The sequence below is a fragment of the Perognathus longimembris genome, chromosome 19 (genome assembly GCF_023159225.1).
Source record: "Perognathus longimembris pacificus isolate PPM17 chromosome 19, ASM2315922v1, whole genome shotgun sequence".
Classification (NCBI taxonomy): Eukaryota; Metazoa; Chordata; class Mammalia; order Rodentia; family Heteromyidae; genus Perognathus; species Perognathus longimembris.
This window is the reverse complement of record NC_063179.1, coordinates 23826175-24112944: the sequence shown is the minus strand read 5'-3', so window position 1 is coordinate 24112944 and position 286770 is coordinate 23826175. Positions and strand designations below refer to the sequence as shown.

Sequence of the window (286770 nt, the reverse complement as noted above, 5' to 3'; positions counted from 1 at the left end):
CTCAGGCACAAGCTTAAAAGTAAGTTCTTTTGGCAGAAAAATAATTAGAAGGTAAAAGTAGTTCAATGAGCTGTCTTATACAGAGTACAGTAGATTTATACATTTATATCGTACGATTTTACAATTAATAAATGGTTCTTCATTTTATTAAGACAGTAGCACAAGAAGATCAACCAAACTATGTGCACGGAACCTATATATCTAGCACAGAAAAAGAGCAATTCTGAAAAATGTCACTCACTAACAGTCTCTGAATTCTATCTACCAAATGATTATACTTTGAAAGCACCAATTTTATTATTATCAGTGCAATAAGAAATTAATTTGAGCTTTCATTCCACAACCATCTTATATCCTTCAGTATTGGGGATCTCAAAACACCACCTAGTCAGGAAAGTGTTAATTCATGAAAGAAATGATATGAAGATTAGAGGGTTGTTTAAAGAGTATCCTGAGGGCTGGGGATATGGCCCAGTGGCAAGAGTGCTTGCCCCGTATACACGAGGCTCTGGGTTCAATTCCCCAGCACCACATATATAGAAAATGTCCAGAAGTGGTGCTGTGGCTCAAGTGGCAGAGTGCTAGCCTTGAGCAAAAAGAAGCCAGGGACAGTGCTCAGGCCCTGAGTTCAAGGCCCAGGACTGGCCAAAAGAAAAAAAATATATCCTGAATAGGGTTGAATAGGTGTCAACCCCCAGCTGCCAATAGCATGGTGACAAAGCATGTTAAGGATGTATATAATTCACAGAAAGATGTGTGTGTGTGTGTGTGTGTGTGTGTGTACACACACACCTCTGAATAACAAAATATTTATGAATATTACAAAATGTTGGCAAATGAGAATTTGTTATGCCATTTATTTTTTTTACTTTATATATTTGAAAATAGAAATATTAAAAAGATTTTCAAAGGAAATATATACAACATATATAAGTAGAATACACTTAAAATTCTCTATGATAATTAGTTTTGAACTAGGAAATTCAATGATGGTCTCAAGTTTGGGAAAAGAAATTTAGTCAAGTGCATCTGTAATCTCATTGGAGGAGAGAATATAGAGACAGATTTTTAAAGGTCAAGTTTACTTTCATTCTTCTAATCCCTATTAAAGCAAACCTCAGTGCCAAATAATAAAAAAATAAGTACAAAAAACATGAAGAAAGCATTAGTAGCCATCAGTAAATTGTGAAGTGGAATTAAGTGGATAAGATATCACAACACACCTAATGGAAAATCTGAACTATAAATTGTATCAACACTGAATGTGGTAAGGATGTGGAGATATTAGGTCATGCATGCATTGCCAGTAGAAATGTGAACAGTATAGTCAGCCTAAAAAAAAAACAGTTTAAACATGCCATTTACAAGATAACCTTGCCAATGTAGTATTGGGTATTACTCTAGAAAAATGAAAACATATATCCACGTAAAAACCTATAAGCAAATATCAACACCATTCATTCACATAAGCCCCAACCTTGGAACAATCCAGACATCCTTCAATGTGTGAATGTTTGACCAAGTTACAGTAAATACATAAATAGATACAGCAATAAAACGGGAGCAAATTGTTAGCCAGCCATGGCAGCAAAGACTGTGAGACTCTAATCTCCAATAAACTACTCAAAAAACAAACAAACAAAAAAACGGAAGTGGTGCTGTGGCTCATGTGGTAGAGCACTAGCCTTGAGCACAAAGAGGTTCAGGTAAAGTGTCCAGGCCCTGAGTTCAAGACCAGCAATAAATAAATAAATAGTAAATTGTGAACCCGAGAGAACCAATCCGAGCAAAGGAGCATGGTTTACTGCATTAGGAATAAATAGGGGAGCAACCTTCCTGCCTATGTGCTTGCTTACTACATTGTTGACTAATGGCACACCTTTCTGCATAAGTAAATTTTGCCTTGCTGAGACAATTCTTATTTTCATGTCTATTATGTGACTCCAATGGTTCTTGGATAGCATATTTATAATAGTAGCCAAAGGTCTGTGGACATGCTTCTTAATCTCTCTGAGTAGGTTTTCTGAATTGCAAGGACATATACTACATTCCCCACAGGGCTGCAAGAAGGATTCAACATAGACTTTAACTGGTACATAGTAGGCATGTCAAAATTTCTCCTTCACATTGCAAATATGTTTTCATTGATGAGGATCTTAGGTATCCTGCTTTCCCACTTTTGATTTCCCTTTGTCTTTGGTCATCCTCTTCTATGGGTTTGTGTATCCCCTGGTATATGACTTTGTCTATGTATAATGAAATCTCTACTTAAGAAACATTTTGGAAAGAGAGACTAACACAAGTAACCAAAAAAATAAAAAAGAAAGATATTGAACTGTTTTTCAGTTATCTATTTTTTCCTGGCCAAGTGAAATATATAAAATCAAGTGTTAATAAGCCCTGCAATTATGGCAACTTAAAATGCTGAGCAACTGGGCCACTAAAGATGACTGTAAATTCTCATGGTAGTCTCCTATCGGTTCTCATTTATCACTAAGAAACCTGTTGATTTATAAATGCACAACTACTCACAGAGAGAGCCTTTTCAGGCCTTCCAATGAGATGTTATTTTTAAAAAGTACATTGCTCATTGGCAATTACTTTATATTCAGGTCCTTCCATTTTTATGAGTCAGATAATAGCATTTTAAAAAATAAAATGAGAAATTTTACTCTCCTTTTTTAAAACCAAGCAAGGAATTTTCTACTTCTAATAATAGTAGTATAGATTAGTATGTATAAAACTGGCCACAGAAAACTACCAGAAAAGCGGGATAAAATACTCTTCCTGCCCCCTTTATCTTACAAAATGAGAATATCACAGATGATGCAAGATTGCTGAAGAAAAACAAGAAGTGAAGGAGGAGAAGAAGGAGAAAAGAAAAGAAAGAAAGAAAGAAAGAAAGAAAGAAAGAAAGAAAGAAAGAAAGAAAGAAAGAAAGAAAAGAAGAAGAAGAAGAAAAGAAGCAACAAAGAAACAGCCATCAAGAGGTTATTTTTGAGCTTGACATCCAGTGGCATTTTCTCCTTTTAGGCACTGCTAATTTGTAAAATTTGTGGGACCAAAGCATTGAGAACATAAACAGAAAGTGACAGTTAAGAATCTGAAAAGCTTAGAAGACTTTAAACTTCCTTACAAGTGCGGAAGATAAAAAATTGGTAATACGAGTCAGCCAGGAAGGAAGATACTTAACAAAATACCTCACAATGAAAAATGGTTCTGCAAAAGGGCTGTTCTTTAGAAATAAGAGGCGAATGAACATAGGCAAACCTTCATAAAGACAACTGTTGTTTGAGGAAAACTAATGTGAAAAAAGAAAAGAAAAGGAAAAAGAAACTTCTAGTAGCCATGAAATCTCATGAGGGGTTAGGGGATTTGGGAGCCCTCCAGGAAATTGTGACCTGATTATGCTATTAAAGAAAAATGTAAGGGAAAAGAATCAATGAAATCTTCATAGGAGACATGGGAGGCCTTTAAATTTCCAGGCGCTAGAAACAAATTCAAGTTGGGACTGAGACAAACTCACTTCTGTAGAACATTAGATGTCTAAATATCCTAAACTCTAGTCCTTATCAACATTTTTCATATTTGTCAACTCTTTGAAGCAGTCCAATATACTCTGATATGATAATTGTTCCCATTTAGTAAAAATATATTAAACATGAGACACTGGTGAAAGATGTTGTGCCAGTCTTATTTCAGATCTTTTCATCAGCCTGTCAGGCTAAAGAAACAGAAGTGAGTAGACTTGATCAAGGTTATACAATCAGACATAATAGAATTTGCCATATATATTTTAGCCCCCACAGCCTGTTCATAAGCTTGAGAAAGGAGCAGTTAAATACAGCCTTAATAATGAAAACTTGTTGCCTAAATTGGCTAATTCTCAGTTACACCAATAGCATTAATGGGCAATCCAGCTTCTAGCAACTGTACAGAAATTACAAATGCAAAATAGTTGTTACACAGATTGTTTAGCTTAGCAATCAGAAGCAAACAAAATTCACAGCTCTAGAGGACTTTGAAGATAAAAAAAGTTTTAAGTAGGGAAGAAATAGTTATTTAAATGGTATTTAAATGAGTTTCCTGGAATGGATGTTACAGTTTAAAAGAAAAAATTGTTTGTTTTAAGAAGCACAGGACTTGCTATAAATTTGAAGAGAGATATTAAGATTCTAGTTCAAATAACTTTCAACAGTGCAAGCAGCAGTGTCCTAAAGCACAGCATAAGAGCTCTGGAAAAGGCAATTACCAACCAACAGCCAGGGGTCATTTTTCAAACTGCTATTGAACCATGATGCAGATACTTTCTGGGTAGCACGTATTAGGGCTCTTAATAAACTATCTTATTTCCAAGTTTATTCTTCCTCAAGACCTTTGGCTTAATTCAACCTATGAATGCATTCTTCATCTAGACACATCGATGCCCTTTTATAAATAATGATGGCATCATAGACCATGAAACCCATAAATAAGTAGGAAATAATGGAAATTGAAAACATACTTTAACCAAGGCTAACATAACTTAACCTAGCCTAATGAATGTTATGGTTAAGCCATATAGTCACTTTTGTGACTTGTTAAATTCTCATTCATCCTTTTTTAAAATTGCATTTCACTCACTTAACATTTAATTTACTTCCATGTTTCTGGCTATGACACTGAGCCTCCCAGGCCCTATCTATAAAGACTTATCTAGTGCCCCAGTTATGGAGATCTGAAATGCATAGTCATGTTTTTTGTCAAGCCCAAATTTCCCAGAAACATCTTAATCTGTAGCTGCATGTCTCTGGATTACTCAGGCAGGTCTGGGAGAGGGAGACATGAAATTCTTCCTGTGGCTGACTTTCCCTGGTCCCCAGAGCCCATCCTGAATCATCTTCAGACATCATGAGGCTACACTGCCAACAAACCTTTCTCCTCTCGGTTGACCATTTGATGTATAAATGTCTCACATCTAGTTTTGTTTGTTTGTTTTTAATTGATTTTTCTTTCTGGGATCCCTTCTCATTTGCTCGCACATAGGTATTTTCCCTTAAAAAGAGAAAAGAAAAAAAAAAAGTCTTTGCACATTTAATTCTGCCTTGGCATTTACCTCTTAGACGGCCTGGATGATCACAGTTAATATTAACCATTATAATCATTCTTTTTTTGCATACTGCCAATTAATTGTCTTGTCTCCTTTTGTCTTGCTGAACTTGCTTGGTTAAACAACCCATTTGGTTAAGTGTATCTGTGATCTTCATTCACATCTGTTTCCAAGCATGTGGGCGTGGCTGAAGATAAAATGGCAACCTGCTGATTGGTTTTCATTTTAATTCTTGACTCTGGAGCTCTAAGTATCCAGGGATTCAGGCACTTTCTTGTTTCCTTGGCAATTCTCTTCCCCCAATTTTCAGAGAACCATGTCAGGTTTTCACTATCTCTTTTACTGTCTGCACTCTTAGACCAAGACCTTGTGTCTTAATTCACAGAAAAAGAAGTCACAGAGATCTTCTAAGACTTCCCCTGTGCAACCACATCTTTTTGTATCAAGAGGTAAATAATGTCCTTTCTCTTGTGTTAGAGAAGAGGTGAAGAAGCTTTATGGAAGTAAAAGAGGTCTCTTGTTTTGCTCATTGTTTGGCAGATTCTAAGCTTACTTTTCTGTTTTGGAAATTTTCCTTCTTTAGAATTTCCTCTTGGTTTGTTGGTGGCAAACTTCTTTCAAATTATTACAAGTTTATAAATGCTCTCATGTCAAAACTGGTTCTACTTTATTTTTATGAGTTTTCTCCTGGAATTAGAGATAATTTTTAAAAATCAAAAATGAAAAAAATATTTTCAGTTCTTCAAAGTCTGGAGAAATTCAGAAGGATTGAAATGTTTTTGTCAGTAACTTTCAGTGGTTTCCATTTGGAATCTTAACCACATATTTCACCATGAACATAAAGCTCTTCATATTCTCCTAAATAACAAACAATTATTGAACATCTCCTATCGTGATAGATATTTGGGGCACAATGTGTATTAGATTTTGTTTCTGTTCTGAGGATTTTACACTTAAGTAGAGAGGACATATATTAGACTCTGCTTAATCAAAATTATGTTGAACCATAAAGGACTTCAGCCCTGCTTATAATGTGGATGCCCTGTGTTTTTCTTAAATGCACTTGAAGTAATTAAGAACTCAGATCTGTGTTGACAGTATCCTGAATTGTTACTCTGTGCCAATAATCAATTTGTCCAGGTTCCTGTAAAGGAGCAGAAGTACGGTAGAGGGAAACTTGGAAACAGAGCTAGAGAAGATATGGGAATTCCAAAGATATTACCACCTGCTTAAAATCTATTCTCTTAAGGTCATCAGTGTTTTGCATCTGTCCTCTTTTGTTATCTGAATGGGCTTCATGTATGTGAATATTAGTATGATTTAAGCCTTACTTCCAAGAGAGGCTATCCTTGTCAGTATCGTCAAGGAGATGTTTTAGATGTCATTTTTAGGAGTCACATCACTGAGTGTAGTTTAGTGGTTGAGCACATGCCAACTGATTATCCAGGATGTGCTTTCTATTCCCAGCACAGCAACAAGAAAAGAATGACAACACAATAATGGGTGTGATTTTGTTGGGTCAATTATCTTATAGTTTCATGGGTTCCTACAGTAGCTCCATGAACATTGAATACCCCAAACAGAACATGTGCATTCCATAAGCTTTAGAATTTATTTAGCACTTTTAGGTATATCTTTCGAATCAGTTTTATGGTTAGTAATTAGATTTTATTTATGAAGCATAGAGAGAAAACTCCAAAATAATTTTAAATAGTAAGATGTTTGATGCTATATTTATATTTCCATTCCATTCTGGGTGTAGCAGATCTTGAAGGTGAACCAAGGTTAATGTTCTAGCAATCAGCTAACATTAATTAATAGAGACATTTCAGGGTAAAATGAAATTATCTTGATAGCTTTTCATTAGGGTAACAACCTGACAGTTAAAGGACTACCTATTTTTCCTTTCTTTTTTTGCTAATCATGACAAATTACTATTAATACCACCTCACAAATATATCAGACATCTTGAGAGACAGATCCTTGACAATTTTAGGGCATGATTGGTGAGATAGTGTCCTACCCTGATAGCTAGAACCTGACATCCCCAAAATAGCAACACAAACAGGAACCTATTCCCAATAAAATTTCAAATAGCTCTTTAACTTCTCCAATTTAAGCCATGAAGCAAATATTTAAGAGTAGAATAAGTAGTATTAAAAAGTGATGTTCCTGGGCTGGGGTGTAGTAGAGTGCTGCCTAGCATGCATGAAGCCCTGGGTTCAATTCCTCAGTACCATAAAGAGAGAAAAAGCCGGAAATGGCACTGTGGCACAAGTGGTAGAGTGCTAGCCTCGAGTAAAAGAAGCTCAGGGACAGTGCCCAGGCCCTCAGTTCAAGCCCCAGGACTGGCCAAAAGAAAAAAAGTGATGTTCTAGAAACTTTCATCAAAAGATTATAACAATGTGAGGTGTTTTGTTTTTGTTTGTTTGTTTTAAATTCCTTTCCTCTTGCTTTTTCTTCAAGAGAATGACTTCTGGAACAACAACAAAAAATCTTTTTTTCCCCTTTTAGAGCTTCATTACATACTTCAAGGTACATAAATATTTCTTAAGATTCAAATGGATCTTAAGATTTTAGATGAAGTACTAGGAATTATTTTTTTCACCTGGACACATCTAGTACAAATTTGACAGAAGTTTCTTTAACATCCAGGTGAGAATTTAATAGCTTCCATTTCCTTAAAGCCTTGAGATTATGGCTCTAAGTGTTTGAAGAAGGAATAAAGTGTTCTTCTATCTACCACTCTATCTGAGAATCCAAAACCACTCTAGAACAGTCATATAGAGAGCAGGTCCTATAAGGGACCACCTAGGAATGCTGAACTGAACACAAAAATGAGAACTCTTCTCAGAGGATAAGTAACAAGTCTGTCCCTAACATTTATGTGGTCTATGCATTGATAAGTGTTAAATAAATTGTAAAGCTTCTTGTTGTTTGTTTACTTTTTTTTTTTTTGCCAGTCTTGGGGCTTGAACTCAGAGCCTGAGCACTGTCCCTGGCTTCTTTTTGCTCAAGGCCAGCACTCTACCACTTGAGCCACAGCGCCACTTCTGGCTTTTTCTGTATATGTGGTGCTGAGGAATCCAACACAAGTCTTTATATATGCTAGGCAAGCAGTTTACCACTAGGCCGCATTCCCAGCCCTGTAAAGCTTCTTCTTAAAAATTATTATATTTGCTTACATTTAAATTTTATCTCTATAATGGCAAAATGTATGGGAAGTTATTTTTAATAGTTTTGTATAATATATTTTATAATTGCCAAGGTAGAGAAAAAATATGAATTTTAACTAATATGACATTTTGAATGAAATAATTTAAGTAAGGTTGAAATTAAATATATCTTAAAATGTAACGCAATCATATTAAACATTTTATGGTATTTAGAACTATTAATTTTCCACATTTGTATTAGTACCTGTTAATTGTAAAATGTTTTTTTATAATTATTAATCTTCCAACTAGTTGGCAATGTAAAGAAGTAATATCATGTTCTTCTGTGTTTTGCCTTGAGCTTATAGGAAATTTAAGGGAAAAATAAATTATTTAATATTATACTTTGTATTCAAGTGCCAGTGTTGTAATCATTGCACTGATTCTTGAAAACTCTCCAGAATTTTTCTATTTTTTCAGATAATGTCTCACAGTATTGATTAGGGCAAACAGATTGCAATCCTGTCAATTCCTCCTTTGTTGTTGGGATGTCAGGTGCATGCCATCACATCTGGCTTGTTGGTTGAGATGGAGGTTTCACTAACTTTTTGTTTGTCTGTTCGTGCTCCTCATAATGTCTTGTTCCCAAGTAGTTGAGGTTACAGACATATACCACTGCACCCAGCCCCTTAGTGGCAAAGGATCTGATAAATCAGTTTCTCATTCCCTTTTTCTCTCGCCCCCTCCCTCCTATTCTTGTTCCTAAACCCATCTGCTTCTTAAATCCTCTTCTAATTACATCTGCTGTGTCAACAGGGTTATACTCCCAAATGGTATTTAGGTATAGTGACCTTTTGTCTCTAGGACACAGGAAAAATATGAAAAGCCAATTTTCCTTGGGGAGGGCTAAATTGTGTTAATTGTAGTATGACTGCTGGAGATTATGACATGTTTATTACTATAGCAGAGCAAAGGACCCCAAGTAACCATGACACACCTGTTTTTAAAATCTTTTATTTAAAGCGAAAGGGGGAGGGGGTGGTATGAGGGACGAGGTAACAAACAGTACAAGTAATGTATCCAATGCCTAATGTATGAAACTGTAACCTCTCTGTACATCAGTTTGATAATAAAAATTTGAAAATAAAATAAAATCTTTTATTTATGGGTATGCATGTAAGACACATATACATATTTTATTCCCATTGCTGGAAATACATTTTCTATAAAACTTCTCTTTATATGTATGCTTGTAATGTATGGATCTTTAAAGCATGGACATAGCACTTTGTTTTTCAAGCATAAGGCAGGCATGACGAAAGAGGTGTGTGAGTGGTAGCATCATTGTAACTCACCTTTTCAGAAGACCTCAGGGAAAGCCAGTACTCTTGCATAAAGAACGTTCACAGGTGACCTGTGAAGGCAAATATAAGAACATCAGGAAGGATTCCTCCGGAGAGCTTGTTCCCTAAAGGTTTGGGTACAGGAGGGGATGGTAGATATAGATATGTGACGTGGGTGGGAAAGGGAATAGGAGTGAAATTCTTGGAAGATAACCCTTTCATGAGACGTTTTCCACACAAATCAGCCTTGAAGTCCAGTGGAATTCATTGCATGGATATCCAGGTTCAAAGAGTATGATGTGATCTTGGAGTGTTGTTCTCCATCAAAATCTATCAAGGATTCTTCAAATAACCTGGTGACTCTCAGAATCTATTAAGAAGCCACTTAGGGAGTGTAAAACTCTCTAGAGACCTATTTCAGCTGCTACAACAATGTAAGATAAAAGGGATGGAAACTAGCCATCTAGATGATAGGCTCAGCTTTTTAGAGTACTTATGTTCTTGTTCCTTTTTTTGGCAAGAGTGCAGATGTTAAAGCTGTGAGCAAGAATAGTACAAGCTACATGATAAAGAAGCACAAGGTTTGTGCCAAGCGTTCTTTCATTTCTGAGCACATGAAACCATCATGTTATGCACATTGTTTAACAAATTCCATTTTGACCTGCCATTTCTGCAACTAAACTGCCACATACTTTATGTTATTAAAAATGACAATCACAAGTAATTAAAGATGTTGAAAGTCTGTTATAGATTATGCCATATGAATATCAGAGATAAGTGTCTCAGTTTGACATATGAGGTGCTCTGAGTAGGAAAAAAAGCAAGTTTATGCTGTTGTAATGAAAAAATTATCACACCTTAAGTAAGGTTAGTAATCATCTTGTTTGAAGAAATTCCACTGTCTTCTTATTTATCCATCCATAATGGAAATGAATTCTTAATAGAAAGGTCAAACATGGAATCAAAAGGCTAAAAATCCCACAGTTTTTCAGCTAGTATATAAGCCCCAAATATGGGAGAAAATGAACACATATCTCAATTCTGGATAGATGTGGGACTGCCCTACTAATAAATATTCAAACAATATAGTGAGTGGTTATACACTAAAAAGTTAAGTAAAATGAGCAAGTAGTATTTAAAATGTTTTTCTAGGTAAATTGGAATGCCATCAGTTGCATTAATGAATTGGTCACACTTTCAGTATGCTGAACACATACAAAACCATTGTACAACTGGGTTTAGGAGCATGCTGGGATTCTCATAACACCAAGAAAGAAGTTAGGCTGGAAAAGACAAGCGGTCCCATTGAAAAGACAAGTGTCTCTGTACTTTTGTTTAGTAACTTTTTACTGAGGTAAGGTCAGGTCCCACATTAGTCACATTATTATATTCTAAGTTGTCTAAATACTCTTTAATTCTAATGGCTTTGCCTTTATTGGTTAGTTTTTTTTAAAGTCTTGAAGTCTTTAAAATGTGTCTTCTATCACCATTAAACTCAAGAGATTCTGCCTTATAAAGCCCAAGTCTCTATCACTCTAAAAGCCGTGGAATTTAAGGACAAAATCAACTTGATTACGTGTCTACAAAAACTTTTCTGGAAGCTTAAAATATTAATTGCAGCCACCAAAGGGCCCATAAACACCAAGACTATTTTTCATTTCAAGTCATTTCTCAGATTAAAATAACTTTTTATATCACCATTTCAGCTGGCATAGTTATTATTAGGCTCTGTTATCACCTGCACTGAACTTATGGTTTTGTGCCAGGCACTAAAAGAGGTAGATTAGTGCTTTCTGGTCACAAGATGTCACTTAATATGTTATCATTGCTATGCCCTTAATGATACCCTGAAGACTTCAAAGAGTCCTGATCCTCCTTCAGCACCAAGATATAACAATACTATAGGGAAATTAAGACTCTTGTTGTAATTAGAGATAATGGACATAATGCACAGAGATAATTGGTGCATAGTGATACAAAGGATGTCAGATAGGGTAGCATGGACTATACTATTTCACCAGACCATGTGGTGATACATAAAAGCAACCCACAGACAATACTTTAACAATTTGGCTTTAAGTTTTAATGATGTCTATCACTTGGATTTCTTCCTTCCTTCCTTCCTTCCTTCCTTCCTTCCTTCCTTCCTTCCTTCCTTCCTTCCTTCCTTTCTTTCTTTCTTTCTTTTTTCTTTTTTATCTCCTTCCTTCCTACTTTCCTTCCATCCATCCTTCCTTCCTTCTTTCCTTCCCTCCTCCTCCTCTTTCTCCTTCTTCCTCTCGGTCTCTGTCTCTGTCTTGGTCCCTCCCTCCCTCCCTCCCTCCCTCCCTCCCTCCCTCCCTCCCTCCCTCCCTCCCTCCCTCCCTCCCTCCCTCCCTCCCTCTTTTCCTCCCACCTTTCCTCTGTCTCTCTGTCTCTGTCTCTCTCTCTCCTTCCTTCCCTCCCTCTCTTCCTTGTACTGGGGTTTTTAACTGAAGGCTAGGCAGTCATTGTGCTAGTTTAGTCACACCTTTGGGACCCTGGGTCCTCTTTTTTCTGACTATCTACTAAATATTGGAAAAGTCAAAATTTTGGGTTAAGAGCTATTCACGTTGTATTAGGCAAGCTCTCTTGAGTATCCTATTTCCTATTAGTCACATTAAAACATATCTCAGGGGGCTGGGAATATGGCCTAGTGGCAAGAGTGCTTGCCTCGCATACATGAAGACCTGGGTTCAATTCCCCAGAACCACATATATAGAAAATGGGCAGAAGTGGCGCTGTGGCTCTAGTGGCAGAATGCTAACCTTGAGCAAAAAGAAGCCAGGACAGTGCTCAGGCCCCGAGTCCAAGGCCCAGGACTGGCAAAAACAAAACAAAACAAAAAACCCAAAACAAAAACAAAAACATAAGCAAAAACATATCTCAGAAAAAATTGGTTCCTATGAAGAAGATGAGATCAAGAAACTTTAGTTTCTCACTCTTCCCCAAGCACAGAGGTGCTTACCAAAGGAAGAGCTTTTATCCTGGTCTGGTGGTTGGGAAAGGCTGAGCAATTACTTAGAATGTTAGTTGTGAAGAAAAACCATGATATATTTCTGTGAGCTGGTGGTTACAGCAGGGAATATCTAATCCTCCCATTAACACCAAGATACAATAAGGGAAAATGCATTCTTTCCTGGCAACATGGCACATCTGTTATTTTCTGACAGGTGTACTTTTGGAAGCCATGTTATGTTGATTTTTCTCAGGTGTAGTTGTGGTAGATGGAGGAAGTATTTACGTTATCTGATGTGCCTCAGGCCCATATCTCCTTGAAACTGGACCTGAACTCTGACACAGCTATCCTTGAAAAGTATGATATATCAAACATTTTATCAACTCAAAGAAACAGTACGGAATGTTCTGTGAAACATTGTGACCATTTCTTAACATTTCTTTCACATCTACCACTCATATCCAAACACCTAAACTTCCAGCATTGAACAATTTTAGCAACAAGTATTTTTATTTTATATTCCCCAAATCTGCAGGTGGTTACAATTTTGTTTTGATGAAAACAAAAGGAAGTGTCTGATCTTCCCTCCTCCTTTCTTTCTCAGATGTTTCTGGAAAAAATGTTTCAGTGTTGTTGATTTTGTGCAAGTGAAGAGCAAGTAAACTTGTTTCCAGGGAGGAAGGCAGCCAGAGCTTGAGGGGTAAGCTTAACCTTTCGAGTGGAGAGAGGGACAGGAGAGAGAGGAGTAGGGGAGAGAAGAAAATGTGGAGTTGGAGGGGGAGAGAAAGACAGCATTATAGGAAGTTAGTATCTCTTCAATGCCAGTGCCAAGGTGACTAAGCCCCTCATCTTAAGGGTCCCATCACCCCAATACCACTACACTGACAACCCAACTTCCAACTCTACCTCCATGGACAAAATGCATATAAGAAGGGAACTCTCTTGGAGACATTTGTTTTTACATATCACAAAGACTAAAATAGGATTTTAGTCTTTATAATAGACTTTTGAGGACTTCTTGAGACTTTAAAACATTTTGAAGAACTTTGACACATAATGGAAATAAATGAAACTTTATAGAGGATGAACACCACTAAACATGCGTCTTGGGCCATAGTCTTTCTAGGACAGAGTACAATTCAAATCCTGTATTTGGCCTCTCTCTGTATGTGTATAGAGGAAAGACAAGAGATAAATATTGCTATCTATATTTTTCTAATGTATTTATTTCCTGATTAAAAGCATAAAGTACTTTTTCACATGTCAGTTTCTAATTTCATTTGGCTGTATTATCTTTTTAATGTAGGGAATGTTACAGTACTTAAGCTGTCATTGATATACTGTGAGTGCAGGGGTTTTATGTGAAGTCTGAACTACTGCCTGTCATGGGCCTGACTGATGCTTTGCTTATGTTGTAGATGACAGATAATGAGAAATGCAAGATATAAGTTCTTGATCTGCTCTACCCTGCGTTGTCTACGAAGACCATCTCATTCATTAACGAGGACAGTTTAGTTCAGGTCATGCAAAAGCATAGTTATCTCTATTATGATTGTGAGAAAATAAGGAATGAGTAGTGTTATTGTCATAAATCACTTAAGTTCAAAAACTGAGTCTCAGGGCTGGGAATATGGCCTAGTGGCAAGAGTGCTTGCCTCCTATACATGAGGCCCTGGGTTTGATGCCTCAGCACCACATATACAGAAAATGGCCAGAAGTGGCGCTGTGGCTCAAGTGGCAGAGTGCTAGCCTTGAGCGAAAAAGAAGCCAGGGACAGTGCTCAGGTCCTGAGTTCACCGCCTAGGACTGGCCAAAAAAAAAAAAAAAAAACAACAACAAAAAACTGAGTCTCATTAGTACTGCCATTACCATCATGAAGAAACTGTGGATATTCTTTTATAGTAATAGAGACTGTTGATAGTGTACTGGGATTGAAATTAGTTGTGAATTGTCATGTGACAATTTACGTCATGTTCCCTTATAAGAGTGGTTCTTAACTGTTGTCCCACTGCAAGGGACATTTGGAAATGTCTAGAGACATTTTTTTATTGAGCTAACAGAGTGCTTCAAGTATGTAATTGGTGGAGGTAAGGGATGCTGCTACAGACCCCACAATGCAAGTGACACCTCCTCCCCCAACCAACAAAGAGTTCTCAAGTTCATGGTGTCAGTAGTGTCAATGTTGAGAACATTTGTCTTTCAGACAAACGGATTGACTGAAAAATAGCTGGAAGGAGAAAGGGAGAATAAACAACAAGCCTCCTTCAGCTCTGTTCCTTAGGCCTCCATGAAAAAATCAGACTTGATGGTGAGAGAATATCATTCAGAGCACTCCTGTTATGAGAAAAACGAGACCTCATTAATACCACTCAGAACTCACTCCCAATTTTCTAAATTAAAGCAGCCCATGGTTACTTACTTACTTTCTTGATGTCCCTAGAGAGAGGAAAGAAAACCAGAACAGCTGCTGACATGTCATATTCCTATGACATGTTACTTCAAACCCAAGCTATTAAGATTTAGATGGTCTGTATGCGACAATTTTCATGTCAGCCTTGTATGAGGAGTTTGTAGGAGTTGCCTATCACCTGTATCCAAACTATGCAGCTGGCGTAACAAAGCAGCTGCAGAAAAACTGATCAGGTTTCCCAGTTACAGGGATCATGTCAAAAGTCATCTATATTAAGTCAACCTGGGATCTGAAATACATTGTAAGCCCAACTAATTTAAGAAGGGCATCTCTTACTTTCTCTCCCATGGCCTTCTGCAAGCCTTTTATTTTTTTTAAATTATGACTGAGGTTTTTGTTTTTGTGTCTCTTGACAGCAAGGCCTCCCTTCAGGAAAAGCAGAGCTTCTGCCAACTTTCCATCCACTTCCTGAACAAATCAGCTATGTTCCATCAGGTGGCAGAAAGGGCACTCAGAATTTTCTTGTGGCAGATGGTTTGACACGCCTAATTGAAGTAATATATTTTTCAGATGGTCTTGATATGTAATAAGAAAATGAACAACGTGTCACATCATGACAAATCTCTACTAGCCGAAATAGGAAATTTGGAGTAAATGTGTTGCACTCAGCAGAGAAATAGCATTTTTCAAAGGTAAAAAGCTCTGTCTCGAGACACTGAACTTTATTAAGGCAGACATTTGTTCCAGGGACATCTAAGAAGGACATCAGGGGTTCTATTTAGGCAATTTTGGATTACTGCTATAATGAGATGGATCCAGAAAGGTATTAGTCCAGAATTACACATAATTCAGGAAAGGAATAGTTTTCAAAAAGCAAAATAAAGGTACATAATTTAGAAAAATTAAACTCCCTCACTAGACTTCAGAGTCTACAAAATGGGAATAAATCTTCTGGTAATAGAATTTCACTGGAGGTTCATGGGAAAGATCCAACTAACTGACTTTGAATTCTATTTTCTGGAGAGCTTTGAAGTGGGCTCCAAATTAACAGTGGAGAAGGTCCATTTCCATGAGAAAAATTCAACTCCCACTGAAGAGTCCTTTATCTTTTTTGATCTGGGTCTTTGGGGGGAGCAAACATTTGCAATAGAATCAATAGATATAAAAAGACTGATCTCATACTTGCTGGGTTGTGCCTTTCTTCCGCCAGCATGGCTTAAGTTCTTGTGGGAGGTTGAGGGTGTAATGAGGAAGTTGTTGCTGAGAAAATCACAATGCCACAATGCTGTCTATCACAGACTGTGGTTCTGAGAACTCTGGAGAAGAAAACAGCAAAATAATGAGTTAGAAGGGAAGGTGGGAAGGGTTTATGGGAATAGGCACCCACAGTAGCCCTGTATACCATCACTCAATCCTATGCAGACTATGCTGATAGATGGCTCAGACAACCCTGTGATCACATAGGTCACTCTGACATGCATGGGAAGATGGCCTTGAAGCTGCCACATTTGAGGGATTGTTACAAACCCTTATAGGCCTGGACCTTAGTTATTTATTGTAGATAATTATCAGTTAGGAAAGGCCTTGCTGAACGAGCAAAGCTGGCCATTTCCCAAACTATCTGTATAAGTGTGCTCTGCCTAAACATGTTTCTTTGGGTCTGGATCACTTCACTTAGGCTAGTCATAGCAGAAGATCACAATAGCCCAATAGCTATGCCCTTATGATCACATAAGATGATGCTAAGTGAAATGAACTCCACATTATGGAAACAACTGTTATATCATTGTTGTAATTATTTTCAACATGCCATGTGAAATCATATCCTTTTTTTTTTCTCTTGTATTCCCTTACTGTGGTTTTACCCCCACTATCACTGTATCTGATCTTAGTACCCTGGATACTGTGTATCATGAGTCCTTGTGCTGAAGCTAAAAATGCCTAAGTTTAATGATGATTCAATAGTAGTTCAATGATCAATATACAAGATCATGACCAATAGCAAATATGACCTTGTATATTGATGAGTTATTAATATTAAGGCTACGTCTAATGCACTATCTCCCTTCTAAGATTAGTCTTACTTTTAATCATAATATGTCTGCTGAATATATATATGAATATAGTATATATATGAATATAATATATATAGTTATATATATAGTATAGTATATATATATATATAGTTTTGCTAGTCTTGGGCTTGAACTCCAGGCCTGGGCGCTATCTCTGAGCTTCTTTGGCTCAAGACTAGAGCTCTACCATTTTGAGCCATAGCACCCCTTCCAGCATTTTCTGAGTAGTTTATTGACGGATAGAGTCTCATGGACTTTCCTGCCTGGGCTGGCTTTGAACTACAATCATCAAATCTCAGCTTCTTGAGTAGTTAGGATTATAGGCATGAGCCACTAGTGCCCACCTTGTGCTGTATTTTGTCAGAAACTATGCCCTAAACAAATATGACTTAGAGACATTTCACATATCTAAATACTGGTACACGTCCCTATTCTAGTCATTTAGTTTATCTGGAATTCAACTGTGTAGGCAAAATGTCATAGTATTTTAAGGCCTGTAACCATCCAACTGATTTCTCAGTATCGCTAGATCCAGTTTGAGAGCTTTATGTATATAGTCCATTTGATCTGTTTTGAACCTGCATTGTCTTGTTTTATACAAAATTCTATAAACTTTAGAATATAGTTACCCAGCTCATAGAATATCAGTAACAAGTGTAAACCCATCAAAAGCTGCAAGAAGTCAGAGCTGATGAACATACTGTGATATAAGATGCAGTGAAACGAATCAAGGCAGACTTATTGCAGCAATTACTCTCAGGTCATTTTGTATATGGGCAAACTGCCTGGGCAAAAGGCCTTCTCAATTCATATTAGAAAGGATTTCTGTATTACAGCACTGCCAGTAATAAGTAATATGCTCATAGTGTTGACCCTGAGTTGTCACAGAAAAGAAGGAGGCAATATCATGGCTGGTAGCCTCTGTTTAGGAGTCAGAGAAAGCTTCAGTGGGCTTTAGAAACATTTTCACATAAAACACATTTTAAGGCTCTAATGGATAAGTTATGGTTACTCAAAAATTACTTATTTAAAATTCCTTATTTTGTGATAATGCCAAATAAGTGAGGTGTGTTATACGGTGGGCAATGAAGAGCAGGACTAATTCAATCAGGATTTCATCAACGTTTCAAGTCATTCATGAGACAGTTCCTCAAATAAGAGTTCTAGTTCATGGTATTTTTTTAAACACCACTGGAATTAGGGTAAGGAAAGAGAAAGCAGACACACTGGCTACCTAAAACACATATTCTCCTCCTGTGCCATCGGATTTGCCTGCCTTCTACAGCACTATGGAGTCAAATGGAATGACTCAGACAGCAGATATTATTTTTTTTGCTTCCAAAATATCTTAGAAAAAAGATTTGCAGTGATTATTTATGAGCTTGTACATACTTAATGAAGCTTGGCCAACTGTAGTCCCTTCAGATACATTGAATTAACACCGTGGACCAAAGACCCTGAAAGTTTCTACCCATGAATGATGAGAGATTATAACTCATTATTGCCAATGGTAAAAGCCATTTAATATTTTTTTAAAAGACACCACAGTTTTCAAAGCGCCTTGGTGCGTAGGACCTATTATAAACTATAGGAAAGTCTTGTGCAGAAAGCAGTAGTCCAAGGCTGTTTTATCATCCTTATTTTAGAGATGGAGAAGTAGACTTACCCAAAGATGTACATCCAGAGATTGACAGAAGGAAATAGAGTTGAGGCCTTCTGAGTGTTCTCCCTTGGAGTGTTGCCTATCCTGGTTATTTCAAAACATCCTGGGATGCTATGATATAACAATCACAACAACAAATCAATATGGACTCTGGTATGAGAAGGTGGGATATTATAAAAGGCTGGCACAAAGCCATCAGCCTTCCCATTCCTCATGTGACCATATCAGGCATTCCTTATCATACCTGTAAGGTAGGTCTGTTTTGGGCTTCCAGGGAAGAATCAGTTCTTAGAAGGAGATAAGAGTTCCTGGTCTTCAAGGAAATAAATCTTTGACTCAATTACCATCAGATTCTATCCAATGAAGAGGAAAATCATGTGGATTGAATAGGTGAAGCTACTTTCCTGAAAAGAGAAATTCCAAAAAATACCTGCAAAAATGAGTTCTAGCACCATAAAAATGTGTTCATGCGTCCTTCTGTACTTTAAATCTGGTAGCATGAAGTTTCCCTTTAAAGTAGAAATTATAGCTTGAAACCTGCAAGGGCAAGGTGCAGATGACTGAGGCTCTTGCCTGCCAGCTTATCCACATGTTACAAGCACAGTTCAAAGGAACTATAACTTCTGCACTCCTGTGGTCCTGCTAGCTCAATTAGAGGGACCAGCCTGGCTGATTTCATCCTACCCTGTGGGATTCCCCTTTGATACTGGTGGGGAATCCCAGAGTTCAATGAGAGAATAGAATGAAAAGCTGGCTCTAGAGGGGTATTTGATCTCTGAGTTAGGTCAGGGAGAGAGCAGATACCTGCCTGTGAGGATCATCTCATGCTAACAGAGACAATCAGTCTTCACCAAGCAAACTGCAGCCAAAATGCAAGCTAAATCCTGAACGACTGGCTGTATATCAGCAATAAACATATTCACTGAGCCTGGGAATCCAATCATAATGCTAGGTCTGTTTGGAGAAGCAGAAGTTTTATTCAGGTTATATATTCAATTGGAAAGTGTTCCTGATAGACTGTAGAATCTGAGTCAGTGCAAGATAACAGGCATGCATCATCTTTCCACCTACCATCTCTTCTTACCTAAATCCTGGGGGCACTGCCCTATTCTTCCCATTTCTTTTAACTTGGTGAGAAATAAGGAGAGAGCAAAATAAAGAAATAGGAGTAAAATAGGAAACAGGTTGCAGAAGGAGAAAAGGAGGCATGTTTCAGAGTGGCTTGTGTACCTGCAACATAAAACAAAAGCAAAAGCAACTACCACTACCATCACCAAAAACAGAGAACAGAAGCAAACAAACAAACAGCCCCCCTCCCACAAATTAAGACAAGGCTCTATGCAAAACAGAACATTCTTCTATTTATACCTCCAAGTTCAGCCAAGTTTTCTCCAGTCTAGTCCTTGAGTGTAACTTAGCCTGTAAGCAATGCAGGGTCTCATAGGTGTACTGCTCTCAGAAGTGTGGTAGTAAAGCTTCCTACTATTTGAAGATATTTTCTGGTGGATTTCGTTTCCTCTGTTTTAATTTCTTTAAAAATTCTTGGTTTTCCAGTTAAGCTCTGGGGAGTGTACACATAATGAGATTCCACCTGTGGTTAGGGCTAGATTCTTTATTTGGAATCTGAAACCAAGATTAAACACTTCACATATCATTAACCTTAAAACAACAACAACAGAAGATACACACAGCAACAGTTATGTAACAGTAAAAAATGCTTACAAAATAAAGCTGATCTTTGACAGTGTAGAATGTCCTTGGACAGCAATGATAAGATTAGAGACTTAGAAATATTCTCTTTTCTTTAATGTTAGTTATAACTGTACAGTATTTGCTTAGCTGTCTTATTTCATATAAAGAAGTCATGATTCATAGCTGGTAGTCTATTATGGGAACTAACAGAAATGTACGAGAATTTATTTGAAGGTTGTAATAATTAATAGCTTTTAACTTCAACATCTTTTTTTTTTTTTTACTCTAGCCCATATATTATTTGTATAGTTTTTGGGCAAAGTTTCATAGTGTGTCACTCCTGTACTTGAAAACAGTAGTTTCAATTGTATCTGCATATTTAAATTACTTAAGAGCTTTTCTTTGCCCTTTTATCATAGGCTCATATCATCTGCAAATAGGAATAATGTGACTTTTTGTATCCTTTTTATCATTCTTTTGTCTTATTATTCTAAGGATTCAAGTGTAATATAGATTAAGAGTGGGGTAAGTAAAAGTAAAATAATACTGGATATTAAATAATCTCAGGGGTAGAGTCTTTGCTCAATGGTCATGATGATATTCACACATATGATCTACTAGAAGATTTCTTGTCCAATTAAGTTTGTTTATTTCATCTTCATTTTATGTTGATACACATTAATATTGCATAGAAACATAACATATATTAATACACACAAGTATGTAGTTCAATGATCTTTTACAAATTCAACCTATTCATGCAAACAAATCTTAAATCAAGAAACCATGAATTATCAATATTTTTGTTGCCCCTTTGTACCCCCTTTGGCCAATATCCCCATAAGGATGGTTTTTATCCTGTTTGGTTTGAGGGGAAGGGATACCGGGTGGGAACTCACGTTTGGTAGATATTACCTAACAATTTTCACAAGTAGTTGCACAGATAAATACATCTGTTTATCCAGGCATGACTGAAAAGTGAATGAGGAGCCTATCAAGCATGAGAAGATAACTGAATGAACATGTTTGGTACACAGTTGAATATGTAACAAAACTCCTACTAATTTCATAGAGGAAATTTCGTAGAAAGGTAAATGATTGAACAGACGGTATCAAAAAGGGTATCTACATGGTTACGAGATATGCAAGGAGTTTAACTTCATTTGTGATCAAGGAAGTATAAACTAAATTACAAAAAAACCTAACCACTTTCAGAATAGCTTTTTAAAAAAGACACCAAAATCAAAATCTGGTGAGTATATAGTGGCTACAACCACTTTATAAAATTGTTAGACATACAAAGTTACCACCAGGCCCCCTTTTAAGATTAAGGTTACTAGTCTAATTGGATTATGGCCCATTCTAATGGCCTTATTTTTAATTTATTATAACAATAATGATCGTATTCCAGACAAGGTCATATTTTGAAACACTAGGAGTTAAGATTCCAAAGTACCTTTTTATCTGGAAATGTGAAATAATGTATCTTCATTTAAATCTGAGTCAACAAAACACCAAACACTTTCTGTCTCCATTATCTTGGTCTCTTGATATAATATTTTTTTCTCTTAAAACCCTGTGGTTCGAAGTTGGTTAACTCTTCAATACCTCTCAACGCTCAAAGGCCCTGTCTCTTCACCAGAAAAACTATCTCTTCAAAGTTTTAAGCTATTTTACTTTGAAGAGTTAGTTGGTTACATTACACATGAACATTATACATGAACAGATGAACATATCCATCTCAGCTTTGTAACTGTAGTAACATATAGAGTTTTGGGTACTGAAAATCAAGTGGCTGTATTTTTCCCATATCCTTTGTTTCTTTTTCATTCACATCCACAAATATATGCATAAGATTTAGTTTACTATCTCTGGTTCTGAAAACATTATTTCTGAGAAAAATCAGCTTTTCAGGGATGTCTGGTATGAAAGTGCTGTGGTCATTCTCCAGTCAGATTTAGGACATGTTTCCTTCTCTTTTTGGCCTAGTAGATGGCTACTATAGCACATACAGAGCCAGCCTCTCTTTGAAGTGCCACAGAATATCTGGAGTCAGCCTCCTTCCGAAGTACTACTGTAGGAATAATAATGATGCATACTCAGAAGGAAAAGAGAAAAATGAACTCATCTTCTAATCACTAGTTGGCGCAATATCCTAGAAGAGAAAGATTAAAATATAAAAGAAGTATACAAACATTGTATTGGTCACTTAAGGAATCCATTATTTGAAACCACTTTTGTTGTATAGCAAGAGTTCAGAATCCTTATGAACAGGTCCATGATTAACGTAAGAAACAAAATCTTCCACAAAAAGATGCTGGGTATAATTGACATATGGGAAACCTACTTATATTTGTGTGCTGATTTTTGTGTTGTGATACTTTGCCAAAATGTTTATCAGTTCTAAGAGTTACTCTTTGGTGGACTCTTTAGGGTCATTTTATCATCTGCAAACAGCAATAATGTTACTTCTATATGTACCTTTTACTTTCTTTTGTCTTACTATTCTAAGAATTTAAGTGTAATATAGATTAAGAGTGGGGAGAGTAAAAGTAAAATAATGAAACCCATTAAAATGGTAAAAACAAAACAAAACAAAAACAAAAAGGCTGGGGAAGCGGATAAGAAAGTAGAGTGGAGGATTTTGATCCAGCATTTTATACATATGGATGGACATATCACAGTAAAAATTCTTGTATGATGAATATATACTAACAAAAAAAGATTCTGTAGGAAAACCACAGAGGAAAGTCTATTTCATCATAAATTTGTAAAGATATCGTGTTTAATCCCTACAAAAGACAACTTTGGAATTATTTTTGGATTTGGGGAATTAGAATTTTACTCCAACCAGATGGTAATTGTGAAGGTCATCTTATATCATTGGAAGTCCCTTTCAAGAGAGCAAGGGGGGGCCATCTCCACATGTGGTCTGCTTTTATAGCAGCACATGCTCCTCTGTGTGAGCCAGAGGGATGGTCTATTTTTCAGATGTAGTGCTCTGCTAGGACAGCATTGAAGGGATAAATTGTTCCCCTTAGTGATTGCCTCAGGTCAACACCTTCCTGAATCCAGCACTGGCTGCTGACAGGATTGCCTCAAAGTCTAGTGTGTGACTTAGGAGAGCACATATGGTAATGATATTTAAAACCAGCTTGGGTGTGGAATTCCATTTTTACCTCTTATGCCATTGGCATTAGTGAGGCTTTATAAAATCATTAATTTACCCTTGAGGGTTCTAGCCACACCAAAGGAAGAACAAGACATCTATTAACAGGAAGTTATATTAGCTTGTTTTGATGAAAATAGATAAAGAAAACAATGACATTTGCTTATTTTCAAATAGGGGAAAAATCAGCTTTCTCTTGTCTACTGACCTAAATTATTTTAGTCATTCTTGGTAAGATCCCAGAAAACTTGGAGTATGTTATATAATGGGATCAGAAAGAAGTCTAGGGTCAGCGGCACCCCTGAGTGGTGCAATCCAGACTCAAGGGTAATGGGGATACATCCATTTGGGAAGAAGTGTAAAAAGTGCTCCATCCGAAGAGAAGGACAATGGTATGGAAATTCTTCAGGCTCTGCTTGAACACCCAGAGGACAAACATATTTCAACATGGCTTTACAAATGGGACCCTTAGAAAGGACACATTCTCTGAGGGAGTCCATTAGCAAGATCTATGAAGGGCCTTAGATTCTCTTTCTCTCTCTCTCTCTCTCTCTCTCTCTCTCTCTCTCTCTCTCTCTTTTCTCTTCTCAGTCTGTCTCTGCCCCCGCCCCCCCCCCCCACCGGGTTTATTTTGCAACTATTCAATCCCACAAGAACAGGCAGGATTCAATCTGAGATGGCTGAGTCTTTCCAGTCTAATCTGACATCATCTAAGTGAGGAGAGACATCAAGTTGTGGGATCAGATTCTGTTTTTCCTTTACAATTTTAGCATTTTCTCCATCATGGATTTAGGCTCATTCCTTTTTTTAATGTAGCATAAAAATATTATTGATCTTGGTTACTGAGTTTTAAAAATCACCTTTAAATTTTGTGCCTGGTGTGAGTGCCTCGCTTGTCTCACCCTAGAGTATGATTTCAACAGGAATAGCCCAAGTTAATGTCATTGAGTGATCATGAGATTTAAGAAGTTGTCAGGATAGCTGGTGAGGATAGACACGTTCTGTCCTGGTTTCTGGGAGAGATGGTAAAACATCAGCAAACTTTCATAGGTTTGGTTTCTATTGGGCATTGGCTATCTCCTCAGGGGTATTTTTATATATGCAGTTTAGCTAACATGCATGTAATTTCTTTAAAAGGAACCAAGCCCAGTTATGTTTCAGTTTAGTACTGAACATAAATGAGAATCCATTGCTCTTGGATTCAAATGAATCCAGTTATTTTTATCATCCTTTACTGGCTTGGCAATGAAAGTCTTTTTGAAACATAAACATGATAAGTGGCTCAAAATTAAGAGTTACGGAATGAGTTTGCACCTAATAAGAACAGGAAAATGGCAGCCAGGAACATGCTTCTGTAAGGAAATCTAGCCTTGGTGGAAGGAAGTACACAGGACAGTTGTTTTTGCTGTTAAGTTTATGTTCAGTCTCCTGTGGTCAACTTTCATCAGACTTTTAAAGGCTTAGTTAGGCCTAAGAACAAGAGGAACATAGCCAAGACATTTTTTGGCAATGACAATCTACCTTCTCCATCTTATATTTATCTCCCTGTAGAACTATCCTCAATGCCCAATCAACTCCAGCCAGCCTACTGGGTTGCATGGGTTTTTCTTTATTCTCTTTTCCCTTCATTTTTCTGGATTGCATTTGGCTCTACATAACGGATCCTTTATGGCACTGGCTTGATGAAATATGAATGTGTTTTCTCATACTCAGAGTCAGCTAGTCCATGTCTGGTGCAAATTATTTTAATCGGGGCCCATTATTACCCTGAACAAAATTTATATTGGGAAGAGGTTAATAGACTTTTATTTAGAAGTTATATGCCTTTTATGCCCTATTAACACTGGGAATTAGGAAGAAAAAACTGGGCAGAAGATTGGAAGCTGAGAACAGAGACTAACATTGAGGGACTATACAGGATGTAGTCTTGAAGCTGGTTAATTTTGGCCTTGCCATTCGTTCTCCAGATTGTTTCTTTCTCTCCAAATATTATTGGTTCTGTTTCTATGAAGAACTCTGAATACCTGACTACTAATAGACTGTGTAATTCTTGAAGCTGTGTAATACTTGAGACTATGCAATACTTGTAAGACTTGGTAAATTCTCCATTTACTGAAGCAATGATAGCTATACTGTAAAGATGAACAGCAACTTCGCTAAGAAGCCTCCCATACTGATACAATAAGAAATGTCAATGCGTTCCTTGATTTCCCAATAGCAATACAAATGTTAAATCACCAAAATCTGGGTGCCATGATTTTGATGAATTGCAACACTGGAGAGATACTCAGAGGGACTTGGTCCTTAGAGAGAAATAGAGACTGTTAATGGCAATATCCCCTAGAGAAAAATACTTAGGCATGAAACAAACATAATATGTATTCTCTTGAACTCAAATCAAAGACAGATCAAGAAGTTTATGAAAGCTGCCCAAATAAAAAGTCATGATCCCTTGTCTAGGCTTTGATCCTGAGACAAAAGACAATGTCTAAAGAAAACACAAATCCCATTGACCAGCCACGTATGATGGTATATACCCATCGTCCTGGCCCTTAAAAGGCAAAGGTAGTAGGATTAACTGAGCCCCAGAAGTTCAAGTGCAGCCTAGGCAACTTAGTAGGATCCATTTCAAAACCAAACAAACAATGCCAAACCGAAACCAACAAAAACAGTGACCTAAGGGGAAGTAGAATCCTCTGGAGAGCAAACACTTCAATACCACATCGTACAAATACAGGAATAAATTCTCTAGTTCTTGACCAAAGGGAACTATGGTAAAATTTAAAGATAACTATATGTTGAGGAAAATGGAATACTCGATTTTTAAGGACTATTGGGTATGATTTATATCCAATTGACAATGATGCATGGAAAAATGAAGTTGTGTATTGGTACCTTGATTAGAGGAGGACCATAGGGGGCAGATAATAAATGTTGTATTTGGGCATCAGGCCATAGTCTGGTGCATAGTTTTCTGGGTGAAGGGATTCATATTATCAAAATGATTGATGATAATCTGTATGGACATCCTTGGTCCCCTAGTGGTAACTTGGCCTATGTGGTAAGAGCTATTGGAGTGAGAAAAGTTTAATAGAATTTCTTGATAGCAATCCCTATTAAAAAAAATACATGTATCATTTCCAAAAAGGACAGATAGAAGCTTGTAGTATTCCTGAAATTTATAGGATATGGGGTAGCAATTCCAATCATGCACCTATTTGGTTAGTTTTGTCACTTTAAAAGCCAGATAGAATCTGTTGATAGTCCATTACTATACCAAAGACTGGTCTTTGGTGGCTCTTTTCCAGAAGAGATACTGAAATGTCTTTGCTATATAGCCTCAGGTTCATCACATATGGCCACTGTTGTGATTAATACAGTCTTTTTTCATCATCATCAGAAAGAAGATTCAGAAACATTTTGCATTCACTTGTAATGAGACAATAGTATTCATTTATAGTCTTACCACGGGACTATCTTAACTACCCCATGATGGCCATATGCTTTATGTCCTACTGCTTAGAGCTCTTGTGTTTTACTAACACTTCCAACATAGTTAGGCAATTATTTTTCTCATTCAGTCTAAATAGTGCAATATCTTTGATTTGATGGATCAGTATAATATTTTTTCAGGTTTCCAAGTGGTTTAAGTGCCTTTGGGAATATATCATAACCTAAGTATTTTTTTTAAATAATGTCTCATTAGTAGAAACAAAACACAGAAACTAGACTCTTTGTGGAAAGTCCATGACATCTTAAACAGAGAATTTTATATCAGAGAGAGTTATGTCTGGATTCAAGCAAGTGAGAAGGAAGGCAAAAATCTTTGCATATTGTATCAGTGCTCAACAGAGAGCATTGGCCACACATGAGGCACTTAATAAACAGTTCATGCACGGCCAAGGCATTTAACCATGGTGGAAGTGATACCACCCAACAGGCCTGATCTGTGCTTACCACATATATAAAATCAGAAACCAATATGACAACATTCTCAAGGAGGCCAATCAGACACGAGCATGTTGCCTAAATTACCCTTTGTTTCTATTAAGGGGCAATATGACATTGTCACTGGAATTAAAACGTTCCTAGAACATATTTTCTTTTTGGCTCTTGGGCTTCAGTCAATCTCATCTTCTAAGAAGTATATCTGAACATGGTGTAATATTTCAAATCTCTTCTTAAATAGGTCACTTAAAATAGGACATTAAAGAAGCCTTCTGTAAGTGAGACCAATGATAGAAACATTTATTTTTGGAATTTTGATACATTACTATTACTTCTTTTAGTCTTAATTAAATCTGCAGAATAATGCAATAATTTCTTCAAAATTTCAAACCTTCAATATGAGTGGCCAGCAGATACCATTGTACATCAAACTCACATTTTTGAGTGGAGCATGTAAAGGGCCCTCTAAATATATAATTCTTTATTAAAACAGTTAAGCTGAAATTATATACAATTAAAGTATATAAATGTTTAGAATATGGTTTGTTGAAATACTGTAATTGTTAACATAGTGGCTACTTATTCATAGAGAAGTCCAATGGCTTTAGTAAATCTGAGCATCACTTCATCTCCTCTTTTGAATTATATTTACTTGCATAAAAATAATTCTAGCTGAGAAAATATGCTTCACTTCTCTGTAATGTGTTTATGTTGGAAGTCATTTATTTGTGAAGTCAGTCTTATTTAGGATTTACTTTTTAAAAAATGTACTTAAGTAGCAAACCATAAATTTTTTTTTTTTTTTTTGGCCAGTCCTGGGCCTTGGACTCAGGGCCTGAGCACTGTCCCTGGCTTCTTCCCGCTCAAGGCTAGCACTCTGCCACTTGAGCCACAGAGCCGCTTCTGGCCGTTTTCTGTATATGTGGTGCTGGGGAATCGAACCTAGGGCCTCGTGTATCCGAGGGCAGGCACTCTTGCCACTAGGCTATATCCCCAGCCCCATAAATTCTTAAAACAAATAAATCAATCGTTATTTCTTAGCTTGAGATATTTTAAGGTTTTCACCACAAATACCATTTTCAGTTTGGGTTGTATTGATGACAATTTATGTTGTTGTTTTCACATTATGCTATGATACTACTGTTCTTGATAGAGAAATCAATGACATTGATTTCTGTTGCGAAACTGGAGTTGGTTTCATATTTTGGTTTATTTGAAGAATTGATCACATTGAGTCAGCTTTTCCACTAAAATATTTTTTTGTTTTTGCCAGTCCTGCAGCTTGAACTTGGGCCTGAGCACTGTCCCTGGCTTCTTTTTGCTCAAGGCTAGCACTCTGCCACTTGAGCCACAGCACCACTTCTGGCCGCTTTCCATATATGTGGTGCTGGGGAATCGAACACAGGGCTTCATGTATATGAGGCAAGCACTCTTGCCACTAGGCCATATTCCCAGCCCCTGTCTTTATCTTTTTAATCTTATTTTTCCCCTACTTCCCAGCCATTGTACTGTCATAGTTGTTTTCCCCAGTTCTTTCAGGTTCTTTTCCTTCCTTATCTTATAACCTCTTCCCTATCCCTGCTGTGCCCCACCACATACTCATAGATCAAATCCAGCTAGCCAGTTACTTACAGTGGTCCTTCATCATGTCCTCCAATCTTACAATATACACCCACTTCACATGCAACTTCAAGCCACTCTCTTCAAATTACTTTGCACAGCTTCATGTCTTCCTTTTTCTTGTCTGATATTAAATAATTCAACAGTGTCAAAAGCATCCTGGCTTTTAATCCTAACTTAAAGATAAAATTAAATTAAATTTAAAGATAAATTATATACTATATAATGTGTAACATAATAAAATAAATTTAAGATATATATACACATATGATAAATATATGATATGTATGATATCTATCATACACATATAAAATAAATTATATATTCATATATATCATATATTCATACATATCATATGTATTTATTTGTATATCATATTCACAAAGATGTCTCCTTTTGATTAAAATAGTTAAAAGGAAAACAGGCAATAAGGAAATATAAGCAGCTCTCTATCTAAGCTGTAAGCCCTGGCCTTGTTCTATAAATATCAAGGACTTTAATATCTTTTTGAATGTTGACAATTCTGAGTGGAATCTTATCGACTGATTGTTTGGAAGAAAAGCTTCTCATATCTTCCAAAAGTAGTTTAAGTGTATGTGGACCAGAGCCTGGGCATATTGTTATTACATTAGATGGCAAATGGCATGGTCTTTCAGATGATATAGAGACCACAACATGTCCCTGTAAAAGGAATTTATTGCCATTATTCAGGTTAATGTTTTTAATATGTGAATATTTGTTTTTGCCAGTGAGGTAATGTTTACATAAATCAAATGTGTCATTTTATTATACAGTTGTAATAAAGTTGAGGCTATCACATGTTCCTCGAGTTTAAGTTCAGTTTTCTGAGGTGGCTTTGAACAATTTCACTGCTGTGCTCTTCTTCCAGATTAACTGGAGTGAAAATAGTCTATGGTAGGAATGGCTGTCTTAGGATTTGTTTGCTTGTGTAAAAATGCCCTCTTTGCCATACTGGCTGGTCTTCCATCTTTCCCTCAAAATAATAACATCTTGGGGCTGGGAATATGGCCTAGTGGCAGGAGTGATTGCCTCGTATAGGTGAAGCCCTGGGTTCGATTCCCCAGAACCACATATATAGAAAATGGCCAGAAGTGGCGCTGTGGCTCAAGTGGCAGAGTGCTAGCCTTGAGCAAAAAGCCAGGGACAGTGCTTATGCCCTGAGTCCAAGGCCCAGGACTGGCAAAAATAATGAAACAACAACAACAACAACAAAACATATAAAAATAATAATAACATCTCCAATGTACTCAGTACATGCTTAGAGAAAAGTTTTTAAGTAACCCACACCTCCTAGCCAGACCAGGTTGAGAGGGATTTGAATGGCTCTCTTTTTCTTCTTCTTTGGATATTGGAATCCACACATACATTTCAGATATTGAAAGTTTGTTCCATTTATTTGAAAGCTCACATGAAGACTAGAAGTGTTTTCCAGGGCTGACCTGTGTCAATCCTGTTGTAAGTATGATAAAGGGAGGTTGAGACCCACATGGACAGAAGACACTGTGCAAAAGGAAATGTACTCATTACCTGACTCCTGCAATTGTAATTCCTCTGTACATCATCTCTACAATAACAATAAAGTAAATTAATAAAAAGAAAGCTATAAATTAAGATAAAATCTGAGGATGTTTCATGTATTAAGACACAAGTAATGTTCCCATGAAAATCAATATTGTAGTTAATGGACATTTAATTCACCTGCAAATCAATCTGAGCAAGTAGTCATAACCCGGAACTGCAGTGTAGTTCCAGTTTAATGTGTCCACTTAGAAACCATGGAATATAAGAATTAAAGGGAGAGACTGGACCCACTGTACCATTTATTAGCTCCAGAATCTGCTGGGTTCCCTGGAGGTTAGAAAGATAGTACAATAGAAGTTCCCCCTCCATTCTGAGTACATTTAAGAAGAAATTTAGGAAGAAATAGGCCTATCACTCCTGTTTCCTTGACAGCTAAAACCATTACAATTTCAGCAATAATCCTCCTGTTAGTTAGCTTTTCTTGTTGCTGTAATAGAACATCTGACAAACACAGCTTTAGGGAGGAAGGATTCTGGTCCATCATTGCAGAAAGGTGAAGGACATGGTAGAACAGAGATATTCAACTTGTGGTTGCTAGGAAAGACAGGAAGAGATAGAGAAGGAGAGGGAGAGAATGGAAGAGGGAGAGGGAGATGAAGAGGGAGAAGGGGAGAGAAAGGGAGGGAGAGGGAGCAGGAGAGGAGGAGGGGGAAGAAGAGGGAGAAGGGGAAGGGAAGGAGAGGGAGAGGGATGGAGATCAAGGACCAGGTATAACCTTCCAAGACACACTTCTAGGGACCAACTTTGTGAAGTTTCTATCACCTCCCACAGTAGCACTTTTTTTTTTTATAATAGGAAGCAGTCACAGCTTTATTTAAAGTGAAATCCTTGAAATAAGCCCAAAGGTTCTGCAATGGGATGAACTTACAATACAGCCACACGTGGTGGCTTCCAGTGTGGCCAACACTGCCATCATTTGAGAATGAGAAACACTTAGAATTACTAACATGGAAATACAAAATGCTGTTCAAATTTTTTTTATAAAGAAAATCAGATAAATGATGTTATTTTTTAATATGGGGGGAAGGAAGGACAGAAAAGTTGCACAGTAGCACTTTTGAAATGCATCTTAGTATGGGGTGGAGGGGGGAGGCCTTCATTTAGGGAGCCTCTGCACAATCGTTCCCAAGTATCATTATCACCAGGTAGGATTGTGATTGAGCTTCCTTCCCCAGGATCACAAGGCCAGCAATCCCAGAACAAGTTAATAATTATCAATGCTTCCCACACAGAGCAAGCGCAAACCATGAAAACAGGCTTTCTTTAAATGTGCCTGTTTTGTATCTTCACTCAAACAGAAAAAAGAAAAACAAGTTACAAGGGAATTTGTGTTTATCCATCTCTGGAAACAGCTTTCTGCAGGGGCTCTGCTTCAGCCTTGCCTGACAATTCACCAAGTGTGGAAGAAGCTAGCAGGAAAGGAAGCCTCAGCTTGGAATGGCCTGGTGCACTGGAAAGTTCAAGAGGAACAGGAAAGCTCCTTTCAATTTTGGATATGAGTAAACACTTGTTTTCTGGTAAAATAACAAACCAACAAATAGAGGGGTGTCTAGCAGGGAGAACCTTCTATTCTTCATGTCTATCTGTCCTCCCATGTAGGATTTCTCTCTATTGTGACTTTTACAGATACAAAGGGTCAGCCATGAGTAAGTAAGAATCAGCCAGCTATTGTAGAGCACAGGAACCAGATAATCTGTTGTCAATGGTTGTTTCTAGAAATTTTCCATCCAGAATGATTCTTGAATGGCTTCCCATCAGTTTCCTGGGAGCTGTTATCTCCCTACCCCTCTCATTTCAAATGGAAGCTCTGGACATAAAGGCTTCCTGTGTTTACTTTATGAGGCTGTTCATCTCTCCATACTGTATGCTGCTTTTAAAAGACATTGTGATTCTGCTAGGCAGTAAACATCACGTAGTTGCTGGGCAGAGACAATAACCTAACAGCAGAGGGTTTGAGACTTGTTCTTCAGCAGGCTTTGGGCATTTCTAAGAAAAATGATTTGATCACTCCTTTAAAATAGGTTCAGAATAACATCTTTGTAGGTCGTGGAAAGTGTTCTTCACATGGCTTTGTCCTAATTTCTTTTTTTGACTAGAACTGGGGATATGATTCGCAATCACTTATTCGCAATCACCTACTTGGCCTTCCATTCACTTTATAGCCAAGAAGTTGCCATCATTTCCAGGGTGAAGTAGTCCTTGGAATACTTGATAAATATCCTAAATCTCAAGACCTGCCATTTATATGTATAGGATAAATCCATTTTTATTAAGAACTCAGAGAATTTTGCTGCAGGCATCCTCAATCCATATTCTAAAAGCTCTATTTCAACCTCTGCTATTTAAATGTAATGAGTTAACGATGGCTGTAACATAATATTTGAATCATGGCATGTATATAATACATAATACAATATATAAACTACATATAATATATATTATTGAAAAATTAATAAAACAAAGCCAAACTAAACGAAGAATATCAGAAAGTCCTTCCACCATTCTATTACTCTATTTGTATATTTCTGTTCCTCTGTATTTGCTCTCATATTTTAATTCAAGAGAGGAAAATCTATTTACTATCATTGGGTCATATTTTCAGTGTTCAGGCATAAATGAATCTCACCAAGGAATTCATTTTCAGGGATCTTTTGAATATCAAATTATTAGTTCTTCCAACATAAGGGAGGTCAAATTTGCCTTTGAAAAGTATTATTCTGCTTGAGAAATTGAGAGATTGCTGTAAAGTTAGGTATTGATTAGACTTAACAATCAGACATGAAAACAGAAGTTTACCAGTCAGTACATTTTAAATACTCAACATTTTAGATATCTTGGGAAAATTGGTAACCAATTTGTTGGTAAATGAACACCAATATGGTAACTAATAATTATATCCTAGTTTAAAGGGTGCATAAATTGGCTTCTCTGTATGTTGTGTACTATTAAACACAGGAACATGTTCCCTGTGTGGCTAATAATGATCATAAGCAAATGAGACAAAAAGGAGCATAATTTGCCTGGAGATTAGGAAGGATGAATCTTCCTGGAACAGACAGAGAAGAAGGAAGGACAAAAACATGCTGAATACTAGGTGTCTGCTATCACCATTGATCATCAAAATCCTACTAGGCAAGCATTATTAGTCCTGCTTTAGGGAATAAAAATTGGAGTTCAATTAACTTATCTAAAACCACAGAGATGGTAAGTATTAGAGTTGGTATTTGAATCTAAAGATGATGTGGACCCGTGTTGTCTTCTTGTTGCTCATCCTACACGATGGATAGATAATATGTGATAAGATTTTTAAAAAAGCAGTTCAAGTTCAATTACTCTCTAATTAAAATAATGTGTAGCTGTGTTTCAACAACACTATTCAGCAAATCTCATCAGTTCTGGAAATCAATCACTTCTGTCTACCAAATTATTTAGGCCCTGGATCATCTGGGCAAGAGTGACCTTGCATGATGAAATACTCCATGTATCCCTCTGCCTTAAAGCAGGTCTCTTAAAAATACCCATGGCATTAATGTGTATTACGTATGGTCTATATTCATTTATAATGATTTTAGGGTATAATGAGTAACTAATATACTTCGTATATTTAATCTATGCAGTATGAGTTGGTAAACACATGACACATTTATTTATCAAGTATCCTCATCATCAAGATAAATACCTCTATGTATCTTGTAGCCAAGAATGGAGCTGTTTCCTATTGGCATGCTTTTATTTTTTTAATTTTCTGGAATTTTGTACAAGGGAATCACATCACATGTGGCTTATTTTATTTGAGATAACATTTCTAAGATTCTCTATATAGTCTCAATTATCCACATATTCAATAATTCCTTTCTCTTTTGCTCATGAATAGTATCCCATAGCTGGATGGATCTACCGCAGTTTGCTCATTCATTCACCTGCTGACTAGGACTTCCAGGTTTGACTATTACAACAAAAGCTACTTCTTAAGTATTGTCTAGACTTATTATTGTGCCTTGCTACCACTGAGTCCCTAGGAGTTCAGTCACTGGGTCATACAATAGACATTTTCCAAATACTAGCACCATGTTATATTTTCACTGGCAAAAAGTAAAAATTCCAGTTGTTCCAACATCATTACAGAGTATATTGTCAGTCTTTTGAAAATTTAGATATTTTGAGAGATTCCAACCAATGTGTGTCTCATGATTTAAATTAGACTTAACTAATAAGCTCAAATACTTTCCATGTATTTATTTACCAGTTGAAGATCTTAGCTGCCTTCATGTTAAAAACTCTTTCCCCCCTCTAGAAATTGGATTACATGTTTCATTATTGTATTTACATATTCCATTGATGAAGCCCTTCTATATATAACTTGTAAATATCTCCCCCCAATTTAGAACTTGCATTTTTGTTTTCTAACAGGTTTTTTTTTTTACTACCACAAGTTCTTTTTTTTTTCATTTCTTTATTTTTAAAGTGATGTTAAGGTGATGCACAGAGGAGTTACAGTTTTATATATAAGGCAGTGAGTACATTTCTTATCCAACTTGTTACCTCCTCTCTCATTTTTCCCCTGCCTCTGCCCTCCACATTTCCCTTGCTACCATGAGTTGTACAGTTGGTTTCCACCATGTAGTTTTGTAAGTATTGCTGTTGCATTAGTTTGTCTTTTTATCCTTTGTCTCTTGATTTTGTATTCCCTTTTCCTTCCCTAGTTCCAATAGTCGTATGCATACTATCTTGATATTTGATGTATCATTTTTTTTTCTGGATTATGCTCCTGATTTTGTATCTAAGTAAACTTTCTCTAGTTCGTCACAATGATTTTCTTCCTTATTTCTAGCAAGTTCATGAGTTCATATTTTGCATTTAGACCTATGAACTAATTTTAATGAGCACATGTATTTAAATTTACATGGCTAGAAGCTTACACATTTCAGAGTTATAGAGGATATAATAATGTATAATAAGCAAAAAATACTCAAAGAAATCTACTGCCAGTAAATGTAATGAAGTAAAATAAAGTATTATAAGAAGTTAGAATTGTGTGTTTTTCTTCTGTATGGTTTAGCCCCTGTTGTCCTGTATTTGATTTTTGTACCCTGGGTATTGCATATATATTTATCTGAATTAGGGAAGGTAAGAGCATCAACAAAATGGTGAGACAAAGGATAAAAGGTGAACCAATGCAACAGCGATACTCACAAGACAATATGTTGGAAATTAACTGTACAATTGGGGGGGGGAGTTGGGAAGGAGGGAAGGTGGGAGAAAAACGAAGGAGGAGGTAACAAGTTTGACAATAAATGTACTCATTACCTTATAAATGTAACTTTAACCCCTCTGTATATCACTTTGACAATAAAATTAAATTTTAAAAAAGGAGTTAGAAAGAAGACTGAATGGAAGGCAGGAAGTGCATTGTTAAGGTACTCAGAGAAGGTCTGGCAAAAACAAGGAAACAGAGCTGGGAATGTGGCTTAGTGGTAGGGTGCATGAAGCCCTGGGTTTGATTCCTCAGTACCACATATACAGAAAGAGCTGAAGGTAGAACTGTGGCTCAAGTAGTAGAGTGCTAGCTTTGAGTAAAAGAACTCAGGGACAATGTACAGGCCCTGAGTTCAAGAACGGGAAAAAAAAAAAAGAAATAAGAACAATTCTCATGGGTAGTAAAAAGGCCTGGCCGAGAGAACTTAGTGAGTCTGTGATTAAAGGAGTGTGTTTAATCTGAGGAGACTCAAAGGAGAAAAGTATGTGTAAAGTAGAGTGAGATAAGCTAACACAGTGGATGAATGGGGCAAGATTATTGGAGAAACAGGGAATCAGAGCATGGAGACCCTTGCTGGATATGGTAAGAGCTTAGAATTTATTCTGATAAAGTATGTTCAGTAGCATGATGTGACTTGCAGTTTTTAAAATATTACTGTTTTTTCAAAAAAATTTTATTGTGAAACTGAGATACAGAGATGTTACAGTTTCATACGTTAGGCATTGGATACATTTCTTGTGCTGTTTGTTACCTTCTCCTCATTCCCCTCTCCCCCCTCCCCCTTTTCCTTTCCCTCCCATGAGTTGTTCAGTTCATTTGCACCAAACAGTTTTGTAAGTATTGCTTTTGTAGTTGTTTGTCTTTTTTACCCTGTGTTTCTCGATTTTGGTATTCCCTTTCTATTTCCTAGTTCTAATACCAGTATATACAGTTTCCAATGTACTCAGATAAGATACAGAGATAGTGCAGGTACAACCATAGGAAGGGGATACAAGAGGATCATCAATAATAGAAGCTATGGTTTCACATCGCATGTTGAAAGTAATTACAACAATGATACGCCAGTCGTTTCCATAACATGGAGTTCATTTCACTTAGCATCATCTTATGTATTCATAAGGGCTATTGGGTTGTTGTGATCCTCTGCTGTGACTAGCCTAAACCTGTGCTAATTATTCCCTATCTGCAGGGCAAAGGACATAGCTCGCAAGATACAAAGCCACAGATTGGGAAAAGATCTTTACCGGCCATACAACGGACAAAGGCATCATATTTAAAGTGTATGCAGAACTAAAAAAATTACATTCCTCCAAAACAAAACCGCAAAGGGACCAATAGCCCTCTCAACAAGTGGGCTAAAGACTTAAAAAGAGACTTCTCTGATGAAGAAATGAGAATGGCCAAGAGACATAATGAAAAAGTGCTCTACATCATTGGCCATAAAAGAAATGCAAATCAAAACAACATTGAGATTCCATCTCACCCCAGTAAGAATGTCCTTTATCAAGAAGACTAACAATAACAAATGTTGGAGGGGATGTGGCCAAAAGGGAACTCTACTTCATTGCTGGTGGGAATGTAAACTGATTCAGCCACTCTGGCAAGTGGTATGGAGATTCCTCAGAAAGCTAAACATTGAGCTTCCCTATGACCCTGCAGCCCCACTTTTGGACATCTACCCCAAAGACCACACACAAGAATACACTATAGCCACCAGCACAATGTTCATCGCAGCACAATTTGTCATAGGTAGAATTTGGAACCAACCCAGATGCCCCTCAGTAGATGAATGGATCAGGAAAATGTGGTACATATACACAATGGAATTTTATGCCTCTATCAGAAAGAATGACATTGCCCCATTCGTAAGGAAATGGAAGGACTTGGAAAAAATTATACTAAGTGAAGTTAGCCAGACCCAAAGAAAAATATTACTCTTTTAAAATTATTTTTCTTTATTCTCAAAGTGAAGTACAGAGGGGTTACAGTTTCATGTGTAAGGCAGTGAGTACATTTCTTACCCAACTTGTTATCTCCTCCCTCATTTCCCCCCCCCCCAACTCCCTTCCTCCCCCAGTGAATACAGTTGTTTACACCAAATATTTTTGTAAGTGTTGCTTTTGGAATGGTTTGACTTTTTATCCTTTATCTCTCGATTTCGGTATTCCCTTTCCCTTCCTTAGTGCTAATACACATATATACAGTATCCAGGGTGCTAAGATCAGATACAGTGATAGTAGGGGTAAGACCAAGGAAAGGGAATACAAGAGAAAAAAAAGTGCCACCGCCACTACAGGGAGAGTCCTGGGACCCACTTCACATCGTTACCCCACCCTCTTCCTTCTGTGTATGTACCTCCACACACCCCCTTTTTAAAAAATAAAATGTAAATTCAACCTGCACTAAAAAAAAAAGAGAGAGAGAGGGAGAGAAAAAAGAAAAAAAGGGTCCTGTTTCACATGGCCTGTTGAAAATAATTACACCAATGATATAACACTTGTTTCCATGAGGTGGAGTTCATCTCACTTAGCATCATCTTATGTGTTCATATGGGCATAGCTATTGGGCTATTGTAATCTTCTGCTATGACTAATTTAAACATGTACTAATTATTCTCTATGAGGCAAACAATAGCATCCATGTTTCTTTGGGTCTGGCTCATTTCACTTAGTATGATTTTTTCCCCAAATCCTTCTATTTCCTTAAGAATGGGGCAGTGTTGTTCTTTCTGATAAAGGCATAGAATTCCATTGTGTATATGTACCACATTTTCCTGATCCACTCATCTACTGAGGAGCATCTGGGTTGGTTCCATATTTTAGCAATGACAAATTGTGCTGCAATGAACATAGTTATGCTGGTGGCTTTAGTTTGGTCTTGCTTGTAATCTTTTAGGTAGATGCCCCGAAGTGGGACTGCTGGGTCATAGGGGAGCTCTATATTTAGCCTTCTGAGGAATCTCCATACCGCTTTCCAGAGTGATTGTTTACATTCTCACCAACAATGACTCTTGCTCATGTGAAAAATAAATGGTGCAGAGCAAAGATGGACAGAGAACAAAAATTAAGGATGTATAATTTCCAAGGGAGATAGTGGTAGAATGACCACTTGGGGTGTTAGGAGGGAAAGTGTTAGAAGTGGTCATATGTTTTAAAATGGAATGATAGATACAGATAAATTGGACATTTTGAAGCAGAGATGGTAAGATGTTCTGATGATTTAGGTATTTTAGAAAAGATCAGCAGAGGGGTCAAAGACACTCTTTTGGGGTTTTTTTTTTTGTCTTGAACATTAGAAGGGTAGAGTTTCTGTTTACTAAGAAATGGAAGACTGAAAGAAAGATTCAAAGGGGAACTGAACATTCAGTTGAGGACATACTGAGTTTGATTTTCTTTTTTGAACATATAGATAATTATTATTTAGATAGCTTTATAAAAGAGAGTGAAGCCTGGCCGGGGGGGGGGGGGGGGAGTTTGGGCCAAAGGAAAAAATGGGAATGAATGTGTATTGACAGTATTTAAAGCCATGGGACCAAATGGGATTACAAAGGAATGTGTATATGCCAAAAAGGAGAAAACTAAAAACTAAAGCTCCAGGTATACTAATTTTTCAACCTAATATTTGACTTCCTTCATTCGCTGAATGCCACAGACCCCTTTATCCAGTCTGCTTGGTTTTTACATCCTGGAATTGTCCAACAGTGATCATGATTTTTTTAAATGCAATTTTGTTTTTTTGACAGAAATATAATGGGATCATGATTGATCCCCCTCCCCCAAAAGATGTTTTTTGTGTTTTTGTGTTTTTTTCAAAGTTAATACTACTTAGTGTGTTTGTCAGTTTGGGTAACTGTGACAAGATATCTTAATCTGGGCAATTTACAAACAACAGACATTTGCTGCTCATAGTTCTTATGACTGGGAAGTCCTCTAGCTGATACTTTCTGGGTGCCCTAAGATAACAAAAAGGCCAAGGGGCATGATAATGCCTTCAGTGTTCTTTATAAGGGTATTCATCTCTTTTGTGAGGACAGAGGCCTGATGATGTCATCATCTCCCAAAGCCCTCTTAATAGTCATCACTTATTGTAGGGGTTATGAGTATTCAGACCACAGCAGTTACTTTTACTATTTGGGCTAGGAGCTCCTAACTAAGATGATTAGGTAGATTAATAGGTTGCTTTGAAAAAGGAGTAAGTTTTTCACTTTCTTGCAAAGGACTGGTATATGTGCGTGCGCGCATGCGCAAAGACACACAGACGCACACCATGCATTGCACATCTCTAGGAGATGCCTTTCCCATTGTGGATTCAAACTATTTTTTTTTTTTTTATTTCTCCAGTAGATGTCAGAAAAGCATCTTAAGGAAGGGGCGTCTTTTTGTTTTGTTCAAAGGCATCTTGCCTTGTGACTGTGTTACAGAATCTGACCTTCCAGGCATGGAGCACAGAAATCCTCTTAGAGGTCAGCAATCAAATGGAAAACTGAGGCCTTCTAATTATGCTTCTTTCATGTCTGTAGTCAAGTCCCACAAGACAGAATACTGATGTGATTAGAGATAATAGCTCCTCAGGAGAGAGGAGCACGGTCTAACCTGGATATTTTTTTGTTACTAATGCTTTGATAATTTTAATTCTCTCTCTGTTTTTGTAAGTTTCTTGAGTCATCTGTTTTCTTTCTATCAAAAGCTACAATAAAATTGGGTAGTATTTTAGGAAAGTAGGGACAAGAAAGAATTTAAAACTGAATCTTTTTTTGTGTGGTGGCACAACACTGTATTTGAATTCAGAATATTAATCTGAATCTTGCTTGTTAGGCTAGTGCTAGTCCATTTAAACCACACATCACATCCCTTTTCCCTTTAGTTTACTTTTTAGATAGACTCTTATTTTTACCAGTAACTGGCCTCAGACTTTGATCTTACCTAGGTCTTCTCTGTAGCTAGGATTACAAGCATATTCTTATATACTCAGCTTATTTATTGGGAGTAAGGATCTCACTCTAGCTGGATAGCTTCAAATCCATCTCTCCCAATATCCATTTGCAAAGCAGCTGGTATTGCAAGCACAAGCCATCACATTTTACCCCCAAATTTCACCTTTTCAGAATATAATTTAAAACAGTATAGCTTTCCATGAGAGCTTTTGTGAGATTCTGTTGTAAGTTTACCTTGTTATCAAGAAAATACTTTTAATTTTTTTCTGAGTCATACCACAGTAGAAAATATGAGGACTTAAATGATTTCCCAAACAAACTGAGTTTGAAATAGCACAACTTGAGACCTGTCAATATTGTTCTAGGTGAATATAAGCTTATGAGGTTTTAGGAAATCTCTATCCTTGCTTCTCACTTCCACCTAAGTCCTTGCCAAGCCTAGAAGAAATTTATCATATTAGCAGTTTTGAAGATAGTTATATGAAATTGGGATAGCATATGCATTTATTTTCTCCCCTACCACACCATACCAGAAAAAGCATTTCATTCTGATAATTTAGTTCTGTACTCATTTTTTCTCCTCTCTTTCCAAGGCTCTCAGTGTTCTGTTCCATTTTGAAGGCAAGGTTTTGTTAAAGCCACATACACACAAAGATTCAACAGAAAATGGGGCTCATTCTTGCATTCCTATTTCCAGGGGAAAAAGTCAGTCCCTCTACTTCCTGCCTGACCTTGGCAAAGGTGGTGATGTGTATTTTAAATATTATCATGGTTGAGCTTTTTATTAACATTCCCTATGTCTATATAACAGCCTCCTCCCCAAACCTCTAAAGCAATTCATAGTCATTATTAGTTAATATGCTCAATGTCCTTGTGAGACAGGTATAGGTCAGGTGGTGTTATCTGTCTGCTCATGGGAGAGGATGGAAAGTTAGTGTGATATCTCCCTGCTGTTCTGAGGAAGACTGGGTGATTCCAGAGCGAATCTATTTCTTTACTCAAAGTCAGCTCTTCCACCAGCACTATATATCTTTTTAATCTGGAAAAATTATTTGGGCTTAGGTACAGAAGTGGCAGATTTATATTGCTAATATCCAAACAAGTAGTTTCTTACTATCTGGGACTAATTTTTCCTTTTACTTAGAACCAAGGCATTATCTGTTGTGAAGCATTGTTTGAGCAATGCATTCATGCATCCAGTTATCCATTTTCTTTTTTTTTTTTTTTGGCCAGTCCTGGGCCTTGGACTTAGGGCCTGAGCACTGTCCCTGGCTTCTTCCTGCTCAAGGCTAGCACTCTGCCACTTGAGCCACAGCGCCGCTTCTGGCCGTTTTCTGTATATGTGGTGCTGGGGAATCGAACCTAGGGCCTCGTGTATCTGAGGCAGGCACTCTTGCCACTAGGCTATATCCCCAGCCCCCAGTTATCCATTTTCAACACAGCATTAATAGGTACCATCCTAAGTCCTAAAGCTACAAAGCTGGGAAAGATTTAATGCTTGTTCATGAGGTTCTTTCATTCTATTGAGAGACAAATATTAAATGGTAAGTTTTTAAAAACATAAAGAAGATTTTTGTGGTAGTTGCATGTATAATAACAGTGAAAAGGGGAAAGAAGCTTTCAATCCTGTCTGATGTCTGCTTGATAGAGAAGATAAGTCCTGTCTTGGAAGTAGAGCAAGACTACAAGGCTTAAAAACCAAGCTGGTGTTTAAGTTGCCATCAGCTTTTTGAGCTGTGTTCTCAGTCATCAGTAGGTATGAGAACCACCTAGGAAGCTTGGAGTCCTTGGCTCGTGTCTCCAGCAGCTCTGATTCCTAATTCTGGAGTAAGTAAATGTCCCAAGCTCTCAGATGACTCTCTTGCCTGGACCATATTTTGAGAACCAATGCTTTAGAAGGCGACAGAACCTTTGAAAAACCATTCCAACCAGGTATTCCCATGGATATTTTTTCCAGGTCCTCATATACAATCTCAGAACAGCCTGGATCAATGAATAGGAACTCTACAAGAAGGAAGAGTGATCCAAACATCCTTAGTGATCTGTGGATTACCTAGTCAATAGCAAAGAAGACTCCACACTGCTCTTGAAACAGTGGTTTACAATGAATGCACTGCAGCCAGCAAACTGCGCTTCTCAATCCATAGTCAACAATTTGGTTACCTTGAGGAGCACTAAAGTGCTGAGAGAAAATAGCTTGTGAGGGGCTGGGGGTGCCCTTGCATAGTTCAATGGAATAAAGCAGCGAGACAAAGACCAGGGATCTACACCTACAGCAAGAAGTTTAAGGGGTCCTCCAGTGTAGAGGCTTCACAAAGAGTGCTACTCTGGCTTCGATTCCAGAAAATAATTACTACTAATAATCCTTAATACTTATTAAGAAGTTGATTTCTCGGCGCAAGTGGCTCATGTCTGCAAACCTAACTACTCAGGAGACAGATCTAAGTGTTATAGCTTGAAGTCAGCCTGAGCAGAAAAGCCTGTGAGATTCTTTTTTTTTTTTTTTTGGCCAGTCCTGGGCCTTGGACTCAGGGCCTGAGCACTGTCCCTGGCTTCTTCCCGCTCAAGGCTAGCACTCTGCCACTTGAGCCACAGCGCCACTTCTGGCCGTTTTCTGTATATGTGGTGCTGGGGAATCGAACCTAGGGCCTCGTGTATCCGAGGCAGGCACTCTTGCCACTAGGCTATATCCCCAGCCCCCCTGTGAGATTCTTATGTGCAATTAACTACCAAAAATCCAGAAGTAGAGTTGTGGCTCAAGTGGCAAAGCACTAGCCATGCACTAAAAGCTAAGGGACAGCACCCAGGTTCAAGTTCAAATTCCAGTACTGGCACATACAAAACAGTTTATAGATGTAGTCACTTTTGTTCATATGCTCAGTTGGAGTCTCAGAGTGCAAAAGGCATCAGGGTAGGAGCTGGAAATATGGCCTAGTGGCAAGAATGCTTGCCTCATATACCTGAAGCCCTGGGTTCAATTCCTTGGTGCCACATATGTAGAAAAGGCCAGAAGTGGTGCTGTGGCTCAAGTGGCAGAGTGCTAGCCTTGAGCAGAAAGAAGCCAGGTGCTTGAGCAGAAAGAAGACAGTGCTCAGGCCCTGGGTCCAAGCCCCAGGACTGGCAAAAAAAAAAAAAAAAAGGCATCAGGGTAAGGTGGAATTAACACCTGTGTACCTATCACTTTGATATTAAGGAACTACTTTGTTTAGCCCATCACTTGTTCAGGCAAACAATTTATATCTTCACTGGGAATGTAGCTCACACAGTTCTCAGGCAAGCTCTGATCTGAGGATCTTCAGACTTCACAGCAAGTCTGAGCCTTGCCTTTTGTTTGTATCCTCCGGGCCTGCACTTTGGGCTATATATTAGCAATTCAGGAGATATTTACTGAGTGGATGAGTGAACTGTAAGATATGATGACTATACTGCTGAACCCCAGTATTGGCTTCTCCACAAAGCATCAAAACCAAGCAAGTTTATAGCTTGCCTGAGGTAAAATCCAGGAATTTGGTAGATTGTTCAGCTTCTGCAAACAACAGATCACCAAGGGACACTCCAGGCCTTCTTAATCCTTTCAGGCATGTACTCATGCTATGTGGTTCTGCTGCGCCCGGCCTGTCCAAGGAGCATCTACAGATGGAATGGAGCGTGTGAACTACATTCTTTCGGTGTGCATTTCTTTTATTACTTGTTGGTTTGTTTGCTTCATTGTGGTTAAAAATGCAGAACACACAATTTTGCTGTCTTAGCTTTTTTTGCGTGTACAGTCCAATTGTGTTAAGTAAATTTACATCGTAGTGAAACAGATTTCCTCAACTTTTCATCTCAGAAAATAGACTCTCAGTACTCACTGAACAACAGTTCTTTTTCCTCTATTCCCAGTCCTTTGCAACTCCCTGCACCACTTCTGCTTTATATATCTGTGAACTTGACTGCTTTAGGAACTTCATATAAATGGGATCGCATGGCATTTGTATTTTGTGACTGTCTTACTTCATGTAATGTATGACTATGATGGTTCATCCATGCTTGCCATGTGACAGAGTCTCTTTCCTTTTTAAACCTGAAGAATAGTCTTCCACATGTACATACACTACATGTACATGTGCGTTACATGTTTTCCCATTCATATGTCAACTGTCATTTGGGTTGCTTTTCCCTTTTTTAATTTTGAATAGAGATACCAGGAACAGGAATGTTGAAATCTCTCTCTGAGCTCTACTTTTATTGTTTTGAATATATACCCAGGTCTTACGGTTGTTCTATTTTTTTTTCAAGGAACCTCCATGCTATTTTCCATAGGAATTTTTTCTTTGCCATATTATGAATTACTTCTTTTCCTCAAGTGCACAAGTGATCCACTTCACTACAGATTATCCAACATTCATTATTTTCTTTATATGATAATAATCTTTCTAGTGGATTTGAAATGATGTCTTGTGGGTTTGATTTGTGTTTTTTCAAATATTTGTGATGTAGAATACTTTCATATTCTTATTACTATCTTCAGATGATTTTTGGAGAAAGGCAGTTTAAAAAAATCAGGTTGTCAGCTTTCTTTCGTTCTCAAAGTGTTCATTTAATCTGAATATTTGTACCTTCCAGGTATACTATTTTCTCCTATTCCACAGATTATTTTTAATAATAAATTTTGTTGGGGTGGGGATATGGCTTAATGGTAAAGTGCTTGCCCAGGGTTCAATTGCTCAGTACTACATATATGGAAAGAGCCAGAAGTGGTGCTGTGGCTCAAGTGGTAGAGTGCTGGCCTAGAGCAAAAAAAAAAAAAAAGAAGCCAGGGTCAGTGCTCAGGCCCTCAGGCATCATGACTGACAATAATAATAATAATAATGATGATGATGATGATGATGATGATGATGATGATGAAATAAATTTTGTTGATAGTGTCTTTTAATACACAGAAGTTTGAAAGTTTGGCCCAGTGCCATTTACCTGTGACTGCTTTTGTTGCCTATTCTTTGTATATTATATTTTTGTGTTAGATCCTACCTCACACTATGCTTGCATACTCAAACATTGGTAAACTAATGAAATCTGAACATTGAACTTATGCATAGATTTGTGGATATGGTAAATATACAGTTTTTTTCCAGACAGCTATGCTAAAATGATAAGTAGCACGCAGTCTAATTGTACAGTCATCATTTTCTGATAGCAGCTCCTGAAGCTAGGATAGACAGCTGTGGGTCAAATCACCTCTGATCATAGCAACACTTAATGGAAAAGATAAATATGAATTCCCCAATGGCTAGAAATGGGTAAGATTTGAAGCAATGAAAATACATTTGTCCTCCTCCATTAGAATTTTGTCATTGTGTAGTTTTGGTTACGTTTCAGTGTATAAATTCTTATTCTATCATTTCTACAATCATTTCTCATTCCTCACTTTTTCAAAATGACAGTTATTTCTGTATATTGATCTATCCAGCATCTAATATAGCTAATTTGCCCCACCCTCACGTATAAAAGAAGTAAAACTACGAGCTCATAATGACTTGGGAATATTCTAACTTCGTCTATTTCTTGTCCTATTTCTATGGGTCTTGAAGTCTGCCATATACCTTTTGGAATTCTATGCAAGCTGGTGTTGTGGAAGATTCCCAGATTAATGCTGCATTGAAGTAAGTATGACAGCCCTGCCTTACTTCTCTGGTGTTCTTCATCTTGTCAGAACAGGCAGCAACAAATGTCTTCAAATGTGTGATGACTTGTTATCCGAAACCACTCTACCCCAACTCCACTCCTAGTCATTCTGGTGAAATCAAATTAGTCTATCAGCACAGTTGTGCTATACACACCCATTAATGTTCCAGACTTTAATTTCAGATATGCATTTTCAAGTAATGAATTTCCTGTTATAGGGTAGGGAGAGAAATACAGAACAGATTCAGTAAATGGTACGGACTCAGAAAAGATAGTCATAAATATTAGCTTGAAGTCAGCTGTTGTAGGATAATTTGAATCACAGAAGAAGGCAAGCAGCCCAAGTTGGGGTCCTTTTTTCTCTCCTGAGGATTTTACCAGTCCATCCACTAAGTCCCAAATGTGATATGTGATTTTGTGTGTACTAGTCAGAGACTGAGTGAGAGACAAGGGGAGAAAATAGGGAAGATGCATGATCTTTAATTTCCCAGAGGTGAAAGCTTATAAATAAGCCTTTCAAATGTGCAAAAGAATCAGTAATGAAAATTCTGAAACATAAGTCACAGATCAATTGAATTTTATAAAGTATATAAATCAAAAAAACTTTAAGAAATGAAAATTAAAAATGCAACTGTTATATTCTAGAGATCTGTTTTCTTTATTTTTTTCCAAGACATTACAGACACAACACCGAGGTCCTTGAACTTGGTAAATAGGGCAGCTATTGCTCGGCTGGAAATATGTTCTGAAAACTAAATGGCTGTAATACAAACCTGCAATAAGAGTACTTCGAAGATATTCCAACTTTCCCTTGCATAGTTATGGACTTCATTGAGGTGTAAGGTTTTATCACACAAAAACAGGAGCTGATGGGAACTTTTCTTGACATCGATGAAATATTAATACCAATACTTCTCAGCTCAAAAAATTTCATTCTCCAAAGTATTTCTCAAGCTTGCATTCCCAGTGGTTTAACTTAAGTGTTGATATTTTTAAACCTGTTGTGATGTGAACTTCAGCCTTTCTATTGCTTTGCCATCCGAGCAAAGATGTCTTTCAATTATATTTCTCCCTGTGGCTTTTAGTATGTACAGCATCTCTAGAGATTTTTGCTCTTATGCCTACAGACTGTGAAACTGCGATATACTCAATAAAAGACACTAAAGGATGAACTTACTCATTTAAACATAGCCTGATGCAAAAATATTGCAAAGAATAATTCACTAGATGCTTTAACATCTAGTACACAACATGCTACCCCTTCAAAACTATCTGGCCAAACTATTAAGAACAAAAGTAAAAGTAATGCTTATAAATGTAAATCTCAAACTACCAGCTCAAAATATGCTCAAAATATAAAATTTAAAATAAGCAAAAAAGGTAAATGTAAAATATAAGCTGAATCTCCATCCAGCTCCTGAATTTGTGCTTTCTCCTTATCCTCCCACTTCAAAAATTAGTTTACCTACAATATTATCTCTTTTTTTACAATTAGCATTTGACTTTGTTGTTAGGTCTTCAGTTTACTAAATACTTCATTAATTACTAATGCTACATTTTTCCCTTTATTTTCTAGTCAGGTTTGTTTTATTGTGAGATACATGTTGAATTGATTATAGTTTTTTTCTTCATAAGCTTAAAGATTTTGGTAAGTGAGTCTTCGTTTATTGGTTGGTTTAACTTTTTAATTGACATAATTACTTTTAGGTATTCTAACTAATCAAAACTAATTTTGATTTTCATTGTCCTGCACATAAGCTTTACCATAACAAATGGAGCATTTTCCAGCTTTAACTTGAAAAGATAATTATAGATGATGCACAGTCAGTGTTTACTGCTGGTCAGGGAATACACAGCGCCTTCTGTGCATTATTTCACAGAGCTTACACACTAAGACTTTGAAATAGGTACCAATAAATACTTTATACTACATTTATCTTTTCTCTAGAATTAAACATAGAGACCGAGGCTTAGAAAAGTGAAAGGATTTGATCAAATTTATGAACCGCATACACAGCAGAGCCAAGATTAAAACCCAATTATTGTTAGTAGAGAGCTGAGTTCTTGACCTTGCTGCAGGATGAGTGTCTGTTGCGTGATTCATCACTTATAGAACGGACTGCCTCCTTGATTGGACACACTCAACGCTGCTGCTTCGGCTGGGCATCTGTGCGATGTCTCTTTTAGACGCAAACCACGTTTCAAATCAGTAGGAAGAAGGAAAGCTCCCTACCTCTTTTCACTCACATGATTTCTCACTTTGATATATTAATCACCATGAGCCTATGGTTAGAAGATGCTCTTCCAAATGTTATACAAAACTGTTAACCGATGAAACATTGGTTTGGATAGTCTTGTGATCTATATTTTTACTTAGTGGTACATTGATTGCAATGGTACTCAGCTTGTGAGAAGGGTATTACTAAGTATTGTATAAACATCATCTTCTGCCCCAAGATGATGTTTACAATTTGACTGTACTTTAAAACCATCTGTGGAACTTTGAAAAAATAAGATCCAATCTTTATTGCAGACCAATTAACCAGAGATCTCTAGAGGTAGGAGTTAGATATCACTTGATATTTTAAAATTGTAACATTTTTGATAATCATAGTGCCAACACTTTTGTTTCTGAAACAAATACTGACATTTGGCTGCTCAATCAATAAGTGTTTATTTATAAAATAATTTCCCTCCTTTTATTCACAAGGTACAAGTATGTCTCTCTACTGTATTGACTTTTGAAAAATAGTAGAAAATCATAGTCTATCAAAAATCAACTAGAAATGTAGTGATTAAGTAAAGTATAGGAGTAGTCATTTTCTCAAAGTCTTCCTTATTAAACCAGTATTGACCACATAATTGCATCCATTTACAGGCCTTCACTTGAAAAAGGCCCAGAAGGGAAACACTGGGAACTATTAGGTATATAGCCAAAGAATCTTTTCCATTTAGCACTCAGGGTAGTTTTCTCTAAAAACAAAAACAAAAGAAAAGCATTTGATTTGAAAAAGTGAGATTCACAAGATGAAGAAAGAGCAGGATTAAATTATCCAATGACCTTAGAAACAAAGGAAGCAGCATGTGAGGAGGATAGAGGGTAGTGGAGGGCCAATGTCTTTCTACCTCTAAGAACCAGGGCATGGGGTATGGAATTGCCTACTGAGCTTGGCAGACACCAACTCCATGAACTGCAAGGCATGTTAAATAATTGGTCTTTATTTAATTAAACCCCCTTTGTACAACTACTTAAACACAGTAAAATTATATAATAAAATAGAAAAAACCAAAGTGGTCTTTGACTAAGAGCAACAGAGGCCATTATAGGATTTTAGGCAGATATATGGAATGAGGAATTCATACTTTGAGAAGATCTTTGAATTTTCTACATGGTAAATTATAAACTGGAAAAAAGGAAGAATGGTGAAATCAACTAGTAGAAAGAGATTGAGATGTAGCCATGGAATCAGAGTGAAAAGAAAGCATAGAAGAACACATGCTAGATATGTAAGAAGTAGGTATTGGCAGAATTCAATGATCAGTTACACAAGAGAATTAACAAAGAGAATGATATACACAAAAATGCCTTATTTTCTCAGTGAAAAGTGGGGTAAAAATGCACAAGAAATATTAAACTTATAGCCCGACTTTTGAAATTGTAACCCTTTTGGACAATTCCTTTAAAATAAAAAAAATTAAAACCCTCTTTAATTTCTGGCTATTCCTCAACTCTCAAAGCGAAGAAGTTGAAAGGGAAAGCAGGTGACTTCTGTTTGGTATAGGTTGATTTAGAGGTATGCAACATTTCATAGAATAAACACAACCTTCTGGAAAAGCAAGTTAGGTGCTCAGAGAAGTTAGGACTTTAGGTGTTAAATCTGAGAGTTATTGACTGAGAGGAGATATTTAAATCCTTGAATAGTCCTAAGAATGCTTAGAGTCAGAAGCTAAGAGACTAGACGTGAGTTCTGATTCTCCTAATACTGAAAGCTGGCTAGAGTAGGCTGACGTTACAATAGAAATTGAGAAGTGGCTGAAGAGGTAGGAAGGAAGTTTGGAAAATGTAATTTCAAAGAAGTTTCAAGAAGACAACTTGAATTTTTAAAAGAAGTTGCATATATGTGCAAAATCCTCCAGCTAATTCCTTTTAAAAGGGATGGAACATGTCCATGAGATTTGGCAACATAAAGTAGGACAATGGCAACCTTTAATCATTGTGGTGAAAGAATAGATATAAAAGCAGATTAGAGTAGACCAAGCAGTGGGTGGGAGAGAGAGCCAGCAGGGAGTAAAACTTTTGTAAAAGCTTAAAAAGTTGAGGAGGGGAAGGGAAGACTGCTTGTGGGGTGTTATGGCCAAAGGCAGTATCTTGTGCTTGTTTTAAGGTGGGATGAATTTGAGAGCATTTAAAATGACAAGTATTTAATTGGGGAGAAGGGAGGAGGAAATGAGGGACTGACAAAATGAAAAGGGATTAGATTAGAGAGGAGGAGATATACTCTATTGTTTATAATTACAAATGTAGTGAGAAAATGATGACAAGTCATTAGAAAAGTATGACTATGCATGCAGAAAGAAATGCAGACTTTTGTAAAAAAAAAAGTGTATAAGGGCTTCTTGTTTGTGAGTGTCAGTGTTTGTTTTTGCGTAGTAGCAAGCCAGGTGGTTGCTGTGGGGAGTTAGTTGTAGGTTGTAAGGTGGATATGTAAACACAAGTTTGTGTTGCTGAATGAATCAGAGAGTTGAAGCGAAAAGAGTTTTTGAAACAGTCACCATGGGGCATGAGAGATTGAAATGATCAGATAAAAATGGTGGAAATGCCAGGTAGTAATAAGTGATAACAACTTATAACAGTACAAAATGTACTTGTAGACTCACTATATTCACCTATTTGTTCAAGAAGTATTTGTTGAACTCTATCACTGTTCTAGGTATTGTAGAGGCAAGTGAACAAATTCTATGTCATTATGGAACTTATAATCCTGAATTTGGGGATAAACAAGGATCAAATACAGAAAATTGCCCAGGCTTGGACAACTCAGGTCTAGCAACCATATGTATTATTTTAGATGTCAATAGGTGCTATTAGAAAAACAAATCATTGAGTTATAGAAAGATAGCTGTGGTGAGGTCAATCAGGGAAATGACATAGAAGAGGAGATGTAAATAAGATGACAAAATGAGACTTGCAGACAGCTGGGAGGTGAGCATTCCAGGCAATGGAAACAATAATGCAAGCTAATGCAGAAAAACGTTTGGCTTTTTGATCTCAGCAATGTGATCAGAACTCCTGGAGTGACACAAAGAGAAGATAAGACCAGGACATATGCCATGGGCCGAATCACAGTGCTGTGCACAGAAAGGAATGTGGATTTGACTACCATTAGCAGGTAGAAGCCAGTGGTGAGAGATGGGACAGACTTTTCAGTGAATTTGAGGGGCAACAAGAGCAAAGCATGATCAAACCAAATAGCAAAGGGAAGAGGAGATTATAGTCAGAGTGGAGATACATGCTCAACTCTCTTTAAATGCTTCATGCTTTAAATGTTTCATGATGTACAGGGACCCGAGATATTTCAAAACATTTCTCAGCAGAGAGGTCAAAGAAAGAAGAAGTAGTGGTCACTGAATTGGACATATTGTATTTTAATATGTATTTAAGCTGAAATTTTCCATTAGCTGTACACTTTAAAAATGAATTCTAAAGAACACTGTTAACCTTAGCAAACACATTATTGTAAGTAGGATAGGACTCTGAGTCCTAGTTTGAATTTTTTTAAAAAGAAGATTCTGTTGAGTAGTAGTCTATTGAAACCACATCAATGAGAGAGGCACGTCTAGTGTAGGCAAAGTGTGAGTGGGCAAGTAGGTAGGTGGGCTCTAGGGTTCTTAGCATTGTGCAAAGTGGATCACAGCTGGAAAAGTTTGAGAATGGCTAAATTATTGTAGCATACTCATCTAATAGCTGAATTCATTGAGACCACTTAGTGAGTTGGATCTGGTGATGGCTGAATTATCTAGAGCCTTTTCAAAATACAAGCCGCTCTCTTGTTCTACAGTAGAATCAGAATGGAAAGACTTCTGGAAAAATATCTAGTGAGTAGCTATTGTTTTCCTCTGCCCACATCTATACACTATTTTGGTGGTCATGGAGACCCTAACTCTTTATACCATCCCTAACTTACTCTAGGTCTAGGTGCTTTCAATAAAGTTGATGTTAAACCTGGCTTCTGAAATATTGAATTGTCTAAGCCTGGCTGATTTTAGAATCACACCTCTCATCCTATAGATATTGATTTAGGGATGACTCAGAACATATATTAAGCTGAGTTTTTTTTTCATAATCTGAGTTAATTCTAGCACTTTTGCTTCATGCTCTTGTATGATTTTTTTTTCTGGGTTTTAGCTTCTATAGGAGATCTCTCCAGGGTGAGGAAAATCTTCCAGAAAGAGAACAACAGAGAGGAAAGCAGAGGCAGAGACCTGTCCTGCTTAGTTCTTGTTCCTCTGGATTTAGCAGCTCTTAATTACGGACTACATGACCTTGTGCCTGATTGGAAGAAGTCATTTGAGTTGACTTTTTCTGTCTTTTTCAACTTAAGAGTTCATACCTACAGGTTGAGTCCTGTCTAGAATGGCGTTGAGATGCTTCCTTTTCTAGCATCCTTCCCTCCAGGATATATAGTTTCATCTTTATTCTCTTTGCCAAAATGACTCTGGAAATTTATAGTTTTCAGAATCTGGCTTCCTTGATAGGAAGACAAAGAAATCAAATCAAAGCAAGATGAGAAAAGAATTAGTTACTTAACTGATTACAGTCTCTAGTCACCATGCTTCTACTGCTCAGCTTTATTTGTGCCTGATTAAATGTCTCAAAGATCAAGGAGCACATGGCTTTAGTTAAAAAAAAAAAATAAAGCTATTTGAGATTGAGAAGGCTAGAAAATCATTGACTATAACATTATATTCTGAATTTAAGTTTAAAATATGATAAAAGTCAAGCATCTTTATGTGTTTTCATTCTTCTACCTTTTTCCCACTACGTGGCCAGCTCCAAAAGGCCATTATTGTTTCTAAAATAAAGTGCTAAGTACTCATTGTAGTTACAAGATGAAGAATCACTCTATTTCCTAGAAACTTTTGAAGAAATCAAGTTTTTGTAACAAAGAATATTGAGAACCATTATAGTTCTAGCTACCACATTGAGCTCCCTGCTTTTAGTTTTTTCTTGAGTGCTTACCTTTGAAAATACCATCAGGATCTGATTAGGAGACAAGTTCAGTATTAAAGTAGTCTGCATTATGTGTCCCCAGGGTAGTTTAGTACAAGAGTGGGATTAGATCCTCTCATTCATATATTGCTTGCTATTTATCAAGCAAGTAGCTTTGCTTTTTTTCCCCTTAGAATGTCACCCATGCTAACCAAAATTGTTAGCAAAAGAAATAGTGCTAATAATTTCTGTACCTGGGCACAGCACTAGCTAACATTTCATAGCACAAAATCCCTATCTCAGAGATGGAAAGGCTGGTGAATGGATGAAATTGGAAAATGTAAAGAAGTTTTGACATAATTAATATCCTTTGATTTCTCCAGAAAATTGTATAATCCTATCACTTCTGATGAAGGGCGTATTCAGCTGCTTTCCTCAAATGTCACAGTCATTTCAGAATACTGCATAAATATAATTTTGGCATCAGTTTTCTTCTATAAAATAACTTTCCCTGATAACCTGAAACTCCCTCTGAAGCCACCCTGTCAAGCTTTCTTTAATATTAACGTGAAACTCAATTTTAGTGGAAAGAAATAGCTATAGAAAGTTCAAGTTTATATCTAACACATTGCTTTTTCTTTCTCTCTCTCTTTCTTTTTGTTGGCACTGGGGCTGTCCCTGAGCTCTTTTGCATTCCTTTTTTTTTTGGCCAGTCCTGGTCCTTGGACTCAGGGCCTGAGCACTGTCCCTGGCTTCTTTTTGCTCAAGGCTAGCACTCTGCCACTTGAGCCACAGCGCCACCTCTGGCTGTTTTCTGTATATGTGGTGCTGGGGAATTGAACCCAGGGCCTCATGTATACAAGGCAAGCTCTCTTGCCACTAGGCCATATCCCCAGCTCCCCTGAGCTCTTTTGTTCAAGGCCAGGGCTCTACCAATTTGAGTCACAGCACAACTTCAGGTTTTCTGATAGTTATCTAGAGACAAGAGTCTTACAGACTAGCTGTCTAACTGTCCTTCCCAGGCTGGCTTTGGACTACGCTCCTCAGATCTCAGCCTCCTGAGTAGCTAGGATTATAGGCATGAGCCACCAGTGCTCAGCTCTTTCTCCTTTGTTATAATTTTTTAGCTTAAAAGTAGAACTACTGAAAACAATAATGAAAAACACTAAACATTTTGCTAATGGAAAAACAGGTCACTTTATTCCCTCACTCAGTGCTCGGTGTGCTCCAGTTAGATACCTGGACTCTCCACTGGTGTGTGGAGATGGCTTTCATTTGTCATTGTTAATGGAGTCTTATAGGATGGCAAGGAATTCTCAGTTTCTCTCAGCATGATTAAAACCATCCTGATTTATCCTTTGTCTGTAAGCAATGAAGTACTCCCAACTGAAGGCTCAAGGTTATTTCTTGCATTTAAAACACCAGTTCAGGGAAAAAAGGCAGGTATAAGGCAACATTTGAAATTCAAAATTCTGTTAAGCAAGTAACATTGCAAATTCAGTCCCCTTATCACTGACTGTGTGAATCTTTTGGTAACTGTGACAAATACCTTAAGAGGAAAGATTTTTTTTTTTTTTTTTTTGCTCAGGGCTTTAGAGCTTTCACTCTGTGATCAGCTGGTTCCATAGTTTCTGGGTCTGTGGTGAGTTGGAGCCATGGTAGAGGAGGCTTGTATGGCTGAGTTGCTCAGTAGACAGGGAGCACAGAGTGAGACAGCAGGGAGTTAAGGACCAGAGAAACCTTCCCAGGGCATATTCCCTCCAGCCCACATCTCCTAATTTCCACCTCCTCTCAACTTATTGATGAACTCAGATGAACAGTCCTTCAGTAGATTAATCCATTGATTATAGAGCACTCATAACCCAATAATTTTTCATTTATTAAACGAAAATGATCAGACATAATTTCTTTCATACTTGAGGCTCCAACTGGAGCCTACACCGTGTTCTCTCTGGTCCTTTGCATTGGAGAACTCACTTGGAGCTCTGTGGGGATGAATTGACAGATATCCACTTGTGTAAGGGACACTGGGACCTCTTGGGAAAGTATGCATCCTGAGAAAAGGAAGACTCAATAGATTATATATATATCTATTGAGTCTTCATATATATATATATATATATATATATATATATATATATATATATATAATCTAAGCATTGAAGGGAAAAGGCTGATTTGAGTACAATTCAGGCTCTCTCAACAAAATTCTTCCCCCATCCCTAGCATGACTCATTCCAAAAGGATTTGGAACCATAGTCTTAAAATATAGGAGAGTTTGAATTAAACATTTCCCAAAAGTTAAAATAATCTCAGTAAAATCAGTATTATTTGGTAGCTTACCGATGGAAGAAGCCATCATGTATATGGAAGAAGACAAAGCTTCTTCCTACAGGGTGGATGGAATGTCGGTAAGAGGAGAGAGGAAAACAATAGCACGGTTCACGTGGACCATCCACAATGCCCATGCCATTAGTGTGTCCCTAGACAGCGGGGAAATTTAATTGGTACAATTGTGAATATGCCTGCTTCTTTTCCATGGCTGAAGTCACTTGAGAAAGTTGTGTAGCTCTTTATTTCAAAAGAATTCTTGACTTTAATAAAACAGGCAGTTATTCAGGACAATGAAAGCACAGCTGTCTTTACCAAAAAGTTTCCATTTGATACATTCTTTTCTCCCGAGAAGGTATCTCCTTTGAAGAATCCGGACATCTTGATCACCATGGTCATCATACATGGAAACAGACTGGAAAGTAGTCAATGTTCCTTGAGGAGAACTAAATGAAGATGAAAATAATTTTGCTGTAAAAGATGGGGACACACACACACACTCACACACTCACACACACAATCTCTTCTCATATCTAGGACTGTGTGCAGGAAGCACCATTCTAAGTACGAGAGCATGACTGGAAAATGATTTCAAATTATATATATTCAAACTTCTTTTTTCTTATTTATAGTCAAAGTGATGTACCTCTGTACAGTTTCTCTGTACAGGTTACAGTTTCATACGTTAGGCCTTGGGTACATTTCTTGTACTGTTTGTTACCTCCTCCCTCATTCTCCCCTCCCCCCTCCCCCTTTCCCTCTCCCCCCAAGAGTTGTTCAGTTGGTTTACACCAAATGGTTTTGCAAGTATTGCTTTTGGAGTCATTTGTCTTTTTATCCTTTGTCTCTAGATTTTGGTATTCCCTTTCACTTCCCTAGTTCTAATACCACTATATACAGTATACAGTGTACTCAGATGAGATACAGTGCTAGTGCAGGTACAACCACAGGAAGGGGATACAAGAGGAGCATCAACAATAGAAGCTACAGTTTCACATGGCATGTTGAAAGTGATTACAACAGTGATATAACAGTTGCTTCCATAACATGGAGCTCATTTCACTTAGAATCTAAGTGAAATCTTAAGCATCGTCTTATGCGTTCATAGGGGCAAAGCTATTAGGCTCCTCTGCTGTGACTAGCCTAAAACTGTGCTAATTATTCCCTATGAGGGAAACCATAGAATCCATGTTTCTTTGTGTCTGGCTCACTTCATTTAGTATAATTTTTTCCAAGTCCTTCCATTTCCTTACGAATGGGGCAATGTCATTCTTTCTGATCGAGGCATAAAATTCCACTGTGTATATGTACCACATTTTTCTGATCCATTCGTCTACTGAGGGGCATCTGGGTTGGTTCCAAATTCTAGCTATGACAAATTGTGCTGTGATGAGCATTGTTTGTTGTGCTGGCTGGTGGCTTTAGTGTTTCTTGTGTGTGGTCTTTTGGGTAGATGCCCAAAAGTGGGGCTGTTGGGTCATAGGGGAGCTCTATGTTTAGCCTTCTGAGGAATCTCCATACTGCTTGCCAGAGTGGCTGAACCAGTTTACATTCCCACCAACAATGAAGTAGGGTTCCCTTTTGGCCACATCCCCTCCAACAATTGTTATTGTTAGTTTTCTTGATGTAGGACATTCTTACTGGGGTGAGATGGAATCTCAATGTTGTTTTGATTTGCATTTCTTTTATGTCCAGTGATGTAGAGCACTTTCTCATATGTCTCTTGGCCATTCTCTTTTCCTCATCAGAGAAATCTCTTTTTAAGTCTTTAGCCCACTTGTTGAGAGGGCTATTGGTTCTTTGTGGTTTTGTTTTGGAGGAAGGTAATTTTTTAGTTCTGCATATATTTTAGATATGAGGCCTTTGTTCGTTGTATGGCCGGTAAAGATCTTTTCCCAATCTGTGGGCTTTCTGTTTATCTTGCTAGCTATGTCCTTTGCCTTGCAGAAGCTCTGCAGTTTGATGCAGTCTCGTTAGTCCATCCTTTCTTTGATTTGTCGCTTTTCTGGGTCTTTGTTAAGGAAGTACCATCCTGTGCCAAGGAGCTCAATGTTCTCCTACTCCTTCATTTAGAGTTTTCAGGGTATCTGTTTTAATTTCGAGGTCTTTGATCCATTTGGAATTGATTTTGGTGCAGGGTGATATATAAGGATCTAGTTTTAGTTTGTTGCATGTGTTGAACCAGTTTTGCCAGCACTCCTTTATCAAAGATTAAGTAGGTATAGTTCTGTGGGCTTATTTCTGGGTCTTCAATTCTCTTCCATATGTCTTTACACCTGTTCTGGTGCCGATACCAAGCTGTTTTTATTACTATAGCTTTATAATACAGCTTGAAGTTTGGTATTGTAATTCCTCCAGCACTCTTCTTTCTATTTAGGATTGTTTTTGCTATTCTGGGTCTTTTATTGTTCCATATGAATTTCTGGATTGCTTCCTCTATTTCATTAAAAAATGGTGTTGGAATATTAATGGGTATTGCATTGAATTTGTAGATAGCCTTTGGCAATATTGCCATTTTGATTATATTAATCCTCCCAATCCAGGAGCATGGGAGGTTTTTCCATTTCCTTAGTTCTGCCTTAATTTCATTTTTCATGTTTTTAAAGTTCTCATCACAAAGGTCTTTCACTTCTTTGGTTAAGGTTATTTCTAGGTATTTTATGTTTTTTTAAAAAATTTAATTTATTTATTAATTGAACACAAATCTTTTGACAAGGTGTTGTGCAAAAAGGGTACAGTTACATAGTAGGGCAGTGTGTACATTTCTTGTGTTATCTTATGCCCTATTTTTCTTTCCCTTCTCTAGGTCAGGTAGACATATATACAATATACAATGTATCAAGAACATATACAGTAGCCACATGAGGCTATTGCAAAAGGAGTTGCTTTCCTGATTTCAGCCTCAGCGTTCAGATCATTAGCATATAGAAATGCCATTGATTTTTTTGAGGGTTGGTTTATTTTATATCCTGCAACTTTGCCAAATTTTGGATCAGCTCTAGTAGTTTGAAAGTAGAGTCAGTGGGGTTCTTTAGGTATAGGATCATGTCATCTGCGAAGAGAGAAAGTTTAACTTCATCTTTTCCTATTTGGATCCCCTTTATATTTTCTTCTTGCCTAATTGCTCTGGCTAGGAATTCTAGTAGTATGTTGAAGAGAAGGGGAGAGATCCAGCACCTATTTATGATAAAAGCCCTGGAAAAATTGGGATTCCATGGAACACTCCTGAATATAATAAAGGCAGTCTATTCAAACTTTTTATAGATTAAAAAACTCAATGAAACTCATGCATTGTCAAAAATAACTGCACAATTTTTTCAAAGTTACAAACATAACACATCAGAAATTTCTTTATATTTAGATTTCTGTAGACAGTGATTAAATTTATGTTTGATATGGTTTGATAATTTTTTCATCACAAATTGAAGAGATTTTAATAGTTTTCATTTGGCTAAACCTTAAATCATCTGATCAGAGTTGCTTAAATGATCATCATGTTATGTCTCTTCTTGACAGTTATCTTTGTAATCTTGTTTAGTGCTAGCAACTTTATGAAAGTTTAAAAAGTGAGATATCAAATGGTTTAAAAGAATGAGAAAATCCTGGCATGGTAGCTCATGCCCATAAACATAGTTACTTATGTGGTTGATCTTTGAAGCTAGCTAGTCTGGGCAGAAACTTTCAACTAATAGCTAAGGGATAGTGGTACATACTTTGTCTTTCTAGCTGTATGGGAGGCTGAGGGAAGGAGAATTGTGTTTCCAGAACAACCCAGTTCCCCTCCCCACCAAAAAAAAACAAAAAACAAACAAAAACAAGAACAAATATCAACAGAAAATCTAGACTTTATCTCAGATCTTTTCTCAATAGACAAATTGCAGATGTGATGGGAATGTAAATATAATCCTGGTCCAGACTAGCCAAGACAATAAGAGACATTTGTATCTCAAAAGCAACTAGAATTAAAAGAATTGGAGGTGTGAAGTGAAGGAGAGAGTACCTACTTAGCAAGTGTGAAGTAGCAAATTCAAAACCCAGTACTGACATAAATAAAAGAATAAAAGTCCTTCACTATCTAGACATGTTTATTATGCTACTATTTGTTTTTCAGTTCTCCAATCTCTTTGTCCTATCCTCATTTCCTATTCTCTCTGGGATTCATTTTTTTTTAAATACAAATACTATTTTTATTTTATTTTTTTAGTTTTACTCCTTGATTGCTTTCTATAAATCCCCCAGACATTGTAATACACATCCTTAGCTTATAATAGTCAACATTGCGTTATCATTTCACAGAGAACAGAATAATTCAATTACTCCTCTCTAGATTTTTGTGTCATAATTGTTACATATATGCTTACAAATGTTAGAAACTGTAAAATTCAGTTACATTTCCCTATTTAGTAGTCTTTTGAAAGAAATTGTGTGTTCATGTGTATTTATTATGTAAAAATTTGATGTGTTTATATATAAAAGTGTCTATATATGTTCCCAAACATTTAACTTTTCCTATGCCTAGTGCTAATGCTTATATATATAAAAGTGTTTAGATATGTTCCCAAACATTTAACTTTTTCTATGCCTAATGCTAATTACTTAAGGAGTCTCAGAGACCAATGCAATTAGTAGTCAGTGGGAGAAGTTACAACAACTTCTTTTAAAAGTATGGTTGTTGTTGTTACTTTGGACAAAGAAAATAGGATTGTCCACCAAAAGTTCAAATTAGAGACTTATTTTAAACTCTTGATTTTGTAGTAGTTTATGATGCTCCTAGGTATATTTCTTTTTCTGATCAGTGGGTTGATATTTATCCAGTTCTTAAAAATTTATTAAGATGATCTATTAGAATATTTTGCTTGCCATATTCTTTTTCTCTGTTGTGCATATGTATATATCAACATGTATGTAAAATGTATGTTTATATGTAAATATATAAATATTTTTATTTATTTCTCTTTGAGTTTACTGTCTTTCCTTCTGCTGCTTTATCTGCTATTGATTCCACAAAATAAATTATTTCTGGCACTTGCTTTTCAGTCCTAAGAATTTGTATTTGTTTCCTTGGTTTTTTTTTTTACTTCTCTGCTGAGATACTTCAACATTCTCATTCATTATATCTCTGTCACTTATTAAATCTATCTTTTTATCTTATTTCTGCAGTATATTTGTAACAGTTGTAAGCTTTAGGTTCTTGTGTTTTAATTTCTATATCTTGATTCCCTAGAGTCCTGCTTCAATGAATGGTGTCCTCTGTTTTCGTGTATTTTTCATATTTCTGCCTCTAATTACAGCATAATTTTTTATGATATGTTAGATATTGAGTCTCCATAAATAATAGAGACTTTAGTTCTAGCAAGTGTATATGGGTTTCTCTTTAGAAACGGATTTTTTCTGGTTCATTAATTAATTTTCATCAGGAATGGGCTGCACTTCTATCTATTGTTTTAAAATGCCCTCAAGGTAAATCTAGGTAGGTCTTCTAGAAAGGCTTGGATTTTAAGCACTTTGAAACAATTTTTTTTTTTTTTTTTTGGCCAGTCCTGTGCTTTGGACTCAGGGCCTGAGCACCATGGTCCCTGGCTTCTTCCCGCTCAAGGCTAGCACTCTGCCACCTGAGCCACAGCGCCCCTTCTGGCCGTTTTCCATATATGTGGTGCTGGGGAATCGAACCAAGAGCTTCATGTGTAGGAGGCAAGCACTCTTGCACCTAGGCCATATTCTCAGCCCCACTTTGAAACTTTTTTTTTTTTCTGAGTTTCTGTACAGCCTGCGATATTCTGTGCCACGGAATGTATCTGGTGGTGTCTGGTAAATGCTTATCAGATTATACTAAACAGAAAACCTTCTTTGGAGTACTTGATGATTTCCATAGAATAAATACCCTATTTTGGGCAATTCTGAGCCCGTGGCAGAGTTACTAAAGTCAAACAAACAGTGAACTAGTGTGGGCAACTTTCTCTCTGCTCTGCAGGTTTTTAGAAGCAGCCATCCATGGAATCAATCTCTTGGGGGAAACAGTCATTAAGAGCTGGTTCTGCCTGAGCTCTCTGGATTCTAATGTTCAACATTGTCCCAAGGGGGTCCATGTTTTCAACAGCTTCCTGTAAATTGTCTGTGTTTTTCGCAGGTTTACCCTAGAGTCACTTCTCACTTCTGGGCTGAAAGAAACTTTCAAGCCGTGCCCACTTAAGAAGGGACTGTATCTTTGCAGTTTGTAGATTCATGTGTCTCTGCACTAATATTTTTGTGATGGTTTCTTAAAACATGATTTGTAACTTGTTCATCTTTTTTCAGTTAAACTTGTTCATTTTAATAAGATCTCTTATGTGTGTATATGTGTCAGTCCAGGGGCTGGAACTGGGCCTGGGAGCTGTTCCTGAGCTTCTTTTGCTCAGGGCTAGCACTCTAGCACTTGAGCCCCAGCACCACTTCCAGCTTTTTGATAGCTTACTAGAGATAAGAGTTTCACAGACTTATCCTGAATTTCTTTATGGTTTTCCACTACTTCCTTAATTCCATTCTCACAAGAACACACTTATATTTTAATTTTTTCCCCACTTTGAAAATTATTATCTTTCCATTTGGAGAAAGATTCTTTCCATCCCCAGGCTCACTGCATATATACATAGGTTGTGTGATTTTTGTGTATCTTAAAATAAATCTACTTTGTTTTTGTCTTTTGTATGTACATATTTCTTGGTCATTTAATGAGCAATGAACATACTTATATTTATTGTGATCATATTCATTTGGCTTATGTCCACTGCTTCTTTTTGTTTCTCTATTGTTCTGCTGTTTTGGACTGAATTGTTTTTTGTTGTTGTCGTTTGTTTGTGTGTTGTTTTTTTCCCTTGCCTTATGCCAGTTTCTTCTCCTTTGTCTATGAAAGTAGAACATGTATGACACAAGAAATCTTATATGATCAAGATTTGAGTTACAGTTCTGTTTCTGGCTTCACAGAAATACTGTATTTCACTCTCTTTTTGAGTGCTACTGGGGAGTTTTAGGCCCATAAACAGAATCTGTGTCTATGTTTTTAGGAGTTACTGTCAATATTTTAAAGAAATACTTAAGATTACATTTAATGTATATCAACTTCACAAAAATAGTTTAAGGAAAATTTTCTCTGTTCCCCTTCTTTATTGACAACTCATCTCAGATGTTACTAGAACCTGATATTTTCCATTTTAGCTTTCTTTTTATTTTTTTTTGTCAACTGGACAATTATTTTCTACAATTATTTTCTTATATGCAGGATATTTGTTTAGATCCTCACCTATTTACTGATAATCTTTCTTCCCATCCCTACAGATGATTCATTTTATGTGTCAATTTGACCATGCTACATAGTGCCCAGACATTTGCTCAAATATTTTGTGTGTTATTGTAAAGGTGTTTTGGATGATGTTAACCTTTAAGAGAGACTGGGGAAAGTAGATTACATTCCCTAGTGAAGGAAGGTCTGATTGTTGACAGTTTGAGGTTTAACGAATTTGAAGAGATTGACACTCCTCCAAGCAAGAGGGAATTTCTCCTGCTAGAATGAATCCTTTTCAGTAGAGATATTTTAATTTATTTATTCCTTTTAATTCTTATTTATGTTTTTAGTATCTATGAAAATTTTAATGGAAATTTCAGTTTTTTTCTGAGTCTTAAGCCTGCAAGCCTTGGATTGAAAGACTAGAACGACTCCATCTTGAAACTGCAACCATCTTGTTGTTTGTGTTAAGCTAAGAATAAACCAATTGGCCATAAAAACCCATTTCCCAGATGGCCCAACCGGTTTCAGAACGTTCCAGATATGTTGGACCACCCTGGAATGTCGTCAGACCATTTTTAGAGAACCCTTAGCCCCAAGCCAATCAGATTTGTCCTCACACCCCAAACCTGCTTGCACCTGGTTTATGTAACTTTGTGATTTTTTCCCTTTAAATACCCATGTAAAACTCTGCTCATGACCTTCCTCCTAACCTCTGCTGTGGGGGGGGGGGGGGGGGCGGGGGCGGGGGGTAGGACGAGGCCTGAGTTGCAGCTTGCCTGAATAAAGCCTTGTTTTTGCATTTTGGAACGTCTGGCTCTCGGTTGTCTTCTTGGTGGTCTCCTCGTGACATGGGCATAACAGGATATTGTCATCTATCCAGACTCCATAATAGCATAAATAATCACTTTCATTTTTGTTCTGTTTCTCTTTACCCTCTCAGCCTTTTCTCTCCTCCCTCCCTCCCTCCCTCCCTCCCTCCCTCCCTCCCTCCCTCCCTCCTTCCCCGCTGCTCCCCTGTCTCTGGATATCTCTTGAGTAACACACCTTTGTCATTCTTACTGTGACAAAGTACATTTTGAGTTTCCTTTTAAGGATGAATATTTATTCATAGTGAACTATTAGATTTACTTGTATATACCTTTTGTATTATACTTTTTGAAAGATAGCATCACTCTAATTCATGAAAGAATCCTAGGTGACTGAAATTTTAAGCTCCTGAGACATTATTTTAATGTCCTCTGGCTTTCATTGCACTTGTTGTAAAGTCAACTAATTACACTAATCACCATTTAACCTTCAGATAAGATTCTCTGTGGCCATGCTTCAGATCTCTGGTTATGGTGATTTTCATTTTCTTTGTAATATTTCTAGGTATGAGTTTATGAGTTTTTTTAAATTTGTTTGGAATTCTTTGACTTACAGGTTTTTTAAAAAAGCAATTCTGGAAAATTCTACCCTGTTAAACTCTTCTGACAGTACCTTTTTTCTCAATGCTTTTCCTCTGAGAAGGAAGTCAAGATGTTAGACTTCATTACTATCTTTTTCTGTTTTCTTAGTGTCTTTTCTTATTTTGTATGTGCTGCTTTGCACTATGGCTAATTTCTTCAGATATTTCTTTTGGTTCTATATCTTTTCTTCAGCTATATCTAATCTTCTATATCCCAAGAAATGATCATTTTATTCAAAGTATATTATTTGCCTCCTAAAGTTCTTTGACTTTGTATTGTACTTTTATAGTCACTTCCTATACTCTCAAATCTCTTACTGTCTGTCCTGAGACTATTTTGTCTGTGTGTATGTGTGTGTGTACACATGTGTATTACATAAGGTGTTTGATAATTCATTTTTCTGGATAAATGCTGTCTGTTATTTGTAATTTTGATTATAATCTATAATTTTGGAAACATAACTTTGGGGAATTCTTTGAGATCCTAGTTCTAATTTCATTTTTTTAGAGACTTAATTTCTTCTTCTCTCTCTCTCTCTCTATGTGTGTGTGTGTGTGTGTGTGTGTGTGTGTGTGTGTGTATATATATATATATATATATATATTTTTTTTTTTTTTTTGCCAGTCCTGAGCCTGGGAGTGGCTCAGGCCACTCAGGGCCTGAGCACTGGTCCTGGCTTCTTTTTGCTCAAGGCTAGTACTCTACCTCTTGAGCCACAGTGCTACTTCTGGCTTTTTCTGTTTATGTGGTGCTGAGGAATTGAACCCAGGGCTTTGTGCATGCTAGGCGAGCACTCTACCGCTAAGCCAGATTCCTAGCTCACCTCTTCTTCTACGTGTATTTTTTAAATTTAATTTTATTGTCAAGGCGATGTACGGGGGGGGGGGGGTTACAGTTACATATGTCAGTTAGTGAGTACATTTCTTGTTAAACCAGGTTCTTTGACTACTTTAAATTAAATCCCTCACTTAGGTATATTATTACCTTTATCAGTCTAGGTCCATAGAGGACAAATATGGCATGGAATCTTGTAGGCAAAGCTTGTGTTTAGAGAAAATTTTAAAGAATATTTAATCCCTTTCTATCAGCTATCAGAATAAAGATAGGTAAATTTCACTGCTGTCTTTTTCTGTATGAAGATAATGTCACCCTTTAGCATCTCCGCAGGGGATATGCATGACTTATTGGAATCCTATCCTGAGTGAATAAGAGGATTTTTTTCCTTTACCAGAATTCTTATTTTTTGAAACAGAAGTTCAAGACTTCCTTTTTTTTTTGATAGATGCTACCAGAAAGTTGATTTTCATGTACCTACATGCCAGAGTTCTGCTCTCAGTTTCTTTTTCTTTGCTAGTTCAATAACTTTTAAAAGTATTTTTCTCAGATTACACTTCTTTTCATCTGCATTGTTTAATCTATGGCAGATATCTGGTGAATGATAATGTGGCAAAAATTTACATTGAAGCTAGTCAAGAGCTAGGGCTCTAATCAGGCAAGAAGAAAATATAAAGGGGATCCAAGTAGGTAAAGATGAAGTTAAACTCTCTCTCTTCGCAGATGACATGATCCTATACCTAAAGAATCCCATAGACTCTACTCCCAAGCTACTAGAGCTGATCCAAAACTTTGGCAAAGTTGCAAGATAAAAAATAAACCTTCAAAAATCAATGGCCTTTCTGTATGCTAACGACCCGAAGACCGAGGCTGATATCAGGAAAGCAACTCCCTTTGCAATAGCCCCCCAAAACATAAAATACCTAGGAATAACCTTAACCAAAGAAGTGAAAGACCTCTTCGATGAGAACTTTAAAAACATGAAAAACAAAATTAAGGCAGAACTAAGGAAATGGAAAAACCTCCCATGCTCCTGGATTGGGAGGATTAATATAATCAAAATGGCAATATTGCCAAAGGCTATCTACAAGTTCAATGCAATACCCATTAATATCCCAACACCATTTTTTTAATGAAATAGAGGAAGCAATCCAGAAATTCATATGGAACAATAAAAGACCTAGAATAGCAAAAACAATCCTAAGCAGAAAGAACAGTGCTGGAGGAATTACAATACCCAACTTCAAGCTGTATTATAAAGCTATAGCAATAAAACCAGCTTGGTATTGGCACCGGAACAGGCCTGAAGACCAATGGAACAGAATTGAAGACCCAGAAATGAACCCACAGAACTATGCCTACTTAATCTTTGATAAGGGGCTAAAACAATAGTTTGGAAGAAAGATAGCCTCTTTAACAAATGGTGCTGGCAAAACTGGCTCAACACATTGAACAAACTAAAACTAGATCCTTATATATCACCTTGCACCCAAATCAATTCCAAATGGATTTAAGACCTCGAAATCAAAACAGACACACTGAAAACATTAAAGGAAGGAGTAGGAGAAACACTTGGGCTCCTTAGCGCAGGACAGAACTTCCTTAACAAAGACCCAGAAATGCTACAAATCAAAGAAAGGTTGGACAACTGGGACTGCATCAAACTTCAGAGCTTCTGCACGGCAAAGGACATAGCTCGCAAGATAAACAGAAAGCTCACAGACTGGGAGAAGATCTTTACCAGCCATTCAAGAGACAAAGGCCTCATATCTAAAATATATGCAGAACTAAAAAATTACCTTCCTCCAAAACAAAACCGGAAAGAACCAATAGCCCCCTCATCAAGTGGGCTAAAGACTTACAAATAGATTTCTCTGATGAGGAAATGAGAATGGCCAAGAGACATATGAAAAAGTGCTCTACATCACTGGACATAAAAGAAATGCAAATCAAAACAACATTGAGATTCCATCTCACCCCAGTAAGAATGTCCTATATCAAGAAAACTAACAATAACAGTTGTTGGAGGGGATGTGGCAAAAAAGGAACCCTACTTCATTGTTGGTGGGAATGTAAACTGGTTCAGCCACTCTGGCAAGCAGTATGGAGATTCCTCAGAAGGCTAAATGTAGAACTCCCCTATGACCCAGCAACCCCACTTTTGGGTATTTATCCAAAAAACCACAAACAAAATCACAGTAAAGCCACCAGCACAACAATGTTCACTGCAGCGCAATTTGTTATAGCGAGAATCTGGAACCAACCCAGATACCCCTCAGTAGACGAATGGATCAGGAAAATGTGGTACATATACACAATGGAATTTTATGCCTCTATCAGAAAGAATGACATTGTCCCATTTGTAAGGAAATGGAAGGACTTGGAAAAAATTATACTAAGTGAAGTGAGCCAGACCCAAAGAAACATGGACTCCATGGTCTCCCTTATTGGGAATAATTAGCACAGGTTTAGGCAAGTCACAGCAGAGGATCACAAGAGCCCAATAGCTATACCCTTATGATAACATAAGATGATGCTAAGTTAAATGAACTCCATTTTATGGAAATGATTGTTATATCACAGTTGTAACTACTTTCAACATCCCATGTGTATCTGTAGCTTCTACTATTGATGATGTTCTTGTATCACCTTCTTGTGATTGTATCTACACTATCTCTGTAATCTTATCTGAGTATATTGGAAACTGTGTATACTGGTATTAGAACTAGGAAATTGAAAGGGAATACCAAAATTGAGAGACACAGGGTAAAAAAAGAGAAACAACTACAAAAGCAATACTTGCAAAACTGTTTGGTGTAAGTGAACTGAACACCTCAGGGGGGGAAAGGGTAAGGGGGAGTGGGGAGGGGGGTATGAGGGACAAGGTAACAAACAGTACAAGAAATGTATCCAATGCCTAACGTATGAAACTGTAACCTCTCTGTACATCAGTTTTATAATAAAAACCTAAAAAAAAAAGAGCTAGGGCTCTTAATTTGCTATAGCCAGTTATAATGTCTTTTTCTTTTTGCAGAGTGTTTTCTGCAAGTTGAAAGGAATATTTTCTTAAGCTAAAAATGAACTAACTTTTATTGTTCATGATATTATGGCTCAGCAGAATTGCTTAGAGAAAGACCTTTTGGTTGTTTGTAACTGATAAATAAGATGTGTAGGTGTTTAATCTCACAAGAAAGTGGCATGTTTCTGTTTTTGTTGTTGCTGTTTATTAACTGAAAGAGTTAGTCTTTATGACCCAATTGAATCAAGTGGGTAGTCATTTTTTCATGATGATGGTATTGATACTATTACTGATGTTGATAAGGACTTTTTACTTTTTAATGTTTTAAAACTTTTGACTACATATTTTTCTTTGCAATTAACTGAAGATTCAGATTGTATAAAGCAACTGAACATACAGTTTAAAAGATGCATCTAGAGGGAGATGGGAGGAAAGAGCAACATTGTCTAAAAGAGAAATGTAACGGATTGCCTGAATTGTGGAATGATAACTCCTCTGTACAACCCTTTAGTAACAACAATAAAATTATATGAAAAAAGATGAGTCTAGTAAATTTAGTATCTTTAACTGGCAAGACTGAATATAAGAAGCACTAAAATGAATCCCAGAGGATGTGACCTCTGATCTTTTATGGAAGTAAATGACTAAACTTTTCTCACTCCTGGCTGTAAAATATCAACATTGTATTGTAAGGCATTGTTTACTATAGAAAAATAGTAACAGTTATATTGATTTCATGTTATTTACATATTACTTGAATGAAAATAATAAAGAAAAACAAAAACTACCCATAGATGAAAACTTCAGCACTTTACTCGAGTTTATTTGTAAGGCTATTGATCAAAATAAATATTCTACTGGAAAATTAGTCTATTTGATAACTCATATTTGATGAGGACATCACAAAATATAGTGTCTTCAAGTAAGATAGTTTCAGTATATAGTAATGTTATTTATTCCATAAGGTAGAAGTTTATGATATTGTGTCAATTTCCAGGGAAGAGGAAATGGGTAGATATAAAGGGCATGCTTTTCAAATGGATAGAAACATGAAGCTAAGAAAGTTTGATGTTATTCTCACTTTAGCTCTGAATTTAAAAATATTTTGCTCTTTGACTAGAGAGGCGCTACAGTCCAGGTCTATGGTAACTGTAAATTACTAAATTTAGGTTCAAGAATTGAAATTGGCAACTATATTTTCAAAGAAAACCAAACCCACAGTGACAAAGATATGAAGAGAAGAAATTTAAGGGTCAAACTGATTTACTTTCTAAAGATAGTAATGAAACATGATCTGGTGTTCTAATAAAAGCCTAAAATTCTGATGATGAAATGTACTGATCTAGCTTTCCTACGCATAGTTTATGCCATGGCTGACTTGCTTTACTTTGAATGCTTGCCCTTTTTAAGAGTAGAAATCTTTATGCTATGTTTTAAGAGATGTATTTACTTCTCTGAGGAAGTGAGACATGGTCTCACAAATGTGTCTCATTGACAGGATGAGAGAACCTGGGATTATTTAAGATGAAGAAACAAATGATATATGTGGATTTGCTCATTCCTTCTAATATGTTGTGTACCTTATTGGTGCTGAATTGTCTCATAATTTTGTCTTTTGTCTTTGCTTTTACATCTATGCTAACTCAGTTTTTTGGCTTCAGATATCACTCAAATATTGGCAACTGTCACACATCACACACACACACACACATACATGCACACACACACACACCACCACCACCACCAATCCTGATTTTTCACAGGATTCTACAGATCAATATTCAATGATTTACTTGGCATTTCCATAGTGGATCTTCCAAATATAGTAACACAACATTGCTTTTACTGACAGCCTTCATCACCCTCCCTTCAAACCTTTCTCTTTTCCCCATCTAAGTTAATGACAACTCCATCCTTCCTTTGCTTCAAGCAAGACTAATGGAGTCATGCTTGATGTCACTGCTCCAAGCTGTTCATTACAGAGGAACCATGATGCCTGAGGGAAAGGAAGATGGAGAACATTTATAGACACAGGAAGAGCCATTTTCATCTCAGCATAGACTAGGAAGACTTCGAAAGTGTGTGTTTGCAGGAGACATTTGACAGTGCAGAGGTATGCCTTTCAAGAAGAGTGCCTATATTTCTGGACACCTGCTACTCTTGTCAAGTCAGCAGGCGAGGGAGAGAAAAGCTTGATGAAAGTTGCATTCTAAAATGAGTCGTCTCCTCCAGTAGCGGCTGTTCCGTGACGTTCGAGAGAGTCTGACTCTATGAATACACTCAAGTGTTGGCAACTGTGAAGCATGTGGTGAGACCTGTTTGGGGTGACACGGAGAACAAAGCTTTTTAATGATGGTCTCACTCACAGTTTGCAATGCAAAACCCAGCACCTGTGACTGTTCAGTTTTCTGTTATTGTAGAAGTAATTATAACTATTCATGGACTACAATCATATGAAATATCTCTCAGAGGGAAAAGAACAAATTTTACCTCTCCTGGTTCACTTTTCAGAGCAAAATTCAACATCTTTAAAGTTCTTTAGAAAAATAAAACCCAAAGCAAAAGAACACTGAATACAAAAATAAGCAGATGATGAGCATAGACTCACTGAATGTTTATTTTTATTTATCACTCAAATTTATCTTTTGTATAGATAAGGTATATTATGAAAACTGGCTTACCTACAAGAACTATTCAATGTTCTGGACATAGAAACATTGTTAATTTCCCATATATTGACAGTGGTGTCCTTCTATTGGATATATTATAATCCATGGAACAAAATTGAGATTTTCATTTTCCTGAAGATATAGAATTTAGGAATACAAGATGTACCAAAATTTGATCAGCAAAAGCAACTGTTAAATATTAAGCTAGTGAGCCAGGAATGGTGGCTCATGTTTGTAATCCCAGATTTCTTGGAGACAGAGATGAGGAGTTTCATAGTCCAGGCCAGGCAGAAAGTAAGACCCTAATTGAAAAAATAATGAAAACAGAAAAAAAGAGGTGTGGCTTAAGTGGTGGAGTAATTGCCTATCAAGCACAAGTTTCTGAGTTCAAATCCCAGTAGAGGAATGAAAGGAAGGAAGGAAGGAAGGAAGGAAGGAAGGAAGGAAGGAAGGAAGGAAGGAAGGAAGGAAGGAGGAGGAGGAGGAGGAGGAGGAGGAAGAGGAGGAGAAGGAGGAGGAGGAGGAGAAGGAGGAGGAGGAGGAGGAGGAAGAAGAAGAAGAAGAAGAAGAAGAAGAAGAAGAAGAAGAAGAAGAAGAAGAAGAACAAGAACAAGAACAAGAACAAGAAGAAGACAACACAATGGCTACAATTTTGAAATACTTATTTTAAAAACACTAAGTATTTTACATATATTGTTATATGAACCACCACAAATGAGGCTACATATTTACTATTGTTATATGCTTATACATGAGGATATTGTTTCATAAAGGTTTCAATAATTTGCTTGAAGGACACAATGAATAAACGATAGAGGACAGAATTTGAAGCCAATCCACATTTTCCTTTAGAACTTTAGCTACTCTACTGTGGTCATTCTTGTCTCACCAGAAGGAAAGAGTTGAATAGGAATAAGATACAGAAGTATAAAGACAGCTGAGTGGCCTTCCGGGGTGAGAGTCCATAAATAGACAAACTGATGTAAAAATGTGCCAATATGCCTCTGCCCACTGCTTTGATGTTTTGGAGACTTATAGTCATAACCTTAGTGAGAATGACAGAGAATATGGGAAGCAATAAGAAAACAAAAACACATACCTAGGACATTGCCCAGGATGAAGAAGTTTGGCCAGGATCATCATGGGAAAGCCATTGATCTCATGGTGCCATGCCAGAGGACTTTCAGCAAGGCTAACAAGAGCTTGATAACCAGAAGCTGGAGGAGGTTGACTGGAGGCTCAGATTTCCTATTAGGCTCTGCCTATGGAGAAGGATACATTTTATCTGGTTCAATTGAGGATCTGATGCACTACCTCTCAGATCTTTTAATTTTGGTTGGACTATAGAGGAAAAACAATCCAAAATTTTGCCATTGATCAATATGACAAAATACTCTGGCTTTTAAGGTCAAAATCTTCCTCTATTCTTATTGCCAAAAGAATCCATTAGAGAAAGAAGAATATTAAGTTACTAGAAGGTTACTGGTACATTTATTGTGATTTTCTAATGATTCATTTAAAATGAAATAAAAGTAAGCAGAGAAGGTAAAAATGTATGACTGCTTGTGTAAATAATACTTTGTATTGTCTTTGTGGGCTTTGTGGTATTAATGCCTAAGCAATTACATAAGAACCTGATGGCATGCCGTGCCATAAGAAGCTTAGGCCCCAAAGGCCTATATTTAAGTTTTCTAATGATTAGGAATCATTTCTTCATTACCAGAAGGTGAGTAGGTGTTAATGTTAGCTTCCCTGTCATCCTTGTGGAAATGAAAATGGTTTCTTAAACAAAGAGAATTATTTCCAAAGACAATGTAGAAGCCATGAACATAGACAAGAAATGAATACTTTAATAATTTTTTGAAAAAGAAATTGTATTTATTTTTTAGGGTTGATGTCACATAATACTATAACTTAACAGCTTAATACAATAGGAATATATTCTCTCACAATTTAGAAGGCTAAAAATCTGACATCAAAATATTCATAGGGCTGCACTCTCTCCAGAGGCCATGAAGGAGAATTGTTCCTTGCCTTCTCCTTGCTTTCAGGGGTTTCAGCCCTTGGTGTTGTTTGGCTTAGGATGTGTCACTATAACCATCTGCCATAGTTGTCACTTTCAATTACTTTCTTCCTTATTATTGGCACATCTGTCAATGTATCAGATCCTGTTCTAAATGAATATGACCCCAGATTAACACAATTCATTCAGAAAGATCTTACTTTCAAATTATATCACATTCACAGGTATGGAGGATTAGAATTTGTGTGTATATGTGTGTGTGTGTGTGTGTGTGTGTGTGTGTGTGTGTATGTGTGTATGTATGTGTGTATATATGTATATATACTCAGAAGTCCAGACCCTGGATTTTTTTTTGTAATGTTAGTTGTAGGCTTGCTATAAAAATGAACATTTCTAAATGGTACCCCATGCTGACTTTCTGGACCAGAAAGGTCCAAGGGGAACTTGTTTACTCTCTACCTTTACCAATAAAGTGGCTAGTAGCCATAGGTAGCTAGGGAGCACTTTAAATTTAGCTAATAACAACTGAAAATTGACCTTGAAATTATTGAATTATATGAATTTAAATTTAAATATCCACCAGTGGCTAGTGTATATCACATTGGACAGTCGAGGTTTAGAGTCCAGTAAAACACACTGAGATGATGTCTGTATTTAACATGTAGCACTGTGGCTTGAAGTCTATGACCAAGCTTGGAGGAAGGAGCAGGGTACGTTGTGAACAGTATGGGAGGCTAGAGAACATCTCCAAGAGTTGAACAGGGCCTGGAAACTGTGGAGAGGAAGTGAGAAGAACTTATAAACAGGAAAAAATGACATAGTCTGTGTTTCAATGAAATCTGGTGTGATTCTGATGAAGATAAACTTCTTGAAAAATGTCTCATTTCCTATCTCTTACTAACTTTTTCAGTATATGCTTGAAATGTATTTGATATTGTTGTCTTGTGTATTTAAACTGTGACCCTTTCTTAATAGCATTCTTTTTTCTTCTGGCAATTTCGTTTTTGCCCTTGTAGGCATTCTTGGTGGAGAAGAAGTCAGGTTTTCTGCTCATCTCTTGGGGACAGACAAGAATGCAACCTGGGCTCATCAGAGCCTTTGGGGGGGTGATCAAATCATGGAGATTTTACCCTTAGGGAGAGGCCTGAAGGAGCTCATCTGCCCTTGGCACCACATCTAACAGTTCATCTCTATGAGGAACATGCCCTTTCCAGACACAGCATATCTGCTGACACTGTAATCATGCACTTCCCAGCCTCTCGAAATCCAAGAAATAAATGTTTTGTATCTGCAAGCCATCCAATTTATAATATTTTGTTACAGAAGCCCATACAAACTAAGTTATGAGGGTAGATAGATAGCTTTTATCTTCTCTCTTAAATTCTGCCATTGCAATATGAAAGTGCTTGGAGACAATATGAACAAATGAACATGGCTATTTCATCAATAACATTCCTAACATAGGCAGTTGATAAGATTTGCCCATGAGTGATAATTCATTGACAAATGTCTTAGACTGCTCCTGATATACATGAGGAGGAAAGTAAGTATGCATTGAGTAGATGAATGGAAAAGAAGCCAATTTGTGGATTTGGCACAGTCCTTTATGATGGCTTTGTTTTATTTATTAGTAGTATAAGGTCAGCTACTAATAATTTAGAGTAAAGGCTTTGAGATCAGTGGTGAAGTTCTGAAGTGATTGCTAGTTGGAAACAATGTCTGGGTCAATATCCAATTCTTATTCTCCATTTGTATGAATTTACTGGAAAGGAAAGGAAAGGAGATAAAGAGTCCAACAAACTGTTTTTCAAGCCTTGATGCTTTTTTGGAACATTTAAATCAGAATTGTCTGAGATGTTTGTTAAGATGTGTGAATTTTTAGTCCCAGAACTTATGAATCAGAATCTTTGAGTGCTTGGCTAGTTTTTGGTGTTGTTTGTTTATTTTGATCAAAATCCCTTTTTATTTTTTTTATTATCCTTAGGTAGTTGTACAAAGTGATTTCAATTCAACATGCCAGTTTGTAAATACAACGCATCTTGATCAATGTCAAGAGAAAAGATCACTCTCCACCATCAGTCTCTCAGCTCCACCCATCCCTTCAATTTACCTAATTCCATTTCATATATGTACATTGAGTATTATGACTTCATTCTTCCACTTTTCCTTTCTCCACTTGTCTATTCCACTTCCCCTTGCCTTCATGTCCTCGCCCCAGCTCATGTTCTAGTTTCCTGGTACTTATTTTGTTGCACTGTAAGTTGGAGTTCAAAGGAAATACACTATTTGAATCCTCTTGAGCATATGTCATACTTTAGTAAATATGTTTGAATATATGAGTATGACCCCCTATATAGTTATAAATTGGATCACACTTCTATATTTGAGAGGAAACACGTGTCCCTCTGAGCTGAACTTACTTCACCTCATATAATTTTTTCCAGGTTCATCTACCTCTTTGCAAGTGATATAATATCATTCTTTCTGATGGATGAGTAGAATTTCATTTTCTTGTTCTCTTTGTCTGTTGAAGTGTATCTGTACTATTTCCATAACTGGGCTATGGAGAATAATGCAGCAATAAACATTGGTATGCAAATGTATCTGGACTTGTAATCTTTAGGATAAATGCCCAAGAGTGGTATTGCTAGATCACAGAGCAGTTCTATGTTTAATTTTATTTTTGAGGAATCTCCAAACCGCCTTCCAAAGTGTTTACACCAGGTTTCATTTCCACACAGTGTAATAGGATTACTTTCCCCACACATTTCCCCCCAGCAACTGCTGCTGTTTGTGTTACTAATGGCAGCCATTCTTACTGGAGTGAGATGGAATATCAGCATTGTTTTGATTTGTATATCCTCTGTATGGACAGAGATGTTGAACATTTCTGTATGTGTCTTTTGGCCATTTTTACTTCTTCTTCTGAGAAGTCTCTCTTTAACTCCTTTGCTCATTTATTCACTGGGTTGTTGATACTGTGAAAGTTTAGTTTCTTGAGCTCTTTGTATATTATGGATATTAAGCCTTATTAAAGATACAGCTGGCGTAGATCTACCATTCTGTAGGCTGTACTTTTAGCTTAATAATTATGTCCTTTGCTGTACAGAAACTTTTTAGATGTAATTGATGTAATCCAATTTGTTAATTCTCTCTCTGATTTGCTGAACCCCTGAAACTCTACTCAGAAAGTTCCTGTCTACAGACCAGAATAGGACATCCCACCAACACATTGTGATCAAAACAGGATCAATAGAGTATAAGGAAAGAATCCTTAAAGCTGTAAGGGAGAAGAAAACAATCACATATATAGGAAAAGCAATCAGAATTACCCCAGACTTCTCAGCAGAGAGCATGAAAGCAAGGAGAGCCTGGAATGAAGTATACCAAACACTAAATAAAAATAACTACCAACCAAGAATTCTGTACCCAGCCAAACTCTCCTTCATAGCCGAAGGTCAAATAAAAGTCTTCCACAGTAAGGAAAAACTGAAACAATATATCTCCACCAAACCAGCTTTACAGAAAATCCTCAAATATGTACTATACAGGGAAAATAATCAAGATCCTAATACAGACAGAGAAATGAACCCTAAATAGTAAACATCAGATCAAGAAATGGGAAGACACAGCTTTAAACAAGATAGTGATAATGAAAGGAACAAATGATCATCTCTCAATCCTAACTCTCAACATTAATGGACTTAATTCTCCAATCAAACGACATAGGCTCATAAGTTGGATCAAAAATCAAGATCCATCTTTCTGCTGCCTCCAAGAGACACATCTATCCAGCAAAAGTAAACATCTTCTAAAAGTGAAAGGCTGGAATCAAATCTATCAAGCAAATGGCCCCCATAAGCAGGCTGGAGTTGCAATCCTAGTATCAGACAATATTGACTTCAAATTAAAAAATATGACATTATCCTATACCTAAAGAATCCCATAGACTCTACCCCCAAGCTACTAGGGCTGATCTAAAACTTTGGCAAAGTTGCAGGATATAAAATAAACCTTCAAAAATCAACGGCCTTTCTCTATGCTAACGACTCGAAGACCGAGGCTGAAATCAGGAAAGCAACTACTTTTCCAATAGCCCCCCAAAACATAAAATACCTAGGAATAACCTTAACCAAAGAAGTGAAAGACCTCTTTGATGAGAACTTTAAAAGCTTGAAAAACGAAATTAAGTCAGAACTAAGGAAATGGAAAAACCTCCCATGCACTTGGATTGGGAGGATTAATATAATCAAAATGGCAATATTGCCAAAGACTATCTACAAATTCAATGCAATACCCATTAATATCCCAACACCGTTTTTTAATGAAATAGAGGAAGCAATCCAGAAATTCATATGGAAAAATAAAAGACCTAGAATAGCAAAAACAATCCTAAGCAGAAAGAACAGTGCTGGAGGAATTACAATACCCAACTTCAAGCTGTATTATAAAGCTATAGTAATAAGAACAGCTTGGTATTGGCACCGGAACAGGCCTGAAGACCAATGGAACAGAATTGAAGACCCAGAAATGAACCCACAGAACTATGCCTATTTAATCTTTGATAAAGGAGCTAAAACAATAGTATGGAAGAAAGATAGCCTCTTTAACAAATTGTGCTGGCAAAACTGGCTCAACACATGCAACAAACTAATACTCGATCCTTATATATCACCCTGCAACCAAATTAATTCCAAATGGATTAAAGACCTCGAAATCAAAACAGACACCCTGAAAACACTGAAGGAAGGAGTAGGAGAAACACTTGGGCTCCTTGGCACAGGACGGAACTTCCTTAACAAAGACCCAGAAAGGCTACAAATCAAAGAAAGGTTGGACAAATGGGACTGCATCAAACTTCAGAGCTTCTGCATGGCAAAGGACATAGCTCTCATGATAAACAGAAAGCCCACAGACTGGGAGAAGATCTTTGCCGGCCATTCAACGGACAAAGGCCTCATATCTAAAATATATGCAGAACTAAAAAATTACCTTCTTCCAAAACAAAACTGCAAAGAACCAATAGCCCCCTCATCAAGTGGGCTAAAGACTTACAAAGAGACTTCTCTGATGAGGAAATGAGAATGGCCAAGAGTCATATGAAAAAGTGCTCTACATCACTGGCCATAAAAGAAATGCAAATCAAAACAACATTGAGATTCCATCTCACCCCAGTAAGAATGTCCTATATCAAGAAAACTAACAATAACAATTGTTGGAGGGGATGTGGCCAAAAGGGAACCCTCCTTCATTGTTGGTGGGAATGTAAACTGGTTCAGCCACTCTGGCAAGCAGTATGGAGATTCCTCAGAAGGCTAAATGTAGAACTCCCCTATGACCCAGCAACCCCACTTTTGGGTATCTATCCAAAAGCCCACAAACAAAATCACAGTAATGCCACCAGCGCAACAATGTTCATCACAGCACAATTTGTCATAGCTAGAATCTGGAACCAACCCAGATGCCCCTCAGTAGACGAATGGATCAGGAAAATGTGGTACATATACACAATGGAATTTTATGCCTCTATCAGAAAGAATGACATTGTCCCATTTGTAAGGAAATGGAAGGACTTGGAAAAAATTAGACTAAGTGAAGTGAGCCAGACCCAAAGAAACATGGACTCTATGGTCTCCCTTATTGGGAATAATTAGCACAGGTTTAGGCAAGTCACAGCAGAGGATCACAAGAGCCCAATAGCTATACCCTTATGATAACATAAGATGATGCTAAGTTAAATGAACTCCATGTTATGGAAATGATTGTTATATCACAGTTGTAACTACTTTCAACGCCCCATGTGTATCTGTAGCTTCTACTACTGATGATGTTCTTGTAGCACCTTCCTGTGATTGTATCTACACTATCTCTGTAATCTTATCTGAGTATGTTGGAAACCATGTATACTGGTATTGGAACTAGGAAATTGGAAGGGATTACCAAAATTGAGAGACACAGGGTAAAAAAAAGGCAAAGAACTACAAAAGCAATACTTGCAAAACTGTTTGGTGTAAGTGAACTGAACACCTCAGGGGGGGAAAGGGTAAGGGGGAGGGGGTAGGGGGGTATTAGGGACAAGGTAACAGTACGAGAAATGTATCCAGTGCCTAACATATGAAACTGTAACCTCTCTGTACATCAGTTTGATAATAAAAATTTGAAAAAAAAAGAAAGTTCCTGTCTAAAGTAATTCTTATGCGAATTAACATTCAGACCCATTAGCCTTGTCAGAATGAGAAAATTAAGTTTTATTAAATGATCTTCGTAACTATTTGAAACATGTATCGGCTCCATTTTGCAGATGGAGATATTTGAGTTTAGAGACGTTAAGGGAATTATCTAAAGAGAATGACCTAGAGACTATATAAATGTTTATGACTTCACAGCCATATTTGTCTGCAGTAAAAGTCATACTTTCCCATGGTATTTCTCATCCTCATGAAGTACTAGAAGGAGAACACGCATGAATTAAATTCTAGAACATTATATGCCATCATTTATAGAATGCTGAAATACTATGGACGTTCAATTTGGAAATGGAAGCTCCTAAAATATATTGTTTGGCACTGAGACTTCAAGAATTAAGGAAAAGCAATCACAGACTAATCCTGAAGTCACCAGCACCACAGATCTGGAATGAGGAAAAACCTTCCCTATAACATGTATTATTTTTTCTTTTCAATGGCTTTCTACAATGGGAAGATGCTCTTCATACTTTTGGGAATTTTTTTTTGCGAGAAGCCATTCGATACGAACTCTTTTAGACTTGTAAGTACACAAACTTAAATTCCCTTGAGATCTAAGTTGGTGTCCTTTACAGCCATGTTTTATCTTCTTGAAACATAACTTAAAGAATGTTATTTTCAGTTAACCCACTTTTCAGGCTATCACATTATTTCATTAATTGTGTGCACTACATAGAGTATGTTCTAGTCCAAACAAAGGCCACTTAATGGTTGTTTCCAACTGTGGGTCACCAGCACTTTGAACTGAAACTTCTGCCCCTCATTATAGGCAGCTAGAAACAGCAAAGGCATTGCTATGATTATTCCTCCATCCTTAACCTGAGTTCTGCAAGCAAAAGAAATGATGGTGCTTCTTTTGGAAATGAGACATATTTGGAGTCCTTCTGCTCTCTTACTGACTCATCAGTTTATAGACATTCTTAAGTTTTGCAAATATGCTTCAGGACTAATTTTATTCTAATATTTAAAAGACTACTGTATGTTTTCAATACACAGACATGCAAGCTACAGAATTCATGTGCTAGGACATGCTTGGGAGCATCAGCAGAGCAATGTGATCTGTACTAACATGAAGAAAAAAAATGTATATTTTGAGTGATGAAAGTACATTAATATCCAAAGTATTAACTTGGTTGTCAAAAGTTAAGAAGGTTAAAGAACAATTCTCATTGCAATTTTGGGTATGTAAGATACTCCTTGAAACTAACCTTTCTGTATGATGTGACTCTTCTGAAATATGTGATATGCACTGAAATATACTTTGATTAAGTTACCTCGCTTGCTGCATCCTAAACACATCCAGCTATTTATAAACTACCCATTAGTTTCCTAGCACCAAGCAGAAAGTCAGAGTCTGGGTTTTATTCAATGCCTCCTTGCTCCTCATAAAATTCCTACCAGTGTCTGTGTGCTCATTTACTACCAGCCTAGGAAAAAACAGATTTAAAAAACATGCATTATAATATTATCATCTAAATAGGTTATTCGGCACCATGTACCCCAAGGAGCAGCTTCTTTTTGTCTACAAAATTGAGAAAGACCTAGACAGCCAAATTTATGGTGTTTACAAAAGACAACTTTATGAGCCAGAAAGAAAGTGTCCTAAATTCCTGCCAATGGCAGGCAAGAATATCTTCCTCCAAAGCCATAAGGCTCCATCTGCCAGGTGATATTGCAGTACCAAGGAACAGATGACTCTACTGTCTGTCCTGATTCCCTCACTCAGCAGGTGTCTAATGTATAGGATGAAACAAGAAAAGAGGCTGAGAGTGCAAGTTCTGAATAAGACCTGCCTGCCCAAAGATATCTCAGGGCCAATATCCTGCTGATAAATGTCCTCTGAAAGAAGTAAGGCTTCTCAAAGTGCCATAAGAGAACATATAAAAGTGCTTCCAGATTTAGAAGGAAGAAAAAAAAAATCCGATGGAAAGTAAAAATTGAGATTCCTCCTAAGCTTTTACCTTGAGGAATATAGGTCCTCCTAGGTTATAAAAATCCAAGTAAGAACCATTCCACATGTAAGAACAGGTGACTCATGCTAATGGTCAGGGAGGAAAGGGAGTTCTCTGTACTCAATTAGAAATGCAATGAGCCAGATCAAAAGAGAGCCTGAAAACAACAGACTGTAATCAAGTAGAGAAAGGAATAGCCACAGTTTTTTTTTTTTGTAAGTCAAGGACCTCATTGATGTGTTATAAGAAGAGACAAGAATTTACATGATTGGGTCCCACACTATAATCACTAAGTTTCAGGACAGGTGAGGAGTCTAGATTCCAGGAGAACTGAATAAAGATACAACGCCGGTTCTTAAAGGGCCAGGAATACAGATCAGACGCAGAAAAATGAAACTGGAACTTCCCAAGGGAAGAACTAGCATCTTAATTACTTGCAGTACTGTTTTCCTGCTCTGCACTTGGCATATTGGGAATATAATTAAATTTCCACCTTTTCCTTCTTGAGCTTTGGCTATGTTTGGTTTCTCTGTGGTATTCTCCTTTTCTAATTTTTCCTTAATTCTTTTTGCAATCTCTTTCTCAGCTGTCTGAAGCATTTCTTCTCATAACAAACAGAATATCCACATGTGAATGTCTCATTGGTACTTCAAGCTCAGTGTATCCATAATACATCTATGTCTGGGCCTTTCCAGGTGTTGCCTGTTTCAGTGGAGGGGACCATCATCTTCTCAAAACTTAAATCACAACTTTGCCCTGATCTTCCTTCCCATTCACATCAGTCCCCAAGTCAGATTGATTTGCTCTTCTAAATTATTTTTCAGCCATTTTTTGTGTTTTTTTTCAAATTATTATTATCAAACTGATTTACAGAGAGGTTACAGTTTCATATGTTAGGCATTGGATGCATTTCTTGTACTGTTTGTTACCTTGTCCCTCATACCCCTCTCTCTCCCCCCCCTTTCCCTTTCCCCCCATGAGGTGTTCAGTTCACTTACACCAAACAGTTTTGCAAGTATTGCTTTTGTAGTTGTTTGTCTTTTTTTTACCCTGTGTCTCTCAAACTTTGGTATTCCCTTTCAATTTCCTAGTTCTAATACCAGTATACACGGTTTCCAATATACTCAGATAAGATTACAGAGATAGTGTATATACAATCACAGGAAGGTGCTACAAGAACATCATCAGTAGTAGAAGCTACAGATACACATGGGACGTTGAAATAGTTACAACTGTGATATAACAATCGTTTCCATAACATGGAGTTCATTTCACTTAGTATCATCTTATGTGTTCATAAGGGTATAGCTATTGGGCTCTTGTGATCCTCTGCTATGACTTACCTAAACCTGTACTAATTATTCCCAATAAGGGAGACCATAGAGTCCATGTTTCTTTGGGTCTGGTTCACTTCACTTAGTATAATTTTTTCCAAGTCCTTCCATTTCCTTACTAATGGGGCTATGTCATTCTTTCTGATAGAGGCATAAAATCAGCCATTTGTTTTTATACTGACTACTACTACCAGAGTTAGGCCATCACCATTTTTCACTTATATCATGAAACAATGTGGTAAATATTTTCTTTGCTTCTGGCCTTGCAACCATGCAAAATATTTTCTTTATCACAGCCATACAGATCTCTTAAAAGTATACATGTACTGGCCTGGGAATGTGGCTTAGCAGTAGAGTGCTTGCCTAGCATGCATGAAGCCCTGGGTTCCATTCCTCAGCACCACATATCAGAAAAAGCCAGAAATGGTGCTGTGGCTGAAGTGGTAGTGTGCTAGCCTTGAGCAAAAGGAAGCCTGGGAGGGCTGGGAATATGGCCTAGTGGCAAGAGTGCTCGCCTGGTATACATGAAGCCCTGCGTTTGATTCCCCAGCACCACATATGTAGAAAAGGCCAGAAATGGCGCTGTGGCTCAAGTGGCAGAGTGCTAACCTTGAGCAAAAAGAAGCCAGGGACAGTGCTCAGGACATTGCTCAGGCCCTGAGTTCAAGACCCAGGACTGGCAAAAAAAAAAAAAAAGTAATCAAAAGGAAGCCTGGGATGCTTGCTCAGAAGGCCTGCAACCATTCGAGTCTGCTGCCAGCCCTGGATTTGCTAACATTTAGAGTCTAATAAATATTCCTACATTTGAACAACAAACAGTTCTCCAGATATCAAGCTATTGAGTAGCTAAAATTATAGACAAGAGTTACCAGTGCCTGCTGCCTCTTACTTTCTTATATGATCTCTATATGTAATATGTACTTGGGAAAAAATAATCAGCACTGCTCACCATTATATTCCCAGAATGAGACACAATTTTGGCATATGTGTATACACACACATATACATATACACATATATGTGTATAGAGAGAGTGATACATATATGTATTAGTGAATAGTCAATTAACAAGAGTATATTGAGCCCATTTGGAGAAATTTGTAAAAATAGAGTTTTGTTATAATAATAAGGCAAAGTTCCAGAGTCATGATCCCTATGAGGATGTGGCCCTTTTGAGAGTTCTGAATTCCTTGTGATAGATTACAAATGGCTGCAGATTCTTACCAAAATTACAAGCAATGGTGAACGTTTATTTCCTCTCCCTTTGTGTCTGACAATAGAATGTGATTTTGCCATATGATGCCCTGCCAGCCTGGGCCTAGCATTTGAAGAGATCAACATCTTCTACATTATTATCTTGGAATTCTGAGATTCAATGGAAAAAAGTCTACCTAACTTGAGAGATTCTATGGAGAGATGCTGAGATTTAATGGAAAAGAAGAAGGGCCCATCAGAGCCCAACCTTACCACCAATTATTTTCAAAAGCATGTGAGATAATCTCTCCTAGATTCTCTATGAGTGTAGAACCAGGTTCTATTTGGCAAAGGTTTATGCTTGACTTTCCTTCCAGAATTATGTATTGCTTTCAATATTTCAATTGTCACACAGATACATTTTTGTTTAATGAAAATGGGAAATTTTACATTAGTTGATTTTATCTAAGAAGAAATAAAGCTCTACTCTACTGACTCTGTGGAGCTGTCCACAAGAAAGTCTCTTGATCCTCTGGTCTGCACTTCAGACCCTTTGGATGCAAATATGTCAGGATATAAAGCATTACAGTTCACGGCTGATACCTTTTTTTTAGTAGGAAAACAGAGGAAGAAGAGGAGTTTAATTTCCCAGCCTGGTTTCAGGTGCCAAAGTGAAGTAATCGTTGTATGGAACAGCACACAGCTGCCTCAGGCTGGACTGTCTGCCAGCCCTGTCATCCGAAGAGGGTTTGTTACCCAGGAAGGGCTGAATATAGACAAGATTTCAGTAGGAGATAAGAGAATGACCCAATTTATACTTACAATTTTGCCTGATTCTTCTTAAGGAGTGATTTGAGGAAGTACCCATGGGCGAGGTGGTGGAGTGCCGAGAACAGAACATAGGTCATGATAAATAGCCATATGGATCTGTCCAGTCTGAATTTGGAGCAAATGAAGCAAAGGCAAACATTGAAAATTCTCCTGAAAATGCTCTAGATTTTATCACAGCTATCATCTGAATGTGTTCTGTCAAAGTCCATATGTATTTAGAGATGTGACCTCTTTGGTGATTAGACAATCAAGTGGACTAAGGAAGCTTCTGTCCTTTTGGCTATGTAAGGACTCAGAAGGGCAGTCTGTGAGCCAGGCAATAGGCCTCCCCAGACAATTCCTCCTTGGCTTCTCGACTGTGAGAAATGCCTTTTTCTTGTTTGTAAACCACTCTATTGGTGGCATTTGGCTATACAACTAGAACAAACTAAAATGACCTAAGGGTCATTTCTGGAGATTTACTGAGACTGAAATATTTTTAAAAAGTATTTGGGGATTCAATGAACTTGGAGTTGAGCTATTCACTGCTGATTCTAAAGCTATTTCCTGAAGGTAATTCTATTTCTTTAAAAATCATGTTTCTTTAGTGATGTTGCAACCCAAGAATAATAGGCACGCTTCATTTGAGTTGTCAGTGGACGCAGGAAGAAGAAATATGACCTAAAATAGAGTATAAATGAAGCTGAATATAATTTTAACAGCTAAACTTAGCTCAAGAGATGACAAGTCATTTTTAAATAACTTGTGAAATAATGAAGGCAAACAGTTTAAAAATATAGGCTTCTTTGAAGAAGGAAATGAAATATTTTGAATGGATAGCCTAATTAACACTATTTAAGAATGCTTTTTAAACTAATAAAATAAAATGAATGCATTTAAGCCAATTAGGAGTTGACAAGCTGCAAAAATGTCTATAAAAAGTAAAAGTAAAGATACCATAATTTCTAATATATTAGGAAACCACATATTTTATTGGATAATTTCTGTGTCAGATTGCTGAACTGATTGTGTAGCATTTTCTGGTCATACTATTGACTAAAGCTGAAGTGTCTATATTGGTAAGATAATTGATTTCAGAAATCCATTATTAAATCTTGGAATCTGTTTGACTGTATTAAGACAAGTATGCATCTTAGAGGTTTCTTACAAAATGCAGGCTGGGAGTTTGTTGAATTCCCTTCTATGTTTAGGACAAATTTTATTTCAGAGTTCTGTAGTTAAATGGAATACTCCTTTCATATTAGACTATGTGTATGGTTTGAAGATTCAGAGAACATAGATGCTACTTAGACAGCAAGAGCTGTGTAGACTTTTTTTAAAAACCAATTTTCCAATTTTAACTTGAAGAATTCAGCTCAAATTGAGAAAACTTTCATTCAGTGGAACCAAAGAATATCAGGAGCAAGTGTTCATAAGCTACATCTAGGATTCAACATAGTAGAATGCAGATTGCACTAGACTAGATTTTTCCTTAGCCAATCTGCATCTCCAATCTGCATCTGGAGATGCAGATTAAAAACTAATTTAAGGTATTCATCAGTGCCCTAGGACTTATGTGTAAGTTAAAGATAGGCTCATGGAAACAGCCAAGGGAAGGTAATAAACAATATATATATTATATATATATTATATATATAATATATATATATATGCAATCTCTCTGAGACTGTCAGGGACACCAGTTGCTTAGGTCTAACTGGAGAACATGTAATTAGCATTGATGGATCATGGGTCTCCCTTCTTCCATGGATCTGATTGTAGGAAGGTGTATTGAGTTAACAATTTCCTCTCTTCCTCCAGATTTCATATCTAACCAGAATGTGACCTGATTTAGAAATATTACCTGTTGCAGATAAATCAATTAAGAAATTTGCCATAGGGGCTGGGGATATAGCCTAGTGGCAAGAGTGCCTGCCTCGGATACACGAGGCCCTAGGTTCGATTCCCCAGCACCACATATACAGAAAACGGCCAGAAGCGGCGCTGTGGCTCAAGTGGCAGAGTGCTAGCCTTGAGTGGGAAGAAGCCAGGGACAGTGCTCAGGCCCTGAGTCCAAGGCCCAGGACTGGCCAAAAAAAAAAAAAAAAAAAAAAAAAAAAAAAAAAGAAATTTGCCATAAACTCATCCTTGATTTAGAGTGGGCCTCACAGGCACATCCTTATTCAGAAGAGAACAAGATATGAGGACAAGGCCCTGGGAAGATGGAGACAGAGACGGGAGTGAAGCTGCCACAAAAGAACACCAGGAGCTACTAAAAGCTGGAAGGAGCAAAGAAGGAGTCTTCCCTAGAGCTTTCAGAACAAATTTGGTCCTGCTATCACTTTGATTTTGTACTCCTGGCCTCTAACTTAGGAAAGGATACAGTACTACGATTTTGAACCACTAAAGTTGTGGTAATTTGCCAAAACAACTCTAGAGAACTAATATAAATAGGGAGCAGCACTGAAAGCTGTCTGAAACAATAGTGAATTCCCAGTAGGCCAAAGCACCTGACTCCTAAGTAGGCAGGCTTTCTCAGATTCAGGGAAAACACTTCATTTGTCAGTATAGAGACTGATATAGAGCAGATAGATATTCGCTGCATGAATGGTATGAATCTAGTCAAGTGAAAACCTCATTAGATACAGCCTCATTAAAAAAAAATCATTGCCTTTATGTGGGGGACAAAAATTCAAATGTTATTAATATATGAATTCTTTAACTGATAACTGACTCCTAGGGGATTTACTATTTAAGCAAAACCTGGTATAGGGTTTTTTTTTGTTGTTGTCAAATGCAAGCTTTGAAAGAAAGATGTAGGTACACAGTATGGATTTTTTTTAAAAACATGAATAATAAGCCAACAGGGGCATGAAAAATGATACATATGACAGATATTAAATAAGCATAAATTCTCATCCTGGTTTTATTCCCATATTGTTAAGAATGAATCATGTATTCATAAACTGCTTTGTTAAATGGCAACCCGTTTGTGCAGCTACTTAAAGTTAAAAAAAACAAGAATAAAACACGGCAGAAGTTCACTTTTTATGGATTAAATACTTTTAAAGGAACAATGCCCTATCTAAACAAATAACATTCAAAGCAAATTCACAAACCGTTATGCTTGTGTTCAGGACCCCCGAAAAGACCACCAGAGACCAAGACTGATGTAAACAGCAAAGAGGCGTTTATTGCGAGCTAGCTTGGACCTCCGCTGATGACACTCAGAGGCCCTGAGTGAAAATCTAGCAGTCTTTTTATATCATGAAACAAACAACTCTTAAGCAATTTGGGGGAACTTCCACACAGTCAGGCATATGTTTGATTAACAATACATCACACTAAGCAAGCAGAGGGAAATAGGCTAATCTTATCTATAGTTAACTTTGTAAGCAGAGAGCCATAGTTAACTCTGTTAGCAGAGGGCTAGAGTAAAACTTTGTTAGCAGAGGGCTAAACCGCATTCCTAAAGTTAAACTTCAATCTCTGTTTATATCTAACACATACATCCTCCATTTGAGACATTCAGCAGTTTTTCTCAAAAAATGTTTTGTGCACTCTTTCTGTGTAACCTCCTGATTTACGGGAGAGCAAGCTTAGATTTTTAAGATGGAGTCACTTAGGCCTTTTCAAAATCACCACTTGTCTTTCTCAGAAAATAAGACATAAATGTATATTTCAGGCAATTCTATTAAAAATCTCCTGTCTCTATACCCTGTACTCCAGACTTTGAGTCTCTTACTCTTTTTTATTTATTTATTTATTTATTTTTGCCAGTCGTGGGGCTTGGACTCAGGGCCTGAGCACTGTCCCTGGCTTCTTTTTGCTCAAGGCTAGCACTCTGCCACTTGAGCCACAGCCCCACTTCTGGCCATTTTCTATATATGTGGTGCTGAGGAATCGAACCCAGGGTTTCATGTATATGAGGCAAGCACTTTTGCCACTAGGCCATATTCCCAGCCCGAGTCTCTTACTCTTATACACGAAGGAACATTGGCATTTCTGATATGAAGGACCTATCATTTTAATTTTAAAACCAGCTTTCTTGTCTATGCTAGCTGTAACCCCATGACATACTTGTAATACTTCAGTTTCCCTAGATACTGCCAAGCCATTCCCTGGAGGAATATTTCCTTCTGTCCTGTTTTCTCAGGAAACAGCATAGGGGAATATTATCATTTTGCTCCTTGAAGAAGAGGAAAGGAGGAACTAATTAGAGGAAAGGCATCAAGAAGCGATTCAAACCTCTCCACATGAAGGAGTTACATTTATTTATATGCAATTGAATGAAGTATATTGGTAAGTAGACACTTGTCATTCCATTTCATCTCAAGTTAAATGAATAGTAACCTTCCATTTGTAATAAAAATTATTTGGAGTTATATAGCAGGTGACATATGCTGTGAATGGGGAACAAGACCAAAATGAAAAGCTTACCTACAAAACTGACACCAAGAAAGCAATGAAAATGCAGTTACATTACCCTCGGCTCCTGAATACCACTGTTCTTATGATATGGGCGCAACTTCAGCTGATCCTTTAGGTTCCCCTTTCATCTTTATGTCTTCTGTGAACTCTTTATCCACTATCTTTGTAATATCACAATCATTTCTGTGCTAATGCTTTGTAAACTGTTGGTCTGTCTCTCTGTTGAGCCTTTATGAATGAAGACTTTTATACTACAGTCCAGTAGATACAGAAAACATGTGTGACTGCTTAATGCAAAGAGACCAATAATCACACTTGCATTACTTTAGATAACTGTCTGCAGTTAAAAGTGGCTTTCACTCAGAAAATAAGAGAAGCTCAAAAGAGTACCTGGCAAAGAACATGCATGAAGTGAGACCATGGGAATAGAGCTGACTGTGGCTCTTGGAAAATGTCATCAGGCTATGTTCCCTTTATATTCAGGCCTTTTCTTCTCAAGGACTGTCCTTGGAACAGTCCTGTGTGGACCAAGAGCTTCTTTTGTTCAGTCTCTCAGGTTTTCTTTGCCCAGAGGCTTCCTTTGTGTGTTTTGATTCAAATTTGTTGAGATTTTTTTTTTTTTAACTCTAGGAGTTCATGAGCTACATGAGGGCAATCTGGGGGAGGACTGCCAAGACTTGATAACTCTGTGAACTTGATGGAATAGAAAGTTAAGCAGACATTTGAGTCTGGACAACCAGTGTTTAAATTGAGAAATGTATAGAAGAAGGCTGTGCTTTACCGCTGGCCAAAATGTTGATTTGTTAACATATACACTATTTTGTTAACATATGCCCTAATATTTTACTGAGATCTTCTGAGTTTGTTCAAGCTGCCTTATCTTCTGTAACAAATACTAAGTTGTTATTGACTTAGGTAAATGGCAACCTGTTGGTATATAGGATTGAGTGATATAACATATGGCCTCAGGCAAGACACATCCTGACTGTCTTTAGAACAGTTCCTTACAGGTGTTTGTTTGTAAAAACATACTAACAGGTTTTAAATTTTAATGTTTTTCAGGTGGCAGACGTGCAGTTGCTCTGTTATAGTTATAATGATAATACCAACTATTGTGTTTCTTAACAGCAGGAACCCTGGAAGTCTAAAAGGATTAAAAAAAATTTATTTGAAGCTAAAATTGCTGGAAAGATGGTCAGGCACATTATCAATTGTTTTCCCCCATAATTCTCCTTTGGAATGAACAGAGGGGCACAAATTCCAGGTCAGCCCTTTTATCAACTATAGTTCTACAGAAAGTACATCAAATGATTTCTCTACCTTTTCCGTGAGCTGCAAGTCAGGGTGAAACATTTTTGGACATTTTATCCCTTGAAAGGATGAGGCCCTTTATTGCCTCCTAAGAACCTTTGGAATGCACAGCTTTGCAGAAGAGATTAGCTTAAAAGAAAACATTATTATCAGGCTTTACGGAGACTTCCAGCTTTGCCTCAAGTCATGCGGGTTCTTTTTTTATTTCCCCCATAAAAATAAACACAAAAGACAGAAAGGCAGATATTTAGAAGGTCAAAGGCATTGCAAAGCAGAATATGTGAACTTTCTCAGTCTAACTTGAAATTTCACCTCTAGGGTCCCCAGTTTCTGTAGCTGGTAGATTAGACATTGAACAGGAGTTCTGGGGGAGACGAGTATCAGAATTATGGGATAAAATGAGACCCGTTGTAGAGAGCTATTCCTGTCCAGAAAACAACCACCTTTGAAGGGACAATATACAAGAAAAGACCTGAATCAAGGCTCCAAGACAGAGGACTAGATGTACACATATTTAGGCAGAGACTGACAGAAAACTCACAATGGGGAGAAAGATGAGGATATTGTATAATGAGGTAAGTGGGCCTTGAAGACGCCCTTGAAGCGCTTTAAACTTTGTCCAATGGTAGTAGAAAATGATGGAAGGCTTTTGCTTAGGGAAATTATGATCAGATATACAGTTTGAAATATCATGCTAATTAAATACTTGGTGTTACCCAGTGGCTCTTCAGACAGATTTATGTGTCAAGAGGGTAAAGTTGTGGTATTTTGTTAAAGCAGTGATTATCATTTGAAATTAAGAAATGCAACATTTGAAACAGAGTTTGAGTAAATTACCTTACATGATAGGACTGGACCTCATCCAATCAGTTTAAGGCCTTAAGAGGATAGACTGTGTTGCCCCAAAGAAGGAATTCTTCTTAGGACTGCAACCAAGAAAATCAGCCTAAGTATACAGATTGCAATCTTTTAAAACCAAAGCCAAGGTTGTAACAACAGCTGTTACCTAAATTCCATCCTGCTAGGCAGTCCTATAGATTTCAAATGTGCCATCTTTTAGTCATGGGAGCCATTGCCATAAAATCTTTCTCTCTCTCTCTCTCTCTCTCTCTCTCTCTCTCTCTCTCTCTCTCTCTCTCTCTCTCTCTCTCTCCCTCTCTCTCTCTTTCTTTGTGTCCTTATTTGTTTTCTGTCAGTACATGAGCTGTTAGTTTCAGGTCCCCCTTTTTAAGATACCAATATCTGAAGATGTTGAAGTCCCTTGCATAAAAAATGAAGTATTTTCATAAAACCTATGTATTCTCCCTTATATTTTAAATAATCTCTATATAATGACTTATACCTGGGTATAATATAATTGGTATATAAGTAGTTTTATTGTTTAGGGAATAATAACAAAGAAAAAATGCCTGTATGTGTTTAGTATACATGCATTTTTCACCAAGTACCTTTTATGTGAGAATGATTGAATCCAGAAAAACAGAATCCACAAATATAGAGTGCTAACTGCACACACACACACACACACACACACACACACACACAGTATATTATAGAAATAACATGTCGTTGCATTTTATTTGCCTTTTTAATTTTTTATTTATTTATTTATTTTTTTTTTTTTTTGCCAGTTCTGGGCCTTGGACTCAGGGCCTGAGCACTGTCCCTGGCTTCTTCCCGCTCAAGGCTAGCACTCTGCCACTTGAGCCAGAGCGCCGCTTCTGGCCGTTTTCTGTATATGTGGTGCTGGGGAATCGAACCTAGGGCCTCGTGTATCCAAGGCAGGCACTCTTGCCACTAGGCCATATCCCCAGCCCCCATTTTATTTGCCTTTAAATAGCAAAAATGATATTAGACAGATGCGAAAAGAAATGTAACAAAGTATCAATTATAAAATGTAAATGTAAAACAGACATGTTCTCTATGCATAATAAAACTTCTTTTAAGATTTATAATTACAAGTTAGTAATTTAGAGGTTGCATATTTTGGAGTAATGAGGAATGAAGAAAGAAAGAATAAAGCAGTCAGGAAATCATGAGACCTGGTGTATAAACTCTGGATGTTGACGGAGAAAGGACTTGACAAAATTCATCACTATTTGATTTAGAGCGGAATAGACAATAGAAGGAAGAGATTATTGTTTAAACTTGTGCCTGGCACATAGCAGGCACCTAATTGCCTGGAAGAGTGTATTCATTTTATAATATTCAATAAGAGACTGGACTAAGCATGCTTTCTTTTAGCAACCAAGTACATAATAAGACTACTAATTTAAGGAAAAAATTCGCTTTTTGAAGGGAAATACGGATAGGATGAGTTTGAGGTTTCATATACATCATCAATATGGAAGGGTAAAGCTGGCAGTTATTTTCTCAAAGAACTCTAAACACATATTTCAGAACTGTCAACCAACAAAATGAAGCTTTGGGGGCAGAAAATAATTGCCAAGTAAAAGTTTATAGGATTAGTATTAAAGGAAAATACTCCAGGATATTGCTGTGAGATATTATCATCTTGTTTGTGAGTTGAGCATGGATGTTAACTAAGAAGATTGATGAGGGATTTAGAGAAAAATGGAGGAAGAAATGGGGGGTGGAGAGAGAGAAGGAATTCCAAAGAATACATTTACGAAGGAGGTAGTGCTCAACAGTATCAGATGCTATTAAAAATCAAGCAAGGTAAGATTCAAGTGAAAACAATGGCCTATCAGTCTTCAGTTGTTGCTCAGACCTAAAGGTAGATGTTAGACAACACTGGATTAGAAAGTTCACAGAGAGGTAAAGAGAAATGATGTAGCCAGCTCTTTGAGAAAGTTGAACTATGAGAGAGAAGGAACATACACTAGGATTAAGGAAAATATATGATCTATTTTTTAAAGATAGAAGACATTGAAGTAGATAAAAATGACAAGCATGAAGAGATTTTTTTTAAAAAATTGGGACAAAACAGAAGTTGCAATACAAGTGATGGTTAGGGAGATACTTGCTAAAAATCTAAGAGGACACTTGTTAAAAATTGAAGGTTTGCTGTGAATATAAGAAGTTTGAGATAATCAGTGCAGAAAAGAAGAGATATTGAGCTGTTGAGAGAAACAGCAGGATTTCTGGGCTTTGTTAACTGTCTAGTCAGAAGGCAGACGATGAGCCTAGATTTCCATCTGTATTTTGTTCTTGAAATGCTTTTTTTCCCCCTAGTTGTCTGTCTCTGCCCTACTCGGATAGCAGATGGTTGGGTTTATTCAAGTTTGAAGTCTTCCCAGCAAGATGCAGGTATAGGATTGACGGCAGTGGAACGGACCATTGACATGCTGGTCCTGAATTCAAGCTTGAAGAAGGAGCACAATTATATCGGGGGTGGGGGGTAGGGGAATGTAGAGTCAAAAAGTGAGAATTTGAAGAATTATTAAAAGATGAAAGTGGGGGCTGGGAATATGGCCTAGTGGCAAGAGTGCTTGCCTTGTATACATGAGTCCCTGGGTTCAATTCCCCAGCACCACATATACAGAAAACGGCCAGAAGTGGCGCTGTGGCTTAAGTGGCAGAGTGCTAGCCTTGAGCGAGAAGAAGCCACGGACAGTGCTCAGGCCCTGAGTCCAAGCCCCAGGACTGGACAAAACAAACAAACAAAAAAAAAACAAAAGATGAAACTGAAGCCAAAGAGACCTAACAAAGTTTTTATTGGAAAGTAAAAGGATAAATTGATTTTTTTTCATAGATCTTTCTAGCTTTAGCAATTTGTATGAATTTCTTAGTATCTAGACTGAGATGAAAGACTTGCAAAATGGATCCTCTTAGCTATCACCAGTATTTGAAGGCCACAAGCCATCCAATGTCAGGGTCAAGAATGACAGGCTTGAGGCAGCAGTGTTCCTTGATTACCATTTCTATAGGGATGAAAGGACTGATGGGATATCCAAGAACATCTCAATAGATCCTGGAGTGCTCATGGTTGCAATTCCCATCTGAGCAAGGTGGGAAGAAACAAATTGATTTTGTGTTTTTATACATGGTTAGTCTTGCAACTGTCAAACCTTAAAGCCACTTGAATACTTTTTTTTTAAAAGAGGCCAAATTATGAGCCTTTATTGGAGAGCTAGAGGACTGCTGGTGGACTCCATCTCAAAGACCAGCAGCCTTGAATACTTTTTTTAAATTTCCATAACCATGAGAATTTACAATAATTTCCTTTTTTTTTTTTTTGGCCAGTCGTGGGCCTTGGACTCAGGGTCTGAGCACTGTCCCTGGCTTCTTCCCGCTCAAGGCTAGCACTCTGCCACTTGAGCCACAGCGCCGCTTCTGGCCGTTTTCTGTATATGTGGTGCTGGGGAATTGAACCTAGGGCCTCGTGTATCCGAGGCAGGCACTCTTGCCACTAGGCTATATCCCCAGCCCCAATAATTTCCTTTAAAAAATATCCTCACAGGTAACTTTTCTGAGAACTTTTGACCCTCCTCCAACATAGTTTGGGCAGTATGATCACTTTGTTTCACATAAGGTCATTTTAACAGTGATGTGAAATCATCTCTACCACTCCTCTCTGGGACTTTTCATCATCTTGAACTGAAGCTGGACTTATTCAACAGTGACTCTCCACCATCCCTGTTTTCCACAACACAATGTCATTCAGTTTCTGGTCTAGCATCTGTATTTACAAGTGCTGAATTTCAAGTGAATAAGAATTACTAGGAGGAGTTGCTGGTCTATGCCTGACGTTCTTAGATACAATGAAGAAGGATTGCATTGAGAGTAGGAGAAGGCCCAAGATCTGGACTACCAGGCCCTGATAAAATGCCCTGTCCATCTTGCTGTTAGTGAGCTTACCACTTCAGTCTTTCTCACTTATGATCAATACTTTAGTTCTTTGTGATCTTTGTTTATATGCCAAAGAAAATCCCATTTGATTGCCACCAAGAAACTTTCTGGAATTACTCTTTAGGTTAGAATGGCTACATATTGCAGAATTGAGTAAACTATATCACTTAACTTGAAACCCATTTCCCTCCAAATTAGTGATGAGGATGATGGTGTTGGTGATGATGGTGATATGGATGATGGGAATAGAATGACAATGTTTTATTTTCCCAAATTGAGAACAAGAAGAAAGAAAAGAAAACTGACAACCAATACTCCTTTTTTTGTGATTTTATTTTGCTTTTTAAAAAAAGCCCATTCTATTCTCTCTCTCTCTATTCTCTCTCTCTCTCTCTTAACTTCTTTTTGCAAATTCAAGCTTATCTAGAGACTATACATACCTCCATTGGCAGCATGCTTTAATATGTTGCTTGGTTACAGATGTTTAGAAATATAGGAACACAATTTCTCCTGATTCTGTTGCTAGGGAAACTTTGGGATTTTCCTTTGGGAATCATAGCCTCAAACTGGAAAAAAACTTCTATTAGGGGTTTTAGTAGAAGAAAAATGTGTAAAACATAGTCTGGTTGTACTCATACACTGAGAAGTTAATATCCATATTTACTGTCTATGGCATGAAAGTTCACATTACGTGACCTATGGGGTGTGGTCACCATATTGAGACATAAACAAAAACCACACTTGTACAACATTTCAGAAGGCAGGCTATAAACAAAACCACTTGCTTGGAGGGGAAATACTTCAAGGATTTTAAGTGTCCATAATCAGAACATAGGATTTGCAGGAGAAATTCTTAGCTTATGTCAATTCTACTGGAAAATCATCCTCAGGGAAAAAAAACACACACAAGAAGTTAATCTTCAGAATCTATTTTGTTTCTCCCATCGCAAAGAAACATTATGCCTGTGTAGTATTTTCTGAAAGCCAAATCCTGACGGGCATTCTTAATATATTACATGGCTGACAGGATGAATGGTAAGTTCAATACAGCAGACAAAACACTCCTTACCCAGGCTCGCCAATGAACCTCTTAACAGGGATATATCATGGTGTGCTGAAACACAGCTACTCATAGAAGTGCGAACATTCTCTTCCAGACAGTCTTTAACGGAGCTCAGCGTTCTTGTTATAGCTCGTCATCTTCTAAAAACTGCTGCAGGCTGACTGTAGGAAGTACTTTGCCTCTTGTCTCTGTACACAGAGCCCAAACAGTGCTAAAAAGGGAAATAGAACATATGGTAATAAACTCTCTGAAGCCTTGATGCCGGGTTGTAATCAGCTACCAGGGTAAGAGAGGCACTGGCAACCACGAACTCTCCCCCAAGAGCCTCATTAACAAGACCAACTATGCTGCAGTGAAGGAAAACAGCACTGCATACTTGAGGTAGATTGCATCCTGTTAGAGTGAACCCTAGGTTTTCCTTAGGCTGGAAGGAGGATGAATTGGAAAGAAAGAAAAATTTGGAGACAAGTTGGAAGAAAATGACTGCCCGATAAAGGTGGCAGGCACCGCGAAAATAATATTGAAGGGCTTTTGAAACAAGTCCATTAGGTTGAGTATAGTAGGGACAGCATTGGCCATAGAGATCTGAAGAATCTCTCTTTGGCTACTTTGGGCTCTGATTTTATAGTGATTGGGAGCCATTCTTTGCTTCGGCTTTCTCATAGGTAGAATGTGGATGTTAAGTGCTGGGTGCAGGAGTAAGAGTGTTATCAAAGATCCTCCTACAATCCTCCTCAGAGCCTTCTATGTGCAAGAACACTAGTTTACTGACATTTTTTTTTCCCAGGAGATTATGAAGACAAAAGTACAATTTTATGGACACTGCCAAGAACATATTTCTATATTCAATTTTAAATGTCAAAATGCTCCCTTTTGTGTGAGTTATGAGGGTACATGTTCTTTCCATGTGCCTTCTGCTACCTCTTGTCCCTTCTCTCTCTAATACTTTAATTAAGACATTTTCCAAAATTCTTGATCGTATATGTTAAGATAACCAATAAAATAAGACATAAAGATATTTAAGGTTGTAGAATAGCCTTGTATTTTTCTAATTATTTTAAACACAGCACCTTCTAATGACCCATTCATTATCATATATACTTATCTATTTAGATTTGGAACTATTTTTAAATCTCTCAGTTTATAACAGTGCATTGCTTCTTTGTCTTTTTAATAATGCTTTATTATGTATATGTATGTGTGTGAAAAGGTTGACATCGATATGTTGAAGACTCTTTTTTTATTCCTGTGTTCACTATAACACTGTTTGCAATAGTCAAGAAATGGAATCACCCTAAATATTTATCAGTAGATGAATATATAAACAAAATTTTGTATTTATACTCAATGTATTGAGTCTCAGAAAAGAACCTTGCCATATATGATGATATACTTGAAGTAATGTTCATTATGCAAAGTGGATTAAAACAATCAAAGAAAGACAAAATGGCACGATCTCACTTGTATGTGAAACAGAAAAACCTCTATCTCATAGAACTATGTAGTAGAAAAATAATTGATGGAGTTGAGTGTGGAAGCTAGGTGAATTTGTATATAACTGTAATCCTAATACTTGGGAGGCTGAGGCAAGAAGATCACGACTTCCAGGCTAACCTTAGTTATATAATGAGACCCTGACTTAGAGAGACAGACAGAGAGAGAGAGAGAGAGAGAGAGAGAGAGAGAGAGAGAGAGAGAGAGAGAGAGAGAGAGAGAGAGGAAACTGCAGGGGGGGTGGACAAGTAGGGAAAGTCATTGATGAAAACGCACAAAGATTTGGATAGGAGGAATGTGAAGCCAATTGCAAAGCAGGGTAACTATATTCAATAATGACATACATCTCAAAATAATTAACAGTAAATTTCAATATGGTGAGACAATATGGTAGATGAACATGATGATGGGAAAATCAAGTAGATTAATTTAACTATTCTATATTTATATAAGTAAAATATAGTATCTCATATTTATATTCAATTATGATGTGTTCATTTGGAGTAGTGTTAATTTAAAATACAAGTCTTCTGGAAAAATTATATTAGATGAAACAAATCAGGCCCAAAGAAATGTAGGTTGCATGTTTTCCCTCATTTGTAATAACTAGAATATATCTATGATAGTCTTAGCAAGGGATCACAGTAGCCCAATTATAGGACCATATATAATGAAGCATATCCAAATGAACTCAAAGAATTGGAAACAAGAGGTTCTTACTATGTTCTGTTGCAGTTATTTCTACTTTTTCTTTCAGTTTTCTGTACCCTTTGTTTTGTATATAAGTTTATCGGATCTGTGGAAGGGAAAAGGAATCACAGAAACAGCAGGACAAAAGATGAATTAATCCAACAATGATACTCACTAGACGCTATGTTGGAAATGAGCTTTAATATTTGGGGGAGAATGGAGTGGGGAGGGGTAAGTAGGAGAAAATGAGGGAGGGGTAACAGTTTTGAAAAGAAATGTACTCATTACCTCACTTATGTAAGTGTAACTCCCTTGTTCATCACATTTACAAGAAATTAAAAAAAAACCAAAGTCTTTGGGGTAATATCATTGTCAATCTTATACATGATGAAACTGAGGCTCTTAGAAGTAGCAGTTGCTCTAAATCAGAGACTCAGTGAACAACAACCTATACATTTAGCCTGACATTGAATTTGTGGCAATGCCACAGTTCTGGTTTATAGAAAAATTGTAAGATCCTAAGGAATTTGAGTATAATTTGTCAGCTATAAATTGATACTGATAATCTAATGAATATTAAAAATACTGGTAGTCATAATATTAGGAGTTAATTGACTAGGATACAAAGAAATACTTAAAAAATCAAGAGCTTCGTTTTTATACCTATCGCCGTGAATAAAGAAGAACAGCACTTCGAGGAAATTAAGCATTTTTCTTTATCATTCTTTTGTTTAAAAGACCAGTAAACTTTCTTTGTTTTTGGAATTACATATTTTCTTTTATATATATGTTTTTTATTATCAAACTGAATTACAGAGAGGTTACAGTTTCATACATTAGGCATTGGATACATTTCTTGTACTGTTTGTTACCTCGTCCCTCACTCCCCCTCCCCTTTTCCCTCCCCCCCCCCATGAGTTGTTCAGTTCATTTACACCAAACAGTTTTGCAAGTATTGCTTTTGTAGTTGTTTGTCCTTTTTTACCCTGTTGGAAATTGGGTATACTGGTATTAGAACTAGGAAATTGGAAGCAAATACCAAAATCGAAGACCAGTAAACTTTCCACAGACAGATTCCCTTGCTACTTTAAAGGAAAAATAAAAAAGCTTCCATTAAATCATAACATGGAAAAGTTAACTAAGATATATGTAACGCTTTTCATTTTTTAAAGGCACTTGAAGCTTTATAGCATCCTTTAACAGCCCAGGTGTGTGTAGTAGAGAAGATATATATATATATATATGTACTGAACGATTTTCCTTTTCCCTTGTTATGGAAATAATGGTTGAATTGAGGGAGATGAAACAGGAACTAAAGACTAAAAGTGCTGCTGGACTCCAACCGCGGACTTCAAGGCTGGGGGAGAAACCATAAAAGTATGGAGAGAAGCCTACAAAATCACTGAATTCAGTTCTCTCCTACAGTCCTACAAACCTGCGTTCATTTCCTGCAGAACGCATATTGCATTCACGAGTTCCACTGATCGCTAGCATACTTACTCTTGCTACAGAACATTTGCTGGTAGGCATGTCTTCTTTTTTCCAGAGAGCTGTTGTTCCTTGAACCCAGGCATAAGCAGAGAAGATAATGTTTGATTGCATATCAGAGGTGGTATGGGTGTTTTGGATACTATTCTCTGCCAGAGCCATGGCAACCTTTTCCTTGGAAGACATAAAGGTGAATCTCTACTGCCACTTTCTTCCTCTGCCAGGAATATGTGGACTTGTCTGCTTTCTGACTAGATCATTTCTCGAATCTATAATTTCTTATTATAAGATACTAAGATCCTTTAGGATAAATATGAAAAATTGGTCTCTCCCCACTTGGGAGTCCTTTTAACATATTGTTCTGCAACTGCTAGACTAAAAAGCTAATTTATTGAACAAATGAATGAAGTTACACCAGGAGAAAGTATGATAATTCCTCCATTTTATCGCTGGGATAACCACATAACTTAATCTTTTCTTCAGGCTTATGATGACACAGGCCACCAACCAAAGTAAGATTCAGAGGAGGTGAGTTTATTCTCACATTTCCAACTCATATGGCTAATTCCTCACTGGATGTTTCCACTATGTCTCCAAAAAAAAAATATCTGAAATTCAGTATGTGCAGTGCAACTTCCTCTAATGTACCCACTGACTTTTCATTCTGTACATCTTGGTTATTTCACCATTTTTTAAGTTACTCTAACCAGAACCTTGTATCATTCTTGACCATGCTTCTGTCACACCCTGCATCCAATTTATCACCAAATTGTCTTGACCTTCAAAAATAACCAGAAATTAATTGCTTATTACTATCATCACTGACAACTGTTAACTCATACCAGAATTATTTTAAAGGGTTTTCAGCTATTGGCCAAGAGGACTGGTTAAGACCTAAGTCCAGACAGCCACTGTTGGGGATGAGATTGGGTAACAGCAGCAGGAAGGAAGGCTAAAAAAGAGGAATGGTGGTTGATGAAAATTGTTAATCTGGTTTATTTGAATGTATGAAAACAGAACAATGATACCTGTCGAAACTGTTTTAAGAAGGGGAGATGGAGTAAGGGAGAGAGTGGTGAAGATGATAAAGACACATTGTATACATACATGTAAGTGTCACACTACCCTCCCCCTTGTACATCTAATTTATGATAATTTAAGAAAAAGATGTAAGTCAGGACATGTTATCCCTTATTCAAAACTTTTCTGAGAGCTTTCCATCTCCCTTGCAATAAAGGCTAGTGTCTTTACAGTTTGACTCTCCTGGCTCTTCTTTGACTCATCTTCTAACTCATCCCTTCTTCACTAGAATTCAGCTGAGTAAACCTCAGAACCTTGCTCTTTTTGACAATGTGTTTCACAGATCCTTTGCATCTGTTCCTATTCGGCCGGACTCAGACAAGCTTCAGTCATTAATTTTTACATAAATGTCTTTGTTTTATTCAGATTTCTTGTGGCTACTCATTTTGTATAACACATGACCTCTCTGACTTCTACATGTCCCCAATTCCTCTCGAGTTTCCTGCTTAATGTTTTTATTCTCATGGCATAAGTTTGGGTAGAATTGTGTTCCTTAGCCCCTAGTACCTATGAATGAGATTTTCATCTGGAAACTGGGTTTTGTTGATTGAATCAAGCTATGCTGAGGTTGTTAATGTGGTTCTTTAATCCAATGATTTGTGTCTTTGTAAGAGGAGAAAAACACCAGGTGCAGACACAGACACACGGGAGCACATTATGTGCTGGCAGAAGCTGAGAGAACAGTGAGGCTGCCAGGCAAGGAACCCGAAGCATGTACCAACACCACTAGAAGGCATGAAGGGAAGAGGACAGATTCTCCCTGGATTCTAGAGGGTTCCCGGGTGGGGTGGGGGATCCTGATTTGGGACTTCTAGCTCCATATTATGAAAGAATAAATTTTGTGGAATTTTGTTATAGAGGTCTAAGAAACTAATACAGTATAAATCACACCATCTGGCAAATCACATATCTGACATATTTTTTATTGTGACTGTTGTCTAACATTGTAATGCAAGCTCCAGAGAGTATATACTAGTTCTGGCCCTTTGTCCCACATTGCTATACATTCTGCTGTGTTCTATTCAATCTGACTTCTGCCTTAAAATCAATTTATCCTATGAGTTCCTAGAAGATAACTGAACTCAAAACAAAAAGTGAAAATTTCAAGGATAGTGGGATTAGGTTGAAGCAAGGATACTGTATAGAGTGTCTTTTTACTGAATAGGAAGTTGTCCTTTGGGGACTCATATAATGCTGATCACATTCCCTAACCATGTAGGGAAAGGGCATGTAGGGCAAGGAGTTAGAAAAGTAATTCTATATTGTCTGAAGAAAATACTGATGGGTCTGCTGGGCGTAAGAGTGCACATGCCAAAGATCAGAACAGTGATAAAGATATCTTGTCAAATACTTGTCCATCTTTATTTCTTCCTTATACTGTCAGTTTTAAAGCTTGTAATTTTTTTTTTTTTTACAATACTCAAGATGTCTCAAGAGCACTATGCCCTAAAGGAAAATGTGTTATCTTTATTACACAATATCCTATGTAGTAATTGAATTCTGAGGCTATGTTAGAAAAGCAATATACATTGTACAGAAAGATTTCTAGAATCCTTGATAGCATTTAAAATTACACTAAAGAGAAGTGCCTATCACCCAGAAAAAGCTCCCTATCTTGTTTCAGGTCTGAACAAACAAGTGGAAAATGTTAGGGGGAGAAAAAATGAACAAGTAAGAGAATATGGACAACTAACAACCTCGTGTAATTTCTGGGGGCATACACATTAGAGTTAGCATTGATTTTGAATTCGAATTCTAAGACTCGATAGTTGTGGATGGCCACTAACCATAAAGCCTAAACTTTCCAACATCAACTGCTACTTCAAAGTGTTGTAGGCATTATAAACAAAATAGACATGGAAAATAGCTCAGTGCTCAGCAAATGATACTCATTATTGATGTGTCTGCTGAGGCAATTGTTACCTGTAAAATAAGATTTAATTTAAACACATTATCAAAGAATATCCAGAGAGAGAAAGTCTCAGCTTATTGTTCTAGAGCTGCTCAGAATTTCCTTCTAGGCAATGATCTGGGTATGCTTGTTGGAAGTAACTATTATTGTAGGAAAAGCATCATTCACAGCCTTCCTGATTGATGACTATCACTTCTCATCATTATCTTCTTCATTTTACTTGGCTATAAACTTATAATCTAATGATCTTTCCACTGAAATAGCTCCTTTGATGATAGAATTTATAAAGGGCTTTTGAGTCATTTATTAATTAGGCGGATCCACACATTTTTTTTCTATAGCTTATCATGGAACAACATGAATAATTAGAAAAATCTTCAGTTTGGTATAGTGCCATACCTGCTAGAATTCCAGCACGCTAGAGGCTGAGGCATGAAGATTATGAGTTTCAGGTCATCTTGAGTTACCTAGTAAAATGCAATCTCAGAAACAAAACAAGATGAAAAGGGAAAAAAAATTCTACTGGAGTCAGGAATTGATGAAAGAGACAGAGAGGCAGCCTCAAACTTTTTATATAAATTATATAAATGAGGAAAAAGTTAATTCCCGGAGTTAAACTTATTACTGTTACCTTGATCTTTTTGTTTTCTCTTTTCAAGTTCCCCTTGAAAAACATTTATAGGATTCCTGCATGACCAGACATGACATGACTCTTTTTTAAAAAATTAAATTTTATTGACAAGGTGATGTACAGAGGGGGTACAGTTACATAATAAGGTAGTGAGTACATTTCTTGTCATATTTGTTATACTCTCCCTCATTTTTCTTTCCCTTCTCTAGTTCAGGTAAGCATATATACAATATCTAGTGTACCAAAGTCATATATAGTAACCACCAAAGGAAATTCACCTAGTACATTAACAGAACAACAGCAATAAAATCCTCTTGTTTCCTTCTCTTGGAGTTCATTTTGCTTAGCCTCCTCTTATATATATACTGTTGGAATTAGAGAAGGAAGAACATTAAAAGGAGAACATTAAAATGGCGAGACAAAGTGTAAAAGGCAAACCCATGTAACAGCAATACTTGCAAGAAAAGATGTTGTAAACTAACTGTAGAACTGGGGGGGGGGTGGAACTGGGGAGGAGGGAAGGTGGGAGAAAAATGGGGAGGAGGTAACAAGTTGGACAAGAAATTTTCCCCTTAACTTTGTAAGATTTAGATATTGAATAGCATGTTGGGCATGGTGGAGCATACCTATTCCCTGCATTTGGAAAGAAGGGGAAGGAGGATCATAAATTTGAAATCAGCTCAAGGAACATAATAAGATCCAGTACGTAGGGAGACCAGTAGATAGATAGATAGGTAATCTATTTGGCTAAAAGAAATCATTCACTTATAAACAAAACTAGAAGTTAATTGGATCTGAGCCTTAGCTGGCAATTTGAATATGGAGCCAGGCTATTACCTACTGAGACACGTTTTATTTAAGAATATCTGCACATCTTTGTAAAGCATATGGCAGTGTGTTTCTGGAGATTGTATACTAGTTAGGTAGTGGGATCTCTTGATGAAAGGCTCTTATTAGAATTTGACTTTGCCATTCTGGAAGATGATGGGAAAGAAAAAGGTCTGTCTTCCTTGGTTTGAAACTAAATTCCTTAAAAATTTTGGAAAAGATATGCCTTCATTGACAGAAAGATGAGATCATTGCTAGCCCCCATATGTCACCAAGCTCCACATTTTAAATGTCTACTCAAAACCAGAAGTCAGTGGCTCATGTCTATTAACCTAGCTACTCAGGATGTTGAAATCTGAGGATCATGGTTCAAAGCCAGCCCAGACAGGAAAGTCATGAAGCTCTTATCTGCTCCAATTATTTTTTTTAAAAGTGAAGTGGCTCCAATGGTAGAGAGCTAGCCTTCAGTACAAATGCTCAAGGATAGTACCCAGGCCCTAAATTCAATCTCCAGGACTAGCACAAAAGGAAAAAAAAATGGACTCAAATGTTCTTTTATGGCATGTATCATAGCCTTCTTATTAAATTGTGTATATTTTAGAATATCTGCTGTCTGTTGCTTCTACTAGATCAACAGTATTATGAAAGATACAATTTGAAATAATCACTGCCCAAACCCTAGTCAATGACTGCTGAGTGAAAGTTGAGTGACTTTGAGGGATTATTATAATGAAAAACATAAAGACAGGTGGTGTATTGTGATGAAACACATATGACTAGCTGATCTGAAATTTACTGAGCTTAGCATCAAACAGTGTTATAAAAAGCAGACTTTAGGAGCCTAGTTTCTGCCACCATTGTAATGAGAAAGAAGAATAATTTTAATTTACTTAGATAGTCCTATTATCCTATTATTTTTGTTGCCAGCATGAGCTACTTTCTACGATCTGAATTATTTATTTCTCACCCATACATGAGAGAGAAGAGCAGAGACATGTGAACATCAAGAAGTAAAGGAAGGATGAGACCAGGTGTTGTGGCTGAAAGGGCCTTGGGGTGAATGCTGGATGTTGAGAGGATTTCATTGCTTCTTACTGTGGCTGCAAACACTATCCTAAGTGAACCAATCTCTTTTCTCCACATGCTTACCTCCTTTCTTACTGAACCTTGGACTTCATCCTTCACTTGCTTTTTTTTTTTTTTTTTTTTTTTTTTTTGGCCAGTCCTGGGGCTTGGACTCAGGGCATGAACACTGTCCCTGGCTTCTTTTTGCTCAAGGCTAGCACTATGCCACTTGAGCCGCAGCGCCACTTCTGGCCATTTTCTGTATATGTGGTGCTGGGGAATTGAACCCAGGGCTTCATGTATACGAGGCAAGCGCTCTTGCCACTAGGCCATATCCCCAGCCCCTTCACTTGCTTTTTAAAGTATCTTTCCTTCATGCCTTCAGAACCAAGATGGAAGATGACTCAGGATCTTTCCTTTTTCTTTTTTTTTGTTGTTAGTTTTTGGGCTGAACTCAAGGCCTAGATGCTGTCCGTGAGTTCTTTTGCTGAAGGCTAGCACTCTGCCACTTTAGCCACAGCACCACTTCTGGTTTTCTGGTGGTTAACTAGAGATAGTCTTTTAGACTTTCCTGCCTCAGCTGGCTTTGAATGGTGATCCTCAGATTTTAGCCTCCTGAATAGCTAGGATTACAGGCTTGAGCCACCAGCGACCAGCTCAGGATCCCTCTTGTAGAAGTCAAAGCATAATATTTAGAGCTAAGGCACAGGAATATTAAACTTATTTGGGGGGGGGGGTTCAGTTGTAGGCTGAGGTCTCTAAGCTCAGCTGTTGAAGAGAAATTACATACCCATTATTCACCATCAAGACAAGAGGAGAGTAACTCATATATCTATGGATTGATGCCCTGATAAAGAAAATATAATACATGCATACTACCAGAATACCGTTCAGCCTGAGGAAGGAAATTCATATACAATGCTCTATCATGAATGAACCTTGAAGGTGTTATCTTAAGAGAAATACTCTTAAAAGGACAATGATTCTAAGATTTCACTTATATGAGGTGAATAATAGGACAATGACATTTATAGAAATAAAAATCAGAGCCTGAGTGTGATGGTACATACCTGTAATTGTATCACCTGAGGTAAGGACAAGAGGCTTCAAAGGTCCAAGTCAACAATGGCTCATATTGATTTCAAAGCTAGTCGAATCTACATATCAAGACTCTGTGTCATACAAATGAGGGCTTTGAAATCTCTTTGTACAACTACTTAAAAATAATAAAACTGTTTTTAAGAAAAATCAGGGCCAGGAAATGTAGCTCAGTGGCAAAATACTTGTCTAATAAGTAAAGACTCTGAATTTGATCCCAAAAACTGCAGGGGAAAAAAGTACAATGTTGGCTGGAGAAGAGATAAAATGGGTTGTTACTGTTCAATAGGTATAGGATTTCAGTTAAGGGAGATGAAAAATATTCTGAAGATGGACGGTGATGACTGCTGTACATCAATATGTGTGCACTAGTACCCCTCAACAGTACACAGCAAATGGCAAAAGTGGTACATTTTACATTATATAGTGTATCATAATTTTGGGAAGCAAAGTTAGGTCTTAGACTAAAATCATTTTTAAAAAAAGAATAAAAAATGTGTTGTCAAAGTGAAGTACAGAGGGGTTACAGTTACATACATTAGGTAATGAGTACATTTCTTGTACAACAACTTGTTACCTCCTTCCCATTTTTCTCCCACCTTCCCTCCTCCCCAGGTCCACCGCCCCCCCCCCCCCGAGTTCTACAGTTAGTTTACAACATCTTTTCTTGAAAGTATTGGTGTTGCATGGGTTTGCCTTTTACACTTTGTCTCGCCATTTTAATGTTCTCCTTTCCTTCTCTAATTCCAGCAAACATAAACAAACTACCCAGGTACTAGAAATAAATACAGTGACAACAGGGGCGAAATCACAAGGAAGCTAAGCAGAAGAAGAAAGAAATAATTTCACATAGAACATTAAAAATAACATCAATGATAAACCACTTGTTTCCATATTTTGGAGATCATTTCTCTTAGCATCATCTTATGTGATCATATGTACATAGCTATTGAGCTATTGTGGTCATCTGTTCCGACTATCCTAGACATATACTAATTATTACCAATAAGGGAGACCATAGAGTTTCTTTGGGCCTGGCTCACTTCACTTAGTGCGATTTTTTTCTATGTCTTTCCATTTTCTTAAGAATGGGGCAATACAATTCAAAAGAAGAATATTTGATAATATCGCTTGTTTGATGAATGGGATGAATTCAGCCTAACAGTTCTATTTGCCTCTTAAATTCTGAATGTCAGCCTTTTGGACCAAGATGACTTGACTATTATGATACAGAAGTAGTCACTTAAAAATGAGGAAGATCAGCCAGGCACTGGTGGCTCAAGCCTGTATCCTAGCTACTCAGGAATCTGAGATCTGAGGATCTTGGCTCAAAGCCAACCAGGGTAGGAAAGTCCATGAGACTCTTCTGTCCAATTAACCTCCAGAAAACCAGGTGTGGTGCTATGATTCGAGTGGTAGAAGACTGAAGAGCTCAGGGACAGCACCCAGGCCCATAGTTCAAGCCCAACGACTGATGATGGATAGATAGAGAGTGGGGGTGGGGGGTGGGGAGGGTGGGAATCTGGGTTCTGGAATCAGCCTAATTAAGTCTGAGAATTCTTGCATGAGGCCATGCCCTTCATTGGTTATATATTGTTCTCATGTAACTCTGCTAGTGATAGTTTCAGAAGCTCATTCAGTAGGAGCTTTTCTGAGACAATAATCACTTTCTCTTATTTGGACATAGTTCAAGAGTGGTCTATTCAGGTATAGTTTGTTTATGAGTAAGCACCAAGTGTTCAAGTAAGAAGTAAATTTCATTTCAAATTACAGCATATACTAAAATTAACTTGGGATCAACAGATGGAACATATAGATTGATGTGGAAAAGACATAAAAATAAAATATCAAGAAGAAAGCAGAAGAGCTAGGTGTGGTTTTCTTCGACAAGGTACTTTAAAACCGTGACCGCATCACTGTTGTAATTACTTTCAACATGCCATGTGAAACCGTAGCTTCTATTGTTGATAATCTTCTTGTATCCCCTTCCTGTAGTTGTGCCTGTACTATCACTGTATCTTATCTGAGTACATTAGAAACTGTATATACTGGTATTAGAACTAGGAAAGTGAAAAGGAGTATCAAAATCGAGAGACACAGGATAAAAAGACAAACGACTACAAAAGCAATACTTGCAAAACCATTTGGTGTAAACCAACTGAACAACTCATGGGGAGAGAGGAAAAGGGGAGGGGGATGGGGGATTGAGGAAGGAGGTAGTAAACAGTACAAGAAATGTACCCAAAGCCTAACATATGAAGCTGTAATCTCTCTGTACATCACTTTGGCAATAAAAAATAAGAAAATAAAAAGACATCTATCTTCAGATTAAAAAAAACACTGACCACAAAAACAAGCAAACAAAAAAAGAATATAAATTGGACAATAAAATGGGTATTTTAAATTAATTGAAATATACTAATCTTTAGGAAAATAAAAATAACAAGATAAATTCTGGGGAAATATTTGTATTTTATGTAGCACATGAGATTGGCATCATAAACATTTAAAGAGTTTGTGCAAATGGCTGATTAAAAGAAGCTGTGTGAACTTTTATTTTATTATTTATTTTTTGCTGAAAATTTTTTTAATTTTTTTCTTATTTATTGTCAAAGTGATGTACAGAGAGGTTACAGTTTCATACATTAGGCTTTGGGTACAAGAAATGTACTGTTACCTCTTCCCTCATTCCCCCTCCCCCTCCCCATCTTCATCTCCCCCCATGAGTTGCTCAGTTGGCTTACACCAAATGGTTTTGCAAGTATTGCTTTTGGAGTTGTTTGTCTTTTTATCCTTTGTCTCTTGATTTTGTTATTCCCTTTCACTTCCCTATGAATGCATAAGATGATGCCAAGTGAAATGAACTCCATGTTATGGAAATGACTGTTATATCTTTGTTGTAGTTACTTTCAACATGCCATATGAAACTGTAGCTTCTATTGTTGATGATCCTCTTGTATCCCCTTCCTGTAGTTGTACCTGCACTATCACTGTATCTTACCTGAGTACACTGGATACTGTATATACTGTGTGAACTTTTAAAATTCAGACATTTGGTAGATAGCATGGCCAAATGACCAAAACTCATATCAAAAGACAATATGATTAATCATCAGGAAAATATAAATTAAATACAAGATAATACTATTCACTAAGCAAAATGGCAACAACTAAAAGGATGTACTGTGTAAAGGCTTTTTTGAAAATACATTGCTGAGGGGAGGTATGAAATATGAAATACTGTTAGAAATACTTAGACAAACTGATAATGTCTACTGATCGTGTCCCTATAATTCAGGAAATTTATAGAAATGCATATCAAAAGACATATACAAGGATCTTAACCGAATTAATGTGAAGTACAAAATGTGTAAAACCCATCTCTTTTAGAAACAAATTAAAATCTCGTTGACTTTTGTCAAAGTATAATTATTGGTCACAGATGCTTGTAATATCCATTCCATTTTGTACATAATATATATATACACATATTTTATATGTATATGCATATAACTTCCATTAAAAATAAGCAAAATTAATCAGGCACCGGTGGCTCACATTCGTCATCTTCGCTACTCAGGACGCTGAGGTTTCAAAGCCTGCCTTGGGAGAAAAGTCCTTGAGACTCTTTTTTCCAAAAATAACCAACAAAAACCTTGGCTGGAAGCATGGTTCTGGTTGTAGAGTACTAAGCAAGCAAGCCATGCAAGCACAAAGCTCTGAGAGCAAACCTTGGTACTGTCAAAACAAACAAAAATAGAAACAAATTCTAATGAAAATAAATGGCATTGATTAAAAAAACATTCAGATAGAATAAAATTTGGAATTTGAAAATTCTGAATTCTCTCCTCTGAAGAAGAGATGCAGTTTGTGGGGATGGGCTGGAGTAGCAGGCAGCATGAACTGGTTTGTGCAGTATCTCAATTCTCTACAAGGTCAGCTAACCACCCTGAGCTGTAGGCTTCAGAGGCATGAGCCTATTAACTCCTGTGGAAGGCTGAGTAGACACCAAAGGGGCATTTCAACTTCAAAGAAGAGAGCACCAAGCAGCCTGAGGCAGACCAGATGAACTCTGCAGTCCAGCAATCCGCAATTGCTAGGAACCAGAAAAGAGCTTTTGGCACTTGGATTTCCATTTTTTTTTTCTCCCACCAGTAGACCTCCCAAGGATGCCTCTGGCCTAGACTGACACTTGCCATTCAGGGCAGAAATTCTTTTGATGATGGTTTTTATGGCATGGCTGATAAACTACTAGTAGGTAATCTGTTTAAGGACACTAGAAGGCAATTTGCAATCCATCCCAATGGAATAACTTGTTCTAGCATTGAAAGAATATTTTCAACCTGGTGTTTGGACTGTTTGAGCACATTGTCCAGCTTTGCCATATAAAATTGAAGAAATTAACAACCAAAGAGCCTTGTCCCTATCATTGCTTTCTGGGTCCCTACACTGTTTTGATGTGGATGTTGGCCCAGATATTGAAGCAAATCAAGAGCACCATCATAAACTTCTAGTCCTTGGTATTATAAAGTATCATGATTAAAATAATAGCTTGGTTTGATGGTGGCAATCCTAGTTGATTGCTTATCTCATGATGGACAAAAGAAGCATATAAATATTTGTGGTTGTATGTGGATTTGTTAAACACCTCAGATTGTCTTCCAAAGCAAAATAAAATGTGATTTTAGGGGAACTGCAAAATAAAAAAGCACAGAGAATTCTAATTATATTTCTTTTCCTGGCACACAACCACATCCACTTATATTCTTATCCAAGCATGGGACTTGATGGTTTTGACATGCATTTATATACCTGATCTTTCACAAATTTCCATCAAGCAGGTTCCATATTCCACAGAGGCGCATCCAAGGTCACCTAGTAAATAGAAGAACTGGGACTAGAATCAAGCTAGAACCCACTAGCTGACAATTTGTGTGGTTGGTAAGACAGAAATTTCACAAGCGAAATCTTCTACTGTTTAGTTTTCAAAGCTGAGAACTTGAACAAGCAAGTGTCCTTTTCTCCTTTTCTCCCAGATTGGCACTGAATTTTGCAACTCCTGAAAAGAATTGTACAGGAACTCTCCACACTGTTCCATAAGGTAGGTCACTGCAGGAACGTAAATCGCTTGCAGGTCTTGTTACATGTTCCCAATTATTAGACATCTGTGAGCAAAGTAGGGAGCCTGGAAAAAAATGAAAGGATGTTCTACATTTTGCTTTAGGTTTTGAGAGTGTCTGAAAAATCTCTTCTTAAATCATAGCTGCCATCTGCAAAAACGCCTGAGAAAGAGAAAATTTTTATAAAATATAAACCAGAGGATCTTGTTCCGAGAAGGAAATGAATGCAAAGTAAGTTTTCTCTAGATTTATTTGGAATACAAAGTGATTAATAATAGAATTCACACAACAGCACTATATTCTACACTCTTTGTGTATGTTTTTCCATCCTTTCAGGAAGACATAATTTATCCTCAGCAAAGTTTTTCTCCTTTAGCGTTCAGTTCTGCAGGTGTTGGCTAATGTACACAGTTTTATCTAAGCAGCATTGCAATCAAGGTGTTGAACAGACTCAGCAGTTACTCAAAACTAAAACATTTGCTTTACAGCTTTCTACAGTTACCTAGAATATGTCCACAATTGTGACAACCACAAACATAAATGTTAAGCAAAACATCAAATATGTGTATATTTGTGCATTATTTGTTCTAAATTGACAGATTGGGAAACAGAGGCCCCGGGAAGTTGTGATGGACTGAATGTTGTGTTCCCCCAAGTTCATAAGTCCAGGCCCCTAATCCCAATGGGATGTTAATCAGAAAGGAATAGGTCCTAGGGCAGAAATCTTATGAATAGTATTGGTATGTTCATAAAAGAGGCTACAGAGACCTTTTCTTTTTTTTTTTTCTCTTCTGTGTTTTAAGAATGTGGCATCTCTGAAGCACAAAGTGGTCCTTCTCTTAATACAAAATTGACTTGAAATTCCTTTAGAACTGTGAAAAGTACATTTTTATTGTTTTTAAACTATCTTTTCTATAGTGTTTTGTCATAGTAGGTAATTGATGGACAGATCCAGGGCTGAAACCATGTGTGTTGGGCCCCCCCAACTCTTACCATTTCCCTGGGAGCACACTCCCATATCTAGATAGTAAAGAAAGTCCTCGTGTGTATAGATGAAGCCAGGAACGTCTCTCCAGACAGGGATGTGAGTCTTGCTGGAGACAAAACTCAGTTCCTCTTTTTTTTCTTTGACAATACAAACTTTGATTATTAATAATTTTTTAACATTAGCCAGCTGTGAGACTTTTCTTTACTGTTCTTCAGCAGAAATTTGTTAGCAGAATTTATAGAACTTGCTACAGATATAGACACGATAAATTCCACAATGCTATGGTTTTTAGCAGCAAGTTAACCATAAAGGGACCATAAGGGATGCCTCATTTTATCAGTGGGCAAGCTATTCTGGATTGAAACCCCACAGCGGAAGAAGGAATGATTAATCAGACAAGTAAGAATGTGCTTCATATACCATTACCCAGCTGTATATGGCAAGTATTATTATATTTTAACATGCAGGGAACAGTTGTCTTGATTGAATGATAGTCAATAAAACATTTTTTTTTAGAGAGTTGCTACTGTGGGGTCTGTTCATGCTTCTAGAAGCTGAAGAGACATGCTGAGAATTCAAAGAAAAATATATTGTGAAATAAATAAAGTACTGCAAAGTACCAAGAGGTACAGTCCCTTGTCAAAAAATGTAGATTATTTTTCTTGAAAATTAGATTTAGGATTGTGTGCTTTTACTTGTTGAAATCATACATTACTTAAGAGTTCTCATCAATCTCCATAGATTGACAGGATAAAAATAGTTAAATGAAAGAGAAAAAGGAGATAGAGAGATTTATAATGAAAGTAAACCTCAAAGGATCTCAGACTATTGCCACTTACAATTAAAGCACACATTTAAGTCACTGGGTTAGTTGGCCTTGGCAGTCTAGCTAAGTTAATTTATAGGTATTTAATTAACTCCAGAGGGTGAAGTCCCCTGTTGTGGCTTTGTGAACATAATATTTATATTGATAAATACAAAACTAATTGAAAATATTAAAGGAAATCTAGGTAATATGGCAAAGCCCACTCTGCCTTAGATCTCAAAAGGTCCTTATAAAGTTGGAAAATGAAATACAGTATGATCTTTACTCTAGCACTTCACTGACAGGGGAGCATGAATGAAGAAGCGGTATTCTTTCCTTTTTAAAATTTATTTACTTATTGTTAAAGTGAAGTACTGAGGGGTTACAGTTTCATACGTAAGGCAGTGAGTACATTTCTTATCCAACTTGTTACCTCTTCCCAAATTTTCCCCTCTTTTCCTCCTCCCCGATTCCCCCCCACACCTATGAGTTGTACAGTTGGTTTACAGCATATAGTTTTGTTAGTATTGCCGTTGCATTGGTTTCCCTATTGCCCTTTATCTCTCCATTTTGATGTTCTCCTTCCCTCCCCTAGTTCCAATAAAAAATATATACAATACCCAGGGTACCAAAATCTGTGACATCAGGGGTAAAACCCTGGGGAAAAAAGACAAAAGAAAGTGGCATAATTTCAGATGGTATATTGAAAATAACAATGACAAAAATAAACCGCTTATTTCCATAATTTGGACTTCATTCCACTTAGCATCATCTTACGTGTTCATATGTTCAGAATTATTGGGCTATTAAGATTTCCTTTTTATTTATTTTGGTGAGCAGCTAGAGGTGTAATCAAAGAGATTCTTGTTTCAGTTTCATTTGTGGCTGGAGCAACGTAGGATTCACCACAGGAAATCCCTTTTAAAAAAATTTAAACTGACCACTACAGACACATTGGGCATGTTCAGGGTAGTATGGCCATAGATTTACAAACCATTCGACCCTTTAATTGCATTTGATCAATGTATTTTTGAAACTTCTTTTTTTTTTTTTTGGCCAGTCCTGGGGCTTGGACTGAGGGCCTTAGCACTGTCCCTGGCTTCTTCTTGCTCAAGGCTAGCACTCTGTCACTTGAGCCACAGCACCACTTCTGGCCATTTTCTGTATATGTGGTGCTGGGGAATCGAACCCAGGGCCTCATGTATACAAGGCAAGCACTCTTGCCACTAGGCCATATCCCCAGCCCTTTTTGAAACTTCTTTCCCCCCCAGACCCTATACAGGCTTATATAAAATATTCAAATATAAAAGCCATCACATTATCTTATTTTTTATATTTTTTTATTATCAAACTGAATTACAGAGAGGTTACAGTTTCATACATTAGGTATTGGATACATTTCTTGTACTGTTTGTTTCCTCGTCCCTCATTTTTGGGGGCTATTGCAAAAGGAGTTGCTTTCCTGATTTCAGCCTTGGTCTTCGGATCGTTAGCATAGAGAAAGGTCGTTGATTTTTGAGGGTTTATTTTATATCCTGCAACTTTGCCAAAGTTTTGGATCAGCTCTAGTAGCTTGGGGGTGGAGTCTATGGGGTTCTTTAGGTATAGGATCATGTTATCTGCAAAGAGAGAAAGTTTAACTTCATCTTTTCCTATTTGGATCCCCTTTATATTTTCTTCTTGCCTAATTGCTCTGGCTAGGAATTCTAGTACTATGTTGAAGAGAAAGGGAGAGAGTGGACATCCCTGTCTTGCTCCTGACTTTAAAGGGAATAGCTTTAGTTTTTCACCATTTAGAGTTATGCTTGCTGTTGGTTTGTTATAAACTGCCTTGATTATATTCAGGAATATTCCTTGGAATCCCAGTTTTTCCAGGGCTTTTAGCATAAATGGGTGCTGGATTTTATTAAACGCTTTCTCCGCATCGAGTGATATAACCATGTGGTTCTTTACCTTGCTCCAGTTGATGTGGTGGATTACATTAATTGACTTGTGTATATTGAACCAGGTTTGCATCCGTGGGATGAATCCACTTTGATTGTGATGTATGATTTTTTTGATGACCTGTTGAAGTCGATTGGCCAGAATTTTGTTGAGAATTTTTGAGTCTATATTCATCAAGGAAATCGGTCTATAGTCCTCTTTCCGTGATGAGTCCCTGCCTGGTTTTGGGATGAGGGTTATAGTGGCTTCATAGAATGTGTCTGGTGGTGAACGTTCTCTTTCCATTTCATTGAAGAGTTTGAGAAATATTGGTGTGAGTTCTGTTTTGAAGGCCTTGTAGAATTCTGCTGTGACTCTGTCTGGACCTGGGCTTTTCTTGGCTGGGAGATCACTTATTGCCTTTTCTATTTCAGTACTGGATATGGGTCTGTTTAGAAGGTTATGTCTTCATGGTTGAGTTTGGGGATATGAATTTTTTCTAGGAAATCATCCATTTCTCCTAAGTTCTCAAACTTGTTGGCATAAAGGTTTGCAAAATAGTCCCTTATTATGGTCTGAATTTTGGTTCTTTCTGTGGTGATGTTTCCTGTTTGTTTTTTTTTAATGGAGTCATGTATTGAATAAGTTTAATAAACAGATAAGCAATGATATAATAGGCAAATACAAACATTATGAGGATTTTAGATTTTTTAAGAGTAAATTCTTATTCATTGAGAATAAAATACTGTTATTTTCCTGAAATATAGAGCTGGATTTCAACAAAACTTAATAAAGGCACAATGTTTAATAAGGCAAAATTTGCATAGTTAATAAATGATTACAATGTTTTGATGTCTTGGAGGGGGTAGGGTGATGTTACCTGTTTCATCTCTTATCTTATTTATTTGAGTGTGCTGCCTTCATTTTTTGGTCAGGTTTGCCAGGGGTCTGTCTATCTTGTTGATTTTTTCAAAGAACCAACTCTTTGTTTTGTTGATTCTTTCGATGGGTTTTTTTCGTCTCTAATTGATTTAATTCTGATTTGGTTTAATTATTTGCTTCCATCTATTGACTTGGGGTTTGGCTTGTTCTCTTTCAAGGAAATTAAGGTGCTTCCTTAAATTATTGAGTTGCTGTTTCTCCAGTTTGTTGGTGTATGTAGTCAGAGATATAAATTTACCTCTGAGTACTGCCTTTGCTGTGTCCCAAAGGAGCTGGTACTTTGTGTACTCATCTTGGTTGAGTTCCATAAGCATTTGAATTTCCGATTTAATTTCTTCAATGACCCACTCATGGTTCAGCAGTGTGTTGTTTAGTCTCCATGAACTGTAGGATTTTCTGTGGTGGCTGTTTGAGTTGAGCTCTAATTTTATTCCCTTGTAGTTTGAGAGAATACAGGGAATGTTTTTGATACTTCTGAATTTGTACAGATTTTCTTTGTGCCTTAAGATGCGATCTATTTTGGAGAATGTTCCATGTACCACTGAGAAGAATGTGAATTTTGTTGTTGCAGGGTGGAATATTCTGTAGATGTTGATTAAGTCTATGCAATTGTTTAATTCTGTGGTTTCTTTGTTCAGTTTTTGGCGTGTTGATCTGTCCAGAGGTGATAGTGGAGTGTTAAAGTCCCCAACTATCAATGTGTTTGGGTCTATAAGTGTTTTTAGAGACAGTAGTGTTTGTTTGATGAAGTTGGGTCCTCCTGTATTTGGTGTGTAGATATTTAGAATGGTTGTATCTTCCTGTAGGAGAGATCCCTTTATTAGTATGTAGTAACCTTCTTTGTCTCTTCTTACCTTTTTTAATTTGAAGTCAGTTTTGTCTGTTACTAGGATTGCAACTCTGGCCTGCTTATGGGGGCCATTTGCTTGATAGATTTGATTCCAGCCTTTCACTTTTAGAAGATGTTCATTCACTTTTGCTGGATAGATGAGTCTCTTAGAGGCAGCAAAAATATGGGTCTTGATTTTTTATCCAACTTATGAGCCTGTGTCATTTGATCGGAGAATTAAGTCCATTAATATTGAGGGTTAGGATTGAGAGCTGATCATTTGTTCCTTTCATTATCCCTATCTTGTTAAAGGCTGAGTCTTCCCATTTGTTGATTCTGGTTTACTATTTAGGGTTCATTTCTCTGTCTGTATTGGGATCTTGATTATTTTCTCTGTTTAGTACATCTTTGAGTATTTTTTGTAAAGCTGGTTTGGTGGAGATATATTGTTTCAGTTTTTCCTTACTGTGGAAGACCTTTGGCTATGAATGAGAGTTTAGCTGGGTACACTATTCTTGGTTGGTAGTTATTTTTATTTAGGGTTTGGCATACCTCATTCCAGGCTCTCCTTGCTTTCATGGTCTCTGCTGAGAAGTCTGGGGTAATTCTGATTGCTTTTCCTTTATATGTGATTGTTTTCTTCTCCCTAACAGCTTTAAGGATTCTTTCCTTGGACTCTACTGATCCTGTTTTGATCACAATGTGTCGGTGGGATGTCCTATTCTGGTCTGGTCGGTTTGGGGTTCTAAATGCTTCTTGTATCTGTATAGGCCTTTCCTTCTGGATATTTGGGAAGTTCTTGGCTAATATTCTGTTAAATAGTTTGCCTATCCCATTAACTTCCTTTTCCAGGTTTTCCTCAATACCTATTATCCTTAAATTGGGCTTTCTGATTGTATCTTGAATCTCCTGGAGCAATCTGTTTTGTTGATTGGATTGGTTTTGTATTGATTTTTGATCTTTCTCCATCTATTCTAGGGAATCTCCAGCTCCTGAGATTCGATCCTCTGCTTCAGTTAGTCAGGACTGTAGGCTAGCTACTTGATTTTGAATCTCTTTTCCTTCTGACTGGTCTTTCCTGATGATTTCCATGTCATTTCTTAGGTCCTGTATGGACTTTTTTACTTCATTAACTTCATTACTTTGGTTTTGAGTGTTGTCTCTCAAATCTTTTAGCTGGGTAGCTATCTTTTAATTTGACTCTTGAAGTTCATTTATCTTTCTATTTGTGGAGGCCATGAAATTCTCCATTAATTTTTGCTTTGCCTCCTCACACTCTAGAATAATTGACCGAAGAGATTCAAACTTTTCATTTATCATGTTTATCAGTAGACTTTGTAGAGCATTTTGGGGGTTCTCTTCTATGTCTTTGATTGACTGCTCTGCTTCCTGCTTGTTTTGAGTGGGAGATAAGAGTTCATTGTTTGTCATCTGTCGTGTGTTTCTTCTGCCCATTTGGATTGGGAATGCCAATCTACAAGCACCTGTGAGCACTGTTTAAGACCCAAAGCAGACCTTACCAAGCACTGTTGTGTAAATCTTTGAAGTTCACAATTATATACAGATACCTTTTATACCTGTGTATAAAATTAGATTTGGTGTTCCTAAAGAATACAATTTCCATATAACAACCAATCCTGAGTCCTGTATTCAGTAATTACTTATTTACTGTTACAACCCTATGAGCAATTCTTTTTTTTTTTTTTTTTTGCCAGTCCTGGGCCTTGGACTCAGGGCCTGAGCACTGTCCCTGGCTTCTTCCCGCTCAAGGCTAGCACTCTGCCACTTGAGCCACAGCGCCGCTTCTGGCCGTTTTCTGTATATGTGGTGCTGGGGAATCGAATCTAGGGCCTCGCGTATCCGAGGCAGGCACTCTTGCCACTAGGCTATATCCCCAGCCCCCTATGAGCAATTCCTGTTCTTATATTAAGTTCCTTTTGGACTGGCTTTCTCTATGAACCTCTTTGTTTTACTTGGATTAAGCAGGAATACCCTCTATCCAATAACCAGGAGTCAATAGGATCTGGAGGACCTAGAAGTAAGTCAGGAGGGTAGAGGTAGTAAAGAAACTAGAGTAAAATGTATGGGGGGTGATGATTTTGGTTTAGTTTCAGTGACGTGGAAATGTGGAGGAGAGTAGAATCAGCAGAAAGAACAAGGTTAAAATGATAGATAATGGAGAGTTAGCAGAAAAGAGTGGAGGTGTTATTCATAGAAAAGTAATCTTTAAAGAAAGAGAATACAAAGAGAGAAATAAAGAAAGAATACTGGAAGACAGATGCACATAACAGAGAATAATTATTTTAAAAAATAAAAAGGAAGAAAAAAATACCAGAAAAAGAAAAAAGAAGAAAAAAAAGAACAACAACAACAAAACAAAACAAAAAAAAACCTTGATAGAACCAACAGGTGAAAGTGGAAAACAAAAACAAACCAATGACGTTTCAGAAATGAAAATAGAAGAAAAAATAAAAATAAAAAAGAAAGCTTAAAAAACTTTTGAGGAAAAAAAGAAAGTCTTCCTTGTTTGTGTGGGCTTTCTACAGTATCTGGTTTCCTTGCGATGGTCTGCAGTCTATTCTGCCGCTTGGCTGGTTTGACTTGCTTTCAGTTTGCAGGGGGTGGATCTGCTCTGACCCTCTTCCCCTGTTAGTGAAATCCTGGGGTTCTGTGGTTTGCACAGCTTGCAGGTAGGCCTTGAGCGTCCACTGTAGATGGGGACGTGAATAGTCTCGGGAACCGTGGCTCCTCTGTCTGCTGTGGGGCTGGGGCCTTTAATGCCTGGCTCTGAATAGGCTGTGGACTCAGCAGGGCGGGGCGCTTCTGGTCTGGTTTACTTGGCTCAGGGTTGCTTGCCTGGGGAAGGTTCCTCCCTCCTGGGCGGGGCGGCCTTCTGGGCAGAGCTGGGTATGGAATTCAGCTCTGTTTTGGGCTGGGAATTGGGCTTCTAAATGGACCGTTTATCTGTCTCGGAAAGTTTGTTCTCCCGTGTGGCTGTCCTGTGCCGCCAATAGCTGCTCACCACTTTCGCTTTTAATTTAGAAATTCCGGTGGAAGGACAGGCACCTTTAGCCAAGCCGAGGCCCAGGACACGCCCCCCGCCTGGGCAAGGGTTGTTCTCCTGGGCGGAGCTGGTTCTCACTGGTTGGTCCTTCTTGCCCTTCTCAAAGATGGCCGCTTTGTCCTTGCTTTCCCCAGGCGGGCTTTAGCTCCAGTCTTGTCTGACCCTTTGCCAGTGTCAAACATGGCGCTTTGCTCTGGCGGTTGGGGAAGGAGGTGCTCTGTGAGCACAAGTGAAAATGTCTTTCGGGGGAGTACTCACGCTGTCTCTGTGATTTCAGCCCTTCTGTGCTCAGCCTGTGATCTGTCTGTACGCTGCCATCTGGAGGGTTTCTCCCTGGTCTCCATTGAGCTGCGCGGAGCGTGCAGCGCTGTGCCGGCGCTGGCACTGGCGTGGTGGTGGGACACCGTCCGGAGCTCAAATCTGTATTTTCAGACCAGCAAAGTCCATTTTTCCTTCCTGGCCAGAATCCCTGTACTGTTATAACTTATTTGGGCTGTCTATCTAGGGGTAAAAGTTTCTCTGGGGTGGGAAAACTGCGGTGTTGGATGGAGCTCAGCTATGGCTCTGCTGCTCCTCCGCCGTCTTCCTGGAACCTCCTCTTATTTATTTATTTATTTTTATCTGTTATAACGGACTCCATTCTAGAGTTTCCCAAGAATCAGCCTACTCAAGATATATAACTCAGGGGATTATTTGAATGCCTATATTATTTCAACATCTAAGAACACCACAGCTGAATTTTGTGGCAGATTTCTTTGATTAAAAAAATCCAACCTACTCTTCTTGGCACAGTGTCTCAAATCTGTAATTGTAGCTACTTCTGAAGGAGGCAGAGATTGGGGAACCATGGTTTGTGGCTAACCAGGGCAAAGTTTATGAGACTCCACCTCAAGCAACGGCTGAGTGCAGTGGCTTCTGCCTGTCAAGGTGGGAAAATGTAAATAAGAGGATTGCAGTCTAGACCAACAAGAGAAAGGAAAGAAAGATGGAATGAAGGGAGGGAGGGAAGGAGGAAAAGCAGGCAGGAGGGCAGGCAGAGAGAGGAAAAAAGAAAAAGGGAAAAGAAAGAAAAAAAAATCCAACCTAAATACCCATTAACTGGTGAGTGAACATTATAACAGGACGCACATATGCAATAGAATTTGATTCAACTATAAAATGAACAAAATTCAGTCATTTGCAATAACGTAGGTAAAACTATGGATCATTATATTAAGTGAAATATGTTAGGGACAGAAAGATAAGTACTGCCTTATTCCATACACATATGGAGCTCTGAAAATGTTGTCATGTCACTAGCACTTATAGGCACAGGAAGGAGCTTCCTGAATATAATCCCAGGGGCACAACAGATAGGGGAGAGACTCAACAAATGGGATTACTACAAAATAAAAGTTTCTGCACAGCTAGAGACATAGCCACCAAACTAGAAAGACAGCCAACCATATGGGAGAGGATCTTCACCAGCACAGCAACAGACAAAGGCCTAATATCCATCATCTACAGAGAACTAAAAAAACTAACACCTCCAAACCCAGTAAACCAATTATTAAATGGGCAAAGGAGCTAAAGAGAGGCTTCACAGGAGAAGAGATAAAAATGGCAAAGAAACATATTAGGAAATGTTGAACATCCCTGGCAGTAAGGAAATGCAAATTAAAACACACTGAGATACCATCTCATTCCAGTTAGAATGGCCTATATTCTGAACTCAGGCAATAAGAAATTCTGGAAGAGATATTGGGAAAAAGGAACTCTTTTCCACTGTTGGTGGGAGTGCAAATTAGTACATCCACTTTGGAGAACAGTATGGAGGTTCCTCAAAAAGCTCAGCATAGACATACCCTATGACCCAGCCATACCACTCCTAGGCATCTATCCTGAACAACAGATCTCAGGGTACCATAAAGACATTTACACATCCGTGTTTATCATTATACAATTCACAATAGCCAAAATATGGAAACAACCCAGATTCCCCTCTACAGAGGAATGGATCCAAAAAATGTGGTACCTATACACAATGGAATACTACATAGCGATTAGAAATGATAAAATATTGGTATTCGCAGAGAAATGGTCAGAACTTGAAAAAATAATGTTGAGCGAGACAAGCCTAGAACACAGAGAACAAAGGGACATGGTCTCCTTGATATATGACTATTAGGGTGGCGGGGGGGGGGAGGGGCGGTGCGGGGGGGGGGGTGGGCAGTAGAGACCAGGTCTGCGAAACAAAAAAACTTCTTGTCAAATGGTATTTCCACAGGTTTGGGTCAGCGACCTTACATTATGAATCAAAAACCAAACAACTACTAAACATAAAAAGGTCTAGAATAGACCTATCAGTGGATCACAATAGCTCAACAGCTATGTACACATGATCATGTAAGACAAGGATAAGCAAACTCTATTGTTGATATTACATTTAAAGTTCTACTTGAGTTTCCTTTGGTGTACACCACGTGGCTTCTGTATATGATTTTGGTACACTGGGTATTGTATATATGCCTACCTGATCTAGGGAAGGGAAAGAAAAACAAGGGTGTAAGATATCACAAGCTATGTACTCACTGCCCTATTATGTAACTGTACCCCTTTTGCACAACACCTTGTCAATAAAATTTAATTAATAAAAAAATGTTGTCATGTGACAACTGGGAGTAGAATAGGTTACCAGGGTCTGAATGAGTCTGACTAGAGTTGGGGTAAGGAGGGTAAGGGAAGGTCAATGACCAGGTACTAGGAAATGGGAGCAAGAAGGTTTTTGATGTGCCATTTCAGGATGTCTGTAGATAAGAATGGTGTAATAGCTCAGTAGCTATGTACCTAGGATCATAAAAGATGATGCTAAGTGAAATGAACTCCAAGATATGGAAACAAGGGTTTTTTGTTGCTTTTAATATACTATGTGACACTTTTTTTCTTTTTTCTTTCCTATAGTTGATGCCCTGTTGTTACTGCATTTAATTTCGGTACCCTGGGTATTGTACATATGCTTATCTGAATTACAGAAAGGAAGGGGAACATCAAAATGGTGAGACAAAGGGAGAACCAATACAATAGCAATACTCAGAAGACAATATGTTGGAAATTAACTGTACAACTCTGGGGGTGGGTGGGCAGGTTGTGGGGAGTGAAGAGGTGAGAAAAATGACAAGAACTATACTTACTACCTTAAGTATGTAACTGTAACCTCTCTGTACATCACCTTGACAATAAAATTAAATTTTAAAAAGGAATGGTGTATTGTGTAGTTCAAAGACCTGGAAGAAATGATTTTGGATACTTCCCTATGGAGAAAGGAGAAATGCTATAAAAAATTTAGGTATGTTTAATCTGTTGCACAATGTGTGCACGTATCAAAACATCATGTGAGACTTCAACAATATATGCACTTCTTTGCATTTATGAACATGTTAAAATCGAATATTATGAAAGGATACATTAAACTCAGACTTCTTAGGCAAAGTATTGAGACTAGAGAAAAAATGTTAGTTAATAATATTTATCCAATGCCTAACGTATGAAACTGTAACCTCTATGTACATAAGTTTTATAATAAAAACTTAAAAAAAACAATAATTCTGTTCCCTTAACAAAAAATAATATTTACTGAGCATGTGATGAACAGAGCATGATGACCAAGCAATTTTCTGTAAGCTTCATTCTGCCTGTATTTGAAGAACAGAGTGAACAATGTTCATTCTTTTGTTGAGTTAAAGCTGTTAGGAACCTAGAAAACATAAGAGAAACTGTCAGTAGAGTATATGCTTTTAAAGGAATAAAAGATTGTATTACTCACAAGTGTGTATTTGAAGTCTAACACTATCGTTTTCCAATAGGACAACAGAATCACAGACTGAAGCTCTTGGAGCATCTTCCAGTAGTTGAGAGCCAACTCTTTATCTAAAAGTAAGTTTCTTAGTTGGAAACCTATTCAAATCTCAATGTACTGTTCTACTCTCATTTCTTCTTTCTGTGAAACAGATGAAGACGAACCTGTTCTTTGAAGAAAAACCTGAAAATGAAAAAAATGTATTGGATACAGTTGGAGAAGGAGTTTGGTTGCTTGAAATGGAGAATTCTGAAGCAATAGGCTCTTTTTTTTTTTTTTTTTTTGCTAGTGCAGCAAACTATGTTCCAATCCATATTTACATTACACTTACTGTAGTGATTGGAGGCTAAAGGTCATTGGCTAGACGTATCAAACTAATTTAATTGTCCTAACCTGATCACATTTTTTCACACTTTGTTTTTAATAACATAAAGATCATCACATTTAATTTTCTGATACTGTAAATCCAAGAACAAACTGCTGTAAAACTAACAAGTACAAATATTAGAGGTATTCCAGAATGATATACACTTAACCAATAGTCCGTTGTAATAACTATTTGAAATCTTCAATGTTTAGGCTGGAATATTAAGTTGAACACAAATTATTCTTTTTTTAATGCATAAAAGTTTATTCCACAGGCAGAAGAGTGAAGTTGTTTTATACCGTTAGCTTTATACATATTTTAACAAGAATCTATTTAGAAGTAGTACTATGTAAACAATGAACAATGCTGATGAAATAAATAGAAATGAGTTGGAAAAATAGCAAAAATACTCTGGGTATAGACCTGACATGTTTTATATGTAGAATCAATAGGACTTAGTGGAAACCTAAGAAAGTTGATTGCATATTCTGGCCTGCATCTGAAAGCATTAAAGACTGCATTTTCAACGCAAGTAAGCAAAGCAAGTCAGTTGCTGGTAACTCATGCCTATAAAGACGCCTCTTCAGGAGGCGAAGACCTGGAGATTCTTGGTTCCAAGCTAGTAGAGACGAAAAAAAAAAATCTCTGAGACCTCCTCTTCAATTAACTAACAAAATATCAGATTGGAGGTATAGTACAAGCCCTGGCACATCACAAAGAGAGAAGAATAAAAAAAAAATCATACAGCGAACACAAATTATTCTATACCCTAAATTTCTTTGATTTAGTCCTATCATTTAGCTTATAGAAAGTGCATCAATTCTAGACATACTACATACACACATAAGCTTACGATAAACGTTTCCGAGACAATATGTTTTATGATGTTTTAGAGTTATCTAACTGTTCTGAAATTTTTTCCTTTAAATTTTATTCACTGTGTTTGACATTTGCTAGCATTTGCCTAACATCTTCCCATCCTTCCCCTATCCCAGCCCCTATCAAACACTTTTTTTTTACTCTGTTTCTCTATATGTACATTTTTAGATACAATATATAAATGAGATGTGCAATATTTGTCTTCTGGGTTTATTCATTATTTATCCTGGTTCATTTTTTTTATTGTCAAGGTGTTCTACAGAGGGATTATCGTTACATGCATAAGCTGGTGAGTACATTTCTTGTCAAACTTGTTACCCCCTCCCTCATTTTTCTCCCACCTTCCTTCCCCCATAACTCCCCCGAATTCCAAGTTGTACAGTTAATTTCCAACATATTGTCTTGTGAGTATCACTGTTGTATTGGTTCGCCCTTTGTCACTTGTCTCACCATTTTGAAAGCATTTCTTCCATTTTATAGCTGATTGATATTCCAATGTCCATGCATATGCCACATTTTCTTTACCTGTTTATCTTGCAGAAAGCACTTAGGATGATCTTACACCTTGGCCATTGTGAATAATGCTGCAATGAACATAGAAAAGTATAGCTATCTCTTGAACATATTGATTATATTAATATATAATTATGTAAATATTAATATATGAATTTATATACCATATATTATATAATCTATATTTATATATAAATATTAACTTAGCAAATGATAAAGTAATCATTATAATCGTTATGTATAATTATGTTATCCATATAATTCAATATTATGTAATTATATAATAGTGTGTAATATATGCTATCATAGAGCACGTATAATCATATATAACACAGATTTACATATTTTATATGTTGCCTTTTATAGTAATTCTATTCATTTATTTATTTACTTAATAATGTGGAAGATGCATGTTAAATTTCACAAATGTATTAATTCACACTCCCAGTACATGAGGTTTCTTTTCTCCACATTGTCTTCAGCACTTATTATCTTCTGTCTTTTTAACACCTGTTGGCCTTCTCTGTTTCCTTCTTTGGGAAGATTTGTGTTCAGTTACTTTGACCATTTTTTAAATGAATAATTTTCTTGCTAGTGAGTTGTTTGAATTCCTTATATGTTTTAGGTATTAACCTTTCAGATGTGTTTGAATATATTTTCTTTCACACTGTCAATTGTTATGTTCACTTGGTAGTTGTTTCTTTTTCTGTGCCAACATTTTTCTTAGTTTAATGCAGTACCATTTGTCTATTTTCTGCTTTTGTCACCCATACTTTTAAGGTTATATGTGTAAACATTATACTAACTGATGTAAAGGAGTTTTTCCTCTCATGGTTTTGTTTAGATGTTTCATAGTATTAATATTTATTTTAAATCCATTTTAGTTGACTTATTATGTAGCATGAAATAAAGGTCTAATTTAAATCTTACACATGTGGCTATTCAGTTTTCCCAGCACCATTTAGTAAAGAGCCTGTCCACTTCCTATGGTGTGTTGTTGACAGCTTGTTGAGGATCAGTAGATGGTAAAATTCTGAACATATATCTTGGTTTCTATATTCTGTTCCACTGGTCTATATGTCTGTTTTAAATTCAATTCCATGATGTTTTTACTTTGATAACCTTCTAGTGCATTTTGAAGTCAAGTAGTTGTGATGCATCCAGGTTTATCTGTTTGTTTAATATTGCTTTGTCTCAACTTTATCATGACTTTTATCATCTGAATTTAGGCTAGTGGTTGTCAACCACCATGTCTTAACTCCTGGTCCCCTTTCCATTTCCAAACCAGAAGTATAACATTTTTAAGTCAACCCCCCTTCAGTTCTTAACTCAACTTGTTCACCTCTGCAAAAGCTCTTTTTCTATATAAGTGAATATATTTACAGTTTTCAGGATTTGAATGTGAATACCTTTTGGGATACTACTATTCTATCAAACATACACACCAACACACCATTCTTCTATATTTCTGATTTAAGGTAATGAAACTCTGCAAACGATATTTTTGCTCTAGTAGCTGGTTCCCTGTTGAGTTCTGCTGATAGGGACCACTAAATGCTGCCAGAATGTAGGTAGAAAAAGAAATGGCTCATTTCTATCTGTTATAGATGGACAGTCTTGTTGACCTTACTCCAGCCACTGTCTGGCAAAGGATGCAGGTGCCAACTTTTGTCCATGTTCCCAGAAACCCATCCAGAATGACTTAAATTACCTGAAGAAGTATACACACATGATGAGCAGCACTTGCTCAGAGGTCTGAGTTTCTACTCCTCTGGGTCACTGTTCCAGGAATCCAGGTTCCCATTAAATCCGGTTATTGTCTTTACTATTCTTTTTTTTTTTTTTTTTGGCCAGTCCTGGGCCTTGGACTCAGGGCCTGAGCACTGTCCCTGGCTTCTTCCCGCTCAAGGCTAGCACTCTGCCACTTGAGCCACAGCGCCGCTTCTGGCCGTTTTCTGTATATGTGGTGCTGGGGAATCGAACCTAGGGCCTCGTGTATCCGAGGCAGGCACTCCTGCCACTAGGCTATATCCCCAGCCCCGTCTTTACTATTCTTTTTCCAGACTTGCCAGCAGGCTGTTGAGATAATTATCATCATGTTCCTTTTCAGAATTTGTTTATTAGTTCTTTAACATCTTTTTAACTATTTCTCTTTCTTCAGTAAAATTTCTAGGTTGAAATACTTAGTGTACTTTTTTCTGATACTTTGTGCTATAATTAGTTATTTAACTCTACCACACATGGGACTAATAGCTCAAGAAAAACTTAATAATGAGTAGCTGTGAAGGAAGGGAAATTATCAGAAGCCCGATCCATGCTTTTACTTTTATAGGAACCATCATAATATAGAAAGACAAATCTATCTTCTCCACCAAATCATTTCCTAAGACAATGGAAGGTTCTAGTTTTTCTATGGTTAGTTGTTCTTAATACAGAGCAATCAAACTTTACAAGTCATTTGTATTGGTTTTGGCATATTTTGAAACATATAAATAATTTAAAGAAGTATGATACAAGATTTAAAAAAAGAAAAAACAACAACAAAAAAGAAGTATGATACAAGATTTCAGAGAATTCATTCCAACGTAAGGTTAAAATTGTGCTGAAGGGGCTGGGGATATAGCCTAGTGGCAAGAGTGCCTGCCTCGGATACACGAGGCCCTAGGTTCGATTCCCCAGCACCACATATACAGAAAACGGCCAGAAGCGGCGCTGTGGCTCAAGTGGGAAGAAGCCAGGGCCAGTGCTCAGGCCCTGAGTCCAAGGCCCAGGACTGGCCAAAAAAAAAAAAAAAAAAAAAATTGTGCTGAAGCTGATTTATGGTGGCCATACCTCTTTTGAATATCAGCGCCTCAGCGATGATCCTAAAATTTCATGCACATACACAGTACGTGCCCAGGGAAGAGAAACATGACATAGAAATATTTATGAATTATATAGTCTTAGGGATAAATATGCTGCCAGGATAAGTTTTGAAATTTTTACATGTGTGCTATAGTGAAACTATGCTCAAAATTTATGAACTCATTTGTTACTGTTTGAACATTTTTAAGATGACACTCTTGCCAGAGACAAATGCCCTGGATATAAAATAATAATGCTTTCATCAGGGAGATGTGATCTCAACCATATTTATTTCTGCTTACTATACTTTGATGTTAATTACTAATCCCATCTCAAACTTTGAAGAGATTAGGCATCAGATATCAGTAATGCTTCTTTAAGAGTGCACTTTTTAATGGACTTAATTTGATTATTATTTTTTTAATTTCCAGATCTTTATTCCCTTCTCTTTCCACTTATCCTAATCAATATCTTCTACTGCTCTTTAGGTCATTGAGACACAAGGCAGAAGTGATATGGTATAAATCCACTTGATTTCAAACCAAACAAAACACAATGTATTTAAAATAAACATTTGGGGGTTTGAAGAAGAAAATTTGGAGATATAAAGTAAGACACACTGGAGATTATTATTTATATGAAGTTGAATTAAAGCAAATAATGGTGATTTAAAGGGAAAAGTAATTCTTCAAAGGAAAACATAAATACTAAAATGTGTGTGTGTGTGTGTGTGTGTGTGTGTGTGTGTGTGTGTAATAGAAGGTGGATGGCATTTTTGCATTCCAATAATGAGGTTTGATGTTAGTAATAAAGATTCCAAAGAGAACCAAGCATTGGTGGCTCACACGTGTAATTCTAACTACTTAGGAGGCCATCCTGGGCAGGAAAGTTTGAGGGATATTTATCTCCAATTAACTATGAAAAAGCAAGAAGTGGAGTTGTGGCTCAGTGGATAGAGTGCCAACCTTGAGTGAAAAAGCTAAGGGACAATGCCCAGGCTCTGACTTCAAGACCAAGTAAGTACCAGCACAAAAACAAGCAAGCAAATAAATAAATAAAGATCCTAAATAGTGCACTGAACTTGAGTCAGATTTGAAGCACAAGAACATTCTTCCTCTACCCTATCCACTGCATCCTGTGCTTCTTCTCCCCAAAGTACAGAGTTCTTGAGGTTTTCATAGAGTCTTTTTTCTTTTTCTTTTCTTTTCTTTTCTTATTTATTGTCAAAATGATGTACAGAGGGGTTACAGTTTCATACATAAGGCAGTGGGTACATTTCTTGTACAATTTGTTACCTCCTCCCTCATTCCTCCTTCCTCCCTCCCTCCCACTTTCCTTCTCCCCTCGTGAGTTTTTCAGTTGGTTTACACCAAATGGTTTTGCAAGTATTGCTTTTGGAGTAGTTTGTCTTTTTATTCTTGTCTCTCGATTTTGAAATGCCTTTTCCTTTCCCTAGTTCTAATACCAGTATATACAGTATCCAGGGTACTCAGATGACATACAGTGATCGCGCGGGGCAACCACAGGCAGGGGATACAAGAAGATCATCAACAAAAAAAAAGCTAAGTAAAGTGAGCCAGACCCAAAGAAACATGGACTCTTTGGTCTCCCTCATAGGGAATAATTAGTACAGGTTTAAGCTAGTCACAGCAGAAGATCACAAGAGCCCAATAGCTATGCCCATATGAACACACAGATGATGTTAAGTGAAATGAACTTCATGTTATGGAAATGAGTTTTATATCACTGTTGTAATTATTTTCTTTTCTTTTTTTCTTTTTTTTTTTTTTTTTTGGCCAGTCCTGGGGCTTGGACTCAGGGCCTGAGCACTGTCCCTGGCTTCTTCTTGCTCAAGGCTAGCACTCTGCCACTTGAGCCACAGTGCCACTTCTGGCCATTTTCTGTATATGTGGTGCTGGGGAATCGAACCCAGGGCCTCATGTATATGAGGCAGGCACTCTTGCCACTAGGCCATATCCCCAGCCCCATGTTGTAATTATTTTCAACATGCCATGTGAATCCATAGACTCTTTCCATACCTGAGCACTAGCTTGTACTGGAGAAGTTAATGAAACTTGTAATGGAAAGTCATGCTTTTGTGTCATATGTTGACCAATCACAGAAACAATATTAACAATCTGAAATAGTGCATCATACAAAAGATTCATAATGTAGCCAGTTAGAAAAGAAAGAACAAGTTCTGTAGGGGAAAACAATAATTTTGATTTGAAGATACAAAGGTGAACTTGATATATTCAGGACTTGTCATGGGAATTTAAATTCTATAGAAAACATATCAAAGTTTTAGATACACAGATTGAAAGGAAGAGCCAAAAGTAAAGAAGTATAAATCCTACCTATGAATTTCCATTCTAGGTAACAAACTCATGATTTAAACTAAGGACAAAACTCTAACTGAAAACCTTGGCACGAAGCCCAGCCCTTAAATACATCTTTTCCAATCATCAAAGATAGTGAGCATAGGAGAAATGAAGTGATTGGGCAAATGAAGTGATTGGGATGCCAAGATCAGTGGATGCAGAGGAAAGATTTGTGGATATTTAGTGGATCACGGCCACTGTGAGCTACATGGAAAATAACTTTGAGTGGATACTTACTTAATCTCTGTGACATTTATGTGTCTCTGATGATTCAACTATAATTTTAAGCTTGGCAGGATGCCTTGTTAATATAGCCTAATTCCCATTTGAGGATGTAGAAGAACCATATAAATAATGTGTTAATTATTCTCATACCTAAGGTATATACTACAGATTCAGTAACAATTACCCAATAACATACATAGCTCTGCTTTTTCTTTAGAAGTAATAGTGGTTTAAATGTGAGTCTGTGACTGAGGGAAATATGACTGATTAATTTTGATGTTAATTACTATGTCACATGATGGTGAATTTTCAGATTCTATTTTAACAATATTTGAATTTATATTTTTAGGAAGAGCTATTTTAATTTTCTACTAAGCATTTTTCTAAATCATTATTTTTACCCAATACCTCACTACCGAGTTGTAAGAAATAACATCAAGGTTACAAAAAAAAAGAAGAAAGATAAATATAGATGAAATATATGAAAAAGGAAATTTGTGTTAGAGAACTGAAAGCTTTATAAATTCAAATTTATTTGAGACAGCAATGTGTAAACTATTTTTTCTCAAAGAAATCACTATTTGTTTAATTATTTTTACCAAAAGCAATTCATGATGTTTAATGCTCTACTTTTTTATGGGAGTCATTTAATTTTTTAATTATAAAATGAGGCTAATGTTCAACTATTGATTTTCTTCTAAGCTCTCATTATATTTCTTTTAATTTTGATTGATGAATGAAATATTTATGATTGCACAAAATGTGAGATTGAAAATTTTTGTGGGTTCCTTTACTTTTTTTTTCTTTTAAAATCCCATGACAGAATTTTAAGAATTTTAGTTAGTGAGGATTAAGTCATTGTGTATGACAAAAAATTTTGGTCAGTTTATTCTTTCTTCCCTCGTTTTCCAAGGGAAAATTCTTACACTGAATCTTGCACAGAACACTCTTTAATTAAGGAAAGCGAAAGTATTTGTTCCTGTAGTTTTTAGGTTTCACTTTTCCTAACTTTATTCTGAAATATGGATTTATCCAAAACTGAAATTGTTGTATTAACTTTGTGATGCACAGATCTGGGCAATTCGTGAATCAGCAGTAACACCTTCTGGCTCTGTTCATCTAGAGTTGTGGAAAAACAGATTTGGTCGCAGTCACTTAAAATAAATTTATCAGATTCTGTTTGCCAATATGCAGTTTCGGTCTAAATTCTGACAATGAGATATATGAACACATGTCTCTATATCTCACCTTTAAAACTTTTTTCCCTTTATTGTCAAAGTGAAGTACAGAGGGGTTACAGTTTCATATGTAAGGCAGTGAGTACATTTCTTGTTCATTTGAGGTAAGGTCTTGCTCTGTGGCCCAGGCTGTCCTGGAACTTGTTATGTTGGTCAAGTTAACCCTGACTTCTTGATCCTCCGCCTCATAATCCTGTGCCTGTGCCACCACACCCCAATTTTGGTATATCTTGCTTTTCAGAAAGTTACCAAAAGGAGTCCTTCACAGCTTAGCATTCCTCAGATAAAGCTGAGGGGTTTGTGACTTTATAACCACACCCATGTTTCCAATCTTTTTTTTTTTTTTTTTTTTTGGCCAGTCCTGGGCCTTGGACTCAGGGCCTGAGCACTGTCCCTGGCTTCTTCCCGCTCAAGGCTAGCACTCTGCCACTTGAGCCACAGCGCCGCTTCTGGCCGTTTTCTGTATATGTGGTGCTGGGGAATCGAACCTAGGGCCTCGTGTATCCGAGGCAGGCACTCTTGCCACTAGGCTATATCCCCAGCCCCCCAATCATTTTTAATTTACCTCCAATGAAGGATTCATTACAGCAGTCTTTCAGTCTGACTCCGCCATTGTGGTTGTAGCCAGCCTTCTTAAGAAGTGTCCACCCACTAGGTGGTTTCTGTGCTCTCAGAGACAGCCTTCATGTTCACAAATGGTTCTACTTCCTCTTTTATGTCTTATCAGCATATATTAGTTGTACAATGGGGTTCTTTGTAATATTTCATACATTTGTACAGCACACTTAGATCAAATTCATTCCCTTTTACGCTTTTTTAAATTTTCAACTTTTAGAGAAAGAAGTAAAGAACTTTTAGAGAAAGAAGTCCAAAAAGAAATAGTCTCATTATCTTGCTTATGACACTATAACCCCTCCCTGTACAATTCTTTCATAACAAAAAAATTCTATTTTATAAAGCAACAATGTAATGGGTTTCACTATTCTATTTCATACACATACATCCATATATAATACTTTCATCATAGTCACCTGCCTTTCTTCCTCTCCTTTCGCCCTGGACCACACACTTTCCTGCTTTACATTCCTATAGTGCAATTAAGGAATAGCGTCTGCATAATAGATAGAATAGTCTCCATCTTCCTCATTTCACTTAATGTGATCTCTAGTTTTATCCAAACTCTTTAATGAAAACATTTGTCTTAACTCTGTCTCCTGGAGAGTTGATTGGAGCAGCTTCAGTTTAAGAAGTTCTGAAACCTTGGGCAGTTTCAGGAAAATCCATCTTGTAGATAGTCAAACCATCAAATTCTCCAAGGTCTACATTATATTGCAGAGCAACATTTGCACCAGCAACTTGCCTCTTTTTTTTCAATGTCTCTTCTCAGCTATCAGCCTAAAATTATGTTTATTTTTATGTTTTTTTTTGGCTGGGAGTAAACTTATGGTTTTTATACTACCTAGGCAGGCTCTTTACCACATAAGTCATACCCTCTGCCATTTTTGTTTTGGTTATTTTGAGATGGCGTTTCAAATTATTTTCTGCCAGTTAGCCTGGGCCTTTATCCTACCTATACCCTCTTTCTTGTGTAACCAAGACAACAGATGCACTACCCTAGCTTTTTTGTTGAGATGACATCTCACAAACTTTTTGGCCAGGCTGGTCTAAAACTACTATGCACTTTATATTTGCCTCCTGAGTAGCTAGGACTATACACATGAGCTACCATGTAAAGCTTCAAAATTATTTTTAATATATTATTTCCACCACTATTGATTTGACATATCAACAAGGTAAAACAAGAACATTTACTACTTGGACCTGATTTCTGCTGAAAGGTTAGATACTGACAGAATAGATGAATATAAGAGAAAAAAATCAGACTTTACCTATAACATAGGCCTAGTATGCATAATTGAATGAAACACACCATTTTCCATTAGGTGTTTTAGCTACATTCATACAACAGAAAATGAAATGAAGAGGAACAAAACTAATTAGTGTTGCCAAATTGTTGGAGAGATGCCTAATATGGTATCTTGGTCCAAATTAATCAGCCAATTTTTAATAATTTTACTAGCTGAATGATTTCAAAATTCCTAATTTTCTGGTTGTAGAGAACATTCAAAATAGTGTAGGATTTATTTTATAGTCCTTGCCCCTCACCCTTTATCTTTCCAAATAAAAACAACCTCTAACCTGTTTTTTTTTTCTTTTCTCAACTTCCTTTTCCAGTCTATTTTCTTGTAATCAGGTAATGCAAGCTTATCAATAAGTTAATTTAAATGGTTCATTCTTTGATTTTCTTTTTCCTTTTTTTGGCCAGTCATGGGGCTTGAACTCAGGGCCTGGACACTGTCCCTGAGCTTCTTTTGCTCTAGGCTAGCACTCTACCACTGGAGGCACAGCACCATTTCCACCTTTTTCTGTTTATGTGGTACTGGGGAATGGAACCTAAGTCTTCATGTGTGCTAGGTAAGCACTCTACCATGAAGCCACATTCCCAGCCCCATACATGCTCTTTCTTAATAGTGATAGAGACTTAAAAATTATTTCTTGGGGCTGGGGATATGGCCTAGTGGCAAGAGTGCCTGCCTCATATACATGAGGCCCTGGGTTCGATTCCCCAGCACCACATATACAGAAAACGGCCAGAAGTGGCGCTGTGGCTCAAGTGGCACAGTGCTAGCCTTGAGCAAAAAGAAGCCAGGGACAGTGCCTCAGGCCCTGAGTCCAAGCCGCAGGACTGGCCAAAAAAAAAAAAATTTATTTCTTATTGTAAAACCAATGTATCACATGAATTACTAATACTTATTTTTATTTGAAATCTACCCACATAAATTAGAAATTTTAAAAAATAATTATTTATTTACAAAGTGATGTACAGAGGGGTTACAGTTTAATACATAAGGCAGTGGGTACATTTCTTCTTCTGTAGCAATAAACTTTAGCATATATCCCATTATCAAATTGATTGTTGAACATACTACACATATACTTCCTTCACATCATCTTGCTACTATTTGTAAGAGTTATTTTGTTATAATCTAGTTTATCATTTTTTGTTATTTTGTAGAAGTCTTCCCATCCCCTTTATTGTAGCAGTAATGAGCAGCAGTCAATTCAAATCCATTATTTCCTAACACTGAATTTATCAAACCCTCAGTCTCTTCTCAAAACCACATCTAAGACTTTCGATACTTGGGAAGAAAACAAAAAAAAAAACATGAATAAGAGTAATGATTTTTTTCCAGTTGTACTACTGAAATAACAACAATAATGTTCATGTGCGAAGACTTTGAGTTTTATAATTGTACAAAATATATGGTAATATTCAGGTGCATCTTTTTCTATAAATTACTACTACTACTATTAGTCATTGTTAGGGTCAAACCCTTTTTTTCCTTTGCACTGAGATATACTCTCAGACTTCTTTTTTCTTTTTGCTAAAGATTTCTTCTATGTATCTCATGTTGCCCTTGAACTTGCTGTGTAGCCCAAGCTGACCTTGAACTCTTTAAAAGAACATTTTTTGTTATCACTAAGTAGTTGTACAATGGAGTTACAATTCCATAAGAAAAGTTATGAGTACAATGTTCTTGGTCAATGTCACTCTTTCCTTCTTTCCCCTTGGCTTTGAACTCTTGCTTCTCTTTATCTTTCCAAAGGCTGAGATTACAGGCACTTGCCATCATGCCTATATCTTCCTTGACATTGGCCACTACATACTGGAATGGTCTTCTGCTGTTCACCAGTCTGCAGATGGCCATACTATTTAATCATCCATAAGAATGTCATATTTTTAAATTTTCATGCTAAGTCCAGGTTAGTCTTAGGACTCTTATGTCTACAAATCAGTATTCACTTTGAGAAGTGTGTCTCTTTTTATTGGCCCTAACTTGTGGGTTTTCAGTCATAATTACTGATTGGGATTACATGCTTACAAGTTTTATATTTTAGGGAGTTAACTCTATACCTTCCTCCTCTCACAACCATGTATATATGGGCATTTCTTCTGTAGTTTTTAATTTATTTTTTTTAAATTTATTTTTTTGGTGCCAGTCCTGGGGCTTGGACTCAGGACCCAAGCACACGCCCTGGCTTCTTTTTGCTCAAGCTAGCACTCTGCCACTTGAGCCACAGCACCACTTCTGGCTGTTTTCTATATATGTGGTGCTGAGGAATTGAACCCAGGGCTTCATGTATGGGAGGCAAGCACTCTTGCCACTAAGCCATTTTCCCAGCCCTTCTTCTGTAGTTTATCCTTTCACCTGTCCTAGTCTCTTTCTCTGTGCTTTACAAATGCGAATCCCTCAGTAGGAAAATAAGGAACTGAGACGTTTGTAGTCTTCTCTTGGGCTTTCTATCAACTGTATGTGATTTCATGATAGGTTCTGGAATTTAATCTCTTCTGGGTACACAATTGTCTTTGATGGGGACAAAAAATTCTGTTCCTATGCCATTTTCTATTAATGGCAATTTGTCCTTATTTGGATTAGTATAAATATTGGAATACCTTCCGCAATGTAGGAAAAAGCAAATTTATCTGCAAGCTCTTTTTAGAAATTTCAAAGGTACTTTGGTACCAATTAAAGACATTTACCACTCAGTGTAGATATTAGATAAATGTTAGAATACATACTTGCATCTTAAAAAATATACCATTCATCTATAACAGTGAAAAGTCTTTGTATTTACATAGATGTCTGAAGTATATTCTCAGTATTTTGTCAAATGTTACAAGGAGTGATGGAATGAAATCACATTATTACCTATATGGAAAACAGAAAAGAATACAATGTATTATGCAAATATGACACATAATAAAGGAATTTATTAGTCAGGTGGCTGCTTGGCTTTAGTCAACATAGGGAAGTCTAGGTCTGTTTGTTGCTTATTTTCAAAAGGGTAAATGTGATTAAAAACACAAACAGCTAAAAAACATAAACAGTTCAACCATTAGAAAAGAAAAAACTTTAAATCACTCAGAATACAAGCAATGATTAAAACTATACACTTGGATACACCGAAATTGATTGTTTTCCCCATACTGTTTCCCCAAAGTAAACAAACTGGACTTTAAGTAGAATGTATGTTTACTTTGAATGTGGAGTGGTCTATATTCATAAAGACTTAGATTATATGTACAGTTTCCTTATCCCATTTTTTTTTTTTTTTTGGCCAGTCCTGGGCCTTGGACTCAGGGCCTGAGCACTGTCCCTGGCTTCTTCCCGCTCAAGGCTACCACTCTGCCACTTGAGCCACAGCGCCGCTTCTGGCCGTTTTCTGTATATGTGGTGCTGGGGAATCGAACCTAGGGCCTTGTGTATCCGAGGCAGGCACTCTTGCCACTAGGCTATATCCCCAGCCCTACAGTTTCCTTATGATAAACATTGTATATATTTTCCCTACATTTAAGTTGTAGTAAATAAGAGTGTCACCTTAATATTATATTTAGGTTATCAATTTTTCAAATCAGAATAATTTCAGCCAATTTATTGTGGAGATTTAAAAGTTTGAGGTGACTTTCCCTAAATCACTAATTATAAACTTAAAATGTTAAAGGGTATGGGTTGAATACTATGATATACATGACATTTATTTCTACATAATCGACTCTAGAATATAAATATGTAAAAATAAATATTTCCCACAAGATAGTTATTCTCTGGGTGTTAGACATGTTGAGATCTACCAACCATTCTTTCCTCTTTGGGGTTTGAAAAATGAATAAAACTTTTTTAAAAAACACAAGATCAAAAGTCAGCTGTGCCTGTGAACTATAATGTGAGTACTGACATTATAATAGTGTAGTCATAGGCTTATAATAAAAGGCCTTGATAAACACATCTAAGGCAAACTAAGAATCTGTGCTCAGCACTAGAGTTGTGGACAGCAACTGGCATCTGGAGTATGTAACTGAGCCACAATAGCCCTAAAATTTATTTCTTACTAAACAAACAAGCACCTGGGCAGTTTGTTATATTATTCTTTATTTTTTATGTATTTGAAAAATATTAATAATTTCCTTTGTATGTAACTTTATTTGTGGACTGAATAAAAATTAAATCTACTTTATTTTGCTCTCTTCAACTGTTACCCTTAAAAATCTCTTTCAAAAAATCTTTTGAGAGGGCTCCTGTGGTCCTATAGGAACACGCTGATTCACAAATGTGAGGATGTTACCAATGATGTGAAATTTACCCTTTCAAATAAAAGGGATGTGGTGGCTTTTGTGCATTACATGTTTACATTTGAGCTGATGAGAGCAAGTGTGAAAAAGAGTAGCTTCAAGTTTTTAGTCTTTTTTATGATTAAAACAACACAAAGAAAAGCATACGTAAGAATCAAATGGCTACACAGTTTTAAATAAAGATTTAATACAGAATGAAAATGGCTTGCAATATTTAAAGTCAAGGTTTTATTTGTGAAATCTCTAGTCTTAACGTGATGCTAGACAAATAGCTAGAGAACAAATAAGCACAAAAAGTCAAAATCCTATTTCTTCTTTGTTTGTCTGTGCACAAAGCTTCCCGCACAGCCAGATACCTGTCCTGCTTTTTCCAACACTTTCATATTTCTGGCACATTCTTGCAACAGGCTTATCTGCAGTTCTAGGACTAAGGTTAGACTGAGCGCTCATTATCTGACTTTTCCTCTCAGAATCCCTTCCTCTAGGGGTTTGTAATGTGCCCCCCAATGTTACCCGTGCCTGTCAGGCAGCTCTAGATATAGATGATTGCCTCTGGGATTTTCAAGAAGAGACTGAAAATGAAAATTGAGTGAGTTACTCTGCCGCAGAGATTAGAATTGTTTTGGTGTAGTTGTGAGGTGATTTGAGCATATTAAGAATACACAAAAGGTTTTGCACGGCATACATGTACAATAAGTTTGTGCACAGAATCGCATTACTTCATTGCAGCAACTTTTTGTGCGATGAAGTATACATGAAATCATCACTTAAGGGAAGTACATGTCCTCATCACCAACAGCCTAGGACTCTTGGAAACTCTAAAACTTAGATCTGTGCCGTTCTACCCACTGATGAGAAAGAGAAATGTTATCCCTGACAGGGAGAAGCTCTCCTGCATGCATAATCAGCTGGGTTTTGGTATTCACCTGTTTAACATAAATATTTTCTGGAACATCAATATCATACATTCCACTCTGTAACTTACTGAATTAAGAAAAATTACATAACACTTTCTAATCATGTCAGATAAAACATGAACATAGTTTATGCCATGGAAATAATGCACTGTTATCCTGCTCTGTGAAGTGACTTCCTTCTTTTCCAAATAAAAAATTAATCTAGCCTTTTTTTCTTCTAAATGACATTTATGGTAATTCAATTATAGAATTGTTCTCTCATCACTTTCTGTAAGCATATAAATCAGAGAAAATCTCACAACTCTAGCCCAAGTCAACTAGCATAAGGTCTGTCCTGGTTAGTTATTGGCTAGAAAATAGACTAATAAGTAAATTTATAGCTGACAAAACAGTTCTTCAGTCCACCAGAATCAATGACCATTTTTGTTAGATAAAAAATAACATAATAAACCAGGTGCTGGTAGCTCTTGCCTATAATCCTAGCTACTCAGGAGGCTGAGATCTGAGGATTATGGTTTCAAGTCAGCCTGGGCAGAAAAGTCTATGAGACTCAAGTTGCCATCAAAAAAGCCAGACATGGAGCAGTAGTTCAAGTGGTAGAACACTAGCCTTTAGAAAAAGAAAGCCAGAGACAGCACCCACATCCTGAGTTCAAACCTGAGGACCAACACTCAAAAATACATACATACATACATACATACATACATACATACATACATACATAAACACATAACATATAATAATCTTATTTTGGTCTTTGATTCTATTTTTGAGGTAGTATAAATTTATAAAAGGAGGCAGTTTCATTGTGATACAAAGTGAAACCATTTCTTTGTGATATTTACCTGCACTTTGAACAATGTCACTCTCTTGGGCATTTTTAAGTGTACCATTGAATGACAATAAGGTTATTGACATTGTTGTGTCTCCCTCCAGAACAATATATACATATATGTAACTGTTGATTCATTCATATGTCAATGGATATTTGAGTTGTTTTCCCCTTGTTATTTGGAATAACATTATTATGAGTGTTAGAATACAGTAGCCTTAAGTTTTTAGTAGCGATGAATAAAATAGTTACAGTACTTCTTGATTCTGCAATATGGATATAAAAGTCATCCTCTGGTGGGGACAGAGGACAGAGGATGATGGCTGCCCCATTCCTACCAAGTCCTTCGCTCCGAAGAACCAAGTGTTTTATAGTAGTAAAAGCTGGAGATCTGTAAGGGTACATAAATTTATTTCCAAATGTTACTACCACTGCTGACTTTATCATTCTAATATCTCAACAGGGAATGGAAGGGTTAGAAGAAGGAGATAACTTTCTAATTTCACGAGAAAGTTTTCTGTCATAATGTATGTTCAACACTAAGATATTAGTCATTGGTGATTTGCTACCCAGTGATGTGCTAAAAATAGACACATTAAAGGAAGGTTTTGCTATACAGAGATGCAAAGATGTGGACATGCTGCTTATTTATTCAACCATTAAGCAACCATTTGGTGCTTTCTACCTGGAACACAAACTCACAGTTCAGGGACTTCCTGCCCATCTTCTCTCTATAGGAAAGACCATGTAATAGACACCCAATAAATATTTATGAAATAAATAAGTAAAATAAATTGTTCAAATGCACCTTTATTATGACTTAGGCAGTGGGAGGGAGGTATCATAGAGTATCAAATAATACCATCTCTGCTTACATGATACTTAAAGAGACTAGGCATGATAGCAATAAATAAACCTTAATGAATGTGCAGAAGAAAGAAATTTTACTTCCATTCATGGAAGGTAAGAGAGGTTGCAAGGAGTGGTTGGTTAGTATAGAAAGGCTTTTGACAGATGAAAGGCTGATGTACACACACGTATGATATGAAGAAGCTCACAGAGGCAGCAAGAAGTATGCCTACAGAGGATAGTGCTTTTAGTTCACACATTCTGGTTTTATTTTATTTTTTATTTTTATTTTTTTGCCAGTCCTGGGGCTTGGACTCAGGGCCTGAGCACTGTCCCTGGCTTTTTTTTTGCTCAAGGCAAGCACTCTGCCACTTGAGCCACAGCGCCACTTCTGGCCGTTTTCTATATATGTGGTGCTGGGGAATCGAACCCAGGCTTCATGTATGGGAGGCAAGGACTCTTGCCACTAGGTTATATTCTCAGCTCCTGAGTTCACACATTCTTGTAAATAAACTGCATAGCATTTTCAATTTCCCCACTACCAGAAGGAAAAAAAAATTCCTTAAAAGTTATGTTTATTTATTATTTTTTTTTTTTTTGCCAGTCCTGGGGCTTGGACTCAGGGCCTGAACACTGTCCCTGGCTTCTTCTTGCTCAAGGCTAGCACTCTGCCACTTGAGCCACAGCGCCATTTCTGGCAATTTTCTGTATATGTGGTGCTGGGGAATTGAATGCAGGGCCTCATGTATACGAGGCAAGCACTCTTGCCACTAGGCCATATCCCCAGCCCAAGTTATGTTTATTTATTTATTTATTTATTTACTCATTTTTTTTTTGGAGCACTGGAGTTCACAATCAGGATCTTGAACTTGGCAGTCAAATACTCAGTAACTTGAGGCATACCCCCAGAAATTTTACTTAACTACTTTTGTGAGGAGGGTCTTGTGTTTGTTTTTTTTCCAGGTTGGCCTGGTTTTAGATTCTCCAGCTTATACTTGCCAAGTAGCTTGGGTAATAAATGTGTACTGTCATGCTCAGCTTTTTGTTGTTGTTATGTTGTTGTTGAGATGGGGGTCTCACAAACTTTTTGTCCTAGGTTGGCTTGGAACCAGGATCTCCCAATTTCTGCCTCCTGAGTAGATAAGATTATAGACAGGAGCCATTATACTTAGATGAAACAATCTAAGCCTAATCCTACTTCACATAAGAAAGCCAAGAAACAAAGTAATTAACTCAAAGAGAATGTATTTGAATTAAGACCTTCAGTTATCATAGCTGATGATTCGAGTTACTGTATTGTATTAATTAGCTTTCATTAGCTTATTTCTGACTGTCACATAGGTGCTATCATCTGGAGAAGAGAACCTACAAAAATTTGTTCAAGTAGAGAATTATGTAATATCACTTTCATACTTCATGTACAAAATATTTTTTGTTTCAAATACTGAAAAGTTGTATCATGGAATATATGGTTAGGAGTTCATAGATATGGAAGTTCCATAGTAAATCAGCAGTGATTATGTGAAGTTAATTTTTTTTATCAAAGTTAATCATTGCCCTTTGTATGTATTTTCTTTAAGTTTGACTCTAAAGGTTATATTTCTGAACTTTGAGTTTTTGTTAAACTTACTTTATTGTTATCATAGAGGTGATGTACAGAGGGATTACAATTACATGAGTCAGGTAATAAGTGCATTTCCTTTCATACAGTGTCTTCTGTTCCCACATTCTCTCCCAGTTCCCTCCCTTCCGTCTCCACCCATAAGTTGTAAGTGCACTTTCATCAATGCCCAGTGAGCTCCACTGCTACCCTTTTCACCCTTTTCCCCTTGAGTTCTGTGCCTCCCATCCCTGAAGATATACACGTGAATACACTATACGTAAGGTAAAGGCAGGATTATCAAAAACTAAAAGAAAATCTTTTGTTTCTATATCTTGGAGTTTGTTTCAGTATCTATATTATTTTATAGAAATATGAGGAGGCACTTGGGCATTGCACCTTTGGGTTTCTCTCCTAAGAGTATTCTTTTTTTGGTTTCACTGTGTGTACATATCTAGAATCCTGTATTAGTTTTGTCATATCAGAGTGCATTTTAGATCTAACTTCTGCACATCAGCGAACCCTAAGTTTTAAAAAACAAATTGGTTCAATTATTTTAAAGAGTTCCTAGTCTAAAATGTAATCTAACTGCAATGTGTACTGTTTTCTGTCATATATGAACTCTTGTTTTCCATAAGAAAATTCCAAATCCAAATTTTTGCCACTAAATGGTTGCAAAAATATCTTCAACAATCCAGAAAGATTATCAATTGAGTGAAAGCACATAGCAAAGAGGCATCATGATTTTAGGGGTAGAAGAGGATTATGAAGGAATGAAACAAGTTTTACAAGATTTGTAGCAGAGTTTATACACTCTGTGTTTTGTGAATTTGATGAATAGATTATATGGTAAAGTTTCAATGAAAGCATAAATAAACTGCAAGAAGTCATTTTTTTCTTTTTATTTATGGTTAAAAGAGTTTGACTTTTAGAGGTAGGTGATGATGAACATCACAGTGGAAAATCATCAGTATTTCTCATGTTGTGGAGCTAAAAAGATGCTGATCTATCTTGAATTGTCTACGTGGAGTAAAACATAAAGTAAATATTCATATTGCTTCTCTTTTTATTTCCAAAAGCTATTTGAATGAGATAAACATAAAAGCAGTAGAATTACAGAATACTAGAGTTCAAAAGGTAGTCCAAGATAGATAGCAACTTGTTGTACCTTGCCAGTGGGTATGATGATTTATTTTATATGACTGCAGATTTCAGGTTTGCCAGTTCTCAGTCATGTGAGAACTTCTTAAAAATTTTCTGAAAGGGGGAGGGGGAGGGGGGATTGAGGGAGGAGGTAACAAACAGTACAAGAAATGTATCCAATGCCTAACGCATGAAACTGTAACCTCTCTGTACATCAGTTTGACAATAAAAATTATAAAAAAATTGTCTGTGTGTATTCATGTTGCATATGATATGTATGATATTTATGATATATACATATATATGATACATGCCTTACCAAATACATATATTTATACATGTTTTACCAAAAGGTAGTGTACGGTCCTTGTGTATACATGCACATATATCATATGATACATATGACAGGTAACATATCATATACTATGATGGGTAGGACTGGTTCTGCCTTCCTGGGTTTCACTAATATAATGGTTATACCAAACCTCAGAGATATCATGTGATTTTGTAAATATCATCTAGTAAATGGTGGTAGAGGAATGGGGAATTTAAGTCATAAAGTATTCTCCAAAATATTGATTACAAGGCCAAAGGATAAAATGAAAATATCAACTGTCAGTTATGTCTTTCCTACGTTATGGTTTATGTTAATCTGATCCATTTAACAGTTCTGCAATTCAAAGCTGATAAGGCAGAGAAGGGATTCTTTGTGTGCTTTGCCAAAAGGCACTACATGATTCCTTACAGAAGTAACTTTTCTTAATACTTCAGGTGGTTTCATCTTGTTAAGAGAAACAAAAATGCCTTGCTGTAATCTTTTTGGGACACATAGATTCAACACACTTGAGTGGGATAACGTTTTTACTCCAAATAATTCTTATATTCTATAGTTATCTCACACTTTTGAAAAATACTTTAAGAGGCTAAAGAGGCCTATGAAAGACATAAAACGGTAAGTGTACCTATCCTGTTGCTTTTGTGAGCTTGCGTACACTCTTTCCTGGAAGCTTTACCACATTCTTCTGTGTTAATAATGACCCCAAAATTTCCCAGGCTACTGAGATGAAGCAGCTAAGCTCCAACATTGTAACCCTCTTTGTCCTTCAGGGCATCCCTGAGAACAACAGTAGTATACAGGTCGTGGTGATTGTAGTTCTCTTCACAAACAGCCTGAGAGTAAAAAGCTTCCCATTTTAACTAAAAGGATATGTGGGCCTGTAGCACACATGTTATTAAGATTTATTTGGAGGGAAAAAAATCCCTCACCCCTTAAAGATAGACCTACTTATGTCCTCTTGAACCTAGATTGGCCTACAGGGAGAATGGAAAATTCAGTGGGAAGTCATTATCTCTCCCTTTGTCATCCTTCCGACAGTTCCCCAGTTGATGTTACAAATGCTTTGGTCTCAGCATCCTTGTGCAAAGCAGGCACTATGTTTCTTTTTCTTTTTCTTTTTTAATTGTAAATGGGATTGCTGAATGGCAGGCATTATAGTCATGTTTCATATTTCCCCAGCCTAGTAGCATTTCCTTTAGAAAAGGAAGAATTTACATACCACTGGATTAAACAACAATGGCATCTATGTTTCATCTCTGCATTTGCCATGGCCGAGCACACTTTTAGTTCACTTTATATATTGTTACTCAGGCCATTGCTGGTCTCATTATATTTCGAAGACTCCATCTCTCTTTTCTCTCATTTGAGAGCAGGTGGGCCCGGACAGTTCTTGGGAGGCTCCATGAGTGATTTCTCTTGAGAGAGGCATATCTCTGCGTCTCTGCCAAAGCATCACGCAGATCACTTCAAAGGGTGCCAAACACATTCCACCAAATGCTGCTGGCAATAATTACCCATTGATAAATGTGGTGGTTGGCTTCCACCACCAGGCTTCCATGAAATCGAGAGGGGACCCAGATAGTTTTCTTCTGACCGATTTCTAACAGATTTCTCTTGACCTAGTGTTTCTCTACGACCAAATGCCTGGGTTAGGTTAGCAGGAATTAACTAGTGACCGCCTAGAATTCACTACTCTCCTCCTTCTCCACATTCACCAGCTGTTCCAAAAAACAACAACAACAAAAAAAAAATTAGGCGAACAGGTGAATAAAGACCACCATTTTGTGTGCACAGGTCTGTGGGCTCTGGCATAACCTGTTGTAGCTTCAGGAAAAAAGAAAAAAAGGAACGCTCTTTGGGAAGAATGGGAAGTCCTGGAGCCAGGCTTGAGCGTGTGCTCCTCAGGAGGCGGTAACATCTCAAAGTCTCCCCGGGTTTTTAGCCTTGACCGCAAGCCCGCCTTTCCCATCCTCAGGACCTTGAAGTCCACGCGCAAGGACAGAGCCAGACCAGGGACAAAGCCGCTGGGCGAGTCAAGTGAAAGAAACCCCACATAAAAGAACGGAATAAGAAAGCCTCAGAACAGGCAGGCCAGGCAGGGGCTGGAGGAGGAACGGGAGGAGGGAAGAGAGGAGGGAGAGCAGCGGGGAGAGCAAGCTGAGCCCGAGGGACGTCAGGAACAAAAGCTTCGGCGGAGTCTGGCGGAGGCACCTGGGGGGAGCCGGGGAGGAGGGTGTTTGGCATAATTACGAACCCGAGCATGTGTCTGCGCCATCCTGTGGGTGTGGCGCCGAGCGGAGTGTAAACTCTAGCGGGGCTGCGAGGGACGCTTGGATTCGCGGCCGCAGCTCGCTCAGCCTGCCCGCCTGCCCGGCGGCGAGAGCGGCCCCAGCGCACGCGGCACGCCGACCCCGCACCATGGCCTCGTCTCAGGGGAAGAACGAGCTGAAATTCGCCGACTGGATGGCAACTCTGCCCGACAGCATCCATAGCATCCCGCTCACCAATTTAGCCATCCCAGGTAAGCTCACCGGGGCTGCTCGCCCGCCCCGGGACTGGGCGCCCGTGCCACCCGCCGCCCCACCCTGCCTTCTCGGCCACAAAGTGGGAACTTGCCACGTTGCCCACCCGCCTGCCCCCGCGGGGTGGGAAACTTGTCTTCAGCGGTGGTCTGGGCTCCGCGGTGCCTCATCGCCTCAGGCTGCCCGGCGCTCCCCAGCCCCTCCGGGCAGCGTGACGCCAGGAGTCAAGGTGACTGACTGCTCTCCGCGCCAGGCTCGGGAAGGGGCCCCTGCCCGCGCCAGGCTGGGGAGGGGGGGGGGCGGACGAGGGGCGGCAGGCGGGCGCCTCGGCGTGCCCCCCACCCGTGGCTTCTCCCTGCGGATGTGGGAACTGGGGTGTCGATGGGGGTTGAGTTCGTAGTCTATAGGTGGATCTTGTGTGGCGAGTTGTGAGCTGGTGTTTTAGGGGATCGGCTGCACAGCGTGGAACTCCGAGTCCGTCCCCGGCAGCACCCGGAGCAGGTTGGGGATATTCTCCCGGCGAGCCGGGCTCGGTCGTGACTCTTGGTCCCCAGTCTCCCTTTCCACAGACAAAGCGCTTCCCCAAGAGTGATGAAAGTTCAGGGACACGCGGCCCTTCACAGGGAGCCGGACGGGGGCTTCGTGACCCGCGTGGACGCGGAGGGCCCGGGTCCGGAGTCCGCGTGCGTGGGAACCGCGTGGAGCTCCAGGCTCAGCAACGCAAGCCCTGGCGACCCTTGCGTTCTGCTGCTCGGGACGAGGCGCCGGGAAGGACAACCTGCAGAGCCGGGGCGGCGCGGGCGGAAGATGACCACCAGGGTGAGGGAAAGGGGGCTGAGCTGGTGTCCAGAAAATGTTGAAGGAGGGAAGCCTGCACAAAGGGAGGAGGAGACGCGAGGCACCAAGAGATCTAAGCGACCGGCACAGGACCTGGCAAGATTTTTTTTTTTGGGGGGGGGGGGCGCGAGCTCATGCAATGCATTCCAGAGCTCAGGTATCCTGGAGCCAAGGGTTGTTTAAGGACAGTTTACAACATAAAAGCCGATAATACAGACACACTTCATTTCCGATTTGTCTATGCACGCGGACTGAGAGTGTGCACACCTGATTCTTCCAACATTTACTGGAGGGCAAATTACTGATGGGTGCTTTCACTTCCTGCCCAGAACAAGGCTGGGTTATTAAGTTCAACCCTCTGGTCTACCTTCTCTCTCTCCATCAGTCGGGGGCGGGGGGAGCAGGATGGGGGCCCTGCTAACAGTGGAGAGAAACAAGAAAGAAAGAAAAACAGAAAAGTAAGAGGAAAAGAAAAGAAGGTGTGGGGGTGATGGTCAATAGGATTCTTGAAAATTCCAAGAGGCTCCAACCAACGGTGCTGGAATGAGCAATAACTCCAGTGATTATGACTCAGGTGGCTAGTTTGACATCTACGATCGGTTCACGTTGTCCAATGCTGCCTCTGCCCCCCAAGATTGTCATCTTTTGCCCTTCCTCAACCAATAGTGTCCCATGAGCCAGAGATCTCCAAGGAAAAACAACAACCAGGGGCTCTTCCGAAGGAGACAGTAGAATGAACACAACCTTATTGCCAAAATTTCACTCTCACTTCCACAGGCATCCCTTCATTTTTATTTTATTTATTTATTTATTTAGACAAATACTTTCCCGTGGTCTCACCTGAGTATTTTTGTATACACAGAGAAAAGAAGGGCAAGGACTGGGAGCCCACATTTCTGCTCTAGATATGCAGGAAGCCCAGGACAGCAGTGCTAGCTAGCATGGTGAGATGCCACGATGCCACATTTGAATCCACCTTACATTACTGTATTACCACACTTTTCAAAGTCCTGCTCTGGTCACCTGTAAGCAAGCAGCGGGTGCCATTTCCATTTCACAAATATCCTGGAACTGAGTGTAGGCAAATGACATGCAGTCAGCTCAGTGGTTTGACTCCTAAACTAGATGTTAGGGATCGATAACCTAGGATTTTTTTGGAGGAGAAAACTTTGAGGTTTATGTTAAGATTTTTCAACAAGTGGTAACCAAGATGAGGAGACAAGGAACTTGGGACTAAAAGGATGTGGGTCATTTTTACTTCTCTCTGTGGGACAAAGTAGGACCTTGATATTCTAGTTACCTTCTTGTAGAGATATGAGGATGTGGAACGGGATATAATGGGATTTCCATTGTTTCTCAAGCCCTATGATGTGATACAATATAGTATTAAAGTATATTCCCTGCAGAGTCCCCATCCTTACCCCAATACTTCTGAGAAATTTACACATGAAGTTGACACAGAAATTTAGCATGATATATTTCACCAAATCCATTTCCCATGGTTGTGTAAAGAAGTTTCGGTAGACAAACACACACACACACATACACATACACATACACATACATCCAGTTTAGTATCTCTCTGCTGCACTATTCAACACTGATATTTTTTGAAGAAAAAAAAGACATTCAAACTTTGATAGTCAGAGAGTCTAATTGGAGACTATTAAACACTAATGGAATAATTGCCTTAAAATCATGCTAATAGCTCCCTGGCTGCTACATGTTTACTTGGCCAGTTGCTACAGCTTGAATTAAGCAATTATCTCCACCATTTAAAACCATGCCTGGTGCAAAACAGAAGTGTTTTTCTGGAGGGCAATTGCTGCTCAGTTGTCTCCAAAGCCTCAGGTATTCTTAGGTGAATCCTAAAGAGTGAACAGCTGCCTAATTATAAGGACACCTACTTGGGCCAGTGGGCCTAAATTACTCAGGTCTAGAGGAAAGGACACTCTGTGTGTGTTAGCCCCACTATGTGTGCAATTCTGGCATCTTTAATTATTTCTTACGTGTCTGCATCTTGAATGCTTTCAGAACCAAATCTCTTAGTGCTGTTTTGCATGTAAATCTCCTCATGATTTGGTATTGACTAGGCTAAGGAATTTAAGTTAGTAATTGGCATTCGTCATTTTACTTTCAATTTATTTTTCAAAGAAATTAAGTACTGCCAGAACACACTGACAGTTACTCAAATTTCAATCTTGTTTCTCATTTCCTTCTCTCCTTGATGACACTGTTTTCATTCATGTTCATTTGCTTAATAATGGCATTATGAATGATGTTCCCTTTACTACAAGCAGGCAAGAGAGAATAAGCAGACATAGAAACAAGAAAAAACAAACATAAAAGTCAGGTAAAGGCAAATCTGATGAGCGTTTGGCATCTTTGAAACACATTTCTAACTCTATAATTATGGTGAAAAGAAAGCCACCACAAAGCAAGGAAGGCCTTGATAATGAGGGTCTCTGACAGAGAGTCATTCTATGCATCGTCTCAATAATTGGGAAGGATATAGCCTATAGGAGGAACTGGCTATGGATTGTCAGATAAAAATCTTTGTACATTTGGTACAGCCAACTGAACATGTAATAATGAAAAATAGGCCAAAACGTCCTGGGGCTAGGACCTCAGGAGGACTGTGTGATTTAACAGCTAGGTGCTTAATGTACTTGCTGTAATTATAATAGATTGGGAATTCAGGAATGCTTCATAAAAAATGAATGATTTAAAATGGATATGTCTGTGAATTTTATTTACTTATCTTTTTAATAAAATGCCATTATCAGTGGGGGAAAAACAGTCTTACTAGTGGAAACTAAGCACTTCTACAAATGTGATTTCTTGTCCGCTTTCATTTATGTTTTTTGTTTTGTTTGTGATGCTGAGGACTGAGGCCAGAGCCTCACACATTGTAGGATAACCATCTAGCCTAGAATTACACCCTTTGCCTTTGTTAGTTTTTAATTTATTGTATTGTAGGGATTCCTTTTTATTATTTCTGATATTTCTGGAGACAGTTGTATTCTCTCTTCTCTTTGTAACATGTTATTTCCATTTTAATTGGGATGTCATTGTTTATGTGTATAGGACCAATCAGGGCCTGGATCTAATTGGAAAATTTTCAAAGGAAAAAGTAGAGGTTTTCTTTCTTTCTTTTCTTTTTTTTTTTTTTTTTTTTGGTTAGGATAGTGATTTGGAAGGTAAACTTTCAAATCAATCAAAACAGAATACATTTGTTTAGAATATATATCCCTCTTGTGTTGCCTCTATATTTCCAGTGTTGTTAGATTTTAAAAAAGAAAAAAGGAAAAAGCTGGACACTGTGGCTCATACCTGTAATCCTAGCTACTCAAAAGGATCATATCTGAGGAGTACAGTTCAAAGCCAACCTGGGCAGAAAAGCCCATGAGGCTCTTATCTACAATTAAATCAGAAAAGGCTGGAAGTAGAAATATGACTACAGTGGTTGAAGAAAAGCCTTGAGTGAAAAAGCTAAGCAAGATTGTGAAGCCCTGAGTTCAACCCCAGTACACACACACACACACACACACACACACACGCCCCAGTACACACACACACACACACACACACACGAAAGAAAAAGAAAGAAAGAAACAGAGAATGTGTGTGTGTGTGAGAGAGAGATAGGAGAGAAACAAATGACTAATTTAGGAATTTGGCCACTTTATGCTTAATTGTTATATAAGAATTGTACACATTTAGGGGGTATGGTATAATATTTTGATACATCACCCCTAATGAATATCTAAACTGTAATTTGTTCTACTACAAATTTTTTGATGATTTGAATCGTATCCCAAGCCACTGTCTACAAGTGTAAAAAGATATATGTTAGCATTTATACAGTATTTTCCTCTGTGTATGTGTGATTTTTCACATATTCTATCAATGATCCTTTAAGTCTTTGCTACTCAAAGTTCATGCAGGTACTTTAATATCAGAATACTGATTCTACCTTTCAGATTTGTTTAGCCATAATCTATGTTTTAACAAGATATATTCTATCAAGGTGATTCATATACAAGTTTGAAGCTTAAGAACTCTGCTTTAGTGTATTCCTACAAGTGCTTTTTACATGAGGGGCAGAAACAAATCTAAATATACGTCTTTAGGCTTTCTGTTGGGCTCTCCATTTTATCTATAAATGTTCAAATCTACTATCAGGCTTAAAGTTAGAACTCCATATTTGTCTCATAGCTTATAGCCCAAGCTGAGAACATTTCTGATAACTGATATTAGAGTTTATCATGCACCTTGAGCAACAAATGTTATTTAATTGCAACCTAAGTGTTCTAATTAGGTCATTATGATAAATGTAAAACCTTTCTTCTCATTTCCTTAAAATCCTTCTGATATCAGCTTATAATGGCACTTAAAGTCTCTCAACTATGCTAAGACTGGTGAATGATAATGTCAATTTAGGAAACATCCTTAAATTAATTTTCTGTCCATTTAGTCTTAGTTTTTATTGTACACAGACCCATGTACTTTTGCTGTTTATGCAGGCAATTCATTTTATCCATAATCTAGAGCTTCTCAATATTACTCTTGAGTAAAAGTGTCACTGTGGATATAAAATGTACTAATAATCACAAGGAGACTATCACAAGAAAATGTAAATAAAAAACTGACCTTTGATAGAAAATCATCAAGATATGGAAAGCATACCTTATCCATTTAATATATATTTTACCTAGAATAGAAATATGTATGTATAGATGTGGTATCACTTACTAGTATTTCAGTAGTTTGATAATATATTCTAAAAGTGTTTGAACATAGACATCTTCCCTCAATTGCTAAAATGGATATCACAGTGTTTCCATGGAAGAGGTTACATATTTTATATATACGAAGCATTTAATACCCTTACTTAGAGAGTTTATTTTTGATTATTTAACTCTTCTGTTTGTTTCAAGAGAGGGTATGGTCTCACCATCTCAACTAGGCAGAGTGAGAACTCCACTGTTCTGTCTTAGATTTCGTAGGGCTGGGATTTCAATTATGCACTAAATCTACTCTCTCTTTCTTAATGGTAGCCCCACCTAATTCCAAGAGAAGAAAAGACGAATTACAAAGAAAATAACTGTTGGGTGCCATGTATCGACAAATAACATCTAGAAGACAATTGTGAAGGTAGACTAACAATAAAGATCTACCAGACACAAAAAAATAGTGTTCTCTAAACCTTACAGGCCTCAAAATAAAATCATACTTATAATTGTTCATTTCAACTCATCCCCAAATTTTCCTATACTATCAGCTTACCAAGTAGTTCCAAATCTCTGAATATATTTTTAAGGATTATTTATAAGCCAGTACTTTCCTTTTTTTTGTGGAAGCTTTTGGGAGTCATTATCTTAGCTAGGGTGTGTGTGTGTGTGTGTGTGTGTGTGTGTGTGTGTGTATGTGTGTGCGTGCATTCACATGTGTGCGCATGTGTGTGCTGGTTCTGGAGCTTAAATTCAGGGTCAGGTGGATCTGATTGAGCTTTTTTGCTCAAGGCTGGTACTCTACCACTTGAACCACACTGCTATCTCTGGCTTTTTGTTAGTTAATTGGAGATAAGAACTTTCTGCCTGGGCTGGCTTTAAACTTGAATTCTTAGATCTTATTCTTCTGAGTTGCTAGAGTTCCAGGTATGACCCACTGGCACCTGGCTGACTTCTGATTGTATATAAAGAGGAACTGTGCTCCCATGGTTTTATTCTCAAATCATCACTGCCACTGGTGGTCTAGCTTGCTAAAAAAGATTATTGTAAGACAAAATAGACGTAAATATCATCCATAATGCACTTAAAGATACACACATGTATCCACACATATGTGTTCACACACACATACATATTTATAAGGCCCTGCTAAGATCATGAATAATGCATAGTAGAGAACAAAATCTATCCCAAATGTCTCTATCCTAAAGCTACACTTGAGTCATTGGTCCTATGGTCTTAAAATAATCTTGTTTTTAGAAAGCTTCTTCCTTCCCTTTTCTGTTTCTGTGATTGTTGGTGATGGTGGTGATTTTTTTCTTTTTGTAATACCTGGTCTAATTATTCAGACAAGGTTGACCTCATGACCTCCTGCCTCAGCTTCCCAAATGCTAGGATTGCAGGTTTGTACCTCGGAAGCTAGTTTATTTCTTCTCATCAGTGCTAGTTCATTTATATAGACAGGTTTTAAGTGGAAATAACAAGCAGCACCAGGGTAAAGAAAATAGAGCCCAATAATCTAATATACCTAAAATAAGTCCTCAGGTGCCACTGAATTAAAGCACAGAGTAATTGATGTGCTCTGACTCAAAGTTAGATATCTCTCTATCTCCAAGACACACAGACACATGCACGCATATGCACACACACACACACACACTTTAACACTTGTTACTTAAAGAGGTAAACTTGGTTTCCCCAGTAACTTACCTTTTGTCACTACTAAGATTGTTTCTGAGCCACAAGCATTAGCTTTTGCAAACCTGGGAACATGCCACCATGAAGATCACTCAAGGACCTCCTAATAAGTCATTGCAATGTAATAGGCTCAAGAAGCTAGAATTAGAATCTGTCTGTGAAGACTGAATAGTGTCTACATCAGAAGGAAGGGGAGAAATCTACTACAGTTGAGATAGGATTCTCTTGCCAAAAGCTTTCTAAAGTACCACTAGCTTTTCTTATGCTCTGTGAAGAGAGGAAGATGGGTCAGAAAAGAAGGGCAGGAGGAAATGGTTAAACATTCTTGAGAAGCCACCAGGATTAGTCACCTCGGGAGATCAGGTACTGAAACAGATGGCCCGTGGATTTATTAGATGTACCCTTGTTATATTCTCATGTTTCATTAACATCCTGGGAGTGGATGGCTCTTTTACAACACTGTCTTAAATGCCAGCTAATACTGTGTATTAACCAAAGAATTCTTTCTGTGTGTTCACTTTTATGAAGCAGCCATGCTTGCTCTTCATTAGCATAAATGATCCTTTGGCTGCTCAATTCATCTGGGAAATGTTTATTTCAAGAAGAAAAGTGGTCTATGGTGACTGGGAAGCTTGGTCATCTGTGGAGCTTCTGGGGGCTGTCCTCTGGCATACGTGGTGGTGATGAGAAGGAGGCACTTTGTGGAGTCCTGCTGGGAATAGCAGAAGCCAGCAGTATGTGACTTTGTTCCCTATGGAGGACTGAAACGTGGACCAGAGCTGCCTCAGTGAAGTTAGGCCTAAATACACTTCCATATACTACCTGAGCCTTTCTCAAGAAGCAGTGCATGGTAGTCAGAGGATATCAAGATCCTGCAATATGGGATATGAAGTTTTGTTCAGTGCTTTCCCCCCTGCCTGTCCTTCTTTCTCGTCTCATCAGGTCAATTCCTTTGTTCTGAGTCTTTCATTTTTCTTTGCTTGGAAAATGTCATCTCCATTACACTCAACTTTCCACCTTGTCTGGCCCCAGAAAACTTTCAGTGGATAAATATTGGAGAAAATTACACAAGACTGAATGACACAACTCACTAGCAATTTATGACTATGAATTTTAAATGACTATTCAACATTCCAGACAACATTGTTACACTTGGCTAGTATATTTGTTTTCCTTTACTCTGAGGTGACAACTTCATAACTCTTCTCCTTTCTCAAACCAACATTTCCTTCCCTTCCCATCTAACTGATTACCCCACATGTTATTTGTAGAAAAAATATAGCTACAAACAGATGGGCATTTTTTTAGTTTCTGACTATAAAACCTGCCAATGAGCCTGCACCTACTTCTGCATACGCTGGATTATACTTTGATAATTGCAAGATACAGACCGACTCCTATTGGTCAATGGAATATAATCCTATAGATCAGAAAAATAGAATACTTATCTCAGAAAGTAATTCATGCAAAATTGACAATTATGTTTGACTCAATTGCCAATAACACCCAATAAGGAAATTATACTGTTATTAATAAATGTATTTGCAAGATTGGACATCCACATGCAAAAGAATGAAATTTGACACTGTTTATCCTGTACACAAAGATCAGCTCAGAATAGATTTGAGACTTGAACTTTGGAGCTGAAATATGAAAGTTGTAGATAAAATGGTGGAAAATGCTTCATGTAACTGGGTTTGGGCATCTATTATTTTGATTACTGTGCTTAGTAGTACATTTTTGAAATCAGGAATGGTGAGGCCTCCAGCTTTTAAAATTCTTTCTTAAGATATCTTGGATCTGAAATGAACTCCACATTATGGAAACAAGTGTTATATCATTGTTGTAATTATTTTCAACATGCCATGTGAAACTGTACCTTTATTTTTGTTGTTGTTTGTTTCTCTTGTATTCCCTTCCTGTGGTTTTACCCCTGCTATCACTGTATCTCATCTGAGTATCCTGGATACTGTATATATGTGTATTAGAACTAGGGAAGGGAAAGGGAATATCAAAATCAAGAGACAAAGGATAAAAAGACAAACGATTCCAAAAGCAATACTTACAAAACCATTGGTGTAAACAACTGTACAACTCATGGGGGAAGAGGAAAGAGGGAAGAGGGAGGCGGGGGAAAATGAGGGAGGAGGTAACAACTTGAACAAGAAATGTACTCACTGCTTTACATATGAATCTGTAACCCCTCTTTACTTTACTTTGACAATAAATGGGAAAAAACTCCAAAAATGGAAGAAAAAAAGGTATCTTGGCTCTTTAGAGTCATATGTAGTTTCATATCTGTTTTGGACATTTTATCTTTCATTTCTGGGGCTTGAAATCATGGCCTGGGTGATAGCCCTGAGCTTTTATCCTCAAGCCTAGTGCTCTACCACAAGAGCCACAGTTCTGCTTCCATTTATTTTTTTTTGAGGGAGGTGCTTAATTGGAAGTAAGAGTCTCATGGACTTCCCCACCCAGGCTGGCTTTGAACAATGATCATCAGATCTCAGCCTCCTGAGTGGCTAGATTTACAGCTATGAACCCACCAGCATGTCATTGTGTATTTTTTTTGTTTCTGCAAAAATATCAAGAGATTTTGATAGGGATTACATTACGTCTGTACTTGATGTACTTGAGTAGTATAGACATTTGACAAACATAAAGTCTTCCCACCCATGAACATAAGTTTCCCATGAGTTTATGTCTTTAATATCTTTCTTCAACAACTTTCACTGTAAAGTCTTTTTGGTTAACTTTGTTTCTAAGAATTTTTTTTGTTTTGATGATATATAAGTGGGATTATTTTCTCAATTTCCTTTTGAATTACTCATTGATTTTTGTATCCCACATCTTTACTGAATTGTTATTTCTCACAGGTTTATTTTGTGAATATTTAGGGTATTTTACATACAAATTTCTGTATTCTATAGACATAATTTAACTTCTTTTGAAAAAATTGGGGGCCTTTTATTTATTTCTTATCTAATTGCATTGTCTAGCACTGATGGAACTGCGTTGAATACTGGTTGAATACACTGTTACCTTCTTACTAATCTCAGGGAAAAGTTTCAAATTTGGAATGACTGTGGGCTTGTCATATGAGGCTTTTATTTTATGAGAATACAGTCCTTCTATACGTAATTTATTGAGAATTGTTTTTTGAGTCACAAAAGATGTTAAGTTTTGCCAAATATTTTTATTGCACCAATATATGTGATCATAAAGCAATATCTTTTCTTATGTTGATGTGGCATATCACATATTAATTTTTACATTTTCACTATCCTCAGTTTTCAGAGTTAAATACCACTTTATAATGCAGAATTCTTTAATTTCTACTAAGTTGGTTTCCTAGAAGTTGTTGAAAATTCATGTATATTCATCAGCATATGACAAGTAGTTTTCTTTTCTTGTAGTGTCTTGTCAGCCCTTGAAATCATGATGATGCTATTTTCATCAGTTTGGAAGGATTTATTACTCTTCAGTCTTTTGGAAGAGTTTAAGAAGGATTAGTATTAATTCCAACTTAAATATTTTGTACAATGAACCTGTGAAGCCATCTGGTTTGGGAATTTTCTTTGTTGAAAGGTTTTTAATTACTGAATAAATCTCCTTATTTACTATAGGAGTATTCAGACTTAACAGGTTGTATGTTTTTAAGAAATTTATTCCTTCTAGATTTGATTGCATATATCTCTCACATTAGTCTCATAATCTGTTCTATTTCTGTGCTTCTAATTTCTCTGTCTTCTCTTTCATATCTGATAGCATTTATTTGAGTCTTTTGGGTTTTTTTTTTGCTTTGCTAAATGTCACTTTTGTCTTTTCCAATAAATGAGCTTAGTTTTATTGATTTATTTTTGTTCTCCTTTTACTTATATCTGCTCTAATATTTACCATGTCTTTCCCTGTGTTAACTAGGGGTTTAGTTTGATCATCTTTTTCTAGTTTCCTTGGGTGTAGAATTAGATTATCTAGCTTTTCTCTTTTTAGGTAGGAATTTTCAGTCTTTTTATCTCTACAAACATTCCTCCTTCTGCTGATTTTACGACAGTCTTTGAATTTAAGTATGTTGTTCTGCTATTCCGTTTGTTGTTTAATTGCCTAGAAAGATTTAGCCATTTCTTTAAAGGTGAGATATGAACTGAAAATTAAATACAACAGGAACAAATATAAATTTATGACCTGAGAATTATTTTCAAAGCTATTAGATTAAGAACAATACTTTAGCATGCCAGTAGATGAAATTAATTTATCTCCATGCCAAATAGTTATTGAGAATGACCCATTAAACAGCACTGTAATAAAAAATATAGACTTTTAACTGTTTTCATTCCATTATCCATATGTAGCTTGGTATCCCTGATGTGTGCCTGATGCGCAAATTCCAGCTTGTTCTTAAGCAAAGTTCTTGAGGGAGAAAGCAGCAACCCTTGAACTTGAATATTATGCGCATGTGTGTTCCTACCCAAAGTCCATTTACCCTTCAGACAGTTTATGCTAATAACCCACTTAAGGGCCATTTAAATACTTAGAAGTGCATACAGTAATATTTACTTGTTAAATGCTGATAAATGCAAAATGGTAATAGAAGAAAATAGCAGAACCTAAAGCCTAGAAATGGAAGAACAAATAGTTTCCAAAAACTTTCCTCAAAGATAAAGGTATGTGACTCATGTATACAATAACTTAAAGATGGCTCATTTATTTCAGTCTTCATTGTCCAAGAAACGCATATTTAAATATTTTATAACATTGCTTTGTGTGTGTGTGTGTGTGTGTGTGTATGTGTGTGTCTAAGTGTCTACCTGTATCTGTGTATTCTAGGATTTTAAATAACATATACATTTTGTATTTTTGTAGTTATTATAAAGGTGATGTACAGAGAGGTTACAGTTACGTAAGTTAAAGAGTGCTTTCCTTTTGGGACAGTGTTACCCTCCCTCTGCTCTCTCACAGTTTTTCCCTCCCATCCCCACCCACAAATTGTATAGTTCATTTTCAACCTATTGACTAGTGAGTACCACTGCTGCATTTGCCCATCCTTTGTCCCTCCATTTCTGTGGCCCCATTCCTTTCCCAACGATGGATAAATGAGCAATCAAGATGAAAACAGCAGAAAAAAGAATGGCAAATAACTATCATTTTATATGAAGAGATGCACATGGATATTGTGCCTTTGTGTTCCTCTCCTAAGAATACCCTCCTTTGGTCTCACTAGGTGTGAATCCCTAGTGTCCTGTATAATTTATCATGTTTGGTGCATTTTACAACTAGATTCCTCATAGGAGAGAAAACATATGTCACTGGTCTCTCTGAGTTTGGTTTACCTCACTTAACATGATTTGTTCTAGGTCCAACCATTTCCCTGAAACTGATATAATATTATTCTTTCTAATGGATGTGTAGAATTCCATTGTGTATATATACACAGTTTTTGTATACATACCACATTTGTCTATTGTAGGGCATCTGGGGTGTTTCTACACCCTATTATGAATAGTGCAGTAATAAACATGGATACACAAGAATCTTTATGATATGTTGGCTTGTGATGTTCTGGGTAAATATCCATGAGTGGTCTGACTGTGTTGTAGGGGAGATCTATGTGGAATTGTTGAGGAATCTCAAGACTGCTGTCCAGAGTGGTTGTACTAGTTTACAATCCCACCAACAGAGTAATTCAGTTCCTCACTCCCCTTCCACCCCTGCCATTTCTTGTTGTAAATAACAGACTTTATAACTACTATAAATTTGTAAGTAAACCTAAGTACTGGAAATCATACAAAGACCCAACCTCCCACTTTCTTTTTTTTTTTTTTTTCAAAATTTTATTATAAAACTGATGTACAGAGAGGTTACAGTTTCATACGTTAGGCATTGGATACATTTCTTGTACTGTTTGTTACCTTGTCCCTCATACCCCCCTCCCTCCTCCCACTTTCCCTTTCCCCGCTGAGGTGTTCAGTTCACTTACACCAAACAGTTTTGCAAGTATTGCTTTTGTAGTTGCTTGTCTTTTTTTTTTTTTTTTTACCCTGTGTCTCTCAATTTTGGTATTCCCTTTCAATTCCAACCTCCCACTTTCCCCATGTAAATGTTAAGCATTACTTTGGGAGAAGGGTCATAACAGAAAGTCTAGACTCCTAGGTTAGAATATTTCACTAAATACCCATGTGCCTCTGTTTTCCCACTGGTTGGATGGTAATGTTAAGGATTGTTTCTCAAAAGAAGATAGATTCCACTCAAAGCCTTTAAAATATGGATGATAAATACAAATTCTGTAAAACTAGGTCATGTAATCTTGTGTATATTTGTGGTCATGATAGCATTTTTACTAGGCTATTAATTTGTATAAGAAGTTAATGTGAATATTAACATCTAAAATGTATCATCAGACTCAGTGATCACTTTCCAACAGTTAAATAGTTTATGTGTATATAATCACTTAAGTAATTGTGGTAAAATATACATAACCCCAAATATACTATTTCAGCCATTTAAAATATTTTTATTGTAAAGGTGATGTATAGTGAGATTATAGTTACGTAGGTCAAATAATGAGTACATTTAGTTTTGAACAGTGTCATTTCTTCCCTTGTTTTCTCCCAGGTTTTTCTCTCCCCATTCCTCTGCCATAAATTATATAGTTCATTTTTGCTATAGTATCCAGTGAGTATCACTGCTGAATTCGTTCACTCTTTTTTTTTAAATTTAAATTTATTGTCAAGGTGATGTACAGAGGGGCCACAGTTACATGTGTAAGGTAGTGAGTATATTTCTTGTTAAATTTGTTACCTCCTCCCTCATTTTTCTCTCCCTTTCCCTCCTCCCCAACCCTCCCCCAGTTGTACACTCTTTATTCCATTTCTGTCCTTTCTCTCCTCAAATCAAATAAGCTTACATACAAGAAAAAAGGTACTGAAATAAAAAAACAGTATCAAAAAGGGAAAAACAGAAAAAGAAAAGAAACCACAAAAAGTGAAATAAAAAAAATCCCTCTTGTTTCCATCTCTTAGAATTCATTTTGATACGCATCATTTTATATGATACATGAACATAGCTATTGAGCCTTTGTGATCCTCTCCTAAGAATATCCTCCTTTGGTATCTCTGTGTGAATTTTTAGAGTCCTGTTTAATTTATCTTGTCCAAGTGTAACTTTTTATCTTTTACAATCCATTGTGTTTACTTGTAAATTTATAGGCACATTCTAATTATTACAAATGAGGGAAACCATGCAACCTATGTTCTTTGGGTCTGACTTACTTCTCAATATAATTTTTTCCACGTTTCCATTTCCTTATGAATGGCCAGCCATTTGTTAAGTATACAGTTAACTAATGTGACATTTACTAATTTTACATTCTTATGCAACCATCCCTACAAAGATGAAATTTTCATCTTGCAAAAATAACCATCAAAGAACACTTAAATATTACTTTAAAATTAATTTTAGCCAAGTTCCAGTGGCTCACATTTGTAATCCTAGATACTCAGGAGGGAGAGATCTGAAGATCACAGTTCAAGCAGGAAAGTATGTGAGACTCTTATCTCCAATTAGCCATTAAATAAAAAGCCATGAGTGGAGCTGTGGCTCAAATGGTAGAACACTAGCATCCATCATAAAAGGTCAGGAACAACACTTAGGCTCTGAGTTCAGCTTCAGTTCCCACAATCCCCCGTCCCCCCCTACACAATTTTTTTGCCTACAAAATATTTTGTATATTAAAAATAAACACAAATTATTTGTGAATCAAAACTATTTTAAGAACAATGGAGAATCGAGGCTTAGAGCATTACAGTAGGTTGTTAACATACTCCTCGGCTTAACCTGAGACCCTAAACATAAACTCATGTCATCCCAGGGTCCTTATTACTTATTTCCACAGGTGATACAAAACTGACCCATTGTCCATTTCACCTGAATGCTAAAGTGACTCGACTTTTTTTTTTTGAATTGTACTAAACTATAGTAAACTCTGTATTTGATTTCCAGGCTCTCTTTTACTACTAAGTTTTTGCTTTAGCTTACCCCAGAGATCAAATCAGACTCATTTTGATTGAGATAACTAGTACTTTTAATGCTATGGAGATTGATCTTAGACTTGAGACATCTAAAGTAGTGAATTCTTAAATTCAAAATATAGTGGGTTTTGTCCAGACCAGGTAGAAGAAGAAATGGGGAGATGTTTAATGGGGACAATTGCAGTATTATAAAGTAAAAATGCTGGACAGTATAGAATTTGATGCTGCAGTGTTAAGGAAAAAGGTTTTTACATGATGTAATTCATTTCTTTTACTTCAGTTGAAGGAAAAAATCTTTCCAAGTCATATTAATTTTCATGTTTTTTGAGATAAACACCCAGAGGTTTTTCCCTGTCGCTTTTTTTCAGTGCTAGTAATTCTCTCAGTCACTAGCATCAAGAACGTTTTTAGCTTTGCGTCTAGCTATAAAGTGAATAAAACTGTTTTCTTCCTCTTCATTCATAATTTCACTGATTGAAGATTGTCAAATCAAATTACCTTCTCAGGTTTCTGTTTCTTTAGTGTTATGTCAGACTAATGTAATTTTGTTGTCCTAAAGGTTCCTGATAGTAAGGGTTAGGAAAATAATGTATGAAAAGCTTTTACATTCTTTACATCAAAAACATTTACTGGATTCTATTAACATGGTAAACTTCATACTGTGCAATAGACCCTTTGCCCCAAGACAATTTTTCTTCTTGGAGTGTAGTTGGTATCATAATACAAGTTGGATTCAGGACTGATCCATGCAGAAATAACACATTAAACACTAAATATGTTCTAGCTTGTGCTGGTGTCTGGAAGTGGAAGTAAGAAAGCGACATTTAGCATTTTCATTCTTCTGATAAGAAGCAGGCTGCTTAAAAAGAAAACTGTATCAAGAACACCTCTCTCTATATATCTCTATCTCTCTCTCTATATATATAGAAAGATATATCTATATCTATCTACCTATCTATCTATCCATCCAATTCCAGGCCCAAAGGAATGTCCTCTTGGAGGACTTCATTTTTATGTTACAATTTAGAACATGGGTATAGTGACTGATACCTGCCATAGGTCTCCACCCCACAAACACTCTCAGGTCATTATTCGCATGACTTGGGCTCTAATTACCTAACTAAATAGTGAAAAACCCAGATTTTTTGTTTTTAGCACTTTTCATAGGATAGTTCTGTGAGCTCATTTCTTGATCATCATACCAAAAAGTAAAGAAAGAAAGGAGCTTGTGTATAGGATAGATGATCATCCTGGAGGACAAAATTGACTCCAGTTTCTTTCATGATATTTCTCCAGGCCTGATGGAAGCTGTTTTATTCATACTTTATATTTTATTGTACCTGAACTTTTAAATTTTGATCCTGATGAAAATAATATTGAAAGAACGTATCTCTGTTCTAATTTAGATGGTCCCTTTCAGAACCTATTGGTTTAGTAGGAGAGAACTTATTGAATTTTAGGGTCACCCTGTAAAATGTGAAGAACATTGTCTCAGAAGTGATAATAGACAATAGTTGGTCTAGCAGTATATGTGTGACTCCCATAGTATATTCTAAATTACCTTTAGTAGGTTGGAGAGTTGTCATGTAGGCAGAAGTCCATTTTAGGAGTTCTATAGTTAAATGTATTAGAGCATAATGTTTAAGTAGAGATCACAGTGATAGCTATCATTTATCAAGGACCAGCCTTCCAACAGACACACACACACACACACACACACACACACACACACACACACAATGTCTAATCTTCATAATAATTCATTTTACATTTTACAGATTAAGAAAAAACAAGTTAAATGTTTGGGATGATAGAAATATTAAGTGGTAGAGATCTCTCAAGTTTCTAAGTCAGAATAGTTTAAAAAGTAGGTTTCATTATTTTTCCAGAATTCTTTCATATTGCTCTGATTTAAGTAGTTAAATATTGATTTGAGCCTTTTGAGAAACAAGTAGTATTTATATATTTTAATGGTTTACCTTGCATTTCTATTATGCTATGGTTCTAAAGTGGATCTATATATTTTCATAAATCTTCTCTCAAAGAACCACTACTCTTATTAGAGTAGTGAATTTCAGCAAGAGTGAGATTAAAAGTTTACTTTAGTGGTAAAACTTTAAAAAATAGTTACAGATCGAAATTCCATGAACATAAATGTGAGGGGACAGCTGGAGGTGAAAGGGGAGGGGGAAAAGAGGGGAGAAGAAGATTAAAGTTCATTATATGTATGTATGAAAAAGCTAAGAGGGCTGGGAATGTGGCCTAGTGGCAAGAGTGCTTGCCTCATATACATGAAGCCCTGGGTTTAATTCCTCAGCACCACATATATAGAAAAAGTCCAGAAGTGGCACTGTGGCCCAAGTGGTAGAGTACTAGCCTTGAGCAAAAAGAAGACAGGGACAGTGCTCAGACCCTGAGTTCAAGGCCCAGGATTGGACAAAAAGAAAAAAAAAGAAAAAAGAAAAAGCCATAATGGAACCCATACAAAAATTTGCAGGAATGTTTTTAAAGGAAAACAAATTTGACAAGAAATGTACTCAGTACCTTATGTATGTACCTGTAACCCCTCTGTATATCACTTTGACAATAAAATGAAATAAAAAGATGCTTTAACTAGAATATCAACAAAAAAAGGTTTGGGGAATGTAGATAAAAAAGAGTAATAGAGGGAGTGAAAATAATCCAAGTGTATTATATATGATATGGAAACATGACAAAGAAACCCCTCACTTTGAATTATTCCCTAAATACCAATTTTAATGTTTGTCTTATACTTTAAATCCAGACTTGTGTTTTTCTTTATTCTTTACTCCTCTTTGCAAAATGTTATCATACCAATTTTAATTAGGTGAGCAAAAGGCAAATAATATAATTTTAAAAAAATCTGTCTAGCTACATAAACATCACAAGTGTTTTTAAATTGCAGTGTCAGATTTAGAGAAGTATAGTTGCATTGTGCTGCGTGGGCCTGCATTGACACAACTGTGATGTATTGCTTCTCGTATCTGAGAGTAGCATTTTGATGGTGATTGCTTTTTTTTTTTTTTATAAACAGTTTAGAACCTTTCCCAAAATATTGCTTTCAGGGGATTTTTTTCTTGGCTAATGTTTGGGAAAAATCAATTTTATTTTTGCTGAAAGGAATATTTTTAACAGAATTCATAACATAATATGACAAAGCATTGTCTCATACCTTTTAAAATAGTTTGCTTTCATTATAATATTTACCAGCAATCATAAGGAATGTATTTTTGAACATTTTTGGAAAATATTTCAATCGAAAATTAAATGAAAGAAAGAAAATTCACTAGGCTCCTTTTTCCTATTAAAAAGCAGCAGATAAAAGTAACATTTGTTATTGTCTATATTCGAGATGCTTTGGCAAATGTTGGTAACATTTATACATAATGATCCTAATGTATAGAATTTGCCCTTCTTGGTACATCATTAATTTAATTTTATACATGATTTCCTAAGGTTTAGAATTTACTCCTTTAAGTGACACGTTATTAATTTTAACTATTTCCTGTACATTTTTTGTCAACATGTATTTTTTTCTCTCCCTCTCCCTCACCCTCTCCCTTTTCCTCTCCCCTTCTTCTCTGTCTTCCTCTCTTCTCCACCCCGCCCCACATACAGTGTTATGGACCAATGCTATTTAAGAACTGTGTTCATTTTTTGTTTTTTTTTTTTTTGTAAACAACGATGCTTAAGAACATTGGTGAGCAAATATCTGGCTTAAGTCCTTGATTTGTTTTGGGGTATATTCTTTGGAGCAGAATTATAGTAATTCTGTTTAACCTTTTTAAGCAATTGGAATCTTACAATGTTGATCTTTCCTTGCTGTCATTTCTTTATATTGTTGGTGTATTTACCCTCTCCTTACCTAATTATATTGCTGTATATTTGTTTTTAGCTGAAGTGATTTAGCTAAATTGTTTGCATTTGTACTTTATATAGTAGCAAATAGGCTCTGATGGATGTTTACTTAGGCCCAGCTTCAGTAAATATACTTTATTCCAGTTGCCTTATCCATTTAAAAGTGTTATTATTTAACTTATTACTGGTATTTTAGGTAATAAATACTGTAGAAATGGCGCCTCATAGAAAAGGAAAATACTGTAGTTACTTGAATTAAGATCGCTTAACCTAAAAGTGCATGATATTATGTTGTGGTAATGTACCAAACATTAGATAATACTCAGAAATATTTTTGAAAACTAATGTATTATTATCTGTAGATGCTTAATTTAGAGTTATGACAGACTCTAAGAACATATTTATATTAGTGCATGGAAATATGGAGTGATCTAAATCTAGGCTACTACATAGAAGCTTTTCTATCCTTGCCAAAACATAATTGATTGGTGGCACAAGTGGCGTTAGTAATAGCCAAGGACTGTACTCAGAATAAATTCATGAACACCAAGGCCAGGGAGATAAAGAATTTAATAATTGATTAATTATGATAATTAAATATTAGATCTTTATCAATAATATATGAAAATCATCTCTTACCTATCAACTATGTTCAACAGCCCAAAATTGTTTATGATGGATGACCTCACTCCATCTGTCTAAATTCCTAAGCTGTTAGAAGGTAAATTATAGTATATGTGGTCTATTATTGTGCAGAAAAAAGTGTTCTATCTCATTAGCTGAAACTTACCTTTTCTGATACTCCTATTTCTTGGCCTCACAGATCGAAGGATTTCCTAAATAATCTGTAGCATTCTGAAACTGGATCTCTTCTCATGACTCTTCAAAAGATTAAATGCGTGCCCTAAATTCTTCATAAGCACCCATGTGACATTGCCTTTTAATGAACAGAGAATGCTTCCTTACTCTTTGACTTTAGAATGGCGCATGAGACTTGCTGAGGATGGGGCAGAAGGTACAGTGTGCCAGTTCTAAGACTAACCTTAAAGGTATTTCTTATAGATATGCAATTATTATGAGAGAAGATTTTCTCAGGCAAGCTACGCACTAAGAAGAGGGTAAGAAGCATGCAGAGCAGAACCACTTGAGCCATTGCTGCTTGAGATTGAGCCTTCTTAGCCACATCAAAACAGTGTACAAGTTCACTCAGTGTGTGTGCACAGAGATTCTGAAGTTGATATACAGAATTATGGGTTATTAAACTGATATGTAGAACTATGAAAATATTTAATTGAGGGTTGGGAATACGGCCTAGTGGCAAGGGCGCTTGCCTCCTACACATGAAGCCCTCAGTTCGATTCCACAGCACCACACATATGGAAAACGGCCAGAAGGGGCGCTGTGGCTCAGGTGGCAGAGTGCTAGCCTTGAGCGGGAAGAAGCCAGGGACAGTGCTCAGGCTCTGAGTCCAAGGCCCAGGACTGGCCAAAAAAAAAAAAAAATTAACTGAAATACAGCCTCTGTAGTTTTTGTGTTTTGCATATAGTGGACTTGGTAAATACTTATTAATTTGATTCTATGATTGAGAACTCTTTTGTTTATGTCTTTTTGCCTGGAGTATGGTGATCATAACAAAATGTCTTCTGTATTGAGGTTTGTTAATCAGAAGGCCAATGACAATGGCTTCTGAAAGCTTTTTTTATAAGGGAATAGGAGAGTAATCGCTATAGCTGCATTTTGTCAGACATTTAAGACTCTTCTACACTCTCAAAACTTTCAGTCCCCTCCCCTCTTTTCAGTACATGATTATCAGCGGTTCTTAGAGAGGCCATCTCTTCAGAAAGTTTTTGAGTGACTTTGTAATTCTCACCAGTTATTTGTGTTGGGCCATCCTGACCTAGATCATTTGAAGGAAGAAAGAGAATTTGCTGAAAGATGAAGTCTTCTAATGAGCTTTATTTTTTTTTCTGTTGGAGTCTTTGCAAATTAAGTCAGTTTCAATCTGATAAAAGTAAAGGGTAATCTGTAAGTGGATAAGTAGGAAATTGCACAAAAATATAGAAGAGCCTCTTCAAAATGACTTCTAATGCCTAGATATTATATATATATATACACAAATATATGCATACTGAAATGGTGGTAAGAAATTGCGTTTAGAAATTATTGTGGTGCAAGGAGGTTGGATCTTGGGGTCATGAAAGACACATCTTGGTCTGTACCCTACAGGAAATGAGCTGAGAAGAGATACCTAATTCTTTCATTTTTCTTTCAAACTAAAACCAGGCAAATGTCACTGGCCTATTGGCAATGAGGATTCTGATACTCAGGGAAGGTGTGAAATTGGCTCAAATTTTCTGAACAGGTATGGGAATTGGATCTGAGTTTTCTGATTCAAGAATTCTGGTTACTATGATACTAGGTTAATAAAATACAGATATGGCTTGAGCCTCAAATGTCCTAAAGACTCGTGTGTGAAAGCTTTCTATGTCATATTATCAAATCTGGTTGCATTGTGAAATCTCTAGTCAGTGAATTAATGCATGGATGATTCAAATATTAATGATACTGTTGAGAGATGGTGAAACTATAAAGTAGGGCCTGGTAGGAAGAATTGGGTCACAATTCATTCCTTTTCTCTGTCTCTCGCTCTGCCTGTCTCTGCCTCTATCTCTGTCTCTGTTTCTCTGTCTATCTGTCTCTCTCTCTCTCTCTCTCTCTCTCTCTCTCTCTCTCTCTCTCTCTCTCTCTCTCTCTCTCTCTGTTTTCTGGCCTCCATGAGGTAGGCAGCTCTGTTCTATCACACTTTCTCCATAGTGATATTCTACCTCACCTCCAAGTTAAAGAATGAGATGACCATGGAGTAACACTCCTGAAATGACAGGTTTTTTTTTTTTTTTTTGGTGTGTGTGTGTGTGTGTGTGTGTGTGTGTGTGTGTGTGTGTGTGTGTGTGTGTTTGCCCATGCTGACTTCAAACCACAACCCTCAGGATCTAAGCATCCTGAGTGGCTACTCAGGTGTGAGTTACTGGCTGCCCATATCACAGTGACAAAAATCTAGCTAGTACAAATCCATTTTTATTTTTAACTTTTTTTCCTTGGGTTTGACCATTTTTTAAAATGTTTTAGTTAATGTAACAGTCTTTAAAAATCAGCAAAATGTAATTTAAATTAAATTTTAAGGATTGTTTATGATGAGTTTACATAGGTTTACATGGAAGATGATAACAAACTCTGAAGCCAAGCTCAGGAAGGTAAATATTACATGTTTTTCTCATATGAACAATCTATACATAGCACTACTACTAACAATAGTAAGGCAAAAGAGGGAATATTAGAGGAAAACTAATGAGAAGAGGAAAGGAAAAAAGAGAATTATAAAGAGTAAATATTATTGAAGCAAATTATATGAATCGATGAATATAGCATTAGCATGATAAATCCCAACAAAAGCTGTGAAAGAAATGAGGGAAACAAGAGGGAGCTATGCAAGAGTAAGAGAGGAGATAATTTGATTGAAGAACTTTATGTGCATGTATGAAAATATCACAGTTTGATACCTTTGTGTAGTTAATATATGCCAATCATTAAAAAAAATCAGATATCAACTAAAGTTTGCACACAATCTGCTGACTTCTGACTAGTATATAACAATACCACAATTAGACACCTTGGTACAGTTGATATGTGCTAACTATTTTTTTTAAATTAGATATCAACTAAATTTTGCATATAATTTGCCAAGCATGGGGCAAAAGATCACATATGCACATATTTAATTATGTTTTTCTATCATATATCTATCTTTACATACATACATGAATGTATATTGCTATATAGAATGATACATTCTGAATGTATATGTACATTTATTTATAGTAGCAAATGGGAGGAATTTGTCATGGACAATTAGACCTATACAAACTACAGTTTTAACATCTTCAAAGCAATAGAAGACTGATGTGTTATGCATTATATCCCCCTTAATAATATTTTCCCCTTACTGTAAACCTTGATGATAACTTTGAGATATATTTAACCTTTCTTAACTTTAGTTTTCTCCTCTGCAAATGTGAGTAATAAGAGGACTTACTCTTTTGTGTTAGAGTCTCTAGGAAAAATGTCATGTTCAATGATATGCTAACAGAAATCACAGGAGTCCTAGGTCAGTGGCTCACAACTGTAATATTAGCCACTCAGGAGCCTGAGATCTGAGGACTAAGGTTTGAAGGCAGTCTAGGAAGAAAAATCTGAGACTCTTATTTCCAATTCACTGACAAAAAGCTGAAAGTGCAAGTGTGGCTCAAGTGGTAGAGTGCCAGCCTTGAACAAAACAAGTCAAGCAAGAGCTTAAAGCCCTGGGTTCAGACTCCAGTATTGGACTCAAGAAGTGATAATGCATTTGTGATTTACAATAGCAAAGGATAACTGAGCTAATCACTAAGAAAAATGATGTCCATAACAACAACAACCAAACAAAACAGGCGCAACTTTTCAACAGTGCCTTTCCAGTGGAGTCAGTTACAGGAGAGGAGTTGTGGGCAATGCATGTAAAATGTTGCTAACCTAAAGAAGCTCACCAAACTCATAGAACTTAGGGTTAATTTGGGGCCCGAGGAAGTCAGAACTCTCCATTTGGCATGAATTGAACTGCAGATATCTTCAAAGTAAGCAAGTGTTGAACATAAATCATATTATTTGTACAAATAATTTATGCATGGTGAAATATTCAACTTATGTAAGGAGTTCAAGCTCCTTAAAGTCATCTCAGGATGAACCTTAAGTAGATCTTTATAAGGATAGTAGTCAGACCTGCAGCAGTAACTTGTTTTCTGTGTACATTGCCAACATGGTGAGTATGAAATGAGATCAGGTACGTTTAAAGGTAGTTTTGATGAAAAAATTTAAGTGAACAATTTTGACCCTTATGTTTTTATTCAGCATGTATATAGTATTTAAAATCAAAGTTTTATACAATATCAGTCTTTAGAGACTCCCAACACTTGAGAAAATTAACTCTGTGAATTAGAGCAGTATATGAGTCTTGGGAGAATCTTTTGACCGTTGATTAAGGAGATAGAGAGGGAGAAAGATTGAAGAAATGTGTTCCCCTTTGTACTTGCACAAAGATAGACGACAAACAATCTAAAAGACTTAATTAGGAATTCCATGGTCCAAGACTTTTTCTCTCCAGTTAGGAAAACTTAGCACTTAAAAACTCTGGGCCAAACTCTTGGCAGAAGTATATTTTCACTTTGAATTGAGGCGAAAAGGTAGCAAGGAGCACCATCAGGGAAGCTGAAATGGCAGCTTTTCCCTTGGGCTATTTCAAAACTCTGAACAGAGCTAAAAATAGGTGTTTGTAATGGGCAGTCAGTTTTCAGATGACAGATATATGCTTCTTGGCCCCTACTGCACTTAGTATCATCTCAGAATTATCTGTGCAGTAGTCTCAAAGAGACTCAAAGTTACGTTGCCAGTCAATCTTATGTTTAAAAAAATGTCCATGTTTTATAACTCCATTTAAAACAAAATTGAGATATGGGGCAAGGAAAGGCTATGTATTTCTTCCTATTGGCTAAAATAAACAGTGACCAGGATAGGCTGGAATGACTTTTGGAAGTCAAGACTAGACATAATATATTTTTTCTCATTTATTTTATCATATCATCTTATTTCTATTTTCAGCAAATGCACTGCATTGTTCATAGAATATAAGGCAGAGCTACATGTACGTGATTTTTTTTCTGTTGATAGTGATACACAGTCAAAAAAGTTTGGCACCTACTGAGATTTATTTCTTAGGAGTACATTCTTAGGAGGTCTTTACTAAGTTGATCATTGAATTCAATAAAAACTTTGAGATCTCAGTAAATGCCTCTTCATATCCTGAAAGTATAGACCACAGAGCTTTACAGCTCAAACCAAATGACAAGGAGCATTTTGTGATTAGCTGTAGATATGATGCTGGACAGATTCTTAAGTTGCAATTTGACATTTGGGAAGTAAGGGCCTGACTAAAAGCATCTAGGGAATTACTTATAGCATAATTGCTAGAAAAATATTTCCATTAAAATTACTGTTATAGCTGGGAGCTGGTGGCTCAGGGATGTAATCTTAGCTACTCAGGAGGCTGAAATCTGACCAAAAAAAGGCAAAAGTGGAGCTGTGGTTCAAGTGGTAAAGCACTAGTCTTGAACAAAAGTTCAGGGACAGCACCCAGGACCTGAGTTCAAGTCCTAGGACTGCACACAAATCCACAATTGTTGTTATTAATTTTGTTGAGATCCCAAGGACTTAGGAGGGCAAGTTCTCTAGTAAGGGTCAATGTTTAAAGTAAGCACTATGATTGGAAGAAAAGAAGGAGGCAAGGAAAACTGTGGTGAATACTTCATGCCGGTGTACAACCCAGAGAATTCTAGAGCTAATAATACTTGGAGCAGTATTTGGGCATTTGCTACAGTCAGGAATACATGCCTTTATGTTACAGTAATTCAGCCCCCAGGAAGACACAGATCCTTTGCACTCCACTTAGGTAGGTCTGGGAAAAACCACTAAGAAGTGTAAACATGAATTAGAGACAGAAAGCAAGTGAAGAATAGAAATCTGGATCTATTTCCACTAAAACCCGACAAATTCTTTTTAAAGTTTTTTCAGGATTAGAGGTTTGTTTCCTCCTCAAATGGCTATGTAGGAGTTCTCACCCCCAACGTGATGCTATCAGAAGACCATAGCCTTTGAGAAGCAGCCGGGTCACAAAAATGGAATCCTCACTTTTGAAAGGAATCCTAGTGAGTCTTTTTGCCACTTTGACACTGTGTGAACTACAATGAGAAGCTGTCAGTCTGCAACTTGGAAGAGACCTCTCATTTGAACTCAACTTTAGAATTATGCCCATCTCCAGAATGATCAGATATAATTTTTAGTTTCTTACACAGGATTCAGTCTATGGTGTTTTGTCGCAAAAGCCATAATGACAAAAGACATTTGGGGCCAGTGGTTGAATGAGAACAAAACTATTTCACGAGGCTGTGAACAACATGGACCATTAGCTTTTCTCAAAGACCAGTTTCCAAGTCAGGGGCTAGTGATTTACGCCTGTAATCCTAGATACTCAGGAGGATTAAATCATAGTTCCAACCAGCTCAGACAGAAATGTTCAGAACACTCCATTTCTAATAAGAGACAAAAATGCTTGACTGAAGGTGTGGCTTAAGTGGTAGAAGACCAGTCTTGATCAAGAAAGTCAAGGTTACAGGGGATATGAGACCCTAACTTCAAGTCACAGTACCAGCATACAACCACCGCCCCCCCCTCCCCGCCACCACTTTCCACCACAAAGTTTCTCAAAGTTCCAACATACTAATTGCAATTCCTGACTTTTCCTGCATTCTACTCAAGTCAACCTGGCCAATGTTCTTCCATTCAACTAAAAGCACCTTTTTAAAGTCACTAGTAACACCAGGTTGGTCAAACTAATGAATAATTTCAATCCTGTTTCAACATCACTTCACACAGTTGAGCAAATCCTTTAGCTTTAAGAAGATATGGTGTTCCAAATGCTTCTGCTACAGGACATTCTTGTAGATATTAGCCCTACTTCATGAGCCTTGTCTCTTCTCACTCTAGAACAGATCATTATTCTTAGAGTATTGAACCACATATATGTACATAAATCCCACATTTATCTTCCCATCTATGATTATACATGTCAGATCCAGAACTTCTCTGTTGCCCATGTACCATCTCTGTTGAATTTTCTTACAAATACTGAAAGCCTTTCACTGAATTTTTTTTATCATACCCCAGGTCCCCCATCATCAGAAGCTGATCTTTGGTTAAATGAGTTCTTTTAGCATGGTAACTGGATAAAAGTAAAATGGCAACCATACCTTTAGGGAAAATTGCTTCTGATAAAACAATCCTAGATTTCTATACCAAATATGCCCCAGCACATATTCTATAATCCTTCTGTGGACATCTTAATCTTGGGCTTTATTACATATGATGAGTCTTGTAACTGTCTATGTATTTTACATGGGTATGACCTCTCTTGTTTAGATGAAAAGCTAATGTGAATGTACACCTGACCTCTAGGCTCTCATGGGCTACTGGGAAAGTATGTTGTTGTTGTTTATTAGTATCAAATAGTCATACTAAGGATTTTGCTTTAACATGTCCATGGACGTATACAAGGTCATCTTGACTGAGTCACTTCATCTATCGTTCTTGTTCCTTCAGTCATTATTTTCATTATCATTATAATCTCAGCAAGTTTCTTTGTTCCATTTTTACTCATGTATGTAAAACACTTTTGACAATACTTATCCTCCTTTACCTGCCCCCCTTGCCCTATCTTCTTCTAGCTAATACATCTAAGACAAGACATGTTTCAGCTTCCTAATAATTATTTTTTGTCTCAATCATATCTGGAAGAGGTTTCAATGATTTCTTCAAGACTGTAGATAGAATAAAGTCATCAATTATGATGCAATTATTTCCTGAATAGATTTGTTACCTAAATTAAAATTGACTCTATTCATGGAAAACATAGATATATGGGCCTAAATTATTTCAAGTCCATTTCTAATGAGTTGTGACTATTATAGGAACAGGAAGTGTTGGGGTGGAGCATGATTGGGTTCTGACCTCGGCACTGCACTGATCTATTGCAATGATTTGGGAACACAAATCATTTTCATTTTTCCCATTCTTCATTTTCCCCTGTTTAAGTAATTCTGGCAGTGCCTTATATGGTGTTGCCATTTCTCTCTGTGTCTTTCTTGATTATCTTCTCACTTAATCATCTGAAAGATGATCGAACACCTCTGTGATGGGCTGTAAAAACAAGGCTAAAAACAGAAATGTCGTTGTAAGTTAAAAAGTGAGACACCGATGACAAATGCTCCTGTAACCTAGTATCTTAGAAAGAAAGAAACCACCATGGCGTTGTGGCACACATTAATAGAGGAGAGAAAAATCAGTGTTCAACTCTATATGAAGCAGAATGCTGTGACTCAGTGCTATTTGTTAGTTTGCGTTATTTCTTTATTATTTTTCTGCATTATTCTAAGTTCTCTTTTATAATATTTGAAGGAAGAGGCATAAATTTCTGATCTTTAGCTGGGTAACAAAGAGAAAAAAAGAAGAGGAGGAAAAGAAAGAAGGAAGGACTTATTTTAGTCATGAATTGTACTGTTCCTGAATAATTCTTTTGTATTTTTATTAGTACAGATTAGTTAAACCAAATGAGTTTCCTTATGACATCTTCGTATATAAGTATAATCTACTTTGACCATATTCTAAGTTTCACTTCACTTCATTATTTTTGCTTTTCTTTTCTTTTTTTCTTTTTTTTTTTTTTGGTCATGGGGCTTGAACTCAGGGCCTGGGTATTGTCCCAGGCTGGCTTGGAGTCCTAAAATCTCAGCCTCTTGTGTAGCTAGAATGACATATGTGAGCCACTGGTACCAAGCTACACTTTACTTCATTCTTAGAGTGGTTCTCTTTAGGCTTTCTCTGCTGAGTCAATTTAAGAAGTTTGTTCCAAAACAAAATATTTTACTTTGTTTGATTTTCCAATTAGCTGATTTAATGTCAAAATGTATTCTATGATTTGAGTATTCAGTTTATTCTGAAGATATACTCCAGACTGGTGCTTTTAGAAAACAGCAAACCATACCACAGGACGAAGATTCAACAGTATAGAGACAAATCTGAATGCATTTGCAACTAAAATATTTTTTTATTTAAATACTATTGTAAAGATGATATACAGAGGGGTTGCAGTTGTATAAGTCAGGTAATGAGTGCATTTTTTTTAAAACAGTGTTACTCCCGCTCATTTTCTCCCAGATTTTCCCCTTCCAGTCCCCTCCCCACTAAGTTGTAAAGTTCATTTCCAATGTAGTGTCCAGTGAGTTTCTCTGCTAAATTGGTTCAAACTTTGTCCTACCATTTCTGTGATTCCCCTTCCCTGCCCCAAATCAGAGAAACTTATATATAAGACAAAGAGTAAAGGAATTAAACATAGTGACATTGGGGAATGAACCAAGCAAGCATGAAAAAAAAAAGAAATAACTGCAAATAGTACAATACAAAAATTCTTGTTTCCATTCTTGGAGTTCATTTTGATAAGCATCATTTTATATAGTCATATGCATTGAGCTTTTGAGCTATTGTGATCTTGTGCTAAGAATGTCCTAGACATATTCTAATGATCACAAATGAAGAAAACCATGAAGCCTATATTTCTTTGGTCCTGGCTTACTTCACTGAATGTAATTTTTTCCCAAGCCTTTCCATTTCTTTATGGATGGAACAATGTCATTCTTTTATGGAAGCATAGAATTCCATTGTGTATAAATACCACATTTTCTTTTCTTAAAAGTCTTTATTGAAAAGGTGATGAGCGGGGAGTGGGGGGTTATAGTTACATAAGTAAGGTAATGAGAATATTTGTTTTTAAACACTGCTACCCCCATCCCTCATTTTTTCCCATTTATCCATCCCTGCTCCCCTCCCCCCACAAGTTGAGAGGTTCATATCCAACATAGAGTCAAGTGACTATCAATGTTGCATTATTTCATCCTTTGTCCTGCTGTTTCTGAGATTCCCCGATTGAATAATCTTATATACAAGACACAAGGTACAGAAAACTAAGAGAAATTTAAAAAAAAACTACATACAAGACATAAGAATTTCTTGTTTTCATATCTTGGAGTTCATGTTGATATGCTTCATTATATATGCTTCTATGCTCTTAGCAATTGAGTTATTGAGTTCCCCTGTTAAGAGTATCATAGACATATTCGAGTTCTTACAACGGAAGGAAACCATGCAACCTACTTTTCTTTGGGTCTGGCTTACTTCACTTAATATAATTTTTTCCAGGTCTTTCCATTTGTTTACAAGTGGGGAAGTCATTCATTCTGATGGAAGCATCAAACTCCATTATATATATATATACCACATCTTCTTGATATATTCATCCACTGAGAGGCATCTGGGTTGATTCCATATCGTAGCTATGGTAAATAATGCTGCAATGAACATGATTGTGCTGGTGGCTTTAGTGAAGGCTGGTTTGTGGTCATTTGGGTAAATGCCCAGGAATGAGATTGCTAGGTCATAGAGAGGCTCTGTGTTTAGTCTTTTGAGGAGCCTCCTACTGCTTTCCAGAGTGGCTGAACTAGTTTACATTCCCACTAACAGTGTAGTAGTGTTCCCTTTTGGCCACATCTCTGCCAGCATCTGTTATTGTTAGTTTTCTTGATAATAGCCATTCTAACTGGGATGAGGTGGGATCTCAATGTTGTTTTGATTTGCATTTCTTTTAAAAATTAATTAATTTATTGTTAAAGTGATATATAGAGGGGTCACAGTTTCATATGTAAGGCAGTGAATACATTTCTTATCAAACTTGTGACCTTTTCCCTCATTTTTCTCCCACCTTCCTCCCTGTCCAATTCTCTCCTCCCCAGAGTTGTGCAGTTTGTTTACAGCATATTGTCTTCTAAGTATTGCTGTTGCATTGGTTCACCTTTCACCCTTTGTTTCTCCATTCTGATTTTCCTCTTCCCTTCCCTAGTTCTGATAAACATATATACAATACCCAGGGTACCATAATCAGTTACAGTGACATCAGGGATAAAATCATGGAGAAAAAAGACAAAATAAAAAGGTATAATTTCACATGGCACATTGAAAATAACAACAACAATGTTAAGCCGCTTATTTCCATCAATATCCCCAAATCATTCTTTAATGAAACAGAGGAAGCAATCTAAAAATTCACATGGAACAATAAAAGACCCTGAATAGCAAAAACAGTACTAAGCAGATAGAACAGTGCTGGAGGAATATTGATACAAAACTTCAAACTCTATTACAAAGCTATAGTAATAAAAACAGCTTGGTATTGGCACAAGAACAGGACTGAGAGCCAATGGAATAGAACTGAAGACCCAGAAAGGAACCGCAGATTTAATCTTTGATAAAGGAGCTAAAAATTAGGATGGAAGAAAGACAGCCTTGTCAACAAATGGTGCTGGCAAATTGGTTTAACAGCCATAACAAACTAAAGCTAGACCCTTATATAATCATCCTGCACCAGAATAAATTCTAAATGGATCACAGACCTTGAAGTATAATCAGTTACCCTGAAAACAATGCAGGAAGAAATAGGAAAAACCCTTGGGCTCCTTGGCACAGGTTGAAACTTTCTTAATAAAGACCCAGAAACACAACAAATCAAAGAAAGGTTGGAGAAATGGGATTGCATCCAACTGCAGAGCTTCTGCATGGCAAAAGACATAGTTTGCAAGATAAACAGAAGGCCCACAGATTGGGAGATGATCTTCACTGGCCATACAAGAGACAAGGGCCTCATATCTGAAATATATGTAGAACTCAATAAATTAAGTTTCTCCAAAACAAATCCTCAAAGAAACAGCTGCTCCCTTAATACATGGGCTAAAGACTTAAAGAGAGACTTCTCTGAAGAGGAACTGAGAATGGCCAAGAGACACATGAAGAAGTGCTCAACATCAGTGGCCATAAAAGAAATGCAAATCAAAACAACACTGAGATTCCACCTCACCTCAGTAAGGATTTGCATTTCTGTTATGGCCACAGATGTTGACCATTTCTTCATGTGTCTATAGGTCATTCTTATGTCTTCTTCACCAGTCTGTCTTTAAGTCTTTAGTCTACTTATTATTAATGAGGTCATTGTTTCTTTGAGGATTTGTTTTTGGGCATTTACTTTTTTGAGCTCTAAGTATATTTTAGATATGAAGCCCTTGTCTGATGCATAGTAAAGATCTTCTAGTAAAGATCTTCTCCCATTCCATGGGCTTTTTATTTATCTTGCTAGCTATGTCCTTTACCATGCAGAAACTCTTTAGTTTGATGCAATCCCATTGATTCAGCACAGCTAAAATATTAAAAAATTAGCTTTCTTTGCAAGCACAAAGCCCTCAGTTAAAATCCTAGCCCCCCCAAAAGAAAAGAAAATATACATATTAAAAATTAACCTTATACCATATTTGGAAGCCACAAAATTTTAAATAAGATCTTTGATCAAAGGCATAAAACATTTAGGTAAGGAGAGCAACAAGAAAAAAAATCCAAACAGTAAAAAGATACTTCTAATAACTTTGGATGTTCATAAAAAAAGAATTTAAAAATACTTACAGAGTGCAAACTATAAGCCACTTTGTAATAATACATGAAGTCCTTTAAATATTTCTGATTAAATTACATATTATAAATGCAGAATAACCCTGTTGTAAATACGGAATTATCTCTTTTAGTACTTGCAGAGTAATGAGGACTTACTAGATATAATTATTTTTGTTTGGACATACTTAATTACCTGATCAGTAAGAGCATAGAAGGACTAAAGTAGAGAAATTACACATAAACTGCTTTGTTTCCCATTGTCCCTGGCATTCTGCTGTAAATTACAGCAAACTACAAAATCCCTGTGATTTCTATGTCAGTCTTTGATAGCTCTTACTCTGAAGTTTCTTTAACTGAAAAAAAGAGTAGACTTGCTTATGCACAGGCACTTTCAGAAGATGAGGAGCACATTTGTGCTAATTGCATCTATCAAGATGTTACTGTACGTTTGAGCAACACTATTCATTCTCATTTTGAAAGGTTTAAGTACAGTTCAACTGGAGCAGAGGTGAAGTACATTAATATTCAGCCAACACTACTGATAATTAATCACATCATCACCGGTATGGCAGACACTGGAGCATAAGACATGAGCATTCTCTGACTAAAATGTTACAACAAATAGAATGACAAAGTACCTATAATAGAACATATTCGTGGAGTTTGGGGATCATTATGTATTATGAGCATATCTTCTCTGGAAAACATAAGTGAGGTCTTTTCAGTTCTTGTTCATTTTCTCTCTGTAGCGTATAGGTAAGCTCCTTGGAACATATAACCTGTTCTAAGGCTATTTCTAGGAAATATATATTGAACTGCACCATATATTGAATTGCACTTCTTGCAAGATTTTTACGTATGTAATAATTATACTTTCCCCTTATTTCTATAATAATTTAGGCTAATCCTAGACACAGAATACATGTTCACTGAATACTTAACCTTCTTTTGATTTGTATTCAATAGGATTAAGTCCTAGTCAGAAATAAAAAAAATTAGTGATATGAAGACCAACCATCTTGAATAAAATGGTGGTAGAGGAGGAACATTGATGGAAGACAGAAATCACTGTAGGGAATTTCTCTGATGGAATGGAGCAGAACATGGTAGAAAACAGTAAGAGAAAGCTGTCTACCCAGTTAGCGGTCTGGAAGCCAGGTCTAGGAAATTTCATTATTGATCTACAAATCTCATTTAAAAAATATTAGTTTGACACTGATATGCTAATGGGACCTGAGCAGTGAGATACTAATTTGATATGCTCCTGCATTTTATCCCTATGAAATGGCAAATCATTCAAAATTAGCAAGATTTGACTGGATATGCAATGTGGGGCTTGCACTGTGGCACTATTTTTGGTTCCAGGTTATGCTATTGATTTTTTACTTCCATTTATAGCAATGACATCTAATTGTAGGGCTTTTAGAAACATTACTATGCCACATTATGTGGGTAATTTTTTTTACAACAATTCTGAAACTCTAGAGACAATTCTGTTCCTTTTGTCTACTCTGAATTCCATTTAAATTCAGAAAACTCAAAACTCTGCAATCCTTCTAACTAACCTGTTCAAACACAAATGGACTGACAGCACATCTTTATATTTGTTTTCTTAAACCAGATACTCTCTGCAGCATTGAACCCAGGTGAAGAGACCCAAAGGGAGTAATATTTAACTTACAACTTCAATGTTCTTCTGATTATATACCTGAAGGACTTGGTAGACACTTAAGGAAAACAATACTGCTCTCAGGAAAAAGAGGGAAGAAAGAAGAAAAAATGCAAAGTGAATTCTATGGGAACGTTTAAACAAGTGGATTTTTAAAAATAAGGAACTAAGACATAAGAACGGATTTGCTGAAAAATATATTAACATCTTTTTAAATTTGTAAATGTGTAGCTGAAATGTAGCATATGTTACAGGTGTGTGTGTGTGTGTGTGTATGTGTGTGTGTGTGACACTGTTCGGTGTTTTGGCATAAGGCAAGGTCTAATAGGGAGTTTCTTCCTGTTAAGTGTGTTTATAGCTCTTGAAATAAATGCAATATATTTTAAACAGATGCCTTTGAGGTTTTCCTTCTGAACTGTTGGTTTTAATTTCAGCCCATTCTTTCTGCTTCAGTTTCACAGTGAAAAAATAACCCTAGCATTTGGATTTCTAGGAGTGTTAGCATTAGTATGAAGTGACATAACCCTCTGCCAAGACCATGACCATTTGATTTCTCCACATGACCCAGCACTGACACAGAATCAGCATTCAATTAACACAAGACAAAAATTATTAAACTTGTTTATTTTTCCCCAATTTTGCTTGTCATCAACAGATGTTTGATGATCAATGTAAATCACTTTTTACACCACTGTTCATGCTTTTCACACTTTTTCTCCCCTATGATTCCTAGAATTATGGTTTCATTAATTTGGGTTTTATTTTTAGCATTTCTGTCTTTATTTCTATTCTTTTATTTTCATTGGAGATTCTTTAGGCTATTCTTTTGGTTCTTTCCTCCTTCTATGTTCAGTTCTTTGATATTGATTCCAAAAAGTTCAGGGATTTAAGTAAGCTGAATCTAAAATATGATATTGTACATTTTCTAAGCCTCTCTCACCTAGTTAGTGTTCTTCACTACTGGTATAGTAGATAGCAGCCCCATGCAGATATCAATAGCTCCTTTATGTGGTTATCCAATGAAATTGAATTGCATATTTAAACTGTTTACATCTAGGTTTATAAAATGAGTTAGATGGTCTCAAATGTATTTTTTTTTTTGTCAGTTATGGGGTTTGAACTATGGGCCTGGGCACTATCCCTGAGCTCTTCAGCTCAAGGCTAGAACTCTGCCACTTAAGCCACAGCACCACTTCTAGCCTTTGCCATTTATGTGGTACTGAGGAATAGAACTCAGGGCTTCATGCATGCTAGGCAAGCACTCTACCACTAAGTCATATTCCCAAGCCCTCTCAAGTTTTTTTACAGAAACTTGTTAGTCCCTATTAATTCATATACATGGGAACACATTTACTCATTGGTGCCAAAGTGTTCTCATAAACTGCCATCTTGGTAAAAAACATTAAAGGAAAATGATTTTCCTTGGTTGTCTTAAACCATTCAGACACAAAAAATTACCGTGAACAGAGTTCTCAGAGCTTTGGGATCTGGGAAATCCAAGACCAAGGCACTGACAGATTTTGGTCCCTGGTGAGGCTCTGCTTTCTAGCTTGCAGAGAGTCATCTTTTTGCTCTATTCTCACATGGTAGGAAGGGCAGCTGATCCTTCCAGGATGCTTTTATAAAAGCCTAGATCTCACTCATGAGGACTCTGCTCTCTCATCTCTATTCTCCTAAAGAGAATACAAATACCCTTAATAGTGAGGAATTTGTTTCCAACATGTGAATGTTGAAGGGGACACAAATCGCATTAGTTAAATGGTTAACTGCAGAGTTCAAGAGTAATATAGCTGGTAAGATTCAACATTGATTAATGTACTTATTAGCCATTTGTGCTTTTCTTGAGAACTATCTCTTTATTTCATGTGGCTATTGACTCATTGGGTTATTTGTTCTTTTGCTGTAGTAGATAACAGTTTATTATTTTATATATTATGTTGTATATTATTATATTATATAGGGAGAAACAAATCCTATGCTTCACATATATTTGAAGGACTATATGTGATTAATATCACTTTCATCACTCTGCTTACCTTGACTATTCCAGTTATAATTGAACCACTACCTCAGAATTACCAATCGTATTTATTCCCCTCTACATCACTTAATGTTCAGTAGAATGGTAGTTACAAGGAGATGGACAACCTAGTAGTATCGGGGAAATATTGATCAAAGAATATAAAGTTTCATTCAGACAGGAGTAATAAGTACAAGAGTATAAAAGATCTACTGTATAATATGGTTCTAAAATTTATAACTGCATAATTTACAGTCTTTTCTTACCCATGATAGTTCAGCTTATATGATTTTTCAGCTTCATGAAAAATAATGTGAAAGTGATACATATTAAGTAGAATCCACATTTCTAGTTGTGAATTTTGATTTTCCATGGGCTAATGCTATAAAATGTCCTGAGCAAGGATGGTAATGTGTATCTTTAGCCTGCTAACAATCAACCTGCTAAAAATCAACTTGCAGCAACCTGCTGATCCTGAATCAAAAGGGGAAGTAACCAACACTCTTCAATGTGCTGTGCTTTTAAGCCGTGATGCTTGGCAGTTTGGATGTATCAAATGCATTTCTGTATTTACTCTGTGTATTCTGGAATAATTCCCTGTGGCCCATCAATGTAGTTGCTTCCATCTGTGGTTCACTCTTCATTAATGGCCATCTAAGGAAGAAGATGTAGGAAAGGTTATAAAAGCCCACAAGAAACCTTTTGGAGATAATCAGTATGTTCATTATTCTGTTTGTAATAACGGGTCTATAAGTGCATATATGTGTGTATGTATGTGTGTGTATGTATGTAGGTGTGTAGTAGTAGTAGAAATTTATTGTACACTCATTCCAAATAAATGTAGAGTTGTATGTCAAGAGTACCTCATTAAATCTACTTTAAAAATAACAAAATAAAAAGTAGTTCATGACTTATATTTTAAACATATGGTTGAGTTATCATAATATATCCCCATTGTAATTCAGAGTATTTACATTTTAAAAGGTGCTAGGACAGTGGGTTTTAAGTGCCCTCTACTCAATAAATAATTATATGTGAGGTAATGCATTACAGTTATCATGGCATAGTCATTCTACCAGTACAGGAATTTCTTCCACAAATATACCATAGACAATTTTTAATTAAAAGTAAATAAAAAGAAGAGAAAAATGAAATGAATAGAATTTAAAAACATTTTAAATTGTTATTATAAAGGTGATACAAAGAGGGGCTACAATTACATAAATCAGGTGAAGAACACATTTCTTTTTGGGCATTGACCTTCCCTTATACTCTCCCAGTTTTTTTTCGTCCCATTCCCACCCACAAGTTGTATAGCTCACTTTCAATACAGTGTCTAGTATCATTGCTGCATTTGTTCACCCTTTGTCCCTCCATTTCTATGACCTCATTCATTTCCCAAAGACAAAAGAAGTTCATGTTGATAAATACTATTTTATATGATCATAGGCACTGAACCTTTGTTTTCCTCTCCCAAGAATATCCTCCTTCGATCTCACTCTGTGTGAATGCCTGCACTTTAGACCTAGCTTACTCATAGGAGAGAAAACATACACTGTTGATCACTCTGAGCTTGGCTTACCTCACTTAACATGATTTGCTCTAGGTTCATCCATTTCCCTGCAAATGGTATAATATTCTTCTTACTAATGGCTGCGTAAAATTTCATTGTTTATATTTAGCACATTTTTTGGATTCACTCATCTACTTTAGGGTATCTGAACTGTTTCTATAATTTTGTTTTTGAACATGTATGCACAAGTGTCTTATGGCATTTTGGCTCATGATATTCTGGGTAGATGCCCAGGAGTGTGTGGTATGGCTGCATTGTAGAGAAGATCTATGTTTCGTTTTTTGAGGAATCTCCAGACTGCTGTCCAGAGTGATTGTACTCCTTTACATTCCCACTGGCAATGCAATAGGTTTCCTTTTCCCCACATTCTTACCAACATTTTTTTTGTTGGAACTCATGAGGCTGGCCATCCTAACTGAGGTGAAATGGAATCAAAGTTGTTTTGATTTACGTTTCCTTCATGACCAGGGATGGCGAGCATTTCCTTGTGTGTTTAAAGCCTCACTTGCCTGGTGCAGGCTGAGACCTATGTGGTCTCTTGGTTCTGAGCTGGATATTTTGTCTTTTGTTTATGTTTCCTCCTCAAGCTCCCTATGTTTCACACCTGCTTCTGAGCCAGGGTTGAATTCCTCCATGAACAGAGTTTTTGAAGCTGGAGACAGGTATGAGAGCCTAGAAATTGTGTCCTTTTAAGTGTAAATACTTTTTTTCTGGCACTAGCTGTACTTGCCAGAATGCTAACAAAAGCCATTAACCATTGAAGTAGCTTGAAGTGGACTATCAGAGCTACTCTTGGGGCTGATGGGAGGGTGGGAGCTTATGTGAAACATTGCTTTTGTGTATACTTCGGTGATGTATTTTCATTATGTGCTGTGTCTTCTCTGTAGTATACAGAGCATCACTTTAGCAGTTGGTACACAGGTAATCCACACTCATTTAAGTCTGCCCTAGCTGTAAGTTATAGCCTCAAGTTATAAAGCTTAGACCATTTCAAATGTACCTTCAGGATTTGGTATAAGGCCAACTTACTTCATGATCTGCATATATATTGCTCTTAAAACACTTCCCCTTTGTGCTTTCTTGGTCTTTAGCAGTGCTTTTCAATTTAGAAATCCCTGTACTATAGAACTAATGGACAAAAAGGAAGGGTGGTCCAAATTTGGATAAGGAATTTAATAGGTCAGAAAAATTGAAAAGACAGAACCACCAAGCAAACTATATTTAACCCTACTGTCCAGTGACTTAGTTGATTATAGTATTTAAAGAAAAATGCTATCTGAAAGCTGTAGAAGAATTCCACCTGTAAAAAGAGGAAGAATGTCATGGAGAGCTGGTTCTTAGGTTGCAGCCTCTCTCTTTCATTAAAGATGAAAAGAGTTTGCCTTATTTGTGGATCCCCTCAAGTTAGGGATTGCTGCCAACATAAAATAAAAATTTAAAAAGTCATCTCTACCAGACAAAACAATTACTTTATTTCTCTTACAAGGTATTCTTAAGTGCCCTTGGCAAAGCAGATTCCTGTCTCTTTGCATAAACACTTGGACACACCACTTTTGTCACAGCCATCGCTGCACATCTTTTTTTTTTTTTTTGGTAGTGTTACCTTGTTAACATCTGGGACATTTCTGTGCCCCTCTGTAATAATAGCACTTAACTATTTGCCACACTGAACTGTAAATAGAAACCCAGCATCTTAGCCAGTTGCTGGTAGCTCATGCCTATAATCTTGGCTACAAAGGAGGCTGAGATCTGAAGATAGTGGTCAAAGTCAGTCTTGGCAGAAACCTCATGAGACTGTTATCTCCAATTAACCACTCAAAAACCAGAAATGGGGCTGTGGCCCAAAGTAATAGAGTACTACCCTTGAGAAAAAATGCTCAGGGATGCATCCAGGCCCTGATTTCAAGCCCCACAAGCAGGAACAAAAAGAAATAAGAGAAAGATAGAAACCCACCATCTTGCTCCTTGAAGATTTTTTATCACATTCTCCAAAGCCTATGGCAGCCACACTACACCTTTCCAATGTGTACTGGCTTACAAAAGAAAATTCTCCACATATATTTCAGCAGCTGAAAAACAATAAAACAAGATCACTTGTACTGTGTGTGTGTGTGTGTGTGTGTGTGTGTGTGAGAGAGAGAGAGAGAGAGAGAGACAGACAGACAGACAGACAGACAGACAGAGACAGAGACAGAGATGGGGTTTGAATTCAGGGCTTTGTACTTGCTAGTAGGCAGTCAGTCTAACACTTAAACTGTACCTCCAGCCCTTTATCCACTGGTTATTTTTGAGGTAAGATCTTGGTTTTTGCCCAGATCCTCCTGAACCATGATCCTTCTATTTATACTTGTAATTGTAGCTGGTAGGGCAGCTGTGCTCCCTACCGCGTCTAACTTTTTCTTTTGAGATGAGGGTGTCACAAACTTTTGTGGCTTTGGTTGAGATCTGGATGATGATTTCTACCTCTTATAGCTTGGATTTCATGCATGAGCCACTGCAGCCTGGCTCTATAGTATCTTGTTGATTTGACATACAGATAGCAAAAGACTCCACTACGAGCTTTGGTAACCACCCTTCTATTCCTGTTCTTATATTCTGTTTCCATCCTTCTCTGGATCTATGCTGTTACCCATGTACTCATTTTCCTTTCCACACATCTCAGCTCTCTGTTCTGTGGGATCCCTATATTGGGGAGAAGAGCTTGGCTTGTTGCTTCTTCCTCTCTCCAAGTATGTAATAGAAGAGGATCTTCATTAAGGTGTCAGATGTCACCAAAGGACTTAGAAGATCTACATTTAGAAAAGATGTCATTGGTGAGGAGTATAGCTAGATAGGTCAAAACTATCTATTCAAAGAAGATGATGTTTATGTTCCATCAATTCAGGCTTGATGAAAATCAACAGGTTTTTTGAACTAACCTATCATTTTAGACTTGGCGCTTGGATTTGGCGGGGCTCACATGATGAAGACAGATATGCCTACCTTGGGAGGGCACAGGTTTAACTTTGAGCATTCCACTACTCAGGTGGTCAAGCAGTTTATGCAATCTTATCACAGTTAAGGGGAACTTCCCTGGATAGGAGGGGGGAGACCTTAGTGAAGATGGAGTTGGCTTCTGCTCTCTTTAACTCATCTGAGATGGAGTTAATCTGACACCCCTCAACAGCTCATGATGGCGCTGGCAAGATCTGACCTCCACATTACAGTTAGAAGGCTCATAGACAGATGAAGTAAATGTGTCCTGAGCTTGTCCTCAGCTCTATCCTATTCAAGGAGAGTTGGCTTTCTGTCCTTTTTTTTGTTTGCAGAAGTTATAAGTGCTATTGACCTGAATCAACTCTGCACATTCAAGTAACAATAGAATAAATGGGCTTCATATGCCAGTCAAGAGCTACTTGTGTGCTACAGCCATTCCACAAACCCTTTGATGACTGACTTGGTCTGGGAACAAAGTGATCAACACAAATGATATTCCAAAGATGTTGATGGAGTTTGAAGAGCTACTATAGGACACTCTCCTACATCTGCATGAGGGTCTAAGGACAGGCCTTTCTTGGTATTCCTTCTTTGTCCCCTATAATTTGGGTGCATATTTGTGCTGTTATACTACATGTCAACCAATAACAGGCAGAATGCTCAAAATCTGCATTTAATTTATTCAGAGCACAGCAAGCAGCCAGATGAGGAGGCAAGTTAATGGGTTTTGCGTTAATGAGATAACTGTTTGCCTCCCAGATTTTAGAGGTTTGTGCTAGTTTTGTCAGCCTTACCTAAATGGATGCAAAAAGAAATTAGATATCCATGCTGACATATTATCTGATCTATTAGCAGAAAGAGACAGATGTTAGGGTTTCCTTCTGAGTATTTTTGTTTGTTTGTTTACATATCCCTCTTATCTTGGCAATTAAATACAACCTACCCTTGGGGCAAACCCATGTAAGCCTATTCAAATTATCTACATTCCATTGATTTGCTCCAATATGCTATTATTAAATAGCATATTATTAAATATGCTATTGTTTATGAATACACTGGTTCTGTACTGTATAACATCACAAACTCCCAGACCTTCTCTCCCACCTTCCTCCTCTCTTTTAATCCTGCAATGTATAGGATGGTAGAATATTCCCTGAAAACCTGACACCTTCCCAACCAACCCCTCATGCTCACTCCTCCCTGAAAATTGTCAAGATGCTTAGCCTTAGCCTTTTATATATTTTGACCTTATCTTTTTCTATTTTACTTTTTCACCATTTACTTCAATTACCACTGAATCTTTAACCCTAGCTAACAACCATTTCTTCCCCGTCTGCCTTTCTGGTAACTTATTAATGCTTAGCAATGAGGAGAAAAGGGCAACAGCACTATTAACACAACCAAATTGATTCATAATCAGACACAAACCAGGAACTGGATCAGAGTTTTACAAGCACTAAAGGTTAATTGAACCATTCTCCAGCCTAATTTCCAAGTCAACCTGCACAAGGTTTTCTGACCTCCACTACCGACCAACAAATGTTGTGTAAGAGCTTTTGGTGTAGGTAGCATGTAGGTGAAATTTATTTCTGGCTAGTAATACCTTTCAATTAGCGAATAGTTATTACAACTCCCTTTCTCCGCCCCCCCCCCCCTATTTATCTCCAGCAAGGGTCAGAATAAAACAATTACATAGTTAATTTGGTATTTATCTGGAAGATTAGCTCCTAAGGAAAAAACTTGTTCAGTTAAAACAAGAACTTATTCATTTCATGAGTATTTTTATACAGACTCCATGAGAAACTCTTTTTTGGAGTTGACTTGTTGAGTCAGATCACATTTCCCTTAGTTTTAGAATGAGCATCCGACTGAGTAAAGGCCATCGTGTTTCTATTGCCTGGTTAAATGCTTTCATATGAATGTGATCAGCTAATTCATTTTACAAAACTAGAACCTTTAAAATAGCCTATAGACTTTAATTTTCTGGGAAGAAGAATCCATACCCATCCATCATTATCTGATTGTCTTGAATTGTGATTTTACTTTCTTTTTTCACCCTTTACTATTCTTTGTGTTGAATTTTCCTTTCTGGAGACTTTATTTCATTAATCTCTTCCTCAGAGAAGACTCTGACAACATCTTTCAGGGATGTAGTGGAGGAAACCTGGTACCACTGTCCTATTCCCATAGAAGTCTTGAACGCTTGAACAATTCTTTATCTTCTAAATGGCCCACTTGCTGTCACATTAGAAGTGTGATTTTAGTTTTCTACCAATTCAGTGGGTAAAAGGTAGCAGAAGGCCAGACATACAAATCTGTATAACTCCTGTTAGGGAAACCAAGATAATCTGATGATATGTTATCCTTAATGAAAGACACTGAACACTGGATATAATAAATTGGTACTTGAAAATAGTAACCAGGAATTACGTCATGAAATGCAATAAACCAGCTTTGTTATGAATTCAGTCTGCTGGATCTTTAAAGTCACAAATCAAATTTGACCTTTCCTGATTTGTTGACTATGCTTACCTCTTTGATATTAAAAAAAAATCAGGTTTCTGATCTGGGCTGTGGATTTAGAGTCTGGTTAATAATTGTTTTCTGTAGAGAGCATGTTGCATATTTACACATTGTGACTAGCTGCCTATTTCAAGTGTATCAAATAAACTGTTCCTATCACTTCAAGAATATGAGAGGATTATTAGCTCCCATCACTAATTTTCTTTCTTAAACTAGAATACCTAGAAATACCCTAATAATTAATTGCCAAAATAAACTTACACTAATTGCAAAACCTTTGATAGAGCTTACTATATGCCACCATAATCACAAGCCTAGCAGATGCTAATAAAATAAATTTGCACAGTGTTCCTTTGATTCACGGAGAGTTAATGAGCTTCAGTCTATGGTTTCTATTTAAATGCAATTGATCATTTGACCATTTGGTTTTTATTAATATTATTGTCTGTAGTTATGAAAATATTGCTTAAAATATATTTTCTGTTGTTAACATATGTGTGACTTGCTATCCAGTATATATTTCACTTTATCGAGTATGATAGGACCTGAGTCCTTTGTTTAAGTAATAAGTACAAAAAAGAAATAGGCTTACCTTTTAGCAGGAGGAATTTAGTTCAAATATGATAGGCTTTTCTTGACAAATTTGATGTTACTGCCCAGGTAGAAGATATTGACTGATGCTATCTGTGAAAACTGAATGAAACCCTGCAATCCAAACCAAAAATCTCATTCCACCCATTTCTTTTGGTACCTAACATGCTAGATTCTTCCCTTTGACTTTATCTGTCATCCTCAGGCAGAATTGGTTACAATATCATTACTAGTAAGAAAGCTTGAGGAGTCTTGGGCACTTTTATAAAGAAATTTCAATGTGAGGTGAGGAAGATACTCACTGTTGGACTAGGAAGTATGTTTATAATACCAGAAGAATAATCTAATGAATGTCCTGTGGGAAATTTGTTATAATCTTTGTTCATTTCCAAATGAAGTTGTCAATGTATAAGGGGGAAACTTGACAAAAAAAAATATTGGCCAAGAGATGAGTAAGAAAACTTAAAACAAATATATATCCAGAGACTAACTTTCTCTCCATGAATCTTCCCATTTAGAGAATACATAAATATTTTAGAGGGAAGAAAGCCAATTCTTGGGCCTTCAAACCAGTTTAGGAAGTTGGGAGCTAGTAGCTCATGTCTGTAATCCTAGCTGCTCAAGAGACTGAGATCTGAGGATTACAGTTCAAAGCCAGCTGGAGCAGGAAAATCTATGAGACTCATCTCCAATTAACCACCAAAAACCCAGAAGTGAAGCTGTGGCTCAAAGTGGTAGAGAGCTAGACTTGAACACAAAAGCTCAGGGAGAGAACTCAGGCTATTGAGTTCAAGCCCCAGGATTCCCTTCCCACCTCATCTCTCTCTCTCTCTCTCTCTCTCTCTCTCTCTCTCTCTCTCTCTCTCTCTCTCTCCTCTCCCTCTCTCTCACTCACACACACACACACACACACACACACACACACAAACACAATTTAGGAGATGTGTTGAGACAGAACAGGTTTAAAAGTGATTAAAAGAGTAAGAATAATAGTCATACATTTTCATTTGAATTTATATTTAGCACATGGGTCTGGTCTGTCTGTACTTTCTCTAACCTTCCCTGCAATTCTTGTCAAAAAGGTAATCTTTTTGTTTTATCAACACATTCAAAATCTTCTTAATGGGAAGACACAGTTCTAATACCTTGCCTCAGACCGTGCAACCTTCCAGGCCACCCACGTCTGCGTCTGCAGTGTTCTCAGCTTCCTGCTGTGCAGGATATGTAACAGGATGTCCTAAGTCTCAGGTTCCACATACACAACACTACAGGTCGTCGAGCGTCAAGAATCCAAAATGTCTGAAGACCCTAAATGCTCTTACATCTGAAAAATGTGAGCACCAATTTAGTGTTACAAGAGGAAGATTTTTGTGAAACCCTTGTTTCTTGTACAAAATTATTTTAAGTGGACAAATTATGTTCGGCATGTATATAATGTCATATTGGAAGGCTGCATCCCTTAGAATTTCTTTTTCTCTTGTTCTTGTTCTTGTTGAGGCTTGAACTCAGAGTCTCATGCATTCTAGGCAAATGCTCTACCACTGAGCCTTTAGCCCTTTTCTATGCTGATTATTTTTTAAAATTATTATCTTTAAGTAATCGTACAAAGGAGTTTCAATTCAACCTGTCAACATTCAATTCAATTCATTCAGTTCAACAATGCATTTTGATCAATGTCACCATGTGTCCCAACCCTACCTATCCCCTCAAATTACCTGGTCCATTTTTGTACATATACATTGGCGGCATTAGTTATTATTGAGATGGGGTCAAACTTCCTGCTCAGACATGTGCCTGGACTATGATCTGCCTATTTCAAACTTTCCTTCATAGCCAGGACATAGCACATGCAATCAAGTTCAGTTTCTTCTATTTACATGGAGTCTCGTTGACTTTTTCTGCCTGGCATAGGCTGGAACTTCCATACTCTTTCCCTCGGGCTCTCCTGGTTAGGATGACAAGTGTGCTCTATTGTGCCCAGCTATGGGTTAATTAGAGGTCTTAAAACTTTTCTGCCTGACGCTTCTGTTTTTAGCCTCCCTGGTAGCTAGAATTGTAGGCATGAGCCACAGAGATCAGGCTGTAATTTCTTAGTATAATTTTTGCTGGTGTAATTACAGAGAAGTAATAAATAATTTTGCTCATGTAACTTCAAAGAAGTAACAGGTAAGGCTTCTCTTCTTATACCACCATCCTCCCTTTATGCCTTCTGTTTTTACAGATAAAGAACTTCACAGTCAGAAAGGCCAGAAGACATTTTCAAGCTTACTAAGGACAAACGATGAGATTTGACCTCAAAATTTCACCATCTAATCTAGTGCTTTGTCTAGTGCTTTGTACACCACAGTTGACCAGTGTCTATGTGAGGAGTACCCAATGGATTGCAAGGATATTTAGCAATTACTTGTTACAACCAAAAAACTTAAAACACTTTTGCTAATGTTGGGCTAGTTACATGCAAATTGTGATACAATCATGCAGTAGTATATATCATCATCATGAAGATAATGATAGAGTCCAGCATTTCAACTGGAGAAATTACTATGCTATGTGAAAAGTGATCAAAGCAGGTTATAAGTAGTATTGTCACAGTGTAATACCATTTAAAATCACATGTACACCTGTTTTGGCCTGTGAATGTACATATGTATACAGAACAAAAGCTAGAGTCCTAAATGCCATAGTAATAGATGAGTCTTTTGAATGATGGCATCACATATAATTTAAATGTTTTTATTATACTTTCAGTGTGTATAGGATAAAATTTAAGGGAGAAAACCCATGACACTAATGTCACTTTGTAAAAGAAAACAGTAGACCCTTTTCCATCCCTGTGTATCAATATCAACCCTCTTCGGCTTTTACTGTTCCTCCATCGGTCAAGTTAATACTTGCCCCATGCACAGACATAGGAGCCCTCTGTAGACATCTACTTAGGCCCCTGTTTGCACGGGGATTGCTTTTACCTGGATGTGAATCTGTCTCCTACTTTGTCACACAATGCAGTTCTCTATGCCCATGTGCCCTGTATAAAGGCCAAAACATCATTCAGGAGTGGGACAAATTTCCATGTCCATCTGAAAGAGTAAGTGGAGAATAAAATGCAAGCTGCAATCTGATCCTTGATGTCCCTCACCTATATCAGATCCTTCTGTTATTAGTCATTATTTCGATTGCAGTTAGCTATTCTCAAACACTTATCTTTGCCTTTTCTGCCAAGGAGATGGAGTGGGTCTTCTTTTGATTGGCATCATATGCCCTCCATCTGGTACCATGCCAATCCCATAGAAGGCACTCAATATATATTTGTGTATAGTGTAAGAACTATAATAGTTTGCATGGTTGGGCATGTTGCCCTCAGGATCTCCATCATCTGTGACCTGAGCATCTCCCACTGGTTCTCTGTGCAGTGAACTGAGAGCAAATGGCTCTGGTTCTGCTGTTGAGCCTGATCTCGATCTTCCTCAAGTGCTATCAGATGAGATCATATCACAGCTGCTCACGTGACCCAGTCTGTTTCCCTGCACATTCCTAGACTTTCAAAGGAAGGCAATCAGAGGAGGAAAGAAAACACAATCCTGTTATCTCAAGAGAGAAATGTAATTGTATGTTTTTGTTTCTATGCATTTAAAGAATTGATTCACACAGTTTTAATGTATTGCTTGAGATTGTGGCCATTTTCTCTCCCTACTGTGAGTGTTGATTAGATCAGCTGAGATGAGCAAGGCTGGGTTCATACCACTTTAACTGTTCTAAGGACAAACATTTGTCTCCTGATTTTTACTGTCATCTTTGTGAAAAGGAAATAGAAGAAATACTTCTTTGGCACCAAGGGCTCAGGTCTTGTTTCTCTTGTGCCTGAACAAACATGGAAAAATCTATAAAATTGCTCTCCAAGGCTATTGAGAAATTAATGTGGCTGCTTCCATCACCAGACTGGGGTAAAGAGTGTTTTGTCAATGGCTGAGTGAGATACTTTATTTGAGGAGCCAGTGGCAGTGTTTTTCTGTCTGGCTTTTTTTTTTTTTTTTTTTTTTAGTAGCACTGAGGTGCCTAATAGATATGAAAAAGTGAATTAAAAGCAAAAGGAAAAGAGGGAAGCTATAAGAATCATATAATGTACATGGACCACATAGAAAATGTGTTAGTGTCATTCATCACATTAACAGATAGAAAAGAAAAAAAACCTTTGATCATCTCTCAAATACAGAAAAGAGATCTGATAAAATTCATCTCCCTATCACATTTTTAAAGAACTGTCAACATTTTTAGCATACTAAGAAAATTGTTACCTCCAATGTGGTAAATTATATCACTAAAATTAATCTTGTCATCCTATTCAACAATAAAAGACTTCCTTTAAAGTTAAAAAAAAGCCAAGAGAGTTGCTATAATTAATGCTATCAGCACCATTTTAGAGGAATGATAACATATTATGAGGAAAGAAATAAAAAAAGACATTTTCCAAAGCAAACCAAGCTATGAACTACATGAATATAAATCTTTAAAAAGACTTTGTAAGTAAGAAAAAGTTTTACTGAGGGACATAAAATATCTAAATAAATGAAGAAAATATGATGCTGGAAGGGTAAAAGAAGCAGTCTCATAAAGATGACATCTTTTCCAATATTATTCTACTTATCTTAATAAAAAATTTCAATAAGAATAATACATTCTATGGTGCATATGAAAGAGTGAAACTCTGAAATTAGCCCAGGTAGTTTTAACCAGGAGAGAGAAAAGCAAGAGTAAAACCAAGACCCACTCTGTGCAGGTAAGCAAAAACACTGGTTGATAAACTTCCCAAAGCCATAGAACCGATTAAAAGTCAAAGCTAGGGATAAATTCCAGTTCCTACTGCTGTCAATCTACCGTCCTACCTCCCCACCAAGATCCTGATCAAGATTTAAGTCATACTTTGAAGCCATCTCCATGATTAAATTAAAAATGGAAAGCTGCATGTGTAAGAACACTTGGGGGTAAGGAGTTATTTATAGGAAAGGTCAAGCTCATTACTCTGGAGTTCTAAAAAGATTTAAACATTAAAAGATATGTTCTGTTATTTCTAAAGGCACAGAATAAGGATGAGAAATACTATGCAATCAATATTAAAATGATGGGCTGAGCATTTGGCTCAGTGGTAGAGTGCTTGCCTAGCATGCATGAAGCCCTGGGTTCAATTCCTTAGCACCACATAAACAGAAAAAGCTGTAAATGACGCTGTGGCTCAAGTGGTAGAGCACTAGCCTTGAGCAAAAGAAACTCAGGGGCAGCGCCTAGGCCCTGAGTTCAAGCCCCAGCACTGGCATAATATAGTAATAATAATAATAATAAAATGAATCATATATTACACATAACTGATACCTTCTATGCACTAGGAAAACGTATACATTTGGAAGAATTTTGGTTTCTTTTTTTTCAAATTTTTATTATCAAACTGATGTACAGAGAGGTTACAGTTTCATATGTTAGCCATTGGATACATTTCTTGTACTGTTTGTTACCTTGTCCCTCATACGAATTTTGGTTTCTTATCCCTCCATGTTTTTTTTTTTTTTTTTTTGGCCAGTCCTGGGCCTTGGTGGGCCTGAGCACTGTCCCTGGCTTCTTCCCGCTCAAGGCTAGCACTCTGCCACTTGAGCCACAGCGCCGCTTCTGGCCGTTTTCTGTATATGTGGTGCTGGGGAATCGAACCTAGGGCCTCGTGTATCCGAGGCAGGCACTCTTGCCACTAGGCTATATCCCCAGCCCTATCCCTCCATGTTTGATACTGAGAACAATAGCAAACTAATGAAGTAAAAAATGTTTCTATATCAGACTTGTTTTATTAATAAGTAAAGACTGAGGATGAGAGTTTGTCTCCTGACTTCTACTGTCATCTTTGTGAGTAAGTTAAAAAAAAACAAATTGAGTTGACTCAAAGCCAAGTTTTTCAGTCAATTGAGATTACATAATTTATCCTGTAGTCACATACATAAGAATTAATAAACTAGGCAGCCAATTTCTAGAATTTCTGTGATGTTCACATTGCGGTTATTGAGTAGATGATTTGGTGGATGATATATTATATTACCCTAAGAGATAAGGTGTCTTTGGCTTGCTATATTTAACAATCTCTATTTGTTTTTGTTGGTTGTGGAGCTTGAACTTAGGGCCTGGGTGCTGCCCCTGAGCCTTTTTTTTTTTTTTTTGGCCAGTCCTGGGCCTTGAACTCAGGGCCTGAGCACTGTCCCTGGCTTCTTTTTGCTCAAGGCTACACTCTGCCACTTGAGCCACAGCGCCACTTCTGGCCGTTTTCTGTATATTTGGTGCTGGGGAATTGAACCCAGGGCCTCATGTATACGAGGCAAGCTCTCTTGCCACTAGGCCATATCCCCAGCCCCCCTGAGCCTTTTTGCTCAAGGCTAGCACTCTGCCACTTTGAGGCACAGCACCACTTCTGGTTTTCTGGTGGTTAATTGGAGATAAAAGTCGCATGGTATTTCCTGCTTGGGCTGGCTTTGAGCCACGATCCTCAGATCTCTGACAACAATCTCTAATTAAAAACACATTTCATGCTGAGCACGGATCAAAAATACCATCATCTTTCTCCCCAAATATACAACTACATCTTGACATTATGAAGATTTCCAGTGGAACACAAGGCTGTAGCCTTGAACACTCCAAGAGGACAGAATAAAAACTCTTCTTTCCACTTTAATTTCCTCCTTTCTGTTTGCAAGATGACTTGTATCATCAATTGTATAACCTTCTGGAATGCAATGGCTCACCATTTGATTGTGAATCATAGGAAATGAAAAAAATATTTGGGGTTCATATTCTTCCACAAATAAGAAGTGACTCAGCATCCCTGTTGGAATAGCAAATAGTTACTAATTTATGAACAAATGGGTTGTCTGTTGGTAGCTAGGAAGGGAGGTCTGGGAGGTGGTATGGAGAGAAGAGAAGGAAACAAAAAGCAGATGTTAATTACTTCTATTCTAAGAATACTCAACCCAGTTTGATACACGTGAGGTTATGTACTACTGAGTTCTGTGTTTGCCTTAGGATCTCTGAGCCTGCCAGACGCAAGCTATTTATTAAGTAAAGTATTCTCCCCCTTCCAATTAAAATTTTTGTTTCGTCTTCAGTTTCTAGTTTGTACAAGATCTTAAGCTCTTTCTGTTTCCACCTAGGGATACACATCATAAGATTTCTTTAGGATTAGGAATTCAGATTAGAATGAACCAACTAATTCTACTGGTTGTGTTTAGTGGGGGTATAGTCTCCGCATTATTAAAAATATTTTGTCACAAGAGAAAAAAAGTCTTTGAAGACCAAAATCAGAAGTCTCTTTTAATGTATTGAAGAAACAGAGATGTAGAAGGAGAATCTCAGCATTCCACACAACATTTTTCCTACTGAACATGGGGCAATTATCATCGCACTGGGTTATTTGATCATCGCACTGGGTTATTTCATTTCAGACACTTCGATATCTCAATTGATCTCTGAGAACCAACAGATAGATCATTCATTCCATTCTATCAATAAGTTCTGAGATGAAAACACACAGAGGCCATTTTCTTTTCCTTTCCTTTTCTTTTGTTTTCTTTCCTTTCCTTTTCTGTTCTGTAAGTCATCATTTCCATAAACCTGCTCAGCCCCACTGCAGGCAAGTTTCCCCTGTCACCTTACAGAAGTTTCCATGGTCACCTTGCTAAAGTGTCCCTAGCTTCTTGGAAAAGTTCCATCTTTATAGGTTTGTGCAATAGACAAATCTTGAAAGCCCTGTGATGGCAGTACTCTCCTAATTTGTCAGGGAAAAGGTCGATAAACTTATTTGTGGCAATTAGCTGCTAATCAGAAAGTAGTTAATATTAATGTGCTATACTGTTTCAGGATTTGTACTCTTCTCTTGGGATTTCTCCAAGGACTTCTCAGAGACCTGATTGAGCCCCTCCCCTCTCCTGTTGATTCTTAAGTTACTGGCTCTATCTTTGTCTCCCTGGGTAGAACAGGAGGCTAGGGAGTAAATTTTCAGTCTGACCAAGCAGCACTCTCTTCTCCTGATACTACGCCAAGTCCCCTCATCTGCTTCCAGTTCCTTGTTCCTGGGGTGAAAAAGATGAAGCTGATCCAGCAAGTCAACAAGGGCTCCTCAGCAAACCATGAATCACTGAATGGTATGGGGAAACTCTGTAAGGCAGGCTTCAGCCACAGAATCATCCTCCAAGAGAGTGGAAGAGACTCTTTGGACCCTAAAGGGTAACATAGTGATGGTTTTCGTCTTCATGCTTGATTATCATAGTCCAATGAAATAAGTCCAAAGGGATAATAATGTTAGTTTGGGTCACTGTTTTGAAGCAAAGGAAGAGATATATCTACTAGGTCATCTAGAATGTCCCCAGCTTCATTCTTGTCATAGTCCAGGAATGTCTCTGTGTTCTCTGGCTGAAAACTGGTTCAGAGAAGTAGCCCAAGAACCTTTGGTCATATTTGATGCTATTTCTTTTTATTATGAGATTTTAAGCCAAACCTAAGGTCAATCCCTGATCTTATAAACACACTGGAGATTGCTGCAGCCGTGTGAGGAGGGCTAGCTACCTTCAACCAAAGAAATAGGTGTGCGTGAATTCCTGCCTTCCACTATGACTCAATCAGGAGTCTTAGGCCTGGACAAATAGTTATCGTGGTGCCTGAGTTTTATACTTCACAGAATGAACTCCTAAATTCTAAAAACCAGCATGTCTCTTCTACACCAGGCCAGATCTATCTTTGGCTATGGTCCTACCCTTCACACAGTGTCCTGCCTTCCATATAATTGGTTGTGTCACTGTTTAGCAAAAGAGGACATTGTGTGGGCCTGGGTGTTTAGAACATATCACTCACTTGGCCCTCACTACACTGATTTCAATCTGTTTCTGGAGCACAGCTCCTGGATATGATTCCAACTCTGAAAGTCAGAGGTGTTCTGAGACCCACTCTCATTAGGCTTGGACTCAGCACTTACTGTCCAGCATTTCCTTCTTACTCAGTATTATTGATTCAGTCAAATGTAGTTAAATCATTAGATTATTTTCCCTTCTCTTTTCCTATTTGTTCCTTTCTATTCTTTCTTTATTTCTTTCTCCCTTCCTTTCTTTTTTCTTTTCTTTCTTTTTCTCTTTCTTTCTTCCCTCTCTCCCTCCCTCCCTTCCTCCCTCCCTCCCTCCTTCTCTCTTTCTTTCTTTGCTCCTTTCTGTCTTTCTCTTTCTTTCTTTCTTTCTTTCTTTCTTTCTCTTTCTCTCTTTCTTTCTTTCTTTCTTTCTTTCTTTCTTTCTTTCTTTCTTTCTTTCTTTCTTTCTTTCTCTCTTTCTTTCCTTCCTTCCTTCCTTCCTTCCTTCCTTCCTTCCTTCCTTCCTTCCTTCCTTCCTTCCTTCCTTCCTTCCTTCCTTCCTTCTTTCCCCCTCCTGCCTTCCCTCCTTCCCTTCCATTCTGTTCCCTATCCCTTCCTCCTTCCCTCCCTTCCTTCCTGAAAGGTTCTAGGCGAGTAAAGAGTACACGTGGAGAGAAGTACAGGTGATATGGCCCTCTGGTTGAGATCAGAGAGGTTGCACCTGGGCCTGGTTCAGGCAGGGTTTATATGGCAGAGGCAAAAAGTGGTTCGGTTAGCGATGGTAGTTAGTATGTGGCTTGTTCTGCAAGTCTGGGTGGTTTCAGTTGGTCTCAGGCTTGTGCTTCTAGGATGCAGATGGTATTTCCCAATAGGAAGGTGGTTTATTCCCAGCACCTGTAAGCCCTTCACTGTCCTGGCATATGGTGGTTTATTCTCAGCACCTGTGAGCCCTCTAGCAACCTGACACTTCCTTCCTTTCTCTCTTTGAGAAATTGGAGAATGATGTCCTATCTGAAAGTGAACTTGGTGTCAGAGAACTTCTATTACATCTAGAGATTTGAGACCCAGTACTATCTCTTTTCCCTTCTAGAAAAGTCTTCACCCTTTGTCTTTAGTTCTACAAGACTATAACATTACTGCTGTTAATGATACAGAACTTTTTGTCTTCAAGTCTCCAAATGTCTTTTGATCATTGAAGGCTCCTTAAGTCGATAAGAAACTGAGGATGGTGTATTTATTTCTCCTGATCCTTCTCTGTGAATTGGTTTGGGGGTAGTTGAATCACTTCATCATAAGTCCTGTCCTTCACAAAACATGTTTGCTATAGTCCATCCCTTCCAGTTCTACTCATATTATGCATTCATCTCCTTCACTACATAGGAGTGATAACAAGTCTACTCTTACTAGCCCTGAGGCACTACATTACAATCTGTGGTTTGCCTATGCCCCACCCATATGGTCCCAGTATAAATAAACTCTTTTTGAATTATTCTAATAGAATTGTGCTGTCTGCTTCCTGCTTGTACTATGACAGATACACTATAATTTTGTGCAAATCACTGTGCGGAATCAGTCACCTGAAAGTCAAAATGTGAGCAGATAGTAATAATATCTCTTTGCTCTAAATTTGATTGGCAATAGAGTGACTATAAAATGAATCCCGCCTCTAAATACTTGTAAAATGCAAAATAAGACTTAATGTTCAAGTGAGAAAGATGCATAATAAATACTCTAAGAATTCAGAATTAGATAAAGTCATGGTGAATTAAATGGTCAAATGAAACTTATACCTTTGCAAGTAAATTCCACCTCATCATCAAAACTATTTGTTGGTGGATTTTTCTCATTTAGATCCAGGCTGGATGTTGTATTCATGGCTGTACCAAAGCAGATGGCAGATAGTGGAGCTATTCCAAAGATATTACACAGTATTGGTCCATCTCATACAACTGTCCTGGAAATTAATTATTCTTGAGACTAAGCTCAGAATACCTCATAGTAAAATATAATCTATAGACTTTCTTGAATTGAGATGTTCTTTTTTTTTTTTTTTTTTTTTGGCCAATCCTGGGGCTTGGACTCAGGGCCTGAGCACTGTCCCTGGCTTCTTTTTGCTCAAGGCTAGCACTCTGCCACTTGAGCCACAGCGCCACTTCTGGCCGTTTTCTGTATATGTGGTGCTGGGGAATCGAACCCAGGGCCTCATGTATACAAGGCAAGCACTCTTGCCACTAGGCCACATCCCTAGCCCGAGATGTTCTTTTTTTAAAACATAGCCAAAGCAGAGGATTTAACGTTTCATGTTTATTTCCACTAATCAGCTATATATTAAATGTTTTATATATGATTATAATATCTGTCTTTGCTTTTGTTTGCTAAAATCTACTTTAAATTATTTCTTTTATTCAAAGATATTTGAGACATGTACAATGACATAAAAATTATATAATAAATCATCCTCAGATTACTATAAAGGTTACGAAACAAAATATCCCCATATAATGACGTACATAATGCATCATTTTCCAACTGGAAATTTCTCTATTTCTATCAAAGGTAATGCCTAATCTTTATCTCTTCACCCATTTCAATCTAAAGCCAAAGCCAAGAAAGATCAGTTGCTTTGCTAACTCTCCTTGTGATTGGAAGACCTCACTTTTGCTCAGCTATGGTACAGTGTGAGACTTTGTGGGTCTCAGATTTATGTGAATTCTGTACACTCAAATTAAGACATTTCTCCTATATGTCTGCAAAATCTTCATTTTTCAGCATTTTGAAACAGTCGATGTCTTCAGGGAAGACGTCTTACATTGCAGGAATGAATTACCACCCCACTGGGTTCTGTCTTGGGCCTTGTTTGGTCTTTCACCTTTGGAGATTTTTCTTACTTCATATTTAGCAAGACTGTTCATTTTCAAATAAAATATTTAATATTTTTCACATGTTTCCCCTACACAGGATACTTAAAAAATAAATCTAGTTTTCCATTTGGTAAGGTACATAAATGCCCCTTTGCACAATATTGAGAAACAAAGACTAATTATTCACAATGGAAATTTGAAAAATCTCCTTTATTCATGATTTACAGTAATGACAACCATGGCCTGAACTAAAAAATAAACAAAAGCCCAGAACAACTTCAATTAGACACACAGAAAGCTACTTTATTACAGTTTCTTTGGTAGAATTTACCAAAACTTTTACATGAAGTTCATTAATGATAGAGACCACTCTGTTGACAGTAAGCCAAAATTTTACTGAGTTTGGGTTTATTTGGGCTGAAAATTGTCTTATTTACTTTTACATCTTTTACAGAGTTTAGCATATTTCCTTTTACATTGCAGGTATTCTGTATGTGTTTTCACATTTGGTTTGAATTGACACCTCCAAATTCAGTGCAAAAACCAAATGGTGCTACTATTCTCTCTGGCTTTACCTATTCTGATAGGAAATTGAGCCATATCCTAGCAAATCCAGCCTTATTTGTTCATAATTTGTGACTTTTGTAATCTATTCTCAGGCTTATTTCTGCTGCAACCTATTTGTTTTGTTTAAGAAGAAATTCTTTATAACTAAACAGTTAAAAAAGCTAAGGGACAGCACCTGGCCCTGAGTCCAAGCCACAAGATTAGCACCAAGACAAACCAAACAACACCACAAATTCTAAACAAGTGTAACTCAGTAAATGATAAGAATTTCTATTATTTATTATTATTATTATTTATGTTTGGTTTCATTTTTGTACCAACATGGGATGATTAGAGAATAACTGTCTTGAGAGATCATTTTAAAGTTCATTTTTGCCACTTTTCTGAAGTGACCAAAAGTATGTGGGAACAGAGTATTGTTTTAGAGACCACCAGGGAAGACCATGCAGACAAAGAGTATAGCCAAAAGAAAGTCTTTATTGCCAGCCAGGACTACGTTGGGCAGGGGGCCCAAAAAGTGCAGTACTCCATCTGGTCTCATGGGCCCTTTTAAGGCAGAAAGCACCCTCTCCCCCCGGCTTATTCACACAGGGGAGGGAAGTAACTAATGGTTTTTTCCTATAGGTGCAAGCCAAGCATGAAGTTACAGAAGCTAAAACAATATTGTAAACAAGCATGAGTGGGCTAGCTAACTGTTGTAAGCAATCAGAAGTGGGGCAACCTGACAGTTCCTGTTTTTATAACTACTAAAATGATCATTTTTATAACTCATTACTATGATTGTTATTTAAAAACAGAAAGAAACAAGTGCTACACATATCTCTAAATGACAAACTAGGAGGAACTAGTCTCACGATGGGGGACAGCCCTCTAAGATGGAACCACAAAAACCAAACGGCTTATACAATCTGAGAATAATCTCTAAAACAATGAAATTACAATTTACCTATTTAGCCTTAATGTAAATCCAGATGACCAATTCCTATGAGAAGACAATGTAAAGACTTTAGTAAGATAAAGGGCTTTCAAACCAAGAAAGAAAGGCCTGGGAATATGGCCTAGTGCAAGAGTGCTTGCCTCATATACACAAAGCCCTGGGTTTGATTCCTCAGCACCACATATAAAGAAAAAGGCCAGAAGTGGTGCTGTGGCTTAAGTGGCAGAGTGCTAGCCTTGAGAAAGAAGCCAGGGACAGTGGTCAGGTCCTGAGTCTAAGCCCCAGGGCTGGCAAAAAAACAAAAACAAAACAGCAAGAAAGAAACTGAGAGAGAGAGTGAGGGGAGGGGTGACATTTCTGAAAAAAAAAAAGTACTGTTTATCTGACTTATGTAACCATAACCCCTCTGTACCTCATATTTGTGATAACAATTTAAATTTTTTTTTAAATACACATGTGGGCTAGGAATGTGGCTTAGTGGTAGAGTGCTTGCCTAGCATGCATGAGCCCTGGGTTTGATTCCTCAGCACCACATAAACAAAAAAAGCCAGAAGTGGCACTGTGGCTCAAGTGGCAGAGTGCTAGCCTTGAGCAAAAAGAAGCCAGGGACAGTGCTTAGGCCCTGAGTTCAAGTTCCAGGACTAGCAAAAAAACAAAAACAAAAACACAGTTGCTTGCTATGTGCTGTACATGGCCAGCTATTGAGTCTTGTTAATAGGAAGCTCTTTTTTTTTTTTTGGCCAGTCCTGGGCCTTGGACTCAGGGCCTGAGCACTGTCCCTGGCTTCTTTTTGCTCAAGGCTACACTCTGCCACTTGAGCCACAGCGCCGCTTCTGGCCGTTTTCTGTATATGTGGTGCTGGGGAATCGAACCCAGGGCCTCATGTATATGAGGCAAGCTCTCTTGCCATTAGGCCATATCCCCAGCCCAATAGGAAGCTCTTTGACACTGGGAAATCTTTGAGACGAGACCTTGAGATCTCATAAGAAATAAGATACAGCAGAAAAGAAGATAATCTACTACAGATGTGATGCATCAAAGAATGAAACAAGAGGGGCTGAGGATATGGCCTAGTGGCGAGAGCGCTTGCCTGGTATACATGAGGCCCTGGGTTCGATTCCCCAGCACCCACATATACAGAAAACGGCCAGAAGTGGCGCTGTGGCTCAAGTGGCAGAGTGCTAGCTTTGAGCAAAAAGGAAGCCAGGGACAGTGCTCAGGCCCTGAGTCCAAGGCCCAGGACTGGCCAAAAAAAGAATGAAACAAGAAATATTTTTATATTAAGTATATATATATATATATATGTATATATATATATATATATATATATTTTTTTTGGCCAGTCCTGGGCCTTGGACTCAGGGCCTGAGCACTGTCCCTGGCTTCTTCCCGCTCAAGGCTAGCACTCTGCCACTTGAGCCACAGCGCCGCTTCTGGCCGTTTTCTGTATATGTGGGTGCTGGGGAATCGAACCTAGGGCCTCGTGTATCCGAGGCAGGCACTCTTGCCACTAGGCTATATCCCCAGCCCGATATATATTAAGTATATTATATATTAATTCATATATTATTATGTTGCATTAAATTATAATTAATTATATCTATATTTAAATGTTTGTATTTTAGAGGAGGTATACTAAAAAAGCATGCAATTGAAAAGAGGTCTTTAGGATCAAGTGGCAAAGGAGCCCATTTGTCCATCATTTCCCACTTAGCTTTCCTCAGTTAGATCCTTCCCCTAAGGTACTTGTGCATCTCTAAGGGGAAGCAGGAAGAAATATAAAAGTAGGAGAAAACATTTCTTAAGCCATCTGCCCGCAAACAAGAAACAGAGAATTTGTTTTATAAAATTATGGGTGGGATTGGCAGCATGGCTGAAGTTATAGAGTACCAGCCAATGAGGGAAAATGAGTGTCAGATTCCAAGTTCAAATCCCCATCTTAGGCCAAAAAAAAAAAAAAAAAAAAAGGAAGAAATTCATTTCAGTAGATTATATATGAGAGGAAATTTCGAAGGGCATAATAATAGAGTAGTGGTTAAAGTATTTATTAGTATTCCTAAACAATGCAAAGAATGTTTGGGATCCATGTAACATTTAGAGAAACATTGCTGATACACTCCACTAGATTTATGTGTCATGTGTATATGTGTAATTCCATGATTAAGATTTTATGTACTGTTATTACTACAAAGAGATGCCATATAGTAAATGAATATTTGAGAGTGAGTGGTTTGGGACATGCCTTGTAAGATTTATTGGAAAAGATACCATGTAGAATCTAGGTGATATTCTTCAGAATCCTCTTATAATAGACCCAAATCTGGTACCTAGGTTCTGGCTTGTAGAAGTGGTTTGTATGTGTGTGCTGGTTCCACAGGCATTGTTTATCTTCCTACCTGCTGTGAGGCTGGAAAGCAAGAACTATGACGTTCATTAAACATCCAGATCTCAAATCCCAAGGACAGAGGGGGAAGAAAAGAAAATTAGGAAGAAGAGCAAAAAAAGAAATATCCCTAAACCTCAAACATTTCTTTGATAAGGAAAAAAACCCCAGCTGTTGGCAAGAAGTGGTGTTTTGTGAGGTCATGGTAGAATCAAAGGCTTGTATTTCAAGAAAATGTGTTTTCTGTAGCACAAACATGATTAAAGGTAATGTGCATTGTTTTAGATTTTTATTATTCATAAAAGGAAAACAAATAATGCCAATCATGCAAGAACAAAGCTAAATAGTTGGGCTTCAGAGGCCGTCTGGCTCTAGAATCTAAGAGAATTGAATAATTGAACTGTTTATATGCCATGTTTCATATTTGTTTTCTTCTTAGAGGAAAAAGCCCAGTAGAGGTCTTTTCTTTCCGAATATTTTGTTTTGGTTATAAGGATTTGTTTTATCTAACCTGCCTCCTCCTTGCCCCTCAGACTGCTCCTATAATTTTAGATAGTCAAAGCTCTCCTCACTCTATAGTGGGCTGTAATAGAAAGGCTCTCGTGGAGGAACCAGGGAGGAGAAATGACATTAAAATGATAGCAGCATCTTAGGCTAGAAATGTAATTCCAGATAAAATGCCTACTTTTGAAACAGAAGTTCCTCAGCTCATGCCTCAGAATAGGAAAAGAAAATCATCATCATACAAAATTAGCTCCTAGAGCAGAATAAGGAAAACAGGCCGACTGGCACCTTTATCTCCCTTCCCAATTTTCTTTACCCTACCATACATCTTATCTGAATGTGACATCAACTTGCCTTTATTCCTTAATGAGTTCTTGGTACCTGTCATAAGGATTAAACTATTGGAGAAAGGGGTGCTCTAAAGTAAGCTGCCTTTACTTGATCCTCCCTGGGTAGACAGGAAAGCTGCTGGAGCTGGTTGTAGATATCTCAAGAACCATAACTCCTGATTTGAACTCATAATAACATTTGTATAAAGGGCAGAACCTTCTAGAACTGGTGAGGCTTGGCATTTCTGCATATGATATAGAAAAATGGAAGTCATAATCCAGAGAATCAATAAAATAGAGGACTTTTGACATCTATCTGAACTGCACAAAAGTAGGGAACATGTACTGGAGGCAAGGAGAATAAGAAGAATAGAGGCTAAGTTGGAATGAGCTTAGTGTGCTAATAAGCAGACAGAAGCCTGGTGCTAGTTAGCACCCATTTTAATTGGCCTCAGGACCCTGTAGTAATCCATATCAAAAGCTTCTGGGATTCTAATTTCCTTTAACCTCATGAAGCTACTTTGGAGACGGTGAATGGGGAATAGTCAGACAGTCTCCTGAGCAGAACTGAATCTCTCACGTTTTCTCATAAATGAAACACATCTTTAAGGCCCACACTACCTTGTCCTTCTTCTCCAACAGAGATGTCCCTTTTAAATTCTTCTCTGAGCTCTGCTATATATAACCAAGGCCAATTATTGATTAAATATCTTAATTTTCTCTACCTTGTCACACTTTTTAATTGCTTTAAGTATAACTACTTAAAGATAATATTATATGAAGGGAGTTCAGTCGTACCAAATGCTAAGCAATGGCTGAGCAGGATTCACTCCTATGTTTGCATGGTATTTACTCTATATGGTGTAGTGTATATGGTATATATAATATACATATAGTGGATATACAGTGTGTTCACATATATAGTAAACCCATCAGGTTTTCTGTGAGGATTAGGGACTACAGTCACAGAAGTGATTGGTAGATTTTCTTCAGTAACTACCAGTGATATTTCATGGAAGTGTCCTATGAGTTGCAATACTGACAGCCTCATGGCAGTGGCTGAGGGCAGAACCAGTGTTGGGGAAGACAGCATCAGAATGTGTAGACTGATCTAATACAGTTGTGTATAAATGTTAATGAGAAAGAGGGCCAATAGTGAGACTGTGTGAAATGGATAATTTTGGTACATAAAAATAATTATTAGTATTATTTCTTAATTACTTTCTTCCATGTGAACAATTGTGACTCATTGAGTTGAATCAAATATTTTTATGTTTACACAGCTAGGTATTGTGTTGTGTTCATATGGTAGTGAGAGAAAGCATAAAAAATAGGATTTGTTTTTCCTAATGAAAGCTTCATCTAGTCTAAAATCAAGTATCTGGATAAGGGGAGTTGTAGGGAGTGAACAACACAGAGAAAAATTCAACAAACAGGAAAAAGGTCACAAACAATATCTAATGACAGTTATTCATTGCAGACCAAATAAACTGTGTGTTCAGAGTAAGAAAGACAACCAGAGTGGCAAAGCTTTCAGCACACAGAAGAAATACATGAGGGCCATGAAATAGAGAAGGAAATTATAGCAAGTATGTTCTCCTGAGACCAAAAAAATGTGGTTAATGAAGAAATGAGAACCAAAAACTATTTGATAATCTGTAAATCTTTAGAAAATAACATATTTCGTAAACTAGATAGAGGTCAAAGAATAAATTATAGGGAAACTATAAAACAATTTAATTGTGCAAAAGTGAGATTCCTAGGAAATTCCTAAGTGAGGCAAAGGCCTCACTAAGAGGAAAAGCTCTGATCTGAAATGCCTCTATTTGAAAAGAACAAGGCCTACAGATAAAAGATCTAAATTGCAACCATTAATGCAGGACAAAAAGAGGAAGGGCAAGACGCAAGTGGCAAGAGCACTTACTAGCAAGCATGAGGTTCTGAATTTTTTTAATGCACCAATAAAAATGAATTTTAAAAAAGCTAATGAGAGAGTAAATTAAAGCAAAAATAATTCAAAATGAAAACAATAAAAAAACAGAAAGTGATAAAGGAAAAACTAAGCAGGAAAAAGATGGAAACAACTGGTTTTTGGAAAGGTCAATAAAGTTAAGTATTTCTGATTGCCTTTTAAGGGATCAGGAGTCTAAGCGTAGTTTAACTGGATCTTATACCTGAGTGTGATTTAAGGGACTGCAATTAAGATCCATGGGGATAAGATCTGCTTCCAAGCGTAATTGATGAATGTTGACAGATCTAGTTCCTTGGACTGAAAGCCTCAGTTCCTTGCTGTCTAATGGCTGGAGTCCATTCCCAGTTATTTACCACATGGGCTTCTGCAATATGGCTCCTTCAAGCAAGGAAGAAATCATGTGTCTTTTGTAACTTAGTTTTAGAAATGCCATCCCATCATGCTTGCCATACTTTAAATATTAGAAGCAAGTTCACTAGATTCAGTCCGTACCCAGGGGATGTGGTATGAGTGCAAAGAGGATAGAGAGTTTTAGAAGCTATTTTAGAAGTTTTTCTACCACACTGCCTGAATAGAGAAACCACTTATCAGACTAAGAAGGGCAAATAAAAATACCTGCTCCCAAGCAAAGGAAATACAATAGCCTTTCCAATTGTCTCCTCACTATTCCAAGCTAAAGCATAGGAATTTGATGGGACTGGTTGCATAATGGGTATGGCCAGCACTTGTTTGAGGACCAACAGTGACTGAAACCTCAAATTGAGTGGGTAAATTTAGAATCAGAGGTGCCCCATGAAGTACCAACCCCAAGTTCTGAGTTTGACACTGTGGATGCGAAGATGGTTAAGAGATCAGGATCCCAGGAATAATACTAGGATAACAGAAAGTAAAATATTAACCAGATATGAAAAGATTTGTAGAATCTTCTAAAAAAAAAGCTAAACACGTTTAGGCAAAATTTTCTTCTCAATTACTGAAAGGTCATAATCGGCTGCTGTATTTTTTTCTTTTTGAAGATCAAATAGAAAACTTAATTATTTTATGAAAATGCTGGAAGGATATGCTCTTCTGAATGGTCATTAAAATGTTATTTTGGCCAATGTTAGGTTATTCATTTTCTCCCCAAATATGAGATGCCACTTGGAATTAATTGGTCTAAGTCTTGCTCCAGTTAATGCCTGTATGATGAAGCACCCACAGAACACTGCTCTACACATGGGTGTTTGGCCTGTACCAAGGATTCACCTACCTCAAAGAGAGTGTGGGTGTAAGCAACACTGATTTCTCTATCTACTTCATTTAGTTTTTATTTTTAGCATTCCTTTATTTCTATCTTCATAACACACTGTTCTTGAAGGTCAATGAATATAATAAACTAGGAATTATAATATCCTTCCAGATGATTTTCAAAACAAATTATTTCTGTGCCTTTTTACATAAAAATTTTATTTATTACATGACTTTATGATAGAAAGGCAAATGAAAGCCATACTTGAAGCAAAGAACTACCCTTCCAGTAAAAGAAATCTAGTATGTGCTTGCTTCTAGTTATGTCTTCTACTGGTTTACAGAAATAATGACTTTTACCCCTTTTTTGTCACATGTAAACTTTTTTTTTTTTTTTTTTGGCCAGTCCTGGGCCTTGGACTCAGGGCCTGAGCACTGTCCCTGGCTTCTTCCCGCTCAAGGCTAGCACTCTGCCACTTGAGCCACAGCGCCGCTTCTGGCCGTTTTCTGTATATGTGGTGCTGGGGAATCGAACCTAGGGCCTCGTGTATCCGAGGCAGGCACTCTTGCCACTAGGCTATATCCCCAGCCCCACATGTAAACTTTTTAAACTCTTATTTTGAGGGCTTTTTTCCCCAGTTATAATCTTAGCTTGCATAATTATAATTCTTCTTAAAATTATTCATGATTCCTTACTTTCGATACATTTCTCCATGTATATTTACCTACAACACAATTTCTTTAGTGTATTCATCTAAATTAGTAGTAAGCTAAGTAACAATTAGTAAACAAATATATAATAATTTAAAAATTAGAAAGGGAAAGGAGGAGGAGAGAGGGAGGAATGAGGGAGGAGGTAACAAACAGTACAAGAAATGTATCCCATGCCTAAAGTATGAAACTGTAACCGCTCTGTATATCAGTTTGACAATAAAAAAAAATTAAAAATGTCCATGTCAGACTCAATCCACCAGTTCTTCTCATTCATAAAACACTGTCATTACCATTGACTGGTGAGAATAGATTATATCATTTTAGTTTGAATTTAAATTGTCATTAGGTATATTTCAATTACCTTCCATTGTTTAAAAAGTCCAAAAAAATTGAGAAGTTATATGTTCTATAATCCCCAGAGATTGAAACATGAAAATTATGATTTTGATGGAAGTGTGAGTTACATAGCCAGTTCCAGGCCATCCAAAGTTACATAGTAAGATCTCATCTCAAAAAAACAGTGCAAAACCAACCCAAGTGTTTTGCAAAATTATTTCACTACCAATCTATTATGACTTCTAAGATCCTTACTCTGTGATTTCTATGGGCAATTAAATCTATACAGAGCTGTAGAGATATACATACAGATGGAGAGATAGTCAGATGCAGTTATGGAGTAGAGCTATATATAAATACTTTTTCCCAAGCTGCTGTTTGCCTCAAATAGCTTCTACTTTGAGAGGTTGAGTGAATAAACTTGGAGGATTTTGTAGAGGGTATGTGTGTGCTTACAAGTATTATGTATGTGAGTTTCAGGTAGTAGAATTGAAAGATACAGGTCTTAAGACCAATGTGAGGATTCAGAGAGCAAAGTATTTTCAGGGAAAGTTTGTGTAGCAGAGATGATGGTGCCAGGACAAGGTAGTGCTTGAGGAAAGAAAAATTGCCACAATTTGAAGTATATGTGTCCTTGCATCTGAGATATATTGTTATTGTTTTTGTTTTTGTACTGAGGCTTGAACTCAAGGCCTCTCAAGCACTCCCTCATTAAAGCCATACTCTTAATCCTTCTGTTTTTTAATTTGTGTCCTCAGATAAGGTTTTTTACTTATCAGACCCAGTAACAAAATTCTTATACTCCCACCTTAGACATGCATAAGATTGTGTACATAGGTCACCACAATTTGTTTTTTTTTTCTCAAATTTTTATTATCAAACTGATGTACAGAGAGGTTACAGTATCATACGTTGGGCATTGGATACATTTCTTGTACTGTTTGTTGCCTTGTCCCTCAAGCCCCCCTCCCTCCCCCTTTCCCTCCCCCCCCCAGGTGTTCAGTTCACTTACACCAAACAGTTTTGCAAGTATTGCTTTTGTAGTTATTTCTCTTTTTTTACCCTGTGTCTCTCAAATTTGGTATTCCCTTTCAATTTCCTACTTCCAATACCAGTAAACACGGTTTCCAATATACTCAGATAAGATTACAGAGATAGTTTAGGTACAACCATAGGAAGGTGATACAAGAACATCATCAATAATAGAAACTACACATACACATAGGACGTTGAAAGTAGTTACAACTGTGATATATCAATTGTTTCCATAACATGGAGTTCATTTCACTTAGCATCATCTTATGTGTTCCTAAGGGTATAGCTATTGGGCCTTGTGATGCTCTGCTATGGCTTGCCTAAACCTGTACTAATTATTCCCAATAAGGGAGGCCATAGAGTCCATGTTTCTTTGGGTCTGGCTCACTTCACTTAGTATAACTTTTTCCAAGTCCTTCCATTTCCTTACAAATGGAACAATGTCATTCTTTCTGATAGAGGCATAAAATTCCATTGTGTATATGTACCACATTTTCCTGATCCATTCATCTATGGAGGGGCATCTGGGTTGGTTCCAGATTCTCGCTATGACAAATTGTGCTGCGATGAACAATGTTGTGCTGGTGGCATTACTGTGATTTTGTTTGTGGGCTTTTGGATAGATACCCAACAGTGGGGCTGCTGGGTCATAGGGGAGTTCTATATTGAGCCTTCTGAGGAATCTCCATACTGCTTGCCAGAGTGGCTGAACCAGTTTACATTCCCACCAACAATGAAGTAGGGTTCCCTTTTGGCCACATCCCCTCCAACAATTGTTATTATTAGTTTTCTTGATATATGACATTCTTACTGGTGTGAGATGGAATCTCAATGTTGTTTTGATTTGCATTTCCTTTATGGCCAGTGATGTAGAGCATTTTTTCATATGTCTATTGGCCATTCTCATTTCCTCATCAGAGAAGTTTCTTTGTAAGTCTTTAGCCCACTTGATGAGGGGGCTATTGGTTCTTTGCGGTTTTATTTTGGAAGAAGGTAATTTTTTTAGTTCTGCATATATTTTAGAGATGAGGCCTTTGTCTGTTGAATGTCCGGTAAAGATCTTCTCCCAGTCTGTGGGCTTTCTGTTTATCTTGCGAGCTATGTCCTTTGCCGTGCAGAAGCTCTGAAGTTTGATGCAGTCCCATTTGTCCAACCTTTCTTTGATTTGTAGCCTTTCAGGGTCTTTGTTAAGGAAGTTCTGTCCTGTGCCAAGGAGCCCAAGTGTTTCTCCTACTCCTTCCTTTAGTGTTTTCAGGGTGCCTGTTTTGATTTCAAGGTCTTTAATCCATTTGGAATTGATTTTGGTGCAGGGTGATATATAAGGATCTAGTTTTAGTTTGTTGCATGTGTTGAGCCAGTTTTGCCAGCACCACTTGTTAAAGAGGCTATCTTTCTTCCATACTATTGTTTTAGCTCCTTTATCAAAGATTAAGTAGGCGTAGTTCTGTGGGTTTAATTCTGGGTCTTCAATTCTGTTCCATTGGTCTTCAGGCCTGTTCCGGTGCCAATACCAAGCTGTTTTTATTACTATAGCTTTATAATACAGCTTGAAGTTGGGTATTGTAATTCCTCCAGCACTGTTCTTTCTGCTTAGGAGTGTTTTTGCTATTCTAGGTCTTTTATTGTTCCATATGAATATCTGGATTGCTTCCTCTATTTCATTAAAGAATGGTGTTGGGATATTAATGGGTATTGCATTGAATTTGTAGATAGCCTTTGGCAATATTGCCATTTTGATTATATTAATCCTCCCAATCCAGGAGCATGGGAGGTTTTTCCATTTTCTTAGTTCTGACTTAATTTCATTTTTCAAGCTTTTAAAGTTCTCTTCAAAGAGGTCTTTCACTTCTTTGGTTAAGGTTATTCCTAGGTATTTTATGTTTTGGGGGGCTATTGCAAAAGGAGTTGCTTTCCTGATTTCAGCCTCGGTCTTCGGGTTGTTAGCATAGAGAAAGGCCGTTGATTTTTGAAGGTTTATTTTATATCCTGCAAGTATGCCAAAGTTTTTGATCAGCTCTAGTAGCTTGGGGGTAGAGTCTATGGGATTCTTTAGGTATAGGATCATGTCATCTGCGAAGAGAGAAAGTTTAACTTCATTTTTTCCTATTTGGATCCCCTTTATATTCTCTTCTTGCCTAATTGCTCTGGCTAGGAATTCTAGTACTATGTTGAAGAGCAGGGGAGAGAGTGGACATCCCTGCCTTGTTCCTGATTTTAAGGGGAATGGCTTTAGTTTTTCACCATTTAGAGTTATGCTTGCTGTTGGTTTGTCATAAACTGCCTTGATTATATTCAGGAATGTTCCCTGGAATCCCAGTTTTTCCAGGGCTTTTAGCATAAATGGGTGCTGGATTTTATCGAACGCTTTTTCCGCATCCAGCGATAAAACCATGTGGTTCTTTACCTTGCTCCGGTTGATGTGGTGGATTACATTAATTGACTTGCGTATATTAAACCAGCTTTGCATCCCTGGGATGAATCCAGTTTGATCGGGTCACCACAATTTGTTTGTTTGTTAAAATGGGGTCTCACTAACTTTTTGCCTGGGCTGAAATCAAATTGTGGCCTACTTTCCCCATCCTAAGTAACTTGGGATTGTAGGTGAGCACCTTGTCCCCATCACAACACTCTGCACTTAGGCAAATCATGCGCATATCCCTCTATTTATGGAGTTTTGATACTTGTAACTGCCAAGCATAAGAAATTAAATAAATAGTCTGCATGCTGTTAAATAAGTAATTCTAAATCTGGAAGTTGACTCCCAAGAGATTTTCATTGAGAAAGAGTATCTTTAAGAGAAGAATCTGCTACTTTGACTTTAAGTGCTGTCAGTTGTGTTGACTTGCAGGAAAAATTAATTTACTATTTAAGAAGTACAGGGCTGGGGATATAGCCTAGTGGCAAAAGTGCCTGCCTCGGATACACGAGGCCCTAGGTTCAATTCCCCAGCACCACATATACAGAAAATGGCCAGAAGTGGCGCTGTGGCTCAAGTGGTAGAGTGCTAGCCTTGAGCGGGAAGAAGCCAGGGACAGTGCTCAGGCCCTGAGTCCAAGGCCCAGGACTGGCCAAAAAAAAAAAAAAAAAAAGAAGTACAGATATAAGGTCAAATTTATTAGAATTGTGCTATTGTTTTATTTTTCTTCCTCTTTCCTCTTGACCTCTTGTGCTTTCCACAAAGCATCATAAAACAATTTATATATTGATTTTCTGCCCGTGGGAAAGGGCTTCTTCATTTATTAACACAATCCCTGTGAGCATAACATTAACTCAAAATGAAGGATAACATGATAGACAAAGTACATGAGCGCTGATGAGTCTCCATAAATCCTGCTTATGAATGATCACTTACATTGCCTGTGTGGGAAGCCAGTTCTAATACATGCATTGAGTCCTTAGCTCACAAAAGTAGATGATGAAAATATTGATAGGAAGGGATATTTCTTATTGTTTTATAATCCCTATGGTCTTCATCCTACAATAAATTGTAAAAAGTTACTGCCTAAAAGATGAGATTTAATTATCTATTGCTAAGTATCTTCTTTGACTTGTTTAAGGGGAAAGTATTTGCAAGCCAGAAAGAAATAGGAAAGGTTAGGGACTAGAAATTAATCACATTATGCTTTTTTATTCTTCCTAGGCTCCCATGATTCTTTCAGCTTCTACATTGACGAAGCCTCTCCAGTAGGTCCTGAGCAGCCAGAAACCGTCCAGAATTTTGTCTCTGTATTTGGAACCGTAGCCAAGAAACTGATGCGGAAATGGCTAGCCACTCAAACAATGAACTTCACTGGTCAGCTAGGAGCCGGAATCCGCTATTTTGATCTTCGAATTTCCACCAAGCCCAGAGACCCGGACAATGAACTTTATTTTGCTCATGGCTTGTTCAGTGCCAAAGTCAACGAGGGTCTTGAGGAGATCAACGCGTTCCTCACAGATCACCGTAAAGAGGTAGTATTCTTGGACTTCAACCATTTTTATGGCATGCAGAAATACCATCACGAAAAACTGGTCCAAATGCTGAAAGACATCTATGGAAACAAAATGTGCCCAGCGATCTTTGCCCAGGAAGTTAGCTTAAAGTACCTGTGGGAGAAAGAGTATCAAGTGCTCGTCTTCTACCACAGTCCAGTGGCTCTGGAAGTGCCCTTTCTCTGGCCAGGGCAGATGATGCCAGCACCCTGGGCGAACACCACAGACCCGGAAAAGTTGATTCAGTTTCTTCAGGCATCCATCACTGAGAGAAGAAAGAAGGGCTCGTTTTTTATATCTCAGGTGGTGCTGACCCCCAAAGCTAGTACGGTGGTCAAAGGTGTAGCCAGTGGCCTCAGAGAAACGATCACAGAAAGGTAAGTAGGCCTAAACTGTGGGAGACAGCAAATCCACAGAGCGAGAGAGCTAAAATTTAAAAACCTATATGTATTTGTTTCCTAGGGCCACCATAATTCAGTACTACAAACAAACTGAGTGCTTTGAAGCAGTAGGAATGTGCTATTTCAAACAGGGAGATGGAGGCTTGGCAGTAGTGATTTCCTTCTGAAAACCTTGACTGAATCCATTCTATGTCTTATGTTCTGGCAATTGCTCCAAGTCCTTGGCTTGTAGATCCATCTTCCTTATCTACACATGGTATTCTTGTGATTCTTTTTCTGTAGGAATAATCAGTAGATTAGAGCCTACACCAATGGCTGCATTTTAATCTCATTACTTCTGTAGAGACCTTTTTTCCTAAATAAGTTCAAAGACAAAGGTGTGCTATTCACATAATTCATAGGAGACAGATCACCTCACGAATCATATATTTTAACTTAATGTCTAGTTCTTTTACAAGACTCCTTTTCACTTTTGTGTAGTTTTCCCCTCTATGATAGGCAGTCTTTATTTATATACCTACTGACATTTAGTACACATCATATTCCCAAAAACTAGTATTGTCTTATATTTCTGTCATTCATCATTTAACATATATAAACTGTACAAAGTGGTTTTTGTCATGGTTTCCATTTATTGATATGTTCTTTTTTAAATCAGACTATCTCTTTATAGCCCTATCTTTCCTAATTTCTCCTAATTTCTGCTTTTTTTCTTGATCATTTTCTGGTATTTGATGTACTTCTACATTTGAAAGTCATATTTAAAGTCTTAAGTATTCATGGTCCAATATCCTAGACCATGTAACTAAAGTTTGTGGGAGGGAAATAAAATAAGTTAGGAAAGTGCTGAAAATTGTGTTTTACAATTCTCCTAAAAAAGTTACAATGTTTTGGTTTTTCTTTGATGAGGGGGCAAAATGGGACATAAAAAGGGAGGGAGGAAGAGTGAACAAATGCAATCATGCTGCTTATCATACGCCATGTGGGAAATGGCTTATGCAACTTGTGGTCAGGGTAGATACAGGGAAAGTGAAGGAAGGGTGACATTGTCCAAAGGAAGAAATGAACTTATTACCTGACTTATGAAATGGTAATCCCTTTGTACAACAGCTGAATAATAACAATAAAATATTCTTAAAATAATAATCATAGTGTATATGCTTAGGAATGTATTTATGCTTTATGTAAATATATGCTTTATATAGTATTTAGAGTTAACAATAAAGTGTTTATAGTTAATGCAAATATATGTATATATTTAAATACTTTTTTAAAAATCGCAATGCATATTAGCCTACAAAAGATGTCAGTAAGCATTTTAGTGAAGAGTCCCATTTAAACAACATAGTGTTTTCTAAACTCTTTAAAAAATCATATAACACTTATTAACAGCTCATGGAGTTAACTTTGAAGGACTGACCTTAGCTTTCTGTTCTAATTCAAAACTTCTCACTTGCCTGAGAGCTCACATATCTAATACAGTAGAGTTGTATCTAGGAAGTATATATAGGGCTGGAAGAGAATTTTGAGAGAAACAATAAAAGCTCTATAGGTAGAATAAACTTTTATCCTTTAGGATTATGCAGTCTTGCCATTATACTTGTGCTATAAGCATTCTTCAGTGAAGCTTATTTGTGTAAATCAAGTATTCCTACCTAATTTTATCTCTCATCCACTGCCCGCCCTTAGCCTTAAAGTATGAGGGCTTTTTGAGGAAAAGATTACAAAAGCAAACCAAGGTGAAAAGTTAACATGGGCAGTTGCAATGGGGCCAAATAGGTTGGAAAGGCCAAAATCTCATTGTTTTCATGGGTTGTGACTTCCAATTTGGAATGAGAAAGTCCTGAAGACAATTGATGTGACAGTTGCACAACAACGCGAAGGCCACTAAACTGTACATTTCACATTGGTGAAAATAGTGCACTTTGGGGGGGGGGTATGTTTTATTACACTGAAAAATGAAAACATGAAAAACTAAGAAGTTTTAGAAAGACTCCCCTTTTTGGTGTTCACGTAGCTAGGTAGTGGTGTTAGTGTGTGCTCAAGGCTTTTAGTTTTTGGTCTTCTTGATGGGGGCTTGGGTCTAGCCTTTCTAAGACAATTTGCATACCTCTGGAAAAGGAAAAGAAAAATGCTTTACTCCACATACAGATTGTTTTTTTATCTTCTGAAAAGATAGGTCTGGTTGTGTCACTGTCTTCTTGACTTTCTTACAGAGACATTCATCTAAAACTCACATGTTGGCACTGAAAGGTACAAAGAGCTATTCTTTATCACCCAAGAAAGCCACCAGGCAATTATAAGAAATACCTGGGTCTGAAGTATAAAAGTGGGAGCTTGAACTAGATTCTGCCTTTGACTAGCTAGCTCATTTCTCTAGGATTAAAAAAAATCATTTCTAATATTTGGGTTAACAAAAATTCTGAGCATATGCATTTAGAAAGTAGTGTTTGAAGTTGTGGGTGGCTTTCAGGAAAACTAAATTCAGGCTGGATTTAGTTACTGTAGCTTTCAATCTGGCCCTATGTTTCAAATACTGCAGATGTATTTTCTACATTTTAGCAATGCCAAAATACGCAGATTTTTAGTTCTCAAATACCTATTTTTACTATATTTTTTTCAAACACCAGCTTTTACACCTCACCCACACAAAATTCACACATCTTGAAAAAAGAAGGTATGCAATTTGAGTCAAGTCCTTTACTAAGTTGTGGATAGTTTATTAATTTGTGGTCCTTTTTCCAGTTGAAAAAATGTAGTCATATCACCTATAAGAATTATAAGGAAGCAATGCATCTTTGCAAGTAAGTTAGGTATTTAAGTTAATATTTCTACAGGTCAACAATCTTCTAATGATAATAGCATGGTCATAGTCTTATTTTCTAATATAATATTATTTTAAAATATTCACAGTCAGGTATTAAAACACTCTGTCAGATGCTATACCAATTGCTTTATATATTGTTTTATTTAATATTCACACAACCTTCCAATTATAGTTACTACTGTTATCCCATCTTAAAAGATGAAGGAGCAGATTTGTTGATCCAAACACTGTCATACCTATATACAATGGAATTTTACACAGCCATTAGAAAGAATAACATAGTAACTTAACACTTTCAGGGAAATGGGTAGACCTAGAACAAATCATGTTAAATGAGGTAAACCAAGCTCAGAAACACAAATGGTGCATGTTTTCTGTTACATGTGAAAGCTAGATCTAAATGCAAGGGTCATATAGGACTCCAGGCATTCATACACAGTGAGACCAAAAGAGGATACTCTTAGGAGAGGAACAGAAAGATGCAATGCCTCTGTGCCTCTTATCATATCAAATAATTTTTTCACTTTTTTTTCTTATTTATTGTCAAAGTGATGTACAGAGAGGTTACAGTTTCATATGTTAGGCCTTAGGTACATTTCTTGTACTGTTTGTTACCTCCTCCCTCATTCCTCCCTTCCCTCTCCCCCTTTCCCTTTTCCCCCCATGAGTTGTTCAGTTGGTTTACACCAAATTGTTTTGCAAGTATTGCTTTTGGAATCGTTTGTCTTTTTATCCTTTGTCTCTTGATTTTTATATTCCCTTTCATTTTCCTAGTTCTAATACCAGTATATACAGTTTCCAATGTACTCAGATAAGATACAGTGATAGTGCAGGTACAACCACAGGAAGGGGATACAAGAGGATCATCAATAATAGAAGCTACAGTTTCACATTGCATGTTGAAAGTAGTTACAACAGTGATATATCACTCGTTTCCATAACATGGAGTTCATTCACTTAGCATCATCTTATGCATTCCTAGGGGCATAGCTATTAGGCTCTCGTGATCCTCTGCTGTGACTAGCCTAAACCTGTGCTAATTATTCCCTTTGAGGGAGACCATAGAGTCCATGGTTCTTTGGGTCTGGCTCACTTCACTTAGTATAATTTTTTCATATCAAATAATTTTTATCAAAAAGAATTCCAGGAAATGGAAACAAGAGGTTTTGTTTTTTATTTTTATTTTTATCTTGTTTGTTTCTCTGTCTTTGGGAAGGTAGGGTGGAACAGAAGTGGAGGGACATAGGGTGAACAAATGGAGCAGTGGCACTAAATAGAAATAATGTTGAAAATAAACTATATAATTTGTGGGTGGGGACAGGAGGAAAAAAACTGAGCAACAACAAAGGAAGGAGTGACATTGTCCTTTTTGTTGTTGTTGTTGTTGTTGTTGTTGTTTGGGCCAGTTCTGGGCCTTGGACTGAGGGCCTGAGTACTGTCCCTGGCTTCTTTTTGCTCAAGGCTAGCACTCTACCACTTGAGCCACAGCGCCACTTCTGGCCATTTTCTATGTATGTGGTGCTGGGGAATCAAACCCTGGGCGTCATGTATACGAGACAAGCACTCTTGCCACTAGGTCATAGTCCCAGCCCACATTGTCCCTTTTGTACTCATTACCTGACTTATGAAACTATAACCCTGCTGTTTATCACCTTTATAATAACACATTTATTAAAAGGCAGAAGAGAATATTCTTAGAAGGTTGGACAACTTACCTGGAGAACACGGTTAAAGTGAAGGCAGATTCAAGAGCTTAACAAAGGTTCCTCCATTTGCTTTTTAATTCCTACTTGAATTCATATGCTGTTCTAAACATTGCACTTAACATATTTGTCCTCAGATACATAATCTTAAAGCTGTCACATCATACTACCTCACTATAAGACTCAGTACAATTGCTTAGTACTTATTGAACAGTTCCCATAAACAAGGTTCTGAATGAAGTGCTGCAAGCTGTATTAACATTGGTAAGTTGTCATTGTTCCCATCAAATATAAAATAAAGTTTGAAAAGACAAGATTGTACATGACCTAAATACAAATGAGAGAACATGAGAGAATTAAAGATCAAAGCCTGCGATGATTAAGAGAACAGAAATGCCTGGAAAGATTTTGATTGCCATTGGGATAGGAGAAAATAGGCAGAGGAAGCTTTCCAGGTTGAATAAATAACAGGAATGGCATAAAGGTAGGGAATCTTGAGTATAAAAGAAATTAGGATTGGTCATCTTTGAGTGAAGTTGTTTTTTTAAAAAAAAAGCATAGAAAATGGGCACAGGAAAAATGAAAGGGCAGATTATGAAACTCCAGACTTAATTAAAACATTGAAGAGGAAATATCAGACCTGGGCCTCAGTAAATGAAACGGATCCAATTTTATAAGTCAGATAAATAAGAGAGATGCCGATGACAGAGTCACCAGTTCAGAGGGGGAAAGAACTGGTTGGGAAGGCAGAGATGTAAAAGCTGCTGCCAGTATGACTTCGTCTCCACTGACAGTGTTGTCCTTTGAATGCTGGGGACGTCATCTTCAATATTCTTCAGTATGAGAATGGTTGATACTCCTTAGAGTGGACAATTAGAAGTCCTACCTACTTTATTTTAGGATCATAATCCTTGCTTTTAGTAGAAGTTAGAATATTCAGGATGAGACTGCTTGTATGTATCTACATTATCCATCAGGGAAAAGGAAGGGAAGGACAGAAATGTTGAGACTGCTCCATAATGTGTCAGGGGCTGTACTGAATATTTTATATGAATTATATGTATTTCATCCACTCTACAAAATAATTTATTACAAAGTAGGTATTATCATGTCTCTTAGAAGTGAAAATTGAATCTGAGATGTTTAGGACTTGATTAAAATTCTTCATATTGAATAATCTCACAATTAAGAAGTTATTATTGTTATACAAGTCTGTTTGACCCATGCTTACTTATGAAAACTATGCAAAATGACATTACTTAAAACTGAATAGATGCACTATACTCTCTGTGCATCTTCTAAGGCAGAGCCTGGTTTAAGGGTTAGGCAAGGTTAAATTATGCTGAAGAACAGGTGGGGAAAACAATGGGAAAAATATTCTGAAGTGTGAAGCTTTGCTTCAAGAAAGCAAACCCAGGTAGAATCCTGGCATGACCCGCACTCCACCCCCCAGGAAGCACTGATATAGAATAGCAGGATAGGACAGAAAGTTAGAGGTGACTAGGTTGAATTCTCCGTGCCTTGTGCCTATTGCTTGACATTTTTCATACAGAATAAAGAATGTTGATGATTCGGTGAATGCTAAGTATTGCTCAAGGTCACAGTGTCAGAAGAACTAGGATTAAAACCAAGGTCTCCTGCCTCCCAGGCAGTCTTTCTTCTATATCATAAGGAGAAATAATATTGGAGAATGAACAAGGAGGTCAAAAGAGCATCAGAGACCAGCATGGGAGGGTAAGTCAGCTCAAGTCTTCACTGTGCTTGACATGAGGTCCTGGACCATTGATGTCTTTTTTGTCAGGTCCAACATGGTAGCCTAGAGACTAGCTCATGGATTTTGTAAGGTAACCTGTCTTCTTTAGGTTATATCTTCCCATGTAATGAGATAAATTTTCTCCATATTTTTCCAAATGTCCCATCTACCCTTCACTGCCTATAAGTTATTCAGCGTTGGTACCAGTCATCTTAACAACTTTGGGAGCCAAGGGATATCCTTACCAAGAGGCTGAGGCTCAGAATGACTCCAAGTCAGCAACAGACATGATACAGTTTTGGCTTTCATCTCTTTCCTTCCACCTCAGGCTACACTCTCAGATAGGTCAGCAAACTCGTCGAATAACTAATAAAGGATTTTTCTCTGCAGCAGAAAGGGAAGATTATCTCCTCAGGTTACATATGCATAATGGAAAAAGTATCAAGTATATTATAGAAAGCAAGAATAATCACTGTTTTTAATAGTGATCATATATATATATATGTAATAATGAATATATACAAATGATAAGTTTAAGTCCCAATTTGCAATTTAAGAAATTAAAGGTCAGCCACTTTGGGGCATTTACCCAAAGGATCACAAACAAGACCATACTAAAACTATCAGCATAACCACATTTACCACTATTTACCATAGCTAAAATATGGAACCAATCCACATGCCCCAGAGGAGATGAATGAATCAAGAAATCGTGGCATATATACACAATGGAATTCTATGCTTCTATCAGAAAGAATGACATTGTCCCATTCATAAGGAAATGGAAAAACTTGGAAGAAAAAATAAAAAACTAAGTGAAGTGAGCCAGACCCAAGAAAACATAGACTCTATGGTTTCCCTCATTGGTAGTAATAAGTGCATGTCTAGGATAGTCCTAGCAGATGATCACAATAGCTCAATAGCTATGTACATATGATCACATAAGAGGATGCTAAGTGAAATGATCTCCAAAATATGAAAGAAGCGGTTTATCATTGCTGTTGTTTTCAATGTGAAATTATTTCATTTTTCTTCCGTATATCTTCCCTATGATTTAGCCCCTATTGTCACTGTATTTGATTCTGCTACCCTGGGTATCTTATATAGGTTTGTCTGAATTAGGAAAGAGAAGAATAACATCAAAATGATGAGACAAAGTATAAATGGTGAACCAATGCAACAGCAATACTTATATGACAATATGTTGTAACCAACTGTACAACTCGGGGGAATGAAGTTGGAAAGGAGGGATAGTAGGAGAAAAATGAGGGAGGAGGTAACAGGTTTGACAAGAAATGTACTGACTACCTTACATATGTAACTCTAACCCCACAGTGCATCACTTTGACAATAAAATTTTTTAAAGAATCATGTGTAGCAAGCAAAAAAGAAATTAAGGGTCAGAAATGATTAATAATTTGCCTACTTGGTGTGGAGGGTCGATGCGGGAATCAGTTTAGAATCCAGGTTTTCTGCAGCACTAGAAAAGGAAACTGGCTTATGAATTGAAAGAAAGCACCAGAAAGCAGAGCTTCTTCCAACCCTGGTTTTGACAATCTGAAGGGTAGTACCTTATTGATGATTTCTTAAAATGCAAATTCCAGGATGCCACCTCATAGATTATGATTCAATGATCTATGACTCAAAGTTGTCCATGTTTAACAGACTTCAGAGCACATCAACTTAAGAAACACAACTGTGTCGACAGATAAACTGCATCACAACTTGGTTTTAGTCAGCCTAGAAAGAGTCAGCCATATGATTTTCCATGGCCCTCCTCCCCAGTTACTTCTTTCTTAAATCAAAACTACGACTCCTCTGCCTACAAAGTCTGTCAAAGTTAAGTTCATATTTGTTGTTTTACCTACCACTCAGGCAAAGCTGCCTATTAGTGATTTCCTTAAAAAATCATCCTCCGACATTAGCATCTTCCTTTTTTTGTCACTTACCTTGATCCTAGGATTAACAGGGTGAGGGATTCTTTCTTCTCCAAAGCTAAATTCCCATGAAAAAAATCTTAATAACTTCTAGATTCAATGTCTCCCTCTAAACCTGATTAACGTTTGCATCCCTAATGATTTTGAGCAGTAGGAAGTAGGAAGAGAAAGAGATGGTGATGGTGATGGTAAGGATTACACAACAACTGATGGTCAAGAGGCAATGTGACAGAGAATGAATTCAGCTTGGGTCTTGCTGGGGTATGGCAGCATATTCTTCGTAACTTTCTCCATTTTAACATTCTTGTCCCAAGATTTTTTGCATGAAGCACCTAATAGATGTTGTTTCTCTTCCATTCCATTGAAGTTACATAGGCAAACAACAACAAAAACATCCTTTCATTATCATTGTTGGGAGGGTCAAAAACTGGAAGAAATCCCAGTCAAATGGGAAGTTATATACATTCAGGGCATCATGCACACACGCTTGGCTGTCTTTTCTATGAGAATAAGAAGAAAGAGAGAACGAGAGGGAAAGCAACATGGCATGAGTTAGAGATTCACTTACTTTGGTAAACTGCTCTGGATCTCAATTTTCTTATGCAGAATTGCTGGACCAATTAAATTCAATGTCAAAAAGGAAGTAATCAAGTATATAGTTAGAATATATACAGCTAGAATTTACCAAACACTGAGAGGCAGTAGATTAATGGGAAATAGAGAAAACAAAAGTAAAGGCAATAGCTAGCTATCCAGAAAACAGAGCTATTTCATCAGGCACAATAACACAATAGTTGATAACACAATAGTTTGGGCACCTTTGAAGACAGACGTCTGTTCAAGATTTGAACCATAACATGAATTACCATGAGCAATGGAGAGGTATCTGAGTCAGGTGAACAAGATCTGGGCGTCTCAAGTCACCTGCTGGGGCCATGAGGAGGAGGAGTTCTGGCAAGTAGTTCCCTTCTGCCTACTGAAGGCAGGGCTCCCAAAGTGGGTCACAGGCTCATTCAACTTCACATTCATTCAAGGAGCAACATTTCCAATCTGGAGGGAATTTTAAATTTAAAGCTGTGGAGAAAAAGAGAGAGCATAAGATTTCTGTGATTATCCTTTAAATATAGATCCTGGGGTGCAAATTCATGGTTTAACATACTGGGATTATTGTCTTGTTAAGGCAAAGGAAAACACATCCTTTAGGGAACAGTAAGATATCAAGCAAAGCAATGCTAGAAAGGACTTCCAGGATTGGGCTTACATGAGGCAATTTGAAAGAAGTTTAAGGAACCAGGGCTTTCTTAGATTGAATGCCATCAGAAAGCAGGGACATTCTAATAATTGAGCATTTCAATAAGGCATATATATATATATATATATATCGGAAAATCATTGGAACTGAATGAAAGTATAAAGAATCCTAGGTAGAGGAAATGAAAGGAACAGGGGAAAATCTGAAGAACTCCCTGTAAAAGCAAGTATTGATTGTTTTTTCTTAGCATTAGTGGAGTATAAATTCTTTTCCAATGAGTCTTGCAACTCATTGAAGGCACAAAGAAGTAGATGGAATAGCTGAGTTTAAGTGTTATGAGACAAGGACTACCTACTATAATAATATTGTGCTAAATAAGTATAAAGAAATGCCTTTTTTTTACAGAATTGTTTTGTTTATCCTATTTGCCAGGTTAGAGATATGTTTTTCTTGAGCTTGTTTGAATGAATGTCCTGAAGAGTTATGTTTGTTAGTGAATGGACTTGGTAGATATAGTACTGGATGACTGATCTTCTGATTTTCAAGCCAAAGTGCTTAGTTGAATAAGGGGATATAGGCAAGATGATAGCTGTCAAATGATAAAAGGAGTAACTGTTACTATAAGCATGTCCCATGTAACCACTGACAGCCACTCACTAATAAGCACCCTAGGCAGTGAGGGTTCAGCTTTTAGCTTGTCACATTTAGTTGAGGAAGCGCGTTCTTCTTTAATAATTTTGATAGAAAAACAACAATAAAATGGTGATAACATAATTTTCTCAAAATACCTAACCTTGAAATATCTGAGAAGAAACTACCCTTGTGTTGCCTGTGGACATTAATATTTTGGATCATTGATTAGAAAACAGGTCTTTTGGATCTTGCTTTGTGTGTCTGGGATTGTAGCCTATTGCTAATTGACTTATTTTAAAGTACTAAAAATAATTAGGCAAGAACAGTTAGAGATTTGCTTGTCACAATTGATTTTTCTTTTGCAGAAATCAGGAGTGTAGCTTGAATTTTTTTACTCTAAAATATTCATTTCTCCCACCCCCTCACCACTTATTTTCCCTGTGGCCTCAGCTGTTACAAGAAGAAAAGCTTACAAGTTGTTTCAGAGCCAGTGACACCCTATCTGAAAAGAGCTGCATGTGGCAGTAAGATTGCAATGTGTGATTTCATTAGTGAATGCTAAAAGCACGAGCTGCCCTTTGGAAAGGTAGGTGTGAGCTAAGCCAGTATAAAGCTGAGCAAATGTGCTGTCCATTAGTTGTCTGAATGCTAAGCAGACAAAAAACACAAAAACATTTGCCTATATTTCTTTACTGTGGTCGAAAATATGAGGTAAAAAAGAAAAAAAATAATCCCATGATGCTATCACAAACTATATAGTATGAATCTTGTAATGAATGAATGAACTATGAGGAAATTTAGTGGTGTACATAGTTCAGCCTAAATTTAATTTTTTAGAAGAGGTATACAGGAATTCAGAAGAAATGGGGTGAATCTTTGAATAACTAGCCTGGAATTTTTGTTTTATTCTTGTATCATATTTACATTTATTGGCTAATAAGTCAAAGGTTAGGTAATAGATTTAACTCTATTGCCATTCACAAACAGAGCAGAGGGGTCTCTGGCTTTATATGAGAGAAGAATAATTTCATATCCTTGCACACAGTCTCTCTCTCTCTCTCTCTCTCTCTCTCTCTCTCTCTCTCTCTCTCTCTCTCTCTCTCTCTCTCCCCAAAGCTGTATGCATACATTTCAACACTTAATGTATCCACAGACAAATTATCTCCAAGTAAGATGTGTTCAAGAACTCTCTATTCTATCTTTAAAACTGGAGGAGCTCTTTAATTTCAAGAATCAGGAACAGTGAGATCAAGATGTCTTCAGAATATTTACACTGCATAAAAATGCTGATTCAGTAGTCAGCAAAAACACGGTAGTGGACTGAATAGGTGTTGGCGTATTTGTGTGTGTGTGTGTGTGTGTGTGTGTGTATGTGTGTGGGGGTGTACATTTGTTGAAAGTAATGAGAGAGAAGCAATAAAACAGTATTAACCTATCCTTTTTTTCCCTCACCATTTGGAATCACATTTGTTTTTCTTCCTGCTCATGAAGAAAAGAGGAATTCCGCATGAATTGTGCCCTTACCACCCAGCTGAAGTGATCATATATTCAATATGGTACTTCGCTTAAGTTCATAATCATCCTACCAGATGCCCTTATAGGTAGAGCACTAGCCTTGAGCACAAAGAGGCTCACAGACAGTGCGCAGGCCCTGAGTTCAAGCCTCACAACTGACCACCACTCCCTCCAAAAAAGAAGAGGAACTTATATTTTCTCTTCAGTAGTAGGATTTGAGCTCAGGGCCTTATGCTTCCAAGGCAGGTTGTCTACAATGAGAGCCCTGTCCCAGCTTCTACACACTGTATTTCTTGTTTCTTTAGTATTTTGTCAGGTGAGCTTCTCTGAGCCAGCCTCAGACTGTGTTCCTCTTACTTATTCCTCCACGTAACTGGGAACACAGGTATGTCCCACTGCTCCTGGATTGTTGCTTCAAATTCCATCTGCCCAGGATGGGCTCAAATTGCAACCCTCCCACTATTTCTATCTGTAATTTCTCTTTTTCAAAGTAGACTAAAGTTTTTCTAAGAGTCTTTGCACCCTTTAGCACATCCAGGGAGAGAAATGATAATCTACGTGTGAATCGAATTGATTCAGCCCATCTCAGTCAACAAGATTATGTTAAGATGGTGCTGCTGATTTACAGAAGAAACAACTGGCATGATGATGGTTCTGTATTACACATTTTGTCTGAGAATACCTGTCCTTAAGTTTTAGGAAGTTTTCTTGGAAATCTGAGATCTACGCAAGAGGCATGATTAAAGAATGATGCAAGTTATAGTTTGCAACAGAGTACTGAAATGTTGACCTGTAACTGATAGACTCCATAGGAATGCAAAGAAAAGACATGGCAAAAGTGACTTTCTCAGAATCTGAGGACAATAACACATTGGCCCTTTCTGCCTTTGCCCTTTCTTCTTGTGGCATGTATAGCCTCTACTCAAATGCAATCTACCCATATGATTGTCTAATCATTGTCTATCAAAAATGATTTTTTTAAAAAAACCAACATCTTCTCTATGGTGGAAATTTGTGCTTAATTTGGGGAACATTTTAAAGATAACGTTCAGACTAGGCCAGCATGCAAGAGTTCCATGGATGTTTAAAAGGCTCAGACTCAGACATGAGGCAGACATTTTTGTGGTTTTACTGACAGCATATGTAAGAGAGGAACAACAAAATCTTTGTGCAAAGGATTGTCTTTCCATCATGAAATTCACCAAGACTCCTGAGTAAATTTGATAACTCAAGGCTGCATATTTCATTTTTACAATGTGAGAATGAAAAAATGTGATTTACTGGTGAGATCATTGTTTTTACTGGCATCCACTAATGATACAAGGGGGGTTCATTTTGATATGATCCATATATGTGTACAATGTACCTTGATCAGACGCACCCCTGGTACTCTCTGGTTTCCCCTTCCCGCTGAGTTAACATGCCTTCAGAGAATGACTATTTTTTAACAATGAAGATTTTTGTGTTACTCCGTGGCTGAGACTACCAACATAATAGCTAGTATCCATAAAAATATTACATACCAGCTTTGCTAGTCAATGGTATGACTAAGAAGTAAATGAATCCCTTGGGCTACAGAATTTATAACCTGGTCATGGTGCTTTTGTTGGTCCTATACTTGTTAAAAATATGATATTTTGAGTAAATATTCTACCCTACATAGTTTAACAGCCAAGATATAATCCTTGATTAGCAAAAATATACATCAAATGAAGTGTAGTCTTTTCCTTCTTGAGTTAACTTGATAAGAGAGCCATGGTTGGGACTTGTGAACGATTGCTGTCAAGTATCTCTGATAGATATGGCTAGCCCTTGTGTGGTATTTTCACTCTCTTCTGTCTCAGTTTTCTGGTGAGGAGGAATAATTTATAGCAACTTGGTTAAAAAAAATAAGATAGGGCAGGAAGTCCCAGCTGTCCTGGCCTCAGCTGTCTCTGAGATCTAATAATATAGGGTGGGAATAGCACCTCTCTCTAAAGAGCACACACATTTTAACTTGCTCTAATTTTCCTGCCAATTAGACTTTTAAGATGTCAAGTATATCTGCAGGCAACCTCTGTGACAATTTAGGATCCTTTGGTAAAGGAGCCTGAGGCAAAGGGAGATTTATTTTTTAAGGAGAAAAAATTAAAAAATGTTTCTCTTTTACTATCAAAGGAAAAAAAATCCATGTACACATTTTTGCTTATGGCAACAATATTGACAATGATTGTAGTAAAGGAAACTACGGTGTCAGAAATCCGGTGTCAGAATTCTTACCTTAGACTAGGTTTCCTAGCGTCAGTAATAGTACATGAGACAATGTAATTCTTTGTTGTGGGAAGCTGTCTGTGTCTTGTAGGACTTGGAACAACATCCTTGGCCTCTATTTAAGTGGACTTCTCTGTATAGCATCCCCCAAGCAAGACTGTGAAAAATGTCTTCAGAGAGTGCCAAATGCTTTTCCACCCAAGGGAAGGTACACTGGCTTTAGAGCTGCTGCTGAACAAAAGATCTCAGGACATTCAATTTTGCTCACTTCAATTTTTCTTTTTTTTACATGTTAAACAGATGAGACCAACAGCCCAGGGGTTGTGAAAACATTAGCTACGTGGCTTGTTTTCTGCTTAAACAAGTATGACAAAACTTGTGCATTTTGTCTACTGACACCTTCACATTAGTCATTTGGAGCTTATTCATCTGCCTAGGTGATGGTGAATTTTAAGGATAATGTTAGCTGGGAGAGGGGAGATATAAATCTTTGTGTTTTTGAGATGTATTGGTCGTGGAAACAACCAAAATTCATCCAGGTCCAAGTATAGGAAGCTGGGCAAGCAAGATGGGTGAGTAAATAGAGGGTGAAGTTAAAAATCCACATGGAACAATGAGTTTAACTTTTCTCTTGGGCTCCATGAGCAGACTGAAGTGAATGTCAATAGAGGAGTCATAAAAATTATTTTGAGTCATCCTGTCATTGAGGGGCTAAGTGAACCATGTCTCTGTGAGTAACAATCCAAAAGAAAGCTAGCTGACTTCCAGCTTATAAATTTTGGAAGTTAGTTATGCCTCCCAGAAACAAACAAAGACCAGAAGAAAAAACAATGTTGGGTTCTTCCTTTATGTATGTTTATTACAATTTGTGCTACTTGGATGATCAAATGGGAATTGACAGAGTTTTTATTGTCTATACAAGTGTCTGTCCTTCAAAATGACAAGTCTTGGTGACCAAGGGAGTTACTCCCTAATGGGACAGCCAATTCATGAACAGTTTATTGAAACATAATGTGTTGCTCTGGCAACCCATAACCAGACATTTACTTGGAGTTTCATCCCAACACTGCCATATACTAGCTAGCTTTAAAAGCTGAAGAAATTACTTCATTGCACATGCCTTCAGTTTCCTGACCTGCACAACCCTCGTTGATATGTTCTACCATCCATATTTTAAGTTTATGGTAATAATGGCAGTTTACTTGAATATGCAGCATGATAGTTTGTAATAGAAGTCGAATCATAGAAGATCAAAATTCTGAATATTACTTTCATTTGAATCGTTAACAGAAAAAGAAGAGATAGTCTGAGAGACTCTTATCTCCAATTAACTAACAGAAAATCATAAGTGGAGCTGTGGTTCAAAGTGGTAGAGCTCTTACCTTGAGTTGAAAAGTTCAGAGACAGAGCCCAGGCCCTGAATTCAAGCCCCACTACTGACAAAATAAATAAATAAATAGTAATTATCACTACAGAGAGCTGTCAGAGACAATAATAAAGGAAAATTCAGTTGTATATTCTAAATAGATTCTAAAACATATATGTATAAAAGAGAAATTTCATATTTCACAAACATAACTAATACTTTAAATTATGAAAATAATTTTTAAATTGATTTTTTTCAATTAATCTCTAGTATTTTTCTGACAGCTATACTGCTTTCTTTCAAGGATCAACGGCTAGCCACCATAAACAAATAGTTTAAATACCTGCCTATAAAAGCTGTCGATAGGCTGGTCTAACTAGATTATTTTGACAAAACATTGTTTTGAGAAAGAAAAGTTGTTATTAACCACATTTCTATCATTAAAACATCACCAACTTAGTCAATGTTATTGCAACTATGCATATGTCCATCTCAGGTCAAGCTTGTCTGCCTATGTGTGGTTGTTATAGAAAAACTGAAAATGATTCATTAAATTACTGCTGAGATCTCTGTCACCCTGGGTAACAATTTGGTGTGACTTGGGTAATTGCACAGCTAATTCCAGCAGCTAATGATGGGCCCCTGGGACGTATGAATTCTCCACACCCCTATGTAGCCCTTCCTGTTTGCCATGAAAATTGTGATTAAAAAACATATAACTCACCAGATGGCACAGACTGGCAAGTTCTTCCCATTTCAGCCCCATCAGCAGAGATATGGGAAGAAGAAATTTCAGAAACATTAAGAAGATTGAGGGAGGAAAAATGACAAGTCACTTCAAATCTGAGAGGTAAAAGCTTGGGAGCACTCTGGCTTCTCAAGAATCAATGGAGGCTATTTAAAGAAGGGGCATGTATTTCAGATACTGAACATACTATGGAGCAAAGAAACAGTCTCTGGGAAAGTCCAAATTCCAGTGAGAGAGGAGATAATTAAATAGATAATTCAGAGCCATTAGCATCCACCCACAATAGAAAAATAAAGATGTTGGGACCCAGAGGAATGAAGGAGCCTCTCTTTGTCAATCCCTCTTCCACTAGAGCCCTCAGAAATAGAAGCAGCTGGAAGAACTGCTTAACCAGGGAGTACTTCTATAAGATAGTATAACTTCATATCTTACCTGATAATTTTTTATTATATGTTTCTTTTTAGTAAAAGCAAAGCTCCACAAAAGTTCATTGAGAGACTGAATTTTTGTCTCCTTGGCTGACTCTTGTATACTCAAAGCTGAAAACAATGTCTGGCATATAGCAAATGGTCACTGAATATTTCTGGCTTGAATAAAATATCAATCTTATAACTGATATTGATTATATCCTAAGGGGGTGTACTTATATACATATTCTGATAGGAATTTACTTTGTTTTTCTTTTGCCTTTTTCCCTTAAAAATAAAATGTTCAAAATGGTTGATTTGGGGTCAGAGTTCCATAACACTGCTTTAATTACCCAAGGGCTCACTGTACTGTGAGGGTTATTCAGTATCTCTAAAACCTCTTCTCACCTATGCTATGAATTATCCATAAACCATATGAAAAACTTCTATATGTAGTCTTCCTTTTAAAAAATTTTACCAATTGATGCTTCCTTGGATAAATTCAGGTCTTGGAAGAATTCTATAGTTACTAATCATATGAGGGTAATTTCTTTAAGTTAAATCTATCAACTTAGAAATTTATGTGAGATTTAAAAACTATCCTCTACTCCAAAGAGAGTCATTTGTTAAAAAGAGTTGTATTAACAGTTGTCTCATTTAAAGCTTGATGAAAAAAGAATGCATTTTCCAACTCTCAAGAATTCTTGTGATATATGATTGTTTTCAACTTGGATAGCTTAGAGACAACTGTGTTTTAAATTTTCAGACTTAATTAGAAAAGAACTCTGAACAGAGGAGAGTAGTTTGTATAACTCACTGCTATCTTCATTACAAACAAATATATCACAATACAAAGCAAATACATTACAAACAAATACAAAAATAGCCAAGATTTAAGTCCTGACTAATTACCATGCATTCATTTAGGAGAAAATGTGTGTTTCTGCGAGAAATTAGATAGATGTTGCAAATTGATTTAAAGTTAAGTAAGATACTGTTCCTACTTTAAAGAACCCAGGGATTTCCAGGAAATGTTCACAAGGAAACTGATTTTTAATCTGACATTTTTCCAGATGAATGGGCCAAAGGGAGATCTTGTATAGCAGAAGTAGTACTATCTGCAGGTCATAGAAATTGTGAAACAGGAAAAGATGATCATCTTCAAGATGTTTAGTGAGTCTGGGGGAGTATCCAAGGTAAAATCAGACTTTAAGAAAAATCAGAAAATGTAGTACCTTATATGCTGAGCCTTTCAATGAACACAGGAGACATGGTTCTATACCCCACATCTCTTAACTATAAGGAGAGTGTATCTGTGGCTATTCTGCAGACTGTGACCAATTTTATCATAAACCAAGTTCACTGATTAAATTCTTAGGATCTGGTATGTTAGGCAGCTTTCTGCCACATAAACTGATATACACAATCAAATTGAATGAAAAAATCTACTCAAATAGAAGAAAGTTTTATTCTAGATCAAAGTTTTAGAGGTCTGAATCTATAGTCATCTGGCTCCATTGCTTTTGTCTTTGTGTTCAGGCCAAATATCAAGAAAGGGAACATGAGGTAGAACAAAAATATTTACCTTACAGGGGGTGGGAAGCAAACCCAAGAAGAAGGGGACGTTGGTGTCAATCTTCCCTTCAAGTGTGTGCCATGATGACCTAACTTCCTTTAACTAGACTCCACCTCATAATGGTTCCACCATTTTTACAAAGTACCAAGCTACAGAAGAGATAGTTTCCGTATGGGCCTGTGGAGATCATTCCAGATCCATACTAGAGCTGTTGGAAATAGGCCATGCCTGGCCTTATCACCTCACATTATTTAGTGCTACAGTAGTTTTTTTTAAAAAGGGAAAATGGTCTAGTTCTGAAATGAAGTAGTTTCTGGAATACTTAATATTCACCTTTCCAAAACATTGCCATCATATTTTTTGTTTCACTGTTTCCTTAAAAAAAGAAAAAAGAAAAAAAGAACATGTGCAAATATTTCTCATGTATTTAGAAGCGGAAAAGTAAAGCTAGGAAGGTGAGATATATAAATTAATGAGATCATGTAAGTTAGCTGTTAACATCTTTAAAGATATTGATTTGGTCAGGGAGTGGTACTATTATTAAAGTTACTTTTTACTAAATGAGTAAATATGTGACAATGCTTATTTACCAAATGAATGAACAAGCAATTGACTACCCTGGTGCCAGCAAGAACCATTGGGTTTGAGTACTGGAATGTAATGTAATTGTTCTCCTGATAGCAATTTCACTGTGAAAACATAAAAACTGAGGGCCATGAGCCAAAGAGTAATTCAGAAGACTTGGGCTTAAAGTGTAGGCTCTTGTACTCTCTTTTCAACTTACTTTCCCATGAGCCCGAAGTGGGTAGTGGAAGACAAGCCTCACAGCCATGTATCCATTGAATATAGCATGTGCTCAGCATATGTACCAGGTCTGTGAATACAATAATGGACAAAGGCAAACATGATGCTCACTAGCTTGAAGCTCACTCATGGAACAAACGCTAGTTAATACTCATAGCTACCCCAATAAGAAATGACAATGGGGAGTACTAAGTGGAAGACTTGCAATCCAAGTACATACCAGAGAAATCAAGAGTGTGGTAGAGTCTTCTGGACTGATATTTTTTCTTTTGCCTTAAAGTCTGAAAGAAATTCTGTGGCTAATACTTGTCATCTTACTTCCTGAGGAGGATGGAGAATTTTCTTACAGAGCCAACCCATGCAGAAAAGTACTTGAAACTCTCTCAGACATAACCAGCAAAAAGTCAGGTGTTTGTGTGGATCAAGAGATAAATCACCAGCTAAGTAAGCATGAACCCCTGAGTTCAAAACCTGGCACTTGAAGGAAAAAAAATCCCAATGTTAGATGACCTTTTTTTCAAAAAATAATCTGTTCTGAGGATACTGAGTTTCTTTGATAAGTTATGAAACATACCATCACCCAATATAATACTTCTTCTAATCCCTGCCACAAACACTATTTGGTAATTATAGTCTGGTGAACTTTTCCCATTGTAATACCAAATTTTTGGTTTTGGCAGTGTTTTACTCAAGCTGGTGGCATAAAGTTGTCAAAGCTAGACAAAAATAAAACCAGCTTGTATTGTCAGTCTCAAACCCTACAAAGAAAGAAAAAGATTAACAAATGAGAAATTTTGTATTTCTTATTTGCGTAATGTATTCAGGAGCAATTATCTTAGAAGAATAATAGTATTATCTCTAATTGTCAACTTTAAAGAGCACTTGACACTAAGTGTTCTAGCATAGATACCAGGGAATTTTTCTTCATCATATTTTTGGACAGAATTATATCTGATTTTTCTAATTCAGGTTGTATGATGGTATCATCATTATTTCTCTTTCAAGTGAGAGAGTTTAAGATGATGAAATTTATATCTAAGTACTCTAGCTTCCGGTTCCCCAAATGCTTCTTTCTACATCAATACATCAAAGCTCTAAAATGGAAAAAAAAATCTTCTGCAAGATGGAACTAGTATCTAATATCCTAAGATTGTTGTTCTGTTATGGCTTCAATGGAGAGAAGGGCATAAAAGCAAAATAATACAAGTGAGAAGAGAGGAAAACTGGGGCGTGAAATACAGTAGACATGCTCAGATGGAGGCAGGAACTTTGCAGAGTTTCCAAGTACTTTCCACATAAATTGTACTACATATTAGGCTAAAAAATTTAAATGCTTCATTCATTTTCTTTGAGTAAACAGAAAGGAGAGTAAAAGAATGAAAGAATTGCTAGGCTCTGATAGCTTTAAGCATATAATCCTAGCTTCTTGTGAGACTAATATCTGAGGGTCACAGTTAAAAGCAAACTCAGGTAGGAAAGTCTGTGAAACTCTCATATCTAATTAACCAAAGAGCCAGAAGTGGAGCTGTGGTTCAAGTAGTAGAGTGCTAGTCATGAGCACAGAAGCTCACAGACAGTGCTCAAGCCCTGAGTTCAAGCTCCAGGACTGACATTGAAAGGAAGAAAAGAAGGAAGGAATGAAGAAAGGAAGGAAGGAAGGAAGGAAGGAAAGAGGGAGGGAGGGAGGGAGGGAAGGAGGGAGGGAGAGAGGGAGGGAGGGAAGGAAGGAAGGAAAGAAGGACGGAAGAAAGGAAGGAAGGAAGGAGGGATGGAGGGAGGGAGGGAGAGAGGGAGGGAGGAAAGAAGGGAGGGAAGGAAGGAGGGAAGGAAGGAGGGAAGGAAGGAAGGAAGGAAGGAAGGAAGGAAAGAGGGAGGGAGGGAGGGAGGGAAGGAGGGAGGGAGAGAGGGAGGGAGGGAAGGAAGGAAGGAAAGAAGGAAGGAGGAAAGGAAGGAAGGAGGGAGGGATGGAGGGAGGGAGGGAGAGAGGGAGGGAGGAAAGGAGGGAGGGAAGGAAGGAGGGAAGGAAGGAGGGAAGGAAGGAAGGAAGGAAGGAAGGAAGGAAGGAAGGAAGGAAGGAAAGGTGGAAGGAGGGAGAGAGAGAGAGGGAGGGAAGGGAAGGGAAGAGAAGAGAAAGGAAAGGAAGGGAGAATTAGGTTCATAAAGAAAGAAAGAGGAGGAGAGAAAATGGTGCCTAAACCAGGCTTAGAGTGGCTCAAGTCTATCATTTCCAGGATTCACTCTGTGGGAATGACCTTGACTATTTGAAAGCAAGAGTACCAACCAGCATGCTACAAACCTGCACACCAATCTGAAACTTGTTTCATAAGAGTGTAGGATTCATTTGTGGTTTGTATTGAAAACCAGGTAAGCAGACTGCCCCTTTATGGTCAATACTAATCTACATGAAGAAGAGAAAACACAGCAGATATCCAAGTGTTATGGAATGACCAGTAGACAAGATATTAGCTCAGCTAAGCAGGTTGCAGAACACAGTAGAGTTGGAAAAACTTTCCTGCAGCAAAATATGGCAGACCATTAAATGGGGGGAAATAACTGCATATTTACAGGGGCATTCTTGAAGTTGGCCTTGGTAGTTGATGGTCCCAGTTAGGACAGTAATCAGAGTAACCAGAGATCTAAAGAACAACCAAAGGATGCATGCCAGTTCTGCCAGTGCAGAATGGTTTATAGATACCAGGAGGACAGATCACTGTGTTCTGGTAACTGATGACTCCCTGTAGTGCTTTGGGGGTGGGGGTGGGGGTGGGTCTGAGTCTTCTCAAGTGTACAGAGCAGGGGAAAAAGTCTACCTTTGAGTTGTTTTGGAAACCTCCAAAGTACAAAAACTGATGATGATTTAATTTCCTGGATCACGGTGGGAAAGTATGGGATGCTTTTGCAAGCCCGTCCCCCTACCCTTGTAAAAAGTGGGATTTGCTGAAGTTGCTGCCATTTAAAGGAATGATGGCCTCTCAGGGAAAATGTCTTCTTTTTTAAAAACACATTCTGTGGCAGAAGTTAATATAACAAAAGAATAATAGACTCCCATACCTCAAAAAAATTTAACAGGAGCACAAGAGCTTCTTGAAATCTAAGTTATTTCTTTGAGAGTGACAGTACTTAGGAGCCATTTCATAATCAAAATGACTTTTTTCATCCTGATGCAATATTTTGAACTTCTACCTGGCCCTTTGTTTAACTTCTAAAGCCAGGTTTAGTATCTTAATAACTGTTAATGAATCCAACCATTAAAAACAAATTTTGCCTTGAAAATAAAATAACAAACATAAGAAAATTTTTTCTGGCCCTTTGAACTACTGAGTAGTTTTGTGTAACTTAGCTTGAATATGCGTACAAATTTCTGGAATCATTCTAATACTTTTGCACTAACAGTTATTGCTTGGTAGTCAATAAATTATGGAAAAGACAAATAATCACATTATAATGACCTAGGAATTTTGGATTAAATATTGTGGTTTTAGCTACTGGATAATTATAACATGTTTTTGAATATGTGTTGAATATGTCATTCTTTGGTTTGTTAGACACTATAACTTTTCACCACCCTTCATAAGCCTTCAGAGCTCAGGATTTCTATACAGTCTCTGAAATATATGCTCTGTGATCATATTTTTCAAGAAAAACTTTTCTTTTATATTCATGGATTTATTGTGTGTCTAATCTCTGTTGGTACCATAGTACTTTATACATAGGCATTTTAGAGGCTATTCAGCACCTAGTACATTCAGTATCGCATCTGGGGGGAAGGGAAAGGGTCTGGTGACAGAATTTCTAGAAAAATGGTATAAAAGTTTCTTTTCAAAGTTAGAAGCTCTTTTCTTATTGTATTTTATTGTATTTGTCTTGTAAATTAACTTAAGTAGCACACACTAACAATGTAAGCCACTACGAAATTAAAAAAAATGATTTTCCAGGTGAACTTGAAATCTTTTTCTCAGTTAAGTCCATCAAATATAAAGAGAACAAAAGAAAGAAAAAATGAAGGAAAAGAAGGAAGGAAGGGAGAGATGGAGGAAGAGAAGGAAGGAAGGAAGGAAGGAAGGAAGGAAGGAAGGAAGGAAGGAAGGAAGGAAGGAAAGAAGGAAGGTAACAAGAAAGGAAAAAAAATGACTCTATAGGGATTCTTGACCATATGCATTGTGATTGCTTCTCTTTGTCTATTTACTACTTTGAGATGATGGTACATTGGGATCCATTCAACCTCCATTAAACCCTTAAACTAAGTAATCATGCCTGTGTGGTGAAATTAGCATCCAGAGCAGCAGCCCCTTAACTCATTTAGGAAATGAGTACTACTACAAACTTATCTTACTAAGTAAGAGATGGTTTATGATAGAGAATCTTAGGAAGTGCTAAATAATCATTTGGAAGAAGTATTTTTTTTTCTTCCCAATACTAACATTTTCATAGAACATTTTAAAAAAAGCTATTGTTCTTGTTATTTTATATATATATATATTATCAAACTGAATTACAGAGAGGTTACAGTTTCATACATTAGGCATTGGATACATTTCTTTTTTTTTTTTTTTTTTTTTTTTTTGGCCAGTCCTGGGCCTTGGACTCAGGGCTTGAGCACTGTCCCTGGCTTCTTCCCGCTCAAGGCTAGCACTCTGCCACTTGAGCCACAGCGCCGCTTCTGGCCATTTTCTGTATATGTGGTGCTGGGGAATCGAACCTTAGGGCCTCGTGTATCCGAGGCAGGCACTCTTGCCACTAGGCTATATCCCCAGCCCCTGGATACATTTCTTGTACTGTTTGTTACCTCGTCCCCCTCCCTCTTTCCCTTCCCCCTCCCCCTCATGAGTTGTTCAGTTGTTCAGTTCATTTTCATCAAACAGTTTGTAAGTATTGCTTTTGTAGTTGTTTGTCTTTTTTTACCCTGTGTCTCTCGATTTTGGTATTCCCTTCCAATTTCCTGGTTCTAATACCAGTATACAGGGTTTCCAATATACTCAGATAAGATACAGAGATAGTGTAGGTACAACCACAGGAAGGTGATACAGAAATATCATCAATAATAGAGGCTACAGTTACATATGGCACATTGAAAGTATTTACAACTGTGATATAACAATCATTTCCATAACATGGAGTTCATTTCACTTAGCATTATCTTGTGTGTTCATAAGGGTATAGCTATTGGGCTCCTGTGATCCTCTGCTGTGACTTGCCTAAACCTGTCAAAACAACTTTGAGATTCCATCTCACTCCAGTAAGAATGTCCTATATCAAGAAAACTAACAATAACAAATGTTGGAGGGGATGTGGCCAAAAGAGAACCCTACTTCATTGTTGGTGGGAATGTAAACTTCTTCAGCCACTCTGGCAAGCAGTATGGAGATTCCTCAAAAGGCTAAACATAGAACTCCCCTATGACCCAGCAGCCCCACTTTTGGGTATCTATCCAAAAGACCACAAACATAATCACATTAAAGCCACCAGCACAACAATGTTTATGGCAGCACAATTTGTCATAGCTAGAATCTGGAACCAACCCAGATGCCCCTCAGTAGATGAGTGGATCAGGAAAATGTGGTACATATACACAATGGAATTTTATGCCTCTATCAGAAAGAATGACATTGCTCCATTTGTAAGGAAATGGAAGGACTTGGAAAAAGTTATACTAAGTGAAGTGAGCCAGACCCAAAGAAACATGGACTATATGTTCTTGTTATTTTTAACTTAGTGCTTTGGAGGAACACAAAATCCTATTGGCTGAATTAGCCTAAAATGCTAATATCATGACAGAGATTTGATTTACTTAACATCAGGACAGGGGAAAGAAAGAAGAAAACTGAACAGGCCCAGGAAATTTCACTCTTTGTGGCTCAGTAACCTGGTTTTAGGTTGTATTATTATTTTTCCATTCTTGCCTTTATTTAGTGATGCTTTGAGCAAGAGTGCCTCTTATGGTCTAGTGCTGCAACTCAAGCCCAAAATGTCTGAGGGAAAATAGCAAGTTTGAAAGCCAGCATGAATTTAACATGGGCTCCTATGTTCTTGGCTTTTCTCTATCATAGTTAGGACCTATAGACTGACAACCATAAGTATAGCCACTGTACTTGACACAGGGACACAGATGATACTACATCAAACTTTCCATCTCTAGGATCTCAATATCTAGTGAGAGGGACTGGCATTACAATAAATAAACTACTTACAGAACAGTATAATAAGTGATATGAGTATGTACACGATAGCGGAGTGCACTGAAAGTTTAGAAGGGAAAAGTTATTTTTCTCTTGCATAGAAGTAAAGAGGTTGCTAAAGAAATATAAATGTGATTCAATAAATGAGCAGAGTAGACAAAGTCAAACTTTGTCAACCAATGAATCAAATATCATTTTGACAGACAAAGTATTCTTTTCTAACCCCTTTTTGTTGTTCTGAGGAATCTCTTCAGCATTTTAGTTTGCAAAGCCAACTGTTTACTTATTAAAACAAGATATCTGTAGGTCAGAACACTCGAAACCAAAGCACTGAAATGACAAACGGTCTACCAAAATGGAAAGACAGGAACTCGTACTCATTTCTGTCACAAATGCAAAATGGAACAACTCTTTTCAAAGTCACTCTAGCAATTTTTCATTAACCTAAAAGTAGCCATACCATATGTTCAGGCAATGGTGTTCTTAGGTATTTACCAAAACCTAGGTCTGCACAAAAAAAGTACGTGAATGGATAAACAGTTATACCCACAGAATGGAATATTATACAGTAATGAAATAAATACAGAACAAAAAGGCACAAAGAAACTTGACATGCACGAAAAAGAAAAAAGAAGAAATAACCAACCCTGTGGCTCAGATGGTAGGGTACAACCCGATGAGTAGAAGCTTAGAATACTGAGTTTGAGTCCCCATCTTGGACCAAAAAAAAAAAAGGAAAGAAAAAAAAGAAACTTGAAATTCATATTGATTAGTGAAAGAAGCCATTCTGCAAAGGCATCATGGGGTATAATGCTAACATGATGCTTTGGAAAAAGCAAACAGATAAAATTGGATAGTGGTGATGTTTTTAACAACTGTTTGAAAATATTCAATATTAATGGACTCTACTGGAAATGGTTAAAGGGTAAAATTTATCCTGCATATTTACAAATACATACAATTATAGAGAAAGTAAGAGATTGCTGATGATCAGAATTTAAGGCATGTGTTAAGAAATAAAACAGGTAGAGAACAGAGCATATTTTAGGGAAGCGAAAGAAACCAAGGGTAAGTAATGGTGGGTTGAGGACATGATGGATTTTTCAGTAGCACTGTCAATACAGAGTGTACCATGATGTAGACTATGAGCTTCAGTGACTGATAATGCATCACTATTGATTTATCAATGTAAAAAAAGCTACTGTAGTAAAGCAAGGTATAAATAGAAAAACTGAGTCAGGAGTTTGCCCTAGTGGTTGGTAGAATGCTTGCCTAGCATACACAAAGCCCTGGGTTTTATTCCTTGGTACAATATACACAGAAAAAGCTGAAGTGACACTGTGGTTCAAGTAGTAGACTGCTAGCCTTGAGCAAAAAGAGCTCAAGGACAATGCCTAGGCCCTAAGTTCAAGCCCTAGGAATGGAAAAAAAAAATAGGAAAACCTATGTGCAGAGGCAAAGTGATGAGGATTACATATGGAAACTCTTGTGTAAATGTTTTCTAAACTTAAAACCACCTTAAAAACCAATGTCTATTTTAGAATTCTGTTTTACATAGTCAAATAGGTATAGCACAAAATTTAAATATAAAACTGGTATAAACTCAAGTCAGAATGTTGCATATATGGCATATATGTGTCTTATATACATACATGCCACATATGCCATATATCCAGTATATTGCATATGCAATGGATGCGTATTAGCTTTGGAGTACACAATGAACCATGACTAGCTCATGCTTGTAATCCTAGGTACTCAGATGGCTGAGATCTGAGAATCACAGTTCAAAGCCAGCCTAGGCAGAAAAGTCCTTGAGACTCTTATCTTTGATTAACAACTTAAAGCCAAAAGTGGAGTTGTGGATCAAGTGGTAGAGCACTAGCCTTGAACAAAAAATTCTCAAAGGACTGAGTCCAATCCCTAAATCTCAGGACTCATTCTCTCTCTCTCTCTCTCTCTCTCTCTCTCTCTCTCTCTCTCTCTCTCTCTCTCTCACACACACACACACACACACACACACACACACACACACATACAATAAATACATAAATAATATATCAAAAACATGGTTTGGAATTGGAAACTTACCAGGATATTTGGTGCTGCACAACAGAGGCCTGTTAAGTGAAAGGTTCTGTCAGAACCTAATTATTTCCTTGTGAATATTCTCACTCTCTAGGCCCTCTTACATTGCTATTTCAGTAATCACTTTAGTGACTCACATTAGATAAACCAGCCCCAGAATGCTCTCTGGATGGGAATTTAGCATACAGTGACACAATTTAATCTTTACCCTGAGTAAACATAGCTCAGAGGGTAGCTTATCTCTCTCTCATAATCATTTCTCATGTCTATTCTATAAGAGTCTGATGAAATGCTCTTACAGTTACATCCTGGGTCTCAAATTTGATTATCCTACCAAGTTACAGTTATCCAAAGACATAATTTCAAAAATCTCAAAGAAAGCAGAATCATTTCATGTTGAGACAAACATAATGTTGACTTACCCCATCAATTACTATGTATGTTTATAAAAAGAAAATTCATGGCCTATGTCTTCCTACTGGGTTAAAGTGACCCTAGTATTGGCCTTGCCTTTATAGAGCCATTTACCTTCTTTTCATATATCTCACTATAATTTGTAATGACTCTCTTATTTTTATGAATGCCTTGTAAACTCCTACAAACAAACACTGTACACTATGAGTAACATAAGTGCAGGGAGCAATCTAATTTTATTCTACATTAGATCCCCATTGCCTACGAACCAGAGTAGGTTGGCAAATACACATGTACTGAATAAATGAATGGATCACTATATCAGTTTAATGTAACATAGACATAATTTTAATTATATGAACTAAAAGAGAACAAAGATTTTTGAAACATGGCTTACTCAGATTAGGAAAGGTATTTAACTTGGTTTAAATGGTTGAGATTTGAGAAGAAAAATTTCCAGTAGAAATCTAGTAATCTAATTTTTACATAACTGTTCTGAATACAAAACTGTCTCTAAGTGACAAATGGAGAGGGATCTTTTATTGTAAAGTGAAATGTTTTGCTAATTGATGACTTGATTATTTGGGGTTCAGATTTTTATTTTACTGTGGAAAAGCATAACTGAAAAAATGTTTTAAAAATCACCTTTTATTTGAGTAAGAGCTGACACTGTCAGAAACCTTAATTACTAACCCTACTCTTTCTAAAAATAAGTTGCACTTGTAACAGCTGATTTGGTACTTAGTCTTTTGGTCAAATGCATAAATAAAATACCTGGTCAACCTTTTGTCTTATCTTTTGTTCATGGAGATGATAGTGAATGCCAGCTTAATGTTGGCTTTTTATGACCGATTTATTATTCATGTTTTAAAAACGCATTCCTTTAAAATATGCCCATTAATTCAGAACATCATTTAGAAAGATTATTTCTTCAGTGCAAGACAGTGTCTTATGGCAAATGGAGAATCGTAGATTCAATTTAAAACTTAGAACAAATGCAAGGTGGTAAAAGGGAGAAAAGTAATATAGCTTTTTGTTACCTGTCTGAAAGTGACATAGGTATCTGAGGTATGTTCAAACAGATTATCCAATTCTGCTTAAGTAAGTAAATAGTACAGTTCAAGGAAATGTTTGTCTTATGTATATAAAATACAATGGTTGGACTTTAGGGGAAAATATTTCAATGTGACTGTGAATTGACATGGAAATAGAAGAACATTTTCATTAAGATTAGAAAAATGTCAGAAATCACCACCAGCTGACATCATATTTTATATTCTCCAGGTTTAAGAATATTGAATTTTCATTGTGATTGAAAATGTTCTCAGTCTAGACATTATGTTATGGTTTTAAATTGTTTTGATCTGAAGCTCAGGTTTGGACCAAACGTGATTTTTGTGGTATTATATCAAACTACCCCGTTGGGGATATAAATTTGACTTCACTTCAGAATTGAATTGGTCATTTATTTTAGCCAAAAGAAAAGTATATATATATATATATATATATATATATATATATGTACATATATAACCATTTCTAGCTCAAGCTCTGCTTAAGTTGCCTGACCTGTAAGAGGTCACTGTCCTCAAAAATCACCTTTGATAGTATGATGCAGTGGTATTCATTTCTAGAAATAGACCTTCTCCTGGTTTTTCCAGAGTTTTCTTGAATAGAGAGATGAAACGGCTCACCAGACCAATAATCTAGCCTCATTTACTACAACCATGGGAACAAAACTTTCGTGAAGATGGTGAAACTTGGAAGTAAGGAGTAGTTGTAGACCATATCTTAAACAAAAATTGTAACTAGGAATGGAGACCTTTTCAATGCAGTTGAATTATTTGAGACCTAGGAAATGTGCTGGAATTTAAATCTAAACCTACAGATTTATACCGACATGGCTCTGCTTTTCTTTTGGCTTCAAGATGCAATTAGCAATAAGAGATTCTAAGAAATGTAAAAAACAAAATAAGTGCAGGACACTCTTCCATTATGACCTTGACTAGTTTTTCACTATCACAGGAGAAGAGGAATGATGGGAAACCAAGACAGGTTGAGTAAGAAAACATCAAAATCCAACTGAAATTGAGCCCATGTACAGATAATAGGGGAAGGTGGGGATAGGAGCATTTCTCATTTACATTATCCCAAGTAATTCATGTAATTGAAACAAATTTGCAGGCACTTTGCAGTTTTCAAGCGGATTTACCATCCTAATTGTATCTTAGCTTCCTAATGACTCCCTACATAGGGTTATTTTTTTTCCTACTATGCACTGTAGAAAAGGGTCAGTGACTCTCAGACAGGTTCAAATACATGCATAATCTTGCTTCAAATAATGACTTTGCATAGCCAGGAAGGACATTATCCAGCCTTAACATTATATAAAGAAATGATGATGAAGAAGAAGATGATGATGATGTGGTCTTAGTTATGTAGCCTGCAAGAGGTAGAACCAAACTTAGAGTCAAATGTTCATAATACTTGCACCAATTTTATATCTCTTACTGACTGTATAGGTCATCTAATTTGAATAGATATAGTAGCCTTATGTAGCAAAGGAAGTAAATCAACGTTACAAAGCACTATTTCTTATCTGAAATATTAATAGTAACTTTCGTTGTCACTAACATCTTTACATTTTATTAGAATACTTTACTTTGGTGAGATATTAACAAAGACTGTTTTTTTTTTTTCCAACCCCATCCTATCCTCTAAAATGGAACTAAATGCCCAAAATAAGACCTTTTTAATGCATACATTCTATTTTTAGTAGCTAAGAAAGCCACAGATTTGAAATCATTTCAAACAGTTTCTACTTAATGACTTCCAGTGGGACTTGTGTTCTTAATAAAATTAGCAATAAAGTGATTGAGGTTCTTTCCTGCTGATTTTGACTTTTAGTTGGAAAGCATTCATTAATTCTTTCACTTTAGAAGAGCACCGTCCTTTGTAACATTCCCTGTCAAAGAGATTTTAACACTGGAAGAATATTCTTTGTTGGTCTGAGGGCAGGACTAGTAAAAGTAATGAACCACTGACCCACACCATCATTGGATATGCAGTCTATCACTAGTACTACAGCCCAGCTTGTCAGCAGCTTCTCTTGGTGAATACCTTTCAAATTTGCACATCAGTTCTTAAAAGTTTTACTCTGGAGTGGTGAAGAATACATGCCATTCAAGTTATTAAGAAAAGCTTCAGTTAATTGATAAAACTGATTTTTTTAACTGATGAAACCAGTACTTGTTGGTTAAGGTAATCTTGCTTTCTTCTTTCATTAGCAGCTGTAGTAAGTCCTTTTATAATAGCCTATCATCTGATTTTAGGGGTACAATATGCCCTCAGATTCAAAATATAGTTGAGAGGAAATGTACTGCTATAGATCTGATTGTGCGGAGTGCTCCTCACCGCATTCTCTGAATAAGACAGCTCCTGCTTGTCTCACCATCGTACTTCTGAGAGGAAGGACACAGGGGCGCAGCATTCACGTCTCTGCAGTTATGTCTTCATAGAACCTAAGAGGTTAATAGAAGCTCCCAAACCACCCACAGCTACCACACAGACAACAAGCATGCATGCATGTAGCTGCGTGTGTGTGCGTGCGTACACACCACACACACACACACACACACACACACACACACACACACACACACCCCTTCCAGAGCTCCTTACTGAATTTTCAGCAGCTCTTACTCCATGGGTTTCTGTCTTGCTTTATAACCAATACTTTTATTTTTATCCAAAACTCAATCAATGCTCAAACAACTTTTAAAGGCACACCTGCAAATTGCCCCTGAAATGACTAACTCTGGACTGGGTATAGTCTGCTATGAAAAAAAGTATTTTCTTTTTATATCATAACAGATTAATATGAAGGAAGATTTAATTAAGGAAATAGTGTAGAAAGCGTTCTTTTAGAACCACATTTTCAAAGGTTCTCTAAAACACAGTACACGCAGTTAACAATGTTCCTTTCATATATCATATTCTATGCTCATTGACTCTTAGAATCAATAGCTAGTTAATGAATGACTTAAGACTAGTAAGAGCACCCAACCCTGAAGAAGGGCAGTAGTATTATCCTTATGTCACCATGAAAATCTTATTTTGTATTTAATAAATAAAGACTCTGGTGGTTGGATAATTTGCATGGTTAAATATTCTTTTGTATATGTGATTCTAAATTCTTGGAAAATATAATAAGCCACAAAATTTCACTACATCCATTTGCATCTGTACTCTGAAGCAACTCAGAAGAGACTTTCCTGGATAGTGGTCATTACCTAACAATCCCATTCCTGCCCTCCAATGACACCTGCTATTGGTTACAAACTTTCATATTCCTAAGCTGTTTTACTCTAATTTTCAGCCATTATGAGCCTTGGACTTTTGAGAGATTTTCTTACAACTCTCCTGAGATGTCAGGTCCCACATAGTTTATATTTTATTTAGAAGCAGAGAGGAAAGCCTCTGAGCTACAAGGAGAAGAATGCTAGTAAGTTTATGCTGACTTTTCTAGAAGTGAAGCTGCTCCTTCTCCACACATTCATCCAGTCCTGCCTAACACCTGCTTTTTCCCTTCACTAGAAACAATTCCAGGAGAAAAGTAATCAAGGAATGACTGACCAATGATAATAGAGAAATCATTTTTAAAAATCTTTGGGTATAATGAGAAAACCAAAATAAGAGTGGTAATACTCTTTTATAGTCTATATCCAACTTAGAAAATTGCATTCATTCTCAGGTACCTTTTGTCAGAAAAGTATACAGTTAGAGGAATGGTCAGAAAAGACTGACAAGGAAGGAGCTAAGAATTATCTATGGTAAAGAAATGGAGATATTTTAAGAAGAAATGAAAGTAATGTATTTGATATAGAAGACTAGTAATGTTCCAACATTTGCAAGAATATTGCACTGAGAAGGAAAAGACCTTTTCTGGATAAGCTTAAGCAGCAATATTTGGTGTTTACAAATTACTTTCTAGTAACCCAAAGAAGAAAAGATCAGAATGAGTAGACTGTCAACATTTCAGGATCTTGGAATACATGGCAGAGTTGGGCTGTTGACGAAGACCTTGTCCTGCAATAATTTCAGAACAGCACTCCACAGAATACTAAGTTCACATGTTGTATATAGGTGGACAGTTATTGGGTCTGTGTTTCTGTGTGTATCTATATGTGTGTGCATACACATACACATGTGCACTTGTAGAAGTTGAAATAGCAATGTTCTTGAATCGTGTAAGCTTGGGGAACACTAGTTTAAAACTAGGAAGATAAGTTCCTGTTTGTAGTATTGGCATTTCAATTCAGCACTAGCATGCATACTTGCTAGGAAAGTGCTCCACCATTTGGAAAACAACTCCAGACCTTTTTGCTTTAGTTGTTTTAGAAGATGGTCCCTTTAGTTGTTTTTTTTTTTTCTTTTTGTTTTTTTTTTTGGTCTGAGTCGGTTTTAAATTATAACCCTCCCATCTCCTACCTCCAGCCTCCTTTTTAGCTGATACCACTAGTGTGTAATACTACAAGTACGTGCTGCTGCATGGAGTTTTTGGATTGAAATGAAATTTTGCTAACTTTTCAATGAAAACTCAAACTGTGACCTCCCTGATCACGGCTTCCCAAATAGCTGACATTATAGATGAGAATCATCATGGCCAGCTAGGAGATAAGATCTAAACTTCATGAGATCTAAAGATCCCTGTTGTGACCATAGACACAATATGCCATGTGTATTGCAAATATCAGAGAGCATCAATATTCCCTAAAATAATTTTCCTAAGTAAATATTTTGTCTCTGGAATATCTTTTAATATCTTCCAAAAGCATTTTGCCATGAAATTCAACTGAGCACGTTTCTTAGAGAATGTATTCACTATTCATAAGTGCCTTAAGGGCATTTCCAAACCTCATCATCTCTGTCACTTTTCTAAATATAGAAAGGAGAAAAATATAGAAAAAGAAGAAATGTATATAGATGGCACTGTTACGGTGTTTGAGGGAGGAGATTCCACGTCCCTCCAAGAGTCCACCACTCAGAGACAGTCTCAAGCAAAAAGATGGATTTATTGGGGAAGCAAAAAGCAAACCGACCGGTCAGGGACAGGGGAGCTGAAACTGCCACCCCCAACAATCCTAGAGCTGGGGTTTAAAAAGGTAAAAGTATAGCACAGGTGTAGGGGGATGCAGGGGGTAGAGCAAGCAACAAACAAGTTAAGCAAGCCATTTACACGGGCAGAATTTTGCATCAGGTTGATCTAATATTTAACTTCATTTTAACAATTGTTACCATGTTTACTTAATCAAGATTAAGTCAGCTCTATTCCCCCCATCACCACCACCAGCATTTTCTACCATGTTTTCCTAATCAAGATTGAGTCAGCTCTACTTCCTACAACAGCACATGTGCAGTTTGGCTATGTATATCCTATGTTAATACATTCTTAGGAATTTTCCATGTTGCCCAGAGTACAAAAGGGTCAGGTAATTCTAAGAGCACCCAATAACATGATTTTCCGAGCTATAACCCACAAATGACAGGATGTAAAACAGTCTTCTAACTCAGATCAACTGAGTTAAAATTTTACTCTGTACCAGTACTGGAGGACAGACCCAATTTTAAGACCTATGGCAGGAGGAAATTATAGAATTTTCCACATAATGGATATTATTTTCTTGCAGAACAAATGACACATTCTTCTATTTTTTGCACCTGCAGATGTCACTGATTAAAGGGGAAAAGGCCAAAAAACATCATCCTTGATAATTGCACATGATTACACGGGCCTCGTGCATACTTCCACATGAGCACCTGGGATATTACGATCAAATTGCATTTGGCTTATGTTCATTTCTGCCTATTAGTGTTTTATCTGAGGAATTGTGAAATTTTAGAAGTTTTTTTGCAAAGTCAAATCTCTGATTTGGATGCTTTAGTCACACTCATCTTGAAACTGATGAGTCTAGGAACAAGGAAGTTTGCAGAGTGCTATGATGACATGATCACCATCCTCCAGCTCCTGCCAGGGAGCTGGAACTGGAGGGAGCATGATGGACTTTTCTTTTACAGAAAGATTTGGATTTTCTGAGCCTTTGATATATTATTCACCACTTAATGGTATGCCAAGGGTGACTCTGATAGAAGACGGAGCTTAGGCTCTCTGGCCCCTGCCAATAAGTCTACTTGTGGAAGCTTTTCTGCTTTGCCAAAAGTAGCAGTGAGACAACCAGGGTATATGTGATCCACTGCCCTGAGGGTATGTGTAGCTTCTCTCAGGTAGCCTTTTCCACAAACACTTTTAAATTAGTGGAATCTCTTTCTTAGTTGCCTTGTGGAAATGTGATCCAGTTTACCATATGACACCCTTGATTCTATATGGAAAAAAGGAGAGATTTCGTGATCATAGAACCTCCTGCAATGTAAATTGCAGAATTGTAGGCTAGGGTTTTAGGAAACAGACTCTGAGATGCTGGTGTTGTAAGGTAAATTATCAGAGAAGTCACATTTTGGAGGATCAAATCTTGGAGTCTTTATTAGAATGTTAGCAGTCTGCAAGCAGCCAGTTGTTACAAAGGCCTGCAGCCTGCAAAATACCCTTAACAATGTTAGGAAATAGGCCAGACAGGAGAGAAAAAACAATACCAACATCAATTCAGCTCCAGCTGAAGTGGGATGCAATGGTGACCAGAGACTAGCCAGAAGACAGGACACAGGATGAGAACACAGAGACATGTGGCACCTGAGCTGGTCTGATCCTGAATAGGGTCAGGTCAGGGGGCAGGGTCACAGTAAGCTTCTAGTCCCAAGCACTTGACTGACAGGTTCAGGGACGTATAGTCCAAGTGTCCACATCTGTCTCCAGGGATTTAGGAACACCCATCACCTGGGGGTGGGACTTTCCTTCTAGGAATTCAGGAAGACAATATGCCAATTCATCACATATGGCCAAGATGGCTCTTGCTAGATCTGACCTCCCTACTTCACGGAGACTTATCTGCAGAAGATTTATTCTAGAGTCAGGTCAGAATCAACATCTATGGAGGGAGAAGGAAATAGGACTGTAGAGGAAGGAATCCCACTGTGAGGCCCTCAGAATAGAAGCATGAGCTGAGTGTCCAGGAAGCTGCAGCTAGGGTGTATCTTCTCAGTTGTCCCATACAGAGCCAAGTATATTGACCCACCCATTCCTGATGAAGTCAGACACTAGATGCAGTGACTTGAGGGAGTGTGTGACCTTGAGTGGAATGACTCTCTTTGGTGGAGGACAACTCTTGGACAAAAGCTCAACTGGGAGCACTTTCGGATGCTAAGACAATAAACACTGTCCATGTTGAGTGAGGATCTAGATGGCTCATTCAGAAATTGCTGGACACGTATATCTTAGTTATAAAGGAATTTTGCATGTGGGGATTAGGTAATCTTCCTGGGGTCACATGCTATTGAAATATAGCTCTGATTCCCAAGCACTGGCTCTTTCTGTGGCTCTTGTGTCAGTTGTATCACAATTGAGATATCACTCAATGAACACGAGTCTTTGCAGAGTTTACAGAGTTGTCCTATTTATCACCTGTGGCCTCTGTGTTTTCTTAGCAAAGGGAAGTCTTTCCAAAGAGGAGAGACGAAAGTCAGGTATTAGCAGATAGAAGGTATCATGTGTACTGAGTAGGACAAACGCCCTCTGCACTTTGAGTCCCCAAATTCCTGGTTATTTGTGGGGCTTCAGGTACCAAGGAAGAGATGGTAATGTGAAAACACATGACTTCCCCCTGCCTGCCCAAGAAGTGTTCATTATATTGAGATTCTGCCCTTGGCAGGGAAAAACACATTGTCTGTTCCTGGCCATTTAAATCTTAATATGTTGAAGGATGGATCTCTGTGTTTAATATCCATCAAGCTTTCTTCCCTCTTTTATTCTCCTAGAAAGCCAGTAGGTAGACTAGTTCTACCACACCGGGAGGCTTCCTTTAGAAGGCTGGCTGGCATCACATTCTGTCTCCTGGCAGAGTGCGTGAGTCATTCTGAAACCCTGCCTTGGAGCAAACGATGCGCCTGAGGACACAGAACATTCTCTGAACACTCCACACTATTTGTTTTTGGTACTGTATATGGTCTCATTTTAATTGAAAATGGAATTTTAACTGTTTTCCTTGTCACAACATAATCATCAAAGGAAACAGTATTTTTTGCTTTGCTTTGATTTCATTGCTTTTCGTTTCAACAAACAACACAAAAGCTAAATGAAACTTACAACCTCCCGGGCATGAAAATGAAGTGGGCTGTGTGTCACAGATTTCTAAGGGTTTGGAATTTTCCATCGGAAAACTTAAACCATTGCTAAGTTCCCAAGAGGGTGAGGCTGTGTCAGTCTGTCCCCATGCCCCTCTACCATCAGGATTGCTACTGCTTTGTGGTCACATCCTTTGTGCCTGACACATGTCTGCAGTCATGGTTGTAACTAGTTCTGGACACGATCAGAACATGCTTGGATAATGCCATCATCAATTTCATTCCCTGGGTGAGGGGGTGTGTAGAAGGGTACTGTGTGATCTTTTTTATAACCCCAAGGTATTATTATTCCTAATTTGACATCTGGAGAAAATTTAAATGCAGAGGTTTAGCACAATGTATGAAAGATTATAAAGAAAACACATTCATTCACTGGGGACCAGAACTCAAAAATTTCTTTTTTACTTTTTAAAACCCCAGTCAGCTAATATTTAATATTCTTTTGTTCATCAGTTTTTAAGATGAATTTCTTTTCCTTCTACTAGGTTGTGAACGACAAGAGAGCAAGAGCTGGTTTTTTTTCTTACCAACATGTCGTAAGGACAAAACTAAATAAAATGTTTAACACATAAGAAATACACTTTTTATGCAGATATCCTTCTGTATCTTTAGGGGACTGTGGACACCCAAATCTGTGGGTACTTAGGTCCCTGATATAAAATAGCACAGTATTTGCCTATAATATTTGTGTATCCTCCCATATGCTTTAATGGTGTCCAATAGAGTATCGGTGCTATGCAAATTGCTGTTATACGTTACAAGCTAAGGAATATGGCATGAAAAAAAGGCTTGTACACGTTCTATAGTGAAGCCATTTTTCTTCTCAAATACTTTCCATCTCAGTTGACTGGACTCCTCAGCTGAAGGTCCATCAGCTGTCACAGAGGGATGACTATTTGTTGAACAGAGATGTCTTTATCAAGCTACAAATGGAGTTTAAATTTGATTTGAAGAGAATTTGAGAAAGTTGAAGAACAAGAAATTTTATTCATTCCATAGTCACAGCAGAGACAATTCAGATTAATAATATACTTAGAAACATCTTTAATTCTTCTCTGTTTTCTACCTAAATAATCACAGTAATTTGATCCTGACAGTAAATAGTGAGGGAAATAAACTTATAACTTTTAGGAAAACTTTTAACTTATTCAGAAATGCTGCCCAAGTCACTTAAAATCTGTAGAATGTTTATTGGGGCATTGTTTTTGCAACTAATTCATATAATCTGATTATTTCTCTGCATATAATTTTGGGAAATATATCTTCAAAAATGAGTGGTTTCCTCAGGTATAAATCAGTTTCGTGTGTGTTTATGCTGGTACTAGCGCTTGAATTCAAGGTCTGAGCTTAGCTGTATCTTAGTTGCTTTGCTCAAGACTAGTGCTCTATTACTAGAACCACAGATCTATTTCTGGATTTTTGGTGTGAATTGGTGATGAGGGTCTTATGTCTTTACTGCTTGGGCTAGCTTCAACCATCCTTCATTTTGCAGCCTCTTGAGTAGCTAAGATTATAAATGTAAGCCAGCGGTGCCTGGTCATAAATCAGATATTGATGCTTGTAGTAAAAATACATATGATAAGGCTTGTACTGTGGATTTTATGATTTATGAGATTCATCTGTCAACTTGAGATTGAAGCTACCCCCACTGTTTAAATGTAGATGCATAGATGCATAGAATAAATGCATATCATTTATTACTGCATGCTTTGGTTCACAAAATGTAAACTTCTGGGCAAGAGGTTCTCTCTGTTTTGTCTTTTTCCTTTCTACATTTTGAAGTAAAATTTCCAAACTTTTAGAAATGGGTGGATTGAAATGGCATTGCATTATATCTGTCAGACTAGATTTTAACTCATTGGTCTTGGGTGGCTCAGTTGCTGGAGGAAGAAAGTGCTGGAACCATTGCCTGAAATTCCGCCAAACAATGGGAGCTTCAGTTGTTGGGAGGCTGGGCTTGGGAAAACAGTAACAAGACATTGACATTCTCGTAGTGTTTCTCATCCTTAAGTGCACCGAGGAATTTTATAAAAAACGAATGAATTAATTTCAAAATTTCTGTTTTATTTAATAAAATAAATACCTCGGGAGCTAGAGGTATGATTCACTGGTAGAGTTTCTGCCTAGAGAGTCAAAGGCTCTGTGTTCAAACCTCAATATCGAGAAAAGCTTGGCCCTCAGAGGCCGATTTTTCCCTAGAGGAAAACCCTTTCTGATCCCTGAGCATTTTTTTGTTTCTCTTCTAAGAAGTCTACAATCTGTTTGAAGGTGAGTTTTCTCAGGAAAAGATGGTATCTTGGAGAAGAGCTATGAACCTTCTTGTACTAAGTAGGGAAGCTGCTATCTTATCAGCTTAACTTAGACTTTGCAAGGGGAAAAGAAGGAGAATCTGCCACCAATATGTGCCCTTCCCCCAAGAGGACATTTATATACCAAATTTTTATTATCCAGCCTTGTTTGAGAATACCAGAACACGTTTCCTCTCATTTCTCACTTTGGAACTATGAAAATCTAAAACAATCCTTCAGCCTCATTTTTTTTTATCACCACTATATTATATACTAGCAATATTATTATACCTATATTATATTATATTATACCTAGCAATGGTCCCCAGCTCTCAGAACACCCTGATGCTATCCTACCTTGAAGCTCTGCGGGGAATTGCAAAGGCTGTCAGGGTGGATATTCAGTGTAAAAACCAGTACAGAGAGACACGAACTGGTCTTAGCACTTTACATGCCAATTTTATAGATTGTAAAACTGAGGCAGAAGAGAAAAGTACCCTGATTATTGTAATAAAGGATGGACATGAGATGTGAAGAAAGTTGTCTTGCTTTAGAACTGACAATAGTGTTACGTTTTTTTCTTTTTAAACATTTTTATTGTTATTATACAGGCAATATATGGAGTAGTTATATAAGTGAAGTAATGAGTACATTTCTTCTTGGGCAATGTTACTCCTTCTCTTTCTCTCTTCAATTTTTTAGTGTTAAAAATATGAATTTATCTGGAAATGATTCTCCTAGCAGTCAATTGAAGTTTTCCAGGTAAACATAATCTAAATGGCACTATAAATTCAGCATGTTATAGAAAGCATTAAATATGAGGAGGCATTGATAACCTTATTGTATTTGCCTAGTTGTATCTTTTATGTTTGAGTAGACCATTCTGTAAATAAAAGATAGTACACAAATTCAAAGAGAATTTAATAATGTCTTCAGATTATGTAACTTCAGTTAGAAATATTTTCCTTCATGATACCAGTGAATGTTATTCAAATATTCACTAATAACTTCTGGCTGCCAAAAAAATGTAGGAATTGAATGACTATATGAAGGCATTTGTGGATCTCACAGAACTCTGAGGAGTTTCAAAGGGAAACACTGAGCTCCCTATCTATATTGAAAAGAATACAACTTTCACTACCATTAAGTGGAAGACTTTCGAAGGATTTAATGTTACATTCATCTTTGTATGGAAAATTCTTCTCTAACTGGACAAAATGAATGATACATAAAATTAAGTTGCATAAAGTTCAGACACTGTGTGTAAAAGGAAGCTTGTAATCTGGACAATCTCCATTTCCTGTTTCCCCACCTTAAACCAGTCTTTCTACCTCCATGTCCCCACTCTGGCCAATCAATCATCTTTCCTACGTGTATCTTTCATGCCCATGCACTTCAGCAAATGTTCCCTTTTCTTGCACGCTTTCACTTAGCTTTCATTGGAATGCTTTGCTTCTTTATCTAGAGTGCCTGGTCATGACCAGGTCCAAAAGTCCCCTATGTTATGAAGTGTTCCTTAAACTTGCCTAAGAAGAAATGATTTCATATATTATGTCCCATAGAATGTTAGGCCCACTTCTATTGCACTATATTGTATTGCCATGATTGGTTTATATTTATTTTGTTTATTTGTCTTTGGAATATCTGAGCATAGAATTTAATAGTTACACATTGGAGTTCAACAAATGTATTCCTTTTGAGTTTCAGAGAGTTCTGTAGATACCATGAATATATTGATAGCCATGGAATGATTTTTGTTTGTGTTTTGAGAAGTGTACAGGCATTGATAGAAATAGGCCTGGAAATGAGTAATGTCAATGTAGTACTCTAGGTACAATCAAATTTCAAAGTTTAAAGACTATCGAGCTTTTAAAGAAAAGGGTTCATCACCTAGATTTGGACAAGAAAGGCCAAATCTTGAAGGGTAAGCAGAAACTAGTCAAAGGAAATTAGGCAGGAATAACATTTTATGTAATGGAGGGATGTGAAAATTTAAAAATTAAACTTCAAGCCTGGCATGGTGGCATACAGCTATAATCCTAGCAACTCAGAAGGTGGCAACAGGAGGATTATGAGTTTGAGGCCAACATGAGCAAAGGTAGTAAAGCTCTATCTTAAAAAAAAATGGGGAAAAATGGGCTGGAGGGTATAGTTGAAGTAAATCTCTTGCCTAACAAGCAGTGGTTGCGGGTTCAATCTCCAGTACTAATAAAGAAGGAAGGGAGGGAGGGAAGGAGGGAGGAAGGAGCGAACGAAAGAACAAGCAAAATGAAAGCTTAATGTGCCTGTCTCAACCAGTTTCTGACAGTTTATATCTATCAAATATTCATGTGCTACAGTTCTAAACCCTAAGGTTCTGTGGTTAATAGGTGAGGAGTTAAGGAGAGCAACATTCTCATGGAGGAGATGAATGTTCTTGTAGAAGAGGTGGAGGGAGTACATTTCTATATACAAGTAGTCTCCATAAATCACCAGACACTGAATCTTGCCAGCACCTTCATCTTACAGTTTTCAGTTCCCAGACTTGTGAGAAACAAATGCCTATCGTTTCCAAGCATACTAGGTTTTGTTACAGCAGTTCTGAACAGACTAAGACATGAATATTTGGTATATTTTGGTATATATATTTGATGTATATATATTTGGTATATATTTTATTGCCCCGAAACAGACTTGTCAACTCATTATGTTTCTTTGTTTCATACTAAGTAAACTGAAAACTTTTCAATTAGCTGTAAATACTGAATTTTCAATTGCAATGTTGTGTCAAAGTGTGGAAAATTGCACACATACATACAGACACACTCACACATAATATGCACAGGATGGGTAGATAGATTAGATAGATATACAGATATGTGTTACAGATACCCAAATGATATAAGCACAGTTATATAAATTGTAGTCTTTCTATGATATTCAAATGCCATGAAAGCGAAAGGCAAATAGGAAAAAGATGTTTTAAAAGGCTCCTTGAGGTAGTAATGAAAAGGGGATAAGAAGTGCTACTCTAAATAGATGTTCAGTAGTGTTTATTTGCTAGTTTTAATCCAATATAGAATGTCTTTTGTTTAATATAATTCTACTTATGACTGTGTGAGTATTTGAGAGTCATTCTGGCATAATTGCTTGTTTTGTCTTTGGTATCATATTGACTTTAGTAAAGAATGTCTGCACAGAAAATAAAAATATTCCCATGACTCAGAGAAATGATATTTTAAGTGTAATGCTCATGTTTCATCTGAAGACTACAAGCTATTCCAGAAGAATGTTTCATCAATCTTCAAAGCAATCTACTTTATAGAGGAACAGAAAAGAGCACTCTTGTGTTTTCCTAAATCCTCTCCATGGAGATGACAATTAGTTCTAAATTCAGACTCTGGGATTTCAATCTCAGAGTACTGTTTCTGTGATAGTCAGGGTTCCAAGATGGAGAGCTGGATGCTCAGAGACCTATGAGGACCTAGTACCCAAGGGACCAGGGACCAGGTGAACAAGCTACTCATTTAAGGTGAATGCACAATAGATGTTGACCTCAGTATCACTCTGCCTTTTACCTCTCAAGGTGAGCTACCTGTTGAAAAAGCATCCCTCCCAGGAAATATACTGCTGTGACTTTTCCAAAGACTGTCTGCCTAAATGCTATGTCCATAACAGAGCTACTTCAATTTGGGACAGCAAGCCCAAAAGAGAAAGCAATGGGATTCAAGCATAAGTGGTTGCACAAGCCTTACCACCACACCTGTGTTCCTAATGAACTTGAACACACCTGTGTCTGTGTTCTAGATTTTCTTTTTCCTTCCTTCCTTCCTTCTCCTTCTCTCCCTCCCCCTTCCCTCCTTTCCTTCCCTTCCCTTTTTCCTTCCTTCCTTTTCTCTTCTCTTCTCTTCTCTTCTCTTCTCTTCTCTTCTCTTCTCTTCTCTTCTCTTCTCTTCTCTTCTCTTCTCTTCTCTTCTCTTCTCTTCTCTTCTCGTCCTGAGGTTTGAACTCAGAGCCTGGTCTCTGTCCCTGAGCCTCCATCTGCTGAAGGCTAGTTAGTGCTTTACCACTTGAGCCACAACACCACCTCCAGCTTTTTCAGAGTAGTTTACTGGAGATAAGAGTCTCATGGACTTTCCTGTCAGGGTTAACTTTGAAACACGATTCCCAGATCTCAGCCTCCTGAGTAGTGTGTGTGTGTGTGTGTGTGTGTGTGTGTGTGTGTGTGTGTGTGTGTGTGTGTGTTGCTGCACATTTCTGTAGGCCCATTAAGTATCTGATTCTCTCTGCCTTCTCCAATGACTTTCAACACTTCTTTAAAGTTCCTCACCACTTTCTTGAGGTCAAATCCATCATTCTCCCTTGCCCTGTACTTCTTATCTCTCCTCATGTCTTTCTGGAAGATCATGTTCACAAACGTTTGTATCACATCTTGTTAATACACTGCCATCTCTTTGGTCTTATTTTATTTATGTTTTCATCATAGAATCCTCTTTTTCCTCCCCATTCAGGTCAAAGTAAGTGTTACTCCACTATGCTATCAAGAGACTATACATCATCATTAACGTCATCTGCTTACCCGTTGCCCTGCTCTAAGCAAGCACCAGGGGTTGTCAATGAAATGATATGTTATCTACCTGAAAAAAATAATGTCTTCCCTTATCCCCCCACTCTTTCCCACTTTTTCTCAGCCAAATCTTTTTTCTAGTCCCTTTGTATCTAGCTCAGAGATCATTCTTTTGATATATTATTCTCAACTTTCAAAACTATGCTGGATGACTTTTCACTACACTCTCATTTTAATGAATGAACTTTCATAAGGAAAGTCAGATCACACCACTTCCTCTGCTCAAGACTCTCCAAATCCCCACATTTTACTTAGTGTGTCTCAACACCCTCACAGTGGCTTACTGTGCCCTCGAGGTGCCACTCATTTTTTAAAATTGTCTTTCTAGTTTCATCTTCTAATCCTCTCCTGTTCCTTTCTCCAAGCTTAGGGATGATGCACCTTTAGTTCATAACAATCGCTGGGATGCTTGTTCTAAATAGCCAGATGACTAACTCCCTCTTTTGTTCAAGCCTTTAAGTTGCAAATAGCACTGCACTGTGATTACCCAGCTGTACACATGAACCTGTTTTTCTGTACTCCATTTATTCTTATGTGCTTGTCCAACTATAAATTTTACTTAGGAGGATCAAATATTATTAAAGGAGATACTTTTTGTTACCTTGAATTGTACAAAGAGGCTTCTATTCAGCATGTCAGTTTATGAGTACAATGCATCTTGATCAAGGCCATCCTTTCCACCATTCTCCCCCCACCTACTCCAACCCCACCATTCACATATGTACATTGAATATTATAATTATACCATCCTTTCTCTTTCTATTTGCTGCCCTCCCACCCTTTGATCCCCAGTTCTCTGGAAGGAAACATGGTTCAGCTTCCTGGGATTCATTTTGTTAAACTGTAACTTAGTTGTTTAAAGGAGGTAGACCATTGGAATCCTCCCCTGTGTAGGCTTTAGTCAATTTCTTTGTGTATGTATACATATGGTGAAGAAAATCATTTTATCTTTTTCATTTTTGGGGTGCTCCAAGTACTTCCAGTGGGAATTGGATCTTGTTAGATGACCACTAAGTCGGAGTGAAGGAATGAGCTCTGATTGTGCCATATTTTAATTTTATTCCTTGTCCACCTGCCTATCATCAAACCATGAACTCTTTGAACATTTACTGTTCTTTTTATTCTCCATATCTTACCACATTTCCTGGCAATAGTGGATTCATACTAAATGTTTGTTAAGTGCACACATTCATTTCTCACCTTACCACCCATAGCTTTGCAGGGTGTGTCATTATACTATATAAACCAGAATACAAAAACAAGCTTCATTATAGACAATCACAACGTCTGAGATTTCTAAAGATGAAGAGTTCAAATGGACCAATATGGAAAGTGCATGTAGGATACTGCAGGGCACTGTAGAGTACCTATAGGGTTGCTAAGGAAAATTCACCACATCCTGTCGGGGGTTTTTTAGCCTCCCGGGCTCTGCTGTCCTGCAGGAGAGACGGGATAGCACACCCCACACGAACGGGTCCAGGAAGAGGATAAGAGGGCTGACAGACTGCCACCCAGACCCCTCTGGATGGAGGACACACAGTCTGGGAGCCAGTCAGTGCTAAGACTTGTTTAATGGCAGCAAGAGCTGTTCTTTTAAAGGGGCCAGAGGGCGGCAGAAGGGGAGGGGTACATGCACCTACATAGGGGCTGGGATTTGATGCCTGAGCTGTCCATCAGGGTGGAGCTCCTAGGGACTTCCTTAAGGGGTGGCCTACATCTATATCATGGCCCACAGGACCACCTCCGGGTTCACCACCAGGCGCCATCTTGGCTACACGTGGTCCCAAGGCTGGGAGGCGGGGCCAGCTAGAACCCCCTCTTAATGATGCAGGGCATTGGGCAGGCTTGCCCCACAACATCCCATTTCTTCTTTTGGTCTCCTTTCCTAGTTAGGTTGGGGCATTTATTTTAGTCAATTGGAAAGCTAAATGGAAGTTTGAGGATTATGAAATGTAAACAGCATACCTTGCCGCTCATGATTTGTCTGTTTCTCCTTTCTTTTCAGAGCGCTTCCTGCCATGATGCAGTGGGTCCGCACACAGAAGCCCGGAGAGAGCGGCATCAATATTGTCACTGCTGATTTTGTAGAACTTGGTGATTTTATCAGCACTGTCATAAAGCTCAACTATGTCTTCGATGAAGGAGAAGTCGATACCTGATATCACTCTTGGGAATGTCCATGAGTAAGATAGAGAAGACTCATTGTATTAGGCATATTCTCTGTACGCGCTCTCATCTCCCTATTCCACAGAGTCTCTGAGGGGATTTGGGCTGGAATCTGGTAGGAATAGGGAGGAAATTGTTTCTTCAGTGATTATAATCATATTCTACATTACTATAAATATTTCATTTCCCATTTGGTGAGTAAAATCTACTTCTAGTGTTAGGGATAACAAAGAACAGTGAATTTGTTTTCCAAAATTAGCCTGTATTGCATAATTCACAAGTGATTATTGGATTGTGTTTTCTTATTTCAACCTAGGGCTCCTAGGCTGTCCATACCCTCTAACCTTTCCCACTCATTCTCTTGCTTGCTCGCTCTTTCCAATCAGATGCTGTGGTGTGGGTCTCAAAACAGTTGAATGCCCAACTTACTGTGTGTTACATTTTATACCGAAATTTACTTGTTTTGTGGTACTTGGTATAATATTCTGTAGTCACTTGCAATTGGCCATCATAGCTAACCTGTGGTGATAGAAAATGCACATAAAATCAGCTTTCCTGCATCAGTAATATTGGAGGTCATAATCAGTGATTTTTGTGTTATATGAAAACAATAGTGTTTTCCAGTATTTCTATGTAAGGCAGCTATAACCATAGTGTAAAAACTTTTATGAAGGGAATATGAGTGCCAATTACATAGCAAAAACTAAGGAGGTAGGGGCAGGTAGACACACTTTTTTTTTTTTTTTTTTTTTTTTTGCCAGTCCTGGGGCTTGCCTCAGCACTGTCCCTGGCTTCTTCTTGTTCAAGGCTAGCACTCTGCCACTTGAGTCACAGCACGACTTCTGGCCATTTTCTGTATATGTGGTGCTGGGGAATTGAATACAGGGTTTCATGTATGCGAGGCAAGCACTCTTGCCACTAGGCCATATCCCCAGCGCCTAGATACACTTTTAATTCAGTACATTCTTCAATAGCAGTTTCCTGCTACTTCCAGTCATTGACAAGTTATAAGAAGTATGTTTAATTTAAAAAAAAACAACGATTAAAAACATTTCCAAAAGTCCTGTTCAAAGTTTGTATTTTAAAAAGGAAAAGAAAAAATAAATCTACTTTCATGCCAGATTGAAATTTCCAAATATGAAATTATAAATCCCAAATTTTGCAAACAATACTCTGGAAGAAAGTTTAGTTTGAGTTTGAAAGGAAAGGGAAGTAAAAGGGGTTACAACAATGTTTTTGAAGCTAGATTCATAAAAATCACGAGGATCCATAAAATATATGAAGAAATATGTGTGATCTGAAAAGACTTGTCTGAAATTTGCATTATCTCACCACTTCTGGGTTCCAGCCTATTTCAAAGTTTGGATTAAGACACAGGGCAGAACTGTCATACAAAGCATTTCTAGCATAACTTTTGGTAATTCACACACATAGGAAAGAGCAATGAAAATGCAGTGTTAAATGTTGAATCAAACTTGTGATCTTCAGGTTTGATAATTCATTGTACTTGAAGACTGACATGTTGAATGGCAACCCTTTCATACAGCTACTTGAAGATAATATAATTATAACTAATAAAAATTATATTAATATTTGACATCTAAGAGCAATATGTAACAGTGCACACTTCCCTTCTTTATGTGTATCACAGGATTGTTAAGAATCATTTGTAAAACTCTAGCAAATTTTCTGACAGTCTTACAATTATGATGTTCTTACAGTTTTATCTTTTATGTTTAGACTCAGTCATACCTGAATAGGTTCTTGGGACAATACAATTTCATTCAAAACAGGCCCATAGCATGCTCTCAGCTTGCTAATTAATTTGAATGGAGACAGAAGACTTGATTTCTTACATTTGGATAGGAAGTTGATTTTAAATGTGAAGATTACAAATAAATAAGTGTGATTTTAAGTATATACATACTCTATCAGAATAAAAAGTACTTAATAGCAAGGGCAGGAAGGGAACAGAAATTGTTTTTACTGAAACTATTCATGAAAATATCATATGTGTAGACCAAGTAACATGCGCATGTTCATGACACATATTGTTTATAATTCCAGTTGTATGTGTGTGTGTATATATATATAAATACATGATATACAATAGATATCCATTTTCTGCAGGTAGAGAGATGCAGGGATTCAAAAGCACACAGATTATAGACAAACAGTAAAATTCTTTTCAAATAAAAACAGTGATAATATTACATAATTTAATTTTAAGTCTGAGATCCTTAACAATGTATGAAAAAAGAGTACTTAAATATTTACACATAGAATAATTAGTCATAGTGAAATATTTTTGTAATAATATTATAGCTAGGCCCTCCTCAGTACTTTGGTAGAAAAAAATTATAGCTTGTTACTTAAATACTTTCAAAATATAGGGGTTTTTTTCCTCCTTAAAATTTTCTCTTCCCTAGCAGTGACAGCCTATCTCTTTTTTTTCCTCCTATCTCTTTTATCTTCATGTGGACTGGAATGTCAATCCTTTCATAGGATTATTGCTTATTGAAATTTGTTCTCTGTAAATTAGTCCATTGGGCATATTTTCTTGCTAATTATTCATTATTTATCCATGGGGAGCATCTTTAACCAAGCACAGTTGCATTGACCCAAGAATTTAACTTACAAGTATGACATAAAACAGATCCTTCAACCTATTAATGAAAATGAATTCAGCATAGAGGTAACTATGTTGTATTTTTTTTATCTTAGATGCTTTACTATAGTGTTTGCATAGAATAAACTTTGTTATATTTGTAATTTGGGTGCTGGAAAGAACAAAGGTGATGAAGCATTAGACTGTACAGTTTCTTAACTGAGGAAATCCTCTCCTCATTATTACTGATATGCACAAGGAAACCTTGCTAGGCATAAGGAATTTTCAATCCAACATTATAGTTTCCATGTGTTCACAAGCACTAATGTAGCAGGCACTGAGAGTTAACAGACTTGCCTTAATTTCTAAAGGACAGAGGTAGAAGAAAGTCCTGAGAGAATGTACTGAAAGAGATTCCTTGGGAAGGGAAATGGTGAGAAGTTACCCCTGATTGTTCTGCTCATTGACCCTGCCCTGGACACACTTAAGGAATAAGCTGTGAGAAATGACAATGTAATATAATTAAAGGTTGATATAAGAAATGATAATATGCAATTAAAGTTTGCTCTCAGTCTGTGTCTTAGCTGGGCATTGTCTCTTCAGAGATCCTGAAGTACAAGGGCTACAACTAAGCCCCAAGATGGTAGTAAAATACCTCTTGGTTTACTTTTTGTTTTGCTTGTTTATTAAGACTTTATGTTACAAGTCCTACAAAGCAAAAAATAAATCCAACTTTTACCCAATCAACAGCAGGAAATCAAAAGAATGGATAGAATGAAGGAAAAGAAGCAAATGATAATCATTTTGACATTTGCTTCCTGGTCAGCAGTTTTGAAGGAGAAAAAGTGAATACTTCTGCCATCATCACTGGTGTCTCCTGTCTTATTACATCGTTGTGTGTACACAGAGAGTAAGGAGTCATGCTTTAAAAGCCTTAGGATATTCTAAAAGATGACCTCAATGTTCACTTGCAGCCATACTGGGAAAACACATATCATGGAGTGCCACCTAACAGTGGATGCATTAGGGCCATGTTTGGCATGATGCACCTATGTATGCACACACACACACACACATGCATGCACGCACACACACAAATACAACACACTTTTCAAATTAGATGGAATGACACCTAATCCTCCAACCTGGTTTCTCTTGCAATTTTTAACTCTTGAAATCAATTTTCTCTTTTTTAGTAGGCATACACACAGGTTAACTATTTAAATACTTAATGGGACAAAAATCATGAAGAATACAAGAAATGTTAGAGATAGGAAATGCCTGGCAGTTATAGTCTATTGATAATGCTCTTTATACTTTAAGCTAGAGAATCTGAGCTGGACTTGACTATAAATTACAAACCAGTACACATCTTCCTTTAAAACTGTTTTAAGTCCTTGGAGGTTCTGACATTTTTGTAGGCACAATCTCCATTCAGTCTCTCCCTTGCTAGGATTCCAGATTAGAAAGTTGGAAGTCTCAGGAAATGCATGTCTTTATTAGGTTTCTGATTGTCTGCTTTTACAAATATTCAGTGACACAATCTCCTAACATAGGAGCTCCAATGGTATTCTCATCTTCGAATTGCTAAGAGAAACTCATGCACAGTGCCCCTCAGGATATGCTACACAAGATTTTCAAAGCATTTGATTTTTACGCTTTAGTCTTTTTAGCAAGGTTTTAGTGCCACCATCGTGTAAATGCTGTACTTGCCATAACTTACTGGTGGTTCCTGTGTGTTACATGGTTTTCAATAATGCTACAAATGGTTCATTTTCCTAATGACATTGATAAAATATTCTGTAGAATTTGTAAATGGTGTTAATTGAATCTGTTGAAACTTGTGTAATTTTTATTTCACTGGTGATACTATTTTGTAGTTATTAGTTCTAAATGTATATTTGTATGAGTCAAAACTATGTGCTTGTCAGTGCTTAAGTATACGTACATTATTGTATCTTACAAAAACTTATCCTAAAGAAAAAGGGCACATTGTTACCAGCCTTAATTCATCGAATTTTTTTGTTGTTGCTATAAGTCAAATTTAAAAGTTAAACAGAAATTAGGTTTTTGATAAAGTTTAAAAAATATCTTATTGAGTCTATGTTTTAAAACTTCTCTGAGTTTCCACAAGCATTGATGTTATCAAAAACAATTAACTTACTAAATTCACATTTATTTCCATCAGCTACCAAAACAACTCACCACTAAGGCTATTCTTCCCAACATGCAACTCTGCAATCATGGGTTATTTTTTACACTGTCGTAAGTTTTCCATGAAATAAAATTATTTTTTCAGGTCATCAATATTGAAGTCGGATCTTTTGAAGTAAGATGAGCCACCTAGGTTCTAGCTAATGAAGCTCCATTAACATGGTTTCCTTCTCATAGAAACAAGTAGATAGAACATACACTTCTTCTGTATACCCCACAAGAAGTCCACCATTACAAAACCCAGAGCCAATTCCAAGACCTATAGGGGAGTCATGCACAAAGCTAAGAGCCCTATCATCTCTTTTGGGTTTAACAATTTGGCATGGGTTACCCATTTACTCTCTTTTTAACGGATCCTTAGTGATTTCTTTGTACTATTTAACATAGTCAAGTAAAACACAGAATGTCAGTGAAATTCAAATTTAAATAATACATTTAGAGTATTGATATACTAAACATTGTTTTCATATAAAATTCTAATTTCCATGGATATACCCTGTATTTTCTCCCTAAACCTGGCAATCCTATCTATCCAAAATGCTTCAGTCTTTTTCAGCCTGGGCTACCCATAAGGAATGGAGTCAACCTCCCTCCATATCTGTGTTAAGATATCTCACACAAAAAATCTTCAGTCCTAGTACCAATTATGAAGAAAAATATTGGCCCCTGCTAGGTATGTAAGTGCTTTATGAAGAAATCAAGTCACAGACAGATGGAATGATTAAAGCAAGTATCTTCATTAGATTAATGCCACAATATCCACATTTTCTCTTAGGTGGCCTGATTTGAGCCACAGAATCTATCCATTAACTCCTGTGTAACATTCTCCAGTAATTAGAACAATCAAAACATGTACTAAGATATTAAAAAGGGTTCCTAGAAAGTAGCAGTATCTTCTAACTTAGTACCAAGATCTGCTTTATAATTTGGTTTGTTTTTATGCATAATCCTTTCTCCTTATGTAAATATCTTAAAATTTATTTTCATCAGACTAGGACCAGTCATCGATGTAACTGTAAAATTCTACTGTGGTGAGAGAATGCCTATAGTAAAAGCCACCATTCCGTTGTATGTCCTCACAACAGTAGGGGAGCCAGATACTAAGTGAGACGCAAGTTGTGGTACTGTCTGAGAAATTAGCCTCTGACAGAAACACTTGCTAAAGCAAATTATAATAGTTTATTTTATAGAAGTTTAAGACTCTCCAGAATAACTTCAGTGAGAACCACAACTGGTTTCTAAAACAGTTTTCAGAGAACCATGTTGAAATTCTTCTGGAAAACATTTTCAAATATTACCATTTCCAATATTGAATCCTTGAGTCTGTAGACTTTTTTTGAACATTTTTGGTAGCTACCTCCTCTTTAAAATCCTTGAGTGGTATAGGAAAACCAATATTCCTTAGTATAATGTTCCCATCTCATCTTTTTGCTTGCAAATAATGGTGTTGATTTGCTTTATTTCTAAAGGATGGGAATTTGAAAAGCTGGTGACATTTCCTTCATTAAACAGCAGAAATTCACCAGAGGGAGACAGATCTGTGCCTTCTTTTTTTTTTAGGATCTATTCATTGATACTTTAACGTGGTGTAAAGAAAATTCATGCCAACTGTCTGAATAGTAAATGTGAATTTTTTTGGATAAGATTGTGTTCTTAATGTTATAAAAAAAAAAGTTTATTTGTATCCAGTGAAATGCCTAATAAAGTCTTGGTACCAGTTAATCTTCTTTCTTTTATCAATTCATATTCATCGGGGCTTCATTATAAGCCCCAAACTGGATTTCTTAAATAGTCATGACAAAGAATAACAAAAAATTCTCTTTAAAATGATAAATGATCATATTAGGATTTCTGCCATGAAAAAAGTACCTTCCCAACAACAAGGGAAATACCATGAGTTCTTTGATTACTTCGAAGTTGAATGTGATACTCTGTATTTTCTGATATCACAAAAGAGGCCACTATAGACATAGAAGCTTTAATACATTTTACAAATATTATGAAACATCACTTTATGTTGAATCCTATGGTGAGGGAAACCTTTTGCTGCTTGCTAACTGAAGCTAAAACACAAGATATTATTTCATAACAGACTGCCTTTGTATGTCACCATCCACAATTTGAGGTTCAAATTATGCATCCATAAAAACAAATTAAGCCATATATTAGTCTTTAAAATAATCTGGTGAATAAATTCGGTTCAGGATTGTCTTTGGTTTTTATCTTGAACATATTCCTCCAAGTCTCTACTTTTTATATATACTAGGAGGTTCATTATTTTAAAGGATTTCTACTTAGAAAGCCATTCCTTCTGCAAAAGGGTTCGACCCACTGATGAGATTATACCTGACAACTCCTACACTGCAGGTAAGCAGACTCACAATGTTTACAGCGTGTAAAAGGAGTGATGCTGCCTGGATTAATGCAGTGAAAAAGACCAGTTGAAACAGAAAGAGAACTTTCCTTTTGGTTGAAATACTGTGGTAGAATAGAATATTTCAGCATTGACTCTCAACACGGGCAATGGATGTATGTCATTAAAAAATGAGCCAGAATAATTGCTAGAGTGGAGTTGGATGGCAAGAAATGAACCTAAATGTAATAGGTACCCGCTACCATATTTATTCTTCAATCCTGTGCATAACATGTTTCCTGGAAACATCTAGAGTTATTAGGCAAAAGTGAACTAACTAAATTAAATTATAACAAGAGGTGGGATTTAGTGTCTAAGTGACAAGAAAGAAGAGAGTGACCAAGAACACTAATGCTTGCTTGCTGTGTGTGTGTGTGTGTGTGTGTGTGTGTGTGTGTGTGTGTGTGTATGTATTTGGGGCTTGAACTCAGAGCCTGAGTGTTATCCTTAGCTTTTTCATTCAAAGGCTGGTGCTTTACCACTTGAGCCATACCTCCATTTCCAGCTTCTCTTTACTGATTAACTAGAGATAAAAATCTCATAGACTTTCCTGCCCAGGCTGGCTTCAAATCTTGTTCCTCAGATCTCAGCCTCCCAAGTACCTAGAATTACAGGCATGGGCCACCACTGTTGCCTGGCTAGAACTCTTATACACACCACAGGATTCTTATTCTCTACACATGTGCTTTATCTAATAGGAACATGAAGTTTGATCAAGACTTTCCTGAGAACATCTCATAGGAACATGAAGTTTAATCAAGGCTTTCCTGAGAAACAATTAAGAAAACATCTTTGGTCTCAACATAACTGCTCAGATATTATTAAATTGTGATCTTTCATTTTGAATAACAAAAAAACCCTTTGATTGCGGCATTAAAGGTGAAAGGCACATCTTAGCTACTTTTTGTGTTCCCTGGGCATGTTAGGTATTAAAACATGTTTGGAAATAGAAATGAAATTGTTCCTGGTTGTGACTCAATTGAGTCGTGTACAAGTGCCTGATAAAGTCCTTGCATGTCTGAAGAATGTCTGAGTGCTGAGGAAGGTTGAACAGATAAGGCTGTATTCCTTGTGTCTTGTTTGTTTTGGTAGTACAGGAGTTTGAACTGAGAACAGGAAAGTGGTATTTCACGGAATTTTTGTTGTTGTTTCAGTAGTACTGGTATTTTAACTGAAGGTTTTCTGCTTGCTAGACAAGCACTTTACCACTTGAACTAGATCTCTAGCAGTTTTATACAGCTATTTTTTGAATAAGACTTATGTTTGCCCAGATTTACCTCTGACTGCCATAGAACTGCCTATGTCCCCCAAGCAGATGGGATTACAGATGTGAAACATCTTGCCCAGTGAGTTTTTCTTGGCTTTAAAGGAAAATTCATTGTGTTTCCTAAAGGTGTTTAAAGGTGCTTTAGTCAGACACAAAGAGCAGTGACCTCTGAAATACTTCTAATGCCACTAAAACCAAGGCAGATTTACCTTGACTGCTTTGTCTTTCATTCTAAACTCCAGATAACACCACAACAAAAAACTATTAGTAATTAAATATAAAGTTTTTACTTTTTAATTTTTAAATATTTCAAATATAGAAAAGTTGTAAAATTGTTTTAAAAAACTTACGCACACTTTCTTTAGTTATATGGAATTCATGTTTACAATATTCATTTCCTCATTGGAAAACAGTTTTCAAGTATTATGTGGCAGATCACATTTTTCTTATTAAGGTGTTAGAATTGAAAACTATAAAATTCTTTTTGTTTGTATGCATGCTGGTCTTAGAGCTTGAACTCAGGGCCTAGGCCCTGTGCCTTAGTTCTTTTTCCTCAAGGCTGGCACTCTATCACTTGAGCCACAGTTATACTTCTGGATTATTGGTGGTTAATCGGAGATAAGAATTTCACAGACTTTCCTTCCCTGTGTATCTGGCTTTGAACTGTGATCCTCAGATCTCAGTCTCCTCAGTAGCTAGGATTATCAGCATGAGCCACTGGTGCCCAACCAAAAAACCTAAAAGTCCATATCCCTGTAGTCATTTTTATACTAAAAGAAGTCAATTCACCCTTTGCATTATAATAAGGTATGACAGAGCACAGAATAAATAAAGCCAAAGTTCCTATGACAAAAGAAGAAAAACCGTAACATTTTAGGGAAGAATCTTAGGTAGAATAATGTAGATGTGCTGCTTAGTTTGAATAAGATGCAGACCAGAATTTTTACTGTGAGGGAAATTCCAGGCAATTCTGAGAATATTTCCAGAACTTGCTGACATAGTCAAATTAATGATGTGCCAATGGAGGAAACACCAACCTTAGTGCCACCAAATAATTTATTTCTAATCAATTATTCTTGCAAGAGATGCAGAAGCTGAGTTATTATTGCTGACATTGTTGTGTTATTGCTTGAATATGAAATGCTCCTCCAGGCTCATGTACGAAAGCCTGGGTCCCATCTGCTAGAATACTTTTGGAAGGCTGTGAAAACTTTAGGAGATGGAGGACTAGCTGGAAAAGGTAGGTCACTGAAGGTGAACCCCAGGGTTACCTTGTCCCTGGCTACATCCCCACTCGGCCCCATATCTACTGTGAGACAAACAACTCTTCCCTGTGCTTTTTATTCTATGTCTCCATATGGAGTCCAAACACATGCAGCCATGGAATCATGAGCGGCACCTGTCAAAACTGTGAACCAAAATAAGTCTTTCCTCCTTTAATTTGTCTATGTCAAGCATATGTCAACAAAATGAGAGAGCTCACTAAAGCCTAGTAACTGGACAAAACCTATCTGACAACTGTGATAGGTCATTTCTGAGTTAGGGCAGTGAGTAAGGTACAGAACATGGAGATGATATGCATGTTTAGGAATCTTATAGGCCTTTTCTGTATACAATGTCCCATCTTTGAGGTACTTAATTACATGATTGAGCTGCTCCCTTCTAAACACATCCTCTCCAAGCCACTGATCCAAAGTTTGGCTGCCATTACAGCAGCTGAAATTTATAAGACTGGTAGAAGAAAACAGTCTTCCAATTCAAAAATATATCTTGTAGAAATGAGTTTTTAAACTAACTCTGAAAAATATGACAAGATGACCCTACCGATACAGGAGTGGTTTTGGTCTTCCTTACAAAGGAATTCTTGATTCCAGCCTCAGCAACCACCTAGTCATTTCCTAGGGCTGCTGGAACTATCTGAGGAGATTAAAACAACAGAAATGGATTTTTTCCATTTGATCTGAAACTTGCAAATCAAGTATTTTAGTTAAGGAAATCCTCTACATTGAAAGGCTTGGTCCCCAGCTGGGGGTGCTGTTCTGGGTTATAATGAAATTGTTAGCATGTGGGGGGGGGGCTATCTATAAGAAGTAGGTTACTGGTGGCATGCTCTAGAAGGGTTATCTTTTCATTTTCCCTCCTTTTGTTCCTCCTCCTTTTCTCCTCCCCTTCCTCCTTCATGTTCTTTTCTTTCTTTCTTTCTTTCTTTCTTCCTTCCTTCCTTCCTTCCTTCCTTCCTTCCTTCTTTCTTTCTTTCTTTCTTTCTTTCTTTCTTTCTTTCTTTCTTTCTTTCTTTCTTTCTTTCTTTCTTTCTTTTTCCTTCTTCCTCCTCCTCGTCCTTTTCTTCTTCTTTTTCCTCCTCATGTTCCTCCTCCTCCTTTTTCCTCCTCCTCCTTCTTTCTCTTTCTTTCTCCTTCTCCCTCTTCTCTCTTTCCAAGCCACCATGAAGTGCACATGGTGCCCCACCTTTCCCTTAAATCATAATGTTTGCTTCAACACAGGTAAAGAAACAAGAACCAACACCGAAATATAACCTCTGAATCCATTGCCCTAAATCTTCCCTCCTTAAAATTGTTCTCTCAAGTATTTTTCCAGTTATTAAAATATCTTCCCTCCTTAAAATTGTTCTCTCAAGTATTTTTCCAGTTATTAAAATATGATCAACACACACATGTGGTAAGATTCTTTCAGCAGATTCTGAGGAAGAAACTATGATTAAGTTCTCCACACTCCACCTCTGTTTCTATTTTCACATCATATATTTCTCCATGTTTCCTTTGTGCCCTCTCCTCTTATAAGCCATTGGACATAGGGTCCATTTCACTGTAGCATCACTTCAGCTAAACCAACTACATCTGCAAAGAACCTGTCTCCACATTAGGTCCCACTCTGGGATCCAGCTATGGGCATGGATTTGGGGAAGGGTATTCATTCTATTAAAAATTGGGAAGAATTCATTCTATTAAAAATATCTTAAGGGGCTGGGGATATGGCCTAGTGGCAAGAGGGCCTGCCTTATATACATGAGGCCCTGGGTTCGATTCCCCAGCACCACATATACAGAAAATGGCCAGAAGTGGTGCTGTGGCTCAAGTGGCAGAGTGCTAGCCTTGAGCAAAAAGAAGCCAGGGACAGTGCTCAGACCCTGAGTCCAAGCCCCATGACTAGCCAAAAAAAAAAATAATAATAAAAAATAAAAATATCTTAAAAGAATGCTAGAAAAGGCATCATGTGTTAAAAAGTAACATACAACTCATCTCTTTGAGTAAATTTCTGTGTGAGCTGAATGCAGGTGCCTCATGCCTGTAATCCTAGCTACTCAGGAGGCTGAGATCTGAGGACTGTGGTTCAAAGCCAGCCCAGGCAGTAAGTCCATGAGACTCTTATCACCAATAAACTACTCAGAAAAAGCTAGAAGTGGTGCTCTGGCTCAAGTGTTAAGTGCTAGGTTTGAACACAAAGGGGCCCGGGGACAGAGCCCAGATCCTGAGTTAAAGCCCCAGGACTGGAAAAAATAATACCAATAATGTAAAAAAGAAATACAAGACCTAGACATCATGACCAACACCTTCACAGTTTCATGTAACTTTAAAGAACACGGTTTTCAGCACACTGTGCTCAAATAGTATGCATTTGCCCCCTGAAACTTCACTACTTCTCTTAGAGACTTAGAAAATATACATAATTAATATCTATTTCGTTTACTTATTTTTTCTATTTTTGAAATGTCTTATATTGAAAGAGTTAGTCGAATGAAACCCTAGGTTAACAAATTTGCAGAATGGGTCTGGGAACATGGCCTAGTGGCAAGAGTGCTTGCCTCCACTACATGAAGCCCTGGGTTCAATTCCCCAGCACCACATATACAGAAAACGGCCAGAAGTGGCACTGTGGCTCAATTGGCAGAGTGTTAGCCTTGAGCAAAAAGAAGCCAGGGACAGTGCTTAGGCCCTGAGTTCATAGCCCAGGACTGGCCAAAAAAAAAAAAAAAAAGCGAGAGAGAAGAAATTTGCAGAATGACTTCTAGATAGAACAGATCCATTGCTTTATTCCCTCACATACATAATAATAGACAGATGATTATGAAGATTAAATTCAGAGACAGAAACTACACAGAAATTTGAACGGGAAAAATTTAACATAGAATGTTTCACTATTCCAGGGTATTGAAGCCAGGACATGAGTATTGGTTAGCATGATGTGAGAATGCGTAGAACTACCAACAAGTGGGGAGTAAGAGAAACAATGATCAGCCTTCAACCCTCAGACTGCTGTGCAGCATCCAAAGAAGAGGTTATCTCAGGGCTGAGGTTCATGCTTCATTGGCAGCTGCACAGCAGGGACTCACTACATATGCGATGCTTTGCCAGTAGGACTTGATGGCAGTCTACCATCTGGATACAACCATCCATATCCTGCCTCAATTTTCATTGTAGATTGTACAAAAGGGATCAGGGAAACCTTGCTCAGGGATTCAATCCGCCACTCCACCCCTGGGTAAAAAGCAAAACACCAAAGTCCTATGGGTTTCTTGGGGATTCTGCTGGCCAAGTGGGTGCTTCTGGATACTCTGCACTATAGGATGTAGGTATTGTAAAAAGAAGGCATTGAGAAACCTATCACTAAATAAGCCATGTTGTTGGAACCCAGCAAGAAAAGCACATGGACCAGGCGGGCAATGGTTCTTACTTCCTCTTATTTTCTTCTGATGGCCATTGTGCCTGATGACAAAGGAAATCGACTTAAAGAGGCTAGCCATGTTTTCAGATAAAAGGCAATGAAATGTGACGGGAAACACAAATGAGGCAATAAATTGATAATTACCACATCTGACTACCAACTTCTTCAGTTTTCTAAGTGTGTTTCATTAATGACATGCTCCACAGCTAGAATTTAGAGAAAAAGCTAAATTTTGTAGAAGAGAGGATTTTTCTAGACCACATAAGAGCTAAAAACAAGCTAAGCAAACAAGTACCATAAAACTGGAAATCAAATAAGTCATCTGATGTTCTGCTTACATTTCATCTCAACATAGTGATTTTTCAATGTGTAGACACAATTTTATATACAATTATTTTATGAGTTTCTTCCTCCAACTAGACTCCATTTCTTTCTGTTTTAATTTATTTTATTTATGTGGTACTAAGGAATTGGACCCAGGACTTCATGAATGCTAGGTAAACACTCTACTACTAAATCACATAACCAATTAGACTTCATTTCATAGTTTCTACCACCTCTCAATAATAACATCAAATTTGAATATAAGCAGTGGATTAACCCATACACATCTATATGCACACACATACACATATATGTAATTATGCACAACATACATGTACATGTGAATACACAGTGCACATACATATGCACACGTATATGGCACACATATACTTATAGATATACATAACACTCTTAATAAACAATCAAAAGGATGGGATCCAACTTCCCAATGATGTGCCAACCTAATACAATTTCAGAATCCCAAGACCATTTCTTATCTATCTTGAGTGGCCCTCAGCACATCATCTGGAATATGCTGGTTTCAAGAATGAAGAGGCTTTATCAAGGCAAATATTGTGTTAATTAGACACCACTATTAACTATTTTTTATACTATAGATACAAAGGTGAATGAGATATATACTCATTTTCCAGTTGGGCTTTGGCTAGAACATGGGTGAACTACCCTGGTTAAAAGACAGAGGTAGGTTGTTCTCATACAAGGAGACATTTCTAGTGATTATGCATGAGACTATTATAATCATATTGGTGTTTTAGAATATTGCAAATGGAGTTGGATTAAAAAATGGAGTGGACATATATTGTGAACAGGGATCATTAGGAAAACATTCTTTTGCAAAAGATCACAAATGACATAGTTGAAAATGAGGGGTTGGGAATGTGGCCTAGTGATTGAGTGCTCACCTAGCATGCATGAACCCCTGGGTTCGATTCCTCAGCACCATGTATACAGAAAAAGCCAGAAGTGGCACTGTGGCTCAAGTGGTAGAGTGCTAGCCTTGAGCAAAAGAAGCAGGGACAGTGCTCAGGCCCGAAGTTCAAGCCCCAGGAGTGGCCAAAAAAAAAGAAAGAAAATGAGCCTTAGAACTTGTAAGAGGAGGCGGAAGGGGAAAAAGAGTAAGGAGCGTGGAGTCTTGAAACTACAGGAAAGATAACAGAGTAAATCAGAAAATATTTTTCAAGTTCATTGGCAGGGCAGCTAGAAAAGAGCTTGATAGCGGAAAATGGAAAAGGGGCTCCATTTTGGAAGGAAGATCTAGTAGAATATTTTGTAGGATAACAAACCTTGTAGACTCCCAATTCTGGACCCTTCTGATATTTTTATCAGGCTCCAGCAATGGGTTCCAAGTTCTTAGAAAGCCATTTGTAAGTATCCGTAAAAGAAACTTATGTGGCTTTCTACATACATCAATTCTGGAAGTTCCTGGACACAATCTTGTTATTGAAAAACAATTCAATAAGAACTATTCTGTGAGCTTGCACTTAGATAAGAATCAACTACAAAATTTTCGAAGGTCCTCAAAACCCCATTATTTCCTCCATACCCACAAAATATGAGTACTTCTCAAATGTGCTAGACAGTTTGCATAGGATCATATGTCATGGGTTGGTAGAAAGAACCCAAACTTTTTAACCAAATATTAACTGACTAATGAAAATGACTTTGCATTTGGAAAAGATAACTATTTGCCAAAGACAAAATGATATGGTACAAGATGGGGTTTAAGGATCTGCTCACTGAACTGCAATTGCTTTAACCTAGACATTCTGCAGGCTGGTCACTGCTTTTTAATGATTCCATTGACGTCAGATGGTGTCTAGAGCCACCAGCTATTTTTATAAATCAATTGAATGTGCAACAGCTGTCTGTATCTGAATTAGATCACAGAGCAGCAATAAAGTGCATGGCTCAGCCATACAGTAGATGATCAGGCACTTCTGGGTGATGCTTAGGAAAATATGAGGTTTTCCAGTCATCCCTGGAGTCATGCTTACAGTTGTCAGTTGTACAAATCACTGGGTACTTTTCCTTGCAGTATATTTGTAAAGGAAAAAAGAAAAGCAACATTCTTGCTTTGCCACACTAGGAGTAGCTACAAGAAAACTTATCATAGTATACAGGAGAGGAAGACTGTTCAATGCCAGTCAAGAAAAGAATTGAAGGTAAAATTGCTGGTGCCTGTTCCATTGCTCAATTATCTGCTGATGTCCCAGAGGAAAAGTAAAATAGATGATCAGAAGTTGGACCAAGATACCACCTGAGCCCCAGGATTCAAGGGGGCCACCTGTGGTGACTTTTGAGGCTACAGGATCTGAGGAATGCCTGCTAATAGATACATGGATGTAGATGTTGCTGAAAATACCTAATAGAAATTTGTGAACATAAGACCTTATGCAGAAGTATATGAAGACATCATGATTATTACTGATATTCTCAACAAAATGCCCAGAGTAACAGTGAGCCTCTTTTCATGTATCATTGTTGATGTTTCAATATTTTATTTTATAATATTTTTATTTTTTACTATTAATTTGTTTTTAACTGATATATAAAGTGCAAAAAAAGCTACACATATTAGTGGAATACCCTGTGATATTTAAACACACACAAAAAACAAACACACATGTCTTATGTAATGTTCAAATCAGTATAAACATTCCTGTCTCCCCAATAGTCTATCATTTCGTCTTTTGGAAAAAAAAGTCACTATCTTCTAGAATTCTAGAATATTTATATATGCAAAATTGTTATTCACAGCCACCATACTGTGACATATTACAGTAGTTGCTTACACTTAGCTAAATATAACTTAGTGCCCACTAATCAACATTCTTCATTCCTTCTTTATATATTTTATTAAAAATAAAGTGTGCATACACTCAAGAAACATTCCATGACACATGTTTGAGGCAGATATAGTAGAATCTTGAAAACTTCTTCAAGAGAAAATCAATTTCTTGTGCATACAAGTTTATTTGTGCAGAAGGTAGAAACTCGTTTTATGGTATTTCAATGTAAAATGGGGAGGAGTAAATAAATGTTAAATTCAAAAATGTCAACTTGCTATAACTCTGTGCTCTTTTCCCAGTGAAGTACATACATTTCAATAAGACCTTTGATTGTGCTTTATCATTTCTGAATTTTAAATTTGCAAATGATACTATCAGCTTCAAAATGTCAGCCATCATGATGAATTGGCTTTTCACCTTTTTAAGCCATTTGCTTTTCTTGCTTCTAAAATGTCAAATGTAAAGTCTCCCAATAACAAAGCTATGCGAAGCTTTTTCTCACAGCAACCATAATAGTTAATAGATGATATTTTTGAAATTTGTTTCCTATGTAGAGATCTGTGCTCTTCACTTAATGTTTTAGCTGTGCAGGTTGAATCATCGTGTAGATAATTAGTCAATTAAATACATATTGCACATTGGAAATAGCTGATTTTTTAAAAAATCACATCTATATTGATGAAGAAATAGAATAAATATTTTTCATATTGTGTATACATAAAATATCTCTGGAATAGTACACAAGAATTAAAGATATTTACTGTTTCTGGGATTTGGTGGTTGAGAGAAATCCAACTACTTAGAAAAGCTAGGTAGGTAGATCGTGGCTTAAGTCCAGTCAAGGTAAAAGCAAGAGACTGACTAAAAAATAAACTAAAAGCAAAAGAACCTTGGCATCACTCAAGTTGTAAGACTTTGTCTGGGAAGCACAAAGCTCTAAATATTCAATCCCTACTACTACTGAAAACACATCATCATCATCATCATAATCATCATCATCATCATCATCATCATCTTTCATTTCTGTCTCTCTTTCTCTCTCTCCCTCTTTCTCTTCTCTCTCTCTCTCTCTCTCTCACACACACACACACACTATATGCATTTAATCTAGAAACTTCTAAAGCCTCCTAAACTGTTTATTCTATTTAGTGCAAAGCCCCTTCACTGAGCTAGCAGAAATCCCATATTCTCAACGTTAGCTTTCCCTATCCAGTCAAGACAGTATCCTTTTTCTTGTACCATTTCCTTTCACTAACTCATTGTTTTCACTGTGCCAGATGCCAGTAGTCTTCTACTGTCTGTCTGCCATGGCCCTCACTTTAACCTCTCTTTCCTTGTGCCCAAGGTAGTATGGGTAGTAACCTTTCCAAGAGGAGAACTGTGGCTGAAAACTTCCAGTGGTAACTAAACTATGGCTTCTACCTTGTACTTCTGACTCTGAAATTCTATATAGAAAGAAATAGTTTTCATAGGAAACAAATTAAAATCCAAATGGATATGCAAAATGAATAAAATTTTTCAACCGTTGTTGCACCAAAGTTTGCACCAAAGTAACCCAGGATCTCAGTTAGGGTCACAGATCTGTGTGCAGAGATGACTCAAAAGCACATATGCTAGTCTGAAGGTGAGGGAGATTCCACCCCTTTAACCTGTCCCCAAGATGGTGATAAGGGATATGCTTTTTCTTCTTGGTTAAGGACTTCTTAAGACTGTGTAATGTGTTTCCCATCCCAGACAACCAATGAGTAACCTACACAAAAAAAAAAAGGAGCTGCTTTTTGCTACTTTCATTTCCATTTCTGGTGATTGCCACTACCGTTGGTTACTTACATCCAGAGATTTGACTATTACCTGCAAAATGACATTTTAAATGAAACATTAGTTATCTATATCAGAAAAGAAATACCTTTCTTTGAAGTGAGACTCTATTTTGAGTGACTGCCAGAGACAGTGAACCTAGAATGTGGGCATAAATTTATTGTAATAAGCTTCAAATAATTTGGAGAAAATTTTACTGCTTAATGGGATTTAAAGACACATCACCTTTGTGAATCTCATTCTAGTAGAAAGTAAATGTATAGTCACTTTCCTTTGGAAAAGCATTACAAGATGATTTTTATCAGGTTTCAGTCTAATGCTAAGAAATTAAGAATAATATAATTTTATCACTTAATTGGGTTTATTGTATTTACTATTTAAATCTTTTAACAGCATGTACAATATGGAGTTTATAAGTGTTTTCAACCATTGTCTAAAATGACTTGTTGCAAATTTTATGTCCTTGTCTTTCCAAATATACTACATGCTCCTTGAAGAAGGGAACAAAATCTTCTTTAATTCACAGCATCTGTCTCAGTGTCTGACATACAATAAATCTTCAAAAATAGCTGTTGACTGATTTAAGACACCATAAGGCAACATACAACTGGGAGAAAAAAAAATCTGGGCTGATAATATGAATAAGCCATTTTAATTAAGGATCAGTAGCCTAGCAAGGAGAATCAATTTAGGGTAAAAATAAGAAGATAAAAGGAAAACATTAGGGGCTGGGGATATAGCCTAGTGGCAAGAGTGCCTGCCTCGGATACACGAGGCCCTAGGTTCGATTCCCCAGCACCACATATACAGAAAACGGCCAGAAGCGGCGCTGTGGCTCAAGTGGCAGAGTGCTAGCCTTGAGCGGGAAGAAGCCAGGGACAGTGCTCAGGCCCTGAGTCCAAGGCCCAGGACTGGCCAAAAAAAAAAAAAAAAGGAAAACATTAAGTCCACTGGCTTTGAAACATAACAAATCAAAGAAAGGTTGGGCAAATAGGATTGCATCAAACTGCAGAGCTTTTGCATGACAAAGACATAGCTTGCAAAATAAATAGAAAACTCTCAGACTGGGAGAGAATCTTCACTAGCCATACAACAGACAAGGGCCTTATATCTAAAATATACTTATAACTCAAAAAAATAAATTCCCCCAAAACAAATCTGGAAAGAAACAACTGCTTCCTTAATAAATGGGCTAAAGACCTAAAGAGAGACTTCTCTGAAGAGGAAATGAGAATGGCCAAGACACATGAAGAAGTGTTCAACATCACTGGCCATAAAAGAAATGCAAATTAAAACAATATTGAAATCCCACTTTACCCCAGTAAGAATGGCCATTATGAAGAAAATTAATAACAACAGGTGCTGGCGAGGATGTGGCCAAAAGGGAACCATACTACACTATTGGTGGGAGTATAAACTTGTTCAACTACTCTGAAAAGCAGTGTAGTTTCCTCAAAAGGCTAAACATAGAGCTCTACTACGACCCAGCAGCCCCACTTTTGGGCATTTACCCAAAGGATCAGAAGCAAGACCACACTAAAGCTACCAGCACAACTATGTTCATCGCAGCACAATTTACAATTGCTAAACTATGGAACAGACCTAGCTGTACCTCATTAGATGAATGGATTAAGAAAATGTGATACATATACACAATGGAATTCTATGCTTCTATCAGAAAGAATGGCATTGCCCCATTCATAAGGAAACGGAAAGACTTGGAAAAACTCATAAGTGAAGTGAGCCAGACCCAAAGAAACATACACTCTATGGTTTCCCTCATTGGTAATAATTAGTACACGTCTAGGATAGTCCTAGTAGAAGATCACAATAGTTCAATAGCTATGCCCATATGAACATCTAAGAAGATGCTAAGCATAATGAACTCCAAGTTATGGAAATAAATGATTAATCACTGTTGTTGCTATTTTCAATGTACCCTGTGAAATTATGCCATTTTCTTTTGTCTTTCTTCCCCAAGGTTTTACAGCTGTCACTGCAACTGATTTTGGTACCCTGGGTATTGTATATATGTATATATCAGAAGTAGGGAAGGGAAAGGGAATATCAAAATAGAGAGACAAAGGGCAAAAGGTGAGCCAATGCAACAGCAATACATAGAAGACAATATGCTGTAAACCAATGTACAACTGGGGGTGGGGAGGGGTTGGGGAGGGGAAGATGGGAGAAAAATGAGAGAGGAAGTAAGAAATATACTCACTGCCTTACCTATGAAACTGTAACTCCTCTGTACATCACTTTGACAATAAATAAATTAATAATAAAAAAGCAAAATGAGGTCATTAAGTTAAAAAGGTGTTGCTTATGACCCAGAAAGAGACCCTACATCCTTACATGATATGGTTGTACAATTAAATTCTAATAGAATAGACACAGATATATTCAATGGGATTTCGACAAAGTTTTCTCAAATGGAAAGGATAAATAACTTTCATGGTCTCCTTCTCTTTGTTCTTAGCCTAAAACTCAAATGTTATGGCTAGTGCCCTTAGCGTCTTCTTAGATTTCAAGATGTTTTGAAGATGGGCCAGATCTTCACAAATCTTGAAGATGATGAAAGGTTCCGATCACAGAAACTTGGGTTTTAAATGACACAATGAATATTCCCCAAGCAAGTGTGAGATATTTCAGCCAGATATTCTTTTCTGTGAGAGAGACAGAGCTGCCAATTGGTTTGTCATTTTTATTTTTCCCATTATGCACAGCAAGTTCACATTTTTTCAATGTCTTACACCAAGATATGTATGACAAGGCTTCTGTAGATGTAGTACAAAACAAGGGAACGCTAATAAACACACATTTACATATCTCACTGCCATTAATTTTTATAGCATAGTCTTCCAGGAAAACAGGAATTAAAATTTTGCAATAGACAAACAGACAAGAAAAGAAAAAAAAGCAAAAAAAATACAAAAGGTATGGTTTCACATGGCATGTTGATAATACTTACAGCAGTGGTATAACTCCTCTTTCCATAACGTGGAGTTCATCTCACTTGGCATCATCTTATGTGATCATATGGGTGTAGCAATCGGGAAATTTTGATCTTCTACCATCACTAGCCTAATCATGTACTAGCTATTCCCTATGAGGGACACTTCTCTTGTATTCCCTACCTGTGGTTGTACCCCCACTACCACTACATCTCATCCAAATACCCTGGATACTGTTTATATGGGTATTAGAACTGGGGAAGGGAAAGGGAATATCAAAATTGAGAGTCAAAGGACAAAAAGACAAACCATTCCAAAAGCAACACTTACAAAACCATTTGGTGTAAATCAACTACACAACTCTTGGGGGGAGAGGGAAAAGGAAAGGGGAAAAAGGAGGAGAATGAGGGAGGAGGTAACAAGTTGAACAAGAAATGTATTCACTACCTTTCATATGGACCTGTAGCCCCTTGTACCATACTTGGACAAATAAGAAAAAAGTTTAATTGAAAAAATTGTCCATTGGGAAAAAAATTGGCAATAGGAAAAATAATTACTTTTGGTTTGCACCACTGACATAGTGACTTTCATCTCTTTCTTCATTCTCATCACTATATTTTTGTATCTTCTTATAATTTGAATAATGAATAAGCCTGTTTTTTTTTAAAGTATCAGAATCTGGGCTTGAACTTCAGGCTTCTTACTTTCACTTAGCTTTTTTCTTCCTGGTTGGAATCATAGCTCTTGACTCATGCCTCCAGTTCTGGATTTTTGCTGTTCATTGGGGATAAGAGGATTGGTCTGCCTGAACTGGCCTTGAACCACAAACCTCAGTTCTCAACGTGCTGAGTAGGTAGAATTATAGGCCCAAGCTATTGGCACCTGGTTTGAAAACTTTTTGTAAAAATATAATCACAGAAGTTTATAGGATCTCTTGGTTGGGTGATGTATTGCACTTCACAGAGAAATAATGCATGAAAAGGGAGGTATGACTTAGGTTGAATATTTTCTCTCTACCTCCTAAATAATCAAAGCCTAATAAAATGTACACATAGATGCAAAAACCGTTCATATTATTGATAAAGAAATACAGTTTTTTCTGCCACTGCTTTTTTCTTTATATAGTACTCAGAAAGTCAAGGCGTGGTTATTTTTATGTATTAAACTAATTACTGATAGATATGAATTTTTATCCTAACCACTATTAAGTGGCAGAGTCAAGCTACAAAGCCAGTATGTGTGCATTCAAATTATCTACTCTCTGGCCATATTGATGACTGTTTGCAGAAAGTAAGTTTATAAGCTTATTTTAAGAAAAAAGATAATGATCTTCAAGGAGTAACCGTCTATCTCGTTTTCTTTTCAGAAGATTTTTAATTAGAAGACAGTGAAAACAGAAAACCTATATTTACTCTGATCAAAATTCTTGGCATCTTGACATGCTGACTTTCTGTCCTTGGTCTTTCCTAACTTCCTTCACAATGCCACAGAAACATCTCACATTTGCAGACTTGCTTCAGCTGAAAATAGTTAGGCGAGAAATGTGCAGTGATTTTCAATGCAGAAAATAGAAGCTTTTTCCTTTCCCCAGAATGAGGTATGACTCTGATCTCTTTTGTGGGTAGATAAAGTTGTGTTGCCAGTAGATAATTTGAGTAAATCTGCTGTCAATAGAAAGATAAAGTTATGTTTCCTTCAGGCAATCTCCTACTCAAACATATAAATTCCTAAGCAGATGACTTGGAAAATATAACTGAATAGAGCAATCGATTAGTATTTTTTTTACCAGAGAAATAGCCTGAAATAATCTTTTAAAAACATAGAGAGAGAAACAGCTTGCATTCTTCTAGAAACAAGTTCCAGTTTCCAGAATTCCATTGGGCTGCTTCTTGGCTTCTTTCCATTCATCTATGAAGCCTGCCTGAGGTGAATAACATCTCTTTCTTTTCATCCCTGCTCTCCATTGTGGACCTTCTGGGCCAAGGGGTAGCACAGTGCCCACAATCCATGAAGTGGTGTTTCCTTAAGTGCTGAGATGAAGTAAGATCATGCCTAATCTTTTCTTTCACCAAAAAAATATACAGCCCTTTTTCTACACTGTTCTTTCTGTCATCCATCCATTCCTTTCTTATTTTATGTGCTTCTTGGTTCTTGGAGGTGTTGGAGGTGTTGGAGGTGTTAATGAGTAGGCAAAAGTTTATTATTTTAAGGAACTTGAACTAGTAACAATTTACCACAATTAAACTATTAAGACACCCAAGATATTGAGTCAAAGTTTCTGAAGGGATCAGTGCAGCCCAACATCTAAACTGTAGTCTTGAGCAATGGGCTACTTATGATAAAAAAATAAGCAGGCTATAGAAACATGAGAACAAGATTACAGGGCTTGCAACAAATTTCTTTTTAACATAGAAGCAGAAAAGTCTCTTCCCATAGAAGAACCTACAGGCTGTATAGATGTGTGAAATAATTCTACCTGTGGGAAGCTAAAAAGCTTCCAGGTGTCAGTTTGCCTTTTGTCTCATGTTCCAGTTCTTGTCTTCATCCCAAACCTACCCTTATCCTGCCCTTGTCACTGACATGCCATATTCAATTTCCCAAATTTACCATCTAGAACTTAGGGTTTGAGTTACAGAACCTGAAATAGAGATTAAATATACAAGAAGGCTATTAAGAAAAATGAAGAACTATTAGAATGAGGGAGAATATATGCATTGGTGTGTTCAAATCAAGTCCTCAGCTAATCCTAAAGGAAGCTCCAAAGGCAGGTTGTGGAGCAAGCCACCTGGGGAAGATGGTGTGACTGGGATAGTTTAGCTCTCGCCCTCAAAGCAACCTCAAAAGCAGACAGACAGCACTCCATCCCTCCGAGATCCATCTATCTGTTCTGAAAGGGACCA

The 286770-nt window shown here is 37.2% G+C and overlaps 1 protein-coding gene across 1 annotated transcript; it reads left to right on the top strand.

Moving 5' to 3' along the window:
• Window positions 1-146852: 146852 nt before the first annotated feature.
• Plcxd3 (phosphatidylinositol specific phospholipase C X domain containing 3) lies at window positions 146853-263525 on the top strand. The gene is made up of 3 exons (XM_048368330.1): window positions 146853-147175; window positions 216247-216955; window positions 262622-263525. The coding sequence occupies exons 1-3, from the start codon at window positions 147073-147075 to the stop codon at window positions 262773-262775; spliced, it is 966 nt and encodes a 321-aa protein (XP_048224287.1). The 5' UTR covers window positions 146853-147072; the 3' UTR covers window positions 262776-263525.
• Window positions 263526-286770: the final 23245 nt, after the last annotated feature.

Coding starts and splice junctions, on each gene's coding strand:
- Plcxd3 (XM_048368330.1), top strand. CDS start 147,073: ATGGCCTCGTCTCAGGGGAAGAACGAGCTGAAATTCGCCGACTGGATG. Junction 147,176..216,246: donor CACCAATTTAGCCATCCCAG/GTAAGCTCACCG, acceptor TATTCTTCCTAG/GCTCCCATGATTCTTTCAGC. Junction 216,956..262,621: donor AGAGAAACGATCACAGAAAG/GTAAGTAGGCCT, acceptor CTTTCTTTTCAG/AGCGCTTCCTGCCATGATGC.